Source organism: Eubalaena glacialis, chromosome 13, assembly GCF_028564815.1.
Source record: "Eubalaena glacialis isolate mEubGla1 chromosome 13, mEubGla1.1.hap2.+ XY, whole genome shotgun sequence".
Taxonomy (NCBI): Eukaryota; Metazoa; Chordata; class Mammalia; order Artiodactyla; family Balaenidae; genus Eubalaena; species Eubalaena glacialis.
Genome location: NC_083728.1, coordinates 87,776,575 through 88,020,367, shown reverse-complemented (window position 1 = coordinate 88,020,367; position 243,793 = coordinate 87,776,575). Strand labels below are relative to the sequence as shown.

Sequence of the window (243,793 nt, the reverse complement as noted above, 5' to 3'; positions counted from 1 at the left end):
CCTCCTCACCTCAGGGAGGGTGTGAGACTGAACACAGGGAGCAGAGCAGGGCGGGAGGGGCCTGGTGGGCCTTGGTTCTACCTGGGGACTGAAGGGGGGCACTGCAGTGTCCCCTACCTGGAGAGAGAGAGACCACTAGCATGCTGGGTGCCCCTGGTGCCTGGGCTGGGGGCTGAGGCTTGACCACCAGCAGCTCCCTCCTCCTCCTGCTCTCTAAGGGGCTGTAGCTGGGCAGGGACTCAGGGCCGTGGACCTCTCCCTGAAGGAGCCTGAACTGGTCCTGCTGTCGCCCCTTTCCCTGGGAGAAGAGAGACACTCACAGAAGCAGAGAAAAGGAGAGAGAGACACACAGAGACACAGAGACTGACTCCTAAGGAGATGCCAAGGGGGTGGCAGAGGCAGGGAGCTGAGGGAGAGAGGAGAGGCCCCAGCTGGCCCAGGTCAGGACCAGCCCCTCAGTGTGCAGAGGGGGGCAGGGAGCCCTAGATCATGGTTCCCTTTGCACTGACCACAGAGAGGCCATTTTGCAATATAGGAAAAGAAGCCGGATTGATAAAGGAAGTGCCAGTCACGGCAGGGGTGGGCGGGTTTGGGGAAGGCCCCTACCCTCCTCAGTCCTCTGAAGGAGCCTGGTCGTCGCTCTCCTGGTGCTGAGATTCCCCGCAGGCAGCCCCTCCACAGGCCTCCCCTCTGGCCTTGAAGGCTCTGCTTGTCTTCTCATCCCGGGAGGAGGGCAAGGCCATGGGTCTGCCCCTGCTGCTGCCCCTGCTGCTGTCCCTGGCATCTCTGCAGGCAGGTGAGAGGCCGGGACTGTCCTGCTCTGCCCAGGGCCGCAGGGACCACCCCCCCCGGGGAGGGGCTATGGCTGGGTGTCTGTAGAAGTGTCCCCTGGGGTAGCCGGCCAGGCCTCCCACCCCCAACAAACAAAGAGCTGGTCCCACAGTGCCGGGTCCCCCCAACCCCTCACCCTCCTCCCCGCCCCAAGCCTGGAGAGGGGCTCACCCAGGCCAGAGGGCCAGTCCTACCACCTGTCACACATCCCCTTGTAGGTGAGTGTGGCTGACGGTCTGGGGTCACCTTCAAAGTCTCTCCCTCTCCTTCCCTCCTCTAGGTCACTGTGCAGAACCCATTCCAAACACTGACTTTGGGATGAACCAACCAAAGAAACTCTCAGCCCCCAAGGGTGGCTCCATCCACATCCCCTTCTCCTTCTATTACTCCTGGGAATCAGCCAAGGTTCCCAACGTGAGAATATCCTGGAGATGGAAACACTTCCATGGGGAGTTCATCTACAACACAACCCCGCTGTTCATCCACAAGGATTTCAAGGACCGGCTCCTCCTGAACTGGACAAAGGGTGGGAAGAGCGGCTCCCTCCAGATCTCGAAACTGCGGTGGGAGGATGAGTCTAGGTACTTCTGCCGGGTGGAGGTGAACACACTGAGAAAAGGCAAGCAGATGTGGCAGTCCATCGAGGGAACCACACTCACCGTCATCCCCAGTGAGTCCAGCTGTCCTGCCTGAGGCTCTTGGAGGCCACTGGGGTCTTGTCTCCCAGGCCTGGCCCAGGCCCCCTCTTCCTCTCTTCTCTCAAACTCCTCTCCCTGCCCCCTCTACTCCTCCCCAGGCCTCTATCAACCCCTTTTCACCTTAATCTTCCCAGCCCTGGGCTGCCTCCCTTGCCCATCCTCCTCTCTGCCCTCCAGATCCAGCCCCCTCCCTCATCCTCAGGTCTCCGCCCTCTGGGCTCCCAGCTATTCTCCTTTCTTGCTCCAAGCTGGGGCTGCACCCTCCCCTGCCCTCACCCCACGTCCGCCAAGTGACTTGACATCTTTGGGATCCGGCCGCCTCCCCTTTGTCATGTGTCCATGTGTGGAGGCTCAGCTACCCCATGTCTGTCTCCCCACAGCCATGAGCTCAGCCCACACACACAGTAGGTGTGTGGTGGCCACCAATGGTGGCCCGAGGCGTCCCGTGTCCCCATCACCTGTTTCCCATCTCCCCCTTCCTTCTGCTGCTCTGCTCCCCAGAACACGGCCCTCAACGTTCCCACCCCCACCCCATCTCTTTCCCATCTCCTCTTCCCCCGCTTCCATCCTCTTTACCTCCTTGCCTCCCCCCCATCTCTCCCTGTGTGGCTCTCGTCACACTGTCCCCGTTGTCCACCCTGATCTCGCTCCTCTGTCCTGGTCATGACGAGGCAGCAGCAGCGGTAACGGCAGCTCCCGCTGACTGTGCCCTGCGTCCCGGCTGGACACCTTGGCAGCATCACCCCAGCTAAACCCCAGCTAACCTTTCCCACGACCCCGGTAATAGTTGGCCCTGCTGCCATCCTCCTGTTACAGGAAGGGAGACCGAGGCTTGCACAGCAAACACCTGCCCGAAGTCACTCCTGGTGCAGGTGGGGTTTGACCCCAGTTTAACCCCAGAGCCTCTTCTCGTAACCATGAGCCGCTTGGCCTCAGCTACTGACCTGATCATCTTGTTTTGACTATTTTTCACCTAATAATGGACATGTAGCATCAACGGATCTCCCTCTGTCATTCAGTGGGGCGTTGGAACTTGAACCTCAGTGTATCTGACTCCAGGGCAGAGGTGAGGGGTTCTCTCCCAGGCACAGGCAATAAAGGGGTGTGTTGTCTGTAGATTATTTTTTTGAAAATCGTCTACATTTGTTTGCTTTTTATAATCACTTGTGCTGGCAATTCTAAGCAGTATCAGTGATGAATTTCTGCTCCCAGCTGGGATGGACACTCCCCGTGTCTCCCCCTGGGAAAACCATTGCCCCTTCTTGACCACTATGCTGATTTTAAAGCAAATAGATAATGACTGACAACCTGAATTAAGCAAGACAGCCTTGGATTAATATTTCCTGCACCTCCTCCATATTTCCTTAAATGGCCTTTTTTGAGGGACCTCGTCTCTCCTTAAATCCCTCTTCTTCCTCTCCTAATTCTTCCTTCTTTTTCTCACTTCTGTGTTTCAGTCACATTTACTCTGAGTTTTTTCATCAGTAAGTTAATTTTTTTCAATTAATTCAATTAATTGGATGGTCATGCTCATTACTTTTTAAAAGATACAAGAAAGTAATAAAAAGAAATGTTTTTAATCCCAGTGAAGTACCACCATGCAAAAAATCACACCAAAGGAATATCTGTAGCAAACATAACTCATAAGTTTGAGATTGGCTTATTAATTTTTTTTTACAAACGGTTTACTTTTCTAGCCAAATCTAATTATCTAATCTCATTTGTAGTTTTTCTCTTTTATTTCTAAGCCGAAAACCCCACATCCCACTAGGGGTGAAAATATTTTTTCCTAATTTTTGTAAGATTTGATTACTTCTCATAATAAAATTCTTCAACATAGTGAGAATTTATTTTGGTATATGGTGTGAGATAAAGAACTAAGTTGATCTTTATACCAAGAAACAAATCAGTTGTCCTTACTTCATTTATTGAATATTTTTTCTTTTTTCCATTGATTCATAGGCCTAGCTTTTAAGTTCTTTTGTAGAATAGCATCCATTTCTGGTCTGTCTATTCTGTTTCACTAGTCTGTGTTTTCTTATATTAGTACGACACTGTTTTAGTTATTACAACTTTATCATGTTTCAATGACTGTTAAGACTTTTTCCATCACAACCACATATTTCTTCCTCAAAAACTTTATTATTGTTGCCTGCCTATTCTTCCACATAAATGTTAGAATAAGTTTGCCAAGTACCTAGAAAAACGCTTATGTTGATTTTTTAAATAAGAATTGCATTAAACCTATAAAGCAATTGACAGAAACTGAAATCAGTATGATGTGCAATCTTCTCACTGAGGAACAGGTCCTATTTTATATCCCTCAGTAAACCTTTGTAATGTTCTTCCAAAGATCATGTAAATGCCTCACAAGACTTTTTCCTATTCTCTACTTTTATTATTAATGTGCAACATTTGAAAAAATGTATACTTGTTATAATTTTCATTTTAAAAGTAATGCATAAATTCTGGCCAAGATGCTGGGTTATATGCACATGTTTACCTCCACTCCCTCCCAAAATCTACTAAAATGACAGCAAAGGGAATTTTTTAAGACAAAAACCCACAAGGACAAAGTATTTGCAATCCAGGTGAACAAAAACAAAATTTGGGACGCTGGAAACAGATAGACTAATGTAACTGGCTCAGGAGACCAGAGGAGTTAAACCCTAAGCCACCAGCAGGGACACCCAGAAGGAAGGCGATTTACACTGCAAAACCCTTTAAAGGGTCCGGAATGGCAGCTCCTAGTACTCGTGAAACTGGGGGTGGAAGGGGGTCTGAAAACTAGAGGACTAGTTGAAATGTATTTAAGAAGCCTCCATACCCCCACCCACCACCCCAGCCAAAGAGTGGATATTTGCTTTCTACGATAATCCACAAGGAGTCTGGGGGGTGTACCCTGGGGCCTAACTGGCGACAAGGATTTAGTTCTTAAATCTGGAGATTTGGTGAACTGATGAGACCTTAAACAACTTGACCCCTGTGGGACCCTCCCAGGATGCAGGTAGCCAGGCTGGTACCCACAACCCACCCACCAAGGGCAGAATATTAGGACACTCTTCTCTGGGATATCTATCTGATGGGCCTGAAAAGATCTAGAAATCTAACAGATCACTCTACAGCCCACTAACTGACATGCCTTTTCTGCTATAACACACACAGCTTCCTGCATGCTGGGAGCCAAGGGGGTAAGGTGATTGGGGTCTCGGCCTTGCACCAAATCCCCTGCACTAAGGATTGTACCCTCACCTCAGCTGTGCCCAGGTTGCTTGAGGCTAGACATGCTGTTTTAAAAATGATTGAACTAAACATTTAAAGAATGCTTTTCCCATGAAATGCAGAGAACAGAACAATCGGGGGGGGAAAGGGCATCTGGAAGAATCCAAAATAATGAAAGGAGATTAAAATTTTCAAATAACTATCATCCTCAGAAAGTTAAGGAATTTCATGTATATAACACAAAAGGGTGCTTTACAAAGGAGCTTCTGAAACAAAAAAAGAAGTCTCGGAAATTAGAGGTATACTAGCAAAGATGGAAAACTCAATAAATGATTGAAAGACGAAGTGTGTGGAAATATCTCAGAAGGTAGAAAAAAATTCAAAGATTTGGATATTGTAGTGGGTTGAACAGCAGCCCCCCAAAGGTCATGTCCACATCCTAATCCCCAGAACTTTATACTGAATAATGTGAATAATGCCTTATACTGTTGGAGATGTGATTCAGTTGAGGAATTTGAGATGAGATTATCTGGGATTATCTGAGTGGGCTCTAAATACTAATAAAAGTGTCCTTATAAGAGAGGGGCAGTGGGAGATTTGACACAGATGGAAGAGAAGGCAGTGTGACCACAGAGGCAGAGACTGTAATGAAGCAGCCACCAGAAGCTGGAAGAAGCAAGGAACAGATTCCCCTTCAGGGCCTCCTGAGTGAGTGCAGCGTGGCTGACACCTTGATTCCTGACTTCTGGCCTCCAGATCTGCGAGAGTAAACTTCTGTTGTTTAGAGTCACCTAGTTTGTGGCACTTTGTCATAGCAGCCATAGAAATATAATATAGGAATTATAAGGAAGGATAAGAAAAATTGAGAATTGGTCCAAGAGTTCCAACCCCTGAATAATAGGAGTTTTAAAAACAGAGAAAAAAGAAGCCCATGGGGAAGAAATTATCAACAAAATTACTCTAGAAATTTTCCAGAATGAAAGAACCCAGCAAAATGGATAAAAATAAAGAGACCAACCCTGGGGCACTGCAACATGAAATTTCAAAACACCAGGGATAAAGGAAGATCCAATACATTTCCAAGGAGGAAATAAACTGGCCACATAAAGAGATTCAGGAATCAGAGTGGCTTGACTCTCTCAATAGCAATAGAGGAAGCTGGAAGACAGTGGTTGAATGTTGTGAAATTCCAAGGGAAAATTATTTCATTTATTCATTTAACAAATGAAATAACAAGTACTGACTGAGTGCCTATTATATGTCAGGTCCTAATCTGGGCACTGGGATAAAGCAGTTAAGACAAAACAAAATGAAAATGTCCTTAACAATGGAACTTACGCTTGAGAATACAACAAAAAAAGCAAACAAATTAATTCTGTGTGTCAGGTGGTGGTGAGAAGAGAAAAGCAGGAAAATGGAGCAGAATCTGTGGATAGAGGGGCTGGGGGTACTGCTTTATTCAGATGGAACAGGGAAGGCCGTGGGGATATTAGCCAGAGTCCCGGCAGGAGGCAGCTGCTCAAACAGGGTAACTGAGGAGAGTTTTAAGGGGGGCACAGGGTAGGGAACCAGTCAGGGACAGTGAGACACCTGGGACCAGCCACAGGCCTAAGAAGCAGGGGAGGAAGTAGGTACTGGGACCCAGAGAGGAGCTGTGGCCTCTGGGGAGAGAGAGTCCACATGCCCGTGATGGTTAGTTCTGTGTCCACTTGACTGGATACCTACTAAGACATTATTTCTGCGTGTGTCTGTGAGGGTGTTTCCAGAGGAGATTAGCAGTGGGTGGGCACCAGACAATCCCTTGAGGGCCTGAGTAGAACAAAAAAGTAGGGGAAGGACCAACTTGCTCTCCACTTGAGCTGGGGCATCCATCTTCTTCTGCACCCAGACATCAGAATTCGTGGTCTCGGGCTTTTGGAATCAGACTGGGACTTACACCATTGCCCCCGTAGTTCTCAGGCTTTTGGGTTTGGACTGGAACGACACCACCAGCTTTCTGAATCTTCCCCCTTGCAGATGGCAGAGTGTGGGACTTCTCAGCCATCATAATTGAAGAGGCAATCCCTCATATTAAAACTATTTCTCTCTGTATATCCTATTGGTTCCTGTTTCTCTGGAGAACACTGACTAATACAATGCCCATTAGGGAGGGACCCAAGGGCTATGCCCTGACTCACTCCCCTCTCCCCCTGAGCCCACGGCTGGAGTCCACTAAGACCAGCCTCCAAAGGCACCAGGCAGGGTGGAGAAGAGCTGGGGAGGGATCTGGAGAAATGAGCAAAAAAATCCAGCCTAAGCACAGATGTGCAGGAAGTGAGGGAGAGGTCTGGAGAAGAAGGTTCCAGTCAAGAGGGAGCAACAAGGGCAAAGGCCGTGAGGTGGGACAAGCGTGTCTGCAGCAGAGGAAGAGGTTGAGGGTGGCAGGAGGTGAGGGCAGAACAGGCAGGTCTCGTGTGGCTTTGAAAGCCAAGGAGAGAGCTTTTTTTTTTTTTTTAATATTTACTTATTTATTTATTTTTGGCTGTGTTGGGTCTTCGTTTCCGCGCGAGGGCTTTCTCTAGTTGCGGCAAGCGGGGGCCACTCTTCATCGCGGTGCGCGGGCCTCTCACTATCACGGCCTCTCTTGTTGCGGAGCACAGGCTCCAGACGCGCAGGCTCAGTAATTGTGGCTCACGGGCCCAGCTGCTCCGCGGCATGTGGGATCCTCCCAGACCAGGGCTCGAACCCGTGTCCCCTGCATTGGCAGGCAGATTCTCAACCACTGCGCCACCAGGGAAGCCCAAGGAGAGAGCTTTGACTCCAAGAGTGATGGGAGCAGGTGAGGGTTTCCTGCAAAGGAGCACCGTGATTGGATTTACAATGTAGAAGTGTCCCTCCGGCTGTTGTGTGGAGAATAAGACTGCACAGATGACCAAGGTCAAAGCGGGAAAAGGTGAGAGATGGTGAGGCTTGATTAGGGTGACAGCCAGGGCGGGTGAGAAGTTGCCAGATGCTGGTTATATTCTGAAGACAGAGCAGACAGGATTTGCAGATGATGGGAGAAGAGAAAGAAAGAAGTAAGGATGACTCTATGGCCTTTGGCCTGAGCATCTTGAAGGATGGCGTTCCATTTACTGAGAGGGGGAGCTGAGGGAAGAACAGGTTTGAGAAGAAATGAAGAGCTCTATTTTGAACATCTTAAATTTGAGATGTTACCAGACAAACAAGAGGTGTGAGGAGGCAGTGAGATATATATGACTCCAAGTGCAGGGGGAGAGATGGCTGGATGTGTAAGTTCAGGAGTTTTCTGCGTATGGCTGGTGGTTAATGCCATAGGGCAGGATGAGATTATCTGGGAAGTGAGTGTAGAGAGAGGAGGTCCCAGCACTGAACCCTGATGGTTACAGGTGGGAAGACAAGGAGGAATCAACAAAGAAAACTGAGACGGAACTGCTAGTGAGGCAGGAGAAGAACAAAGAGAGATGGTGTCCCAGATGCCACGTGAAGAACATGTTTCATGAAAGGGAGAATATCAAACGCCGAGATGTTGAGTAAGTTGAAGAAAAGGGGGTGTAAGAGATCTAAATCCTGGATTTCAATAGTAGGAAGGACTAGATACTACCTAAAACAACAAGATCGAACAATACCTGTAAAAGCCAGTGACTTAGAAATATGAGGTTAATGCCAAAAAATAGCTAAAGTTGCTGAAAGTAGTTCCATCTGGGGAGTGGGAAAGGAGTGAGAAGGCTTATGCAGGGGGTGCTGTTTTTAAAACCTGTAGGGAATTTGTTGATTCTTTAAATTATGTGCCTATACAACTTATATAAAATAAATATTACGTTTTAAAAATAATAAAAGTACTGGAAATACATACTTGTGAATAGTTTAAAAAATGGTCAAACACACAGAGGGAATCAAATGAAAAACAAGTTCCTCTCTCCACTTCATGTCTCAGCCATTACCTCTTTCTGCAGAAATGTTCTCTCTACAGGTGTAGATATAGTTACAGATATATAGAGATGGAACACAATAGAATCAAACTGCATACTTTTCTGCTCTTCAGCTTGCTATGTTTACTTCATGGACCTCAAGTATCTTTCCACTTCAACACATATACATCTACACCTATCTTTTTATTTCTTTTATTTATTTTTTAAACATCTTTATTGGAGTATAATTGCTTTACAACGGTGTTAGTTTCTGCTGTATAACAAAGTGAATCAGCTATACATTTACATACATCCCCGTATCTCCTCCCTCTCGTGTCTCCCTCCCACCCTCCCTATCTCACCCTTCTAGGTGGACACAAAGCACCGAGCTGATCTCCCTGTGCTATGCTGTTGCTTCCCACTAGCTATCTGTTTTACATTTGGTAGTGTATATATGTCCATGCCACTCTCTTAGTCCCAGCTTACCCTTCCCCCTCCCCATGTCCTCCAGTCCATTCTCTATGTCTGCGTCTTTATTCCTGTCCTGCCCCTAGGTTCTTCAGAATCTTTTTTTTTTTTTTAGATTCCATATATATGTGTTAGCATATGGTATTTGTTTTTCTCTGACTTACTTCACTCTATATGACAGTCTCTAGGTCCATCCACCTCACTACAAATAACTCAGTTTCATTTCTTTTTATGGCTGAGTAATATTCCATTGTATATATGTGCCACATCTTCTTTATCCATTCATCTGTTGATGGACGTTTAGGTTGCTTCCATGTCCTGGCTATTGTAAATAGAGCTGCAATGAACATTGTGGTACATGACTCTTTTTGAATTATGGTTTTCTCAGGGTATATGTCCAGTAGTGGGATTGCTGGGACATATGGGAGTTCTATTTTTAGTTTTTAGAGGAACCTCCATACTGTTCTCCATAGTGGCAGTATCAATTTACATTCCCACCAACAGTGCAAGAGGGTTCCCTTTTCTCCACACCCCCTCCAGCATTTATTGTTTGTAGATTTTTTGATGATGGCCATTCTGACTGGTGTGAGGAGATACCTCATTGTAGTTTTGATGTGCATTTCTCTAACAATTAGTGATGTTGAGCATCCTTTCATGTGTTTGTTGACAATCTATATATCTTCTTTGGAGAAATGTCTATTTAGGTCTTCTGCCCATTTTTGGATTGGGTTGTTTTTTTGATATTGAGCTGCATGAGCTGCTTGTATATTTTGGAGATTAATCCTTCGTCAGTTGCTTCATTTGCAAATATTTTCTCCCATTCTGAGGGTTGTCTTTTCGTCTCGTTTGTGGTTTCCTTTGCTGTGCAAAAGCTTTTAAGTTTAATTAGGTCCCATTTGTTTATTTTTGTTTTTATTTCCATTTCTCTAGGAGGTGAGTCAAAAAGGATCTTGCTGTGATTTATGTCATGGAGTGTTCTGCCTATGTTTTCCTCTAAGAATTTTATAGTGTCTGGCCTTACATTTAGGTCTTTAATCCATTTTGAGTTTATTTTTGTGTATGGTGTTAGGGAGTGTTCTAATTTCATTCTTTTACATGCAGCTGTCCAGTTTTCCCAGCACCACTTATTGAAGAGACTGTCTTTTCTCCATTGTATATCCTTGTGTGTAGGAACTAAAGTTCAATACATATTAATTTAACCGTAATAATATATTTCCAATATACATTAGGTGCTTTACAGATGTTTTCTCACTTATTAAGACAATCATGTAAAATGACAAATACTGTTTGAATCCACTTCTATGAGGTACCTAGAGTAGTCAAATGCTTAGGGTCAGAAAGTAGAATGGTGAGTACCAGGGGTTAGGGAAAGGGGGAATGGGGAGTTGGTGTTTAATGGGGACAGAGTTTCAGTTTGGAAAGATGAAAAATTTCGGAAGATGGATGGTGGTGATGGTTGCACGATAATGTGAATGCACTTGATGTCACTGAACTATACACTTAAATATGGTTAAAATGGTAAATCTGTGTTACATGTATTTTACCACAGTAATTTTTTTTTGATCCTGTGACTTAGTTGTCCCTATTTGTAGGTGATGAAATGAGGTTCTGAGATCACAGCACTGATCAGTGGTAGGGTCAGGATTTAAACAGAGTGATGAGGATTCAGAGCTTCCAGCATCTGCCCTTGTTACTCCCCTCCCTGTGGGAGAGCTTCAGAGACTTGCTCCCCACACCCCCACATTCCCCAAACTAGGGAACAAGATGTGACAGCTTCACCCAGATACCTCCAGCCCTTTAGTGAAGAATTTGCGTATTTCTCATGTCTTCCCAGCCACCAAGACAACAATTCAAGGCCCCACCACCACCGTCACCACCACAGCTGGCCTCAGGGTCCCAGAGAGCAAAAGGAGTTCATGGTCTTGGCCCTTGAGTACTGAAGCTACAGTCGGGTTGGCACTGGCCAGCGCTGTGCTCATAACTGCAATTGTGGGACTAATTGTGTACCTCAGGTGGAAGAGAAGCAAAGGTAAGTGGTCTGGGACCCCCAATCTCTCCCCAAGATTCCCAGCTGGGTGTTTCTCAGAACCCTCCTGCATCAGAAAGACCATAGGTGCCCATTAAAAATGCAGATCCCTGCTGGGCTTGAGATCTGAGCTTGGGAATCTGCATTTTTAATGGTCTCCTCAGGTGGTATTTGTGTGTCAAGTTTGGGAACCACGGCTCAAGACCAATCCCTCTCCACAAATCTGATCGTTTCCAGTTCTTTTCATTTGACTTAATCATTTCTCATTTGTCCCCACCTTTTGGTGCAAGGGTAGGGAGGGTCTGCCCTGGGAAATGTAAGGAGAGAACAGAAGGGACAGGAAGGTGGCTCCACTCAGCAAGCACTGGTTGGACACCCATTTTCCAGGGTCTGGGTTATAATTGGAGATGCAAAAGTAAATAAAGCATAGGCCCTGCTTTCAAGGAACTGGGGGATAGGAGGATATGGGGAAGACAGTTGCCTCAAGGGCTAATGGCCTCATTTGCAAAGAGCTATGGTAGGTTGGGAGGAAGGAGGGGTAATCAAGGAGGACTTCCCAGAGGAAATGACACCTGCAAAAAGTCTCAAAGAATGAAAAAGAATTAGGCAGGTGGTGAGGGTGCTGTAGAGGTCACTGTCCTTCCAGGGGAAGGAAACCATGCTGGCAACTCTAAGTAGCTCACAGCTGTGGAGGAGGCAGGAGATGAGAAAAGAAGACCTTGGAAATCACACCCCAGAGCCTCTGATCTCAGCGGCAATGTGATCAAGCAAAGCGGCAACCTCAGCTTGGCCTTGCACATACAGAGTCTGCAGTGGAAGGGCCAAAGGTGGGCCAGGCTGGGGTCACTCTAAAATTGTTATTTTAGCTCTGCAGAGCAAAAACCACAGTGGTTGTGTCCTGAGAGTGAGGATGAAGGTTCAAGATGTAGAGAAAATGTGACATAGTCACTGAGGAAATGCAAGATGGTATTTGAGGATCAACTCAGATGAGAAGCCATAAATCTGTACAAGCATCATTGCACATGACTATGTTTTTTTTCAGCAGTATTCAACCATGCAGGTTTAGAAACCTTTAGGAATTACTGATTAAAAGTTGTGTTCAGGGAATTCCCTGGCGGTCCAGTGGTTGGACCCTGTACTTTCACTGCCGAGGGCCTGGGTTCGATCCCTGGTTGGGGAACTAAGATCCCGCAAGCCATGCCACGGCCAAAAAAAAAAAAGTTGTGTTTAGCTGCTAGCATCAGAGAACAGAAGTAACAGTGGGTTAAGTAACACAGAGGGTTATTTTTTTCCTCATCTAAAAGGATCTGGAGCCAGAAAGCAGAGGACACCGTCCTTAGGCTCTCAGGCTCCCACCTTTCTGCTCACTGTGCTGGATACTGACTTCTATCCTGAAGGCTGCTTTATGGTGCAAGATGGCTGCTAGGACTCCAGCCATTATTTGTGAATCTAAACAGGAAACAGGATGTAGGAGGAAAGGACAAAAAGACTATGACCCAGCTGTCTGTCCTCCTTTTAAAGAGCCTTCCTGAAAGTCCTACCTACAACTTCCCCTTATATCTCACTGGCTATATTTAGTCATAGGTCCCACATCTACCTGTAGGGGGGCATACTGCCACTCCAAATAAAATCAAGGTTCTGTAACTGAACAAGAAGCAGCAAATGGATATTGAGATAAGCAAACAGCATTCCCTGCCTTAGGACACATCCAGGATTGAAGATGTGTCAGCAAGTGTGGCAGAAGGACAGGGGAAGGAGGTCAAGGAGCCAGTGAGAGGGCAGAGATGGAGAGTAGAGGGCTCAGCAGGGAGCCTGGATAACCTGAAAGAAAGTGGGTCATCAAGAGACAAGAGTTCAGTGAGGTTAAGCACAGGTACAGAGGGATGATGACAAAAGAGAGCTGGAAGGAAAGACAGTAGTAGCATAAAAATGATACTAGCATTTACTAGGTCAGAGGTCTCAGCTCGAGTGATTAAAAAAAAAAAAGGCCCAGGGTGTGGCTGAGTGGAGCAGAGGTCACTGGAGCTGGGGGAAGTGGGCAAGTCCAATGTGTTCAGAAGGTGAGGGGCGCAGGGTGCAGGGAAGAGCTGCTCTCCTGATGGGTGTTGAGGACAAGGCAGGACAGGTGTGGGCAGCCTCAGGGTGCCTGCTGGGTGCAGGCTCAGGTCCCAGGCCCTTCCCAGGCGGGTTTCAGCCGAGCTGCTTCGCTGCTCTGGTCTCTCCAAGGATGAGCTCAGGGTGGGACGGGGCAGAGAAGGCAGGCAAGAGACAGGCCTCCATGGATGACACATTGACACACTGTTGGTCCCCCTACAGGTCTGCAGACTAAAGCCAGAACCCCAGCCAGGTGAGCGCTTCTCCTCCAAGGGGGGAGGGGGGGTGCTGTTTTGTGAAGCAGGAAGTTTCCTTCTGAGAACAGCACTAGGGAGCCTTTCACAGCCCCTCCCCGCCTGGACTCTCCATCCACACCCTCCCAAGTCCCCTAACAGGCCAGGCTCTTCACTTCCGGAGGCTCCAGCTCTTTGAAAAATCGAGAACAGTGGACCAGCACTTTCTCTGATTCTTTCCCGGAACATCTCCCTTTGTCTTTCTCTGGCTCCCCCTTTCCTCCTTCATCCCCAGTTCTCAGCCTTTTCCTCTGTTCATCCTGGTTTCTCTCCACCTCATCCTTCCTGAACACACCTACCACCTCCACGTTCTGTCCTCTTTCTTGCTCCTCATCCAATCTGTCCTCTTCCCCTGTGACGCGCGACCTCCAGCTGCTCCGCCCTCTGCCTTTTCTCAGAGCAACTTCCCTCCCGGCTCCCAGCCTGGCTCCCTCTCCTCAGGCCCCAGCTCCTCTTCCTTTCCTGAGCTCTTACCCTCCTCATGGCCCACCTCTTTCCTTTCTCCATCTTTCCTTCCACTTCCAGGCTTTTCCTTCTCGCAGCCCCTCCCTCCTTTCTCTCCCTCCTGACTCTTGACAGCTGCCCTCCTCGGACCCCTCCCCATGGCGATGGCATCTCTTCTAGGGACCAAGGCCTGAGCACCGCCCAGGGGACCTGAGATTAGCTTCCTGGTTCTCATGCTCCAGTTTTAACTGAGGCGCTGCGGCAGAGAGGACAGGAGCTCCCCCTCCTGCTTCTCCTCCCTGTGCCCCTGCAGTAAAGCCGCTTCTCCAGAACAATCCACCTCAGTCAGCACTCAGGGACAGGGCTACACCGCAAATGACCCCTCAACCCCGTCCAGGCGGCCTCCTTCTGAGAGCCTCAAACCTCTGCCTTCATCTTCCGAGTGCGTCCAGGCAGGTCACAGAGCCCCCACCAAGAGAACCAGCCCGATGCAGGTGGTAACTCTTTTCTGCCCAGCCTCTGACACATCGCCCCCCTCCTGTTCCCACACAGGGGATCCTTCCAAAACCCGGAGGAGAAATACGAGAACATTGGGAATAAAGGTAGGTCCTGCCGCCATCATCCCCGCTCTCCACCTGGGCCTTCCTTCCTCCCCACACACCCCCTCCCCACACACGTGCCCTCAGCATCCTCCTCTTTCCCCCGCCTCACCCACCCTCCCCCAGACCCTGTTCCTGACCTAAAGATGACCTCACTACTGGAGCCCCCTGCCCACTTCTCTACCCTTGTTGCCAGGCCACCTAACCCTGGCACATCTTGATTTTTTCTAGGACAACATACAGGCCCCAAGCTGGACACCAAGGTAAGCAGCTCAGATTAGGTCCTGAAAGAATTAAAGGGAAGTTTGGAGAAGGTGGGGTTGAAGAACAGAGGGGCTGTGGTTTCGGCAGGGCATCAGCTGTGGGATTGCGGCTCTGAGATGGGACAGCTCCCCCTCTGCTGCCTAACCCCCTCCCCTTTCCATTCTCCCCCAGGATGACGACATCTTCTATGCCTCCCTCGCCCTCTCCAGCTTGACCTCACCAGCAGCGCCTCCCCACCCACCTCCCCAAGAGGGCCCCCAGGAAGAGACCCTATACTCTGTCTTAAAGGCCTAAGGAGTGGGACTGAGTGAGGACCTGCTTAGAGTCAGCTGCACACAGGGATCTCAGTTTCTCATAATCACCCTGGACAGACACAGACAACTCAGAAGCCAGCAGGTGTTGAAGGCCACCAAGGACCTGAGAGACACATAGCCACCTGCTCCAGTTCCCTCTTCAACTTCCTAGCCCTTGACCACAAAAATAAAAGTCCCTGTACAATTTGCCTGAATGCATCTAAGGAGAAAGCTGACATCACCTTCAACTTCTGTCCTTCTTGCCATAAATGAACCATAATAGATAGCTCACACCCAGATCCCTCCCCTAGTCCTTTTGTTCAGTGACTGCCTCAGGCCAGGGACCAGTAAATCCCCAAACACTGGTAGTCAGTCTGGAACCCAAGGTCTGTCTCCTCATTTAACCATTCTACTTCCCTTATGATAATAATTAGCATGCATTGTTAGTGCTTTGCCTCATTTCAGCATCATCAAGCACCCTATATGGCACTGGAGGTACCATCTGAGGCAGGATAACAAGACCCAGAATGGTTACGGTGATTTTCCCAAGGCCATGTAGTTAATAGGAGGCTGAGGCAAGATTTGAACCCAGACCTGCCCTTCTCAATGTCCTTCTCCCAGGACTCTGGTGTCATCACCTTCCCAGTTCCCTATACTGACAGGCCTCCCACCAGAAAGCACCATGGGCCACAGTGACACGGAGGAGGAGGGAGAGAAGCCAAAAGAAAGCAAGTGGTTGAGACGAACCAAACCAACTAAACCAGTAACCTGGTTTATTAACATAAACTGCACAACTCTGACCTTAGCCAACCAACCTCACAGCCAATGAACAACCCCAACATTTATCAGCTTCTCGGGGATCCTCTGAGAGGCTCTGCCTCCTGCTCCCACAGGAGGGATGAGAGAGCAGGAAGGAGGTGCGAGCCCGCAGCTATTCCTCACAGGAGGCCACGGCAAGCTCCCCTGCGTCGTCTCTGTGCTGTGGCTCCTCCCTCTGCTCCGGCTCTTCTCCAACATCCGCCATGAGTTGGTCCAGGTCCAGGTCACTGGAGGCTCCATCGTCAGAGGGGACACTTCCAGCCTCCTGAGGCCGTGGCTCCTGGGGTGCAGGCCCTTCTTTCCCCACCATGGGACAGGCCCCGGGAGGAGCTGGTGGGGTCAGGACCTCTGGCACTATTCTAGCTTCTTTGTCCTCAGATGAGTCACTTACTGGGGCCTTGCTTTGGGGAGCTTTAAATTTTTTCTTAGGGCCTAAATGAAAAGGTGATAAAACTGAGAGCCTTATTGGGTCATCTGTCCTCACCTTTTACAAGTCAAACTCCTAAATTTCTATTACCAAAACAATCTCTGGAAAAGATGACCTTTCTTAATAGAAAGAAAATGGGGTTTGGAGTCAGAAAGACTTGGATCCACAGGCTAGACATGGGTCTTGAGCAAACTTTAAACCCTTTAAACCTCAGTCTCCTTATCTTTAAAATGGCAAATATCCAGTCACAGAGATACTGAAAGAATTAAAGGGAACAAGTATACAAGTATCTATCTAGCCGGCCCACAGAAATATCAAAAAATGTTAATTCCCACCTCCTTACCATTCTCTTATCCCTGAATGTCCCCGAATCAAATCAAATAATAACCACCAAATGTTTCTACAGTGTGTGCTGTGTTCTACAATTTGGATGACACCCTTTTGGCCAAACTTTTTTTTTTTAAGTAATGAAAAGCTGTGAAATTGTTAAAAAATGATCAAAGGAGGGAAAATGCAGACATGAACCTCATTTCCCCAGTTTTCCCCAAGTCTTGAGCCTTACCTGGCTGCTCAGGTTCTGAATTCCCATGCCCTTTTTTCCCTCCCATTATGGGTAAAGGTGGAGCTGCAGATTCATTTCCCAGAGATCTCTTCATTGTCTTCCTTTGCGGGATCCCATCTCGTCCATGTGCTCCACCTGCATCACCCCCAACCCCCAACCGTGAAGGACATTGGTTTATTTCTCACTGAGTGACAGTATGGCTAGGGTCCATAGACTTCCCACATTTGGTCTCCGCCTTGCATCTTCTGCTCATTTTCAATCTAGTGAGTCCTCTTGGTTCCTTTCTTTTCCCCAAATATTTCTTTTATTTTTCCCCCGGGTCTTCTTCTCTTTACAGTTCACCTCAGAACCCGCCTCCTCCAAGAAGTCATCCTTCTTGGCTAAGAATTTAAAACATTCATTCCACCTTTAACCTAAGATTTTATAATTCAACTCACAGAAGTGAGAAGGCTACAGCTTCCCTGACGACATTAGCATGAGTCTTGCTCATTTTCTCAGGTTCTGGAGCTGGGACGTCAGTAAGGCCCAGCCACATGCAGACTCTCCCACTCTCTGCTTCTGCCTTGCCTTAACTGTAGCACATGCCTCATTTCCAGCTGACTTGCTTACCTCTTGCCTTGGGTTTTTTTGTCTGAATTTTGGCTGGCTTGGGACCAGGCAAAGTTGGATCCTGAGAAAAGTAAGGAGAGAAAAATAAGAAAATATAAATGAAGTCACATAATTGTGATTTAATAGAGTGGGATGCTACAGAAATGATGAGTGCACTTAAGGGAGTTCAAATTAGGTTCTGTGAGTCTGATACAATTTAAATCAATGACAGCACTTCCCTGGTGGCGCAGTGGTTAAGAATCCACCTGCCAATGCAGGGGACACGGGTTCGAGCCCTGGTCCAGGAAGATCCCACATGCTGCGGAGCAGCTAAGCCCGTGTGCCACAACTACTGAGCCTGTGCTCTAAAACCCACATGCCACAACTACTGAAGCCCACGCGCCTAGAGCCCGTGCTCCAAAACAAGAGAAGCCACTGCAATGAGAAGCCCGTGCACCTCAATGAAGAGTAGCCCCCCTCACTGCAACTAGAGAAGCCCCCACACAGCAATGAAGACCCAATGCAGCCGAAAATAAATAAATAAAAATTTTTTAAATGTTTAAAAATAAATAAATAAATGACAACAGAGACAAAAATGTTCATCCTTCCCATTCTATTTGTTATTAGTCAATGCAAGGCTTTATGCACAAGAGAAGGAAATAAAATTAGGCCACAAACATGATAAAAACTGGTAAATTGAAAATTAAAAGAGAAAGTGAAAAATCTACATTTCAGAGCTTCTAGTTTCCAGATCTACACACAAGGAGCTTGGAAGCTGTAACTGTGTTCTAACAACAACTAAAAAGCTGAACAGACTGAAATACCAATAACTCTTCTTAGATCCATAAGAACGGTGAGGACACAGGGAAAACCTCTGCCCTCAAAACTGAAGATACACAGGCAAATACAAGGAGTCATTCTTATCAGAACATACACTCACAAGCAGAAACCACCAAGAGAACTAGTGTCAGGATAGGAAAATCTCAACAGTAATAAAGGAATTGCTCAGTGTGGACAAGTCTGAGAGTTAAAAACTCCAGGGATACCCAGTCATGGGGGACTTCCAGACTTTTTGTGAGTTTTACTTCCAGGAGCTCAACCAGATTCTCACAGAAAATATCAAAGAAAAACTCCTTCATGCTTCCAGCAGGGAGAGGGGGAAAGAACCATTTTGAAATATACCAGAGCATTCTGTTCTTCTTAACAAAACCTACCCTCAGGAGAAACCAGTTAACCAGAGCCTAACCTACTAGGGTGTTAACAGAGCCTAACTGTCCTGGGGGTAGCGAAACACCCAACTTCAGCCCACTCTAATCATCCTGTCCCACCTAAGGGGGTGGGAAAAAACTAAGAAACACTGTGAAGTTTACAGTCCAGAGGCATAAGTTCATCAATAGACTTAGACCCAATCACAGGATATAGAACACTTCCCCTCCCCTGACACCTTACCACCACATTACTAAAGGTATATTTACAGCAGTACTTTTTACCTGGTACATCACGTCTGGCAATCAAGAAAAAAACTACAAGGCATATCAAATGGCAAAAACACAACCTGAAGAGACAGAGCAAGTATCAAAACCAGGGGCTTCCCTGGTGGCACAGTGGTTAAGAATCCGCCTGCCAATGCAGGGAACACGGGTTCAAGCCCTGGTCCAGGAAGATCCCACATGCTACAGAGCAACTAAGCCCGTGAGCCACAACTACTGAGCCTGCGCTCTAGAGTCCGCGAGCCACAACTACTGAGCCCGCGTTCCGCAACTACTGAAGCCCGTGCGCCTAGAGCCTGTGCTCCACAACAAGAGAAGCCACTGCAATGAGAAGCCTGCACACTGCAACAAAGAGTAGCCCCTGCTCCCTGCAACTAGAGAAAGCCCGCGTGCAGCAATGAAGACTCAACGCAGCCAAAAATAAATAAATAAATTTTTTAAAAAAGAATCAAAACCAAACATGCTAGAGAATTATCAGATTGGAAATTTAAAGCAAATATGATTAATATGCAAAGGGCTCTAAAGGATAAAGTAGACAGCATTCAAGAACAGATGAGCAATGTAAGCAAAGAGATGGAAATCCTAAGAAAGAATCAAAAGGAAATGCTGGGGATCAAAAACACTGTAACTAAAATGAAGAATGCCTTTGACGGGCTTACTGGTAGACTGGTCACAGCTGAGGAAAGAATCTCTGAACTTGAGGATATCTCAAAAGAAACCTTCAAAACTGAAAATCAAAGAGAACAAAGACTGGAAAAAAGAATGCAATATCCAAAGATTGTAGGATGACTACAGAATGTATAGATATGTGTAATGGGAATACCAGAAGGAGAAGAAAAAGAGAAATATTGAAAACAATAATGACTGAGAATTTCCCAAATTAATGTCAGACACCAAACCACAGATCCAGGAAGCTCAGAGAACACCAAGAAGGATAAATGCCAAACAGCCACACCAAGGCATATTATTTTCAAACTACAGAAAATTAAAGTCCTGAAAGAAGCCAAAGGAAAAAAAAAAATCTTACCTGATATGCTAAGGAAGGGGAGAAAATGGAATCATATAAAAGCTCAATCAAAACCACAAAAGGCAGAAAAAGAATGGAAGACAAAAGTAGGAAGAAAGAACAAGGGCAACAAATAAAAAACAGTAACAAATATTGTAGATAATAATCCAACTGTATTAATAATTACTTTGAACATCAACAGTCTAAATGACTGTCTAAAATGACCAATTAAAAGACATAGATTGTCTGAATGGATCAAAAAACAAGACCCAACTATATATTGCCTACAAGAACCCCACTTTAAATATAAAGACACATATAGATTGTAAAAGTAAATGGATGCGGAAAAATATACCATGCTAACACTAATCAAAAGAAAGCAGGAGTAGCTATATGTTAATTTCAGACAGAGCAGACTTCAAAGCAAGTAAAGTTATCAGGGATAAAAAAGGGCATTACATAATGATAAAGGGGTTAATTCTCCAAGAACACATAACAATCCTTAAAGTGTATGCACCTAACAAGAGAACACCAAACTACATGAGGCAAAAACTGACAGAACTGCAAAGAGAAATAGTTGATTCCACTATCATAGCTGGAAATTTCAACAACCCTCTATCAGAAATGGACAGGTTCAGCAGGCAGAAAATCAGTGAGGACACAGTTGAACTCAACGACACCATCAATCAACTAGATATAACTGGCATCTATAGACTACTTTATCCAACAACAGCAGAATACACATTCTTCTCAAGCTCACATGGAGCACTCACCAAGACTGACCACTGGGCCATAAAATACAAATGAACAACTCTAAAAGAAGAGAAATCAGGGGCTTCCCTGGTGGCGCAGTGGTTAAGAATCCGCCTGCCAATGCAGGGGACACGGGTTCGAGCCCTGGTCTGGGAAGATCCCACATGCCATGGAGCAACTAAGCCCGTGCGCCACAACTACTGCACCTGCGCTCTAGAGCCCACTCGCCACAACTACTGAAGCCTGTGTGCCTAGAGCTTGTGCTCTGCAACAACAGAAGCCACCGCAATGAGAAGCCTGCGCACCGCAATGATGAGTAGCCTCCACTCGCCACAACTAGAGAAAGCCCATGCACAGCAATGAAGACCCAAAGCCGCCAAAAAAAAAAAAAAAAAAAAAAGAATAGAAATCATACTATGTCTGCTCTTAGACCACAATGGAATTAACAGAAAGATAACTGGAAAAATCCCAAAACACATGGATATTAAACAACACACTTCTGAATAACACATAGGTCAAAGAAGAAACCTTAAGAGAAATTTTTTAATATACTGAACTAAATAAAATGAAAATACAACTTATCAAAATTTGTGGGATGCAGTGAAAGCAGTGCTCAGTAGGAAATTTATAGCATTGAATGATATATTAGAAAAAAAGAAAGATCTAAAATCAATGATGTAGGTTTCAACCTTAGGAAACTAGAAAAATGAGAAAAAGAGCAAGTTAAATCCAAAGCAAGCAGAAGAAAAAATATAATTAGAGCATAAATCAATGAAATTGAAAACAGGAAATCCATAGGAAAAAATCAACAAAACTAAAAGTTGGTTCTTTGAAAAGATCAATAAAATTGATAAACCTCTAGGTAGGCTAACTAAGAAAAACGAGAGAGGAAACAAATTAATATCAGAAATTAAAGAGGCGACATCACTATAGATCCCAAGGATATTAAAAGACTAATAAAGGAATACTACAAAGAATGTTATGCCCACAAATTTGATAACCAAGATGAAACGGACCACTTCCTTAAAAGACACAATCTGCCAAAACTCACACAAGAAGAAATAGACAACTTGAATAGGCCTATATCTAATAAATAAATTGAATCAGTAATTAATATCCTTCTAAAACAGAAAGCACCAGGTCCAGATGGGTTCACAGTGAATTTTACTAAACATTTAGTGAACAGATTATACCAATTCTCTATAATCTCTTTCAGAGGATAGAAGCAGAGAGTATTTCCTAACTGATTCTATGAGGCCAGCATTACCCTAATACCGAAACCAGACAAAGACATTACAAGAAAAGAAAACTATAGATCAATATGTCTGATGAAGAGATGTAAAAATCCTCAACAACATATTAGGCAAATCAAATCCAACAATGTATAAGAAGAATTATACACCATGAACAAGTGAGATTTATCCAAGGCATGCAAGGCTGGTTCAACATTCGAAAATCAATTCAGGTAATCCATCACATCAACAGCTAAAAAAGAAAAATCATGTGATCCTGTCAATAGATGCAGAAAAAGCATTTGACAAAATCCAACAACCATTCATAATAAAAACTCTCAGTAAATAAGGAATAGAGAGGAACTTCCTCAACTTCATAAAGAATATATACACAAAACCTACAACTAACATCACACTTAATGGTGAGAAACTAGAAGCTTTCCCACTAAGATCAAGAATAAGGCAAGGATGTCCCCTCTCACCACTCCTTTTCAACATCATAGTGGAAGTTCCAGCTAATGCAATAAGACAAAGGAAATAAAAGGTATAGAGACTGAGAAGGAAGAAATGAAATTGTGTTTGCAGGTGACATGATTATCTATGTAGAAAATCCAAAAGTATCAACTAAAAACTCTAGGAACTAATAAGTGATTATAGCAAGGTTGCAGGACACAAGGTTAATATACAAAAGTTCATCACTTTTCTACATACCAGCAATATACAAATGGAATTTGATATTTAAAAACACATTTATATACCATTTATATTAGCACCAAAAAAATTAAATAGTTAGGTATAAATCTAGCAAAATATATACAAGATCTATACGAGGAAGACTACAAAACTCTGGTGAATGAAATCAAAGAAGAACTAAGTAAATGGAGAAATAGTCCATGTTTGTAGATAAGAAGACTCAATATTGTCAAGATGTTAGTTTTTCCCAGCTTGATCTATAGAATCAATGTAACATCAATCAAAATCCCAGCAAGTTATTCTGTGGATATCAACAAACTGATTCTAAAGTTATACGGAAAAACAATAGATCTAGAATAGCCAATACAATATTGAAAGAGAAGGACAAAGTTGGGGGACTGACCCCATCTAACTTCAAGACTTAGTGTAAAGCTACCGTAATCAAGACAGTGTGGTATTGGTAAAAGAACAGACAAATAGGTCAATGGAACAGACTAGAGAGCCCAGAAATAGACCCAGATAAATATAGTCAGCTGATCTTTGACAACAAAGCAAAGGCAATACAATGGAGCAAAGACAGTCTTTTCAACAAATAGTGGTGGAACTACAAAAAAATTAATCTAGGCACAGACCTTACACCCCTCACAAAAATAAACTCAAAATGTATTATAGATCTCAGTGTAAAATGTAAAGCTATAAAACTGCTAGAAGATAACACAGGAGAAAATCTGGATAACCTTGGGTGTGGCAATGAGTTTTTATGTATAACACTGAAGGCACAATCCATAAAAGAAATAATTGATAGGCTGGACTCCATTAAAATTAAAAACTTCTGCTCTGTGACACTGTCCTTGACAATGTCAAGGGAGTGAGAAGACAAGTCACAGACTGAGGAAAAAAGACTCATGATAAAGGACTATTATCTAAAATAAACAAAGACAAATGAACTTATTTACAAAACAGAAATAGACCCACGGATATAGAAAACAAACTTATGGTTACCAAAGGGGAAAGGGGGGGAGGAATAAATTAGGAGGTTGGGATTAACATATATACACTACTATATATAAGATAGATAACCAACAAGGACCTACTATATATCACAATATTTTGTAATAACCTATAAGGGAAAAGAATCTGAAAAAGAATATATATATATGTGTATATATATACATATATATATATATATGTATATATATATATATATGGCACTGAATCACTGTGCTATACATATGAAACCAACACATTATAAATCAACTATACTTCAATAAAATAAAAAATAAAATAAAATATACAAAGAACTCATAAAACTCAACAATCAGAGGGCTTCCCTGGTGGCACAGTGGTTAAGAATCCGCCTGCCAATGCAGGGGACACGGGTTGGAGCCCTGGTCTGGGAAGATCCCACATGCCACGGAGCAACTAAGTCCGTGCGCCATAACTACTGAGCCTGCGCTCTAGAGCCCGTGAGCCACAACTACTGAGCCTGCGTGCTGCAACTAATGAAGCCCACACATCTAGAGCCTGTGCTCCACAACAGGAGAAGCCACCGCAATGAGAAGCCTGAGCACCGCAACAAAGAGTAGCCCCCGCTCGCCGCAACTAGAGAAAGCCCGTGCGCAGCAACCAAGACCCAATGGCAGCCAAAAAAATAAAAATAAAATAAATAAATTAATTAAATAAATTAAAAAAAAAAAACTCAACAATAAGAAAATAAACAACTCAATTTAAAAATGGGCCACACACCTTAATGGATATCTCACCAAAGCAGATACACAAATGGCCAATAAGAATATAAAAAGATGCTCCACATCATATGTCATCAGGAAAATGCAAATTAAAACAACAAGATACCACTACACACCTATTAAAATGGCCAAAATCCAGAACACTGACAATACCAAATGCTGGCAAGGATGTGGAGCAATAGGAACTCTCATTCATTGCTGGTGGGAATGCAAAATGGTACAGCCACTTTGGAAGACAGTTTGATGGTTTCTTACAAAACAAAACATACTCTTACCACACAATCCAGCAATTAAGCTCCCTGATATTTACTCCAAAGGAGTTAAAAACTTATGTTCCCACAAAACCATAGTTATAGTGGCTTTATCCATAATTGCTCAAACTTGGAAGCAACCAAGACGTCCTTCTGTAGGTGAATGGATAAATAAACTGTGGTATATCCAGAAAAATACAATATTATTCAGCCAAAAAAAATTAATAAATGAGCTATCAAGCCATGAAAATACATGGAGGAATCGTAAATGCATAGTTGTAAGCGAAAGAAGCTAGTCTGAAAAGGTTACACATACTGTATGATTCCCACTATATGGTATTTCAGAGAAGGCAAAACTATGGAGACAGTAAAAAAAAAATCAGTGGTTGTCAGTGGTTGAGGGGTATGGGAGGAAAGGGATGAGTAAATGGAACACACAAAATTTTTAGGGCAGTAAAAATACTCTGTATGATACCATGATGATGGATATGTGTCATTATACATTTGTCCAGGCCCATAGAATGTACAACGCCAAGAGTGAGTCCTAATGTAAACTATGGACTTTGTGTGATTATGATGTGTCAATGTAGGTTCATCAACTGTAAACAAATGCACCACTCTGGTGGGATGTTGATAACAGAGGAGGCTATACATGTGTGGGGGCAGGAGGTACACAGAGACTCTCTGTACCTTCTTCTCAGTTTTCCTGTTAACATAAAACTGCTCTTAAAAAGTCTTTAAATATGAAAAATATATGTATTTCATATGCCTGAAAACAGACTAAGGAAATAAAATAATGAATATCCTAAGTGTTCACACAGGGAAGAAAGGAGAGTGAAGAGAGGCAACCTGCTATTCTCTGAAATTGCTCCAGTAGGAACCAAAGAACTACAGTAAGAACTGAGATTATAATCAAAAAATAAGTTCCTAGAGATATGAGGTATTAGAGAGAATAACTGAGGAGAGAGGAGACTTTCCTTCCCTGAAGACCCCCTAAGAGATAAAACCAGCCAGCCAGTCAGGGCTACTCTGACGCAGGGACAGGACGGTTCCTTAGAAAATATAAATCCATGCTAACCAGATGCCCTACAGCAATCTGCTAAAAGGAATCCCCAAGATCAATCTTACTTTTTTCTGTTGCTCTTCCTCCTCTTCCTCCAACTCTGACTCTTCCTCTTCTTTCTCCAAGCAGGAATCTAAGCTGTTAGCCCCAGAGAGCATTACGTCTAGAACAGGAATAGGAAGGAAAGGCCAAATAATTTATCCGATAAAATAGGTGATGAGTTAGTGGAGCTGATCCCAGAGAATCAGTCTTCTAACTCTGCCTTTCAGATCCAAGTCACATTTTCTCCACGAAATCTGATCCTAGATTATCATGGTTCCACCCTTTTCAAAGTCCTGTCACTATTCAACATGCACCCTCCCTCCCTACTCCCTTTTTTTCTCCATTCCTCTCTCTACCCATCTGTGCATCCATCCATCCTGGACATTTGGTCAATGGCATTCATGGACAGCCTCCTATTATAGAATCCAGAACTAGGCTGATGATATTGGATATAAAATAAAAGCTTCAGTTGCTGCCCTCATGAAGGAATCCCTTCCATCTCTCTCTAGTCTTTAACCTCCTACTCATCCTACCTTTTCCTTCCCCACTGTTGTCAGATCCACTGTATCGGCTCCAGAAACCAAACAGGTTAACCCGCTCCTGAGGGAACCAAGAAACAAAAGCATCATCTACTACTCTCCCAGGGGCTATTTTTGTCCTCTGTCTTCAAGGTTTTTAGTTATAGAATTTGTATTCATATTCCATACCATTTTCACTTGAAATTTCATACTTTCTATCTAGATTTTTATAGAGCTTAACTATTATAATATGTTATAATATTATAATATACAATATTATTATAACTTTTTTTTCCAGTTTGTTTATAATTCAGTTAATAACTGGGAAGGGGAGATTCACTGTCATTCTCTACCCCACCCAAAAGCAGAATTTGAGGGTAAAAGCTGACTCCACATAAAAGAGAAGATAAGGTACATACACCTGAGACTCGAAGTCAAATAGGTTGATGGGATTGCCCCTACCAACAGTCCCTGTTTGGACTGAGAAAAGATCCCATTTGTCCAAGGGTAGGGAAAAGAATGGATGATTTAAGGCATCAAGGGAAGCTGGCCTGGGAAGGAAAGACTAGTTTTAGGACTAAGACTGTGTAATGGGGAAGGACAGCCGGTTTTCTACAGTAGGAAATGTATAACTTGCTTTGTGTCCCAAGTCCCAAAGAGAAGCAGGTATGTGATCTAAACTTTCCCACCTGAATACTGATCTGCTCTGCCTCTTGAGCCATCATCAGGGCTGCCCCCAGTTCCTGGCTGCAGTCCTTACTCCTGCACTTTTTCTGAAATGAAAGAAGATTTCAGAAAAGTGACTCTAACATACTGCTACTCACCAGACATTATCTTCACATTTATTTCCAGTTTCTGGTATTGATATGATATTCCTATCCTTAATCTTTTGAGCTCAGAGACACAATCCCATCTTATACCCAAACAAACTTTTCATCAATTTCTAGCAAAATTTTCAACCAACATTTTGGTGTCCTCTCCAAAGTAAAGCCCATGGAAATTTGTAAAGGCAAAATTAAAGGAGTTCAGATGACTGTACTTCTAAGCTTCTCACAAGTTTCTTTAGATCCAGCTGCTTGATTTAGTACTCACTGCCTGATTTTCTAAGGTCCCTGAGCTCCTAAACCTCTGCTCATTTGCAAGGCTCATGAAGCCCAAAGTGATTATAGGGAAGAAATATTATTTAGTTAATTCAGTGGTTCTCAACCAGGGGACATTTTCCCCCCCAGAATATATTTGGCAATGTCTAGAGACAATTTTTTGGTTGTCACAGCTAGGATTAAGGGTCTTACCGGCTAGATGCCAGTAGGATGCCAAGGATGCTGCTAAAACTCCTACAATGCCTAGGAATCCCCTCACAACAAAAAATTATCTGGCCCAAAATGTCAAGTGTCGAGACTGAGAAACCCTAAGTTAATTTGTGCCTTCATTTCTATCACACCTGCTTTGGCTAAACTGTAGAAAACCATGGTCTTTAGGAAGGCCCTCTATCTGCAGACAGGGAAAGAGACTAAGAAAAATCATTATCCTGCTGCAATCGTGGTAGAAAGAAGTGTACCTCATGAATAACCTCACCCTTGCATACTTGGTCAGATATGTACTTTCTCCTGACACAGCCTCCCCTGGGAGAAATCAGGTTTAATAAAGGGAAGATTTAGTTTTTCAAGTTCCCTGTATCACAACTGACCCCTGAGGGTTGCTCACCACTCCAGCTAACTCCAGGGATAGCTCCTGGAAGTTCTTTAGCATGTTGACTGGGATCCAAGCACGAGAGACTGTTTCTCCAAAAAATGTCACATGGTACTTGGACTGTAATAAAAGATGGTTCTGTTATAGCCTCTTGTCCTTCTTCTTGCTTTGGCCCTCTAGCCAGAAAAGGCAGGAGAAGAACTGAGGATTCACAAGGAAGGAGGGGCTGGGCCTTGTCTGTTCCTTTAAACCTGACCCACATATCCCACCTCATTCCATTGTTCTTCCATCCTGACCTCAGGAGTCCTAACCAAAGCATATTTATCAAAACATAAATGTCCTAGTAATGAATAAATTTTAATTAGATACAAGTTTGTTTCTATATCTTTTTGTCACTCTAGCTAAGACTCTGTTTCTGCTTGTGTCTGCTGGCTATGTCTATATTTCTAACTCTGTACATCTGTTAGGATGGATTTGTTCATTACTTTGGCCTGAGCACCTACCCACCCTGAATCAGGAGAACTCACCGGCAGGGAATCAAGATGAGATGCAAAAAGAAAATATTCCCCCAGGTCAGGATCAGATTCTACCATGCCTGGCCACCTGGAGAAGACAGATGGGTGTAGGGGATGGAAGAGAAGGGGTCAGGTGAACAGAACACAAACTCATCAATATACATGTACATAAAAGGGCAATATGTTTCGCAAATAAAGGACCCCCAAAATACACCCCTCTGTCAACCCTCCACAGTGGTCACTACCAAATGACTGAAGTGACTTCCATCAATGTACAAAGAAGCTCAGAATCTTCCTAGTAAAAATATCTTATCCTTCTAGGCCTTCTGGCAACCCTGAGAACAAAATCTTCTGACTAAGGACATCTCCAAAAAAGAAGCTATTCCACCCTTCCTTGTTCTCTTTACTTTGTATATCTCTCATTTCCCAATGTCTAAAAAAATATCTTAGAGCCACTCTTCTCTTTCTACCCATCCAGGGTAGAACTGTCCAACCCTTTTTTCCGGGGAGATACCACCTCCATCGTGAAACCTCTAGAAAACAGGTTCTTTCAAAGCCTCCAAGCTTAGCACTTTATATTCTCCCTCACCCATGCTCTTTCTAAGGCAGGTACCATTTCCATTATAAATCCCTTCCATTTCCTTCCTTCCCTGCTTGAATCTACCACTCCCAAGTTCATGAAGGATGCTCTGACTCTGCCATAGCGCCCTACCAGGGATAACCGTATTGCTTGGCCCAGATGATGGATCCTGGGATGTAGGAGGCATAGGCCACTTCACTCTCATGCCCTGTCCAGGTCTCCTCAGGGATATCACAGTGATTATACTCCAAATCTGCCAAAAGAGAGGAGGAATGAAGGGATGGAAAGAGCCTCATAAGGTGAAAATCTGGATGAGGGCAGAGGAGAGGACAAGAAGAAATTGGTATATGCAGCAGGTAGGACCAAAAGGACACCTGGGAGACCCATGAAGGAAATGCAGCCAGAGCCTGGAGAAGTAGGAGCGCTGCCTCGTTATGCTCTGTAGAAAGAGACTCCAAACTTCTACCTACATCCCACGTGTCTGACCCTGCTTCCATCAGTGTAACATCATGAAGGTAATTTCTCTGATATTCTGTTTTCTCATCTGTAAAATAGTTGGGCTAGACTAAAGCTTCATAATCTCTTTCAAGTAGTTTCAAACATTCTAGAATTCTAAGCCACTGAATCTCTCTCACTGGCTTTTCCCCATACATCCCATATCCCTTCCTATCTGCCAACCCAATACCAACAATCTAATCAGATTGACAGGCTCAAACCAATGCTGAAGAAGATGGAATTCACTCAGAACATATGTTTAGATTCCAGGACTCTCCTCACAACATAGCTCTTCACGGTGTCTTCCTCTAGCCCTTTATGACAGATTCATCTTGACATGACAGCAAGATCCCTCCCTCTCCCCAAACACTAACTACACGGACCCCTGGAGTCCTAACTATACTTTTGTCATATTTAATCTAAAGGATGAAAGCAGGGAAAGAAAGGGACAAACAATAAAAACTGAAAAAAAATATTTCCACTCCATTCTACCTGTATTCTGGTCACAGGACCAATTATCTGGGAGGACTGAGGGGTCAATGTTCCCACGTAGCCGCCTCCATTTCTCACAGTTTGGGGAGGAACACTGGACCCAGACTAGACATTGACCTGTCACAGGAAAAAACCTGATATAAGAGACTCAAAAATATGTTCTTCCTTCTTCAATTTAATTAAAATCAATATACTCCCTGCCACCACCACCTCTGCCAGAATCACATAGCCTTAGAGATCAACTCATTCAATCCCTAACTTATAAATGGTAAAACCAAAAGCTCAGAGGAGATAACTGACTGCTAAAGATCAGTCTAAATTGGTGGCAAAGCTGAACTTAGAGCCCAGGTCTCACATTTCAATCTTTCTCCTATACCATGCTATCATCTCTCCTCCCCCAAGGCAGAAAGGAGTGTTTCTTGTATTGACAGTTCTTAAAAAGAATGTCTGGCATATTTCTGGCTAGTGCCTCATTTCTCTGAGGGCATGTCACTACTAAAAAGTTCTTCTGAAGGACTAACCAGCACCTCTTTTGTGCACAGCATCCGGAGTTCCTGTTTCAACCTCCACAAATTAACCTGACACCAAATCACCAAGTTGCAGCCTTTGGGACCAACAGCCCTGAGTTCACCCCTCTCCAAAAGACAGGTTTAAGCCTATCGTTTCTCAAACTATTTACTTCAGGCTGTGCTCAATGGCCAAACACTCCTTTTATCCATTACCTTCCAAACTCTCATCTCCACCTTTCTCTACCCCCACATCTTCTAAGTTGACCCAACGTCCCACACAGCCTCTCCTCTCTCCCTCCCAAACTCTTCCACTATGGTCTTTGGGATTCCAAACAAAAGCAACAAAAGTCCACATGTCTTCAATCTCTTCTCTGAAATTCTGCCTCCTTTCTGAAATCTGGTGATGCGCTAATGACACTGCCCCAACCCGACCCCACCCCACCGCTGAAGCCCTCTAAGAAGAGCCTGTCCTTCTCACATACCCCACGCCAGAAAGTGGGGTCAGCATCATCCTTACTCCCCATTGACACTTGCAGACCATTACTATCCTCCCTCCTATAAAACCCTTCCTCACTCGAGGTCTATGCCATGGGACTACACTGCCCTCTCATCACCCTTGTCACGATGCTGGCATCTGGTTCAGTCTTCTCCTCTCTACCTCCTGCCCTCGTAGATGACCACTACAGCCACAGGGGTAACTCACAAGGCACCCCATATGTTCTCCTCCATGCCACCTCAGTAACCCCCTCACCTCAGGAACCCACTCCCACCCTGCATGCCACACCCAGTCATCTGCAGGGACCGCGCACTCCCCTGAACCACTTATCTAAACCCCTCTCTGATAAAAATGCCCCATCCTTCCACCTTACTTGCTCCAAGACCCCTGTGGCAACTTTCACTTTATCTAGATCTCCAATCCACTGGCCCCTACCTTTCTCTCAATCTAGTAGCAATTAAGATTAATTGTTTTTCTTCACTCTGTACTTATGCAGGTTTAATTTCCTTAGATTCTCTTGCAGACATCAACAACTCCCTTTCCCTCTGTCCTTCCTCCCACCCAGCTAGCAAACACAATTCTGAATGAACCCACTCTACTTTTTCTGTGCCTATACTCATTTGACTGAGCATTGCTAGAGAAAAATCACTGACCAGCCACATAGGTATACTATATATTCACAGCTAACAATATCAACCAATATGTTTCTCTAGTAAGTTCACTCTCCCACTGTCAAATTTTACCTTGAATGCCGAAACATAAGGGATGCCCTCCATCCCACCAAAATCATCCCTCAGAAAAGCAGTTGGCTTACATTTGGGTCCCTTCACAGTATCTCATATTATGGATCACCTTCTCAATTGCTTTATTTTGAAGAATAAAGTACTGGTTGAGAATGATATATTAGTCTGAAAAGATAGTTTCCAATGACAGTTTTGGATGTTTACAGAGGTGACCTGGGAAGACTAGAAAAAAAGAGTGGGGGAAAGGGCCAGGGACCATAAAAGTGAACAGAAATCAATCAAATAAATGGTGGTTGTAAAAATAATGAATATTCATGAGGAAATGAGTGGGGGAAAATCATCCTAATGCTATAAAACTAGATATTTATGGTTTAGGATGAACTTTCCAATGACAGTTTTTAAAGACATACAGTTCCTTAAAGTTTCCTTTCAAGCAACTTACAAAGAAGAGAAGGTGTTTGAAAACCGTGTTTGAGGCTCACGATGTGGCTCTGTGATAATGAAGGCTGATGTCATAGACACAGGTCAAGAGCATTTCAGTTGACCCCTCATTCTTGAAACACTAGCTTTCTTGGGTTCCGTGATCCCTCATTCTCCCGTTTCCCCATCCCATCTTTCTGGTAACTCCCTCCTCAGTCTCCTTTACTGAGTTCTCCTCGCTCTCTGTCCAATCTCTAAATCTCTGAGTTGGAGTTCCAAAGCCTAATCATGGGTCTTCACTCCCCATGCTGCACTTTCTCCTGAGGCCGGCTCATCCACTCCCTCAGCTTTGAAATCCATTTTCACACCTGACAACACACAGATGTACGCTAACAGCCTCTGTTCTGAGCTCCCGGTTCCTATAGCCATCTTGCTCTTTGATATCTCTATCTGGATGTCTCACAACGATCTCAAACCTAATGGGCCCAAACCCAAATGCTTGATCTTATCCTACAGAACTGTTTTGTCCCACCTCCTTTCACATAACTGCTCAAGCCAGAAGCCAATCATCTTTGACAAACCCTCTCCTCTCTCTCACCTCCCAATATCCAGCTCATTACCAAGTTCTGATAATTTTACCTCTAAAACATATCTTAAAACCATTCACTTCTTGTCTCCTTCATCATCCTAATCCAAGCCACCAAAACATCTAATCCTAGCACTAACTTCCTAGCTGGTCTACTCTTGTCTCCCCATACTCCATTCTCCAATTAATCACCAAAGGGATCCTTTTAAAACATCAATTTGATGATGTCACTTCCCTGGTTAAAACCCACCAGGGACTTCCGCCTAAACTTAAGATAAAATTCTCACTTTGTAACATGGTCTTTGATCTAGCCACTGCCTACCTCCTTACATTTATCCAGAGCCACTTTCCAGCCTTGTTTCCCTTGCTCTCTGAATCCCAATTATACCAGCTTTCTTTCAGTACCTGGAGTACGACAATCTTCACCTTACCTAAAACTTTCTCCTACGCTTCACTTGGCTAACTTCTAGTCTTGCTCCAGGTTTCAGCTTAAATGTTATTTCCTTATAAATGCTTTCTCTAGCTGACCCAATCTTAATTAGGTTTCCACCATTTCCTCTCGTGACATTCTTTTCCTACCCTTCACAGAACTTAATGCAAATTTTATTTACTGGATACTCCCTTTCTACTTCCTGCTCCAGGAGCACCCACCTCTCCTTGGCAACTGTGAAAAACAGGAAGAGTGGTTCATTAATAGGAAGAGGCTTACACAGTCACTACAACCACAATTCAACTCACTGCCAAAGGAGTGAACTTCCATCTCCCAGGCTAAAATCTATCCCTCGCCTTAATACTGAGAGTTACAGGAGATGGAACACTACTACCCAGACCAGCCGACTGCCCAAATTAGACTTATACCTCCAGCTCTTTATACTGATTGCCATGTCATTACAACACGAGGAGTGGTTTACTGCCCTAGACTACCTTGTTTCGTACCTGCATAGTCTTCCTAGAGTTTTCTTTCAAGTATGTACAAACCATATTATTCTTCTATAATCCAAATTATATATATACGCATGCCTATTAGACACCAGCTGACTGTTTAGTCCACTGTTCCTTAATCTTCGGGTTCTGGTTTTTGGTTTTTTTTCTTTTTTGGTGCAAGCCTGTTTTCCCCCAGATTAAGTCTACTTATTTTCAAAATTTTAAACATACTAATATATTGCATGATCTATTTTATTTATCATACTAAAATTTCCCAATATTACCAAGGTTATTTCACACAATGTATTTGTTTGTTATCTATCTAGCACACTAAAACTGTAAATCCTATGACAGCAAGGATTATCTATTTTGTTCACTAATATATTTCTAGTACCCAGCACAATGCCTGGCATATAATATAAGGCATTAAAAACTATTGTTAAAAGAATAAATAAATCTATATGCATCCTTATTTCCCTCCATCCAATCTGAAAGGCTGTGTCCTTTCTGACTCAAAATAAACCCTCTGGTTCTCTTCTCATTCTCTTCTTTAATCTCTCCCTCTCTATAAACAATTTTCCCTCAGCATATAAATATGCTGCCAATAAAGAGGTCAAGTGTCTTTCTTTTAAAAGAAAGCTAAAAAAAAGAAAGAAAAATCTTCCATCTACTTCATACCCACTCCCCTTTATTTACTATTTTTTCCCTCCTAGTTTTCACATCTAAACTAATTGAAAAAAGTATCTATTCTTCAACCAACAATAACCTGCCATTCACCCTCACCAACCCCTATGGTTGCTCTAATCAACCCTAATGATTTCCTAATTGTGATATCTGTTGATTTTCAAATCTTTATTCTTTTTGTCATCTCTGTAGTAGCATTTAACATGGCTAAACACTCCCTCTTTCTTGACATTCTCTCCTCCCCTGGAATCTGTGATACCACACTCTCCTAGTTTTCCTCCTACCTTTCTGAGCTTTCTCTTAGTTCTTCTTAGCTTTCTCCCTGGGTAGCTCTTCCTCTGCTCAACCCTAAACATTATGTTCCCTCAGGGTTTTTATCCAATGTTCCCTTTTCACTCTACACCCTCTTCTTGGAAAATTTCATCTATTCCTATTGATGCAGATGACTCCCGAATCTGTATCTCCGAGAGCCCAGACCCCTTTCTTGAGCTAAAGCTCATCACAGACCCCCTAACTCATGCAAAGCTCAATCCATCATCTTCAACTTGCTCTTTCTTCTATATTTTCCACTTCAGATCATGATTCTTCATCCACTCAGTCACTCATGCCAGAAAACAGGACCATCCTAGAGGCCTCACTCTTCCTCAGCTCTCATATCCAGCAGCAATCATATCATATTGATCTTGCATCCTAAAGATCTCAATTTTGTCTCTTCCTCTTCACTGCTATTGTCTGTCTTCCTTGCCTGGATAATTATTTCTATGGGTCTAGGTTTTCTCCTGCCAAACCATCTTCCATGCTAGTGCCAGAGCAAGCTTTCTAAAATGCAAATCTTATCAAGTTTTGCCTACTTAATGTCAATGGTTCCTCTTTACTTTTAAAATAAAATCCAACTTCCTTAGCCTGACTTGTAAGGTCCTTTAACATCTGGTGCTTACTTGCCTCTAGCCTTATCTCCCCCATCCCTACAACCTCTTACCCCCCAAAATACCCAAAAGCTACAAACATTAGCCCTCCTCCATTACTCTGCCAATAATTATCACTCTGACCCCCATCCTCACCTTAGTTCGTCTGACTAAATTATACTTCAAGATCTGGCTCAAATGATATCTTTTTCTTGGAAACTTTTCCAGGACTACTCCCAATTTGTAGCTTTCTTGTTGGCCTTCCTCACAAGCTTCTCTCTCACGCTACAGGCTTATATTTGTTTCCTCTGCATTTACTCAGTACCTCCTAAAATGCCTAGAATTTAGCAAGCACCAAACACCTGTGGATTATATGACTGAATAATTGAATGAATGAAATAGTCCTCTCTCTTCCTCAGCACTATATCCTCTAACAAGCAGCTGTGAGGGATAAATTATAGTCTTTGCAGAATTTCCTCTAACATCCTAACCCTTACCTCTGTCCTCCACCTCCAATTTTCAAGCCCAAGTAGGTTTTTCAAACTATGGCTGAACTCACCAAAACCACTTCCCTCTCCTTTTTGCTGGTCCCTGATCTGAGAATGATCCTGAACTGTTTTCTTCAGTTGGTCTTTCTGTTTGTGCTCATGTCCACTTTGGGCTTTCTCCATTTTCTCATCTTCTGGGAAGATAAAAGAAAACATTGTAGGGTAGGGAGATGAAGAAGAGAATCTTTGTAGATAGTAAAGGCCAGTTAAAGAAGGAAGAAGAATCATAGCTCAATAGTTTCAAGTCTTGGGCTGAAAATTCTCAGTACGCCCACTGTCCAATTCCCTAATTTCATGGAGTAAGTACTTGAGCCAGGTGTCAAAGTGTATCTGACTATACTTACGAGCGGCCTTCTTTCTTTTGCTTAAGGAGAGTTTATTGAATTTCTTCTCAGAGGGTGCAGGATCTGGCTGGCCTGGCTTAGATGTCTTTATCTCAGGGATTACTCCACCTTCCTGAGAGGCTGAAATCTCTAGAATATGCGGTACCACTACCCTCTCTCTGCAAATAAGATTTTTAATTAAAAGGTATAAAGGGGCAATTTGTAGTACCCCTCTTTTGAAAAAACCCAAGGATAAAAGTTAGGAGGACAGAAGAATTGTAAGCTCTCTATGGCCTCCTGAGGTCATTTTATCCATCTACTGGCCTATTTTTCCCAACTCAAGTGTCTTTCCTGAGAGGAGAGAAATCTATAGAGATATGAAAAATGACTAGATAGATAGATAGATGGATAACCATTTATCAATATTAAGTCTACCCTGTGATCAACTCGCCTCACTGGGATAAACTTACCCATCAGCATTATTATTATCAGTAGTAGAAGAAGCAATTCCTGGTTCCTTGTCTAACTGGGTACATCTTGTAGGCTGGGCACAGGAAGTCGCTGCAAAATCAAGGCTAGATTCCATCCCTCCCAAAACAAAATACTATAAGCAGAGAAGCAATTAAAGAAAACAACTACTCCATTATTTCCAACTGTAAACTTTCATTAAAATATCTCCCGTCAGTTGCCTGGAAGAGCTTACCTTTGGACTTTTGCCACACAATAGAACTTTCAAGTTTTTTTTTTTTTTTTTTTAATATTTATTTATTTATTTATTTGGTTGTGCCAGGTCTCAGTTGCGGCAGGCGGGGTCCTCAGCTGTGGCTCACAGTCTACTTAGTTGCAGCTCACCGGCTCCTTAGTTGTGGCATATGGGCTCCTTAGTTGTGGCATATGGGCTCCTTAGTTGTGGCATGCGAACTCTTAGTTGCGGCATGCATGTGGGATCTAGTTCCCCAACCAGGGATCGAACCCGGGCCCCCTGCATTGGGAGCGTAGAGTCTCAACCACTGTGCTACCAGGGAAGTTCCAACTTTCAAGTTTTTTAATTCTCAGGAAAAACTACAAATCTATATCCTTCTGCAAGCCTTTCCAGATTGATGTGCCTATTCTAGGATAGCCAGGTAATATTAATTTTATTTTGTGTACATAACAGAAACTTTATGTACCATGCTTTATATCATTTGTTCCTCAAACTTTCTCTAGGAATGGAAGTATACCTAAGAATAGCTGAAAATGTCAAACCACTGTCCTTAGCCTCATGACCTTAAGGAGAAGGCCTCACGACCTATGCTATAGAGTTCCTTATTCTAAAATCAAATTCCTGAGCATATGTTAAAGCAGTATTAGAAACAGAAATATACAAGGGTAGATGGAGACTAAGTTCTTCAAATCTGGGAAAAATAATTTATCTTTTCTATGAAGATTGTAAACGTATAGAAATAAATTTAAATTACATTTAAAAAATCTAGATGAGACTATTTTTATATTCTGAAGTCAATGTAATCTACTTTTCTAAAAGTCTGTACCCTCTGTCTAAGGTGGTTTAGCTATAGTCCTGTTGATAGAAGATGAAGTATTTAAAAATATTTCAAAGTCTCATCTAATATTTCCTTACTTAGAAAGATGGAGGGAAGGAGAGAAGCTATCGACTTACTCTACCCCTCAGATAACAATTTCTTTGCCAAACTGAAACTCTTTTTCTCTCACTAAAAGCCATACCCAAGCACTCCTGGAGGGACTTCTGTAGCACAATCTGGACAATCTCCTCAAATTCTGCATTGGTAAGAGTTGATTTTCCCTGCAGAGAGAAGGGTAGGGGAGAAAAACTGCTCATCTTTCCCCAGTCCTCCTCTGTGACTAGTCAAGGAAGCCTCCTTTAGATGAGGCAGTAAGTTCACAAGACTGAGAGCATAAAGTCAACCTAAGGATTCCATAAATTCTATCCCAGATCTCCTGGGAGTAAAGGAGTCAAAGAAAAGGAAAAAGTTTATAAAATTTCTGTCTACTTCTACTCTCACCTCCATCCCACCTCAGCCCCTCCCTGCCCAGTATGCCCTGCTAAACGCTTTCATCAAAACACTTTTTACCTCTTAGAGAAGAAAATAGAAGCCCCAAAAAGAAATCAAAAACTGAAACTACAGGATGAATTTTCCCTGTGGGATTTACCACATTCAAATTTATGTTATAAATATTTAAATGTCTTCTGAAATGAAAAGATCCTGTTTGCCCAGGCTGGGTGACTAGGAGAAACTGTCCCACTAGAGCCCATCATTGTGATTTTTACCTTTTCCTTCTTCTCTGCTTTCTTGTTGTCTTGAGCCTTTCCTTTTATCTCCTGGCCACTGCCTGTACCATTCTCTTTGGTTGTTTTCTCCTTCTTCTTCTCTAACCTGGCCTTTAGCAGGCTTGGCCTGGTCTCTGCCTCTGGGGAACTGATCCCCAGGATGTCCTCCTTCGATGAGTTAAGGTTACAGGGCATCAGGCTATGCAGTTTTTGTGCAGGTGGGGCAAAGGTTTTCTTTGGTCCCTTCCCGCATTCTGAAAGAAATGTGATCATCAAATGTAATTTATGAAATATAGAATCTAACACAGAAATTGCCATTGATTGACCATATCAGAATTATCTGGATATGAAATATTGATTATAATATTATATTATGAAATATTATGATATGAAAAATAATAATTATTATTTAACAAATTCAGATTCCTAGGCCTTCCTTCCCCAACCCTCCCAGCCCCCGACCCTCTCATCCCTGCCCTAAGATTCTGATGAAGTAGTTTGAAGTGAGGCCCAAGAATCTGTAATTTTACAATGCTATCTAGATGATTCTGATGCACTACCAGGTTTAAGAACCACTGAGTAAGTCTAAGGTGATAAATGTAAGTATGCAGGAAACTGAATTATTCAAATGTGAAATTTTTTTTTAATTTGCTTGTTTTAACTTTGCACAAAATTTTAGGGGAAATTAGAGAAATTTTTAAAAACCTAGTCAAAATCTACAAACGATGCAATGAAAATTGTACTGATCCTCCCAGGTATAAGTAATGTATCTTTCTTCTGAGCTTCCATAATACTTTGTACCTGTCCTGTGGCATTTACCACATTTAAATTCATGTTTTAAATATCTAAATGTCTCTTCTCTCCCTACGAGTTCATACATTTCTTGAATAAGACTGTTTCTAAGTCAAATATATTTCACTCAAAGTGTCTAGAAAAGTAGTAACTTTAACAAAGTGGACATGAAATACATGTGAATTGAGCTTCCCTTTGAGGGGAAAGGTGTCCAGATGACCAAGGGCTGAGAAAGAAGAGGAAAGTGACTCTTGACTCACCATCTTTACTCTGCAAGGTTGTCATCATTCAGCTCAGAAGCTACACTTTTCTTTATGCCTCTGTTAGAAAAAAGAAATGAACTGCTATGACTCTCAACATGATTTTTTAAATTTTCTTGAAGCCTAGCTGATTTACAATGTTCTGTTAATTTCTGCTGCACAGCAAAGTGAGTCAGTTAAACTTATATATATTCTTTTTCATATTCTTCACCATTATGGTTTATCACAGGATACTGAATATAGTTCCCTGTGCTATACAGTGCTGATCGAACATGATTTTAAACTTTCTCCTCTCCCTGTCTTCTTGGGTTCAGGGTCTCTGTGCCTGGGACACTTGAACTACATTTTCTGCCTTCTTGACTACAATTCTACTCCTCAGCAGTGCCAGTTACATGCTGGAGGATAATAAGAGTTGCTGTTTTAAAGATCAGCAACAATCCTTAGTGTTTTAAGTTTCTAGAACCATGTGCAACATGAGGTAGGCACTTGTAAGTAGGTAGAAATGATAGTGGTAGTGATTTGTTAAAAAACAAAATTCAGGGGCTTCCCTGGTGGCACAGTGGTTAAGAACCCGCCTGCTAATGCAGGGGACACGGGTTCGAGCCCTGGTGAGGGAAGATCCCACATGCCGCGGAGCAACTAAGCCCATGTACCACAACTACTGAGCCTGTGCTCTAGAGCCTGCGTGCCACAACTACTGAGCCCGCGCGCCTAGAGCCCGTGCTCGGCAACAAGAGAAGCCACCGCAGTGAGAAGCCCGCGCACCGCAACGAAGAGTAGCCCTCGCTCACCGCAACTAGAGAAAGCCCGCGTGCAGCAACAAAGACCCAATGCAACCAAAAAAAAAAATTAAAAAAAAAAATTCAACTGAGTAAATTGGCTTTATTCAACAATTCACGAATTGGGCAGCATCCAATCTACCAGATAGACAGGAGTTCCAAGGAGCTATACAAAATTAAAGACTTTTACAGGCAGAAGGAACCAGGAACAAGGAAGTAATACTAGGCAAAAAAAAAAAGCAGGTTGGTCATACAAGGTTACTTTCCTTTAAGGGACTACTGGAGTCTATCAGGCAGATTACCCAACTAGTGCTGATCAGGCAATTCCTGATTGACTGGTTTAAGATTCCATTTCTGGGAGACCTAACATTGTAATTAAGTTGTCTTGGTTTAGTGACTTGGAGCTTAGCATAAGCAACCCCATTTGGTGCCTCTTATTAAAACAAGGCACGTTTTTAACAGCCAGAAGTATAAATAGTAGTAGAATAGTGGTAGTAGGGTGTGGACAGTCCTGGGAGTTAAACAGTGAGAGTTTTCTTCAGAGGGATAACCTCATTTCACAAGGTTCTCCTAAATACCTAAAAAAAAAAAAAAAAAAACCTATAAATTCTCCTACCTAATTCAGACATCCCTATGCATAGAGACCCCCCCTTTATTAACATCACTATAATGTATATCTTCCCTTTACCTAGATCTTCTAGTCTAATAAATTTCCGAATGTGCTGGATTCTCGCAATTTCTATTCATGGCTCAGAAATATTTAGTAATCAGCAGAGGTCCCCAGAGAAGCTAGTAATAAGAATCTAGCATATTCACTCTATATCCATAGTTTATCTGTAGCTATCTACTCACAGATGTTCTATACAATATCAGCATGCTTCATTATTTCTACCAAAATTGTGACTAATAATAATGAATAACACTTATTGAGCACTCACTATAATCTTTGAATATGTCATCTCATTTAATTCTCCCAATACATCTATGAGATTGATACCATTTTACAATTGGGGAAATTGAGGCTTAGAGGGATTTAGAGACATTAAGTAATCGAAAAAGTGGTAAAAATCAGGATTAGAACCTGTCTGATTTATAAGTTTGTGTTATGAACTGTGCTACTCTACATCCCAATCGTCTAGTTCAGTAGTTCAGAGCTTCACAATAATTTTAATATCACAGCACACATGTAAAGCATACATTAAAAGTACACATTGAAACACACAGAAAATATTTCTAGGTACTCTAGGGTAAAAGGACCAGGCTGCCCACATCCATACACAACTGAGGGATGGGAATGGGGGGCCTCCAGCCACACTAAAGGCTGAAGAGGTTAACATCTCTACACAGCTATGTCATTTGTGACCCAGCACAGTGCCAAGACTCATTTTGTGATGTTCCAAGAACTTGTACATTTTTCCAGTTTTCACTTTCCACCATTAATATTATTTCTACCCAGCTGTGGTTTGCCCAAAACCTCAGTGTTAATACATGGTAGAGTCAAGATGAACCCAGGTTTTGGCTTCTAAATTCTAATAACATGTCTGTTCTTCTCAGTGACCTTATTTCTGGCTGTTGGTTTTGAGTGCTTTGAAGGCCCTGGACCTGAAACTCAATCTTCCAACTCTGCCATCTGCCACTATAAAGAGATCCAAAAGCAGCATAAAATGGATCTTTGGGTTCATACAGTCTTCCCTCTAAAGGGGCTGAAAATTTTACGACCCTCAAATGGCCAAGCTAAACACTCAGTTATTCAGGGTGTAGAATTCCTCCCTCCAGATCCCAAGATGAATTCAAAAGGTACTGGAGACTTGACTTAGTGTGGCCACAGCATGGCTGAATATAAAGTATTTTTATTTTTATTTTTTGGTATTTTTCTGTTCCTTTTCTTCATTCCATAAATGCGAATAATTGATATGCGCTATTCTGCAGTAACTACTTTTCCTATATATTAAGAAGCACATTTTATCATTGTTTCCCTCTTAACTTTTCACCACCAACTCCCAAACTTATTTGACACTGGAAAAAAAGCAAGTGGGACATTGGGGGAGAATCACTGCAGCAAACTGGTCCCTTCTTTATGATAATCCTAAACAGAAGCTAGAAACTGGATAAAATTAGGCTGCAAAAGGAATAATAATAATAAATGACAAACATATCTTCTCCTAGACTCTAGAATTCCAAAAATGATCCTGAGAAGTCCCTATGAAGACAATCAGAATTATAAAACTATACTAAATGAGAAAAACAAAATGAAAATTAGTGTACCTGAGATGACAAAATCTGATTTTTTTAAATGTTCATCTATATAAGATGCTTGTGTATCCGTAAACTATCTCTGGAAGAATACACAAGAAACTGACAAAAGTGTCTCAGCAGAGTGGAAACGGGTGGCTGGGGGTGGAAATGAGCTCTCTACTCTACCCTCTTGTGTAACTCTAGTATTTTATACATATACCACCATTTCAAAGTGATTTTTTAAACTCTATTTTTAAAATAAAAAGAGTATTTTAATCAACCTAAAACGGCAAAATTTTTCCAATATTTAGGTTCAAATCATTATCTAAACCTATACTGACCTCTCTAGGCAAAAGTGTGTTACTGGAGCCCCAACCAACTAGATAAAATTGTGGATCACTGTTGAGTTAATAAGATGTAGTAAATATACAAGCAGCAATGAATACTGGTTTTCCTTAACCTACAGTGAGGGTGTGATGAAGAACATTACTTTTAAATAAAATCTCTAACCTGATCAATAGAGAAGGGAAAGTCTGGAAGTCACTGTCTGACAAGTCAAGTCTCTGCTCCTCTGTTTCAGGTGAAGTATTTTCTTCCACAATAACGAATGTTGAAATCTACTTCAGAGAGAGAAAAACAATTTTAAGTTAGTTAATAAATATACAAAATACCACCAACTTTCACCTGGCCAGCTATGAGATGAGTGGGGGCTCTAGACCCAGGAATAGGGGCTCTAGACCCAGGAATAACATTTGAGGTTTTAATTTCTTTTTTCTGACCTTAGATGAAAAAAGAGAGACAAAAAAATCCAATAAAGCTTTAAGTGTGAAAGTAACAGAAAGTTCCATAACCAGATCCTAACTACTGAACTGACATAAGAAAGAAGGGTGAATAAGGAGGGGGAAATAACTTAGAAATAATAAAGGGAACCAAGGGAAGGTGAATGAGCTGTTCCAAAAAATAGTTTTCTTTCATTTAGAACACTAAAAATCATGACACTGATTATACAGTGAAATCACCTAGCTCAGCAGATCTCAAAGTGTGATCCAAAGACCCCTGAGGGCCCCCTCCCTTTTTCAACTACTTATCTGTGTTAGGCTGGGTTTTCTCATACTTTTCAACCAAAACAAGATATCATAACAGATTGAATTCAGAAACAGATGAAAATCCAGCTGTTTTCTATTAAGCCAGACATGAAAGAGATTTGCAGAAATGTAAAACACCATTCTTCATACTAAATTTTCTTTCATTTAGGAAAATACATTTTTCATTAAAATATTATCTATGTTAACATTATGTAATGGGTTTATTATCGTTATTTTAAAATTAATAAATAAATGTTTAATTTTTTTCTCAGTTTAATTTCTAATATACTAGTATCAATAGATCCATAAATAGATATAAACCAATCTTTGGAATCCTTCATAATTTTTAAGAGTATAAAAGGATTCTGAGACCAAAATGTTTGAGAATTGATCTAGCTAAATAAATTCAGTCTTGTCAATATTTTTCAAAAAGCATTAATCCTCCTCCCCCTTCCCCCCATTTAGAATATGTTCACAAATTTCTCCCCTCTTAAGTATCCAATTATTCCCTCTTTATATTGTCCCTGGAATCCTTGGTCTAAAAGAAAAGAAACCCTTTAGAATTGTCCTCTAACACAGACTCCGTGAGCCTCAAAAAACTGTATTTAAAGACTATATTTTGAAAAAAAAAAACAAAAAGACTATATTTTGAGCAGAGAACAAGAAAGATCGAGTTTCTGTTCTCACTGAGCTGACATTCTAGTGGGAGTAGTTAGACACAAACAAAAATAAGTAAATATATATTGTAAAATAAATAAATAAAGACTATATTTTGGGAGCAGTTTTCTCAGGGTTACTTGAGATGCTGCCTCCCAGGCTTGAAGTCCTCAGTATGGCCACCAGATAAAACATAACTCTTAAATAAATAAATAAGGACTATGTTTTAAATATCCTTTAAGCTGGAGTTTGATTTCTTTTTGTCTTAATGTCTAACGGTATGTAGATCCATGCTCATTATCATTCCTCCGTCAGTAAGAGTTTTCTCTTTCTCTCTTCCTTCCTTCCTGTCTCCTTCTTTCTTCCTTCTTTCTCTCATGTGCACTCAGCAAGCATGATTTAAAACTTTTAACAAGACAGAAGGAAAAAATGATCCCCGCTACGCTTACTGCCCATAGCAGACTACCTCACAAGACATTTCCTGTCATAACTAACTGAACTAAACCTTTTACATAATCTTATAAATAAATTAATGGTGACTAAAGCTTCTCGGTTCAGAGAGTGCAAGGAAGCACAGAGATACGGGCACTTATCACCAAAACAGACTCCTTCTTTAGGACCCTGATCCTGGTTCAGACCCTTGCTATCTAACTCCCGAAAAGCTTCCATACTTGCCCCAAACTATTGCCGACCTCAAACTAGCCTTTTGTGTTGTTTTCGCTTAAAGGGGTCATGCCCATATACTCCCAGACTCCGGCAGCATTTTGCCTCACAGAGCACCAAGGTGACGTCTGGAACAATAAAAGGCCTGGTTCCACCTTATAAACCAGAGGGAAGAACTTTGACGGACCCACATTTTTCCCTCTCTCTTCCCTCACCAATGCTGCCTTAAGCATGGCATTTAAAACCGGAGGTACCACAGAACCAAAACTCCTTGACTTCCCTCAAAGGGTAAAACAGTGGCTTTCCAGCCTCTCTTCCCCATCAACAACTCCCCCACCATGAGAAAATTTCTCCTCAGCTCCCCCTCCCCACCCCCAACCCGCGGAGGCACCAGGATCCGCATTCTCGCTCAGGTCCGTCGTCGCCCGCCATCGCCCGCCGTGATATTGAGTTACTTTTGTTTGTTTGTTGGGAGTAAGTTTGCGGTTAGAGATTCTGAGGACAGGGGTTAAGAGTTGGACGGCACCCTGAAGAGAAAACTTCTCAGGCGACAGGTGCCAGGATTGACCACGCCTAGCACCTTCAGCTGCAAGCGGAGAAGCACCAGCTACCTTCTGGAGAGATGAGAACCTAAGGGCGAGGAGCACAGTGGGCTAAGGCAGAGATTCTCCAAGCATCTCGAACCTCGAACCACTTTTCCCGCCACCAGGGAAAGGCGCGAGGCTACGCACAAGCTCCACCTCCACCCCCACCGGCGGCGTGCTCGCAGGGCTAAGGCGCATGCGCAACTGGAATCGGCTTCTGCGTCTGCGCAGCTGAGTTATTTCCGCCATCTTCCAACAGAACGCCCTGTAAAACTACAAATCCCATAACCCTCGTTGGTCTCACTTTTTTTAGGTGGCAGCAATAGCGCCTGATCGTTCAAGATGCACATCTTCCTTTTACTAACTTTTCTCTGCCCCAGACTGCCTTTTCCTTCCTCTGGGAATCGTGCACTGATTCCCATTCTTCCTCTTACTCTCCTTCATGCCCTTATTTTGGTATTTTATTTTGAGACTATCCTTAACCCCATTCTCGCCTCTTCCTCCCTCTTCTCAGCCACAGGACCCGCACCCCAAGCGCTGTTGGCAAGGAGAACGAGCCACCAAGCACCCTCTGGAAAGGCCGTCGAGTAGCTTCTTCCCCATTGACTGAGGCAGGGGGTCCCCAAAGCAGGCCAAAGCCTCTTCTCCGCCCACATTCGTTTTTATATAAGGCGGCGCGAAGCCGCAGCGTGTGCTCGGGAAGGCCTGCGTACGAGGGGGCGGTGGTGGTGGGTGTACTGCTATTGGTGGCTGTGGTGGGCGTCGGGGTCGCTCTCCGCGGGCTGGGGGGCTCGCGCGCAGACGTCGGGTGGTGGGCGGAGGCGTTGGTGTCCGGGCGGTGGGTGGGGAGGCGGAGAGGAGGGCGTAGTGTTCCCAGGTGATTGCGATTGGGGGAAGGTGGAGGAGCAAGAGAACTACTCGGCCATTTCGGGGGAAGAGGAAGTTGGACAACATTGCCTGTTTTAGTATTTTTTTTTTTCCAGTTCAGCAGAGAATATTTTCCAGGGGGTGAGTTAAAATGACCTGTCGTATTATACTGAGAACAGTTCGTAGGAAGACGGGCAGTACGCTCCTCTCTTTCCCCTCCCCTACTTTTAGGTGCACCCCTCCGCTCCCTCGGAAGCCCTTCTAAATAGGTGGACAAGGGGACAACCAGGTCATGAATAATTCATGAGGGCCGCCCCGTTCCTTAGCCGCGCCCCTCCGAGTCGTGCTGACGCATGATGCGTGTACCAAACCTGAGGAAGCAACGTAACAGTCCCCGCCCCTAGCACGGAGGGCGGGGCGTCTTCTCCAGCACGTGCTGCATCTACCCGCGCAAGCCCAAAAGGGTGTGCGCAGGCGCTGCCCACTAGGGGGAGGAAGGAGGCGGGGTAGGGAGGTTGCTGGTTTAGAGCCGGGCGGAGACCGCTGAGACTCATTCCTCAGGAGCAAGGGTCGGGTGTCAAGGAGACCTTTTCACACCAGCTCCCCGTCCCCCGCCTACGGTGGGTGGGATCGCGCGGCAGAGACAGAGGATATCAGTAGGGACGGACATAGCTGCGAAGGGAAGTAGGGTGTCAGTTTGGGGTGGTGGGCTTTTGTGGGGGCTGAGAGGGGCTATATTTAAACTCCCGGAGCCGTTAAGTTGGTTCGTACTCCGATGCGCGCGCAACCAGGGTGGTGGCGGAGTGCGCATGCGTGATTCCAGGGCGAGAGGAACGCGCCCCAGCAGTGCGCGCTCGCGGCGAAGCGGTAGTGGTAGTGGAGAAAGGGGTCGGCGCACGCGCGGTTGATTCCTCGAGTTCGGGTCTCGCGGGCATCTTGTTTTGGTCTCGCGGGCGAGTAGGGCGCGCTTCGGGGGAGGCGCTTGGGCGCGAGACTAGGGGAGAGGAGCAGAACTGCGCGCGCACTCGCGAAAGGGGGGGGAAGCGAGCGGGGTCTAGGAAGGGGGGTTAAGCCCCCGGTCCCCCCGGTTGCCCTCGACTGGGACGGAATAAGGGGAGGAAATGATCGAGATGGCGGCGGAGAAGGAGCCGTTTCTGGTGCCGGCCCCGCCGCCGCCGCTCAAAGATGAGTCGGGCGGAGGGGGCGGCCCCACTGTGCAACCGCACCGAGAGGCAGCCTCCGGGGAGCTCCGCGGCGGAACACAGCGTGGGCCGGGCCCGCGCGCACACTCGGCGGGATCCCCGGCTTCTGGGGCCGGCAAGGAGAGCCCCGGGGCTGCATCCACCCCTCGGGGCGGTCAGTCGCAGCAGCAACGAGGGGGCGGCCCCCAGGCGCAGTCGCACGGGGAGGCCCGCTTGTCGGATACCCCCGGGCGAGCCGCTCCCCCGGACGTGGGGGAGGAGCGACGGGGAGGGGGCGGAACAGAACTGGGCCCCCCTGCTCCTCCTCGACCCCGTAATGGCTATCAGCCCCACCGGCCCCCTGGGGGAGGTGGGGGCAAGAGGAGAAATAGCTGTAATGTAGGGGGAGGTGGTGGAGGCTTCAAACATCCGGCCTTCAAGAGACGCAGGCGGGTCAATTCGGACTGTGACTCTGTCTTACCCTCCAACTTCCTCCTGGGGGGCAATATCTTTGATCCATTGAACCTGAATAGTCTCCTGGATGAGGAAGTGAGCCGCGCACTCAATGCGGAGACCCCAAAGTCATCCCCACTTCCGGCCAAGGGGCGAGATCCAGTGGAGATCCTCATCCCCAAAGATATTACAGACCCTCTCAGTCTCAATACTTGCGCTGATGAGGGCCAAGTAGTCCTTGCTTCGCCACTCAAGACTGGTCGGAAGCGGCATAGACACCGGGGACAGCACCACCAGCAGCAGCAGCAGCAGCAGCAGCAGGCAGCTGGAGGGAATGATAGCCACTCCGTGCTGCCCACAGCCCCCCTCACTTCCTCACTCCATGGGGAGGGCACCCCGCAGCAGCAGCAGCAGCAGCAGCATGGAGGCCAGAACCGGGACGCCCCCGAACCCTATGAACTCAACACAGCCATCAACTGCAGGGATGAGGTCGTGTCTCCCCTTCCATCTGCCCTACAGGGTCCCTCAGGCTCCCTTTCAGCCCCTCCAGCTGCCTCAGTTACCTCTGCACCCCCGTCTTCCTCCTCACGACATCGCAAACGTCGCAGGACTTCCAGCAAGTCAGAGGCAGGGGCTAGGGGTGGAGGCCAGGGTCCCAAGGAAAAGGGCCGAGGGAGTGGGGGAGGCCGCCACCACCTCCACCCACTACCTGCTGCGGGCTTCAAAAAGCAACAGTGCAAGTTCCAGTATGGGAATTTTTGCAAGTACTATGGGTACCGCAATCCTTCCTGTGAGGATGGGCGCCTTCGGGTGTTGAAGCCTGAGTGGTTTCGGGGTCGGGACGTCCTAGATCTGGGCTGCAACGTGGGCCATTTGACCCTGAGCATTGCCTGTAAGTGGGGCCCGTCCCGCATGGTGGGCCTGGATATTGATGCCCAGCTCATCCACTCGGCCCGCCAAAACATCCGACACTACCTGTCCGAAGAGCTGCGTCTGCCACCCCAGACTTCTGACGGGGCCCCAGGAGCAGAGAGTGAGGAAGGGACCACAACCGTCCGAAAGAGAAGCTACTTCCCAGCCTCACTGACAGCCAGCCGGGGTCCCATTGCTGCACCCCAAGTGCCCTTGGATGGAGCAGACACATCCGTCTTCCCCCACAATGTTGTCTTCGTCACGGTAAGAGGGTTCACAGGCTCTTGGGATAGGGGCCAGGAATAAAGATGAGATTAAATGGGAACATGGCAGGGAAAGGTTATGACCCAGAGGGTGTCTGTGCATGCACCCCTCCCTAGGAAAACCAAGTCCTCGAGAGAAGGGTCTGAATCTGCGATTGATTCCACAGGGTGTGTCTCCCCTCCTATAACCTGGGTCGGGGAGATGGCGGGGGGTGGCTCTACTTGGAGTCCTTTCTCATGACTGCAAGCCCCAGAATTGGGGCAGACTCCTCTTGCCCTGCTCTTGGCCAGTACTGTAATCCAGACCTGTCGACCTTCCCCGTTAGAGGATGTGGTCCAGATGAAGACTTGTTCTCCAACCTACTGAAGGTGCATGAAGGGATGGGTTTCAGACATAGAATGTCTTGGGATTGGGCGGGGGGGGGGGGGGGGGGGGAGGATTAGGGTAGTGGCTGACTAATTACAGTTTCTGTCCTTTGATAGGGACCTTGTTTGCATTAGATGCAGAGTTGATTGTCAGTGGCCAGGAACCTAAGCGGCTTGGCCTTAGGTCATCTCCATACTGACCCTAGATGGTGGGATGGGGAAGCGTCAGAAAGAGTACCGTGGGGAAGCAGGAGAGAGTACCATGTCTTCAGTGTCTGTCCCCTGACTGCAGGTGGATTCCCATAAAATGCTCCAGTTAGGCCAGCTACAGGAATAGTTGGCAGTGTGTTGGGTTACAACCTAGAAGAATGGACTTTGCAGAGGGTGGTAATGATCTTATCATCTAGAAAAGGTTTCCTGAGGGATGGGGTTCTTCCATTTCTCTGGGAGAAAAAGAATAGGTCTGAAACTTTGCCAGTCCCAACTACAGGGAAGGAACCCACAGGTCTCCCCTTTCAAACCTGGGTTGGGGCCTTTTGCATAACGTTGAATCTCTCAGCTTAATGACTGTGGGGTGGGAATAAGTAGTGGACAGGGTCTTGGGAGAACCCCACCATTCTTTCTCTGCAATTTGACCCCCGCCTTGGTGATCTCGTGGATAATTTGCTCAATTTAAAGTTACCCAAGCTCCCTTTTTATGTTTGATTGGCTTACCACCAATAGAAAGCAAGAAAATGAGACTCAAACAGGGCACCATTTGGGAGTTATTTTGAGGAGTGTCAGAGCAGATTGTGGCCAAGGACTAAAGTGAGGCTGCAGAGTGGGTTGTGAGGGGGCAGTGGTTCTTTTATGCCTCTGTTGACCTCACCCCCAATTCTTGCCCTCAGGGTAACTATGTGCTGGATCGAGATGAGCTGGTGGAGGCCCAAAAACCCGAGTATGATGTGGTGCTCTGCCTCAGCCTCACCAAGTGGGTGCATCTCAACTGGGGAGACGAGGGGCTGAAGCGCATGTTTCGCCGAATCTACCGGCACCTACATCCTGGGGGCATCCTGGTCCTGGAGCCCCAGCCTTGGTCATCCTACGGCAGGAGAAAGACTCTCACGGTGAGTTGGGGTTTCTGTGGAAGCTGGGCTTCTCCTTCCTTTAGTTGAGGCAAGGAAGGCCTCAAAGAAGCAGAAAGAGGACTTTCTGAACAAGGTGAAAAGGCCCCCTGGGTGGGCATCATCCTCCACCAGCAGAGAAGGCAACGAGCTAAAGTGATCCCTTGCCCTCCTCCCTAGGAAACAATCTACAAGAACTACTATCGAATTCAGCTGAAGCCAGAGCAGTTCAGTTCCTACCTGACATCCCCAGAGGTGGGCTTCTCCAGCTATGAGCTTGTGGCCACACCCCACAACACCTCCAGAGGTAAGGCTGGCTTATTTTGTTGGGGGAGGAAGGGAGGCCAGTCCTGGTGCAGGGTGCAGACCCTGTGGAGTCTTAAGGTCCTGCCAACCCCTCCTGATTGCACACTCTTCCCTCAGGCTTCCAGCGTCCTGTGTACCTGTTCCACAAGGCCCATTCCCCCAGCCACTAAGTGGCTGAACAGAACACCTGAACAGAAAGTGTGAAGCTGCCCGCTGCTCCAAAGGACCTGGGGGGGGGAAAGGAAAGTATCCCAAAGTCTTTTCTTTCTGCCTCCAAAAATAGTTCCCTCTCCTGGATCTGCAGAGAAAGCTTTTCCTGTGTTGCTGCCCCAGCCTCTTCCCTACACCTCTGGCACCTAAGCAGCAAGCCCAGCTGTGCTGGAGTCACCATCATCTTCCTCTCCCCTAGCCCACTGGGCTGGATGGCATGGACTGTTTGCTGCCCTCTGTTCTCCGAGGGCATGGGAGGTGGGGGGTATCAAGTTCTCTAGCTTCTTCCTCCTGTTCTCCCAAGGAGAGATTCCCATTTCTCCTCGGCCCTTGTCCCTAGCTGCGTTTCAGTGGACCACGGATAGATGGACTGAGGGTTAAGAGGGGGACGTTGCTGGGGAGGCATGCAGGTACTGTGAAAATCCTTCCCTCTGCTGTCCCTCACTGGGAGAGGGGGTTGGGTTTGGAATGTGAGAACAGCACAATAAACTTGATGTTTAGGGCAGTGGCCCACACACCTGTGTCTGGCACATTCTAGTTCGGGGGGGGGGGACGGGGGACGGGGGTGGGGGTGGGGATGGTGCCTCCTGGTAGAACCTGTGCTTCCTCTCTGCTCAAACTATAGTCTTAAGGAAGAGGGCAAGTTTTTCAATGGTTGGGAAGGTTGCTGAATGCTAACGAGACCCACACACAAGTGTACAGAACCCTAGGCCAGGAAAAAGGGGTATGTGAACTTTGACGTGAAACTTGAAAAATCCATCTATCCTCCCCCAAAAAAACTGACAAAATTTTTTTACATAAGCTTTTGGCACAAGGCTAACTTTGGAAGAGTTAACCGTGGAGTCGAAGTGGAACTAGGAAAAGGCACTTTTAGGACCAGACCACCTGCCTGCTCTACTTCTCATCACTACCAAGTTCCTTTAAAGGAGGGCCAAAACCTTGGCTTTCTGGCAGCTTCCAACCTGAGGCTTGACCCCATCTCAAGGCTCCCAAGAAGAGTCCCATTTGTTAGCAAAACCACTTTATTCTCATAGTTTAAAAACAAAAAAATACGAACTAGCAATCCAGGGAGCCTCCAAGTCTACGCTTCCCATCGCCTCAGTGTCCGATGCATAAGGAAGGTATCCTCTGAAGGGCGGGGCCGGAGTTGAAGCCGGAGAGGGGGCAGACCTTCCAGGGTCAGGTGTGGAGATTCATAAAATAATGTTTCTGGATCACACAAAATGGTCATGTCTGGCCCTGGCCCAGGTGGCTCCTATTGGAGCACAAAGCAAGGTTACCCTCGGGGCGGGGACAAAACCCCTGGCAGTTGGGGAGGAGGGGGGACGGGGCAGGGGAGACTCAAGCCCAGGTCCCTCACCTTTGGAGGCGGGGTTCGAGCCTGTGGCGGCAGGAGCGCCAGTTTCTCCCTCAGCGCGGCGTTCAGAACCTGTTCCTCGGGCACCTGCAGGCTCACCAGGTCTCGGAAGAGCCGCTTGGAGCGCGGCACGTTCAGCCCTGAGATCGCAGGAGGAGCGGAAGTGAGCGGCGCCTCGCACCCCCGCTCCCGCGCCCGGCCGGCCGCCTGCCCCCCTCACCCTCGGCCACGCTCTCTTCCAGGCTGCAGCGGGTCTGGAACGACTTTCTCAGCTGTTCTTCCACGGCCTTCGCGGCATCGAACTGGCCCCCGGCTGCGGCCCGCGCGGCCTGCAGCTCGAAGCTCAGGGCCAGGCTGCTCTGCTGCGCGGGCGTCCCCAGGTCCTGCGGCGCCGCGGGCTTCTCGCTCGGTGCGGCGGCGGCCGGCGGCGGCTCGGACCGTACCGGGGAGGGCGGCGCCAGGCGGAAGCGGACCTGGAAGCAGAGAGCGGGGCGGTGAAGAGGTAGGCGCGGGGTCGTCGGCGGGCTGGCGGCCAGGTCTTCCCCCAGCTCACCTGCCGCCCCTTGCGGGCCCCGCCCCGCCGGTCCGCCCGCCCCTTCCGCCGTCCCGGGCTGCAGTTGGACCGCCCGCGCCCGGGGCTCTCGGACAGAGGGCTCAGGCTCAGGTCCAGGCCGGGCTCCGGCACTGGGGCTCCGGGCTCGGGAGCTCGGGGTTCTGGGGGTGGCCCTGGGTCAGCCACGGCCTCTCCCCCTTCCACCGACTCCAGCTCTGACTCCTCACAGCCCATCATCTTGGGGTGTCTGCAGGGGTGCGGGGTCGCTAGGGGCCAAGGGTCACGGGAGACGGACTCGCCACCTCCTCTTCCCCGCCCCTCTAAGACCGGGCTACCGAAAACCGTTAGCGCCCGCCCCGCCCTATTGGTGCGCCTAAGCGTCACTTCCGTTGCCCAGCTCCCCGCCTTCCGGCAGGCTTCCGCCCACAAAGCCTCGCCCCGCCCCCAGGCCGGGGTTTTAGAGCTGAAGCCCTTGGAAGCTCTACGGGTCCTCATTAGGACCATTTTCATTTAGAAACTTGCGGTACGGCGTCGTTGCCCTATTCAATCGTCACCACCTGGCCTCCGCTGGAATCCGGAGTGTGTCAGTCCTCCCTATTAACGGTCCAGCGTCCCCATACTGGACCTCCCTACTCCGTGCCTCCACAGCATCTCCGGGTGTTCCGTCGCCTCCGAACTCGGACCGGAGCTTCCCAGTTTGAGTGAGGGCGTGGCTCGCTGACTCCAGCCTCGGGCTCCCTCCTAGGCGACCGTGGTTGCCTGGGCGACAGCAGCCTCATTCCGCCTTGCGGCCTTTTGTGACTTTTTCCCCTTCGAAGATCCACTAAAATATTCATCTATATAAAAAATAAATATCTGCATACAAGTACAGTTTTAAAAAAATTTTAAAAGCTATATAGAACTTAATACATACACACACACATACACATACACACGAGTACAAAACTGGGAAATGTTAATGAGATTGGTGGATTATGTGAATGGCAACATCCTGGTTGTCACAGTATAGTATAGTTGTGCAAAATGTTACTGCTTTAGTCGGTTCATGCTGCTATTAACAGAATACCACAGACTGGGTGGCTATAAACAACAGAAATTGATTTCTCACAGTTCTGGAGGCTGGGAAGTCCAAGATCAAGGTCCTGGCAGATTCCATGTCGGGTGAGGAACCACTTCTTGGTTCATGGGTGGCTATCTTCTCATTGTTCCCTCACATGGTGAGAGGGGCAAGGGAGCTCTCTGGGGTCTCTTTTGTAAGGGCACTAATCACCTAATCACCTCCCAAAGACCCCACCTCCAAATACCAACACTTTGGGGATTAGGTTTCATTATAGGAACTTTCAGGGGACACAAACATTCAGTCTATAGCAGTTACCATGGGGGAAAACTGTGGAAAGTGTACGAGGGATGTTTCTGTATTATTTCTTACAACTGCATGTGAATCTACAGTGATCTCAATAAAAGTTTTAATTAAAAGTAATGCTGGGGCTGGGAAGAAGGGCAGTGTATGAGGGTGGGTGTATAGAGGAAACAAGATTAGCCAAATGTGGGTGATTGTTGAAGCTGGGTGATGGGTACATGGGGGTTTATCATAATATTTTTCTTTACTTTTGTATATATTAGAACAGTTCTATGATTTTAAAAAAACCTTTGGGTTTTTGGGTTTTTTTTTTTAAAGGAGGCTGAGATAGCTTTGGCACCCAGGAAGTGTTGGAGCTGAAACTTGAAACTGCACCCTATCCCCCAACCCTCAGGCCTGGGCTGTGATGATGGATATAAATGCCCTACAGGAACCCTAGCCATGAATTCAGTAAACTCAATTCTTCAGTCTTAAAATCTAGCCACTTCACCTCACATCAATCAGAATGGCCATCATCAAAAAGTCTACAAACAGTAAATGCTGGAGAGGGTGTGGAGAAAAAGGAACCCTCCTACACTGTTGGTGGGAATGTAAATTGATACAGCCACTATGGAGAACAGTATGGAGGTTCCTTAAAAAAATAAAAATAGAACTACCATATAATCCAGCAATCCCACTCCTGGGCATGTACCTGGAGAAAACCGTAATTCGAAAAGATTCATGCACCCCAATGTTCATAGCAGTAATATTTACAACAGCCAAGACATGGAAACAACCTAAGTGTCCATCAACAGATGAATGGATAAAGAAGATGTGGTGTATATATATATATACAGAATGGAATATTACTCAGCCATAAAAAAGAATGAAATAATGCCATCTGCAGCAACATGGATGGACCTAGAGGTTATCATACTAAGTGAAATAAGCTAGACAGAGAAAGACAACTATCATATGATATCCCTTATATGTGGAATCTAAAAAAATGATACAAATAAACTTATTTACAAAACAGAAATAGGCTCACAGACACAGAAAACAAACTTATGGTTACCAAAGGGGAAAGGGAGGTGGATAAATTAAGAGTTTGGGATTAAAATATACACACTACTATGTATAAAATAGGTAACCAATAAGGACCTACCGTATAGCCTATATAGCACAGGGAACTATACTCAGTATCTTACAATAACCTATAATTGAGGAGAATGTAAAGACAATGAATGTATGTATAACTGAATCACTTTTCTATATACCTGGAACTAACACAACATTGTAAATCAACTGTATTTCGTTAAAAATAATTAATTAAATAATTAATTTTTAAGCAAAAAGAATAACTATAAAACATTTTTTAAAAATCTGGCCACTACCTCTTCTTAGGCCTGGATACAAAGATTAAAACAAGCCATTACCGGGAATTCCCTGGCGGTCCAGTGGTTAGGACTTGGCGCTTTCATTGCTGGGGTCCTGGGTTTGATCCCTAGTTGGGGAACTAAAATCCCGCAAGCTACGCAGCACGGGCCAAAAAAAAAAACAAGCCATTCTGTTTGCCAGCTTATGTTATGGGCCTCCAAGAAGTGTAAAGTTCACCGAACAACTTTAAAGAAACAATATGAATATGAGGATGGGTAAGTGGAGGTGAGGGAATGAGGGGTCTCAGTCCAACCTCCATTCTGCCTAGGATTTTTTTGGCTGGAATTGCTTGTGCTCTTTTTTTTTTTTTTAATTATCACGTACATATTTATGTTAATACAATTTGATGTTGCTCTTCCTCTCTAAAAAAAGAAGTCCCCCCTTTAAGACGGAAATGATAAGCAAGGAAGATTCCTTCTCTATCCTGAACTTCAGAGTCCCCTCCTGGCGGCATGTTCTAGAGCTGTATCCTCTTCTGCAAAGATGGATTCCAGTTACACACCACACCAAACCAAGCCCTGACTGGGGGCAGTAGAAGGTGCAAAGGGGGAACCCAGGAGGAGGGAGTGAGGAGAGAGATTGTAAATGTGGTCCAGGAACTGACCCCCCCCACCACCTACTCAAAGCAAAGGAGAGGAGAAACAGAGAAGCTTCCCCGAACCCCGTTAACTGAGATTGCCAAGTGAGGGGGCCCTGCCCGAGCCCTCATCAACGAGCCCCTCCCTCCACTCTCCAGGCTAGGGAGGTCCCACCTCTGCATCACTTCCCATCCTGGGAAGGGTGGGAGAGGAGAGAAGAAACAATGCTGAAGGAAGAGGGAAAGGAGCACAAGAAGACCCCCAGGAAGAGGTCATGCTTCGCGCTCTTGGGTTTTGTCTTAATGGGTTAGACTCACCAGGCAGTGGTGCTCCCTTTACTCATCTAGGACAGGCAATCCCAGACACGGATCCTGGCTTGGGAAAGACAAGGCTAGGTGCTGGAAGGGGTCATTCAGGTTCATCCCTGAGGTTCTGCTGGGCCAGACACTATAGGTGGGCTAAGGTGGGACAGCAGACAGGACAGGGTCAGAAGTCCTTCAAGGGACCATGCTGTTGAGTAGCACCAGCATGCATCCAGCACAGTGGTGTGACTGGGACCATGGCAGCAGGCAGCTAGGAAGACCCCCCCAGCTGAGAAGGCAGGGGAAGAGCCAAGGTTCCATCCAGGAAGGCACCTCCAATAGGGCCCAGACACGTCAAAGAGATGAGGCAGCAACCCTCCGCCACCACCCTCTGCAAACCCCATGTGCAGGGACCCCTCACTTCCCATCTCCCACTCCCAGACTGGCTGCTGCCGAGGGGTCAACCCAGAGACACCTCCACACTGTGTCCCTGTCACACAGGGGGTGCTGGAGGATGGGCGTGGCTGACCTTGCACTTCAACAGCTGTAACCCACCCCCCAGCCACACACACATCCAGGCTCCCAGCCCCAGTGTACTTTCCCATCCTACCTAATCTCAGGGGTTGGCAGGGTAAACCACCCCCCAGCAGAAGGCCTGAGCCCTCCACTCCTTTCTCCCAACCCAGAAGGAACAGACCGACATCTGGAGGCGAGGGCACAGATCCGGCTGCCCGCCAACGCACTGACTCTGAGCCCCTCGGCCTGGCCCCTCCAGAAGCAGGGAAAGGAACAGGAGGGCCAGGATGACACCGCTTATGTCTGAGTCTCCAGGGATATGGGATGAGACCAGCTTCTGGGATGAAGGAGAGTTGAGGGTAGGGAATAAGGTCTCATTCGGAAGAATCTGTCCACAGTCTGGGTGGGGTAGAGAATGAAGAAGGGGAAATTGGATGAAACTAGGAAAACAGAGAGAAACAGATTTTCAGGGTTGGAGGTATGGAGAATTCAGTGGAGCTGGGCTTGGCAAAGGGGAGAGTACTGGATTGCGAGCCTGGGCTTGCTGGGGAGGGGATGTCCTTGATGTCAACATAGGGAACAGAAGTTGATGCCCATTGGTTAAGGCCTAAAAGAGCCTGGGGAGAGGCTGGTCAAAAACCACTGGAGCTACAAGAAAGGGGATAGAGGCCATGAGCAAGGTGGGTGGGGTTAGAGCCACAAAACATATGGCCATAAACCAGGAAGATGGAGCCATGGGTAGGGGAAATTTAACTATGCAGAGGGACACATGGTAAACTGCTGGCCTTACCCCGGGATACAGGTCCTAACAGATCTCTGCCTGGCTGAGAGTCGGCACCTCAAAAAAATGGGATGGGGGCAGTCTGTTACTCAATGAGGGTGGGCACACAGGATATGCTGGGGGATCCCTAGGGTGAAGGGTGATTCCGCGGAAACCTCTAGATCAAACAGGGAGATGCTGGCGTGAGGTCTTTGCACAGCCCGAGGCTGGCTGGTGGAAGAGAAGGATCAGAGTCCCTCTGACTCCACCCTCTGCAGTGGTCCCAGGACCATCTGCCAAATGTCAACCCAACAGGAAAAGACAGGGTGGGGCGGGGGAAGGAGAGGAGGGGGAATGCTGGAAGGGATGGGAAACAGAAAGTTTCCAGATAGGGATGAGAGGTGCTCTAGGCGAAGAGGCGAGACGGGGGGTCAAGGGGGGCAGAGACAAGGTATTGGGGGCTGGGACATCATTAAGTGACCAAGAGGCGGGGGCCACGTTCCCCAGCAATAACGTCAGCTTGGGCAGCTGTGCAGAAACTTGAGGAGGGACCAGGGCCAGGGGTAAAAGGGAGAAGGCCTGAGAGGGAACTGAAGCTCTGAGGTCCTGCCTTGGTCCTGAGGCTGCAGGGGGTTCCAAGATGGTGGAGAAGGAACCCTGGCCCAGAGCCCACTGGTGTCCACCGCTGCTGAGGCTATGGGAAGCTCGGGTGGGGCAATAGGACTCTCCTCCCCAAAAACTACTGGGACGGGGGATCCCAGCCTCCGCAGACCACCACCCTCCCTTGGCAAAGCCTGACCCAGCTCCCCAAACTCTTCCCCTTTATCTCAACCTGTGTCTCTGCCCTCACACTCTCCCCACCTCCCCTAAGCTGCCCCCAAGAGGTGCCCAGGCACAGACTGAGCCCTCTCCCAGGACCTGCAATGCAGAGGGGATCTTAGAGTCTATGACAAAACTGACCCAGGGCCAGCAGCTGGTAGGTGCAGAGCCAGGGCCTGAGCCCAAGGCACCCTCCTCTGTGTGGTGCCCAGCCTTCCTCTCCCCACCCGCCATTTATGCTCAGGCAAGAGGGTGGCCATGTTCCCCAGAGCCCAGCACAGGCCCACCACAGAGAGAGAAGATAAATATTTGCCAAATAAGAAAAAAGTATTCTTTTCAGGTTTTAAACACTATCCCTGATTCTGACAATTTAGGATTTGACTAATATGATGATTTTTTTTTAATTGGCCCAAAATTCTTTGGCATTCCTTCCATTGAGAGGCGCAGTGTACGTCCCCTCCCCTTGAATGTGACTCATGTGCGCCTTCACTGAAACAACTCTGCCTCCCACAAGCCAACCACCGCACTAGCTGGGAACTGGAGCAGGAAGGAGGGCAGGTGAGACGGCCAGCCTGGGGGTAGCCCTGCCGAGGGTCCCCCAAGGAGCCAGGTGGTCTCCTTTTGTTATGTAAATCAAGCAGCTCTCCAGGTAACCATCACCTTTCCTCCTTTTCTGTGGCTGCCAGGGAGCTCAATGCTAAAGTTGGGCCAGATTGCAGTAACTGACATTGGCCTAGGTTTCTAGCACATTTAGCTCCTTTGAGACTTTAAAAAGTAAATGTAACACCTACATCACAGGATTGCCGGGAGGATTACAAGAAGACATTTAACATCTTTCAGAACCCACTATATGCTAGGGGTTATGCTAACTGCTTGACACAAAACCCTGTGTGGTATTATCATCCCCATTTTGCAGATGGGGAAATACATCCGCATACAAAGAGGCCAAGTGATTTGCTCAAAGTCACACAGCAAGTAGGTATAGGAAATGGGACTACACGCTAAGGCTCTTTTCGTAGATCTAAAAGATAATGCATGTGTGAAAGCACCTAAGTCAACAATGGTTTCCTTCCTTCCATCTTCGGGCTCCCTCAGCACATCTGACCATCCCTCAGCTGGGGCATTTCTCACCTCGCATTGAGACTATCAATTTACCTTCTCTCAGCTGTGTACTGGGCTGGAGTGAATCACCTTCAAAACTGCCCCAGGCAGGACCTAGCACTCAGTAATTTGTTTGCTGAGTGAATGAAAACCACACCACTTGTATTCCATTACTCACTGTAAAGCTCTTTCATTCATCCCACAAATATGTACTGAGCACCTATGCTGAAAATCTAGGGCTGCAGTTAAGTCCTCTGTGGACACAGCTTTGTTTAATCCTACCAATCACACTGTGTGTTTGCTGTGGATGCTGTCATGCACATTTTTGAGGAGTCTAAGACAGTGGCTCTCAAACTCCAGCACGCATCAGAATCCCCTGGAGATCTTGTTGATGGGCTCCACCATAGAGTTTCTAATTCAGTACGTCTGGAGTGGGGCCCTAGTAATTGTGTTTCTAATAAACTCCCAGGAGACGCTGATGCTGCTGGCCCCTGGTCCACACTCTGAGAACCACAGCTAGTAAGGGGTGAGGTGTCGGTCTACACCCAGGTCTGTGTGACTGCCCAGGCTCTTACCCACAATCCCTAGTGCTTCCTAACCTGAGAGCAGGGCAGGTGGCATGAAGGAGGCCTTTAGGCAAGTTCTGTTTGCACAACTTGGGGAGAAATGCAGTCGCCCTTCTGGTCTTTCATGCCCCTCATCCCCACCCCCAGGTGAGCCTACCTGGAAGCTACTGAGAGTCTGGCCTAGAGCTGGTCCTGGAACCTCTCCTCCTTACTTCTCAACTCCTTTCCTGGCTGATTCCCACAACTTGTAGACTAAGCCAGGGCTCCCTAACCCCCGGGGCCACAGACCGGTAATGCAACAGGGCCACACAGCAGGAAGTGAGCAGCAGGTGAGCGAGCGAAGCTTCATCTGCTGCCCCCTGTCGCTCAAATTACCTCCTGAACCAGCCCCCCCAGCCCCGCCAGCCCCCGCTGGTGGAAAAATCGTCTTCCACGAAACCCGGTCTCTGGTGCCAAAAAGATTGGGGACCGCTGGACTAAGCGATCAACACTTACGTGTGTATTTGGGGGAAGGCTGGTGTAATAATTGACCTCTCAAAGATGTCAGGTTCAATCCCAATTACCCTTAAAAGAGGGAGGCAGCAGGACACTTGATACAGAAGAAAAAGAGACAATGTGACAAAGGCAGAGATTGGAGTGACAGCAGCCACCAGAGGCTGGATGAAACAAGGAATGGATTCTCCTTTAGAGCCTCTGGAGGGAGAACAGCTCTGCTCACACCTTGATTTCAACTCAGTGAAACTGATTTTCAACTTCTGGCCCCCAGAACCCTGAAAGAATGAATTTCTGTTGTTTTAGGCCACCAAGTTGGTGGCAATTTGTTACTGCAGCCTCAGAAAACTAATATAGCTGAAGGAAAGGTCTGGGCTGCACCTCAGGCTCAGGCCACCATGTCCCGCAGGATCTCACCCACACCTTCACCTTGGCAGCATCCCCATCCTTGGAGGGCTGGGACTGGAGGCCCTGTGGTGGGAAGGATTTGGCCATGAAGGACCATCGTTCCTTTGAGGGCTTCTCCAGGCTCCAGAGAGCTGCCAAGGGAAACTGGGGCAAAGGCAGGAGGAGAAAGGGTGGGTGGTGGGAGACAGGTGGAGTGTTGGGGGCACTGGGGAGGGGAGCCTGGTGTTGGGATTACAGAGGAATGACTGGCCCCCCTGTGGGTCCCTCTGTGTGGGGAGAAGGAAGCGGGAGCCATGACAGCACAAGGGGAGGGGTGGCCATGGGGCGGCCTGTTGTGTGGAGAAGTTGATGGGGTAGGTCTACATCCAGCCATGCCCACCCAGGGGCCCCCAAGATCTTAAGCTACTGGGGGTGGCCACCCAGCTGGTCACCAATCATGCTCAGCAAGTGTCAGGCTGCCGTGGCAACCAGGAAGGGTACTCAAGAAACTGAAGCCTTAGACACTAAGTTTTAGGAAACGTAGGCTGCTAGCAGAGACCTAGGAATCAGGAACCAGCCCCCTGCCTGCAAGTTACTCCCCACACACATGGTGTCAGTCCTTCAACCTGAGAGTACCCCCAAATGCCCAGTACATTTCCTGCTGGCATCCCAGGCCGAAGAAAGGCTGCTACCCAGGCAACAAAGGGTTGAGGCTGGGTTGATTCTGGGCTGGAGGGACAAAGGAGGCTGCAGGCGGGGACTGGGTAGTCTAGCAGGAAGTGAACTCGGTGGAGAAAGAGGCCTTTTGACACCAATCAGCAGTGTGCTGTGACCATAGCACTGAGACCACATCTACAGTCCCAGGTCCAAAGTCTGCCCCTGGGGGACAGGGAGAGGAGTAGGAGGGACTCACATCGCACAGAGGACTGGGCCTGGGACCAGAAATCAGAGGATCCCCGGGCCCCCAGCAACACCATCTTTTTCCTCGTTGGGCCTCAGTCTCCTCATCTGTAAAATGGGGTGGAGGGGAGCTATACTAGTTGATCTCTGAGCACCTTCTGTTCCAGACAATACATCCCCTTCCCCAACACCACACACACACAAACACACACACACGCACTTATTTCAGTCCTTTGCCACCACCAGGGGCTAGTCCCCTCTCCTTGGCATCTCCTGCAGCCAGCCCCTTCCTCTCTCCTATCCAGGACTTCCACTTCTCCACAGGACTCCCCATCGGCCGAGGCAGCCTCCCCATCCAGCCTCCACCAGCCTCACTCCCAGCAGCAGCAACAGCTCAGGATGACTGCGTAGAGAGAGCATGCCCACAACAGCCAGGCCTACCAGACAGAACAGGAAGCAGCAGGTCTCCTGATACAGCTCAGAAGTGGAAGGTTTGGGGGGTGCTGGATGCTGAAGATCAGCGGCTCCTTGGCAGGAGAGAAAACCCTAGAAGCATGAAGTGGGTGCAATGAGAGCTAAAGGGGTGGGTGAGGTCAGATCCCCCACCAGGAACAAGTTCTGTGCCAGGGAGAGGAAAAAGAAACGTGGGGAGATGGCTGCAGGGACAGCAGGGCAGCCTAGAAGGCTACTTTGTGCAAATGAGAAAAGTGTGCCCCTTCCTCAAAGCTCTTTACTGCCATCTGATGGAAAATTGCCCTAATGGTTCTATACATCTGTCGACTGGAGTTGTGCAGTGTACAACCTGCACAATGGCAAGCAGAGGGATGGAGGAGGGGGGCTCCAGGAGAGGGAAGGAGGGACCCCTGGGTCCAGTCAGAGAGGTGGGGAAAGCAGTGGTCCGTGACAAGGGGACCGGCCTGGCAGACATTTTTTCACTCTCATAGCACTAACTGGAAACTTGCCGGAGTTACTGAACCCCTCTAAGCCACAATTTACTGATTTGGAAAATGGGGGTGATGCCTTTAGGGCCTAAGGGACGGCCTGCCCTTAGGATTATATGAGAAGCTGATGCAAATTTCGCTCGACATGAAGTAAGTGCCCGATGGTGGTGGACTTGGCAACAAGGGCAGGACACAGAGAGAGGGAAAGAGGGGGAGAGAGGCCGGCTGTTCCAGGCCAAAGGACATGGTTTCACTCGCTTGTTGAGTTGTTTTAACTAGAGATTAGCTGTCCCGTGAAACCAGTGTCTCCAATGGCCCGTGTCACCACGGGTGACCCTGAGTGTTCAAGGATAAGGGGTAGGAGCTCCTCCATAATCCTCCATCGGCTAACGCCGTCGGGGCTGCGGGGGGGAGCCCGGCCCCTCGATCGGGGCTCAGGGGCTCACGATGGTACGCCTGTTCGCGGACACCGCCACGAGGCCCCCCGCATCTCCGCCGCCGTCCCCGCAAGGCTGCTGCGAGCTCCCAAACCCGAGGCCCAGTGAGGCGCGGCGAGACGGCCACGGAGCCGACGCTGGAGTAACGGCGTCCGCGCACCGCAGCGCCCCCGGAGCTCAGGACCGCGAGGCAACCGGTCTTCCAGGTGCCCCAGCTCGGCGGCCGCCCCGCTGACCCCTCCGCCCCCACAGGTCCCACCCTGCGCTCGGTGCCCTCGGGCCAGGCCTCTCCCCACCCGCACCCACCTGTCGTGGAGAGAGGTTCGACTAGACCGAGGGCGGAGGCGGGAGAGACCCCCCCCCCACTTCCCAGCGGCCACGCCCCTTCGGACGGAGCGCAAGGGGTCCCGGCTCGTGGGGTGACGTCACGGGGTTGGGCAGGTGTCCACGGAGGGCACGCCCTTCCCTCATTGGGCACTACTCCTCCCCGTTCCACAGGGACTTTAGGGTAAAGTCCAAATTCCTCCCTTCTCCAGCTTGAAATCCCCATCTCCACCCATGGGAAGCCCTCAGCTCCCCAGGCTGGAGCCTTCTATGACTCGAAGCGCCTTCCATGACCTTCCCCCAGGGCAGCCTCTGGTGCAGGGTCCCCCATCAAACTAATCGCAGGTTAAAATATAGATTCCCAGGTCCCACCTCAATCTCTGGCTTTGAGGCCAGGAATCTGTATTTTTAACAAGCTTCCAGATGGTTCTGATGTCTCCTAGGCTTCAGAATCTCATCGTCCACATTCTCATTCGAAGCGGCAGCAGTTCTCAAACTTCAGTGGGCTTGTTAAAATGGGTTGCTGGGCCGCATCCTCAGAGGTTCTGATTCAGGAGGTGTGGGGTCTGAGAGTCTGCATTTCTACCTGTCTCCGGGGATGCTATGTTGCTGGTCCAGGACCACACTGGCAGAACCACTTCTTTAATGCTACATTTTTGGAGAAGAGTTTTCACCTGTTGTCAATTCACTGGGTACCAAGCCCTGTGCAAGGCGCTTCACATTCATACAGCCATGTGAAATAAATATTTACCATTTTTCCCGGATAAGGAAAGTGAGATTCAGACAAGTTAACTCACTTGTTCAAGGTCACACAGCCAGGAAGGGCAGGATTTGAACCAGATCTTTCTGAATGCAAAGGCTGGGCTGGCTCAGCCTCCCATGCACTGCTGAGAAGTGCAGGATGGGGCTCTGAAGCCCCCCTCCCGCATTGCCTTAGGTTCAGGGGACTGGCTTTGCTAGGTACCAGTTTTTCTGCCCAGAGAGTTCATGAAGAGAAGACAGAGAAGCCTATTCCTCACGTGGTCCTGACCCCGCGTTCCTTCGCTCCCACTCACATTGGAGTGGAAGTCACCCTGACTTCTCTCTGATTGGCTCCAGAGTCTCCTGGTTAGATCACGGGGACTAGGAGAAGGAAGGACACTTGGGTGTTACAGGAAGAGCAGAAGGGAGGCAGGACCACGGGGTCCTGAGAGGAGAAGGGGGGGGTGCCACAGGTGCCCAGGCACCTGGTCACTGCTGCCTGGAGGTTTTGCCCCGACAGGCCCCAGGGGAAGCCCTTTCCTTGGGGGCAGGGACACACAGGTCAAGCCACAGCTGCTGACGGGGTGGAGGGTTGCACAGCACATCTCAGGGGGCCCTCAGGTGAAGGACAGGGTGGTGAGGAAAACAACAAATCTAGGTGGGCTGTTAGGGATGAGGGGTCCCACCTGTGACTTCCTACTCCTGTCTCCTTCAGAGCCGGGCTTCTCCTTTGTCACCCCCTAACCCCCACTTCTGAGGAGTGGGCCTGAGACAGGGGTCAGCAGCCCTTCGGGACAGTGCTCATTCTCCTCTGCCTCTTCCTCGCAGCCCCCAGCTTTCTGCCTCTCCTCACCGGCTCCTGGGTCTTAAAGGTTCCCTTGGGGAGGGGAGCACAGCCTGGAAAGGGAGCACAGTTGGGGAGCCAGAGACAGGACGCCAAACGGAAGGAGTCTGACCCCATCGGGTGGGCAGACTAGGACCCATGGGTACATACTACCTACCTGAGTCATCCTTCCTTACCCCAAACCCTATTGCCCTGTGCATGCCAGGCACTGTGCTGAGGTGAGCTCTGGGACACAGCCCTGAATAAAGCCCAGGGGACAGGGGGACGGGAATTCAGGGACGGCACCTCTCTCTGAGGTAGCTAGAGACTAAATCCGAAGGAGGAATGAGAGCAAGCCAAGTGAAAAATGTGGGGGAACCACTTTCAAAACAGAACAATCAGCATTTGCAAGAAGAAATGAACTGACACTAGCCAGGCACAGCAGAAGTGACTGCAAAGGGACACCTGGAGAGATGAGGCCAGGCAGGTGGGCAGGGGCCACAGCCAGGCGCTGAGGCAAGGAGTTTGGATTTCATCCTAAATGCTACAGGATGCCCTGAAAAGATCTTAAGTGGAGAGATGACATGCTCCAAGTTACACTAAAATCTCTATCTAACCCCATAAAAATTTTCAAAAATGTATCTGTGTGGTAAAAAAATAAAATAAAATAATGTAAAATAACCTCACCCCTGTTGGAATGGCTATCATCAAAAAGACAAGAAATAACAAGTGTTCGCAAGGACATGGAGAAAACAGAACCCTTGTGCACTGATGAGAATGCAAATTGGTGCAGCCACTATAGAAAAGAGTAGAGAGGTTCCTCAAAAAATTAAAAATAGATCTACCAGGGAATTCCCTGGCAGTCCAGTGGTTAAGACTTGGTGCTTTCACTGCCGTGGGCCTGGATTCGATCCCTGGTCAGGAAACTAAGATCCCACAAACTTCGTGGCGAGGCCAAAAAAATAAAATTTAAAAAAAAATTTAAAAATAGAACTACCATATGATCCAACAATCCCACTTCTGGAGATTTGTCCAAAAGAAATTAAAACACTGGGCTTCCCTGGTGGTGCAGTGGTTAAGAATCCGCCTGCCAGTGCAGGGGACACGGGTTCGAGCCCTGGTCCAGGAAGATCCCACATGCCGCAGAGCAACTAAGCCCGTGTGCCACAACTATGAGCCTGCGCTCTAGAGCCCGCGAGCCACAACTACTGAGGCCGTGCGCCTAGAGCCTGTGCTCGGCAACAAGGGAAGCCACCGCAATGAGAAGCCCGTGCACCGCAAGAAGAGTAGCCCCCACTCGCCGCAACTAGAGAAAGCCCGTGTGCAGCAATAAAGACCCAATGCAGCCAAAAATAAATAAATAAAAATAAATAAATAAATAAATAAATAAATAAATAAATTGCAGCATTATTTACAATAGCCAAGACATGGAAGCAACCTGTGTGTCCATTGATGGATGAATGGATAATGAAAATGTGTATATATTATTCAGTCATAAAAAAGAAGGAAATCCTGACATTTGCAACAACATGGATGGACCTTGAGGGCATTATGCTAACTGAAATGTCAGACAGAGAAAGACAAATACTCTATGATCTCACCTATATGTGGAATCAAAAAAGAAAAACACCAAACTCATAGATACAGAGAACAGATTGGTGGTTGCCAGAGGCAGAGGGGTAGGGGGTGGGCAAACTGAGTGAAGGGGGTCCAAGGGCACAAACTTCAAGTTATAAAATAAGTCCTGGGGATATAAGGTACAGCATGGTGCCTATAGTTAATAATACTGTGTTATATATTTGAAAAATAAAATAACAGCTAAAATGAATAAAGTGGGAGGAATCACTCTACCCAGTGTTAGGGCTTACTTCAGTAATCAAGGCAGTGGGGTATTGGCAAGGGACAGACATATAGATCAATGGAACAGAACAGAGGATTCAGAATTAGATCCAACTGATTTTTGACAAAGGGGTGAAAGGAATTCAGTGAGAAAGGATGACCTTTTCAAAAAATGGTGCTGGAGCAGTTGCACATCCATAAGCAAAAAAATGAAGTTTGCCCTAAACCTCACACCTTATACAAAAATTAACTCAAAATGTATCATAGACTTCAATACAAAACTATAAAATATAGGGGAAAAAACAGATGAAAATCTTCAGAACCTAGACCTAGGGGAAGAGTTCTTAGACTTGATACCAAAGGCACAGTCCATAAAAGGAAAACTTGATAAATTGGACCTCATCAAAATTAAAATATTTTACTTTGTGAAAGACCCTGCTAAGAGGATGAAATGGCAGCTACAGACTGGGAGAATATATTTGCAAATAACATCTCCAACAAAGTACATATATATATAAAGAATATTTTTTTAAACTCTCAAAACTGTAAAAAACAAACAAACAAACAATCCAATTAGAAAATGGGCAAAACACATGAACAGACATTTCACTAAAGAGGCTATATGGGGACTTCCCTGGTGGTCCAGTGGTTAAGACTCCACGCTTCCACTGCAGGGGGCACAGGTTCAATCCCTGGTTGGGGAACTAAGATCCTGCATGCTGCGTGCCACAGCCAAAAAAAAAAAAAAGAGGCTAAACGGATGGCAATTATTTGAACATAAATGGAAAGATGTTCAACAGCATTAGCCACTAGGAAAATGAAAATTAAAACCAGAATGAGATATCACTACACACCTGTCAGAATGGCTAAAATTAAAAATAGTGATAAGAGCAAATGCTGGTAAGGATGTGGAGTAACTGGATAACTCACACATTGCTGATGGGAATGTAAAATGGAACAGCCACTCTGGAAAAGAGTATGGCAGTTTCTTTTTTTTTTTATAAATGTATTTATTTATTTTTGGCTGCGTTGGGTCTTCGTTGCTGCATGCGGGCTTTCTCTAGTTGCGGTGAGCAGGCTTCTCATTGCGATGGCTTCCCTTGTTGCGGAGCACGGGCTCTAGGCACGCGTGCTTCAGTAGTTGTGGCATGTGGGTTCAGTAGTTGTGGCTCGTGGGCTCTAGAGCACAGGCTCAGCAGTTGTGGCACACAGGCTTAGTTGCTCTGCGGCATGTGGGATCTTCCCTGGCCAGGGCTCGAACCCGTGTCCCCTGCATTGGCAGGCAGATTCTTAACCACTGCACCACCAGGGAAGTGCCTGGCAGTTTCTAACAAAATGAAACATGCACTTAACTTGTGACCCAGCAATTGCACTCTTGTGCATGAAATGAAAAGTTACACAAAAATCTGCATACAAATGTTCGTAGACGCTTTATTTGGAAGAGCTCCCAACTGGAAAAACCCAAATGTCTTTCAATGGCTGGTTAAACAAACTGTGGAACAACTATACCATGGAATACTAGTCAGCAATAAAAAAGAACGTGTTATTGATACATGCACAACTTGGATGAATATCAAGGGAATTATGTTGCATGAAAAAAAGCCAATCCCAAAAGGCTATGTACTACAGGATTCCATTTATATTATATTCTTGAAATGACAAAATTATACAGAGAGAGAACAGGTTAGTAGTTGCCAAAGGTTAGGGAGGGGAGAGGGAAAGATATGGCTAAGGATGTAAGAGGGCAGCACAAGATATCCCTTTGATGGAACTGTTCTGTATCTTGACTGTGGTGGTGGTGGTCACAGGAATCTACATGTCATAAAATTACACGGAACTAAATACACACACACACATACACAAATAAGTACATGTAAAATGGGTGCAATCTGAATAAGGTCAGTGGAGTGCATTAATGTCAGTTTCCTGGTGGTGATATTGTACTGCAGTTATGCAAGATGTTATCACTGAGTAACATCTGGATGAAGGGTATACAAGAGCTCTATTATTTTTGACGATTGCATATGAATCCACGTTATTTCTAAATAAAAGTTAAAAAACAGAAGGACTGTGTTAAAATATTTGCAACTCATATCATAAAGGGCCGATGCCTCTCACATTTAAAGAGTTTCTAGACAAAGAAATAATAACAAAACCAAACATGTATACAGCACATGATATGTAGCAAGTACTGTTCTAAGTTTTTTCGATGTATTCATTCATTAAATTCTCACGTCATTCCCATCTCCATTTTATAGGTGAGGTGACTAAGGCACAGAGAGGTTAAGCACCTTGCCCAAGGCCACAGAGCTAGTAAGTGGTAGAGCCAGGATTCAAAACCCAGCAGTCTGGCTCCAGAATGCAAACTCTTAAACTCTGTGGGTCTCTAGAAAAGACTAGAAAAATTGTCAGAGCATATAAACGGTAAAAGAAAAACAACTGGGTCTTAAACTTAGAGGAGAGAAATCCAGAGAAGGGTGGTGCAGACCTCCCTGCACCCTGGGAACCAACCTTCTTAAGGGTCCCATCTGTCCCAGCTTGGGCAAGCCCAGCCCACGTCACACCTCATTACACAAGGCACAGACCCCTCCTTCAACACAAAAAGACCAATCCCCGCCTTCCAAACCCTGCCCCTCTGCAGCCACCTGCTCCAGGAGGAACTGAGGGAAAGGGAGACTGGTGGAAGGCCAGGCCTCAGCTTTAGCAGGGAGACAGACACAGCATCCCAGGTGAGCTGGGAGACAGGTGTGGGGCAGGTAGGCTCAGCTTTTGAAACAAAGAGGACAGAGAAGGGAAGAAAAGAGCCCCTCCCTTGGAGGTCTTACCAGCCGGTCTACCCTGTCCCCCCAGACTGACCCAGTGAGCAGATAGGCAGCTCCAGTAAGGAGTAGACAGCGCTGGCAAATTGGGCAGCAATGACCCAGGGGACAAAGGACTCAGCATGAGACCACCACCAGAAACACCTGCTCCCAGGCCTGCAGCCCTCCTGGCCCCTTGGAAGAGCTCCAGCCCTCTGAATCCCAGAGGTGCTCCCCTCTCATCCCCCTCCTCCCTCAAGTCCTGGGGGACCATGTGCCTATTTTGGGGGGAGGGGGCAGACAAAGGAAGCTAGCCCTACAACAGTCCTAGAGACTAACATCTCATTTGACAGGTGACATCTTCCCTTAGGTAGAGGGTAGAGAATGCCAGCCCTGCCATCCTACAACCTTTTCCTCTAATTAATCGGTCCTGCCACTCCTGAGAGGAAAACAGGAACAAGTTAAAATATAACTACAGAGACCCACAAGTACACACAGGCACATCCATGTGTGTACTTCCAGCGTGTCTGAGGCCAAGACCTTCATGCCTTTGCCCCAGCCCACAGTGGGGCTCAGGACTGGCTCTCCTCCCCCAGGGCTCAAATACGAATGTGGATGAGGCTGAAGGAGAGGGAAGGACAGGGGTAGAAAGATGATCCGGTGTCCAGGGCTGGGACTTTGTCTCTGGGTTCAAAGGCTTAAACCAAGAATATTTTACCCTGGGTCAACCCTCTCTGTGGCAGCTTTGAACTGTTAGCAAGCAGAGCTGAGGGAGCTAGAGGCACCATGTGTCCCCAACCCTGAAAAGCATGCAGTGGATAAAGGGAGCACAGGACCCGACTGAAACCCCCTGGAGGCTGGCTGGGGACAGATCAACCAGCCGTTTCAACCCATCATTTTATCTGAAGAGCTTGAGGCCCAAAGAAGGAGAAGGATTCACCAGAGTCCCACAGCAAAGTGGCAGCAATACTGAGACCAGGACCAGGATCTCCTGACTGTCTCTCAAGTACTCTTCCTGTTACTCACAGCACATGGCATGCTTTGTCACTTCCAAAGCTGGTGTTCCCTCCACCAGAGAGCTGTTTGGAAAGTGCTTCCCACACACTCGGTGAAGGTTTACTTTCTGGTTCATTCAGCACTGTTTTAGGCCACGGAGATAATAATCATAAACCATAGATCATAACCATTAGCATCATAATAGCACATAACATTTATTGAGCCCTTATGGTGTGCCAGTCATCATCTCCCTGACCCTCATGACAGACCTATGACACCGGTACTACTACCATGCCCCACTTCACAAACGAGGAAACCGAGGCTCAGAGAGGTTAACCAATTTACCCAAGATTACACATCAAGGAAGTGTTCGCTTAAACCACTTCCCATGCTCTTAACTACTGCATTCCACTGCTGCCACCCAAGTATACTGGTAAACAAATCAATAGGATAATTTCAGATACTGTTAAGTACTATGAAAAAATAAAACATGGTGAGAGATAGAGGATGACCTTGACAGTGGCTCTCTCCCAATCTGTAGGTCCGGTGGTCAGGGAAAGAGTCCATGAAGACATAGCGACGTCTGTACAGAATCCAGAGGGGCAAGGAGCCCACCATGACAAGATCTGAGAGAAGGGCATTTTAAACAAAGGGGACAGTTTGGATTTTTTTTCCAAGGGCGATGGAAAGCCATTGGAAGGTTTAAGCAAGGCAGTGACGTGTTTTGCTGTGTGATGAATAGATTGTAGGGGGATCCCAGGGAAAAAGAAGAGATCTGACATTTTCAGGAAATCTGATGATGAAGGGGTGGAGGGGAGATGAGGCAGGACTGAGAATAGAGCAGGGGCATCTGGGACCAGCACTCTCCTTTGCTCCCCACACTTCCAGGGCCCCCCGCCCCATTAGGATGGGTGGGATTTGAAAATCAAGACCCTTGGTCCCAGCTGGGCCCACCTATAGCCCTACCACCTCTGCCTCATGGAGTCCAGCAGCCTTGGGGGAGGGGAAGTGCTTAGGGTCTAATGGGGACAGGAGGGCAAGGTGTCCAAGGCGAGCTTTTTTTTTTTTTAATTAACATCTTTATTGGAGTATAATTGCTTTACAATGGTGTGTTAGTTTCTGCTGTATAACAAAGTGAATCAGCTATACATATACATATATCCCCATATCTCCTCCTTCTTGTGGCTCCCTCCCACCCTCCCTATCCCACCCCTCTAGGTGGACATAAAGCACCGAGCTGCCAAGGCGAGATTTTTTTTTCTTTTGGCTGTGCCACGTGGCATGCGGGATCTTAGTTCCCCAACCAGCAGTTCTGCACCCCCAGCAATGGAAACTCGGATTCTTAACCACTGGACCAGCAGGGAAGTCCCTTTTTTTTCTTTTTTCTCTTTTTCTTTTTTTTTGGCCAAGGTGGGATTTTTGCTCAAGACTCTCATCAGGGGACTCCCCTGGTGGCACAGTGGTTAAGAATCCGTCTGCCACTGCAGAGGACACAGGTTCGAGCCCTGGTCCAGGAATTTCCCACATGCCGTGGAGCAACTAAGCCCATGTGGCACAACTACTGAGCCTGCATGCCACAACTACTGAAACCCTTGCGCCTAGAGCCCATGCTCCGTAACAAGAAAAGCCACCACAATGAGAAGCCCGCGCACCGCGACAAAGAGTGGTCCCCGCTCTCCACAACTAGAGAAAGCCCGCATGCAGCAACGAAGACCCAACGCGGCCAAAAAAAAAAAAAGACTCATCAGGAGGAAGATTTCCCCAGGGGTCACACTGTCCCCCACTGCTCTCTACCAGGAAAGGGCTGGGTGGGTAAGAATCCCACCCCCCACACAAATCTCCACCCCAGGAGATCCTATATGCTTTCCCCCCAGTTGGGAATTTCGTCCTCACGTCTCAACACGGGCCTTCTCCAGGGCTCTGGACTAGATTACGTGGGATGAGGAGAAAGGAGGCTGCCTGGGTGCACTGGGACATCTAGGAAAAGCAAGTTCTATGGACTTTCCCCTTCCGTCCCGTCCCTTTCTCTCCCATGAGTTTATGAGTTTCCTGCCCCCGCTTGGCCAAGCCCAGACAGGACTCCATCACGTCTGGGGAGGGAGAGACGGTGGGAGGTGCCAGCAGCTCCCCTGGCTGCTGGCTGAACTCACCTTCTTCCTTTCCTCCCCTTACATCCTAAAGACGCTGAAGAAGCCAGAGAAAAATGGGAGGCCTCAAACCCATTGGCTCCTGGGCCTGTAGCTACTTGCAAGGTTATTTACTAGTGACCCTCAGGGGCGCCCAGCCTTCCTACCCTCCTCTCACTGAAATTTCCTATTAGGTCCCCCATAGGAAGAGGAGCATATCTAAGGATTTGGAGGGGCTGATTCTGGACCTTAGACAGTGAGGCACTACTCCAAAACCCTGGGACCCATTAATCCTCCAGGCTTCCTGGGACAGACTCACCATGGCCTGTTCGGCCCCAGAACAGTTCCTGGCACACAATGGAGATGTGGTGAATAATTGGTGATTGAAAGCCCCAGAATTGAGCCACTGTGTATTAGAATGTTTTGAGGGCCTGACTGGCTTCAGGCTAACCTCAGAACTGATTCCTGGAGAAGCCACCACATTCATATATTGAACACCTGCTATGTAACATGTATGTAACATGTCCTGTGTGAGCTAGACATTCGTTGGATGAATGAAAACTGCACGACCTTAAACATGACCTTTCTGTCCCTCAGTTTTCCTCTCTAAAAAATGGAAGTGATAATACTTCATCATAAAGCCACTGTGAGAATTACAGTACTTAGAACAAGACATAAAAATAGTCACAGTAGGTGTTTAATAAGTGGTGGGTGGTATTACGAGAGCTGTAAATGTTGGGGTGCGGTGCACAGCTAACAGGCTCAGGGTAGCAGAGCTGTAGGGCATCGGGCAGGGCAGCCGGGGGCTGCTCCGGACTTCTGGGAAAAGCCACTCAAATTCCCAGCAATGGTGTCCAACTTTGCCAGAGCTGCGGGGGGTGGGGTTGGGGGCCAGGAAGAGAGTTCGCTGACTTTTCTAGTGAACTGGGCGCTTCCAGCAAACCATCCCTGCTGCTCCTCACCGGCTCCCAGCTTTGCTCACGCCCACCGCCTCCTGCTCACACCTAACTTCTCGGTGAGCAAGACCCAGTAGCACAGCCGTCCCTCCCCCGCTCCCAGGGCCTCTGCTGCCCCCTAGGCTCGGGCGCGGCTGCCAAACCTTGCACCTTCCCCCACCTCCAAGCCCTGTGAATTCTGACATCCCCGAATTTTACCGTCTCGTGATATATCCCTGCTTTTCCTTGGGGAGCCACCTCTGCGCCCTCGCGTGGCCCGGCAAGAGGGCAGGCTAAGGCGGAGAGGGGACTTGAGGCTCCACGGTCTCCCCTCGTGTTGCCCCCACCTCCCAACCTCGCACCAGATCGCCACGGTCTCCCGCCGCTGCTCCCGCGGCGCCAGGCCGACACCCTCCCGCGCTCTCGGACCGCGACCCTTCTGGCCCACGGTCCGGGCCCTCTGCGCCCCGCGGCCCAGCCGCACCGCCGGGAACCCTGGGAGATGTCGTTTTCGGCCGCCCTCGGCAGGGGCGGGGCCCACAGAGCCTGATGCGTGTCCGCGTCCGCCAAGTGAGGGACCCTGACCCTCGCCATGGCCGGGCCCAGGAGCGCCAGAGAGGCAGGGCAGTGGACCGGCTACGGAGGTGGAATTTCCAGCGAGGTCTCGTTCTCCATAGGGCCCTGGACAAGTCCCGTAACATCTGCAACAGTCTGTCTTGTAGGATTTCCAGCGAGAGCCCGGGCTCAGCACCTGGTACCCAGCATGTCCTCAAGGAACCGGTGCCGATGAGACTATCGTTACTGGCCCGGCACAGTTGCCAAAGGCAATTCAGCCCCTAGAAGTGTGTGGGGGCCTGCCCGCCCCCCGCCCCGTTACTCCCACACATATTTGGGCCGGCGCCCCAGGTGCCCCTCCCTATCCCACCCAAGTTCCCCTCAGTGCCTCGGGCCATCCACAAATACACTCTACCTCTGCTCAGAAATATCTGATATTTATTTCCCAACATTTTGATAATTTTTTACAAATTGAATAAAAGGAATGAAGGGGAGTACGTGGGACCCCAGGCCAGGCCTTGGGGTCCCAATGAGAGGTGACGGTATGAAAACTTCTCCTCACCCACAACTCCTGGCCTGCTGCCCTAACCTCTCCTATCAACCTTACCTAAGAGTGAGGTGGGGGCTTTCTGAGGATGTGGGGTTCCCCCCTAGAGGGGACTCGGGGAATCCTGTTTCAAGCCCTGAACTGGGTCAGGTTGGGGACAGGTGTGGGCCCGGACGTGGCGCCGTCGCCGCCTCTCCTGCCTGCGGGCCAGCTGCCGCAGTTGTTTCCGAATGGCCCACAGCACCAGGTACACTTCCCGCAGTATCTCAGTCCCTCTCGACTCCAAAGGGGACCCGGTCTTCATTTGGGAGGTGACTGAGGTAGAACTCACAGATGACTGTGAAAGAGAGAAGATGAGCACAGATGAACAGCTTGGTCTAGGGGGAAACCACTGGTGGAACCACCTGCAGATAAACGGCAAAGGCTTGTCTAATTCCACCTGCTCTGTCAAGCCTCAGCTTGGGCAACGCCTCCTCCAGGAAGCCTTCTCGGGCTGTCTCTACTCTTGTGTTCACCCTGTCATACCACATTTTATGCACTATTTGTTCTGCGGACTCATCTGTTTTCAATACAAGCATGCAAGCTCCTGGAAGACAGGGACCATGTCCGACCCACCTTTGAGTCCCCACTAGGGTTCCATGGAGAGTGCATTAAAATGAAGGCCAGAATGACACCCTCAACTCTGTCTGCAACCCAGAGCTCTTGCCTGACCTCCAGGCCTGCATATCCCACTGCCTCCTAGACGTCTCCCTGCAGATGTCCCTCTGACACTTCAACTCATCCTGTCCCAACGCCCTAAAGTCATTACTTTCTCCCCTAAGTCGGCCCTCCTTCCAGTGAATGGCTCCAGCCTGTTTTCAAGTCTGTCTCTCCCTCGCCCCTCACCATCATGCAATCAACCACTTGGGACAACAATTCTACCTCTTAAATATCACTCCAATCCATTAACTTGTTCTACCTGATGCCTCTCTCCCTGCCCAGAATATTTTATTTTTATTTTATTTTATTTAATTTTTGACCACACCGCGCGGCTTGTGGGATCTCAGTTCCCCGACCAGGGAGTGAACCTGGGCCTCGGCAGTGAGAGTGCCAAGTCCTAACCACTGGACCGCCAAGGAATTCCCCAGGTGAACTTTCAAAAATTATTATTAATGCAGTAATACCTAATTCAAAACCAAAATAAATTGACTTGGTAGTGATCTAGACACTTCCCTTTTTAAATTAAAATTTTGACTGAGATAATTGCAGGTTCACATGCACTTGTGAGAAATAATAGAGTCCTTATACTCTTTACCTATTTTCCCCCTATAGTAAAATCTTTCAAAACTCTAGTAGTATCATAGAATAGTGACATCAATACAATCCACTGATCTGAATTTATTCATATTTCTCCAGTTTTACTTGTATTTGTGTGTGTGTGTGTGTGTGTGTTGAATTCTTCCCAATTTTACATGATATGTGCAGGTTCATGTATCCAACTACCATAGTCAAGATACAGGAGATTTCCATTATCGCAAGGATTCCTCATGTTGCCCTTTTATAACCAACCCACCTCCCCCGTCTCTCCCTCCATGTGCAGCCCCTGGCAACCACTAAACCACTAATTGGATCCCCACTTCTCTAATTTAGTTATTTCTGGAATGGTATATAGTATAAATGGAATCATACGATATATAACCTTTTGGGATTGGTTGCTTCCACACAGCATAATTCCCTTGAGATCCATCCAAGTTGTTGCATATATCAATAGTTTGTTCCTTTTTATGGCTGAGCAGTATCATTCCATGATATATCACAGTTTAACCACTCACCCACTGAAGGACATTTGGGTTGGTTTGGGCTCTTATGAATAAAGCTGCTATGAATATTCACGTACAGATTTTTGTGTGAACATAAAATTTCATTTATCTGGGATAAATGCCCAGGAGTACAATCACTGGGCCATATGATAATTGCATGTTTAGTTTTAGAAGAACTGACCACACTGTTTTTCCAGAGTGGCCACACCATTTTACATTCCCACCAGCGTGAATGAGTCATGGGGGATATGAGGGGGATGCTGCTGGGGATAAGGGGGACAAGGTGCTGACCTTCCAGCTGCACATCTGCCAGCCAGACTGCAGGACGGAGACCATGAGCGTGGAGACAGATTTGACGGCAGTCCGGGGCAGCTGCAACAGCGATCTCTGCCCATGGCCCGCCTCCACCGCAGCCCTGTCCACGGTGGTGTTGGCCAACACGCAGGGGCCAGCTACCTTGGAGGACACATCCATCTTGGAGACCTTAGCCTCCTTGGGGGACTCAACCAACTTGAAAGTCTCAGACACCTTGGAAGTCTTCTCCACCTTCAACTCATTTTTCTTGGAGTCAGTGCGTTCTACAATGGTTGACTTAGCTTTGTGTTTCCAGAAGAAAGCCTAAGAACCGAGACAGGGAGAGGAGAGACAGAAGAGAGGAGCAGAGCAAGAGACAACAGTCAGGAGAAGGGAAAGCCCAGAGAAGGGCCTCCTCCCCAGCTGTCCTGTCCCTCACCACCTCCCTCTCCGTCTTGTTTGGCCACAGGTGGCCAGGAGAGGAGGGAGGCCAGGTGAGGAAGTGCGGGTTTCTGTGACCTAGAGGTCATTGACCAGCACCTCCCACCCCAGCAGGGCAAGAGGAAGGGGCGATCTCTGAAACTCACCCAGCGACTAATCTTGCGCCAAATCCATTGGAAGAACCTCATGACCACAGCCATTTCTCCCGATACACAAGCCCCAAGTAGGGGGCAGAACCAGCATTTAGTTCAGTGGGGAGGAGGACAGGCTGCAGGCCAGTGGCCACCACCTCAGGGGTCTCTGGGGAGCCTCTAGCACAGCGGTGAAGAAAGAAATAGAGAATCCAGGAGGAAAGATCCCCCCAGTGACTCATCCTAGGCCCTTCCTCCCCTCCCTGGGACAGGGAGAGGAGTCAAAGTGGATGAGAACCCAGAGGGAGGGAGAGTTCTAGCCCATTGTGAGAGCCTGCCTGGCCCTGACCCCAACCCCCGAGACCCTTCCAGAATCCCCGGAGCCAATCCCTGCGCCCTTGGCCCTCCTTCCCCCGAATCCAAGGAAGGAAAACTAACATTTATTGAGCGCCTGGTACTCCTTGGGCATTTCCCATGTCTGATGTCATGTAACCCTCCCAGTTGTCCTTCAGGTAGGTATTATTGTCAGTACCATTTTACCCAGGAGGAAGCTGCGATTCAGAAAAACCAAAGAACCTGCCCAAGTCATAAATCTAGGGAGCCACAGGGCGGGGAGTCCAAACCAGGTCTGCCTCCAGAATCCCACTCTCAGCAGGTCCCCCCTAGTGGGGCCGGGGTTCTCCTGAAGTGGAGGCTGCTGCTTTCCCCGCTTCCCCACTAGATGGGGTCCGTCTCCCTACCTGCCTCTTCCGGCTAGGCCGGAGCCGAGGCTGTCACGGAGGGGCCTGCTCACCCACAGGGCCCCATCCTCAGCCAGCTGGGGGTGGAGGCCACGGAGGCCGGCCAGGCCTGGCGAGGGCACCGTGTGCCCGGGGAGCCTGGCCCACACCCAGCGTTAAGACAAGGGGCCCATTCAGGGCCCCCCGCCCCACCCCCAAGCAGTCACCCGGATCCAGCCCGCAGAGGGGACACGCTGGGAAGCTGGGGGTGGATCCTGCACAATCACCAAAGGCTCCATTGTTCTCCTGTCCCCCACCAGCACGTGGGCCGACGCCCCCCGCCCCCCCCCCAACGCCTTGCCTCGCCTGCCCCTTCCCAGGACCCAGGCCGCTGGCTCCCTTTTCCTTCCGCATCTCCACTCTGAGCCACATTAAACCTCCGCAGTCTGGACAAGATCTCCAGGAGAGCCCACAGCCTCAAGTTTTTCTCCCACAGGTGGAAACTGTTGGTGCAGGTCCCGCATCTGGACACAAGCAACGAGATGCCAACCTCCAGATTCAAGTTTCTTCGGATTTTTTAATTATAATTATTATTTTAATAACAACCTGAATGCCAGAACTTCCAGATACTTTCCGTACTCCCTCCCCTGGGCAGAGGAGAGGGGGGCACTCCAGGGAACAAGGTGGGGATGTCTGCCAGGCAGCCTCCAACACCCCCAAGCCATCTATTGCCGGCGGGGTCCCAGAACACTGACCCCTAGGGAGGGAGGAGGGGGGCTCCATCTAACACCCTGCCCTGATGCCCTCCCTCCTCCATCAATGTCTAGGGATGCCCCAGCCCAGTCCCTGGGCACTATGGGGAGATCAAGGAAGGGCGGGGGACAGGCCACTTCTGAGCCTTCAACTCCCATCCCCGGGGATCAGGGGGCATTAAAGCTGCATAGGAAGAGGGGGCAGGCAGCTGGCTCAAGGCCTAGCAGCTGTGGCGGCCCCCAAAGGCACATTGTGAAGGAAGGGAGGCTCAGACTGAGGGCCCATTGGGCGCTGGGGGCCCCAGCCGTGGGACCCCCGAGGAAGGCAGCTGGGCCAGCTGCTCGGGGCTGGCCAAGGCACGCAGCAGTCCATTCTCCTGCTCCAGCGCGGCATTCCGCTCGGCCAGGTCCCGAATCTGCTCCTTCAGCACCTCCACCTCCTCCCGGACCGCAAACATGAGGTGGGACTTCACCAAGTCCTGGGGGTCCAGGGACAGGCAAAGCGTCAGGGGTCCCAGGCAAAGCGTCAGGGGTCCCAGGCCACCCCAACCTCATCCCCTGCCCAGTGCCTTGAGGAGCCAGGTGTGGGAGATCCTCCTGCTCCCAGATGATGGGGGACCACTGGGGAAGAAGTCAAACAGGGAAGGTGCAGGGGGTGGGGTACCGGGATGGGCAAGGATGCCGGACAGAGGCAAGGTCAGGGCTCAAAGACAGAGACGGGGGCCAGGAGCAGGCTAGGAAGCAAGGTATGTCAAGGGTTCAGGAGGGGGCGAAGGACCCCAGGGAACCCAGCTGGGAGCAGGTCGAGGAGTGGAAGTCAGTATTCCCTAATAATGAGGACAGCAGGGATGGAGCACTGGGCCGGCCAACGGAGGCAGGGGCCTGGGCATCAGCACATGAGCCGGGACCTGCTGGGGCCAAGATGGCTTCTCTTACCATGGCTTGTTCGATCTTGTTGTCAATGCCAACCAGACTTCCGGAGCCACTGGAGAGACACAGGGAGACGAGAGGTAAGGAGGAGGAGCAGGTGCCAAGCCAGGTGTCTGGACACCCCAGCCTGCTGCCTTCCAGGTGCTTCTCAGAGCAGGCTCTGGCCTCCTCCACAAGCCCCATTTGCTGCAGCCTCCCACTCACACCCCTGCCTGTACCTGTGACAGTAGAGAATCAGGGAGAGGAGGGTTTTGTCCATCCCCCGGCGGGGTGAGGGCCGCTGCCCGGGCCCCCCCAGGCCCCGGTGGGGTGGGGGTCCAGATGCCCCTCGGATGGGGGATGCTCCCCGAGGGGAACAAGGAGAGGAGACACAGCCCCTCTTCCGGGGAGGCCCCGGAGCCATCCCCACCACTCGGGTCTCATACGAGGACACCAGGGACTTGACTGAGACCCCTGGCTGGGCCATCCCCAAGGGGAAAGGATCCTTGGGCGTCCCCAGAGGGAGAGAGCTGTATCATAAGGACTGCCTGGGGGGCTCAAAGCCCCCCGGGCAGAGCAGAGTCTGGCTAGTGCCAGGCAGGCAGAAAGGAGATAGTGCCTAGGGGGTGCTGGCCTGAAAGATATATACCACTCCCCAGGGCAAAGCCTGGCTGCTATTGGCTCCTCAGGGACACGGGGACCCCCTCCCGCCAGCTCCATGGTGGGCGGGAATTCCCAGACACGGTCAGTGCCAGTGTCCCCTTCTCGCCCTGGCACCAATCCCAGAGCGGAGGGGAGGGGGGCCGGCTGAGGACAGTCAGCTGGGGGGCCGAGTCAGGGGAGGGGCTGCGGGGCCAGAGGCCTGGGGCAGGGAAGAGTGTGAAGGGTGAGGGACAGCCTGGCCCTGGGAGGCCTCTTCCCACCTCTGACCCCATCCTGCCCCCTCTGGGCAAACACTGGCCTCCCTCAAGGCCTCAGCTGCTCTCAGCAGGGAGGTAAGAAAGGGAGTGAGGGCGATGGGGTGGGGTGTGTTTCTGATATGCTTGTGGTCTTCCTTGGATTATGAGCACCTCCCTGAAACACAAAGCCCACAGCAGGGATGACCCCTGGGGCCTAGCCAGAGTTCCCCTCCTCCCATGGTGAGGGTGAGGAGGAATGGGAAAGTTACCATGGCAACAGAAACAGAGCCTGAAAGACGAGTACAGCCTATGGACCTGGGACCCGAGTCTGGTGTCTGGGATCTTGGAGGGAGCGAGGGCATAAGGAGAGGTGAGAAGGTGAGGCTGGAGGTGGGATACTGGGAATAGGTGCAGGCGCTTTGAAGAGTCCTGGGAACGGAAGACAGGGAAGGGAGAGCAGGTCTGGCTGCAGTTTATTAAGTGGCCACCAGAGGTCGACTCAGGCCTGGCTCAAGGATCCCCAGGCCCAGGCTTCGGGTCCCAGAACCTGCACCGTCCTTTGCACCCTGTCCTCTCCTCCAAAGCTCCCTCTCCCCACCACTCAGGCCCCAGGTTCCTGCCTCACTCTGCGGCTCACCACCCACACCTGTCCAGCTTCTGCCTCAGCTGCCTCGGCCCCAGGGCCAGCCCTCCACCTATGCCTCCCAGTACCGCAGGGTCACCAGTCCTGACCTCCAGCCCCCAGTTTCGCCCCTCTCAGGGAAGGTGGCCCCAACATGCTGCCTCCCTCACCCTTGTGCTCCCTTGTCCAGCCCTCTCTACTGGTTGTCAGTTCCAACTTGCTTTCCTGTGGGGGGAATTAGCGCTCAATCCAAGGTGACCCTCGGATGAGGCCCTGCAGCCAGGAAGGGAGCACGAGGGCACTGGGAATTTTCCATTTCCCATCCAAGCTCTGGGTGCAGAAGGCGCTGACAGGTGGAGTAACCAAGAGGGTGACCAGGCCTGAGAGAGCAGGACAGGATGGGGTGGGGGAAGGACACCTGGGACTCCTGGGGTTGCGGGGAGAGAACAAGTTTGAGAGCAGAGGGAGGCCAGCCAGCTGGAGCGTCAAAGCAGTTTTCAAGCTATTTCAAACCGAGACACCTGGGTGGAGACTGGGCCACCACAGAACTCTCCCCCCAACCACCGGTCCACACAGACACACAGAGACCAAAGAGGGGCAGATTCACAGGAACGGGAACACTGGCCTTGCCTGGCGAACACTCAGTAAAGATGCCAAGTAAGTTGTTCCTTCTTGCCGGAAATAAATGAATAATACAACAATAAACATTTGTCGGCTGATAGATGGTTATCTCCTGTTTGCCTAGCGCTGAAGAGTTTTTGACGGCACTTTCCACTGGCACATTCTAACATTAACACTTCAAGGGACCAGGACTCTGGCAACACAAGCCCTCCCTTTGAGAACCCCTGAGAGAAGGGCTGCCTGGCACTGTGCTGGAATCCCTGAGCAGGGTCAGGAGTGGGAAGCTTGGGGTTGACTGGATGGGATCAGCCTTCACCACAAGCCCCCAAAGCAACTTTGTATGAGTCAGAATAAAATTTTCAAGACTTACTGCCATCTTCTCGAAAACTGTCATGACTTCAAGTGTTAACAGTGACTTCAAATGTGAGTGGCGCCCCCTGGAGTTGTGCAGAGCACGACATGCACACCTGGGGACTCTGGCCCTGCAGGACTCTTAGGTCTTGGGGCAAGAACAGCTGTAGAGGCTGGTCTTCCTTTTTGAAGGTCAAATGAAACAGCCTCAAAATGAGGATCAGATGAAGAAACAGGACATCTGGGAGAGGTGGGGAGGTTCTGATGCCGGGGACAAGGGCCAGCCCTGCTCCCTCACCGTGTTTTGATGAGCCCCCAGGGGCCTGGCTGCCCCGTCTACACTCCCTCCCGGATCTGTTGGGGGGGGGGGCGGGGAGGATGGCTCTTTGCCCGGATTGGGAGAGCTGTCCCTGCCTCTGTCCTGGAGAGAAAGGGCATCCCAGAGAGGTTTGCTTCCTCCTCCTCTCTTGGGACACAGGCATTCCAGTAGAAGAAGGGAGAGAAAGTGGCTTTGGGGTCCGACCCAGGCTCCAACAGCAGTCCTGCCACTTACTAGCTGGTGACAGTGGGCAAGTTTCTAAAAACCTTCCTCCTCTGAGTCTCAGTTTCTTCATCTGGAAAGTGGGGATCATGGGGTTGCTCTTAGAATTATGTGAGATAAGAGGTAGCATCTGACCCCAAGGAAGCACTGGATATACATACCTTTTCTTTTCTGAGTTCCTAGAATTCATTCCCTGTAATGCCTGGATTCCCCATGCTGGCCATCTACCCACCTATGCAACTGTCCCCTCATGCATCCATCCATCCACTTATTCAAGTACCTCCCAACTGCCAGGCCCTGTTGGGGGCACGAATTCACCATGTACCCTCTGTTCTCCCATCCCCAGATTTAGGATTGGTCAGGCATCCCCAACTCCCCATCTGGGGTCCAGGCACTTAATACCCCAGCCCACTTTCCCTCTCAAAAGGGAGGTCCCATGCCACTCAGACCCTGTTCTGCCAGCTCCCGGCACACCAGAGAGGTGAGGTGGGGGCTACACACCCCATTCCAGGGGGCCAAGGAGGTGGCCCAGCCCAAACACGCTGGCCCAGCAGGGTGGAGCACGAGGGGTTGGCCTGAGCCCCAGAGGCTTGGAGCTCAGCAGAGTAAAGTGGAGGCTGGGAGGCGGACCGGTCAGACTGGGGTGTTTGAGGGGGTGGGACAGAGGGAGGAGGGGAGGGAGGGGACAAGCCAAAAGAATAGAGTTCAGGAGGCTTCTAGAGGCAGAACTCTCTAAGAGAAAGCTGGAAGCTGGCCTCTCAAATAAACAGGGGTGGGGGAGGGACAGGGAGCCCTCCGTGCCAGGGAACCTCCCAAGTGGGAGGGGGAGCGGGTGGGAAGCGCTGAGAATAGCAGCGATGGGGGCAGGTGACTCTCCCGGGCCTGGCCGACCTCACACCTCACACATTCCTTAGAGCAGGGAGCTCAGATGCGGCCCTGCCCAGCCCTGCTCTGTCCCTCATTCTCCAAGTGCCTCCACCAGGGCCCTCGCCCTCCATCCCACCGGCCCCTATCACCCCATCTCTTTCCTCTCTGGCCCCCCCAAGGCCTCAGTCCCTGACTGGAGAAGGGGGGGAAGGTCGCCACGTGACTGGAAGGCAGGAAGGAGAGACTCCGCTGAAATAAGTCCCCCACTTCCCACTAAGCCCCGCCCCTTAGTGCCTTCCAAACAGGAAGTCCCTCCCCCAGGCTTCAAACCGGAAGTCCCACTCCTCCCTCCAAAATAAAAGTGGCGACTCCCTGGCCCCCGTCCTGGGTTCGTATATCAGTCCACAGCCAGAAGGGAGCAGCTTGGCCATCTGACTCGCGATTTTGTTCCTCCCCTTTCAGCTTGCTAACTTTGCTACGTTGAAACCTGGCCCTCAAAACAGGAAGTTCTGCCCACCGTGCCATGAACGGGACATTCTCCCCTGAAGGGCAAACCCCAGGAGATCCTGCTCTCCTGTGCCTTCCCTGTGACCGACAGCCAGCCTCTGCACGGCTTTGGCTTGGCCTTGGCCTCCGGGGAGTGCTCAGCCCCCATGGTGATCCTAGCACAGAGAACCGAACCTTAGGGACATGCTTTCTTGGTTCCAGAGGTCCCAGGATCCTAAAGTAGTCTGCGTGGACTCTGCAGGAGTCCCATTCCCCTCGGTAAGGAGAGGGAGAACTGGGAGGAGCCCGACTCCCTATTCTGGTCTCCTGAACATTTGCCAGTAAATTCTTAGGGTTGGCCAGATGATCGCTAAATCTGCAAGAGCTCTGGAATTTGACAACAATGACTCCCTTCAAACTCTAAAAAAGCCTACCATTTGACAGTCCTAAGCCAGGGAGGCCCACCCAGCTCTCTCCACAGAGAGGGAGTAGGTCTCAGATCAGCTTTGCCCAGTGTGTTATGCCCAGGCCAGGCTTCTCAGTTTAAGAGGTCCTCTCCAAGTTCAAGTAGGGGGAAGGACACCTAGCAGGCAGTTTCACTCAGCTTTCCCAGGTGCTGGGTGGGGAACCGGAGCCCACCTACCTATCGTCATCGCTGTCCAGGTGGCCACTGATGGCCAGCATGGAGCGGGCGAAGCTGAGGCTCTGGGCAGCCGCTGTTCCAAAGGGGTCTGGAGACTTGTGAACCAGACTGGCATCGGGGAAGAAGTAGAGGGCTGGGGAGCTGGGGCGAGAGTCGAGTGGGGGCACCTGGAGACAGACAGGTGGGAACTGTCACATTGAGTGAGAGAAAGGATCCAGCCACCTTACAACTTGCCTAGTAGTCTTCTTCCCTCCCCAGCTCTCCCCACACACCCCGTCTTCCGAGGACAAGGGACCCAGGCGTCCTGCCCCCGCAGCCCCTCTTTCCCCCGGCTCTGGGGAAGGAGGTACTAGAGACAAGGGAAACAGCACCCATCCTGAGGACTGGGTGAGTGGCTTCCAAAAAGTGGCTCATGGGGTATCGGAAAGGGGCTCTGGTCTGCACTCCAGTACCCTTCCACCACCTGAACTAGGACCCCTAATCAGAGGCCAGTCAGAGACTGTGCCTTCTGTCACCTGACTTCTTAAGGCGACTCAAATGTCACCTCCTCAGAGAGGCATTTCTCCATCCTTTGACTCGTGAATTCCACTGAACTGTTCTATTTTTTTTAATAGCCCCTAATATTATCTGAAATTAAAGTATTTTTGCCTCCCTGCTGCTAGAAGGTACGCTCCAGAGGGCAGAGCTTGTAGTTTGTTCAATAGCCATTTGTAGAATGAATGAGTCCTCAGAAACTGGTCCTCCACCTCCTCTCCCCTCCCCCCTCCTCTACCCATTCTAGCCTCTCCTCTCAAACTTCTAGGGACTCAGGTGAAGTTCTGCTCCTGAGCTTGGCTCTTGGGGGTTGGGGACCGGGAGCGGTTAAGGGAGATGGAGAGAGGCGGAGCCTGGGCGTGGACCCACACAGCCCAACAGGCGCTGGGGGTGGCTGCAAAAGGGCGGGGGCCACAGGAACAAGATGCCTCTGTGAGGCCCCAGGAGGCCCCAGCTTCTCGGAAAAAGCCAAGAACAGAGAGTCCAGGGTGGTTGGCGGGACAGAACAGAGGAAGGGGGCCCAGGTGGTGCCCCCGGCCCTCCTCCAGGCCCCTGTTAGAGGCAACCCGGGGAGAAGAGGCATGGGGGAGTGTAGGAGGAAGACAAACTTTGGGGCAGGGAAACGGCAGCACAGAGGCAGGGGCACAGGAAGGAATCAGGACAGAGGCAGGGGCACAGGAAGGAATCAGGACGTGGGGGAAGGAAAGGGAACTGGGGGCACAGAGGGGAGGGGGCAGGGTCTGTGGGCCCAAGGGAAGCTCAGGCAGGGCTTAAGGATAGAGAGAGCTGAGGCTGGGGGCAAAGGGAGCTTGCTTTGGAAGAGTGTGTGGACAGGGACCAGTAAAGGAAATGCATCTTCTCCCCTGGGGTAGGAACGGAATGAAAGAACTCAAGAAAAGTGGGGGGTGGCATGAGAGACGTGAGTTTGAGGCCAGGAGGGGGTGGGGGGAGCCAGTCCTGACCGGTCCTGACAAGGCCCAGACACACAGTCTCAGGTTATTTTTATACTGTGGTTTGTGCCCAAGGCCAGGAAGGGGAAAAGTTCTCGTCCTCACACTACCTGCCTTTCCTCCTGCGTCCAAGGTGTTATTTTCTCCTTCAGGACAGACACATCCAACATCCCTTGCTGCCCACCCCCCACCCCAAGGACCCAGGCATCCTGCCCCCCAGCCCGGACTTGTTCCTCTTTTGGAGGCAGGAAGCAGAAAGAGCAAAGGATTTAACTCTTTCTCGCCTGCTCCCCACCTCTCTCCCAGTGCATGGTGGCCACCCCCAGTGATTGATCCTGGAGAGACCCAGACGCAGGGAACTGAGACTGACAACTGGGGGTAGAAAGGATGAACCAGCCAACGTCCCATCCTTGTAATGGGTTCCCTCACCCCCACCCAATTCTTCAACGTCTTGGAGAAGTTTGTCTTGGGACAAAGCTGGAGGTGGGGCTGGGAGGGTGGTGAGTGGAAAGAAAGAAGACCCCCCCCCCGCCACCCAACTGGAGATGGGACTGCAAAGGAGAGATTTACAGTGCAATGCCTACTTTTTGCCCTTCCCTCCCAACCCCAGCAGGCCCAAATACCCCAGCCCTGCCTGGGGCCTCCACCCTCAGTGCGTGAAGAAGCGAGACCAAGACAGAAGGTGAAGGCCAAAGTGAGGAGGTCACATCTCCATGACGGAGAGACAGGACTGGGCTACCTGGAGATGGAGACTCGGGCCAAAGGCAACAAATGAAAGACCAAAGAGAAAGAAAGTGCCGAACGTGGGGAAGAGCGAGCCTAAGAGAGAAAACAAGGGCCATGTGAGGAGCAGGAATGGACTTCCAGGTGAGAGGGCAGGAAGAAAAAGGACGGGGCTGTCTGATGTGACAGACAGATGACAATGGAGCGGGGAGAGGTCAGTATGGAAGTGGGGGCCAAGGTCAAAATGGACAAGCACCACCCCTCAGGTGTCTCCCCCAACCCTGAACCCAGCTCTTACCTGCCCCATCTCCTCTGGAGCAACCAACTCCATCCTCAGCCGCAGAGCTCCATCCTTCGCACGGGACAGTGGAGAGGTCCCCGCTGTTGAGCCCCCTGCCTCCACTTCTACCCTCAAAGAGGGCAGGGGCGTGGCAGCCCGGGAAGTGCCCGCACTATCCCCTGTCCCGGCCTCTGGGGGGCGCTGCTGGGGCGGGGAGGCTGACAGGGGGGTTGTCTCCAACTTGGCCTTGCCGGGCACTGCCAGCTGGCCCAGCCCCCCGGTGAAGGAGCGGGCCTGAGGTCCAGGGGAGGTGGGGGGCGGGCGGAGCCAGGAGGTGGGGCCCTGAGACAGGCCTGGCTGTGGGGTAGGGGCAGCCAGGCCCAAGCTGGCCAGCTCCAACCTGGAATCCAAAGACCTGCCCCCGTTGCCCCCTGAGGCCCCTCGAATCCCTTCCAGGAGCCGGCCAAAGCTAGGGGGCTCCAGGTCTCTCTCGTAAACATCCACACATGTCCAACGGCCTCGGCGATAAGGCTCTCCCAGGCCTTGGGGCAGCTTCACCACCCGGAAACGGGAGGCAGGGGCCCCAGGCGGTGGGGAGCCATTCCGGGGGGTGCCCTTGCCCCCTGGCTCGGGGTTGGGCTCCTCATTGGGCAGGCGGGGCGGGGGCCCAGTGGGGGCCGGCAGGGCAGGGGTATCTGGACCCCCTGGGCTCCCCGGACCCTCGTAGTCCGTGGTGACGCTGGTGATTTGGAAACTACTCTTCTTCTTGCCCCCACTCATGGTCCCTGGAGCTCAGGACTGGGCCAAGGTGGGCAGGGGGGCGGTGGTGGCTCTTCGAGGGGCTCAGGCACCCCTGGAACAGGGGGGCCACATGGTGGGGACATCAGGGCCCCTGGGGACGTCTGGGTCCGACATGGCAGGAGGGCCTTACGGGAACTGGGGGTGTCTGGTTGGTGAAGGGAGAACAGGGTAGGGGAGGCGGCGGGAGCTGGGGGGGCAGGGGCAGGTTTTTCCTGCTGCTGTCGCTGCCACCGCCGAACTCCAGAGCTGAGTTTGCAAACTGGAGAGAGAGAGAGAGAGAGAGAGAGACAGAGAGAGACAGAGAGAGAATGTGTGAGAAAGCAGTGGGCAGGCCACCTCCGGGGCTTCCTCTCTGGGGAGCGGAATGGGGGGAGGAAGGGGAAACCGCCAGAGACAAAGAGACAGAAATGACAGAGACCAGAGCACAGGGGACAGATCCGGGCGGGCGCAGAGAGCAGGAAGAGGCGGCCCAGACCCAAAGTTGGGCATTTCTCGCTGGGATTCAAACTCACGGGACCCGAGTCGTCCCAAGAGCAAGGGCTCCAAGGCCTGGGTGAACAGGAGTGAAGCCGCTCCTCAGCCCGACCAGGCCGCCGGGAGGCCTGTGCTGGGCCACCGAGGCCCCCCGCACCCCAGCTCCCCCATCCCTGAGGCAGGCCCTGCCCCGCCGCCCCGGCGCCCCGCCCAACCCAGAGCCCTACCTCTCGGCCGCGGCCACCGAGCTGGGCCGGGGGTCCCGGCCGCCTAAGATGTTGGGTTGTCCCTTCCCCGGGGCCTCCTGGCCCCAGCAGCTCGGGGGCGCAGGCGGCAATCAGAGGCTGGCCGGTCCTCTTCGGGGGCCGCACCTCGCCCCGCAAGGCATCTCCGCGGAAAGTTTGCTGTCCAGAAAAGGAACCCCCGCCTCCTTGGCGGAGCCCAGGCGCGGCCTCCGAAGCCCCAAGGGTCTGCGGACCGATGCGGGAGGGGGCGGCTTAGCCCCCGATCCTGCAGGTGGAGCCGCCTCGGTGGTCGTCGCGGCGAGTGGCTCTCCCAAGTCTCCTCCCGCGTGGCACCGCTGGGTCTCTCTCCGCTCCTCTCGGTCTTTCTCTTTCGGGGCTGTTGACAACCCCCACGCCCGGAAGTCCTGCCTCCTCGGGCCTGCTGACTACTCCTCTCCTCCTCCTCCTCTTTCCCCTCTTCCTCCCCTTCCTCCGCCCTTTCTCGCTCCTGGGGCTCCCAGCTAGCTGGCCCGGGGCCAGGTCTGCCCCCGCCACTGCTGGTGCAGTTGCCGCTGCCGCTGCTGTTCCTGGGGCCCGGGACTGGCTGCCTTAACCCCACACCTGCTGGGCCCCAGCCCAGCTCTTCCTCGGAGGGAGGGGCCGCGGAGGGCGGAGAGAAAGGGGAGGAGTTTGCGGGGAGGCCCGGGATTCCCTTACTTGTAGGCGCTTGCTGCCATTGGTCTACGGACGCACGGAAGAGTGGGGAGGAACTTAGCAGGATCCCGCTGGGTGCCTGCCACTCTCATAAGCGCCTAGTAAATTGTTCTGGTGCTGCTGCAGCTGTTATTGTCATATCGTCGCTGGTTTTCACAGCAACCGTACGAGGAAGATACTGTTTTTCTCCCCGGTCCTTATTTTTTCAAGTGGATCCTTATGACAATTTTCAAACATGCCACAAACTAGAGAGAATGGTAAAATGAACCCCTAGGGACCCAGCATGGGGTTTCAACAATTGTCAACTCACAACTGAAACTCAATCTTGTTTCATCTATACCCCCAATATCTTTTGTTGTAGTGTGCTGGAGTATTTGAATCAAACCCCAAACATCTTACTATTCCTCTTGTTAGATGTGGAAATTGAGACCCAGGACGTTCAGAAAGGCTGTCAGTGGTAGAGCAGGGACATTTCTCACACTCAGGTGTGTCCTTGTCTGCCTCCCTAGATCGGGATAGAGAAATGACAGAGACACACTCAGGAAGGTGCTGACTTGCATTTTCTCTCCAACCGCGGGTCACACACAGGCACCCGTACAGATGTGCCCGCCGGAGGAGGAACCTGGCTGGCCACAAGCCTGGACCCTTCCCCACACACCCACCTCTCACCCTTCCCACCTCTCCATCCCATCCCCTGCTCACTGTGGAGAATCCACACACACTCATAAAGGGCCTACTATGTGCTTGGCATGAAAGAATAAACCTCCAACTGCCATTTTCTCTTTTTTGCGCCCCCCAACAACATTCTGAAAAGAATTATTTTAGCAAAAGCAGCGTCTAACGACCGTAACTGCCTTCACTCCCAGGTTCAGAAGGAAATGGATTCTAATTAATTTGGGTCATATGGAACTCTTTTCAAGCATATTAAAATTCTTCATATTTGTCCACTCTACTTAATTATCTCATGGATTCTCAAAACAGCCCTGGGCAGAAATGGGGTGGGTTTTGAGTTCCAGTGTCTCTGCTAAGGAAACTGAGGCTTGGGTTACTTGCCCAAGGCCTCAGAGCTAGCATTTGATGGCATTGAGACTAGCTCTGGGCTGTCTGACACATCCTTCCTTCCTCAGCTTTAGCTCATGGAAATTTTTAACCACCCTTTAGGATTAGACAAAAACAAAATAATGCAAACCCCCTTGCCCCCAGTTTATATACTTCCTCTTTATCTCGTTGTTAAAATGCATCTGCACTCCCGTCTCTCTCGCTTCAAATGGTAACAATGACTACCTTAGCCAGATCCTGAGGCCTCCCAAGCGGTGAGGTGCAGGAAGCAGCCTCCCACACAACGGCCCCACCCCCACCCCCAGACCCTCTCCCCTCTGGCAATATTCAGAACACAGCCCCGCTGCTCCGCCCCCAGATCCTCCTTCCCTCGGCGATAGCTCGCTACAAACTATTCAAACTTATCTTTGCATCCTCCCCTTCCCACCAACTCAGACAATCAACATCAACTTGGGACTCCTCCGTGTCTACAGTCCCAGGGACATTGTTGGTCTCTGTGGAATGTTTGTTGAATGAATAAATAAAAGTTTATTCACACTAAGGTGTAAATGTGAAAGGACAGTTACGTATTTTAATGTGTTAACTCTCCCAGGGGCGTTTATAATAGCCTTTTAATATATGGCGCCATTTACGACTTATTCTTACTATTCATTATTTTGCGGAGTCAAAGGTTACTGGGAGGCTGACTTGGGCCGCGGGGGCGGACGGGCAAAACATTTTGAGCCCTGGAGGTGAAACAGGTCTGGACCCCTGGGAACCTGCAGGGATTGGCGACGAGCACCAAGAGAGCCAGCTCCGGTGCCCTCCCTGTACCTGGGGGGCGGCTGGAAGACGGGGCGCGGCACAGGGAGCTCGCCCCCTGCTGGACAAAGACGCGGATGGTCCAGCTCCCGACTCTCTGAGCCCCTCGGCCCGGAAACCGGCCCCCCCTGCCGGCCTCGCCGCCTCACTGCACCCCGGGCCCGGCAGCCGCAACCTCGCCCGGGCCGGCCGTGGTGTGCGCACCCGGGGAGCGCCGGCTGCACGGGGTACGCGCGTGGGTGCAGGCCCCGGGTCGCCGCTGGGGGGCGCCGCTGCGCGGTGCGCCCAGCTTCGCTCCGCCGGGGCCTTGGACACCAAACCCAGCACGGCCCTGCCGGGCAGGGGCGAGGGGCTGCAAGGAGTGGACGCCCCAAAGCGGGGGCGGGCTGGCGCCGGGTCCCCTCCACCCCACGACATTTCTCCGTGTCCCCCCGCCGGCTCCGCTGGCCCGATGCCCCCCACCCCAGCCTAGCTGCGCAGCGCAGCACGGCCACTCCCGCTCCGTCCTTGGAGGGTGTGGAAGGGTGGGTTTGGGGCCGGGGGCGGGTCTGGGGGCGGACCCGGAGGCGGGGCTGTCTCTGCGGCAGGGCCCTGTTCGGCTCCCCCCCGATCTCTCTCCGTCTCTCCTCCTCCCTCCTCCTGCTCCGGGCGGAGCCCGGCATGGGGGGGCCGGCGCCCGGCAGGCCAGGTACGGTGATGTAGAAATTGGGGAGGCTTGGTGCGGGGAGGTGGGATGGGGGGACAAGGGGTAGGGAGGATTGGCGGGGCGAGAGACGGAGAAACCCAGGGTAGCAGGACAAGGGGAAGGGGAGGGGTGCCCGGGAACCTGGGGCCTTTGGATGGAGAGGGGGATGAAGCCGGCCAGGTTTGGAACAAACAGGGAAGGGAGAGGACGGCAGTGAGGAGGGGCGCCTAGAAGGAGAGGTGAGGCAGAAGGCGCAAAGAAGAGTGTGTTTGGGGGAAGGGAAACCAGGGCAGGTATGGAGGCCGCAGCTCAGAAGGTAGCTATGAGGCCAGACTGGAGACCCCCGGGTGGGATGGAGGGGCGGGGACTGCGAGAGGGAAGCCGGGAGCCTCCCAGATCCCGGAGGAGGAAGGTGATTTGGGCCCTCAGGGAGGGAGGCGGAGACCATCGCTGAGGGGCCAGGGTGCAGGAATAGGGGTGGACGGAAGCCCAGGCCCAGGCGAAGGACTGGTGAGGGGGTCAGCAGGGAATGGAGAGACATGGATGGGTGGTCTTGTAGCTGCCCAACTCAGAATGCCCCCACCCTTTCTCCAGCATCCCCGCCCTGCCCTCATGACACCCCCCAGCCTCAGGCCCCAAGAGGGGGTGGGGAGTCTGTCTCCCCCTTCCCCAGCGGGGTGCAGTGGAGGCAAGTAGGCCCCGGCATAACTCCTTGTCTATAGGTACGTCCAGTTCGGTGCAGCCGATTTGTGTGTGTCTGGAGGTCTGTGTGTGCTGTGGGTGTGTCGGGGTGTTTATGTCTGTGTGTCTGGCTGTTCCTAGGTTGTGTTTACCTATGCCAATCAGTGTGTCTGGTCCTCTGTTGGTAGATATGGGTCTGTGGCCCGGTGGTTTGTGAGTCTGAATGTGTGTTTGTGTGGCTGCAGGGTTGCTGTAGGTTGGTGGGGCCTGTCTGTGTGGTGGATCAGGATGTATTTACAGGATGGGATTCTGTGTCAGTCTGATCTCTCCAGAGTGTGTATCTGTGGCTCTGAACACCTTTGTCAGGGTGTGTGACTCTGGATACACGTCCGTCTGTGTCTGTACGTGTGTGGGTCCTGGAGGCGGTGTTGGGTTTTCTGTGCCTCCATCTGTTTTCCTCTCTCTGAGGACCCGAGTCACATCTCTGCTCCTTTCTCTCTCTTTCTCATTCATTCCTGGCCCCGACCACCCCACATCTTTCTTTTTTTTCCTTTCCATTCCCCCCCACCAAGTGGATCCGGGACCCAGGGAGGGTCGCCCCCCGGGCCTGGTGGCGCTGAGCAGGAACCCCCAGCACCCGCCTCCTGCCTCACGACATGAACCTCCTCTACCGAAAAACCAAGCTGGAGTGGAGGCAGCACAAGGAAGAGGAGGCCAAGAGGAGGTAAGGCCGCAGTCCCAGATTGCCCCCTCGCCTGTCCCACCTCTGCTTCCCTCGTGGCGGGGCCACAGCCCTCTGCCCTTCCTGACTTCAACAGCCTGGTCATCAGTCTGATCTCAAAGCCCGTGCTCAGTACAGAATTGCTGGAATTGCACACGCCCTGTCCCTGCCCTGCTCCTGGCTCCTGGCTCCAGCCCCTGCCCTGGCGTCTCAGGGGGCTTCCAGCCCAGGGACACCCTGTTGGCTCTTCCCCATCCCCAGAGGCCCAAGACACTCCTTCCTGACTCACCTCTGGCCTGTGATGTCCTCCTTTCTGTCAGTGTGGGCCTGGCTCCTGGTTCCCATGTCACCTGACCTTGGAAGGGGCAGGCCCTGCTGCCCTCATGGTCCAGGGATGGGTCATTTGAGGGGTGCCAGAGACGACCCATTTGGCCCCCTCCCCGTGACGGGGTTGTGTGTGTGTGGTGGGGGACAGGCAGGCTGGCCCTGCAGAGGAGCCAGGGCTGGGAACCAACACCCCACACACACACGGCTCGCCCCCTCTCCTTGCCCTCCCGGGGACCTGGCACCTGGCCTCTTCCGTCTTGCTCCCTTCTCTTTTTCATCCCCATTGATGGCACAGCTGCTCGGAGCCTGAGTCAGAGCCACCTCCCTGCTCCCTTCTCCCTCCTCAAAACTGTGGAGTTTAATTCTTGTTGTTAATTAGATTAATCAGAGCTATCACTGCACTGATCTCTCCCTAATGAAGGGTTAGTAGACAGGGCCTTAACGAGAGCCCATCCCACAGCAGCTCTCCCCTCTTCCCTGCCAGCCGCGCCCCCCCTTCACTCACACAGAAGCTCAGAGACAGTGAAAGGGAATGGGGGGTGAGCCTGGGAGGGTGACAGAGAGAGGACAGCACCGAGGGAGAGGGAGAGGGAGAGAGAGGGAAAGAAAGAAAGAGAGAGAGGCAGGGAGGAAGAAGGATCAGCCGGGGGAGGCTGCTCTGAGGATGCGGCGGTACAGCCGGGTCTGGGAAAAGAGGCGGTGTGGGAGTGGAGGCCGCAGCAGCCAGACATGAAGGGAGGCCAGAGGCCAGGTGTGGGCCAGCGTGAGAGTGAGAAGGAGCAGAGCTAGGTGGCAGGAGCATGTGCCAGGCGGGGCTGTGCTGCCTGGGTTTGCATCTCTGTGTACGAAGTTGTCCACATGTGTGTGTGCACCAGAGATGCCCAGGCTGGGGTCGGCCAGCTCCAGGAATGCTCCCTTGCACACAGGCTCACCCCTTCTCTCATCCCTGCCCTCCATATCCTTGCCTTTTTCAAAGCCTAGAAATTCAGTCTGAAGCTTCTACTTTAGTGCTTTGGACCCTCAGGCTCCCCCCATCTCCACCCCGGCCCCCCTCCTCCTACCTGGGAGGCCACAGGGTTGCAAACCCCTCTTGGGGTATGGGAGCGGGGGGCCCAGGCCTGAGGCCCGACCTCTGCTGCATCTGGGCCTTCTCTCCCCAGCTCCAGTAAGGAGGGGGCTCCCGCAGGCTCCGCGGGGCCCGGGGCCGGCCCAGGGCCGGGGGTCCGCGTGCGGGACGTCGCCTCGCTGCGCCGCTCGCTCAGGATGGGCTTCATGACGATGCCCGCCTCCCAAGAGCACACCCCCCACCCCTGCCGCAGCGCCATGGCCCCACGCTCCCTCTCCTGCCACTCGGTGGGCAGCATGGACAGCGTGGGGGGCGGGCCTGAGGGGGGCAGGGGGGGCCTCACAGAGGACGGCAGCACCCGAAGACCCCCGGCCAAGCCCCGGAGACACCCCAGCACCAAGCTCAGCATGGCAGGGCCGGGGTCAGAGACGCCCCCCAGCAAGAAAGCAGGTGAGACACCAGCACCCCTGCCCAGAAGGAGCCGGGAGCTGGGAGGATCCATTCCAGGCCAGGGGAGGCCTGCCGGGAGGGTTCATTCAGGGAAGAACCAAGGAAGTGGAAGGTTCCATTCTCAGAAGGAGTTGGGGGGGGTTCCTTTTTGGAAGGGCCTGAGATGAACCATTCAAGGGCAGGGGAAGCTCCTTGAAAAGTTCATTCTTGGGAAAGGGGTGGCCTTGGAGGGCCTTGAGGGTCGGGGAGAATTGAGGGTGGGAGCTGCAGATTCTGGGGCGTTCATAAGAAGGACGGGAGGCAGACCGGTAGGAAAAGAACCCACTGGGGCTGTAAGTTGAGAGACGTGGGGAAAATGAAGAGGCAGAAATGTCCTTGCCGGTGAGTCAAGAGGTCACAGTGGGTCTCCCCATTTCCTTCGCCGACTTAGAGCCCGGTTTCTTTTTCTCTTTCCCACTCCTGCGCAGGCTCACAGAAGCCAACCCCTGAGGGCCGCGAGTCCAGCCGGAAGGTTCCTCCACAGAAGCCCAGGCGAAGTCCCAACACCCAGCTCTCTGTCTCCTTTGATGAGTCCTGTCCCCCAATCGCCTCTCCTCGAGGGGGGAACCCGCCCCTTCAGCGCCTCAGTAGGGGGTCCTGTGTAGCTGGGGACCCTGAGGTGGGTGCCCAGGAAGAAGAGCCAGTGTACATCGAGATGGTGGGGGATGTCTTCAGGGGAGGAGGGCGGAGTGGAGGGGGACTGACTGGGCCCCCTCTTGGGGGTGGGGGGGGGCCGACCCCAACGGCTGGCGCTGACTCGGACTCAGAAGAGAGCGAGGCCATATACGAGGAGATGAAGTACCCGCTGCCCGAGGAGGCCGGGGAAGGCCGCGCCAATGGGGCCCCTCCGTTGACGGCAAGCTCCACACCGCACCAGCCTCACGCCCTTCAGCTCCACACCCAGCGCCGTCCAGCTTCAGCCCTCCCGAGCCGGAGGGAGGGGACGCCCACCAAGACCACTCCTTGTGAAATCCCCCCGCCCTTCCCCAACCTCCTCCAGCACCGTCCTCCACTCCTGGCCTTCCCCCAGGCCAAGCCTGCTTCCCGAGCCCCTGGCGATGGGGTCTCGAGGCTACCGGTCCTCTGCCACTCCAAGGAGCCAGCCGGCTCCACCCCAGCTCCCCAAGTGCCTGCCCGGGAGCGGGAGACGCCTCCCCCACCGCCTCCGCCTCCCGCTGCCAACCTGCTGCTGCTGGGACCCTCAGGCCGAGCCCGGAGCCACTCGACACCGTTGCCGCCCCAGGGCTCTGGCCAGCCCCGGGGGGAGAGGGAGCTCCCCAATTCCCACAGCATGATCTGCCCCAAGGTGGCAGGGGTGCCGGCAGCCCCTCCTGCCCCGGCTGCCTTGCTCCCCGGCCCCCCCAAGGACAAGGCCGTGTCTTACACCATGGTGTACTCAGCAGTCAAGGTGACCACGCACTCCGTCCTGCCCACCGGTCCGCCCCTGGCTGCTGGGGAGCCAAAGACGGAGAAGGAGATCTCAGTCCTCCACGGGATGCTGTGCACCCGCTCGAGGCCCCCCGTGCCTGGGAAGTCCAGCCCCCATGGCGGGGCTATGGGCGCAGCAGCTGGGGTTCTCCACCACCGCGCCTGCCTGGCCTCCCCACACAGCCTTCCGGACCCAACTGCAGGCCCCCTGACCCCCCTCTGGACCTACCCAGCTGCGGCAGCTGGGCTCAAGAGACCCCCTGCCTATGAGAGCCTCAAGGCTGGGGGGGTGCTGAATAAGGGCTGTGGAATGGGGGCTCCATCCCCCGTGGTCAAGATCCAGCTGCAGGAGCAAGGGACCGACGGGGGGGCCTTTGCCAGCCTCTCCTGTGCCCACGTCATCGCCAGCGCGGGGACACCAGAGGAGGAAGAAGAGGAGATGGGCGCCTCAACGTTTGGGGCAGGCTGGGCTCTGCAGAGGAAGGTCCTGTATGGCGGGAGGAAGGCGAAAGAGCTGGACAGTGAGTGAGGAGGGGGTGACGGGGAGGGGGACTGGGGATGTCCGTGATGATTTGGGGGAGGTGTTGAAGGGCATACTTGGAAGCCACAGCCCATTGTCCTGAACTGGGAACTTTTCTGGGAGACCAGAGGGATGGGGGCATGCAGCATACTGAAGGGATGGGGTCCCCGTGTGTGCTCTGGAGGGGCAGGAAGACCTGGGATGGGGACGGGGTAGAATCTGGTCTCCTACTCCTGCTCTGTCCCGCTCTACTCCCTGCCTCTCCCTTCGCTGGGCTGCAGGGGTGTGTGTTTGTGAGTGTGCGCACACTAGGAGCTAAACACAGCTGCCTCCCAGCCGTTACCATGGCAACCCATCCAGACAGGAGGGAGAGGAGAGGGAGGCCCCTACCGTTGCTTGGCAACGCAATGCTCTGCCAGGCTTACTCTCAGAGATGAGCTTAGTTCACATGCAGCCCTTCCCCCAATGCCCCCCTTCTCACTTCCCGGCTTTGGGAATTCTCCCCCTCCTAGGGAACAGCCCCCCTGGTCTCTGTTTCAGAGGGTGTTTATGCTGGCACTGTCTGGGGCTGGAGGGGCTCTGAAGTTAAACTGGGGTAGGGGAGACCCCTCTGAATAGGGAAAAGGGTTTGGCAGCAGTAAATATCTATGATTCTCAGCCCAGGGGTGGTCCCAGGACTGGCATCCCTCCTTGTGTGTATGTTGGGGGAGTGTGAAGCAGGGCCCCTCCCTTCCCAGCTGTGACCTGCAACGGGGCAAGTTACTTCTCCTGGTCCACCCAGGCTGCGGTGTGTGTAGCTGGGGGGACAGCAAGACCCTTCCCATTGTACAGTCTCAGAGCTCTCCTTGTCACCCAGCAGAGGTCGAGGACAGTGTCCGGGCCTGGAATGGCAGTGCCGAGGGTCCAAGCAAGGTGGAGCATGAGGACAGAGGCTCTATGGCATCAGGGATCCCAGTGAGGAGCCAGGGGGCAGAGGGCCTGCTGGCCAGGATCCACCACGGAGGGGACCGAGGAGGAAGCCGCACCGCGCTGCCCATACCCTGCCAGACCTTCCCCGCCTGCCACCGCAACGGAGGTGACACACTCTGCCCTCGTACACCAGCACACAGATGGGCGGGCTGGGGGGAATCTCCCAGGGTCCTCATCCTGGGCCCTACATCCTAATACCACGTCTCCAACCCCTTTCCTCCTCTAATGAGGCTGGGGAGGGGGGGGCCGCAGCCTGGCAGGGGCTGTCCTGAGGGAACTGGGGGAGGGGAACCTGGAGGCCCCTTCCCTTCTCACCCCTCAATCTTCTGCCTCAGACTTCACGGGAGGCTACCGCCTGGGGCGCTCCGCCTCCACCTCAGGAGTCCGGCAGGCCGCGCTCCACACCCCTCGGCCCTGCAGCCAGCCCAGGGATGCCCCGAGCCAGGTGAGGAGGGAGACAGGGTTGGGCATTTTATTTGTGAAGGAACAGGTAGGCGAGAAGGCCCGGGTGAGGGAAGAAAGGCAAGACTTCAGGCTGGGGCCTGCCACAGACTAACGGGGACGGCTGGAGAGCGAGGGGCTGGGGGAGATCCTGGGTAGCCAGCCAGGGCCGCCACTGGCCGACGTGCGCCTTTGTGCGTTGCGTTTAGAAAGAGACATCCCCTCTGGGTGGAAAAATGCATCCTGCTGGGAAGACGGCTTTGAAAAGGCGCCCCTTCCTGGGGTGAGACACGCCCCGCCTGGCACCAGGGCGCTGGGAGAGAGGACGGAGGCCTTGGGGGCAAGAGAGGACTTGTTTCTGGGCGACGCATTGGCCTCGGCGCTCGGCGGTGGGGACAGGGCCGGGTGACTCTGAGGTCCTTGACCCCCTTATTCCTCCCTCCCCCCCCATCCCCGTCGGGGCCGGCGGCGGGAGGAGGGGGCACAGACCCAGCCTGCGCTGCCGCTGCCGCTGCCGCTACCGCTGCCGCTGCCGCCCCAGGCCGCCCGCGAGCGCGACGGCAAACTGCTGGAGGTGATCGAGCGCAAGCGCTGCGTGTGCAAGGAGATCAAGGCGCGCCACCGGCCCGATCGCGGCCTCTGCAAGCAGGAGAGCATGCCCATCCTCCCCAGCTGGCGGCGCGGGCCTGAGCCCCGCAAGTCCGGCACCCCGCCCTGCCGCCGGCAGCACACCGTCCTCTGGGACACTGCCATCTGAGGAGGCCGGGGCGCCGGGACCGGGGAGCGGGGCGGGGGAGACCGGCCTCGAAAGAGGGACGCTTGAAGGACCAGGTGAGAGCGAGCCGGGGAGAACCCCTGCCCTCCACCCTAACCCCCGAGACGGGGAGTCGGCCGGGCCCATCGGGTTGGGGGCGCCAAGCAGCACCCCCAGAAACTTGGGGGAGGGTTGGCTTGAGGTTGGGAGTGAGGCCCTCCGCCGCTCTTCGCACTGAGCCAAGCAGACCCCTCCTCTTGAGAGGGCCAAGGCCAAGCCCAGGTCAGCATGGGGGAGGAGGGAAGGGTCAGGGAGGAAGAAGGGGGGCGGGTCAGCGAGGGACAGGGACCCGAGAGTGAGAGGTAGAGGGGCTCTTTTAGAGAGTGGGGAGTGGGGGAGGTGCTGTTTACTTTGTTATTTATTTCGGGCTGGGGGGCAATTCTTGGCCCTTCTGACCTACTCCTGAACAGGGAGTGGGGAATCGCAGGCAAGCAAAGGGAACCAAGCTGGCACTCTCCCCAACGCCTAAAGGCCCCACCATCCACGCCCCGCCAAAGCTAGGGACAGGTCTGGAGTGGGGAGTGGAGCAGGAGAAGGGAGGGGCTCCGGGGAGCCCAGGGACCAGAGGGCTCATTTACTGTATTTACAAGTTGCCAGTATTTGGTAGTGAGCTTGGCCTGCTCTGAAACAGGCATCTTACTTAGCTCCGGGGTGAGGGTCTGGCACCTGGGATGGGGGGGATGATGGGGAAGGAGGGAAATTTTCGCGGGTGGGGGGCGGGCAGGGTATTTATTTAAATTAAAAAGCAAAAAAACAAAAAACCCAGAAGAGATGTCAGGAACTTTTTTTTAATTCCTTTCTTTTCAGAATAATATATTAAAAGACTAACGATCCTAGAACTGGCTTCTTATGTTTCAGTGCGCTCCGCCTTTCTTATACCTGTCCCGTTTTCACTCTTGCCCCTGGTTGGTGGGAGCCGGAGGTTGTGCAGGGCGGGTTACTATGGCACGTGAGAGGGAGAGGTGGAGTTGGAGGAAAGTCTTTGGGAACGCCACCGTGCAGTGACTCAGCAAACCCTAATTGAGCATCTGATGTGTGCATGACCGTGCGCCGATGCAGAAGGAACGTTCCGACTGAAGCCTGTCCTCAAGCAGCTTGTAGTCTATTCAGGGAGGTGAGATACCTGAGCCAACACCAGGCAGTGCTCCAGGAGTAGGAGAGGGAGAGAGCTGGACTCCTCCGACAAGGCACAGTGAGCCTAAAAGTACAGGTAAGGTTTGGATGAGCAGGGGGAAGGTCCCAAGCTCGTGTCATGATTATCTGCCATGGTGGGATGGGCACAGCAACTGTGTTTAAATAATGCGGAGGGCAGTGAGTCAACCTTGATGAAGCTGGTGCAGAAGGAGGGGCCTCAAAGCAAGAGGCTGGCCCTCAAGAAGGAATCCAGGGAGGAGGATAAAAAGAGTGTCTGGGAGAATGGAGGGCAAAGGGACAGTTTGCAAGATGCAGCTGAAAGAAAACACCCTCCGATGGGGATGAAGGAGCCGAAGGGGGCATCCACGAAGCTCAAGTTTGGCGCTCAGGTGACTGAGGAAATGATCAGCCTGACAAAGCATGGAAAGTGGGGCTGAGAGGGACTTTGAGGGAAGAATGTTGACTCTGAAGCAATGGTGAATATTCAGGTTTGTTACCAGCTAGACCAGAGATTCAAAAATGCAATGGATGATACCAGAGATGTCTTTTAGTGGTATGAAGAACATTTTTAAAAAGCTTTAATAGTTTTGTATTTATATTCATGCATATTAGAGAAATTATAATCAGCACATCAGAATACTACTTGTTATTTCACGGCAATTATTGCACAAGATAAGGCTAAATTTATTTTTAATGAATTGGTTTAAAGAAAAACAGTAAGCAAATAAATAATAGTACAGGTGGAATACAGAATATGAAAAATTATGACAGTGGTGTGAAAATTTTTGAAATTTAGGAAATACCAAGTTAGAGATAAAACGATGATGGTTTGGGAGAGCCAACAAGACTGTGGACGTTAGGAGTCATCAACGTAAAGATGGTACTCAAGGCCAAGACTGAGCTCCATAGAGAGGGTGTGGACAGAGATGAGAGTTAAGAACAAGGAATAGCTTTTAAATTATTTATGTTTTTTTAAAATTTCACTATATATATATATAATATATATAGTGAAATGATCACCCTGATAAGTTTAGTTGACATCCATCACCACAAATAATTACAATTTTTTTTTCTTGTGATGAGAACTTTTAAGATGTACTCTTTTAGCAACTTTCAAACATAGAATATAGTATTGTTAATTATAGTTACCATGCTGTACATGACCTCCCCAGGACTTACTTATCTTATAACTGGAAGTTTGTACCTTTTGACCACCTTCACCCATTTTTCCCCACCTCCCACCCCCCACCTCTGGCAACCAATCTCTCTGTATCTATGAGTTTGGTTTTCTTTCTTTTTTTCTTTCAGATTCTACATATAAATGAGATCATAAAGTATTTGCCTTTCTCTGTCTGACTTATTTCACTTAGCATCATGCCTTCAAGGTCCATCCATGTTGTCGAAAATGGCAGGATTTCCAATAGCTTTTTAATAATTAGGAAATTAATGGAAGGAAATATCTCATTTGTAAGAGCAACAAGAATCATAAAATATCTAAGAGTACTTTAACAAGAAAAGTATAGGACTTCGATTAATCAATAAAACTAAAGTACTTTGAGTTACTCAACCAAGGAAGACTTGAATAAGCAGAGTAATAACTAGTTCTTAGATAAGACCGTAATGTAAAAGATATGTCTTCCCTAAATCAGTAAATTCAATGAAGTCTCTAAATCTCAAAAGGATAATTTGGGAAACTTGACAAAACAATTCAAAAGTTTATCCAGAATGATAATGAGAAAAACCAGAACATTCTGAAACAGATGAGTAAGGGGGGGACCTGGCCTATCAAATATTGAAAGCACAGTGAGCTGGGATTGGCACAGGAATGGCACAATCTATCAGAACAGAGTCCAGAAATAGCAGCAAATGCATATGGGAATTTAGCATGTACATGATAAAGGTGGCACTTGAATAGTGGGGAAAAGATTATTTGATAATTGTTTCTTGAACAATTAGCTAGTCAAGGGAGAGTGTGGGAAGCTGGATTTCTATTTCATTCATTACACCGAAAGATTTAAATGTAAAAACAAAATATTATAAGGGAGAAGTGGGTGAACATTCTTATAACCTTGGGAGGGACGAGGCCCTTCTAAAATGATATGAAAACCAGTAACATGTAAACCAACTATACTCCAATAAAAATTAGGAAAAAAAAAACAGTAACAAATAAACCAAAAGGCATTTAAGTTTGATCTCATTCACAGCTAAAACTTCTATATGGCAAAGTCAAACTAGAAACATTAAACTAGGAAACTATTTCTAACACATATTAAAAAGATTGAAGCAATATATAAGAAAAGATTTGTGAGTTGATAAGAAAAAGAAAAAACAACCCCAGCAAATGCGAACAAAGGACATGAACAGACAATTCACCAAAGAAAGAGAAATTACCAACAAACGTACGTGTTCAACCTTAACAATAAGTAATGCAAAATAAAACCATAATAAAACACTTTTCACCCATCAGACAAAACTGAAAAAAATTCGTAACATCAGTCTGGCAAGTATGTGCAGAAGACAGGCATTCATTGTGTAAATGTAAATTAATACAGTCTCTCTGGAGGTCGGTTTAAAAATATTTATGAAAATCTTAAATGTGCATGGTTTTGACTCAGAAATTCCATTTCCAGGAATTTATCCTACGGAAATAGTTACACAGGTGTGCAAAGCTAAATGCACAAGGGTGCTAATTGCAGCATTGTTTGAAATAATGAAAAATTGGAAACAACCCCAAAGTTCATCAGTATGGCACTGACTAAATAATTATGGTAACAATGGAAAACTAAAACTGTTAAATAGAATGCAGGAAATATAGATGTTTTAAACACAAGAAGCAGTTCCCAATAAATTAATAAGTGAATAAAGCAATGTGCAGAAAAGTACATACAGAGAAAGCCCATTTTTAGAAAAATTATTTATTCATAAACGTTTATGTAGGTCTGGAAGGAAATACACCAAATAGTTGATGGTGATGATTTTGAGGTCTGAGAAGAGAGAGGACTTAAGTTTACTTTTAAAAAATAGTAAAATTTATATTGCTTGAATTTTTATGTGTATGTCTTCATTCTGAAATCAGAAAATAGATATTATTTTCTAAAAAAGAAAAATAAGCAGTGCTCAGTGACAAGAAGCAGAGGCAGGCACGAGGTGTCAGGGACTGTGGAGCTGGCGTGTGTGGGTTGAAGTCCCAGATCTGCACTAACAGCTAAGTTTCTCACTTTCCTTGTCTATAAAATGGGAATGATTAGAGGGTTGTTGAGGAGATTGAATAAGATAGCACAGTGCCTCCTTTGAGGCCGAAGAGAGATGGGTAGGGATAGAGACCAAGATGGGGGAGATGAGAAAGAGACCAGAACCTCAGCAAGGCTGGAGTGAGAGGCAGGAGTGGACAGAGTCAGGGTGGGAGGGACTCAGGCAAAGGCAGGCAGCTGAGGCTGCCATGAGTCAGAGGTACACAGCTCTTCTGCTAGGTGTACAAGATCAAAGGCCTGAGAAGAGTTAGAAGTTGAAAGAACAGGGTGTGCTGGAATTATAAACCTCACATAGCATCTGGAGGGATGAGCATCCCCTGGGAAGTCAGCCTGGACACAGCCCTGCCTGCCTGACACCTGGTAAAACTCACCTGGGACTCCACATCCTTTCCTGGGGTCACCAAGGCACTTCCAACACTGACTTTCTACTTTTTGAAACCCCAGTAAAGCAGGGAACTCTAGGGCAGCACAGCCAGAGGTGAGAGGGCCCTGGAACATTCAAGTCAAGAGGGAGACAGGAGCTGGGATGGGGAGACCTTTACTGGGGAGGGAATGCTTTTCAAACCAAAGGGGAGAGAAAAAAAAGACCTCAGAAATAACACCTGCCTTATCTTTCATGGCCCATTTTACCCATTGAGATCATGTTTCAGCTCTGATGAGAGATTTCTATCAAAGATTACTAGGATCACATCAAAAAGCCTCAGGAGCAAATCTGAAGAGGCTCCCAATGGCCAAAGGATGGGATAATTGGAGCATCAGGAAGGGTAAGAACTGCAGTGGACTGAGTTAAATTCATGAGTTCATAATGGCTGAAAAATCGCTCGCCTTTGGAGGATGCCAGAGAATCGCTTCATTATTTTGAAAACTCGTAAGTAAAGGGAAAAATCAAGCATCTATCTGCCTTTATCAGATCACCGATGAAGGGAAGTTTTTCTTTATAGAACTCTTCCAGCTAATGAACAAAGATAGAATTTTAGAATTGGAGCATCACCCTGAAGGAATGGATCCAGGTATTGAGTTTCAACAGCAGCTAACATCACATATCACATTATAAGAGACAACCAGACATTCTATGCCTCCTGATGGAAGAATGCACCACCACCTATGAAGTGTTCTTGCCCCCTAAAAATCGAACCTAGGAATATGATCAAGCCTCTAGATGCCACTACCAATTACAGGAAATACAGAGGCGAGGAGAACACATTGAACACCAGCAAAATTGGGACTGTGGGAAACACCTCGGGGCAAACCACCTGGATTCCTCCACAAATATATCACCGGGAAAATAAAGAGAGCAACAACCCATAGATTAAAAGAGACTGCAGGGCTTCCCTGGTGGCGCAGTGGTTGAGAGTCTGCCTGCTAATGCAGGGGACACGGGTTCAAGCTCTGGTCTGGGAGGATCCCACATGCCGCGGAGCGACTAGGCCTGTGAGCCACAACTACTGAGCCTGCGCGTCTGGAGCCTGTGCTCCGCAACAAGAGAGGCCACAATAGTGAGAGGCCCGTGCACCGCGATGAAGAGTGGCCCCCGCCTGCCGCAACTAGAGAAAGCCCTCGCACAGAAACGAAGACCCAACACGCCATAAATAAATTAATTAATTAATTAATTAAAAAAAAAAAAAAGAGACTGCAAAAGACATATCATCCACTGTGATTTATGGACCTTATTTAGATCCTGATTCAACCAAATGAACTTAAACTGACTTCTTACATTTATGAGACAATTGGCATTATGGCTACTGGCTGGATATTTGATGATATTAAGGAATTATTATTAATTTTTTAGGCATGATAATGTATTGTGGTTGTGTATTTTTGAGTCCTTAAAGAGATAGTACTGAAATATTAATTGGAGAAATTATGTGAGGTCTGGGATTCGCTTCAGAATAAAAAGGAAAGGGAGAAAGTGAGGGGAGGGGGGATGAAACAAGAATGGCCATGAGTTGATCATTGTTGAGGCTGGTAGAATGTTTTGTCTATGCTTGGGTCTGTTTGAAATTTTCCACAATAAAAAGGGTTGTTGTTTTTTTAAAAGTCAGTGTGATGAGTCAAAAATTTTCCTCCTTTGAAAAAAAATGAGGGTTGGGCTCAAACAATCTATGAAGCCCCTCCCAGACCACACTCCCTCTCTAATTAAAAATAACCTTTTATTTTTCCAAAGCAATATATATGCATTGTAGAAAGTCATCAAATATTGAAAAGAAAAAAATAAACACCATATTTCCACCACCCAGAGGTTACCATTTCACAGCTTACTGTATAACATAACAGGACTTTTCCTATGCATATATATGTTTTTTAACAAAATGAGATTATCTTGCACATGCTGTTTTGAAAGCCGCTATTCTTCGTTAATGGTCTCCACTTCCCCATGTCAGTAGATTTTCCTTTTTTGTTTTTTAAATAAATTTATTTATTTTTGGCTGCGTTGGGTCTTTGTTGCTGTGCGCGGGCTTTCTCTAGCTGCAGTGAGCGGGGGCTACCCTTCGTTACAGTGCGAGGGCTTCTCATTGCGGTGGCTTCTCTTTGTTGAGGAGCACGGGCTCTAGGCGTGTGGGCTTCAGTAGTTGTGGTGCATGGGCTCAGTAGTTGTGGCATGTGGGCTCAGTAGTTGGGGTGTGCAGGCTTAGTTGCTCCGTGGCTTGTGGGATCTTCCCGGGCCTGGGCTCGAACCCGTGTCCCCTGCACTGGCAGGCGGATTCTTAACCACTGCGCCACCAGGGAAGTCCCAATAGATTTTCATTTTATCTAATATCCAGGCTGTATATACATTTCCCTAATTGTGTCCCAAAGTGTCCCGGTGTCTTAATCAGCATGGGCTGCCATAACAAAATACCGTAGAGTGGGTGGCTTAAACAACAGACATTTATTTCTCACAGTTTTGGAGGCTGGGAAGTCCAAGATCAAGGTGCCGGCCAATTCCGTTCCTGGTGAGAGGTCTCTTCCTGGTTTGCAGCCAGCCAGCCACCTTCTTATTGTGTCTTCACATGGTGGAGAGAGAGCAGCTCTAGTCTTTCTTTCTCTTCAGAGGACACTAATCCTCTTAAGGATTAGGGCCCCACCCCCATGACCTCATGTAAACCTAATCACCTCTCAAAAATCTCCCTCCCAAATGCTATCACACTGGAGCATATTCAACATGTGATTTTCAGACCGAGATTCTATCCAGAAACAGGCATTGCAACCGGTGGTTATGTTTCTTTGTCTCGTCTAATTTGACACATTATCTTTGCTTCCTTTGTTCCCATAACTCACACTCCCTGCATTGTGCTTGATTGTTTCCTCAGGGTGCCTCTAAGGTTTATAGGCACAAAGAGTTAGAGTCGCTTGCTATTCAGACTCAGGTGCCCCTAGTAGATGCGCCTTCAGAGGGGCAGCCTGTTCTGAGGGTCCAGCTTCCATTCTTGCTTGCTCCTCTGCCACGTCCAAACTGCCCCCAGGATGAAGTGAGGAGCATTGTCGGCTGGGGACTCATCCAGGCCACCCACTGGCCTCTGCCACCACCCCAGGGCAATCTTTTGCCATCAAAAATGGCTGGGAGCCAGAAACCGCAGGCTGGAGGCACCAGAGATTGGTGTCACCACCATTTCAAAAAATTTCCACTGACCAACTGGTGACCTTATGCTGATTGTGTTTGACATTCCTGCCTTAAAGCCCAGGGATGGGTGGAACGGCGAGATGTACACATTCCAGAAATTTCAGAGTCATGAGGGGAGACTTTCTGGAAAAATTAGCAACCAGAGGGAAAATTTTAAATATATATATTACTTATTTCACTGCCCATTCAGATCTGAAGTCACTTTGCTCGTTTAGTAACATAAAATGCATCCTTGCATTTGGGTCATAAAACTGTCATGGTTGGTCTACTTAGAGATAAGGAAATCTAAAAAACGGAGGACAGCTCCTCCCTCGATTTTGAGGTTGGGGTGGGTGAGTGGAAAGGTCTATGGGGAAAAGTTCCCCTCCTCTCCTTCTTTTTCTTTCTTCCTTTCCCACCTAGCAGGTCCTAAGGCAAGAGAAAGAAGACAGCTCCTAATAGGAACTTCTTATAGAGGCAAAGCCATACACCCGGGGAGGGAAGGGCCCCTGACCACAGAACAGACCTGAACAGGGAGAGTCGGCTTCTAGAATTCCCTGCTGGGGTGGGGGTTATCCACATCCTTCCCAAGAAGAGAATAGGTGGCTGCCTACCCAACCTTGCTGCCCTCAATCATTGCTTTGAATGAGGACTGCCCCCAGCCCACCCTTCGCATGATGGACGGAGGATTGCCCTTCCATTGCCGTTCTGAAGTGCGGGGGTGCCTCTCTGGGAGAAGGGGCATAGCCCCTGTCCACCAACAGACCACTGCTCTTTACACCTTGGAAGGGGAGTCCACTTGTAAAGGGGCTTTACAGTGTATGCAGTGGGGGCAGGTACAAGAGGACAGCAGTGAGGCCAGCCATTGCTGGTGCAGATGAAGAAACAGCATCGAACCACCAGATCAATTCAGGGAGAGGATGGACGGGGTGCAGCTGTAGAGGCATCCAGCCAAGGAGGCAAGCAACAGCTGTCCCTCCCAGAAGGGTGAGTCGGATGAGCTCAGGTGGCCAGAAAGTGACTGTGGCACCCTGGGTGGGCCCAGTGGACAAGAGTCCCTGACTCTGGTGGTACTGCGGCCCAAGAGGAGACTCTACCACCCAGGTGATGTGCTAATTGCATGGCTCTCAACTGGGCGCTTTTGCCCCCCCCCCAGGGGACGTCTGGCAATATTATTGGTTGTCTCAACTGAAAATGGAGTTGCTCCTGGCATCTAGCAGGTAGAGGCCAGAGGGGCTGCCTAAATATCCTACAATGCACAGGACAGTCCCTCTACCAGCACCTGGTCTGAAAGAAGCTTCTGGTCTGAAATGTCAATAGCATTGAGATCAAGAAACCTTGTGTCTTGAGACTCCACTGGTGGTGCAGTGGTTAAGAATCCGCCTGCCAATGCAGGGGACACGGGTTTGAGCCCTGGTCCGGGAAGATCCCACATGCTGCAGAGCAACTAAGCCCATGCGCCACAACTACCGAGCCTGCGCTCTAGAGCCCGCGAGCCACAACTACTGAAGCCTGCGCACCTAGAGCCCGTGCTTCCCAACAAGAGAAGCTAGCGAGGGCTTCCCTGGTGGTGCAGTGGTTGAGAATCTGCCTGCCAATGCAGGGGACACGGGTTTGAGCCCTGGTCTGGGAAGATCCCACATGCCACGGAGCAACTGGGCCCGTGAGCCACAACTACTGAGCCTGCGCGTCTGGAGCCTGTGCTCCGCAAGAAGAGAGGCCGCGATAGTGAGAGGCCCGTGCACCGCGATGAAGAGTGGCCCCTGCTCGCCGCAACTAGAGAAAGCCCTCGCACAGAAACGAAGACCCAACACAACCAAAAATAAATAAATAAATTTATTAAAAAAAAAAAAAAAGAGAAGCCAGCGCAATGAGAAGCCCGAGCACGGCAACGAAGAGTGGCCCCCGCTCGCTGCAACTAGAGAAAGCCTGAGTGCAGCAATGAAGACTCAACACAGCCAAAAACAAATAAATTAAATCAAAAAACAAAAAACAAACAAAAACCTTGCGTCTTGTGGTTAAGAAGCCCTGAGTTAGAGGATCTTAACCTTTAGAATGTGGTACCTTGAGATTACTGTGGTAAAACCTAACAACTTTATTTCATCCTCCAGTTTTTGTATGTTTTTGAGTGTGCCAGTAAGACTTCTTATTTCTAACTCAGATTGGGTGGGGGTGGGGAATTACACAAAATCTTCCTTGAGTTCTAACCTTTATCACTTGCTAACACTTTATGTTTATATTCTGTCCTGTTAACAACTGGTTATTGACCCCTGATGCATGCACAATGAAAGCTCTGAAATCACATTTCTATTTTTTTAGATCAGTTTTATCGAGGTATAATTTACATATAACAAAATGTACCCATTTCAAGCCTACAGTTTGATGAGTTTTGACAACTCTATATGCCTGCCTCCACAAGTTCAAAAAGAAAACCAAAACTATGTTTAGATTTATGGAATAAGGATTAGAAATGTGGACTTTGAAGTCAAACAGACCTCGGTTCAAATCCCAGCTCTTCCATCCACTAAGCCTGTTTTCTCATCAGTAAAATTGGATTAATGATATCCACCAAAGGGGTTATCCTGAGAATTAAACTGACACACCTGAAGCATTTAGCTCAGAGCCTGCCTGGCTCATGGCGAAGGGCTTCAGCAGTGGTCATAATAATCATGGTCATTAGCATCCTCACCGTTTCATGATATATTTGGCTAATAGAGTCTCTTTTTTCTGTATCTACGTGTCTTCCCAGAATGATCACACCCTTTCCAAGATTACAATAATCATAAACACACATGTGATTCCCAAACTAGTATTTCCAACCTCTCTCCTGGGCTCCAAGAGAACAGGTCAGTTTCCTGCACTCATTATCCTCCCCCCAAGCCACCTGCCGTGTCTTAGGCTGCCGGCTCAACGGCATCACATCCAGTCTCCCGAGGCAGAGATACCGGCATCCTTTCTCTCTCACACACACCATTTATTCATTAGGATATCAATTTAACTGCTTCAAAACAGACCCAAACAACAGTGGTTTAACCTAAATGGGAAGTTATTCCTTGCTCATATACGCATCTAGACGTAAGCAGTCCATAGCAGATCTGAAGGCTGCAGGATATCCAGGGCCAGGCTCTTGCTCTTTCTGCTTGGTTGCTCTGCATTGCAAGGGTGTTGCCTTTGTTCCACAAGGTCTGAGTGCCTTACTACCAGGTCCACATTTCGTGCAGCAGGGTGGTGCTTGCTTACGATTCAACAGGCACTGCATTTAATCCACATACCACCTAAGAGGCTGCAGTTTTATTAGGTTGAACCATACAAAATTGCCATTTTTGTTGGTCAAATATGATAGAATATTGGCAATATTGTATAATTCAACCCCATACTAGCTCTACTTTACAGATTTAGGACCCTGACTCACAGTGAAGTCAAGTAACTTGCCCCAAGTCACACGGCAAGTGAATTCAAAGCCTCCCTGGGAGCTGGGCCTGTGGCAGATTCCTCAGTGAGTAAGGTTTGGCTCCTCTGTCCGCCATATGCTTATAACCAAATTGGAGAGCAACATGTGAACACTGGAAAGCTAAACAGCAACAGCTTAATATAGCTATGTTAGAATGTCACCAGGCCATCTATGATGTTTTTCCCCCAAGTGAGTGGTAAGGCAAGACCTTCTTTCTCTAGAAGTTGAGGAGACAGAACAGTGGCTCCAGACTGGTGTGGCCGAGAAGGCTCCCAAGAAGAAGAGTCTTCAGCTGAGTCTTGAAAGCGGAGGAGTTCCAGTTTCATGATGGTGGTGGAAGTGATATTTAGTGGTAATAATCTAATTCTGTGCCATTTAACAAAAGCTTGAGATGTTACCTATGAAGACTTGGGTTTCTGTCCTTACTTGGTTGTGTGCACACATGCGGGGTATACACTCTAGTAGCGTACTTGTGGATTTCTTCCTGTTGTATCTCTTCATGTTTCTCGCTTGTGTATGTGTATCTGGGTATATCTTTCTGTGTCTCTGTCTTTCTGTGTCTTAGCATTTGTTTCTCTCTCACCCTCCCCTTCCTTCCTTTCTTTATTTCTCTATCACTTGCTCTCTCTCATCATCTGTCTCTCCTCATCTTTGCTCTATAATTGGTCCCATATAAATCCTATCTTTTATTATGCATTGCACATATTATACAGTTTGATGTGCCCTGCCCCTACTTTAAAATGCAAAGGGACAGAATGTTCCATGGCTCCACCTAAATCTCTCTTTCATTTTATTGCTCCTTCCCCTGGCCTTTGATTTAATTAATTTGTTTTTATCTTTATCAAGTTAGACACATACATCATTTTAAAAGTCAAATACTCAAATACAAAGTCAAAGACTAATCCTGAAGAAAAACAACCCCAGGGAACTCCCTGGCAGTCCAGTGGTTAGGACTCTGCTCTTTCACTGCTGAGGGCCTGGGTTCGATCCCTGGTCGGGGAACTAAGATCCCACAAGCCTTACGGTGCGGCCAAAAATAAATAAATAAAGGCAACCTCACCTCATTACACTCTCCACCTGCTTCTCAGATTCAATCATTTTCAAGTCTTTCAGCCGTTCCTTCTGGTATGTACCTCCCTGTTTCTAAATAGCATGCTTGTGCAGCTATTTCTCCATTTTGTTCAGTTTTAGATATGATTTCTTAAAACAGAAAATGAGAGCTTAACTCTGACACCTGAATCCACACACATACACAACTCTTCCCCTTCCCTCATCCTTCCTGAAAAAAATTATATCCTAATTTTTGGTCAGAGCAGAATACAGTGTTTATAACATTATTATTATTATAAAAGTATTATTTACAGGTGAGCCATGTGATAGACTATGATTGTATTTTCTTTCTTGGAGTTTTCTTCCCCTGGAGTTAATTGTCAAATTAACAAGTTTTTGTTTGTCTAGTTTTCCAGGTACCTATCTCAAAGGTGATCGATCAGCCTAATTTTTTTTTTTTTAATTTTTACTTTTGGCTGCGTTGGGTCTTCGTTGCTGCACAAGGGCTTTCTCTAGTTGCGGCGAGCGGGGGCTACTCTTCGTTGTGGTGCGTGGGCTTCTCATTGTGGTGGCTTCTTGTTGCGGAGCACGGGCTCTCGGCCTGCGGCCTTCAGTAGTTGTGGCGCACTGGCTTAGTTGCTCTGAGAGATGTGGGGTCTTCCCAGGCCAGGGCTCGAACCCGTGTCCCCTGCACTGGCAGGCGGATTCTTAACCACTGCGCCACCAGGGAAGTCCCCCAGCCTAATCTTGAAGACATCTGTCTTGTAGCCCTTCATCCCGTTAGGTGGCTCTAGGTGGTTTGCTGTAGGCTGCGACACAGCTGTCATCCTGGGACACTTTTCACCTCTCTCCCCCGCTCCTGTTCCTGAGCCCTGTTTCCTCTTTCTTGGATTATTCCTTCATCTTATTAGAGCCTCTCCTCCAACAGCTTCCTGGGAAAGTGTGCCAGGGTGATAATTTTTTTGCGACTTCATATACCTGAAAATGGCTTTTACCCTAACTGGACTGATAGTTTGGCGAGGTACAGAATTCTAGGTTTTCAATCATCTTTCCTCAGACTTTTTCTTAAATTTCGTTATCAGTCTCTTTTGATAATAATTTTTCAATAAACTGTATTAAGACTAATATCATGCTTTTCCATGGAAGGCTTGCTTTTTTAAAAATTGTGCTGTAATTGACATATAACATTGTGTTAGTTTTAGGTGTACAGCATAATGATTTTTTGTAAGCATATTTCCTCAGAATTTTGAAGGCATTGCTTTATTGTCTTCTAGTTTTCAATGATGTTGTTGAAAAGTCTGAAGTCACTCTGATTTCCTGTTCTTTCTTTCTATAAACTTGCAGGATCTTTGCTTTGGCTTCTGCATTCTGAAATTTCAAGATTATCTGTCTTCATATGGGTTTATTTTAATTCAATGTATTCAATGACACATGGGGCCTCCCCACCTAGAAATTTAGTTTCTTCAATTCTGGCAATTTTTCTAGAGGTTTATTTTATTTTATTTTGATAATTTCTTCCTGTCTAGTTTTTTGATGTTGGATCGATCTCCTAAACGGATCCTTGAATTTTCTTTTTCTTTTTTCTTTTTTTTTTTTTACTGAACTATAGTTGATTTACAATGGTGTGCCAATCTCTGCTGTACAGCAAAGTGACTCAATTACACATATATATACATTCTTTTTTTAAATATTCTTTTCCATTATGATCTATCCCAGGAGATTGGGTATAGTTCCTTGTGCTATACAGTAGGACCTTGTTGTTCATCTATTCTAGATGTTATTGCATTTGCATCTACCAACTCCAAACTCCCAGTCCATCCCTTCCTCCCCCCACCCCGCCACCCCTCGGCAACCACAAGTCTGATCTCTATGTCTGTGAGTCTGTTTCTGTTTCGTAGATAGGTTCATTTGTGCCATATTGAATTTTCTCATTATTTTGTGTCTTTGTCATTTGTTCTACTATCCAGGAGCTTTTTTTCACCTTTACTTTCCAACGCTTCTACTGAATTTTTCATTTTCGGTACCATAGTTTTAATTTTTAAGAGATTTTTTGTTGTTGTTGTTCTCTGAATGTTCCTTTTACATGGTATTTTTTATTTATTTCAAGGATGAAATATCAATCTTATCTATCCTGAAATATCAATCTTATCTTATCTAATTAACAATATTAATTTTTTCTCTAAGATTTTCTTCTGCTCCTGTTTCTCCCAAGGTCATTATTTTTTTCTCTTTGTTGCTTTGGTTTCTGTCTTTTATGGTCAAAGGCTGGTGTGACCTTCAGCTCTCCATTTATATGTCAGTATCCGAAGGTCTTTCTCTTGAGCCATCAGTTAATCCAGAAAGGACTCCACCGATCATCAGTGGGGGTGTGGGAGTGGGAACAGAGGTCATAATCTTAGCTTCTAGCACTAAGAAATGTGAATGAAGGGAGAGGGGCTGCTGGAGGTTTCGCTGGCCCTGTTAAGCCCCCTGCCCTCTGCTGTGTTACATCCTCTGGCCCAGAGTTCCTCTTGCTCAACCTCTTCAGAGAGTCAGCATCACATCTTCACCCTCGATTGGAGGAGGGACCGTCATCTTGTTCAGGGTGAAGAAGGGGAGCTAAGAATCTGTTTCTTTACCAACTTAATTTTAATTAGGTAAAATACACTTAACAAAAAATTTATCATCTTAACCACCTTAACCAGCATACAGTTCAGTAGTGAAAACTCCATTCACACTGTTGTGCAACCCACGTCAGCTTATACTGAGCTGCCCCATTGCTAGCTTAGGTCTTAGCTTTCTTTGGTCTGCTGTGAGTCACTTGCTGTGGTCCAGCTGCTTTTCAATTTCAAAACATTTTGTTATCATTTTCTCCTTTTTGTCTTCTTTATCCATGAGGGTTCATATCTTAAAAGAAATTTTTAAACTATTTTTTCAGTGGGGTTTCAGGAAGGAGAAGAGGTAAATGTGAGTGTGCCTCCATACTTAGTCTCTAAATTGTGTTACTTCTGAGTGAAATAATTTCTGATTATTTTTCCCCTTGTGGGTAAGTGGCTTTCAATTTTTAAAAAAGTGTTATTTCCTCAATGTTAAAATATACATGATTATGAAAAACAGTTTAGCAGTTCCTCAAAAAGTTAAACAGAGTTATCATATCACCTAGCAATTCCACTCCCAGGTGTATACCCAAGAGAATTATAAACATATGTCCAGGGAATTCCCTGGCGGTCCAGTGGTTAGGACTCTGCATGCACTTTCACTGCCAAGGGCCCGGGTTCAATCCCTGGTCAGGAATCTAGGATCCCGCAAGCAAATAAAAAATAAAAAGAAATAAACATATGTCCACACCAAAACGTATACATGAATGTTCATTGCAGCATTATTCATAATAGCCAAAAAGTGGAAACAATTCAAATGTTCATCAGCAGATGAGCGGATAAACAAAGTGTGGTTTATCTATACAGTGGAATATCATTCAGCCATAAAAATGAAGTACTCACACACACAACACAGATGAATGCTAAAAACACTGTGCTAAGTGAAAGAATCCAGACACAAAAAGGTTATGTATTGTATGAGTCCATTTATATGAATATGCTAGAAACCACCAAACTGTACACTTCAAGATGGTGAATTTTGTGGTATAGGAATTACATCTCAATTTTTTTTTTTCCGGGCCGCGCTGCGAGGCTTGTGGGATCTTAGTCCCCAGATCAGGGATTGAACCAGGGTCCTTGGCAGTGAGAGCGAGGAGTCCTAACCACTGGACCATCAGGGAACTCCCTCAATTTTTTAAATGTATGTGGCTGAGAGGAAGAGTGAAAGCTAGGACACCAAAACACATTTTTTTTTCTTTTTTTTCTGGCCGTGCCGCACGGCATGTGGGATCTTACTTCCCCAACCAGGGATCAAACCCATGCCCCCTGCAGTGGAAACGAGGAGCCCTAACCACTTACCAGGGACAAAAAAATTTAAAGTAAGAGACCTAAAAATTTAATAGTATATCAAATTCTCTTTTTGTTATGGATTGTGGAGAGGCGGAATGTGAAGATCAAGATCTACCTTGTGGGCTAAACCTCTGACGCTCACACAATATTTAACACACAGCTGGGATTGGCCATGATGCTGAGAAAGGAAGAAACTCTGGTGACAGCAGAGGAATACAGCAGCAAGATCACAAACAAATGAAAAGCCAGGATTTGAGTCTCAACTCTGTCCCTGGGTCTTTTTTTCTTATCTGTAAAGTGAGAAGTTTGGATTAAATCCTGAGCCCTACCCAGATAAGATTTAGCAGCTCTGGGTTGAGGCCCAGAAATCTGATTTTTTAAAAGTTCCCACGTGATTCTGATGCTTGTCTAGGTTCAGAAGCCTCTTTTGAGAAAATGAAGTATTCCAATGGTAAAAAAAAAAAAAAATTATGTCAAACTGTGTACAGTCTGAGACTCTTGAACTTCAGAAATTCTTTGTATGAAAGGTCAACAGATTAAAAAGGTCAGACCCCCGATCGTATGCTAAGTATATTTGCCAATAGGAAACTTGTAACAAATATTACAAAACTTGTAACAAATATATTCTAGAGCAGAACCAGGTATCAAGCCCATCCATTTGGGACCCTATTCGAAGCAGGTAAGTTATATATGTAGCTCATTCCCACGCTCCATTCTTTTAAGCCTCCCTGGCCTTTACCTGTCCTGTCCCCCTATGCCTGAATACCCTTCCAATCTTTCTGGACAATTCTTATGCACCCTCCAAGACTCAGTGCAAATTTCCTTTCCTTCAGAAAGCCTCCTTGACCTCTCTTATTGAGCTAATTCCCCATTCTGTGTGTTCCCTTAGTGTTCTGTATGCCCACCTGCCATCATTGTATATGAGCTATAACAAATTACCTCAAAACATAGTGGCTTGAAACAATTATAATTTATTATCTCCCAGTGTCTGTGGGTCAGGAATTCAGGACATGGCTTGTCTCTGCCCCACAGTGTTTGGTGCCTCAGCTGGAAGACCAGAAGCCTGGAGGGCTGAAGTCACCTGCAGGCTTGACTGAGGCTGGAGATTTCATTTCCCAGATGGGTCATGGCCCATGGCAGGCGAGTTGGTGCTAGCTATTGGCAGAGGTCTCAGATCCTCCCTGTACGGGCCTCTCTGCAGGCTGCTTGGATGGCCCCGGATAGGGCAGCTGGCTTCCCCCAGAATGGGTGATGCACGAGACAGCAAGGAAGCCCAGAGTCTTTTATGACCCAGACTCAGAAGTCACATACTATCTTTCCATCACATTCTATCTGTTGGGAGTGAGTCCCTAAGGCTAGCAAACATTCAAGGGGAGGGGAATTAGATTCTACTTTTTGGAGGGAGGAGCATCACAGAATATGTGGACATATTTTAGGACCACCACAACCATTTTGCATTACATAATATTTAATTACATGTTTCTCTGTGGGCACCCCCGTAACAGGGCTCTGACACAGGGCCTGGCACCAAGGGAGCACGCAAAAGGTATTTAGCTATTGCTTGGATATCAGAGAATTTAATCACCCTGGTGACGGAGCAGTTGAACCTTCTCTGGTTTCTGAGAATGGACTCAAGAAACTTGGATTCAGTGGTCCAGGCTGTCTGACGTGTCCTCCAAGTGCCCTCAACACTCTCCTAGCAAATCCCTCAGGCTTGGTTAGGATATTTCAAAGTTTAGGGTGGGATATTAGTACAATGCTGTAGAGCTTAAAATATAACGTACAGGTTCTAGAGACACAGTAATCTCAACCTGCCCAAACTGTGTGCCTGTCTCTCTCCCAAACCTGCCGCGCCCCTCGTGTCATCATTCCAGTGAAGGACACCAAAAGCCTGGGCACCATCCTGTATTCCCACCTCTGCTTTTTCCCCCACAACCACTCAGATGTTAAGTCCTACAATGAGGGGCAAGGACCTAGGGGGAAAGACTCAGTTACTGCAGAGGGGTGTTTGGATCCACATGTACACTGAGTATTGTCTATGGATTGGATAAATGATATCTCATTTACACATAGTTTCAAATTTAAATAACATGTTAATAACATGTTAAAGTACAAATTCACCTTAAAGTATTCCTGAATTCAGAGCAGTCTTTGGTAATATGGATTTTTTTCCATCAACAGGTATCTTCATGGGGATCCGTGAAACTTTTTGGTGTTAAAGAGAGATCCCTAAAATTAGTGCCACAGATATACTTGTACCTGTGAAAAATGTAAATAAGTTATGGAATAACCATACAATGGAATACTAGATAGCCATGAAAAAGAATGAAGAAGTACTTTAGGAACTGATATGGAATGACCTCCAAGATATATTGTTAACTGGAAAAAGCAAGTTGCAAAAGCAGTGGGCTACAAGTTGTATACATGCCTGTAACAGCACTGGGGACTCTGGTACACATGGTTTCCCCCAGAGAAGAAAGATGGAAGCAGAGCTGTAGACCACACAGTCTGGAGATGAGGACTAGGCAGAGACATTTTTCACAATAAACCCTCAGCATCTTTTGTATTTTGAATGGTGTGACCGTATTGCTTTTCCTCTTTTTTTAAAAAAATATTTATTTATTTATTTATTTGGCTGCACCGGGTCTTAGTTGCGGCATGTGGGATCTTTAGTTGCGGCATGCGGGATCCAGTTCCCTGACCAGGGATCGAACCGGGCCCCCTGCATTGGGAGCGTGGAGTCTTAGCCACTGGACCACCAGGGAAGTCCCTTGCTTATTTTTCAAAACCAAACTGAATTGAAACTTTAAGAAAGGAGAGTCCTCCAAATAGGTTGGCATCGATGGATTTAGATTCCATCTCCTTAACGTCACTCACAGGCATCCAAACTTCTCTCACAAAATCCTTGAGCAGCTCCTCACTGCTTTTTGCATCAATTTCAAATCCATCAACACAGCATTCACAGCCCTTGTGATCCGGTCCTTTTCAGCTCTCTCTCTCTCTCTCTCTCTGCCTTCTCTTCCAAAATCTCTGGTTCAGAACTGTGAGAAATAAATGTCTGTCGTTTATAAGTCTCCCCAGTCCAAGATATCCTGTTATAACAGCACGAACAGACTAAGACACCTCCCATTCAATCCATCTTCTAAACCACCACCATAGTTTCCTTCCTAAAACTCAGACCTAACTGTGTCACTTACTTTCTCAAAATCTTTCAGATAATCTGAAGCCAGTTTACCTCTGGTCCAGGACTACTGGCCTCCTTCCAATTCCCCGAGGGGGCTGGGTCTCTCATACCTCCATGCCCTTGTCACGTTTCCTCTACTTGGACCCCCCTTCCTCCCCTAACCTCCGGGGGCTCATCTCCACCCACATTCCAACCCATGTGTTACCTCTTCTAGGAAGTACTTCCTGCCCCCTCTTCAAGGTGAGTTAGACAACCCTTCTCATTCATTCAGCCTTCTGTAAAGATTTCTTGTCACCAGTAGGCTAGGACCCCTACTAGGTGCTGTAGGTACGGAAATTAAAAACATAGCCCTTATAGAGATTATCATACTAAGTGAAGTAAGTCAGAAAGAGAAAGGCAGATACCATATGATATCACTTATATGTGGAATCTAAAATATGGCACAAATGAACCTATCTACAAAACAGAAACAGACTCACAGACATAGAGATCAGGCTTGTGGTTGCCAAGGGGGAGGGGGGAAGGGAGAGGGATGGAGTGGGAGTCTGGGGTTGGTAGATGCAAACTATTACATTTAGAATGGATAAACAACAAGGTCCTACTGTATAGCACAGGGAACTGTATCCCATCTCCTGGGATAAACCATAATGGAAAAGAATATTAAAAAAAGGAATGTGTATATGTATATAACTGAGTCATTTTGCTGTACAGCAGAGATTGGCACACCATTGTAAATCAACTATACTTCAATAATAATAATAATAATTTTAAAAAACATCGGCCTTACTCTTAAGAAAATAGCAGATTAGTGGCAAGGTATCCATTAGGATTAAGTCAATGCCTCCTCACCGAGTTCGCAGCCCTTGGACTGGGAAGTCAACTTGAGTGTGGAATTTTCAGTCTTTCAGCTGACAGAACAGTTTCTGCCCTCCTCCCCTGTCCTCCTAAGACACGGTGCTCACAGCCAGAGTCTTATCGCCTGGTAATACAGAACTCAATTGTCTCCTTTATCTCCTCTACCAGATTGTGTGCTCCAAGAGCGGGGAGTAAAATGAAAAAAAAAAAAGTTACATGAAGGTGGCGTAATTATAACCAGGCCTTGAAGAATGGAGAGAATTTCCACCCTTGCTGTAGGTGTGGAAGCAGAAGAACATTCCTACTTGAGGGAACAGGGTGAGCAGAGGAGGGATGTGCCAACATCAAAGAAGTCACGTGGCTCCCTGTGGCTGTAATGAAAGACGTGTGTGTGTGCGCGCACACACACACACACACACACGCACTCGTGCACGGTGGGGGAGGGGAGGTTGTGGGAGAGCTGCGTGAGATAAACTGGGTACAGATTACTTGAAAGATTTTGAGAAAGTGATGTAGTTAGATTTGAGTTTTAGGAAGGAAACTCTGGTTTAGAAGATGGATTGAATAGGGAGGGGGTATCCCTTAAGGTCTGTCCCTTATATTATAACAGAATCCCATAGTGAGGAAATTTATTTCTCACATTTCAGGAGACTGGAAGTCCAAGATCAAGGCACTGGCAGATTCAGTGTCAGGTGAGGGTCTGCTTCCTGGCTCGTAGACAGCTGTCTTCTCACTGTGTCCTCATAGAAGGGGCAAGGGAGTTCTCCGGGGTCTCTCTTATAAGGGAACTATCACGTTGATGAGGACTCATGCCAAAAGGGCCCACTTCCCAAAGGCCCTGTCTCCAAGTACTATCACACTGCGGGTTAGGATTTCACTGTATGAATACTGGGGGGACACGACATCCAGTCAATTGCAGGGGGAGAGGGAGGCAACAGGGAGATCTGTTAGGAGCCAGCAGGACATGATAACTAATTGAACGTGGAGAGTGAACAAGATTCTTACTGGACCAGTTCCTTTTCTCAGTCCCCACGTGCATCAAATCACCACGTGATTGTAGCACGTTCATTGCTAAGGCCTCAGCTCAGTCTTCCCCATCCTGGTCTCTTGCCTGGGGCAGGCTGTAAATCTTCATGATACCTTCCAGTTACACTGCTCCCAACCGCTAAAGAAAAGCAGCCTTGCTCTATTTATTTTTGCAGGTATACATCTCAATCGTTTTTAGGGTATTCACAAAGTTGGGCAACCATCAGTTTTAGAACATTTTTATAATCCCCCAAAGAAACCCCATACCCTTATCTGTCACTCCTCAATGCCCCCATCCCCTCCCAGTCCTGCACAACCACTAATTCACTTTATGTCTCTATACACTTGTTTATTCTGACATGTCATATAAACGAAATCATACAACGTGTGGTCTTTTTTGTGTCTGGCTTTTTTCTCTTAGCATAATGTTTTCAAGCATCATCCATGTGGTAGCGTGTATCAGTACTTCATTCCTTTTTATTGTCAAATAATATTTCATTGTTTGGCTGTCCCACATTTTGTTTATCCATTCATCAGTTGATGGACATCTGGATTGTTTCCACTTTTTGACTGTTGTAACTCTTTGACTAACTTCCAGACTCTTTTCCAAAGCATTTTACATTCTCATCAGCAGTGTATGAGAGTTCCAATTTCTCTACATCCATACTGATACGTCTATCTTTTTTTTACTATAGCCATCCTACTGGGTGTGAAATGGTATCTCATTGATTTGCAGTTTTAATTTGCATTTCCCTAATGACTAATGATGTTGAGCATGTTTTTGTGTGCTTATTGGCCATTTGTACATCTTCTTTAGGGAAATGTCTTTTCAGGTCCTTTTCCCATTTTTAATTAGGTTATTAGTCTTATTAACATTGAGTTGTAATAGTTCTTTATATATTCTAGATACAAATCTTTTATCCTTTGCAAAACATATGATTTGCAAAAATATTCTCTCATTCTATCCTGTGTGTTGTCTTTTTGCCTTTTGATGATGTCCTTTGAAACACAGAAGTTTTTAATTTTGATGAAGTCTAATTTGTTTATTTTTTCTTTGGTTGTTTATGCTTGTGGTGTCATATCTAAGAAATTTTGCCAAATACAAGGTCACAAAGATTTATGCCTATATTTTCTTCTAAGAGTGTTATAGCTTTAGCTTTTACATTTCTGTCTTTGCTCCATTTCGAATTAATTTTTGTATACAGTATGAGTTAGGAGTCCAACTTCATTCTTTTGCATGTAGTTATCCAGTTGTCCCATTAGTGTTTGTTGAAAAGTCTGTTCTTTCCCCATATAGTTTTCTTGGCACCCTTATCAAAAATCAATTTACCAAAAATATAGGGTTTATTTCTGGACTTTAAATTCTGTTCCATTGAACTATATGTCTAATCCTTACGTTAGTACCACATTGTATTGGTTACGGTAGCTTTGTCACAATTTTTTTTTTTTTTTTTTTTTTATGTTTTAGGCCACACCGTGCAGTATGCGGGATCTTAGTTCCCCAACCAGGGATTGAACCCGTGTCCACTGCATGGGGAGCGTGGAGTCTTAACCACTGGACTGCCAGGAAAGTCCCTGTCACAATTTTTGAAATCAGAAAGTGTGAGTCTTCCAACTCTGTTCTTCTTTTCCAAGATTGTTTTGGCTCTTCTGAGTCCCTTGAATTTCCATATGAATTTTAGAATCAGGTTGTCAAATTCTGCAAAGAAACTACCTGGAATTTTGATAGGGATTGTATTGAATCTGAAGATCAATTTGGGAAGTACTGCCATCTTAATATTAAGTCTTCCAACCCATGAATAGAGAATGTCTTTCCACTTATTTAATTCTTTTTCAAATTTCTTTCAACAATATTTTGTAAGTTTCAGAGTATATGAAACTTACACTTCTTTTGTTAAATTTATTCCTAAGTATTTTATTCTTTTTGATGTTATTGTAAATTGAGTTGTTTTCTTAATTTCACTTTCAGACTGTTCATAGCTATTGTATATAAATAGTTCTTTATACAGTCTAGATTTTTGTTTATTGGTCTTGTATCCTGCAACCTTGCTGAACTCATTTATTAGTTCTAATAGCTTTTTAGTGGATTCCTAAGGATTGTCGATATACAAGATCATGCCATCTGTGAACAGAGATAGCTTTACTTCTTCTTTTCCAGTCTAGATGACTTTTATTTCACTTTCTTGCCCAATTGCTCTGGCTAGACCTCCAGTATAATGTTTAACAAAAGTGGTGAGACAGGACATCTTTGTTTTGTTCCTGATCTTAGGGGGAAGCATTCAGTCTTTCACTATTAAGCGTGATCCTAGCTGTAGTTTTTTTTGCAGATTTCCTTTATCAGATTGGAGAAGTTCCCTTCAATCCTAGTTTGTTTAGTGTTTTTATCATGAAGGAGTGTTGGATTTTATGCTTTTTCTGCATCTATTGAGATGGTCATATTTTGATTTTTGGTTTTTATCCTGATACGGTGTATTCCATTCATTGGTTTTTGGATGTTAAACTGATCTAGCATTCCAGAGATAAATCCCACTTAGCCATGCTGTATAATCCTTTTTATATGTTTCTGGATTTAGTTTGCTCATATTTTGTTGATGATTTTTGTGTCCATATTCATAGTGGTCTATAGTTTTCTTTTCTTTGATGTCTTTGCCTGGTTTTAGTATTAGGGTAATACTGGTCTCATGGAATGACTTGGAAAGTATTCCTTCCTATTCTATTTTTTTGAAGAGTCTGTGAATAATTGGTATTAATCCTCTTGTCTATATTGGTAGAATTCACCAGTGAGGACATAGGGACCTGGGCTTTTCTTTGTGTGTAGTTTGTTTGTTTTGTTTTGTAATTCAATCTCTTGTTACAGGTCTACTGAGACACAGAAGAGACAGTAACCAGACCCCAGCCCAACCTCAGATTCTGGGTAGATTTCCAGTTCCAGCCCACCTATATCCTCACAGTATACCCACACACTCTTTTTTTTCCTAAAATTTTCAGAGTTAGCCCTATTTCTTGTGAACAAAATATCAAACTACCCTAACAAACATAGAAGTTTATTCCAGGAGTGGAGTTGCAAGCAACAGAATCTCAGAAGAGCTATGGAATCTTCTGTAGCAATACAGTGGAGAAAGAGACAGAGACGATTTCTACATCCCTGAATGGGAAGTTAGAAGTCCATAGATTAATAAAACAGTTAATGAGGTCTTGTTATTCAGATATTATGTCCACTGAAAGTAAAGCTTTGGTGGACGTTATTGCCATTCCTTTAAAGCACATTAGATCACCTAAAGTACTTTAAAAAGCATGGGTGGGGGCTTCCCTGGTGGCGCAGTGGTTGAGAATCTGCCTGCTAATGCAGGGGACACGGGTTCAAGCCCTGGTCTGGGAGGATCCCACATGCCACGGAGCAACTAGGCCCGTGAGCCACAACTACTGAGCCTGCGCGTCTGGAGCCTGTGCTCCGCAACAAGAGAGGCCAGGATAGTGAGAGGCCCGCGCACCGTGATGAAGAGTGGCCTCCGCTTGCCACAACTAGAGAAAGACCTCGCACAGAAACGAAGACCCAACACAGCCATAAATAAATAAATAAATAAATTTGATAAAATAGGGAGTGATTTAAAAAAAAAAAAAGCATGGGTGCCTGGGCTACATCCATAGATATTCTGATTTAATTGTTCTGGGGCAGGGGCAGGGCATCAAGATTTTTCAGATCTCCCCAACTGATCCTAAAGTACATCAGAGTTTAAGAACCACAGCTTGAGAGACATTCTAAGGGAATAAGGAGTGTAAGGACTGTAGGGACATTTTTCACAGCATTAGGTGATTTGAATCAAGAAAGAACAAATTTTAGACTCAGGGTACCTGGATAGAACCAGATAACAATATTCAAGGCTACTTTGTGGCCCTGTAACGAGAAACCATTTTACTATTGGAAACCACTGAAAATTAAATTTCAGTGAATTTTTATCATATTCTCCCTAAAGTGAATATTGATCATATTCTATTTTTCAGCTTGAGTGGCAGGTTTACCAGTGCTGATTTATTTTAATGCATCATAGATAATATGTGTAATATGTATTCTTTGCATATTTTCAAATATGTTATCATGAAATTTTCCTGCCAAATATTTTACAGTAAAAAAAGATATTGTAAATTGCCAAAGTACAGCGTTTGCTAAGTTCACAACTGTCCTGGGTTTCTATGGTTAAAATTAAGGTCTTGATTATCAAAGACTGAAATCCTGGCAGTTGGAATGGCAATATCGTGAGGGATGGAACTCCCCAGTCTCCTGGGCCCCTCCAAATAATTTCTACTGCATTCACCACGATTGCCAAGCAAATGTGATGAGTCACCTCTTAATGAGGAACATCTGGTCATAGGAGTTTGGAAATACTGTGAAACCAAGGATGGTGTGCAAAATCTGAGGAGGAAAAAGAGGAATTACAGGCAAAATGAATTGCAGAAATTTTCTAGGGAGTTGTTGCAGGAGTGACTATGTGGAATTGAATTCTAAGGGTTCATAATCAAGAAAGATGGAATAAAGGAGGCTAGACTATGACTTCATTCCCTTCCTGCCTCCTTCCTCCCTTTATTTCTCTGTCTCTGTCTCTGTTCCCTCCTCCCCACCCCACCCCCATTTTCCTTCTCTTCCTGCAAAGAGTTTGGCTGATGGTACTTTGTTGAGCTGACACTGAAGAGCTTGATGGTTCTTGGTACACCATCCTAGATGAAAAAAATACCAAGACTGAAGGAGAAGGAGTGACAGTATGTCACCAGTGACCTGCTGATGGCTACTTCCCTCCCTCCCCACAACACACAAACCTCGTCTTCTTCGGAAAAATTCACCACTGATGAAAACACTAATTAGTACAGCCTCTCTGTTGGGGGCGGGGTCAGGGTGGCGCACCAGAAGAGCTGTCCCAGCCAGGAACATGGAAGGACAGTGATTAACCACAATGAAAGCACTGAGAAAGCACCTCTTGCGTCATGGAGTCAATTTCCAAGATGCCATCTTTCCAGACACTCAAGAGAACAGAAGGATGTTTTCCAGCCTTTTCCAGTTTTCAAACTCTTCCCACAGGCAGCAACTGGCAACTTTCTCCAGGGACTGGGAGGTCCAAGAAGACAGTAGGACCATGACAGATTTATTGAGGCGTCGCCTTAGGAGCCTCTGGGGAAAGGCTTACAAAGAACCTGGAAGTCTGATGCCTGGGTGGAGGATTCGCTTTCTGTGCTGGAGACTCTTATTGATGGGCAGTCACTAAAAATGAACTCTTAATTTGCTTCATAGAACTCAATGGTTTATCATGCAGAGTGAATTCCATGCCGAGTCCCACTTGTGTGGGGTCTGCCTTTTCCATGTGTCACTTTTACAGCATCTACAGTAATGAAGCTTTCTCCCTGGGGAGAGCCAGCGTTGGGCTCTGTTTTGCATGATGCCTCCTTCTGGCCGGAAATCCCCACACTGCTAGCATCCAGGAGTCAGTGACTCAGGATCACAGGAGAAAAGAAGCATTAACAATGAACAACAGATCATTGCCTGGTTTATATTCTTAGACTATGGTGGCTGATCGCTTGATTTTACTAAGATAAACCGTTAAGAGTCAAAACCATTGGAGTTTAATAAAAAGAGAATATATTTGCAAAAAAAAAAAAAGGGAGGCAGACTCAAAGGGAGGCAGGTGTAAAAAGCAAAGTGAGGGGCTTTCCTGGTGGTGCAGTGGTTAAGAATCCGCCTGCCAGTGCAGGGGACACGGGTTCGAGGCCTGGTGCAGGAAGAGCCCACATGCCACGGATCAACTAAGCCCGTGCGCCACAACTACTGAGCCCATGTGCCACAACTACTGAAGCCCGCGCACCTAGAGCCCATGCTCCGCAACAGGAGAAGCCACCGCAATGAGAAGCCCGTGCACCACAACGAAGAGTAGCCCCTGCTCGCCACAACTAGAGAAAGCCTGCGTGCAGCAGCAAAGACCCAACGCAATCATAAATAAATAAATAAATAAATAAATAGCAAAGTGAGTGGACCAAGCCCGTGCTCAGCAACGAAGACCCAACGCAGTCATAAATAAATAAATAAATAAATAGCAAAGTGAGTGGACCAACCAGTCTCTGTTCTGTGCTGAGGCCAGGCTGACCTTCTGCCTGTGGCCACACTCGTTGTTGATGGATTGAAATGCTCTCCTATCAGTTGGGAAGTTGCAGCCTAGAGTCCCCTGATGCCTCACCCCCATCTACCTGCCTCCAGGCCACTGGACCTCCCTCTGATCCTGCTTCTAAAGCGTTAACACCCAGCACAGCTCTTGGCCTCCTGGAATCTATCTCCGTGCTAAAGTCAGTGTCTATTCTAATTGGCTGGTGGCCATGTGGTAACCAGCTGCTAAATATGTTGAATATCACCCCTAGCTGTGGCCACAAAAAAGGCCAAAGCCAAGTAGGTGTGGTACTTTTGGTGCAAGAAATGGTCTAACTCACTGAGTTGAGGTTTTGGCTTCTGCTTGAGGCATGGGCAGGAACAGGACAGATGGGCAGGTCTGGGTTCCGCTTGATTTGTACAGCAAAATAATTCCTTAGTTTAACAAACAAAGATGTAACTCAAGCCAGCACACTACACAGTCACATGCCCTCTGACCGTAAACATCCCTGAGTCAGTTATTGACCTAGAGCTTGGGAACCTTGGAGGAAGGCTGCTAAAGCATCATTCCATTCTCCAGGCTGGTTGGTACCAAAGGTTGACAGGACTTGAAAAATAATGGAGGGTTACCTCAAGCTTAATTAGGTGGGTACTTGATATATGATAAAAAAATTTTTTTCCTGATTTCTTTACCCATACCAGCAGAAGCTATTTCTCTTCCACTGGCAGGTAGAACAGCATATCTTCACAGGGACCTAGTCCACCTTACCAAAGATGACCAACTATCGGGTTTGCCCAGGACTGTCTGAAAGTTCTGCATCCCAGGAAACCCCTGGGTCCCTAGCAAACAAGGATGCTTGATCACACTGATTTGCTCTTCCATGAATGTCACCTTAATCTGCTACATTGATGATATCACGCTGATTGGCCTGAGACATTACGAAGGAACAAGCATCTTTGTTGTCTTCTTGAGACATGAATGTAATGGGGGTGTGAGGGAAAATTTGCAGAAATAAAAGGACCTGCCACATCAGTGAAGTTCTTAGGAGGTCAAAGTATAATGGAATCTCTCCTTCAAAATGAAGGGGCAGGGGGAGACCATGAAGGACAAGTTGCTACATTTTATACCCTTTCATCTAATAAGGAGTTTTGGAAGCAGTGCATATCTCTATTTTAGCAGGGCTTTTTTTCATTGCAAGAAACAAAAGTTCACAAAGCTCAAGTAAGGGAAACATTGATGAGAGAGACGAAGTCTCCCAGATCTGAGGGTCTAGTGGGATCAAGCTTCATATAAATTGAAACCCAAGGAAGTGTGGAGTCCAGGAGAACTCTGGGAATAGGAATTTGTGGATTTTCTTCTATCCCAGATTGTTTGTGTGGCTTAGCCACTGTCTACCACTCCTGTTAGTGTTTGTCTCCTACCATCTGATTCCACATTTCTCACCTGAAGAGCCCGAGAAAGAGAATCTGATTACCTTTTCTTTTTAAAAATTTATGTTTTATGTTTAATAAAGTTTGGCGTGTACATAATTTAAAGAGTTAGATACTTCCAAAGGCTTGTTAGAAAAAAATGGAAGAATCCTTTCAACCCTTCTTTATTTCCAGCTCTTCGGAAGTAAGCACTTTTTCAGTTCTTTAGCTGATTATTTTGGTACTTGGTATTTATCTCCATATTTCCAAATAATATGGTTATATTTAGAATTCTTGATTTTTCCAGTTTTAACCATTATCTATTGACTTACCACTGTGGGACAATGAGATCTAGCTCTCTTCCATTACCCAGTCTCCACGCCCACCCACCCCCCACACACACCCCATGTCACCATGCTCCAAATATACATTTGTGATTTTAGTTAGAAAGATATTTAGGATTACATTTTATAACTATGTAAATGCTATTCACAACTGAGCCATATGTTATAATGTTATTACTTTCCCACATGTTTTCCTTGGAGTTCATTGCCTTGGAGTTCATAGTTGCCTCATCTTTTCGTTTGCCTAGTTTTCTAAGCATTTATTCCTAATTGAACCCCTGATACATAAATGTCTTCTCATTATATTCAAACATATGGAGCAGACTGTCACAGAAGTAAAGGTATGTTGCTGTGCCTGCCAGGTGAAGGTTAATTATGAGGTCTGTCAGTTTCATCTTCTTAAAGAAATCTCTACTAGAACCATCTGACCTTCTTTACTCTGGACTGGCTGTCATTTAGGCCTGTAGCTCAGCTGTCATCTTGAAATCTCCTTTAATCAACACCCAGGGGAGTCCCTTTATCTTTCTGGTGTTGGACCCTCACTCATGGATCCCAAGTCTTCCTCTTTCTTGCTTTAGCCCTTCACTTTGGTCAGTTGACCCTCCACAGAACCCACGGATATGGAGGGCCAATTATACTATGCCATTTTATATAAGGAACTTGAGCATCATGGATTTTTGGTAGGGACGGTTCTGGACTGAATTCCCTGCAGATACAGAGGGACAACTGTATACCAGTAGCTTCTGAAAAAGAGTGCTCAGGAAATGTTCAAGACTGTGTAGCAGAGACTGCTACTTATTCCACACGTCTGTCTTCTATTTTTCCTTAGTAATAAAGTTTTTAGCTGGGCACAAGATCATCCAAAATAAAGTCTTTTTTTCTACATTTCCAGCCTCCCTTGCAGCTTCGTGTGGCCATGAGGCCAAATTCTGACCAATGGGATGTAAGCAGAAGTGTTATTTAGCAGTTTCTGAGAAACTTCCTAAAGACATAGCTGGCAAATGCCCCTTGCTCCTTCTTCACCATCCCTTTCTCCATCTGGTGGCTGGTACTCAGATGCTACCATCCTGGACCATGAGGATGAAGCCCACACTCTGGGCATGGCAGAGTGAGGGCTGGAATGAACCTGAGTTGCTGAGAGTTTCATGGAACAGAGCCACTCTAGTGACCTGGATTTTTATGTGAGAAAGAAAGAAAATTGTAACTATTGTTTTGGGTTTTCTGTCGCTTGCATCCAAACCTTGAATTAATGAATATGCCTTTATTCCAGAGTAATTCATAATTGCAGGTTAGCTGTGTACGGAATTGCAGGTTGGAAATTATTTTCCGACAGAATTTTCAATGCATTGGTCCTTTGCCTTCTAGCTTCCAGAGTTGCTATTATAAATACTAATTTGGACCATTTGTTTGTATCCTTAGAAATATATATGTATTAAATACATATACTTAATCTCCATTATTTTCAGTTTCACAAGGATGAGCCTTGGTGAGGTTCTTGGTTTTTCTCAGTTGTGTTGGGACACTTGATAGGCCCTTTATATCTAGAAACTCATGCCCTTCTATTCTGGGAAATTTCTTAAATTTTTTCAGTTATACTTTTCCCTGTTTCTTTCTCTTCTCATATTTTTGCGTATTTTTAATTTCCAACATTTCTTGTTCTCTGACTATTCTTTTTTAAAAAGCATCTTATTTTTGTTTCATGAAAGTAGTATCTTATCTCTCTAAGGATATTAATTATGGTGGGGTTTTTTGTAAAATCTTCTCTCTGCATTGTATCTGTTTCTTTCAGGTTGCTTATTTCTGTTTTTGGTTTTGTTTTTTTGTTTGTTTTTGTTTTTGTATCTATGCCTTTCATACAAGGGGTTTCCCTCAGAAATACTGGCGATCCTTAGCAGGGCACCACAGTGAGTACTAAAAGGTGATTGGCAGCTCTGTGTGCCTGGGTGGAGCTTTCTGCCTGTGGGGTTCACTGTAGGGTGATCCAGCTCAACCATTTCCATGGAGAAACTCCAAACTCAATGTCTTTAAGTCTATTCTCTTCGGCTAGTCATATTTCAGAAAATATTTCTTTTGGGCTAGTCATATTTCAAAATATACTTTTCAGCTTCTGCCTGGAGGATAAAGGCCGGCTACCAGCATTTTGGGAGCTGAGGTCGGGGGCGGAGGTGTGTTTGGTGTCCCAACATTTGGTGCACTAGCTTTCTTTAAATCCCCATATTTTCAATAAGGTACCTTCACCTTCAACTGGGCTTGGATCCCACAGTCCAGAAACCTTCTGTTTTACCTTCTCCAGGAATAAAGTTCCAGTGTTCTTTCGAGGTAGAGAAGGGGCAGTCACCTACCTGTGGGCCCTAAAGGGGAAGGGAACCTAGTTGTCTAATGTCTTTTTTTAAAATTGAGGTGAAATTCACATAACATACAACTAACCATTATGAAGTATACAGTTCAGGGGCATTTAGTACATTCATAGTGTCTATCTAGTTTTAAAGCATTTTCATCACCCCCAAAAGAAAGCCTCACAGACCTTAAGCAATCACTCCTCATTCCCTCTCCCCCAGGCCCAGGCAACCACCACCATGCTTTCTGTCTCTATGGATTTACCTATTCTGGATATTTCCTACAAATGGAATCATACAACTTGTGCCCTTTTGTATCTGAATTCTTTTACTTAGCATAATGTTTTTGAGATTTCTCTACACTGTCACATGTGACGGCACTTCATTCCTTTTTATGGCTGAACAATATTCCATCGTATGTATGTACCACAATTTCTTTATCCATTCAACCACTGATGGACATTTGGCTTGTTTCCACCTTTTGGCTATTGTGAATAATGCTGCTATGAACATTTGTGTACAAGTATTTGTTTGAGTACCTGTTTTCAATCCTTTTGGGTGTATACAGGCATACCTCATTTTACCGTACTTCACAGATATGGGTTTTTTTTTGTTTTGTTCTGTTTTGTTTTACAAACTGAAGGTTTGTGGTAACCCTGCACTGAGCAAGTCTATCTGCATCATTTTTCCAACAGCATTTGCTCATGTCATGTCTCTATGTCACAGTTTAGTAATTCTCAAAATATTTCAAGCTTTTTCATTATTATTATATTGGTTACAGTGATGTGTGATCAGTGATCTTTGATGTTACTACTGTAATTGTTTTAGGGCACCACAAACCGCGCTCATATAAGACAACAAACGTAAGCAATAAATGTTGTGTGTGTTCTGACTTCTCCACTGACTGGCTAGTCCCCCACCTTTCTGCCTCTTTTGGGGCCCCGCTATTCCCTAAGACAACAATATTGAAATTAGGCTAATTAATAACCCTACAATGGCCTCTGAGTGCTCAAGTGAAAGGAAGAGTCACATGTCTCTCACTTTAAATCAAAAGCTAGAAATGATTAAGCTTAATGAGGAAGGCATGCTGAAAGTCAAGACAGACCAAAAGCTAGGCCTCTTGCATCAAACAGTTACCCAAGTTGTAACTGCAAAGGAAAAGTTCTGGAAGGAAATTAAAAGTGCTAGTTCAGTGAACACACGAATGATAAGAAAGCAAAACAGCCTTATTGCTGATATGGAGAAAGTTTTATGATCTGCATAGAAGATCAAACCAGCCACAACATTCCCTTAAGCCAAAGCCTAATTCAGAGCAAAGCCCCAACTCTCTTCAATTCTGTGAAGGTTGAGAAAGGCTAGGGAGCTGCAGAAGAAAAATCTGAAGCTAGCAGAGGTTGGCTCAGGACATTGAAGGAAAAAAGTTGTCTCCATGGGCTTCCCTTGTGGCGCAGTGGTTAAGAATCTGCCTGCCAACGCAGGGGACACAGGTTCGAGCCCTGGTCTGGGAAGATCCCACATGCCGCGGAGCAACTAAGCCCGTGCGCCACAACTACTGAGCCTGTGCTCCGGAGCCCACAAGCCACACTACTGAGCCCACGTGCCACAACTACTGTAGCCCGCGTGCCTAGAGCCTGTGCTCCGCAACAAGAGAAGCCTCCGCAGTGAGAAGCCCGCGCACCACAACAAACAGTAGCCCCCGCTCGCTGCGACTAGAGAAAGCCCACGTGCAGCAAAGAAGACCCAATGCAGCCAAAATAAATAAATAAATAAATAAATAATAAAAATAAATAAAGAATTAGGCTAAATCTACTCTGCTCTATAAATGGAACAAAGCCTGCATGACAGCACATCTGTTTACAACATGGTTTACTGAATATTTAAGCCCACTGTTGAGAACTACTGCTCAGAAAAAAAGATTTCTTTCAAAATATTACTGCTCATGGACAATGTACCCAGTCACCCAAGAGCTCTGATGGAGATGGACCACAAGATTAATGTTTTCATGCTTGCTAACATAACATCCAGCCCATGGTTCAAGGAGTCATTTTGACTTTCAAGTCTTATTTTCTTCCCTTTGCTTTGTTTTTTTTAAATTTTATTGAAGTATAGTTGATTTACAATGTTGTGTTAGTTTCAGGGGTATAGCACAGTGATTCAGATATATATCTTCTTTTTCAGATTCTTTTCCCTTATAGGTTATTACAAAATATTGAGTATAGTTCCCCGTGCTATCCAGTAGGTCCTTGTTGGTTATCTATTTTATATATAGTAGTAAAGTCTTATTATTTAAGAAATACATTTCTTAAGGTTATAGCTGTCACAGATAGTGATTCTTCTGATGGGTCTTGGCAGTCAATTGAAAACCTTCTGGAAAGGATTCACCATAAAGAACATTCATGATTCATTAGAAGAGGTCAAAATACCAACATTAACAGGAGTTTGGAAGAAGTTGATTCCAACCCTCATGGACAACTCAAGACTTCAGTGGAGGAAGCAACTGCAGATGTGGTAGAAACAGCAAGAGAACTAGATTTAGAAGGGGAGCCTGAAGATGTGACCAAATTGCTACAATCTCATGATAAAACTTTCATGGATGCGGAGTTTTCTCTTCTGGATGAGCAAAGAAAGTGGTTTCTTGAGATGGAAACTACTCCTGGTACAGATGCTGTGAAGACTGTTGAAACGACAACAAAGGATTTAGAATATTACATAAACTTAGTTGATAAAGCAGCGGCAGGGTTTGAAAGGACTGACTCCAATTTTGAAAGAAGTTCTACTCTGGGTAAAATGCTATCAAACAGCATTGCAGGCTACAAAAAAAATCATTTGTGGAAGGAAGTGTCAATCAATGCGGCAAACGTCACTGCTGTCTTACATTAAGCGACTGCCACGGCCACCCCAGCCTTCAGTAACCATCACCCTGATCAGTCAGCAGCCATCCACACTGAGGCAAGACCCTCCACCAGCAAAAAGATTATGACTTGCTGAGGGCTCGGATGGTGGTTAGCATTTTTAGCAATAAAGTTTATTTTTTTTTGTAATAAATTTATTTATTTATTTATTCATTTTTGGCTGTGTTGGGTCTTCGTTTCTGTGCGAGGGCTTTCTCTAGTTGCAGCGAGCGGGGGCCACTCTTCATCGCAGTGCGTGGGCCTCTCACTATCGCGGCCTCTCTTGTTGCGGAGCACAGGCTCCAGACGTGCAGGCTCAGTAGTTGTGGCTCACGGGTCCAGTTGCTCCGCGGCATGTGGGATCTTCCCAGACCAGGGCTCGAACCCGTGTCCCCTGCATTGGCAGGCAGATTCTCAACCACTGTGCCACCAGGGAAGCCCCCTAAAGTATTTTTTTTAAATGTTTCTCACCCCCTCTTTTTAAAAAAATATTTATTTATTTATTTGGCTGCGCCAGGCGGGTCTTAGTTGCGGCACGTGGGATCCTTATTTGCAGCATGCAAACTCTTAGTTGTGTCACGTGGAATCTAGTTCCCTGACCAGGGATCGAACGTGGGCCCCCTGCATTGGGAGCGCGGAGTCTTAGCCACTGGACTACCAGGGAAGTCTCAGCAATAAAGTATTTTTAAATTAAAGTATATACATTGTTTTTTAGACATAATGCTATTGCACACTTAAGAGACTACAGTATAGCGTAAACATAACTTTTATATGCACTGGGAAACCAAAAAATTTGTGTGACTCACTTTACTGTGATATTCGCTTTATTTCGGTGGTCCAGAACCAAACCCACAATATCTCCAAGGTACGCCTGTACCTAGGAGTGGAACTACTGAGTCATATGGTAATTCTATATTTACCTTTGTGAGGAACTGTCAAACTGTTTTCCACAGTGGCTGCCCATCAGCAATGTACAAGGGTTCCAATTTCTACATATCCTCTCTGACAACTGTCACTTTTATTTTTCCTTTTTTTGAAAAATTATAGTCATCCTAGTGGGGGTGAAGTGGTTTTGATTTGCATTTCCTAATGACTAATGATATACTGACCATCTTTTCATGTGCTTATGGCTTTTCATATATCTTCTTTGGAGAAATGTCTAATCAAGTCCTTTGCCCATCTTTTTAATTGGGTGGTTTTTCTTTTTGTTGTTGAGTCTAATGCCTTTGTAAACTAACTTTCAATTAAATCTCACATCTTATTTTTAGTCTCTATATTAACCCCACTTCCAGAGGTACCTGCTGCCACCAGTTCCTGAGGGGTGCACTTGAAGTTGTGCCACAGCTTACTGGGGTTCTGTTTGTTTGTGGGGTTTTTTCCCATCTTTTTTTCCCCCCTGTATTTCATTTTCAGTAGTTTCTATTGGTATGACTTCAAGTTCATAATCTTTTCTTCTGTAGTGTCTAGTCCACTGTTTACCCCATTCACCATACTTTTCATCTCAGACATTTTATTTGTCATTTCTAGAACTTAGATTTGGGCCTTTTTATATCCTCTTTATCTCCTCTTATCATGCTCATACTTTCCTCTACCTTCTTCAACATAAGATATATATTTTTAACAGCTGTTTTGCTGTCCTTGTCTACTAATTCTATCATCTGTGTCATTTCTGGCTCTGTCTCTATTGTTTGATTTTCTTGCCTCACTATGGGTTGTTTTCCTGCTTTTTTGAATCACTGATTCTTTTTTTTTTTTTCTTCCACGTTGCATGGCTTGTGGGACCTTAGTTCCCCAACCAGGGATAGAACCCACGCCCTTGGCAGTGAAAGCGTGGAGTCCTAACCACTGGACTGCCAGAGAATTCACATCTGATTCTTTTTATGTTAGATGCCAGACACTGTGAATTTTACATCTGGGTGCTGAATTTCTTTGTATTCCTTTAAATATTTTTGGCTTCTCTGTTGGGATGCAGCTAAGCTATTTGGAAATAGTTTGTAATTTTTTTTCAAGGCTTGGTTTTAAGTTTTGTCAGTGGGGACCAAAGCAGCCTTTAGTCTAGGGCTAATTTGGCTACAGTACTATTTAGCAAATACCTTTCGGAGTACTCTCAATGCCTTGTGTATTATGAGGTTTTCCATTCTGGCTGTTAGGAATGTGAAATATTCCTAGACTTGTGTGCTCTCTAGAAAGTGTTTCACCTGTTCCTTTCTGGTGGTTCATTATCCAGCCTTGAGTAGTTTCTTCATCCACATGTGATGATAAGTACTCAGCCAAAGACTCAAGAGGAACCCTCTGAAGATTTCAGGACCTCTTTCTCTGTCTTTGTGCAGCTCTCCTTCCAATACTTTGCCCTGTAAACTCAAGCTCTCTTGGCCTAAGATCTATCTCCTCAACTCAGGGAACCCAGTGGGCTTTGTGTCAGGTCCCCCTTCTTGTACTGCAGCCTGGGAACTCTATCCAGACAGCAAGCTGGAGAATGATAGGGCTGACCTCGTTCTTTTCCCTTTTCTCAGGTATCAATGTCCTGTGCTGCCCATTGTCCAATATCTGAAAACAACTGTTTTATATACTTTGCCCTTTTTTTTTTTTTTTTTTTTTTCCAGTTTGGCTGCACTGCACGGCTTGGGGGATCTTAGTTCCCAGACCAGGGATTGAACCCGGACCCTCAGCAGTGAGCGTGCGGAGTCCTAACCACTGAACTGCCAGGGAATTCCCCTTTGCCCATTCTTAAGTCATTTAAAGTGGGAGGGTGAATGCAGTCCCTGTTACTCCATCATGGGCAGAGCTGAAGTGTCCTTGCTTGTCTCATCACGGCAGACAACTTTAAAGGTCACAGGTCATGGTATGATTTGTCTGTCTTAGGATCATGGGTCTTCCCACCTTTCCCTCAGTTGCGGTCAGTGACCCTAAGCACAAAATTCTATTGCTACAGTGGGCTGCCCACTCAGTGTGGGCCATGGGAAGACGGGGCTGATTTCCTTAGAAGAATCTGTGAGCCCGGATGGGCCCATGGCCAACTTGTGTAGAGTGAGCCTGCTTAGGACTCCTTCTTTGACTCATTTACTGGTTGGCCTGAAAATATGTCCATTCGAGGGAGGAGAGGACAAAAAAGGAAGTTTTGAAACTAGTCCAGGCTGCAGAGCAAAATGCCCTTATGGCCTTGCCAACCATAGTGCTGGACGCGTCTAGTCCACTGAACTTTGGCATGGCCAACAGAGCATCACAGTGGGGCTCCTGCGGGTTTGAAGCAAGACGACATTTCAGCAGATAACTATTCTCCTTTCAGGAAACATCTTCTATTGTGCTCCTGAAGTCTGGTGTAAATATCAGGGACAGAAATTTACCATGAAACCTGAACTGAGCATTGTTTATCCATCTCACCTCAGAATGGGGCAACCCAGAGCTTTCCATAACTAAGTAGACTCCAGATTCTGAAGGCCTAAGTAAGTTACCTGAGACATTGTTTACATCTTTGTATGCTTCTCCCCTCCCCTGTCACATATGCTTTCACTTGGCCCATTTGGGAGGGAGTCCCCTATGACGAGGTAAACGAGGGTAAAAACGCTCTAGCCAGATTTACAGATGGGTCCTTGTAGTATGCTAGTACTACCTAGAAGTGAACTGGTTCAGCATTATTCAATCAAAAGCCCATAGAAAGTTTCATTTTGAAGATGGTAGCATAAAGGCAGCATTTCCTCTCTACCCTCTTGCAACCATCCAAGAGCAATGGAGAGAATAAGAAACAAAAACACAAATTCCAATTTCAGCAAAACAATGAACTAGCTCCAGCTTCAATCCACAATTCCAATGGAATGGCTGCCGAAAGTAGTGGAGTTCTAGAGGAGGTGTGTGTGGAAGGAAGGGTAGCAAGGTCACTGCTATTGCAGATCTCAAAAAGAGCCAGGACAACACATTTCTCAAGGGTGAGGGGCATATCATGGCACGCAAAAGCCCTTGAGGGTCTGTCTTAGGTGTTTGAGATGGGGAACTGAGTAGGTCAGACAGGTGCTTCCTGGACCCAGTTTAACTCAGAGAAACAGAAGAGTTGGAGTGAATGACAATCATACGGGCAAGTCTTGGCATGAGGCCCCCTCTCTCTCTCTCTGGGGTAGCAAGGTAAAAGAGGGACTTTACCGGACATCCCTGGTGGTCCAGTGGTTAAGACTCCGCGCTTCCACTGCAGGGGACGAGGGCTCAGATCCCTGGTCGGGGAACTAAGATTCCGCATGCCACATGGTGCAGCCAAAAAAAAAAAAGAGAGAGAGAGAGACTTTACATTATGAAAAACTCTACAGGTAAGTAAACAGGGAGTTGGATGAACCCAACAGCATAATAAGGTAGGTCTGATATTATCAAACACACCTTAGTTTCAGGTACCCAGAGAAAATTCACAAAACTTGGCTATATATTAGGCTACAAAGAAAGCCTTGTTAAGCTTGAAAAAATAGAACTAATACACATACATCATTCTCTGATCACTGTGTAGTATCACTAAACATTAAGATTAAAACTAAGAGAAAAAAAATGTCCCTATCACCTGAATATTTTTTTATTGTTCTCTTTTAAAAGAACTCTTTTTTTTTTTTTTTTTTTTTTTTGCAGGCTTTAGGCAAAGGGAACATGAACCGGCTGGTGAAGAAGGGAGGTTATTCATACCAGCTACAGCTTTGTTGTAGAAAAGTTCTGTAGCTTCTACATATATTTCTTTAAAAGAAACTCTTGAGTCATTAAAGAAGTACAAATCGAAACGAATATTTAGAAAATAACAAAACCACAACCTTACAGAATCTATGAGATACAGCTAAAACAGTGCTCTTAAAAAAAATTTTTTTTTTTTTGGCCGCACCATGCAGCTTGCGGGATCGAACCCGGGCTCCCAAAGTGAAAGCGCCGAGTCCTAACCAGTGGACCGCCAGGGAATTCCCTAAAACAGTGCTTATATGAAATGTTTTTAGCCTTAATGAATAAAAAGTTAAAATAAAATAAGTAAGCATCCAACGCAAGAAATTAAGATCTTTAAGACGTTAACTGGTGTACGGGTCACCGTAGAGCCACGCCTCTCCACTGTCTGCTGCGCTGTGTGCCCCCTCCTCACTCTGCAGCCAGGAGTAAGCACGCCCCACCTCACATTCTGCCTATGGCCCACCTGCCAGCTCCCAGCCCTTCCCAAGGTACATCAAAGGACACTGGTAATACTTTGCGAAGACCCCTTTTAAAACTTTACATGCTTTGCCCTAGTCCATGCTATTACGACTCCAGTCAGCAAAGGAGAAGTACCAAACCACCAGAACCCAGGCAGATGGTCACAGCCAGGGCAACTACAGCTTTCTTGTAGAGTTTCTTCTGACATTTCTCTCCTTAAAGAAGGAGAAAAGATATCCACTATTATTTAACTAGTTCTAGATGCTCAAACAACTAAATTACACAAGAGAAAGTAATTAGAGAGTTTAAAAAATCAAAAGAAGTTAAAATTATCACTACTTGAATATCAGGTGATCTCTACCTAGAAAAAATGAAGAAAATAACTGAAAAAAAAAAAAGTATTATAAACAGTAAGTGAAATCAGGAGGAGGTTGGATACAGTCCAGAGGCCCGAATGAAGCACCAGGTTTCTTGGGAAACCGTCAGGAATGTAGTGGCAGGTCATGTCTATCAGATCCCTTCTGTCACTGAGGGTGTGGTCATTTAAATGTTCTGGAAGAAACACTTACTCTGTATTTGGGTTTTCTTTCCCAGCAGGTCATGCCTCTGACTATTTCACCAACCCTGGAATTACTGACTTTGCATAACACAGGGGGGTCCAGACAAAATGTCTCCAACCAGGAAACTCATTTCCCAGTGAGAGAAATAAGACAGTTGGCCAGCCATGGGCCATGATCATATTTCCCATCCACAAGAAGCAGCTGGTCCTATAGAACAATGAAATGGTGTTCTGAAAACAGATCTAGCAGTACCCAGGAGACTGCACCTGTGAGGCTGGGACACTTTCTTGTAGAAAATGATACGTGGAAAAAAAAGAAAAGAAAAGAAAATGATATGTGATCTCACACAGTGACTGAAATGCAGTGTCAATTCTCCCTCAGCCGATATTAGAGGTTCAGAAACCAGGGGCTGGGGTTGGGGTGGAAGGTGGCAGCTCTCACTATTACTTTGATCTCTAAAAATATTTCCTTTTCATCCCCCAAATCACTCATGTTCTGTGGACTTAACTGTCCAAGTGGGCGAGGTATTTTCACCAGGGAACCCGATGAGGGTTCCACCTGGCCATCTGGGGCTCCTCCCACGGCAGGCTAATGGCAGAAAAGGGTGTTCCCGTGCTAGCTGTGCTCTGATTACACAGGGGAAATGGGGTTGTTACTCCCCGATAGGGTTTGGGAGGGGCAGAGGAGGTTGCCTCCTGGCACCGCCACACCCAGTGGCACAAATTAACCAAAAACGATCACAGCCCATATTAACGTTCTAATTTTCCTCCCCCACGACTATCCTGTACACCAGGGTTTGTGGTAGCTAAGACTACCAATTTGTTCGAGGTTTCAGGATAGTAAGAAATAACCCTCGGCTAACGGGAAATACAGGAGGAGTGGGCAGCACTTGGAAACTGTGAACTCGAGAAGGAATGTTTAAAGTGGTCCGAGATGCCACAGCTGCATATCTGGATGTGACTTGGTGTCATCTTTTTTTCTGGGGGGCAGGGTGGGGGCAGCGTTTAAGTGCATTTGCGGCTGTGATAACTGGAGAGATGAAACCAAGTACACATCGGGGTGCCCAGAGCTTAGTTCTGGGCCCTCTTCTCTGTCTACATGCTGCACCTAAGCAACCTCACCCAGTCTCATGGCTTTAAATAGTTCCTATACACTGATGACTCCTAAACCTACATTTCCACTTCTGGCCTCACTTGCAAATCCAAACTATATATCCACCTGCCTACTTGATCAACTACTTGGAGGCCTCACAAGCATCTCAAATCAAAACATCCAAAGCAAGGCTACTGATTTCTGGCTATCAGCATCCCCTAACCTTCTTCTGCTACAGTCTCCTTTTTTTTTTTTTCAATAAATGGCACCATAAGCCACCCAGTTGCTCAAAACAAAAATCTAGAGCTGCCCTGTCCAATATGGTAGCCACTAACCACATGTGACTACTTCAATTTAAATTTTAATTAATTAAAGTAAAATAAAAATTTCAGGTTCTCAGCTTTATTAGCCACATTTCAAGTGCTCAATGGCCACACGTAGCTAGTAGCTACCATACTGGACAGTCAGATACAGAACATTTCCATCATCACAGAGAGATCTACTGGACAGTGCTTCTCTAGAGAAGTTGCCATTGATTCCTCTTTCCCTCACCTCCCACATGTAATCCATTGACAAATCCTATGGATTTTACCTCCAAAACATTCCCTGAATCAATCCATAACTCTCCAACCTACTCCTACAACCCTAGTCTCTGCCACCATCACCTTTCACCCAGACTGCTGAACTCACTTCTTAATTGCCCTAGTTTCAATCATCCCCACTGTAACCATTTCCGCTATAGCAGACAGAATGATTTTTTTTTGAAACTGAACATCAGATCATCTCTTGCTCCTCCTACAATCCTTCCAATGGTTTCTGTGGCAGAGGCTGTGGTTTTATCCTAATATCCTTTCTCCCCTTCCACTTCGGTAATAGAGCCTCTGAAGTTTAGGTGAGCACATAGAAGCCCAAAATAAAGAAAACATTTTCCAGAGTCCCTCCTTTCACTTAGGTGTGGTCATGTGACTGAATTCTGACCAGGGTGAGCCAATGAGGTTGTGTGTACGTCCTTAAAAAGAGCAGGTTCTTCCTGCTACTGTAACAGCCATGATGGCTGAAGCTGGAATAGACCATGAGGTGAACTTGGGAGGAGAGGTAATGCACTGTGGAGCAACAAGATAGAGGGAGTGTGGGTCCCTGACATAGTGGAGCAACGCACCAGCCCTGAAACACCTACCTAGACTTTTACATTGGAGAGAAATAAACTTCATCTTGTTTAAGCCCCGATTATGTGAGGTATTCTGTCATAGTGGGACTTAATTCTAATACAGCTTCCCATCACACTTAGAAGAAAATCCCAAATTCCTTACTAAAGTCTGGAAGGTTCTACATGATCAGGTCCCACTCCAGTATAATCCCCCCATCCCCCCCACACTCCGACCTGCTTTGTTCTTTGCTGCTTCCACACACCAAGCTTCCCCATGCTTTAGGGCCTTCGAACTTGCTTTTGCTTCTGCCTGGGTTGCTCCTTTTTTGTTACTCAGGTGTAAGCTTTAAATATCACTGCTTCAGAGATGGTCCCCTGACCAATCTGAAATACCCAACAAGTCACTCTCTTTTACAATAACTTACTTTGATTCTCTGCATAGAACTTATCAGAGCTGATGATTCTTTAATTTGTTTATTGTCTGCCTCTCCTACTAGAATGTAAATTCCATGAGGATAGGAATTTTGATTGGTTGGTTCACTGCTGTATTCCAAGTGTTTACAACAGTGCCTGAAACCCAGTAAACTACTCAATAAGTGTTTGTCAAATGAATGCTCAAATACTGTTCCACGGATAGGGTGGTGGTTAAAAGCAGGGCTTCTAAAGTCAGACGTCCCAGATCAGAACCCTGGCTGGGCCACGAATCAGTCGTGTGACCTACCCAAGTTGTATACCTAAGACTCTCTGTAAAATGAGATTTCCTACAGCATAGGGTAGGAGTAAAAAATATATACATATATAGCGTTTATAAAGCACTCCCTCTCCTTCCCCCTTCCTTACTCTGAGAGCTCCCGTCTTTTCTCCCTCTCTTTGGACCCTCACTTGGCCACTTCCCTTCGGCTTTGCGTTCCTCTCGGCACAGTCTAGCTGAAACTAGTCCTTTGAAATTTAGCGGGAATTAACATCATCCCTCAGGAGGACCAGAGCTGCGCACGCGCAGAACACCCACTCTTTCTCGTCAGCCATCTTTGCAGCCTCGACAGCCAATCAGAGTTATCGCCGGGGCCGAGTTCCGAAGACTCACCAATCAAGTGTGGGAGGCGGTCAGCCCCGGAGGCAGTGGCGAGAGGGGGCGGGAACAAGGAGAGAGCACGCACAGTTCTCGCAGCCAGGGTCTCAGCAGCCCAATCCAAGAGGCCTGAGGTCTGAAGGCAGTGGGGCGTGGCGTTGGCAGCTCCCGCAACTCGAGGCCGTCCAATGCCGGGCCAATCAGAGTGAGGAGGTGGAGGAGACTAGCCAATCAGCGTGCAGGACAGGCGAAGCAGGGGGTTGAGGAGTCTCGCGCGGTTGCCGCCGGCTCCCTAGCTTCTGTCAGGGGAGCCGGGCGTGCGGGGGCGGCTGAGGAGGCGGGAAGGCGGCAGTGGTTGAAGGGGCAATTGCTGACTTGCGGGGAGGAGGTCCGAGGGGTTGAGCAGCCATGGTGATGGCAGCGAAGAAGGGCCCAGGGCCGGGTGGCGGGGTCGGCGGGGGAAAGGCGGAGGCGGAGGCGGCCTCGGAGGTGTGGTGTCGCCGGGTGCGGGAGCTGGGAGGCTGCAGCCAGGCCGGGAACCGCCACTGCTTCGAGTGCGCCCAGCGCGGGGTCACCTACGTGGATATCACCGTGGGCAGCTTCGTCTGCACCACCTGCTCCGGCCTCCTGTGAGTGGACCGGCGCGGGGGGAGGACCGGGAAGGAGCGGCGGAGAGTTGGCGTTGAGGACAGCGGGGACCCGGGGCGAAGGGACAGAGCCGAGGTCGGGGGCGGCGGGGAGGCCTGGGACGCGCCGGATGTGCCGAGAGGGTCGTCTGCTGCAGAGGTGTCACGGGGAAGGCGAAGGGTCAGGGGCGACAAGAAACGATTGGAGTCGCGATGCAGGGGAAAGGAAAGACAGCGTGAGAACTGGAGAAACTCCCTAAAGGAGGCGAGGCGATCCGAAAGTGGGGAGAATTGAAGGAAACTGGGGTCGGGTGGGGGTTAGAGATTTAAGGGGCCAGAGAATGATAGACACCTTGAAAGGTAGCTTCATGTAGGTGGAGGGCAAACAGGAAAGAGGTAGAGCAAGCTAGACTCAACATGAAGGGATACCTTTCTTCCTTCTGGCTTGTGCCCATCCTGGATTGTGAGACGGAGAAACCAATTTAAAATAGGTAAGTTAACCCAGGTTGACAGCACAACGATAATGGCAGGTAGAGAGCCACGTTCCAGTGCTCAGGAACAGATCCTAATCTTGCAGGGCTTTAGAATGCTACCCAGAGGGAGAGTTCTTACAATTCTAAGAGATGAATGCTGATGGGTTGCCCTGTTAGAGAACTTAACTTTTCCAGAGGTTTGGGGATCTGGATGAGCCATCCTTAAGCGTAATAATTTACACCTTTAAGCTCCTTGTTGCCATGGCTTGCTCCTGGTAGTAACATCTGGCGACTCTTTCTAGATGTGGGGGGAGGGGGGGTTGTTGAATAATCTGCAGTGCTACCTTGGCACTGGCACTGAATTTGGTCATGCCTGAGCTAATTTAGAGCCACAGATTTCTAGCCCAGATTTGTGGTTATACAGTAAGGTTCTTTTTTCCCCCTTAGGGAATTATCTGGTTAGATGCATGACTAACATTTGATACCAAGCCTGCATGTCTATCTTTAGAAGTTTATCAGGGGCTTTATTTTGACTTTTTTAGTATTAATACATTAGTTTGGTTGGCTTCATTTTTAACTAGGAGCGCTTTCCTTGTTTCTTCTTACATCTTTAGGAGCTGAGGAGGGAGTGGTACTGTTCTTGCGTGACAGATGGGAGAACAGAAGCAAAGAGAGCTTTAGTAACTTATCCAATGCCAGATAGGGGTTGCTGTTTTCAGCATTTGTTGTTCCATATTAGGTATGATCATGGCAGACCAGAAATGAGGGTCCAGGTCTCCTCATGCAGTTTAGGATCATTTCTCTATTCCGTTCTTACTTCCTTAGCCAAACTTCTATGTTTTAATCAACCTTACTTGTGTGTTGTGAGGATAGACTTGACTTTGGTCTAAGTAAAAGCCTTGTGGCTCTTGGGATAGTGGTTGAGAACACGAACAGTCATGTGTCAGAAGTTGAGATAGAGGCTCAAAGGAAGTCAAAGGATAGAGACTCGAGACTGGGACAAGTACTTTGAGGAGAATAGGAGCAAAGTTTAGGAATATTTATAGTGCAGAGTACAAAGAGAGCAGATTCCTGAAGATCCTGTTGTGAAAAGGCAAATCTGATTACAGAGTCTGGAGAGAAGTCAAAGGAAGCAGGGTGATAACACTGATGGCATATCAGAGTCTAGGTCCCAGGAAGAAAATGTCAGGAAACAGTGTTAACTCATTCCCCTAGTTAGCTGCCAAGGCATGAAAGCTAAAACGCTGAATAAATGGAAAGTGCTGACATCATTATCATTATTTTATAGATCTTGGTTTAAAGTATCCCATAGACAACACTTCCCTTCTATAATGAATATCCCTCAATCAGGAGAGAAGGAGGGCCAAGGGATCTGGCTCACATTAAAAACCTGGTTTCTTTTGCTGGACAAGTTAACTCCTTAAACATCAGTGCACAATTTGCAGAACTTTACCACTTCCCCCTGTGGTCATTATTGTTGAGCTCACTGGTGAAAAGTCAAACACCTCTGATCTGGACAAACAGTGGGTGGGGCTGACGATGGCCTAAGGTTGCTTAATAGAGAAGTACCTCAAGAGGCCTGTCTCTGTGGCGCACGTACTTCCAACTAGGGGCTTAGCTTCTCAGGAACTTAAGTTCCTATAGGACCAAGTGGTGGGAGTCTACCAGCCTCCCCTTTTTTTTTTAGTTTCAAAAGATTCTCGAAAGGATATTTTTGCTTAGTATTTTGGTAAAGCATTATGAGAATCACTCGGAGTGATTCTCGAGGTGGTAGACTTTAGGGAACGCATTTTGGTGGTTGGGAAATCAGAAGCTAGGCCAACCGTTTGTTAGCAGGAAGTGAGGGTAGAGTGAAGGGTCAAGAAGCTGGACCAGTAAATGAAGCTGAACTGAAGGCATGTTGAGATTATAAAGAGACAAATGTCAGAAGAAACTCTACAAGAAAGCTGTAGTTGCCCTGGCTGTGACCGTCTGCCTGGGTTCTGGTGGTTTGGTACTTCTCCTTTGCTAATTGGAGTTGTAATAGCATGGACTAGGGCAAAGCATGTAAAGCTTTAAAAGGGGTCTTCACAAAGTATTACCAGTGTCCTTTGATGTACCTTGGGAAGGGCTGGGAGCTGGCAGGTGGGCCATAGGCAGAATGTGAGGTGGGGCGTGCTTACTCCTGGCTGCAGAGTGAGGAGGGGGCACACAGCGCAGCAGACAGTGGAGAGGCGTGGCTCCACGGTGACCCATACACCAGTCAACGTCTTAAATCCACATGGTTGATTGCCCACAGATTTGGATTTTGTGGTGCTAGCAAAAATCGTAGTAGTAGGCCAATATCTCGCATCAGTCAATCAGTCAACAAATGTTTGTTGAGTGTCTTTGAAGCCCCAGATACCGTTTTAGGCACTGGAGATGTAGTAATGAACAAAACTGACAAAGTCCCATCTTCATGTAGCTTGCATCCTAGGGGAGGCCTTTGACTCTAAATAAATCATGAAATATATAATTGCAGGTAGTGATAAGTGCTATGAAGTAAACTAAAGCTCAGCATGGGCTAGAGAGTGATGAGAGCTCGTATTCAGCTATGATGATGAAAAGAGAAGAAATATTCTTTCTTAAAATAAAGAGGATATTGAAGGGGAGGAAATTGAAGTATCATACTTCACACCATAGCCAGAGAAAGGAGACAGAGGCTTGGCTTTCTTTTGAAAGCCAGTTTTCTGTTGAGTGTGTTACAAATATGTCGACCACTTAGGGGGCTGGAGTGTTCTGGGGCAGTGAGCAGAATTGCCAGGGTTACCATCTGGCTGGATTGACTGATAATAACAAAGTTGACTGTTCCAGCCAAAGTTGAATTTCCCAAGATCTGAAGAAAAATTGAGATTTTAATAGTGTTGGGGGTTATGGCTGTGCCTTCAGCTCTGCATGTGCGAGCTCATTCTTGCTGTCTTTTTCAATGAGAATTTTTTTCTCAGCTCGAGCAGAAGCCCACAGTGTTGGTGTGAGGGCCTGAGAGAGAGGCTGCTAATTTCTGCCGTTTCTAAATTTACATACATGCTGCCACAGTGGTAGGTCCCAAATTTGACCTAGTTTTATTCATTTGGTTTTCTTCCAATACCTAATTTCCTTAACCTGGATAGAGATCCTTTTACTCTCCGCAATCTATTCATGCGCTTGTCTGTTCAGTTATACTTCTAACTCTTCGACTAGAAGACGAATCTGCCACTTGAAGCTAGGGGGGGTAAAAATTGCCACTGAAAAGGACTTCTTTCCAAAGCAGTGCCTCAGTGTTCCTTCTTGTTCTGGTTTGCTTGGATGCCTCAATGGATAAACCACTTTTCTTTAAAAAGGAAATAGATGGCGAGGCCTGAGATCTCATTGGCATCCGGGCTAGGCACTATCTTTGACACCCAGTTTTTCAGCCAAGTACGTGACGTGCTTCCCTGACCTGTCTGTTTGAGTCTATCCTTTAATCCATCATCTTTCAGGTCTCAGTAGTGGCTGTTTGTCTTTTCTACTTCTTTACAACTTTACTCTGACAGTGGGATTAAGTCAGGATTGAGGTGGACGGAGCCCTGGACTGGATGTCAAGAGATGTGCTTGACAGCTCTTTATTTGTGACAAGTTGCTACCCTCCTGGTGCCTTAGTTTCCCTGTCTGGCTCGCTAGTAGCTGTTCCTAACCAAAACACTTTTATCTCCATGGAAGGAAAGGTATAGTATGTTGTTCAATAATTCAGTACTTTTCCATCTGTCTGGGCTGGAGAGGTAGACGTATGCCTTGCCCTTATTTTAGTCCTGTCCCTCCATCCCCTCGCACCTCACCTTTCTTTTTTTAAAAAAATTATTTTATTTTTGGCTGCGTTGGGTCTTTGTTGCTGCGCGTGGGCTTTCTGTAGTTGCGGTGAGACGGGGCTACTCTTCGTTGTGGTACGCGAGCTTCTTGTTATGAAGCACGGGCTCTAGGCGCACGGGCTTCAGTAGTTGAGGCACGAGGGCTCAGTAGTTGTGGCTCGCGGGCTCTAGAGCACAGGCTCAGTAGTTGTGGTGCCTGGGCTTAGTTGCTCTGCGGCATGTGGGATCTTCCCGGACCAGGGATCAAACCTGTGTCCCCTGCATTGGCAGGCGGATTCTTAACCACTGTGCTACCAGGGAAGTCCGCACCTCTCCTTTCATATTCAGTTCTGCCAGGCAGAGATGGACAGAGTCTCTAAAATTACAGATTTAGGCATTTTATTGTATAGGGCCCTCGGACAACTTGAAAAGCTCCTAAGAAAATAATAAATTACCAAAGGGGTGAGAAGAAAGGGGGCAAAATGTGAAAGGATTGAGATTGAGCCTGAAGAGGAAGGTAGCTGGTAGTATCAGGATTCCACGTGTCTCTACATGAGGGCAGCTGTTTATTATTGTCACTGAGGAAGAACTTCAGGAAATGGGTCGAAGCAGCGGACTTTCAGTTAGGAAGGAATTCCCTAAAATTAGTGAAATGAACCCTGGAGCAGGGTAATGGGGAGCCTTCCTAAGAGGGACTCTTCTTGGTAATGTTTGGGTCCAAGATAAGAGCTAACCTGGTTTAGCTGAACCCTGCTCAGAGGCAGAGGAATGGAATCCCAGGGGCAAAGAAACACAATCTAGGGTGTATGAATTTGAACACAAATATTCAGAGGTCAGGAATGCCCGAGTCCAAATCTGGCACAAATGAAGGAACTTGGGTGCTGGGTGGAACTGTTTTTTTCCACTGTCGACCTGGCAGAACCCTTCTTATCTGAGCAGCTGAGCAGGTTTGAGGCTTCTATGAAGCAAGATAGAAGCAAAACGTGGGCCAGTTTGAGGGTGATGACCACAGAGAAACAAAAGATGTGGTATTTGCAGAAATAGTAGTATGCTTAATAGAAGCAAAGGGAGGGGAGCGAGGCAAAGAGAGGGAGGATTGGGCAGACTTTAGGATCTCTGCAAGTCGCTTCACTTGCCAAGTAATTCAGAGTGCTTCAGAGAGTGAGTCAGAGTACTTCAAGTGCCATTTAGGTGCCCTGTGAAAAAGAAACTGAAGTAGAAAAAGACATCATGACTGGGCTGAAGGCTTGAGCCCTAGTAATGTACTTGCCTTCAACTAGAAAAACTTGCCCTATTCTGGGCAAATACCTTCATCTCTATTTCCCCAGCTCCTCCTGGTTAGAAATAATAGAATAGATTTGCTGTGATAACCAAAGAGCAGTGCCTCCTTCGAGCTCTCACTTCTTGTTTTGGGGAGAACTTGAGAGTTATGTTGGGGAGACTGGCTGCAAGTTGGAGAGTTGGGTCTGTTTAATTCCAGGCCAGTGATTCCCAAAGCATGACCCTGCTTTGTACCCAGTAACACACAACACTCCTAGACCATTTGATTTCGGCTCCTGGAAGGAGAGGGGCTCTCATTTCTAAATTGCTTCTCTCGGCCAGCAGTGGCCTCTCTATGATTCAGAGACAAACGCTCTGGCTCTGACTCATAGGCCGTGTAACTAGGCCCTCTTCCTGGGCTGCAGTGTTGCCTTGTAGACTCTCCCTGCCCCCAAACCGTGGCTCTGGTTATACATGATCCAGTCTACAGACATCAAGGTCAGAGCAGTGCTTTTTGTACTGTGCTATGGAGACATCCTGTTCCACCAGATTCATTTGGCCCAAAGCACCTAAATCACTTCTTTTCTCTGCCTTTCCTTTATCCTATCTCCACCCCGCCTCAAAACCCCTCCAGTCCAAGCTCAGCCAGAGGAAGTTCTGTTGCTCTAAGCATCCCCTCTAGACTGATGAGTGGGTCAAGTTCCCCGCCCCCAACCCCTCCCAAGGAAGCACACCTCCCTGTTTACACTTTGCTAACAGTTCCTGGTTGCCCTGTCAGGAAGTGCCAATGACCTTTTTGTGATAGGCTTAGAATCTGTTTTTCTAGTGTAAACATAATACATTTTACTTTTCCCATGACCATTTCTCTTCCCTCACTGCTGCATCTTGGTGCCACATCCTCCCCCATCTGACTGTGTGCGCCTGCTGCATTGCGAAGTACCCTCTCCGGGCTCCTTGGCTCCTTCTTGGAAGCAAGTGATCGAGGACTAGGTCCTATAATTTTTGCATCCCCCACAGTGCCAGCCACAATGCCTTGTGTTCTATTTAGCAAAGTAAATATTTGTCAGCGGGAGGTGATAGGGCGGCCCGGGATCATAGGAACAGAGAGGTCTGCTCTGACTAGACCTCGGAAAGGCCTGGCATTCCCAGGGGGAAGGGCGCAGTGGTTAAGGCGAGAAAGGGCAAGGGAAAGAGTAGCAAAGTGGGATGTCTGGACTGCGGGATGTCTGGACTTCAGGAACAAAACAGAACCAAGCCACAGGTAAGAGAGGCTTTAGGAGAGAAAACTGGAATCTCTGAAATGCAATCAGAAGAGAGTCTTCAGGTCAAATCAGGTTTAAGAGCTATGGTTTGACACCGAGTTACGAAGCCTGGCTTTTTGTTTTCCCGGCTCTCATCTTTCCTCAGGGCGTCCGTCCTCTTTGATATTGCTTATCTTTTAAAGGGGTATTTTGAGACCCATCCAAGTCTAGTAGCAGAATTGCTGAAAACGCCCCCAGTTGTAGCCTCCAGTGTCCTTCCTGTCCTTGGTTAGAATCCCATAATCGGTAACTTGTCCAAAAGAGCAGCTGCCCTTCACTGTTTACCTTGTACTCTGTCTTCTGTCCGTTCTCCCTGCCCAGGCTGCCTTCACTTATGCTAACCCACGCACTGCCGTTCTGCCAGGCTCGCCCGGGCACCTGTATTCAGCGTGTGCACCTGTAAGCCTGGATGTGTGCTTTCTCCACCTTTACCTAAGATTTCCATCTGGTAAATTTTGTTCGCTTTCCTGAGGGCGTCAGCCAGGACCGTATTCTAGAGTTACTTTTATTTTCACGTCTTGCTTTGCCCATTTTTTCCAGGGGAGTGAAAACCAGAAGAGGCCTTATCAGTTGAGACTGTCTTTCTTGCGTGTGCCCGTGGTCTTTCACTCCTGGCCCCAGGGTCTAATTTATTTGTTTTGGTTCAGCCAGTTGTGTTTTCATGGGATGAGGGCCATAGGTTCAGACTAGAGTAAAACTGAAGGTAAGGAAAGGGGAACCTCTGAAAGCCCGCCTGGCTTGGCCCCAGGCTCCCTTTAGAGCACTCTGGAGGGCAGCTGAGTGGGGGCGAGGAAGCCTTCTCAGCTGTAATCTCCACAGGGCATCTGTGGGCAGAGCTGGACTCCCAGGGAGTTAACAGAACACACAGAGCTGGCACAAAAGCATCCCTACAGGGTATATGTTCCTGACTCATGCCCGTCTCATACTCATGATTGAACTTGACTTCCTCCTGCTTCTTTGAAAGATCTAGAAGTGAGAGAAAGTCTGGAATACTTCTTTTCCCAGAGCTCACTTCCTAAAAAGAGGGGCCCGCTCCATCCCTCCACCACACCGCCCTCCTGTGTAGTCAAGAGGAGGAGCTGCCAGCCTAGGGACTCTTGTCTCCAGATCTTATCTGTGTTGGTATTATCAGGGATAGTCACGGGCCTTCATCTTTGCTTTCCCTCATGCGTGAGGGATTTGTGTCTCCATGGGCTCTGGGACCCTGAGGATGTGCTATAGGTCTCAAACAATGATGAGGCAGGAAACGGGAAGTGGCCCCATGCCAGAGTTCCCAGAAGTACCCCCTCAGCCTGAACACTCAGCTGCTGTGGTCTGAGCCGAGGTAGAGGAGGCTTCTGGATGGGCAGGCTCTACCTTCCTCTCCAGAATGACTGGAGTTCCCTGTCTCTCATGAGAAGCCTCCAGAACATTCTTGCCTCCCTTCTTTCCTTGAATTAGGAAGTAGCTTTAGTCAGAGAGTTTCATGTACATGTGGTTTTATCCTTTCCCCCTCCCTCTCCTTCCATAAACAGACCTGCAGTGCTAGTGGCATTCTACTTCTCTTTTTTTCTATTTCTCTCCCGCAGGAGAGGCCTGAACCCCCCTCATCGTGTCAAGTCCATCTCCATGACAACTTTCACTGAGCCTGAAGTAGTGTTCCTGCAATCCCGCGGAAACGAGGTGAGCCACCCCAGACGGAAGGGTTCCAGGCTGCAGTTGCCCTGTCTGTCGGCGGAGCTTTGCCTCAAGAGTATAGAAAAGCCCTACAGTTCTCTTTTTTGTTCGAGTTTCCCTTATTTTTTAGTATGTAAGGTATCTTAACTTATGTCCAGGTGTACATTTACGGAATCTTAGTTATAAAATTTGGGGTTGGTCCAGGCCCCTTGTTGGAAGAATCAGGGGAAGGAGCAAACTGTCTGTCGGGGGTGGCCCCTGGGCACTCGAGGGGGGAAGTGCTCCACAGTGATGAGCGTTCAGGGTTGACTGGGCCGGGCCCTCTGAGCGAGAGCTCCTGGAGCCAGCTCTGCTGACTGGAGCCTCGGCAACCGGGTCTAAGCCGTGTCATTTACTTGAAAGTGAGTTAAACCCCTTCTCCAGCTAAATCTGCTGGTGGGAAGATGCCTGCCTTGGTGTCAGCAGTACCCCTAGCTTATGGGTGACGGACTTACTTGGAGGGTGCGAACAAGGGCCTCTAGGGGGTGTTCTGGAAGCCACAGTTCTGAAAATTGCTCCTGACCCCACCCCCATCCAAATTTAGTCCCCGTTAGTTCTCATGGCCCTCTGTTTTCTTTCACAAGATGTGTCACAGTGTGTCATTATAAATGTATTTTTATTTATCTAAGGTATGACCTCCCCGTTAGATGATCCACTCTGCAAGGACAGGCATCATGTCTGTTTTGTAGGTGCACCCAGGTCCTCACATCGTGTCCGTGCGCGATAAATGTCTATTGATGAATGAGCTGGAAATGGTATGACTCCCATTTCACGCTTTCTGCCCCATTTCCTCTGTCACCTGACTTCATTCCTTTAGGTTTGCAGGAAGATTTGGCTGGGTCTTTTCGATGCTCGGACATCTTTAATACCAGATTCCAGGGATCCTCAGAAGGTGAAGGAGTTTCTCCAGGAAAAATATGAGAAGAAGAGATGGTAAGGAGGAGGAAAGAGATTGCTCTGGAGACATGTGTCCAAGACACACTTCATCTTACCGTCCAGTTTCCAGAGCTGAACTGGGGCTTCTCTCAAAGGCTAGACGAGGTTTGAGTCTGTTCCCCTCAGATTCAGTTAGGGCCGAATTCTGACTTCAAAATAATAAAGGTACAGGAAAGAACAACTTGTTCTTGGTCACTAAACTTGCAGATTTGATGTCCCCTCTTTTGGGGAGACAGTAGACTGGTTGGAGGGGAGAGCTAGGGCCCCCACTAGGGAGTTTGGGTTCATTTTTATAGCTCAGCTGATCTCATTTATGGAGAGAGGTGGCTGGGAGCACATGTCCTCTAGCTTCATGCTTTTAACCCATGATTCATATGTCCCCTGTTTTCCTGCTGAGGAAACAGCATCTCTGTTCTCTCTTGCCTTTTCTCACCCCAGGTGTCACTTCCTATTGTTCGATTTCTGGGGCGGGGGAGGGTGTGCATGGTTGGGGGTAACTCTGGGGTGGAGAAGAGAATTCAGGGAGCAAGGAGACTGGTGTGGATAAAACAGAATTTTGGAGTCCCTTCGGTTGGGGGGGGGGGTCCTCAGGATAAAGAAGATACATCCGGAGTAGAGACCACATCCACTGGAGTGGAAGGGGATTTGATCAGAAGGCGCAGCAGCCGGCAGGATAGATCGTGAGCGCTTAGAAGCTGAGGTGGCAGAGAAGGAGGAACCTGAAGACACTCCCAGGAAATAAAAGGGGGCCCTTGAGTAGGAAGTTGGAAAATAGGATCACCTGTTGCTCAGCATGATTGCAGGTGTTATTACTTGAAACCCAGATGGTTTGATGTGTCAGAAAGAGGAGGGAGAGAAGAGGGGAAGACCGGCACAAGCCAGAGCCAACTGAACATCCCTGCAGGAAAAAAATGAGCATCTGACAGTAAAGGGGAAGCTCAAGTTAGCCAGAACTTTGCTAAGTTGCTAAATTCCCTTTAGTTCAAAAAAGAGAATCAGGGAAAGTGAGAAAGGACTTTGACTGCTGTAACCTGTGTTTTCTCAAGCACCTAAGCTGAGCAAGGTCCAAGATTTCACCCCTCTCCTCTTAGCCTAACTATTCTTTCTCCAAGGTATGTCCCCCCAGACCAAGTCAAAGGGCCCACTTATACCAAAGGCGGCGCCTCCACCCCCGTCCAGGGCTCCATTCCGGAAGGGAAGCCCCCGCGGACACTTCTGGGGGATCCTGTGCCGTCTCTCTCGGCTGCTGCCTCCACCTCCAGCCAGGTAACTCTCAGATGTGCCCTGCAACTTATTTTGGGATTTGGGAGACAGGGGTATCAGTTTCCTAAATCCAATCCCCTGAACTTAGCAGACGACGGTCCAAGAGGTGTGAGCACGTTCTCAGCCCTGCTGTTCCCATGTCTTGCATCTCTCACCTTGGATCTGTATGTTTTGGAAGAAAGACCCCAACAGGAAGTGGTATTTAGGGAAGTCAGAGTATCAACTTCAAACGTGACCATTCCTCCAAGGAAAAACAGGGGCCAGGACACTGCTTCAGGCGCCTGGGAAAGATGAGGAGGGGCTGTTGGGCGACCTCCCTGTGTATCTCAGGGTTGCCTTGACTAACGTGCTCTAAAATACGTGGTTCCGGGAGCTGCTGCACTGAGAGGACAGGAAGTAGGGATGAGAAGGGCTCAGGCACCTTCTGCCCGGGAACCCTCTTGGTTGAGGGTAGTTTCTGCCTCTCTTCTCTCTCCACTTGCCTATCTGGGGGCAGCCCGGGGAGCCATGCAAGGGCCTGGGTCATGGCTGGGATTCCGAGTGCTATATGTACTGCCTTCTCCTCCAAGTCTGTCAGTCAGTCTCAGCCCCGGACGTCCCAGCCCCGGAGCTCTCAGCCACCTCCCCCCTCCTCGGTCAAGAAAGCCAGTACTGACCTGCTGGCCGACATCGGCGGAGACCCCTTTGCTGCTCCCCAGGTGGCACCAGCTTTTGCTGCATTCCCAGCCTTTGGGGGTAAGTGAGACTTGGGAAGAGAACCTTCCTACAACATACGTCCCCATCACACAAGGAATTCACTCGGCCCTAGCTCTCTGCACGGGAATGAACGTGATGGTAATTCTGAAGTATCACGGCTGGGAGGGTGGGGGTCAGATGAGTACAGCCATGATTACAGCCGGGATTAGTTTTGGGAGTTTGACCAGAAAGCATGGCAGTTGGGGGCTCCCAGCCCTCCCTCTTAGAGCACTGGAAAGAGCCTTTTTCTTAGTTTCTCTCTCTGTTAAAATGGGGCAAGGGGATTGTCACAGGTTCCATTTCCCCTGCCCTCTTCCCGAAGATCAGCAGTAGCCAGTAGAGGGTAGAACAAAGTGATTATCTAGTTTCCCTTTTTCCTTTTTAAAGCCCTTCCCCCCAGCAAAATCTTTTTCCATGATTCCTCCCAAACTAGGCCCTGACAAAAATGTTAACGCCTCACGGAGTAAGGATAAAAAATGGGGAGTGAACTTGGAGGCCTCTGAGATGCCCTTTCCCCCTGCATGTGTCTGGCTCTCTGCCCCAGGCTCCTGCCAACTCCCTCTGAAGAGGACCCTGCAGGAAGGCAGATGTCCCATTGAGCGGCCCTTTGCCTTCCGAACTAGTCCGTGTGATATGGATTACATATACATCATATATAAACATAACCTTTATATTCTCTCCACCTGTAGGCCAGACGCCTTCCCATGGGGGCTTTGCCAACTTCGATGCCTTTGGCAGTAGCCCTGGCTCTTCTGCATTTGGAAGCATGCCTCCAGCCGGCCAAGCCCCGTTCCAGGCCCAGCCAGCACCCCCAGGTAAGCTCCGCCCCTCTGGCTTCCTTGCTTGCAACTGTGGCCCACTGTCCACACCCATACGTCACCCTGCATTCACATCCGCACCCACCCAAAGTACCGCACAAAGAGGAGAAGCTCCAGGAAAGGAGGAGAGGAGTCTGATGAGGGTCTTGTCAAGAAGAAGGGGCTCTGTTCTCTTTCTTCATGTAAGGAAATGGCTAAAACTGCACCAGTACTTGTGCAGGCTGTGCACTAGGAGGTCGCTGACTGGGAAGTAGTGGAGACCCGAGTCCTAGAAAACATGAGAAGGGACATGACCTTTCCCCGAGAGGGCCCCCAGGGCAAGGGCTGGGTCAGCGTCCTAGGTGGTCTCCAGAAGTCCTCAGGCATCCCTCTTAGAGCAGAAGCCTGCCAACTCTGCGTCGTGTTGTTCCTGTGGGATGGAAGGAGAGTCTAAAGGCCCCTAAAGCACTCGGTCCCTCCCGAAGCTCCCAGACATCAATCAGGCTTCAGAGCTTTCAGGCCGCCTCCTTCCTTTGGACATCCTGCACACAGGAGGGCAGCCAGAGCGCTGTGAGGACAGATGTCTGGGGACGGCCAGTGACTGACACTCTCTCTCTCCTCCCCACCTACCTGCCCTTTCCCTGCCCCACCCTCACTGCCAGCCAGTCGGATGCTAACTGGAAGTCACAGCTTCGGTAAGTTATTCCTCCCACTCCACAGCCAACCCAAGGCAGAAGCCTCTGTCTCAGGTCCTCTGACCCTAGAGTTTTGAGGTCTGGAAGGAACCCCTCAAATTTAGCCTTTAACAAAGGAGGCAGTTAGCAGTTTCCCTAGTCGTGCAGCCCACAGCCCAGCAGGGCCCAGCCCACAGCGCAGACTTCCTGACTCTCTGCTCTGCCCACAGCGCCCCCGCCTCCCACTGTTGCTCTTGTCTTTAATTTTTTGAATGGAACAAGAAGAGACGTTTTATATTGACGGAAGTTAAAATTCACAACAGAGTTCTCACGTCGTGAACTTAAAGTAACTGACAGAGTAGCCTTGAAATCCATAAAGCAAAAACTATTAGACAGAAAGAAAATCTGATAAACCAACAGATGGAGACTATAATTGATTCTCTCACAAGATTCATAGGTGGAGTAGATAGACAAGGAGGGAAGAGAGTTGACCATCTGAGGAACACTTTAACAAGTTTGACCTAAGAAGTATAAGTAGAACTTTGTAACAAAGATACAGAATATATATTATTTTCAAACATATAACCCTTTTATAACTTGACCATGTACTGGGAAACAAAATCTGCATAAATTCTAACAAGGAGAAATTGCATAGGTCATGTTATTCTATATGGTAAAAGATGTCCTAAAAAATGTCCCCACACAACGTTTCATGTCCTTAAAGGCATGAAGCAGATAAGGAGAAGATACTTACTTACAACATGGAAAACAGACAAAAAGCTAATAACCATAATGTGCCTTTTTAAACTCCTATTAATAAGAAAGACTAGAATAATTGACAAGGGATAGAAGCAGATAATACCCAGAAAAAACATGAAAATGTCCTCAACCTAACTAATCAGGGAAAACACAAATTAGAATAAGATAGTAATTTCGCACATTATATTCACAAAATTTTTAAAGATTAATAATGGCCAGTATTGTGTGGGGAAATAGGCCCTTTTGTATGCTGTTGGCAAACATGTATACTGGTACCCGAATATTCAATTTAGCAAGAGGGAACTATTCCCAGGAATGGGATCTGGAAAGGAAACAGCCTATTACAAGGTGCTTATAAATTGGTTGGTTCAGAGATGCATTCCTAGCGCAACTGATTAGTTTAAAGAGAGTGCTTAAAGTGCCAAGCTTTAAAGGAGAGAAGGGAGGCATCAGCCCTGGAGCCATCCCAGGCTGAACCCGGGATGGACCGTTTGTCCAGTGTCTGCTTATCTCGAGAAGCAGACAGCCCACGGCCGGACCCAGAGCCCACCAGCGCTGACGGTGCTTGGGGAGCACCCCTGTATCATCTCCATGAGGAAAGAAAGATCTCTGTTTTGCAGCTGAGGAAACTGGCTCAGCTTGGCCAAAATCAAATGTGTGATCAGTGGCAGATCCCATTCATTCCCAGCCACACCATGACCACGAGGGTGTTTCTGTGAGTGTGACGTGAGGAACCACTGGGGAGGAAGTAGGAAGATTTGGGTGAGAGGTGGATGTCTCTTCTGACAAGGCTGGTTGTATTGTTATATATCTGAGGGGGAGTATGGAGAAGGGGGGGTTTCTAAAAGTGCACTTTCCCCTGAAACTGTTAGAAGGCAAGTCTACTAACCCAGCTGTGGGGAGTGAGGCTCTGGCAGTGGATAGGAAGCAAAGGAGCACAGGCATTGGGAGCGTCGGCCTCCTTTCTGAGGACGCGCGCTCCGTGCAGGGAGCCCAGCCCGCCTGAGCCAGGGCCGGCTCTGCCCTCTAGTGCCGGCCAGGAGGCACGCAGCACTCTCTCCCCAGCCTCGGCGGAGAGCCTGGTCCTCACTGAGGGGCTCACCCTGACCCAAGGGCCCAGAGCAAGACTGAGGAGTCGGACCCCAGTAAGGACGGGGAGCTGTGTCCGCTGGGAAAGTCCACGTACCTCGAGTCCATCGGGCAAAGCAAAGGCCTGGGGTCTGAGAAGCCGAAGATCCACCACTGCCCTGGTGGCTTCCCAGCCTTCCTCACAGCCTATGGGTGGGAGAGGACTGAAGACCAGGGCTCGCAGTGGCTACAGCCTAGCACTGTCCCTCAGGAAAGCCCAGGGGTTGGGGAGGGAGAGGGGCTGAGAGCACTGTCGCCTGAGTGCTGGCTCTCAAGAAGCAGCCCATCCCTGGAACCTCGCAGGCAGGCCCTGGGCACTCGGCTTCTACTCAGTTCCCTGTTGTTGAATATTTAGGATGTTCCAGTCTTTTGCTGTTAAACAGCGCTGCAGTTAATAACCCTGCTTCGGCACATTGGAAAGTTATATCTGTAAGGAGATTCTTGGCAGTGGAATTGGTCTAGCGGGGACCCAGTTGATACAGAAATAAACAAAAATACATCACTATAAATATGTCAAGTGCTAGGAAGGAAAAGAACAAGGTGCTAGGAGAGGAAAACCAGGATCAAACACTGGGGTCAGGAAGGCCCATGGAAGACATGGTTCTGTTAAGCCTGCAGGGTGAGTAGGAGTTAGCAGGCCAAGGCCATGGGCAAGGCCGCTTGTTCAAGGCAGCGTGGAAAGGCCAGAGCTGAGGGCTGTGGGTCGGGCCCTTTCCACTCATGTTTACCATCTGAGCCAGCCATCCTGTGTTTCCTTTGAGACCTTGTCTTGCTTCTCTGACCCTGGAAGTAGTATCTTGCCACCCTAAAGTGGGCGGGGCTGGGGAGCAAGAACAAAAGTGGGCTCCGGAGAGTGAGTGACATGGTTTGCTGACGTCACAGCGGTAGCAGGTGGCAGAGCCACAACTGGAATCCAGTTCTTCTCCCTCTGCCTGTTCAGCTGTTCATTCAGCAAACCCTTCCGGAGCACCGTCAGGAGGCGGGCGCTATGTAAAGCGTGTTTCCCTTCGGTAACAAAGAGTCTTCCAGCACTCAGAAGAATCAAGCTTTTCCCCATTTGTAGCCTCATTTTACCCTCACTGTAGCCCAGAGTAGTTGGCAGGACCCCACACTACAAATGAGACTTAAACACTCAGATAAAGAGGCTTTCTTAAAATGACAGGGCCTTGGGCTTCCCTGGTGGCGCAGTGGTTGAGAGTCTGCCTGCCAATGCAGGGGACACGGGTTCGAGCCCTGGTCTGGGAAGATCCCACATGACGCGGAGCAACTGGGCCTGTGAGCCACAATTACTGAGCCTGCGCGTCTGGAGCCTGTGCTCCGCAACAAGAGAGGCCGCGATAGTGAGAGGCCCGCGCACCGCGATGAAGAGTGGTCCCCGCTTGCCGCAACTGGAGAAAGCCCTTGCACAGAAACGAAGACCCAACACAGCCATAAATAAATAAAAATTAAAAAAAAAAAAATGACAGGGCCTCAGGCCTCTTCCTGGGAGACCAGGTTGCTGATTGGACCCTAACCTAACTCGCCCTGAGGGCTGTTCTGTAAACTTCCCCTGTGAGGCTCTTCCTTGTTGACTATGAAGACCAGGGAGGGCAGGAGAGCCCTGCTGTCGGCCCTGCCCCGTGGGCAGTGCGTCCCAGCCCTGATCTGAGGTCGTGGCGTCAGGGGGCTCCCGAGAGGGGAGCAGGCGGCTCGATGGGAGTGGGAAGGGTGCTGGCGAGGCCGGAGATTTATGCTCAGCACCTCCAGTGCCATCTCCGCGTTCCCCGAGTCACCCAAGTGTCCTTGAGCCTTTCTGCCCTTCACAGCTCCTCCCCCGCCCCTCTACCTGCCCCTTCATATGATTTATTCATAAATGGAAATGCTGGTTTAGGCAAAAGACAGACGTTTCCATCTCTTAAGGAAACAATGGGAAGTGTAAGCCAAACTAGAGCAGGAGGGACGGTGACCTGGACGAGGAGGAAGAACTGCTTTTCTCTCTGCGGTGGCGGTTTTGAGCGCTAGGGAGATTGAGAAGGGCTGAGTCTCACGTTGCCTAGAATTCTCGGTGGGAGACAAACCCTCCTGAACTGGGCGATCCGATCCGGGGGAAGAACGGGCTGCCTCAGAGGACCCCGTTGGCGCCATCCCTCCCCTCCCCCTCCACTGCACCCCTGCCTCCATCTCTCCTCCTGCCCTTTCCGTCCTGTCTCATGCCAGCACCCCCCGTTTTACTTCCTGTGTCTGCCCAGGGAGCAGCCAGGGGACTCCATTTGCTGCCTCTCCTCTGGCACCTGCCAGTCAGCCCAACAGCCTTGCAGATATGGGCAGCCTCCTGGGACCCGGGGCATCAGCTGGAGGCATCCCTAGCAGGTAGGTCCAGATGTTGGGGAGCTTGCCATCGGGCGGGAGAGCCGGCCAAGAAAGCCTGGCCTTGCTTATACCAGCCCACTTGGCTCCTCCCGTCCGGCAGGACAGAGTTTGCCATCTCCTAGGCCCTTGCCCAGCTTACCTCCTTGTTGCTAGATGATGTGCATGCCGACTTTTCTCCCCATATCACAGCATCTTCGGGATGGCCAGCCAGGTCCCCACGCTCCAGTCGGCCACCACTGGCGGAGGCGGCAGCACAGGGCTCTCCTTTGGAGGTGAGTCTTGCGTGTAGAGACCCAGGGAGGGGATCTAAGGCCAAGAGGAAACTGGGGACTCTGGAGGGAGGGGAGTGGGGAGAGACGCACACCAGGATTTAGAGGAATGCTCAGTTATCACGATATTAACCAAATGAGAAAATAATAACCAGCTCTTCATCTCCCCTCTACCCCATTCCACCCTGAGCAGCCTTCAACCCTTTCACCACACCTGCTGCTCATGCCCGGCTGCCTTCCACCAACCCTTTCCAGCCCAATGGCTTGGCCACAGGTAAGCCTCCCAGACTGTCCCCTGGCCCTGACTCTCTCTCGAGTCACCAGCCCAGGCCAGACCGGTTTAATTTCCAGTCCACCTAGTGGACAAAAACTAGAGGCCCCCAAGTCACCGAATCAGAATTTCGGAGTTAGAAAAAACAGGCTGCCACTTCCCTGAGCCAGTTCCGAAGGGTTAATGCTGACTGGTAGTGGTGGTGATTCTTTTTTCTCCAACCCTCAGTTTCCCTCTGGGAGCCCAGCTTCCTTCCCTTCTGTGTCCCACCTGAAACCATGGCCCTGTTCCCTGCCCTCCTCAGCTGGAGTCCTGTGGTCTCCTGCCCCTCCCCAGCCGCTGCCTCTGCTTTTCTCTCTCCAAACTCACACTCACGCCCCCCTTCGTTTTTTTTTTGTTTTGTTTGTTTTGTTTTTGGTTTTTTGGTTGGTCTCTAAAACCTTCAGGCCAGGAAGAGAGAATACTATTCGCTACTAAGCTGACCCACGTGGCAGGCCCAACGCTTAAGGCTTTATATCTGTTATTTAATTTTCACAGCAGTCCGAGGAGATAGGCATGGTCCCCGTTTTAGAGATGAGAGAACTGAGGCAGAGAGGGCTGGTAATTTGCTTTGATTTATGCACTTTAAGAGGTGGCAGAAAACTGACCCCATGATCATAACTACCCTGCTGTCCAAGCCACAGGCCACAGGCCGGAGAGGGCAGGGTTGGCAGGATGCTTGGACGCTGAAGGGTTTCGTGCTCATTTCGGGTACTTCCACTGGGTACCTCTGGGTAGCGAAAAACTATATCCCATTTCTGTGTCTTGGAGGGACTTAGGAAGAACTGTTCTCCAGCCTACCTTCCAGAACCTCACCTACCTCATGTCCCTCCCTCCCTCCACAGGGCCAGGCTTTGGGATGAGCGGTGCTGGGCCTGGCTTCCCCCAGACAGTGCCACCCACCGGGGCTTTTTCCAGCCCCTTCCCCCCACCGCTCTTCCCCCCACCGACCTCAGTGACTCAGCAGCAGAATGGTAAGGGATTCAGACCGCGCCCTCCTTTCTTACCCCATTCCCACCCCCAGGGACTCTGCTCTGTGTGTGTGTGTGTGTGTGTGTGTGTGTGTGTGTGAATATTAGAAATATGTATTAGGGAGCCAGACATCTGAGCTAGTTCCCTTTTGGACCAGCAGCGGGAGACCAGGGAAGCAACAGACCTGCCTGTGTCCTCTGACTGTTCCACTGGTTTCTTCCCGACTTTGGGGAGGCCCCCGCTGGCTGCCCACCTTAGGATGTAACTGGGCCTGCCCTGCAGGGAGGCAGGCGAGCTGGGCAGCACCAGCCCCGAGGGGCAGGGCTCCCGTCAGCTGAGTTTTTGCTCTTCCTGCCAGGCTCTTCCTTTGGAGACCAGGGATCCGCCAAGCTGGGGCAGAGGCCACTGAGCCAGCCAGCTGGGATCTCCACCAACCCCTTCATGGTGAGTGGCCGGTGCAGGGCCCGGGCCTGGTGTGGGTGTGGCCTTTCACTCTGGGGGTTGGGACAGAATCCTTCCAGGAGAAGAGGGCAATGTGGGGCAGAACCACGCCCCTTCCTCGTGAAACTGCCTTGGCCCAGCCAGGGATGAGTGGGCTAGTTAAGGGGCCTCTGTGCTCCCCGCCCCTCCGCTTGCCTCCTAGCTCCCTCATTTTCCCTCTTCCCTCAGCACAGTAATTTTGAGGGAGAAAGGAATCCTGAGCTGCATTTCTTCTGTGGCCTCCAGCTTTTCCTCCCTAATCTAACAATTTGTGGTGATTGTTTCTTTCCAGACTGGATCCTCATCAAGCCCGTTTGCCTGCAACCCTCCGAACACCAACCCATTCTTGTAGCACTGTGTCCGGGGGGCTGCTCTCTGGGGCCCCTCTACTCCCCGGAGCTCCGATGACCACTTGCCTGTGGCAGTTTTGCGGGTCTGAGACCAGATGGGTCTTGTTTCGCAGGGTAGGGGTCTGGGGATGGTGGAGGTGCTAATGCTTTGCTTGGGGCTTGCAGATAAAAGGGCAGCTTCCCGGGTCAGCCACCCCGAGGCTTCCTCCTTCCTCCTCCAGCCCCGACCCAGGCAGGGGGCCCGGGAGGCGAGCTGGCAGAGCCTGGCCTAGAGGAGCCTTGGTGTTTTATTTTTCAAATTACTAATTATGATGACAAGAGTCCTCCTCTCCTGCCCCCAGCGCTCCCTTCGCTCCGAACCCTGTGGGCGGAGGAAGCTGGGGCACAGGCTGAGCTGTGCTCCTTGTGGGAACAACTCCCCAGTGCCCCGCTGTCCAACACTGATCTCCTCAGGGGCAGAAGCGCAGTGGGGAAAGCAGGGCAGAGGTGGGGATGAGGCGTGCATGGTGTTGCCGTGGGATGGTGATCAGACAGGATGCGGAGGCCCTGGGGGGCCAGAGTGCCCTTGGTGCCCTGGCTTGGGACGGCACCCCTTTCTCCATGTTTTTGCTTCCCCAGCTCCCTCAGGATGAATAGTTTTACCTACATACTTATACATGCCCAACTTCCGTCAAGCACTTTAGTTAGCTGTGGTGTCATGTTTGGATACCAGTGTTTTATATTTATACATAGAGAATTTTCTAATATAGCCTATTATATATATATCTATATATATGCATACACACACGTATCCAGATGCAGCCATTCTTCCTCTCCCAGACAGCTCTTTCACACGGGGAATGGGATGAATCCCTATCTGTGCCTCACAAAGCTGGCGCTCCAGGGGATGGTGGGGAAGGAGGCACACATCTCGACCACCCCGAGCCTGGGCTTTTCCAGAGAAAGGCTTTGTGCAATTGGCTTTTTTTTTCCTTTCTTTTTTCCACGTGCCTCCCCCGCTCTTCCCCCCGGCCCCAGATCTCTGCACCAAAGCTGTTGCAGGCAATGTTGGAAAAGAACTGCATTTGAAAGAAAAAAAAATGGCTCTCGTGGTCTTGCTTTGGGCCAACTTGAGGGGCCTCATGTCAGTCAACGTGACTGCTTGGGTCGGTGCCCATGCTGCTGTTCGCCAAGGACAGAGCCAGTCCCTGTCTGAACTGGAGTCCAGTCTTAGCAGTGGAGGGAGCGGGGGAGGGGGTGCAGAGGAGGAGCCGGCGTGGGGGTCGGGCAGGGCCTAGTCAGTCCAGCTCTCCCAGGTCAGCTGCCTCCTCAGCCCCTCGCCAGACCCTTGCCGCCTGGGGATGTTGTGTCAACAGTGTCTAGGCTGTGTGTGTGGTAACAAGACAGCCGGCTTGGGTTAGACACCTCACCTGGGGGAGGAGAGGCCCCGGACTCAGCCCTGATGTGAGCGCTCTCCCTTTCCTACCGCTGCCTGGGAACTCTGGCCCTTCAGTCATCCCTTCTTGGGATTTCTCTGAGTCTTTCCACCCAATGACCTTTAACAACCTGACAGCAAGGAGAGGCGGGGACAGTCTTATCACTGATTTACTTTGAGGATTTTTCTGTAAATACCTTCAGCTGCTGCTCTTTGCCCAGCCAGGCGTGGCCTCCCCACCTTCCCAGGGCTCAGTCCCCATCCTGTATTGTGTCTGTGTTCCCGTTCTCCAGCCTCTACCCTCCTTCCATCTCCTGGTGGCGCTCCCAGGGTGGACCACCATCTTTTTCTTCCCTGGGTATTCTCCTCTGTCACCCCTGATTATCTCTCTGTCTCTTCCCCATTCTCTGCTCAGAGCCAGGGATGGGAGGGAAGCTGGAATCTTGTGGTGGAGAAGGAGGGGGAGGAGGAGCCTTCTTTTTCCCCAGCTCCCCCGGCGCCTCCTTTCCTAACCAAAAACACTGAGGTTTGGAGGTGAGATTTAAAGGACCAGGAGCTGCAGTGCTTCTTACTGTTTGAGTCACACTGCCGCTGTTTCCCAGGGATCTCCTTAACTGCGCAGTGCCTGGGCGCAGGACCTCCCTGCAGTCCCCGCTCCACGCTTCCCAGTCACTCTGTCTGACATGGACCCCCGCCAGCTCACTGGCCAGGGCAGGATGACCAGTCAGAGAAGTTACGACGGGTCAGCGTCCAACTCCAGGGCAGAAAAATCAAGAGTTCGCAGGGCGTAGGCCGAGACCGGGACTGCAGCTGCCTGTCTCGGTGTGGAACGGCCTAGTGCTGCTTCCACCCGGCGCCCTCTCTCCAGGCAGGCAGCAAAGATGGAAGAATCCCTGGCCTCAGGAAATGTCTAAATGACTGGGCTGTGTTCCCCCGCCCCATCGCCCAGGGCCTCCCTGCAGGCCCTACCTGGTGGTTACAAATCTGGACCCACACCATGGGGCTGGAAGGACTCACCCAGACTGCCACCAGGCTTCTGACCAAGTGCTCATGTCCCCCTGGCCAATGCTGTGACAGTGCTCTGCAGGCAACAGTCCTCTGGCTTGACCCCAGCCTTCAGCAGGTCACCGGCGGCTGCCTCTGCGGGTGAGGAAGCAGGAGCCAGTGCCCAGGACCTCTGTCAAGCTCTCCGATGGAGGAAGGGGGTGGCGCTGTCCCTGCATCCCCCTCCAGAGGAGTGAGAACCTGGACGGAGGAGAGAGGGGCACACGGGAAGAGCCTGGCCCTAGTGCCCCAGCCTCCTCCCTGGGGGCTCCCCTTTGGTAACAAGAATCTTCCATAGGCACTTAGAATGTGGAGAGCCCATCCCACTGCTGCCCTGCAACTGGCAGCGGGATGCACAGGTGGACCCCCTCAGGTTGGGGGAGGTGTTCTCACCCAACAGAGCTGAAGTTCTGTTACTTCCTGTCCTGGGGGAGCAACACGAGTTACCAGGGCAACAGGCTCAAATCAATCTTGTCTGGGTAGAGCCAAGGCCAGTGTTGTTGCCAGGGCAACTGATTAAGTCAGTCGTTTGGCTCCAGGCTTTTCCTGGTACCCTGCAGGCTAAATCACCTGGCATTGATTACCAACCCACTCGACCACGTTTGCTTGCCCAGGGCCCAGGTGCTCCGATCCCTGCTGCTTCCGGCTTTATCTTTACCCAGCACTTAGCGGTTCAATGACACAAGGCGGTCTGGAGCTGGTCTCTGTGACAGCGTCTGTGATTTCACAAGGACTGGGGTGCTCCAAGGTGGACTGGTTGGTGGGGAGCGGGAAGGAGCAGATATGAAGAGACCCTCCTGTGGGTAGCTTCAAATCAAACCTGGGGAGTAAGGCTCCAGGCAGGAGCACAGCAGGTACGTGGCCCCCATGGGTGCCCTGCTCCTCAAGGCAGCACCAAAACTAGGAAGGGGAAAGGCCTGCAGATGTGTTTTGTGTCCCTGCCACTTCTCCATGGCGCATATGTCGAGGCCACACTGGAGGCTATGACCTTGAATATACTTCTGGTGTCCACTTCAGGATCTCTCACATACCTGCCTCTCCCTGGCCAACACCCATCAACGGTGGAGGCTGCTGCTGGCCTGTGTGCACCACCTGAGCTGCCGCCACCTCTCTGGCACCTTGGAGAGGCTTTGGCTGACCTGGGTGGGGCGGGGGGTGAGGGCACCTGGAGCAGAACCTGGGCACTGCTGCCTGCTGGCCAGATGCCCATCCTCACGATGCCAGGTGGTGCCCTGCATCACACTTTCTGCATGACCCTTAAAGGGCGTTCAAGAATCTAAGCCTTCCTGCACACCGCACTGTTGGCTTCTCCAGTATTCCAGCTCATAGACCAACCCCTTCCTCCCACACCTGGGAAGTGGAGGAGCCAGGGTGGGAAGCCCAGCCCTCCCTACTCAGGCTTTCCTGGCCCTTGGACTAGCCGGAGAAAAAGAACCAGGTGGCCTTGCTTTAGTACTCCTGGTACAGCTCCTAACTCACCTGAAGGCACTCCTCCCCAAATACCGTCTTTAATAGGGGCCACAGCTGCCCTCTCCCAAACCCTCAGCTCCCCCACTGTAGGTATCCTACTTGCCGTGACAGTGAAATCATAAGGTCCTCTAAGGCCCCCCACCCATGTGTCAACTACCGGTTTGTCTCGCAGAGTGTGCACTGACTGGCGCCATCGCCCCCAACGTGAGTCGGTGGTCCTTGGAAGGATCAGAAGTGGGGTGTAAAAATGTCTGAATCCCAACCCCATTTCAAGCCTCCAGGGATGCAAAGGGTACCTCCACCAGTGCAGAGAGTCTGCACTTCTGTGATCAGAGCCTTCAGCTGGGCAGCGTTATTTTTGAACAGAGGTGGTGAGGAGGGGCTGAGGGCAATGGTGCAGCAAGAGGGCAGTGCCCCTGAGAGATGGTCTCTTTCTCCACTGGCTCTCCTTCAGTGCCACTTGACTGGAACCCTGGTGGGTATGGTCTGTGCACAGGGACCGATCCAGAAGTTAACTTACCCCAAGACACCTCCTATGGCCCCAACCCCGCAGAGAAACTGAACCTCCAGCTCCTCCAAGATCAGCATAGCCCAGTGCTCCGTAGCCCTGGCTCCTGGGATTACTTGGGAAGGCAGAGAACAGAGCCATTCCTGGGTGGGAAGAGGGGACACCATTCCGAGTGGGGAGCGGCGGAAGCCGGAAGGGAGTGCCGCTGTAAGGGTGGCCCGGCTCAGCGGCCCGCTCACCTCCAAGGCTGCAGACGCCGCCAGCGCGGTCACAACAGACGTGGCTCCACGCACACTCGCCTCACCTCGCCGCTTTCTCGGCCGGCCGGCCGGCAGCTCAGACCAGTAGAGACGCCGCCCCACCCCCGCCCCTGCAAAAGCCCAGTCCCAGGACACGGGGTGGGGTGAGGCGGAGGCCGCCTCTCCTGGATTTCCCCACTCACACTCCACTCGCACCGCCCGGCGTCCGGCTCCGGGGCGCGCGAGGGTTAACCTTGCGGGGGTGGGGACTTCGGCGCGATCCGCGCTGGGAGGGAGGGGAGAGGACAGGAGACGAGGCGACAGGAGGCGCAGGGGTCAAGCCTCAGAGTCTGTCGGAGCCTCGGGTGTCTCAGGCCACCGCGCAGCCACTGGGGCACACGCTAAGGACCCCCTGCCCCAAACTTCAAGTCGGGAGCGGGGGGAGAGACGCTGGGCATCAAGACGGGTGGTCGCCTGTCAGGATGCCGCCCCCCTCCCCGGGGACCGCTACGTCTACCCCACCTCTGCCGTCCCAGCCCCTGCTCCGGACACTTTACTGCTTTGGGTCCGGGATGAAGCCCGGAGGCCCCACGACGACCCCGGAGTTCGAGTCGGCCGACGTGGCCCTGGGTCCGCCGCGGGCCTGCCCGGCTGACGTGCGGCTCTGCGGCCACCTGCGGAAGCAGAAGTCCCAGCGCCGCCGCTTCTTTGTGCTCCGCGCCTATCCGCAGCGCCTCGAGTGTTACGAGAGCGAGAAGAAGTTCCGCGCCGGCCGAGCGCCGCCCAAGTTCAGCGTGAGCCTGGAGGGCGCGTGCACCATCAGTAAGCGCGTGGACGCGCGTCAGCGACACCTGATCGTCCTCTACACGCGCGACCGCAGCCTGGGCGTGGCGGCGGCCAGCGAGGCGGAGCAGCAGGCGTGGTACAGCGCCCTGCTCCAGGCGCGCGCCGCCGCCGCCGCCGGTGAGGCCCGAGCCCCGGGCTGCCTGAGACTGAGCTGGCGAGGGTGGGGGGAGGGGCGGGGGGGCGGCGGGCGGGGCGGGGGGCCGGGGGCGCGAGGGGAGGTGGATGATCGTGGATTCAGTTTATCCGTAGTCTGTCCCTTCTCCAGGTCTCCGAAATCAAGTCCAAACGTGAAGGGTTTACACGTTTTCAGTCCCCGGGCCACAGTGACTCCAGCATGCCGGCCAGGGAGCCCCTGTGACCACACCATTGTCTCTCCAGGTCCCGACTCCCACGAGGACCCCGGGGCCTGGATCCTCGCTCCGTTTCAGGACGTCTGGCCCGTGACGCTGCGGCCCAAGGGGCTGGGGCGGGCACGAGGCCTGGGCAGCGGCGGCTACTGCCTGTGCCTGGGTTCCGGGGTACTGAGCCTGCTGCGGAAGCCCGGGGGCAGAAGCTCCGGGGCCTCCCGGCCATCTCCGCCGCCGGCCCTGCGCTTGTCCCTGCTCAGCGTGCGCCGCTGTGGCCATGCCGACGCTTTCTTCTTCCTGGAGCTTGGCCGCTCAGCACCCACGGGTCCCGGGGAGCTGTGGCTACAGGCGCCCGATGCCGTCGTGGCCCAAAGCATTCACGAGACTGTCCTGGCCGCCATGAAGCGAATCGGGGACAGTGGTGCCGGTGGCAGGGCTGAGCCACTGCCAAGAAAGCCCCCGACGAGCGCCTCCACACCCTCTGTCCCCCAATCTTATGAGACCCCAGCCTCTGCGGCCCAATCAAGCGGCCTGTACCGTCGGGGGCGCCTGAGTGAGAGAAGCGAGCAAGCAACCCTCAAGACCCTGGCCAGGCTGGGGGCGGCAGCCTCACACCCCGAGGGGTTGGAGCGGGGCGGGGTCTACATAACCAAGGGAGCCGGGAGTGACTACGAGCCCATGGGGGGCGGCCAAGCCAGCGGCTACGTGGTGATGGCGCCCCCGGGCCTTCCTGCCTCTGCCAAAGCCGCTTCCCGCCAGCCGCTCCAGGATGGAGGGGTCACTGAATATGTGTCCATGAGCCTCTGTGCACCACGGTCCTTTTCCTCGAGCTTCTTGCCTCTTTCCTACAGGCCTGGGGCCGGGGAGCCTGGACCCGGGCTCCAAGGCCCTCGTCTCGGCATGGGAGACGACTGGGGACCGGCAGGGGCTCGGCGCTGCTTGCAGCCACCGTCAGAGTTAGCCGGCGAGTACGTGTGCATTGAGTACACGGCCGCCGACTACATAGGAATGGGCACTGACATCCCAGAGCCCCCCGACGGCGGCCTCAACTACATCGACCTGGACCTGGTCCCTCCCCTGGAGGTGCGAGGCGACGCCCCCGGGGCCAGGCACCGCCCACACAGCTACGCACACATCGAGTTCCAGAACCTCGGGCAGGCCCCGGTGAGGAGACCCCCGTGGCCCCTGGGTATAGCTGATGGATGGACAGACAGATGGGGGTGGAGAAAGAAAAAAAAGGGCAAAGTTAAGAATGCCTTCCCGCCCACCCCCCTGAACCCCACAAGCCCCTTCCGCCCGATGGAGAGGCTCTACAGCCCAGATGTCCCCTAGGACGTGTGACCAGCAGAAGCGCTGAGCTGCCCCTTAGGACGGGCTGCCCACTCCGCCCCTTCCAACTGTGGCACCTGGGAAGTCTTCGGGAGGAGGTTCCCCAAGAAGTTGGATTCTTTTAAGGGAGAAAATTCTAGAACTCTTCCCCCCTTAAAACAAAACAAAACCCCTACAAATTTCTGGACCTTCTCAGCCAAAGCCCTGAACCTCTGTTTCCCCACAGAGTTCCTGCAGCATCGCTCCAGAGTCTCAAGTCAGCCTTGGCCCCCTACCCTGCCTCCAATGACGACGACGATGAAGACAGAGATCTGCCCCTCCCCCCCCCCACACACACCTGCTGTGCTTGCCTGGTGTCGGCTGAACTCCTGGGACCCCAGAGCAAGAAGGATGAGAGCAACAGGTATCTTACACTAGTGCCCTCCCAAAGTGATGACACCCCCTACCCCCTACTTTGCCTCTCCCAACACCAGCTATGTGCTCACACAATTCTCCTTCTCCCCGGCCTGGCAGAACTGATGGAGTCCTTGCTTCTAATACACTTAATCTAGTCTAGGAGACTATACTGTGCACCCCACCCCCATTAAAGTTTCCCTGCTGGGTCAGCCTGGAAAAGTCTTAGGTCCATGGATTCCCCTGCTCGACTGTAGGGGGAATGAGTAACAAGAATCTGAGGGGAGAGCAGCCAAAGCCGTGGTGGAAGAAGAGACCCCATCCCTGCCTCCACACTCCACTCTGCTATCTGCCACAAGGAGCCTGTTTGCAAACCAACACTGTTTTATTGTCAACAGAACCTGCCTGGGGAAGTAGGGGGCCCACTCTCCCCCAGAGGGGCTATGGACCTTGGCTGTCTGGGGCCCGTGGGAGAGATGGGTCCGTGCAGTGAGAACAGCTCTGGCCACCACTGGCTCCTGGGTGGTCAGAGGCAGGGTCTGGGGGGCCAGCAGTGGGCATGGGAGCCCCCGGGGAGCTGGGTCTTGGCTCCCCCTGGCTCATCTGCAGGAGGCCAGTGAGGGCGATCAGCTCAGGCCCACTGAGCCAGGCGGTGGAGCAGCCAGAGGATGGAGTGGGGAGGACCCTGGGGGACATGATTGGGGGTGGGAGCAGCAGCTTCAGAGAGCCCATCACCTGAGGAGAGAGGAGAGGCAAGTGGCTCCTCCCAAGCCCTGCGTGAAGGCTGGGGTGAGGCCAGGGCAGGAAGAGTGCTCACCTGCTGACGGGCCTGAGACACGTACAGGGGAGCACGCTGCCCACGGGGCAGCAGAGGGTCAGAAAGAAAGACATCTTCACAGCACATGACCGGGAACCCTGGGGAGGAGAAGCTGCTAGGGTGGCAAGCGCCACACTGGTTCTCTGCGGAGCCTGAGGGGACCAAGGGCTGTACCTGCATCCCTGGGCGCCTGCTCTCCACTCTGATGTCCTGCTAGACTGGGCCTGAGGCCTCTGCCTGAGGCTGCCTCGTACAGAGGGCAGAATGAGGGATGGTGCAAGGTCCGGCCTGAGAAGGAGGTGCCTGACTCACAGCTGAGCCCCTGTGGAGGGACAGGAAAGACTCCTGGAGCTTCAGCCCCCTCCCAAGGCATCCCTGCCCCACCCGAGGCTGGTGCCACAGGTACCCCCAACTCACCCACACCAGCCGAGGTCCCGGTTTAGCCTCACAGTTGGGGTTCCGTGGCGCCAGCAGGGTCATCCTTGACGGGGCCACCTCCCAGGTCATCTCGGGGGAGAGGGGAACTGGGGGGCGGGGTCGGACTTGAAGAGATTAAAATCGGCTCAGGAGTCGGTAAAAGGGTCTTGGGGGTAAAGATGGCAAGACCCTGTACCTACCTGGGGTTTCCGGGGACCGCTCGGCAGCCAGGGCTGGGGGCGGCCGAGGCAACAGCTGCTCTTTCCGGGTCCAGGAAGGCCTTCGGGACCCGGGCTGAGGACTGGGAGGGGGCGGTACTGAGATGCTTCGGTCACAGCCTCCCGCAATCACCTCCCCGCTCCAAGTCTGAATACTTCCAAGGCAGGGCCAAGGGTGCCCGGTGCGGGGAGACTGATCATACCCTTTCTTCGCTAGGGACAACTGAGATCTTCTCACACTGTGGGCCCCCGTCGGGTTTCGCCCAAGTGCCGCCCGCAGAGCCCACCTGTCCTGTGGGGTTGTTCTTGGCTCCCGCAGGGCTTCCTCTCCAGAGTCCCAGGCCTGGCCGGGGTCGCTGCCCGCCGAGGGGCCTTGTTTCTCGGGCGCCTGCTCCTCGCCCGCGCCCCACCGCTGGGGGGTCCAGGGCAACATGCCGCGTCCAGGGGGAGGGCAGGTCAGGGCCCCGCGCCGCCCGCCGGGCCCCTCCCGGCTCCCACTCGGGCGCAGCCTCCCTCAGCGGCCCGCGCTGCCCTACGCGCCCAGCTTGCGGCCCACCTCGCAGGGCTTCGCGGCGCAGGCGTCCAGCGCGTTTCCGGGCCACGTGGCGCACGGTCCCGCCGGGATCCCGCGAGCGCCCCCTAGCGGCGCGGACGGCGGGGCCGCACGGAAGGGTGAAAACGGCCGGAGGGAACTGCGGCGCCCGGACGTGGAGGCTACCCCGTCCTGGCACGCACCGCTCTCGTTCGCAGACACACACGCACACACACCTGAGGGGCAACCTAGAGGGCTTCCGGCTTCCGTTTATTGCACGTGACACAACACCCAGCCCCCAGTCTTCCATCCCAGACCCTCGACCACGCCCAGAGGCGGCCTCGCGCCTTGCTGGGCCAGCCTGCTTCCAAGCTCCCGGGCAGACAGGTGCCCGAGGCACAGGGCCAGGCCCGAGGCCGCCCTCACCAGTCCTCGCTAGAGAGCAGAGCCCAGGCGTGGCTGTCTTCTCTGTTCCTGCGGTTCCCGCCGGGTCGAGCCCCTGCACCCCGACCTCAACCCCTAAGGCCGTTCCAGCAGTGCATGGATGACAGCAGCGATGTAGGGGAGGCCCCTTCCCGGGGCCCCCTCCTCTTCCAGGATGTGGTGGGGCTGGCACAGGGACTCCTAGGGGGAGGGGCCCAGGTTAAGTTCCCCTTGTCACCTCCTCCTCTCAGCTGTAGGGTGGGAGACCACCCTAAAGGAGCCTGGGCAAAGGGAGCTGACAGGATGTAGCAGGCAAAGGTCAAGGGCACCCTGGACGTGGCTTGGGGACAAATGAGACGCAAGGAAGCTGCCAGAGGGTAACAGAAGGGAGATGACACAGGGGGCCAAGGCTCAGAGGAAAGGACAGACCTGCCATTTCCAGAGGGAAATGCTGGAGTAGGCAAGCTGGCACATAGAGCCCAGGGGACACGGCCGGGGATGGGCCCCCGGCACAGCAGGAGCAGACGCAAACACACACACACACACACATACACACACACACACACAGGCAGCCACGGTCTGTACAATTTATACAAGAGACAGAGACCCAGCCTGGGCCCCTGCATCCCCTACAAATATAGAGTTCTCTCTACAAAATATAGATAATTTAGCCCCCTATAGCAGCTGGGGGGGGGGGATGGTGCAAGGAGGAAGGTTAAGACCTACCCTCTAGGAAAGCAGAGGGCAGGGCAGGGAGAGGACTTAAAAGGCACCATCAGCATGAGAGGGGAGGGGCTACAGGAGGGTGGCCAGAGGCTGGGGGCCCAGGGTCTGGGGGCACCAGAGTGGGGCCTCTGAGGTCAGTGTTTATGAGGGGAGGGGGGTTCACTAGTGTCTTTGGTAGGGGCTGAAGGCACCACCGGTGGGGAAGGGGGTTTGCACAGGAGTCTTATAAATAGAAGTAGGGCAAGGGGGTGGGGGTAGGGGTGACTTCAGGTCCTAGGAACCCAGGAGCCGAGTGTAGACGACACAGAGCAGCAGCATGAGGACCACGTAGAAGAGGATGAAGCCTCCCAGACCAGAGGGGGGCCAGAGGGGCGGGGGGGACCTGCCCCCCGCCCGCTTCACAGCCTCCAGGGTGGTCCACAGCCCCTGGGCAGTGCCCTGGAGGAGATCCGAGGGCGAGCACAGGTCAGCCTGGGAAGGGAGAGTAGGACAGATGGACAAGGACAAAGGACAAAGGACAAAAGACGTCAGCAGCAGCAGCAGCAAGACAATCCTTCCCACCCCCTGCCCTCACGTGCCAGGGCCAGAGCCACGCCAACATGCAGAGTGCAGGGAAGGGAGGCATGCAGGGGAGACATGCGGGACAGGGGCTGGCGGATGTGCTTCCCGCTGAGGAGCAGACACCCCCCGTGAATGGAACCCTGCCATCCATGCAGGCTGCCCCGCTGAGCCCAGGACACTGTACCCTTTGTAGGAGAGACCAGCCCTGGGCCCCTGAGAACACACCCCCATACCTCAGGAACCCCCATTTTTCGACAAGCTTCTAAGAAACTCTCCACATTCTTCCGAGACTTGAGGGCACTGAGTTTTGGCTGGGGGTGGGTAAGAAAGGAAAAAGAGAGTAAGGGGGAGGCCCCAGGAGTCCCCGTCCCAACCCCTACTTCCTGCCTGGGCCCCAACTGACCACAGCAGGTGAGGGCACGTGAATGAAGGGCACGGAGCGGGGCCGCAGCTGGTTGGCCAGCTGACAGAGGATGACCCCACTGGCTAGAGCCTCTGCCAGGTCCTCGGGCAGGGGCCGCTGCAGCTGGGACTCAAGCACCTGGGAGGCAGGGGAAGGAGGGGGAGAGGTCAGGGTCTCCAGGGGAGGTACCAGGGTAGGCAAAGAGGCTGAGGGAAGCCGGGAGCCTCCAGGCGCCACGCGGAGCCCAGGCTCCACCCACACAGATCCCACCTCTCATACCTGGCGCAGCTGAGCCATCACCTCCTTTTCGTCCAGAAGCTGGGGGGATCGCCGAGGTCTCAAGACAGAGTCCGGTGAGGAAGGGCCTGGAGACAGAGGAGTGTGTGGGGCCGCCTCCACTACGCACCATCGACTTTGTAGCCGGGTCGCAGGGTCTGGCACCCACATCGCCTGCCTCTGCCTTGTGGGATTTTCAACACAATGGGACAACTGACCAGAGAACTCCCAGGCCCGAAGGGACGGCCCCAGCGCCGGGGTTAGTGCTGGATTAGCACCAGGTTAGTACTGGGGAGGAAGGAAGACCCACCTGAGCTGCTCTGAGAGGAAGAACGGAAGAGGAAGCTGTTTGGTCTCTGAATGGAGCTGAGCGGCCGGGCAGCAGGTGCGCTCGCTGGGGGCCGGGGCCAGGGGGCAGGAGAAGCATCCCTCAGTGTCCTACTCCTCCCTCAGGCCACCAGGTCTCAACCCCCCCCCCCACCACCTACACAGGCCCACACCCTCCTCCCAGCGCCGCCGTCCCACCTGGTCCCGCTGTAGGAAGGGGCTCCTGGGTGGTGGAGGCGGGGGTGGGAGCACCCTGCCCCCCCGAAGCTCCCAGCTGGGTGGCATTGGACTTGGGCGTGCCGCTGAGGAGAGACAGAAGGGGAATCGGGGGGGATGCTCAGGGGAAGGGGGTGCAGGGCGAGGACCGAGGGAGGCGGAGTCCAGGAGCACACATACTTGTAGGTGGCCTGAGCGGACGAGGCGGCAGCACCCCCACCAGGAGCCCTGACCCCCAGCTTCGGAAAACTAGAAATGAAGGAGGTGTGGGGTCAGCAGTGCCAGGCGGGGCTCTGCCAACCCTGAGAGGCAGGGAAGCTCAGGAGGCCTCACCGCCAGGGCAGCTGCTCCCACGCCCACACCTGTCCTTCCTCGGGGAACCCCACACGCCACTCTGCTGCTGCTGCCGCCGCTCGCGCTCCTGCCACAGCTGCAAGGTGTCTGGGCGCCGCCTCTCCTCCCCTGACGGCTCCTCCCGTCTGCGGGACAAAGGCAGGATGACAGGTGGAGCGGGGCCGGAGGAGAGGGCAGGGGGACGGGGCGATGGAGTACAGGAAGGAGGCGCCGCCTCAGCTGGCTCCAGGTACCTGCTGCTTGGTGCCCTCTCCCCATCCCCTGCCACAGGGCTCGATTCTGGTGGCCGCTGCTCCTGAAGAAAGAACAGCAGAGGGGCTGAGGGGCTTCCCCGAGCCTGCACTGGCTCCCCTCCTCCAGCTCTCTCATGGTAGATGGACAGGCGGACGCGGGCTGCCCTCACCTCGCCAGCACCTCGCTCTTCGTCCTCCCCAGGGACGTGGCTGTCGATGAAGTCAACCTGCTCAGGGTCTCCGTCAGCTGGAGAGAGCAGTGCGCATCAGTGAGCCAATGGGGGCGCTTAGGCCCTCGTCCATGCCCCCCTGGCCCCTAGCCCGTGACCCCACTACACACCAGAGCCATCCTCCCTCCGCTCCCTGGGTCCCCGAGGCTCCCGGGCCAGCTCTGAGATCCGGAACGACAACTCGGAAAATTCGTCCGTTGACTGTAAATGCAGAAATGCAGAGATAGGAGACAGCCTCTCTGGAGTCGCGGGGCCCATGGGGTTCAGGGCCTCGGGCTCTGCTGCTGAGCCAGACCTTCCCCGCGAGACACTTGGGCGAGCGAAGGAAGAGGACTCCAGCCATCACCGGTCACTCTGAGCTTTAGAGGTAGCAGGCGAAGGGCCCCGGCTCAGAGGTTCTCCCCTGGGGCTGAGATCCCCCATGATCCTTGGAAAGGAGGCCCTTACCTCATTTCCAGACCACCTCTTGCTGCCACTGTCAACGCTGTGGAAGCCTGAGTCCAGCCCTCCGTCATACCGACGTCCCGGAAACAAGTCCTCAGCGGGGCTGGGGCCAGCGAGGGAGAGCTGGTCAGCCCCATTCTGGGCAGCAACCCCGTCATCCGCCCTCCGGAAACCATGGGGTCCCTGGTGCTAGGAAGGGGTTTAAGTATCCAGGGGCTTCCTTCCTTCCCACTTGGAACTTACCAGGGGCTGAAACTCGGGGGGCGGGAAGGGGCCAGGTCCCCCAGTGCAGATCCCCCGCGCCGCCCAGCCTCTGTTGACAAATACTTGAAGATGTGAAGTTTCCCCTTCAGGCAGATCTAGGTGTGGAGGCGCATGGGGGGTAGTTAGGGGAAGAGAGGGGGGCCTCCCAGATCCTGCTTGGCTACCAAAGGGACCTATGCCCCCAACTCCTGCCCATTCTCGGGCCCGTCCTCACCTGGGCAGGTGGGCTTTGCAGGGGGTTGCTGTCCAGCAAAATGACCTGCAGGTGCCTGAGGCGGCAGAAGGAGACCGGGATGCGGGAGACACGGTTACAGGAGAAATCCAGGCGGACGAGAGGAAGGTCTCCCAGCTCTGGGGGTGGGTGAGGGGAGAGTTAGAAGCAGGCCCCGGGGCGGGGTCTTGTGCTCACTTCCTCTGCCCCCTGCTCTGGCTGGTGGGTCACCCCTGGGGTCGCCGCCTCTGCCCTGGTTGGCTGAGGGCGCTCCCCAGGAACCACCTCCCTGCTCCTCTTCCCGCTCAGACCGACTTCAGCTGCTGCCCACCCCACATGCTTCCCTCGTCTTCTCCTCCCACCCCACCGCTGCTTCCTCCTTCTCAAGTGTCCGTCACAGGGCCCAAACCAAACTGTGCCACCGCGTTGCTCAAAAGCCTTCCAGGATCTGCAGCCGGGGCTGCTGAGGGTGAGCGGGCTGCACCCTGCACAAAGGCACGGGGAGAGGGGGCTGCGACCATACAGCGCTCCACTAGCCAAGCCCTGGCCCACCCACAGGAGAGCGTACCCTTCTCCACTTCTCAGAAAGGCACAGCTGGATTAGTGGTGCCCCGAGACACAGAATAAGAATAAAAATCACTGCTCTGAAAAATTCGCGCCAAGCTGGCAGGTAATCCCCGTTGTCAGTGTGACATGCTAGCTCGGAAGTGTTTTCTGCCGCTATCATGGTTCGTCCACTAAACTGCATCATCGCTGTGTCCCAGAACATGGGCATCGGCAAGAACGGGGACCTGCCCTGGCCCCCGCTCAGGAATGAATACAGGTATTTCCAAAGAATGACCACAACCTCTTCAGTAGAAGGTAAACAGAATTCGGTGATTATGGGTAGGAAAACATGGTTCTCCATTCCAGAGAAGAATTGACCTTTAAAGGACAGAATTAATATAGTTCTCAGTAGAGAACTCAAGGAACCTCCACAGGGAGCTCATTTTCTTGCCAGAAGTCTGGATGATGCCCTAAAACTTATTGAGCAACCAGAATTAACAAATAAAGTGGACATGGTCTGGATAGTGGGAGGCAGTTCTGTTTATAAGGAAGCCATGAACAAGCCAGGCCATCTTAGACTATTTGTGACAAGGATCATGCAGGAATTTGAAAGTGACACATTTTTTCCAGAAATTGATTTGGAAAAATATAAACATATCCCAGAATATCCAGGTGTTCCTTCTGATGTCCAGGAGGAGAAAGGCATTAAGTACAAATTTGAAGTATATGAAAAGAACAATTAATGTGAAAGTGTTTTCTGATCTATTTCAAGCCTCCTCCTCCCCCCGGAAAAAATTATGTAGTTTTTGTTGTAGAGACTTTTGTTGACTTTAGATCTATGGATAATTATTTCTAAGCAAAGTACTTTTATTCTCCATTAATCTTAACTAGGATGTATCAGATACCATTTGTGAAATATTTCTTGCTGTAACTCCCTGAATGCCCATCAAGAGTCAAGAATAGGTGACCAGCACTTGCCTAGGGCAGAATATCTACCAAGACAGCCCAAAGTGGGAGAGTGCCCTGGCAGCATGAGTTGAAACCAGAGCCTATAGAGCTAGGAGCTAGGCAGATGGGTCCAAGGTCAGAAATGGATTATAAACAGAAGAGCTAGCATTCAGTTATTAAAATTAGATCAAAAGAGGGACTGTGAATTACTTTATATCACACTTCTGACAAAAATTCTCTTCACTCAGACCAGGAGTCAATAAGTTGAAAAATCCAGGATATTCCTCAGGGACAGTAAAGAGGCAGGTACAAGACTATCATTTCGGTGGTTAAAGGAGAAGGTCTGAGACCTTAAAAAACTTTGTTTCTGATCTTCAGTGAGATCGCGTGGGGTGTTCCAATGATAGAACAAGAACTGGCTGCTCTTTACAAAAAAGAATAATCTAAAATCAAGCATAATGGCTAAAATTAAAAATTCAAAGAGGTAATAAATTGAGAATATTGCTAGAAACCAAAAATTAGCAAGTCAGAAACTAAACTTCACAGAATTAAAAAATGAAAATTAAAACATGTTTTACCCAACACGTTAGCAAAGATTTAGATTAAGTATCCAAAAAAAAATAGCATTTTCTGCCTTATAAATTGGTACAACCTTTTTAGAGTGTAAGTTAGCAACATCAATTAAAATTCAAAATATTCTGGGTTTGGACCCAGAACTTCCACTTCTAGAAATTAATCCTGAACAAAGAAATGGACCCAAGAGTATTTGTTGCAACTTTTTTTTTCAAACTTGGAAACAGCCCAAATGTTGATTAATAAGAAATGTGACAGGGTGAGAGAGTGGCATGGACATATATACACTACCAAATGTAAAATAGATAGCTAGTGGGAAGCAGCTGCATAGCACAGGGAGATCAGCTCGGTGCTTTGTGACCACCTAGAGGGGTGGGATAGGGAGGGTGGGAGGGAGGGAGATGCAAGAGGGAAGAGATATGGGAACATATGTATATGTATAACTGATTCACTTTGTTATAAAGCAGAAACTAACACACCATTGTAAAGCAATTACACTTCAATAAAGATGTTTAAAAAGAAAAAAAAAAAAAAACATATCAGACAACCCTCCACCCCCTTTGCTCTGGGCCTCTCCACATGCTGTCTGCTCAGGTAGGAGAACCCCATTTTTCTGTCCATGCATCTTTCAAGGTTCAGCTCAAGGGTCATTTCTTCTATGAAATCTTTCTAAACACTAGGTTGGAATTTATTGCTCCTTCCTCTGGGCCCCCAGGGCATTTTGCTGGGGTCTCTTTTATGGCCCAGAGAGAGCCCTGATCAAATGCTTATTTGTACCCCTACTGTCTTAGAAGGAAAGAAGGAGTTGGGGGGAGCCTAGAGAAAATGGATGGCCACCTGACTCCCCTCTCTTGTTCTTCAAAACCATGGGTAGCATGGCCCCAGCCTTCCCACCTAGCCCTGGCTTGCCTTTCTAACCACGTCTGTGCTGGACCTCCGTGTTTTACACACAGGGTTGCTTCTGCCTGGGTTGCAGAAGGATGGAGAACTCTCCTTCAAAGGTCAGCTCCTGCTGCACCTCTGGGCTGACTGAGGTCTACCCCAGGTCCCTGCGCAGAGCCACACGGCTCCCTCTAGCCCCTACGGGCGCTGAGTTTCCTGTTCTAGCGCCTCCCTCTGCTTGTCTCTCCCCATTAAGTCATTAAATCTTAAGAGTTGGCCCCAGATCTGAGTGACATCACTCACATCTACCTGGTCCCCACCTAAAACACCGGCCACAACAATGCTGGCTGAATAAAGGAAGGTGTGCCTGCTTTGGAGCAAAGGCTATCGAGTGTCGGGTGCATCACAATCAGCTCATTAAAATGGGGTTGCCCGAGCTCCAGCTCACTGGTTCAGAATCTCTGGGGAGGCAGCACAGGACCTCACCTGACTCAGGTTTTGAGAGCTTCGTGGGCGCTAAGTGGTGACACTGGGTGACCTTGAGGGCTCCTCTTGACCGTGAAATTCTACAGCGTGCCGATGCACTCACCACTCCCCTTCCTGTACCTTTCCCCACATTTGTCAAGTACAGCTAATAACCCATGCCTTGCCAGCCTCAGAGGGTTGCTGGTCAAGAGCAAAGAAAATAATTTACAGTGTGTCTCATACATTGCAAAACCCTGGGCAACTAAGGCATTATTTTTCCTTGAAGATTCCTTGTCTGTGACTCCTCCAAGGTAGATACACACACACACACACACACACACATACACACACACACACACCCTCACACCCTTCCAGTTCTTCCTTTTCCTCACCATCAGGCAGGGTGCTGAGCTGGTTCCTCCGAACATTGAGATCCCGCAGGGAAGGGAGGCCGCACAGCTCCGCGGGGAGAGACTGCAACTCATTGCTGCTCGCATCCTAGAATGAGGAAAGAAGTAGGGAAGGAGCCACAGACCCGAAGCATCAGAAACTACCTCCTGGACCTGGCTGCCTGCTTTAGTCTCGGCTTTTCCCCTAGGGCGCATCCCTCCTTTCCCTGCCCTCCCCCGCCCCCCAAAGGTCCCTAGTGCCTGGCTCATCGGTCCCTCTTGTCACCCTGCTCCCCATCCTCACGAGCTGTCGCAGGCTTGCCAGGGCGCTGATGTCGGGAGGTAGGGCCCCCAGTTTGTTGTTGCTGACAATGAGCACTCGCAGGGGCAGCTGGCAGATGTAGGGCGGCAGCGATGACAGCTGGTTTCGGCTGTGGGAGGGAGGAGGGCAGTGGGCTCACCCTCCAGGCATGGCCTCCCAGCGTCGCTGTCCTTTCCGGGTCACCGGGAGGGTCACTCAGGGTGCCGTTCACTGGTACTTGGGGCCGAGAAGGACCACCCCCTACCCTCCGGTGGCCCTGCCTCCCTACCTGAGGTTGAGGTAGGTGAGAGCTGTGAGATTCCCCAAGGCTGGGTTCAGGCACCTCAGACAATTGTGGTAGAGGCTCAGACCCTCCAGGGACACCAGCTGGCACGCTGCCTCTGGCACCTCGGGGAACCGGTTCCGGGACAGGTCTAGGGGAAGCAAGTGTCAGGGGAGAGCTTGCAAAGACACAGCCCTGGACAGGAAGACCTTGAACTTCCCCAGAGCCAAGAAATTAGACCTATAAACCTGAACCCTCTAGAGTGAGAAGAAAGCCTTCCGTAACCTGGAGCCCATTCCAAGCATAGCCAGAGCGGCAAAGGGAAGGCAAAGGCCTTGGAGTCACTGGGCTGGAGAAGCCTAGACTTGGGGGAGGGGGGCGAGCCATGAACACCATCTTCAAACACACAAATGCAGGGCTATTCTGTAAGAGTGGCTAGATTCTATAACTCTTGTGGTTTCTGTTGTTCTGTGATGCCTGGAGAGGTGGAAGGCAAAGGTCATAGGAGAAGGCTGGTGCTCCAAAGGAACTAGCAAGGTGATGGGCTGGGAGGTTCAAGGTAAGAATATGAACAACCCCTGGGGGACACGACCGAGAAAGCTCATCCCTCCTAGGCGCCCTGTCTCCCAACCTCTACCTATTTTCCACCAAGGGTTATTATAGCCTGGCTCTAGAGACCTGACACTGGCCACCAGTTTTTCACCAGCCCCTGGGATCAGCAAGCCAGGCCCAAGGGACTATGAAGTTACAGATTCCCAAGGACCTGGAGGGAAAGGCCAGTGGACCAAGCCGGAGGCGGGAGGTGGAGTCCCAGGCACACCTTCGTCAGAGCTGGCCTCCTTCCTGCCCTCTTCCAGTCTCCACGGCCTGCTTCTACTTCCTCTCTCGCCGACCCGGACTTCAGACCGGCTCCTCTGACCCGAGTCTTGGGCACGGGCGAGGAGTGGAGAGGGTGGAAAGGACGGGAGAGTCTACTACCATCCTTTTCTCTCAACCAGTGGCTTGCTAGACCAGCGCGAGGAGCCCGGCACGGGGCTCCTGCCAGGCTGGAGGCTCTCGCTGCTTAGACGGCTACAAGCCCGGCTTTGTGCGCCCTGTGCTCAGCCGGTACTGCGAGGGGCCCAGGGCCTGCTGGGGAAGTCCCAGGGGACAGAACTCGGGGGAGCTTCTTAGAGGGCCCTCTCCACGGAGGGGCAAGCAAAAGCCGAGGGGAGGGGAAGCTGGGGTATATCCCCCAAGGAAATGAGTCTTGTGACAGGAAATGAAGTAGAAATAACCTGTCAGGTTCTGTCTCTGGGCCCTGTGTTTACCAGGGCAGACGACAGCCTGACGCCCCAGGAACCCTCTCTGCTCCCAACCCTGGCGTGCACAGAAAAAAGACCTGTCACAGGAGAAGACAGTTCCAGAGAGGGTGGGAGGATGAGATGCAGTCCTCCCGCCCTCCCCCTCCACCTGCCCGCTTTCTCTGCATCCACAAATGTGTGTGCTGCACGCACATGTGGATGAGGGGGGTGGAGGGCAAGTTCCGATGGGGCGAGCCAGGGAGCAGGGGCAGAAGCTCAGAGCGAGCGGAAGGGAGCGGAGCGGGGCTGGAGGAGCAGCGCACAGGAGGCACAGGATGTGGTCTGTGAAAGAATGAGCTGCACTTCTCTTTTGTGAGAACAGCCCTTCCCCCCACCTCAGGATTCATCCTACTATCAGGGCCCCGGGACCGAGTCCAAGGGACATCAGGGACCTGCGCCACAACACACGCGCAAGGAAAACGCTGGTTCAGAAAGAGCTGCGGAAGCAGGAGGAGAGGTTCCACGTGATTCAGTCAGCAGAGCTTGAAGTTTTTAGTCTGTCAGGGTTGAAGGGCGAGGAAGTGTGGAGAGCAGGGTATGGGCAACAGACTGGGTTCCTGTCACTTCCTCTTTCCACCCCAAGCTACAGGCACCCTGCTTGGGGAGAGGGGCCGGAGGAGAGAGTTCTGGATGAGAGCGACCCACCTGGCCTAGAACTTGGGCCCTGAAAGGACTGAGGATTCCTGTGTGGAGAGCAGGGTAGAGAGGGGTTCTCAGGAAGCTGGGATTGTCCCGCTTTCCCCGGAGAACGGGCTTCACCCTGAGCCGGAATGCTGGGGGAGGAGGCGGAGAGGGGGTGGGAGCTGGGAGGGGGCCCGGGAGTTCTTGGGAGTTCTCCCCAGGCGTCCACTCACACAGACAGAGCCCTAAGGAAGTAAAGAATAACATTTGGTCTTTGTCAAAAAACAAGCAAGGGGGAGGGGAAAGGGAACAGACGGCAAGTGTCACACAGCTGCTGAGGTCAATCTGGAGCTGGGGGGTTAGGCGGCTCGGGGAGACTGAGAGGGACAGCAGTGGCTCCCGGGTGCCCTGAACTCACTGGCCGCAGAGTGGGCGAGTGAGTTTACCTAGCAACCCAAGACAAGTGGAGTGGTTTCAACTGGTTCTCTCCAGAACAGTCGAGGAAAGAGTGTGTGTCGGTGCCCACTAGGGTGTTTGCAGGTGAGCAGGCACCTGCTGGGGGGCAATGCAGTCCCAGGGCACTGTCATCAGGGGGGCAACTCTCATCCAGCCCCAAGTCCCACCCTGGGCTCGGCTGGGGTGGGGCTTTGGGAATGCAGTCCTCCACCCCTCTCCCAATCCCCACCCCCCAGCTGCCAGCCCAAGGTCAGAGTTTGCCTCCTGAGCAGCTGAGGCCTGACTCACTTGTCACAGTGGAGTCCCGGCGCCCTACCGTCAACAGACACCAGGGTGGAGGGAGCATGATTAGAGGAATCCTATGGGTGGGGGACTAGGAAGGACAGTTGGACCGTCTCTAGCTTCCCAGCACTCCTAGCCGGGAGATAAGATTTCCTTCCTTTCAGCAACTGCCTCAAGTCCCTCCCCCCTGGGGAAAGCAGAAACTGAAATGGGAATTCTAGGGTCTCTGTGAGATCACAGGCTCCACAGTGACCTCACACACGCAAGAAGGAGGAGGAGTCGCAGATAAAGGAGTCAAGGATAATAGGAGGAAGAGCTCGCGGAGAAAAGAATTGGGGGAGGTGGGAGATTCGCTTTTTTCCCACAGGCTGGCCGGGGGAAGAGTGGAGAGTCAGCGGCCTTAGGGGGCGGGACTACAAGCAAAGGAAACAGAAACTTGGGGCTGTCAGGGGCAAACGCATGGAAGCGGGGGGCCTGGGGCTGCTCTTATCTTGGTGGAACAGGGGAAGGAGTTGGAGACGAAGTGGAGAAAGAGAAAGGAGTCATTGGGGGGGCTCGTGGGGGCTGCTTTATGGAACGATCAGAACTGAGGTTGAAGAGGTCACGCAAATGAGCCAAGCAGGTGAGGGGCAGGACCATTCTACAGGTGCGCAGATATGCAAATAAAGAGAAGCGGGGTGGGGTAGGGGGGCGCTCACGACGCTCGGCCAGAGACTCTTGAGTGTTCCGTGCAAACGAGAAAAGCGCTCATTGTCTAGTAGTTCTTAAAGTGGGGAGGGGGTGAGCAGACTTATGCAAATCAGCAGACTCTAGAACTCCGACGGCCAGGTGATGGGGCGGGCCAGACTCCAGGGACCGGGAAGAAACAAGCGAGGGGCGGGGCTATGCAAATGAGGGTCCCGGCCGGGCTCGGAGCCGGGTGCACTCACCAGCCTGGGTGATGTCTGACAGGTCGTAGCTGCGGGCCGCGCCCCGGGGGAAGTGCTTCAAACGCCGGTTAGACAGGTTCAGGGTCCCGGTGGCCACGGCCTCCTCTAGGGCCCGCTCTGCACTGCGGCTCCCGGGCAGACCCGGAGACCCTGGAACGGAGGTCGTGGTCGCCGCCTCCTCACCCCCGGCGGCGAGAGAGGCCGCTACCGCCGCCGCCATCCGCTCCCGGCGGCTCCCGCTGCCTGACTGACGGGACCGGCCGTCCCTCCTTGCCCCTCCCCCTCCTCGGAGCCGCCGTAGTCGCTTCCAGGGGGAGGAAGCGGGCTCAGGGACCCGACGGACCAATCGGGATCCCGAGACGCGTCGGAAGTGGCTAATCAGAACCCGCCGGCGGGGTGGAGACTCCAGCGCTGGAGTGAGGCGAGAGAAGGGAGGGGGACTAGAATAGAGTGCTCGCCAACGGCCTAGTCTCCAGGCCGGCCCGCCCCGCGCAGCCGCATCCAATCACAAATCTCAGGAGTGGAGATGGAGCCAATCAGGCCCAACCAGGAGGAGGGGACGTCGGCCCTCCACTGGAAGGGATAGAGGCCGAGAAACGCAGACCCTGGTCCTCTTCCAACGAAAACCAATCGCAAGCCAGATACAGGCGAGTGACTGTCAAGAAGGCCAATTAGACCCTCCGGAGGGAACCTGGCCCGGCCTCTTCTCTGAGGGACGGCTCTACCTACCAATACCATGGGCGAGAAGTCGGTCCCCTCGCTAAGGAGGAGGCGGGTGAGTTAGAACTTTGAGGTTGAGGTAAAGAATGTGAGTGCGGCACGCTGGGCTGGCTGGAAGCAGTGCAGGGACTGCAGTAGTGTGTGCGAGCTGGACGTGTTAGGGAGCGAAACAGCTTTGAGGGCGCCAGGGTGACCGTGGGGATGGGGGGAGCGGGAGGCAAGGTGATGCCTGAGGCTAGTGTACAGGGGGTCGTTGCAGCCGAAGGGACCGTGGATGCCATTCTGGCTGCGGAGACCGAGGCCCCGCGACAATCTGCGGAGTCCGGGCGGACCGGTGGCTTCCCAGGGGCTGGAGAGGCCCAGCTCAACTCCTCGAGGGAGGGTTAAGGGAGACCGGGAAAGCCTCGAAAATACCGCCCGGCCTACACCCCTGCCCAAAGGAGCGCGCCTGGGCAGGAATTGTGATGATCAGACCTGGGGGGTTAGTCTAGAAGGGACCACCTCACCTAGAAGAAGTCCTCCGTTTTACAAATGAGGAAACTGAGGCGGAGGGAAGTCGATGAGCTGTCAAGAGCAAACAGCGGGTTACTGACAGCTCGCACTAGAAGCCAGGCTTCCCCCTGCATCAGCTTTTGCGGTGGACTTTTTTCTGTTCGTACCCTATTCTTTGCCTCCCGAGGTGAAATGGAGTGGATCAACGGGACCCAGTTACAAGAGGAAGCTGCAGATACTTGTTCCGTCTGCTGAGAGATCTTAGCATCCTGTTAGGTGGCATAAGGAGCTAATATAATCCACTTCATTGGTTAATAGTTGCCAAGCCACAAATAGCTGAAGGTTCTTTCCCATAAGTCACATCTCACACGTTGACATTCCAAAACATTTATCGAATTATTAAAGTTCCATCCTACGTGTCCCAAACGAGCTGTTTACTAGTCCCTCTGAATAAGGGAGTTTGATTGGATGGTTGACCGTCTTTTAGCTAACACAGAAAACAAATGAGTCTATAATACTATGCAGCTGAGGGCTGTTGTCCAGGCCTGGATTCCTCAGAGTTCCTGGGAGAGCCAGCTACTCCTTGGATGGATTGGTGTAGATCCTCTGCCCCTACGTGGACAGACACAGCCCCAGCTCCTGCTGTTTCTCATCCATGTCATCCCCCTCCCCCCATAAGAGTAAGTTAATAGCTTAGACTCTGGGAGATAACCTAAGCTTTCAGAGTAAATCCATCCCTTTCTTCCACCTTAAGAGGCTGCCCTTCATACATGCAGTAATGTTACTGTCCCAGGAAAGCAGTCTGCTTTTGGATGTGTTTTTCCTGAGTCTGTGCTCAGCTGTGCCCACTTTCATGTGATGCCTGCTTTCATGAGATAGATGGTCTAATTAGCAGGGTCACCTTGCCCCCTCACCTGTCAAACTGAGTTTATACTGTTTTTTTGGGTTTTTTTTTTTTTGAGTTTATATCCTTGAGCTACAAATCCCCTGGAGGCTCTGGCCTGCCGAGACGTGAAGAATTCACCAGTGTTTCTCTACACTTAGTGCTAAAAGGGTATCAAGTGGAAAAACCTCCTACTACTCCCTGAAAGTAAAGGCCTTGTCTACCAGTAGTTCACACTTTATTGCTCCTGTCCTGTGCATATCCCATGAGCCACTGGGGGGCTAGAACTGGGCTAGAACCAAGGAGCTAAGAGAGAAAATCCCGGGCAAGGTTGGGGGAAATAGGTCACAGTGGCTGGGTGGTGAGGTCACAGAGAGGTTTGTCTGACCCAGACTCCATGGGGGTGGGGCCTAGGAGGCAAAGGGGCCCCAGAGGTTCCCCAAGCCCAGGCAGGGGGCATGGTGTGGGAAAAGCAGCAGGGACAAAGGCCAAGGAGCTGAGTACAAGGGGCCAAGGGGCCCGGAGAGATGAGGGCAGGAGCAGGGAGGGGGCAGTCAGAATGGTGAGGAGAAGCCAGAGACGGAAGCTGCAAAAAGTCACCGGGCTCTGCGGACTGGAGGAGGGGCTCAGGGTGAGGGGGCAGGGGGCGAAGCAAGGGAAGGGCAGCAAGATGGCAGCCAGAGATCAGGGGAGGGGTTATGTGGAGAAGTTGGACAGGGAACAAGGCAGACAGGGAAGGGTAAACCCACGGACCTAGAGAGAAAGGTGGGAGGATTTGACAGCCCAGAGCCCCCAAGGTAGTGGTTAATAAGTAGTTAACAGAAGGAAGAGGCATGACCCTCATGGAACCCCTGTGCACCCAATTCTCCTTGAGTAGGTGAAGCGGAGCTGCCCTTCATGTGGCCCAGAGCCTGGGGGTGAAGAGAAGAAGAGGAGAGGAAAACCTATATCTGTTCAGTTGTTCCCCCCAGAGCTGGTGAGTTCTTGGGGGGGCAGGTTGGTGCTGAGAATAAAGGACTGGGGGCCGCTGAGGGGCCCCCATGACCCCTGCTTTCCCCTTCCTGCCCCCACAGGTGGACCACATCATCTCATTTCTCCCAGTCAGAGATGTAGTCTCTCTAGGCCAGACCTGCCACTACTTCCACGAAGTGTGCGACTCTGAGGGCGTGTGGAGACGCATGTGTCACCGGCTCAGTCCTCGCCTTCGAAAGCAGGGTTCTGGGGTCCGGCCCTGGAAGAGAGCTGCGATTCTGAACTGTACACCTTCCCGGGAACCTCTAGTTCTCTCTGCTTCTGTCCTACCTTATTCTGGGATCCCTCCTGCTCCATAAAGTTGCCTGATGACCTCAGTATTCCCAACCAACCTTCCAGGGCCCCTTTCTCTGGAAGAAACTTGTTAGATTTAAACATACTCCAACAAGGACTTACTCCAAGTCTCTAGAGCTGCTCTCGGACAGACATTGTCACCCAGAGCCCCCATTCCTAGCATCCCTGCCAAGTTGCCCACCATATTCAAGCTCTTCCAGATCTTACCTTGAGACATCCTCCTCTCCCAAAACCTGGAGTTTTCCCTCCTCTAAACCAGGATTTTTCAACCTTGTCACTATTAAAACTTTGAGCCAAATAATTCTTTGCAGGGGGCAGGTGCTGTCCTTTGCATGGTAGGATGTTTAGCAACATCCCTGGCCTCTACCCACTAGATGCCAGTAGCACCTCCCCCAGTTCTGACAGCCAATGTCCCCGAGGGACAAAAATCACCCCCAGGTTGAGAAATATGCTCTAATCTTCTCCCTTCCCAGGGAGCCCCTATCCAATAACTTCGTCTCACACAACGGAGATGAAGGGAGATGCAGATAGCAGATCCAGAGCTAGGGGTGTGGAAGGGTTACTGGCCTTTCCCAGTCATTCCTTTTCACACCTCTTTCTGCTTTTCTATGCATTCTTATATTTCCTTTGATGTCTCTGATGCAAGTTTGGACCAAAGAAGTGCTCACTTAGAAGCATGTGTGTAGCCCTGGGCTGAGGTGGGGCAGAGAACTTTAGTTCAGACATGGGGCATAATTTCAGGTATCTTCTGAGCTTTCCACGTGCCCTTTGGAAGGAGTCTTTCCCCAGGCCTGGGGATGGGGAGGAGCTAAACACCCATCCATTGAGAAATCTTGCTTGCCCACGCTCTGTTTCATCTCCCTTGTGCCTCCCCGACCCCTTAAACCTCCCTCTCCTTCCCTTCTGCAGACACGAAGGGCCTGTATTTCCAGGCATTTGGGGGCCGCCGCCGCTGTCTCAGCAAGACTGTAGCCCCCGTGCTGGCCCATGGCTACCGCCGCTTCTTGCCCACCAAGGACCACATCTTCATTCTTGACTACATGGGGACCCTCTTCTTCCTCAAAAATGCCCTGGTCTCCTCCACCCTTGGCCAGATCCAGTGGAAGCGGGCCTGCCGCTATGTTGTGTTGTGTCGCGGAGCCAAGGATGTGAGTACCAGGACCCCGGCAGCTGAGACCCCACCTCTTTTCCGGGAACCCAGGGCCCACACCAGTCCTGAGGCGGCATCCTCAGGACAGCCGCCCTCCGATACCAGGAACTGGAAACCAAGTTCGCTTTTCCCAGCCCTGGACCCAAGTATCTCATCTCCCACCCCAGGATCCAGCTGCCCCAGCCTCATCCCACTGCAAGGCTGGAGATCCCGGACACCTTCGTCTTTTCCTACAGTTTGCCTCGGACCCGAGAGGTGACACAGTTTACCGTAAATACCTCTACGTGTTGGCCACTCGGGAGCAGCCGGGAGTGGTGGGCACAACCCACAGCCAGTCCTGTGACTGTGTCGAGGTCTACCTGCAGTCCAACGGGCAGCGGGTCTTCAAGATGACCTTCCACCACTCCATGAGCTTCAAACAGATTGTGCTGGTTGGTCAGGAGACCCAGCGGGCCCTGCTGCTCCTCACAGGTGAGGCTTAGAGCAGTGGTTTGCAAATTGTTTCCTGCAGCTTCTTCAGGACCCGCGGCAGTGGGTGGGGAAGGAGGCCTCTCACACTGGGCTCTGCATGCCACCTCGTCCTGGTCTCAAACCAAATAGCTCTGCTTTGGTCTGTCTGTCTCCTAGTCTAGGATTCTGCATAATGTGTCAGAGGACTAAAGGGCCCTGCTGCAAAAAAAAAGTGGTTTGGAACCCACCCATCAGTAAATGCCTGACTTTTTTGTTTGTCCTTGCCTCTCGGCTTATGGGATCTTAGTTCCCAGACCAGGGATTGAACCTGGGGCCACAGCAGTGAAAGCGCCGAGTCCTAACCACTGGACCGCCAGAGAGCTCCACTGATTTTTAAAATTCTAACCTCCCCAACCTCCATGCCAGGCACTGTACTTTATATGCCAAACTGCCCCTGTTTTCTGTGTTCCCTATACGTGACCACACTCCCAAGCCCCCAAGCCTGAGATCTTCTGGACTTCTTCTTTTTGTTTTGGCCTCACCACGCAGCTTGTGGGGTCTTAGTTCCCCAACCAGGGATCGAACCCAGGCCCCCTGCAGTGGAAGCTTTGGACCGCCAGGGAATTCCCCCCTTCTGAACTTCTTAATGCTAGGCAGGGCCCTGAATCCCCAGACATCCTTCTTCCCAACACTCAAATTGGATTCCGCCAAATCCAACTGCTTGGTTTTCTCTGCACTCATCCCTCACACTGAAGAGCTCCCCTGGTTGATTTTCGGTGGTGAAGGCTGGAGGCTGGGGTACTTGAGGTCACTGCCCCCTTATTTCATCTCTACCCTTTTCCTTCCAGCCCCGCTCTAGGGCAGCAAATGTCTCATCCTGTATGGCTTAGGGAGTCTCTTGGGAAGTTAACGTGGTTATTGGCGGGTCCCCTCCCCAACACAGTTGTCTGCCTTCCCGCCCCCTCCCCCAGAGGAAGGAAAGATCTACTCTTTGGTAGTGAATGAAACCCAGCTGGACCAGCCACGCTCCTATACAGTTCAGCTGGCCTTGAGGAAGGTGTCCCGTTGCCTCCCTCACCTGCGTGTGGCCTGCATGGCTTCCAACCAGAGCAGTACTCTCTACATTACGGGTAAGAACCACCTCCCTTCTTCTCCAGACCCCAGCCTTGGACAGACCTTCCAGATACAGAACCCTCCCTTATCCTTATTCCAGCTCTGTGGGGGACCCGTAGAGCATTTCTAGTGGGCGTGAGACTCCCCAGATCTTACATCTTTCATCCCAGGTAGGGCCCGATCCCTAGGAAATGGGTGCCCAAAGCTGCTGAGCTGAGGGCTCCCAACCCCCCAGACCAGGGGGGAGTGTATTTTGAGGTGCATACCCCAGGGGTGTATCGTGATCTCTTTGGGACCCTTCAAGCCTTTGACCCCACGGACCAGCAGATGCCGCTTGCACTCTCACTGCCTGCCAAGGTAGGGTCCTGGAGGGGTGGGCAGACCAGAGGGGGCGGGAGCAGGAATCAGATGATTGATCAGGGAGGGACAAGGGACCCAGGGAGAGGGGTGACATAGAGGGCAAGACCAAAAGCGATCAGCTGGGTGTGGCAGGTTAGCAGTTGTGAGATTCTGGAGCTCAGAGTTCCCCTGGAGACAACTGAAGGCCCACTTCTCCTTTCTACCTTACCTCCTAGGTCCTATTCTGTGCTCTTGGCTACAATCATCTTGGCCTGGTGGATGAATTTGGCCGAATCTTTATGCAGGGAAATAACAGATATGGGCAGCTGGGAACCGGGGACAAAATGGACCGAGGGGAACCCACACAGGTGAGATTGCTTCCCAGCTACTCTCATCTTGCCCCCCTTCCTCTAATTCCCTGACCCCTGGATCTCTCCACATCTCTAATTTCCATAGAATCCACTTTCTACTCCCTAGGATGTTAAGCCAACCAGTTTGTAATGCGGTGGCTCTGGCAATAGACGGTATCACCAGTAAACATGCCAGTGGGCGAGGAATGCTGGTTTGAGGAGAGAATGTGAATTTAGGCTTTTTCTTTGCAGTGAGAGTAAAACACTAAAGTAGAAATGTCTAGTTGGATTCCAAGTTGGAACAGGGTTGAAATGACAAAAGTAGAGACAGAGGGGCAAAGCTGGGTGGTCGCCACGATTGTGGGTGGAGGGACTGAAAGAGCTGTCTCTGAGAGAGAGACACACCCTCAAATGCCACATCTCACAGGCCACGGGCACAGAAAGTTTCACCCAGGAGGGGGTGATTAGTGGTGACAGTGATAGTGTAGGAATATGCTCCCTGACATGGAAGGATGGCTATGCCATATTTTTCAGTGAAAAAAAAAAAAAAAATTTGTGAAACGGTTTACACAGCACAATCCCATTTTGGTTTAAAAATATACAACTTGCGTGTATATATTTGCTGAGGCAACAGTGAGGAAGAATATCCAGCAAGATGCTAATAGTGGATGGTGGGGCTTCCAGTGATTTTTAAATGAATTTTTGCTTGCCAATATTTTATAATTTTCCTGTAATGGCCGTGAAATTACTCATCTATGTCTTCAAAAGTAAAGCGCTCACAGTCTCAGGAGCAAGCGTGCAGGAGAGGCCCTGGGATTTGGCTGCTGGGAAGTCCAGTGACTTTGGAGAGAAGTCGTAGCGTAGTGGGGAGAGAAGCCAGATCACAGAGGGTTCAGGCGAGACTGGCTGTGGTGAGACCAAGAATGTGGTCCACTTCAGATTGATCACGTAGCCAGTCCTACTGCCTAAAAGACAGAGGTAGGAAGCAGCAGGAATCAGGTGGAAATGCTTCTCCAAAACAGAGTGGCCATTTTGAAAGATAAAGATATGACAGACGGAAAATGCTAGAGACGGAAGGAAGGACTCAGTGGGAGGCAGGTCCTTCCAGGGGCCTAACCTGGAATTGCACAGGGACAGGGAGGAAGGCTCTTCCTCCCCCGAGGCTGGAAGGCAGGCCTGGGGGGTGAGACCAGGGAGCAGATAGCAGGCCCTGGCCTCAGGCAAGAGGCCTGTTTTCCAGGGAGCCAAGAGGAGGAACCAACAGCTGTGCTAGCGCCCCTGTGGTCAGACTGGAGCTGCAGGAGAACCAAGGAGGAGTGATAGCTGCCCGTCTGCAGTCGGCAGGGCGGGCCTCCTTGGGGAGGGGGAGGGTACTCTGGGGCCCACCTCCTCCCTCCGCTAGCTTCCCTAGGGGAAGCTGTTACCCTTCTCCAACCCGGCCCCTCCCCACCGTGCCTTGGTGTTCCCCACTTAGGGACCCTGCCCTGTGTTCTCAGGTACATTATCTGCAGCGCCCCGTCGCCCTGTGGTGTGGCCTCAACCACTCCCTGGTGCTGAGCCAGGGCGCAGACTTCAGCAAGGAGCTGCTGGGCTGTGGATGTGGGGCCGGAGGCCGCCTGCCAGGCTGGCCTAAGGGAAGTGCCTCCTTCGTTAAGCTCCACATCAAGGTCAGAGCAGGGTCCGGGGAGTGGGCAGCCAGGGAGGGCCAGAGCAGTAGAGCCCACAGGACTGTAGCTGGGGCTCCCACAGGGACCCAGGGACCCCGTCTCCCAGCACCACCCACCTCCCTTTCCTGCCACGTACCATGGCTCCTGGCTCTCTCCCTGAGCTGCCCCTGCTGGCCCGCTCCGACCTCACACAACCCTGGGGCTCAGCCAGCCAGCTCACTTGCTGGCTCAGGGCTGGTCTGAGCAGGAGGAACACAACAGCTGGGGCTTCCTGGGAACCCCTTCCTGGGGCCCCACTCAGCCACTCCCGCTCTGTCTCTCCTCCAAGGTCCCTTTGTGTGCCTGCTCCCTGTGTTCTACCAGAGAGTGCCTCTACGTGCTGTCCAGCCATGACATCGAGCACCATCCCGCCTACCGGGACCTACCAGCCAGCAGGGTGGCGGGGACCCCCGAGCCCAGCCTGGGGGCCGGAGCAGCCCAGGACCCTGGGGGGGCGGCGGCCCGGGCCTGTGAGCAGTACCTCAGCCAGATCCACAGTTGCCCCACATTGCAGGACCGCATGGAAAAGATGAAGGAGATCGTGGGCTGGATGCCCTTGATGGCTGCACAGAAGGATTTCTTCTGGGAGGCCCTGGACATGCTGCAGAGGGCTGCTGGAGGGGTTGGCCAAGGCCCCCCAACACCTGACAGCTGACCCCCCTCTCCTGGTCTCACCCCTGGAGGGAGGGTCTGGCCCTGGGCCAGGGGCTAAGGAGAGGTGGAATGACAGCAATGAATGCTGTGTGTGTGTGCGTGGGGAGGGGGATGCAGTGGGCTAGGGCCTGCTAGATATGCCAGGGTGGGCCAGGAACTGTTTTGTAAAATGTTCAGGGGGCTGCCCAGGAGGGGCCCCCAACCTGACTATCATGGACAAAAGATTTGATGGACAAATAGAATAAAAGGCTGCAGTGAGGCCCGGTTTGTAACCCTGGGGCCTGGGAGGAACGTGGGGTGGGCAGGCAGAGTGGACACAGCTCTGGCTGTCAGTTGCTGCAGAGCTGACAGCACCTGGATCCTTCAGCTTCCTTTTCCCTCCAACGCCAAGACCTGATGCCTACTTGGTTCCCCCACTTGGATCCTCTGTCCATCAGACTGAGGAAGGGGCTTCCTCTGACTTCAGGATGATTCCTACCCATTTCCCTTCATCCCTGTGAAGCCAACCACCCCCACCCCAACCCCACCCCCGCTCTCCTCCTCCTGTTTCCCTTCCAGATCTGATCTCACATGTTGTCCTTTCCCTTACTTTCTACTCCATCCTCCTCTTCCTCAATAAGGAAGACACTCCCTTTACCCACATAGCATGCCTCCCTGCCCCCACCCATACCTCCAAATATTTGGGAGAGAAGATGGGTGAGCAGACTTCTTCCTCCGTGGCCTAGTCTGGCCCGGGTATGGAGAGGACAGTAGACATTTGAAGTGGAAAATAAACTGGAGCAGGGGTGGCAGGAAGTGGGTAAGTGATTAGAGGTTGGGAGTCCAGGGAAGGACTTCCTCTGGGTGCTGAGGAAGCAGGAATGGGGAGGATCACGGGTGGGCTGGAGAGTCCTCAGGAAGGACCCGAGGCTGTGTTGGAAGGATGCTCGGGCACTGGACAGAGTGGGCTTGCAGATGACATTACTGGACTGCCTGGTCCGGTAATGCTCCCTCTGCCCTTCATGCTCCCACACTGGGTCAGTATTTATGTGTCCTGGACCTAGAGAGGCCCCTGGAATCGCCACTGTCCCGGCTCTTCTCTCCCTGTCCCGCCTTCCCCGCCGCCCGCCCCACTGGCCAGTCCCCACGCCCACACGCCCAAGGCTGCCTCATCTGGCACTGATTATCCCCGCTGCTGCTGCTGCCGCTGCCGCTGCTACACTCAGCTGCTGCCTCTGTCTTGAGGACCCCAGCGCCTCTCCCTCGGGCCATGCTGCCTACTACCACAGCCTCCCTCTTGGGGCCCCTCCTCACTGCCTGGGCTCTGCTGCTGCCTTTCACCCAGGGCCAGAGCCCCAACTACACCAGGTAGGTCTCTCGGCACCTTCCAGATGGCTTGAGTGAACTTCAGATCCCTGATTCCTGGGGGGCTATGCCTGTGGATCTTGTAGATTCTTTTGCTAACACACCACCCCCCCAGATCTCCCACAGCCCTCACCCTTCTCTGGCCCCCAAGTCCTCCTTCCCTGCTGCAAGACCACTGTCTCCTGCGGGTCACCACTGCTCCCCACTCCTCCACCCTCCATCCTCTGCCCTCTAAGTCTCCCCACCTATCCAGACCCTTGGCCCCGCCATGGAACCTGAGAGCACCAAGACCTTGAACTTGCCTGGTAGCTGGACATCTGGATTCCAGGAGGGAATTAGAGACTGTGGGGGGAAGAGGGGGCTGCAAGTGGGAGACGTGGGAGTCAGTCACCACAGTAGTTAGCTGGAGCCGGAGCAGGGCAAAGGTTGGGAGCGCAGGGCCCTGGCTGCTACTTCTCACTCATTTCCCCGCCCCCTCACCCCCCCACCTCGAGGCTGTGTCCACATCTGGAAGTAGTTAGGCCGCTCCAGGCCCTGACTGCCAGGCAGGGCCAGGGGGGAGAATGACGAAGGGGGGCCGAGGAGGATTCCGGGAATTCCTGCTGGGGTGGGGGTGGGGACTCTGAGGGGCTGGAGGGACAGCCAAGTTGCTGGTCCCACTTTTTCCTGATTCTCTGCTGGAGTATTTCCCACCCCAGTCCCGTCCTGGCTGGCTGAGGCCGCCTCGGATCCTTTGGGCCTCCCTCCCTCATCCCCCTGGCTGCCCTCCTTGGCGCCCCCATGCTCATTGCCCTACCCCAGTCCCTGCACTACTCCCCCACTCAGGCCTGACCTCTCTTCTGTTCTCCAGACCTGTGTTCCTGTGTGGAGGGGATGTGACTGGGGAGTCAGGTTACCTGGCAAGCGAGGGTTTCCCTAACCTCTACCCCGCCAATAAGGAGTGCGTCTGGACGATAACGGTGAGAAGGCCCCTCTGGCCGCCGTCCCCTTGTCCAAGTCTCCCCGAGGCCTGGGTCCAGGCAGCCAGAAGCCAGACCGCTAAGGGAACCCCCCTCCCGGCAAGCACCGCCACTTCTCCCTGGGGAAGTCCCAGCCCCCTCCCCTCTGGTCACTGACAGCATCAGTGCCCACAGTAACACGTGGCAAGCATCCTCACACCTTAACTCCGAGCCTGCTTCTCCATTCCCAGCTTCATCCCCATCCCCTCTGGTCTCTCCACAGACCTCAGGTCTTGTCCCCTGCACAAGCCACAAGCCCTCTGCTCTGCATCCTGATGGGGTCCCCTCTGCTTCAGGCCCAGTTTCTGTAGGAAATGCTTGGGGAAAAAGAGGGGCCCTGTGCCTGGTTGTGTCCCGCCTGACTTTGCAGGTCCCCGACCCTGTCCCCACCATCAGGTCCCTGAGGGCCAGACTGTGTCCCTCTCCTTCCGAGTCTTTGACCTGGAGCTGCACCCCTCCTGCCGTTATGACGCTCTGGAGGTCTTTGCTGGGCCTGGAACCTCAGGCCAGCGGCTCGGACGCTTCTGCGGGACCTTCCGGCCAGCGCCCTTAGTCGCCCCCGGCAACCAGGTGACCCTGAGGATGACATCGGACGAGGGCACGGGAGGACGAGGCTTCCTGCTCTGGTACAGCGGGCGGGCCACCTCAGGCCCTGGTGAGACCTCCCTCACCTCCGCCGTCCCCCTCTCCTGGCCCCGCCCCCGGCGCAGGCCCCACCCCAGCCTTAACCTCCACCCCAAGAGCCTGGGACCCCCATTATCTCCCTTACCCTTTTCCCTCACTAACCGCCCCTTCAGTCCCTCCTCCCCGTCTTCTCTCCCCCCCTTCCCGCTCCCACCCACCCCCTCTTCCAGGCCCCCGCCCAGGCGCGAGGCGGAAATGGGTCACCGACCCGCGGGTGGAATGGGCGGCCTGGGGTTACTGGGACGGTGAGTAACTGCCCGCCCCCGTCCGCAATCGGGCTCCCTCAGACGGGCGCGAGGGGGCACCCCCGGGCTGGGGGATTAGGTTCCCCCGACCCGGAGCCCCCTACACCCAGCCCGGGGGCTCCCGATTGCGGTCCCATCACCCCCTCCTGGCGGCAGAAGTCTCCCCTAAAATGTTTAAGGAGGGACCTCCCCAAGGGGGCCTCGGGGCTGTGCCCCAATTTGAGAGCACCCTCACAACATGGGGACTCTCCAGCTGCGACGGGGACTTTTCTGCCGGGCCGGGGAGATGGGATCTTCCAGGGGAAGAGGAGCGATGCGGCCTCGCGATGTGGCTTCGCGATGTGGCCTCGGGCCAGGGGGAGGGGCAAGAAGGGAGCGTGTCCAGTCAATTCCTCCTCCCCCTACCACCGCCCGCCTGGGTTCCCGGCGGTCCAAGACTTACCCCCCCCGCGGTCCAAGACCTCCCGGAGCCCCGCTCCTCCGAGCCCCATCTCTGCTAACCTACCCCCCTTCTTCCTCCCTCTCTTCTCGCCCCATCATCCCGAGACCCAGACATCTGAGCTTTCTGCACGGGCTCCCAGCCTAGAGCTCTCCTCCAGCTGACCGAGGGTCTCCACCGCCCCCCACCCCCACTCCTCTCTCCCCTCCCCAGAGCACCAATTTTGCGGGGGGCGGCTGGAGAAGGCCCAGGGAACCCTGACCACGCCCAACTGGCCCGAGTCCGATTACCCCCCGGGCATCAGCTGTTCCTGGCACATCATCGCGCCCCCGGACCAGGTACTGACCCCCTGCCCGGGCTGCCCTCGGGGACCCAGGCGGCGTCCTCCAGTATGCAGCCTGCAAAGATTTATTGAACATCTACAATGTCCCGAGCACTGAGCTTGCCATGGTGGGGAGCAAAAACAGACCCAGACCTGCTTGCACCCAAACAAAAAATATCAAATTACGACTGTGACGAACCTTACGAGAGCGAGGTACCCGATGCTGATATATACACTGATTTGCGCGCGCGTGTGTGTGTGTGGTGGTGGTGGAGGTGGATTCTGGGTCTGTTCCTGGAGAATGAGCCAGGACTTGACCTTGCGGACTACGGCGACCGAGGCCACTGCAGGGCCCCCGTGGATGTGTGTGCTCCTCCGAGCTGTGGTGTGAATGCATTAAGAGGGGGGCTGGAGGGCACGCGGGAGGTGAGCGAGGAGGCCGCGGCGAGCGTCCCGGAGGCGGCGGCCGGGCGGAGGAGGTGAGAGGCGAGAGCTCCGCTCCCTCGGCTGCCCGGGGTCCCGCCGCGCAGCCTCCGCCTCTGCCCCGCCGCCAGGTGATCTCACTGACCTTCGGGAAGTTTGACCTGGAGCCCGACTCCTACTGCCGCTACGATTCGGTCAGCGTGTTCAACGGCGCCGTGAGCGACGACGCCAAGCGGCTGGGGAAGTTCTGCGGCGACACAGCCCCGGGGTGAGGGGGCGGCACCTGGGTGGGTGACGGCGTTCGGGCGTCTCCGCCGCGCCTGGTGCGGGAGCGGGGGGACAGCGCTGCTGGTGGGAGGGGCGGGGCTGAGCTGAAGCCGCAGGAGGAGAACCTGCCGGCCCCAAACGGGTGGGCGGAGCGGGTAGCGGCCCAGGCAGAAAACGAGGCTTGACGCCAGGCCTGGGGTCCGTGGATGGAGAGGCGAGTGGGGCTTGCGAAATCGGGAAGCTAACGCAGACAACCGAGGGGCAGAGGTGAAAAGGCCGCCGGCCTGGGTAGGGGGCAGCATGCGCCGCCCGCCTGACACCTCCCCCAATGCCCCGCGCCCGCAGTCCCATCTCCTCCGAAGGGAACGAGCTCCTCGTCCAGTTCGTCTCGGACCTCAGCGTCACGGCCGACGGCTTCTCGGCCTCCTACAGGACCCTGCCGCGGGGCGCCACCGAAGGAGGGCCAGCCCGGAGCCCGGGGGAGGACGCCCGGCCGAGTCCCCCGCTCCTCGGCCCGGGCCCCAAGCCCGGAGCCGGGCCCAAAGTCAAGCCCGAAGTCCCACCTGAGGAGAAACCGAAGGCCGCGCCTAAGGCAGAGGCAACTCCGGTGGGCCCCGGTGAGTCTGGAAAGGCAGAGGAAGCGGACGCAGACTTTAGGGAGTTGTATCCGAGTTCCTTACTGCGCTCATTCATTCGTTCAATACAGCACCCACGGGTGCCGCCTCTGTGCTAATGGCTGGTACTGGGTGCTGGGACACGAAGCCGGATAGAGCTCTGAACAAGTTCAAAGCAATGAGGCTTTTGTGGGGAAAGTGGTCCTTCCTACCTGCTGGGTAGGTTACTCTCCACAAACAGTGCCCCCCCCCCCCCACCAGATGCACCCAGTGTCTCCTGCCCAAAACAGTGCCGGCGGACAGGCACCTTGCAGAGCCACTTCTGTAACAGCGACCTGGGTAAGCAGCCCCATCCCCCAGCTCTGCCCTTCCAGCTCCTCTAACCTCCCCTCCTGTCCCCAAAGGCCCCCTCCTTCCGGTTCCAGCCCTGCCCTGGCCTCCTGTCTCCTCACCTCTCCCTCTCTCTCCCACAGTGGTGACGGGAATGATGAAGTCCATGGTTCGGGGCCCAGGGGAGGGCCTCACAGTCACTGTCAATCTCACTGGTGTTTACAAAACCGGAGGCCTGGACCTGCCCTCTCCCCCCACTGACACCTCCCTGAAGTTTTATGTGCCCTGCAAGCAGTGCCCCCCCATGAAGAAAGGTAACAGAGATGTGGGAAAATGTAGAGGGGGACTTAGCCTCATGAAAATGATGGAGGCAGTAGAATCTGAGGGACTGGGATGAGGGGGTACATCTATAAGGTCTCAGTTACACAAACTCTCAATCCCTTCCTCCTCTTCGCTAGGAATCAGTTATCTGCTGATGGGCCAGGTGGAAGAAAACAGAGGTCCGATCCTTCCTCCAGAGAGCTTCGTGGTTCTCTACCGGCCCACCCAGCACCAGATCCTCACCAACCTCAGCAAGAGGTGCCCCTCCAAGCCTGTTCAGGCTGCTGGATCCCAAGCCTGAGCCCAGGCCAGCCTCCGGACCCTGGCCCTAGGGACCCCTTTCTTATCCAAGTAAATGTTTCTAGACTTGAGGAAGGGGTCACATCTCCATTTGTATGGTTTTGGTGCTCCTCTCGGGGATTTGTTTTTATTCATTCATTAAACTCAACAGTTACTATACGGAAGAATGTAAGTCGAATCTCGTCACCCCTTTGCTCAAAATTCTCCCGTATTCTCAACACACACAGAAAATGGTAACTATGTGGAGGTGATGGATATGTAAATTAGCTTGATTGTGGTGATCTTTTCACAATGTCTACATATATCAAAACATCCAGTTGTACACCTTAAATATATACAATTTTTATATGTCAAAGATATCTCAATAAAGCTGTTTAAAAAAAAGAAATTAAGGGAATTCCCTGGCGGTCCAGCACTTTCCCTGCTGAAGGCCGGGGTTCAATCCCTGGTTGGGGAACTAAGATCCTGCAAGCTGCCTGGGGCAGCCAAAAAGAAAAAAAAAAAGAAGGAATTAAAACAACTCTTCCATAGTTTCCCATCAGTCTCAGCATAAAATCCGAAGTCCTACTGTGGGCTCTAAGGCTCTAGGTGATCTGTGTCCTCCCTCCCACCTCATCTCATCTCTGAATATTGTCTCCCTTACAATCTCTTCCATCACACTGGCTCCTTGGCCATTTCTAGTACACACCTGCTTCCGGGCTTTGCCTTTTCTGTTCCCTCTATCCGGAATTCTCTTCCACAGACATCTCCTGGCTCACTTCCTAACTTCAGTCAGATCTCAGCTCAGAAGTTCATCCAAGTCACTCATTCATTTGGGCATTCCAAATGGCAGGCACTGTTTTCGGTGCTGAAAATACAACAAAACAAAGTCACTGCTCTTGTGGACAGGAGAGTAAATTCTACCTGAGCAGAGATAAACTAAAATAAACATGATGTCAAGTAGCTCTAGGAGTGCTCTGAAGAAAACGAAAGCATGATAAGAGGACAGGCAAAGGGAGATTCTACATTTGATAGGGTGCTTAGAGAAGGCTTTCAGGTAACTTTGTTTTGCTCCGCTGCTAACCAAATGAGTGAGATTCTTCACCTTGTCGAGGCTGTTTCCTCGTCTGTAAGGGGAGTTGAAGATTCTGAATATTGATTCCCTCTGCAAATATGAGTGATTTCAAATATGAGTTACGTGCAGGAAGGAATCAAGAGAAGTGCCCTGGGCTACGAACCGAGTCCAACTGGGAGCAACCTCCAACTCGTACTACAGAAAACGGCTTTCGTTGCTGCGGACGCATCTAGGAGAACCTGGGACTGAAGTGGAGAAAGAAGGCTCCCTTGTGGGATGTGATTCTAGTGATTTGGACGGCCTCAGAGTGGGGAGAAAGGAACAAAGCCTGACGCCCATCCTCGCCCGGGCCCCTCCCCCCGACGTCGCCGCCCGACTTATTCCAGGATTAGCGTTCTAGCCAGAGACGCTCGTAAAGTTTTACGTCACTGGGATCAAGCCAATCACCTCTTTAGGCGCACCAATCGGTGTATACTTAGAGCTGAAACGAGGCCGTCCTGGCCAATGACAGAGGCCGTACGGCGGAAGAGCAGAAACGGTCTGCCGGGAAGATGGCAGCCCTGGTTCGGCCACAGGTTGATTGGCAGGTGCTGTGACCAGAGGTGAGCTTCATAGCGCGAGCGGCCGTTCGGAGGCGGAAGCCCGAAGAAGCGCGGGCCCGAGCTCAGGGAGGGATCGGAGGCACAGATACACGTCTCGGGAGAGCAGGAGACGGAAAGGGCAACTCCGGAAGGGGGCGCGGCGGCCAGCGGAATTGGGCCGAAGAGAGGAGCGGGTGCCCGGGGAGGCCCGGAAGAGGCGGGGAGGGGCGGGGCTTATGGAGATCGGGATCTGGGGCTGAAGACTAGGGCCAGGGCTGGGAGCCGGGAGGGGCTGGGTTTACGGGGTGGGCGTGACCCTCGAGGTAGGGCTTGGGGGCGGGGCCTAAAGGGACCTAAGGCACAGCTGTGGAGAGGAAGGGTTTGGGGGGCCTGGGCCTGGCCTGCGGGGCCCTCATCTAGCGGGATTCCGAGGCGGCGGCGGCATCAGTCCAGGCCCTGCCCTACGATCTCATCCCGTTCCCTTTCGCCCCTCTCGCCCCTCGGCTTTATACTCCAGGCCCTGTCCCCTGAGCTCTGCCCTCGGATGTTCCACCGCCCAGAGCTTGCATGCGCCGTGGGGCGCCCCAGGACCAGGAGCTGGTGGGTCCGGGGGCTCCTGGGCGGGGGTCCCGGGGCGCCCCTCCTCCCTCGGGACCTGTTGTCCCGGTCCTCGTCTTTCCCCCGGATCTAGTATTCAGGGCGGACCAGCGGAGTGGATCTCGGCAGCTGCTGACCCTCTATAACCCTACGGGAGCAGCGCTTCGCTTCCGAGGTGATGGGGATGGGCGCTTCGTGCTAGGGATTGGGGGCTGGCGGTAGAACACTGGGGAGCTGGGTGGGCTGGAGCAGTCAGATGAGTATGGTCGGATGTCCAGCCCTGGGGTAGAAGGCAGGGGGTACTCCATGGGCAGGGCTTGTGCAGGTTGTCTGAGGCAATAGTCGGTCTCTGTCTGTGTGCCTTTTCCCCTCAGTCCTGTGTACAGCACCTGCCAAATACACAGTGTTTGACGCGGAAGGATATGTGAAGCCTCAGTCCTGCATTGACATGTGAGTTGAGAGGGTGGGGAGGCTGATGAAAGCCAGGGGTCGCTGCCACCTTTCTCTGATTTACTGTGCCGTGGCTTAAGCCTCAGACCAGGTCCTCTTCAACCTGTTTACCCCACCCTCTGTCTGTGTCCCTAAGGGAAAGTTTCCTGGGAGGGTGGGGCCTGGATCCTCTTGGATCACTGCCTCTCACTGCCCCTCAATGGGCCGCTCTCCTTTCTTGGGACCAGTGTGATTCGCCACGTGGCCCCCAATCCCAGCCACTATGACGTCCAGGACCGCTTCCGCATTGAGCTGTCTGAGGAGGGAACAGACGGCCGAGTGGTGGGGCGCAAGGACATCACCTCGGTTCTGAGGGCCCCAGCGTACCCCCTTGAGCTTCAGGGACAGCCTGACCCAACGCCGCACCCAGAGCCTCCTTCCTGGACAGCACCACCCACGGCTCAGCACTTCCCAGAGAGTGAGTTTAGGGATGGGAATTCTTGGGTTCTGTAAGGAGGGAGGACCTAGCATGACCCTAGAGATGAGCTCAATTGGAGTTGAACAGGTCTTCCGGTTCAGTCTTTTTTTTTTTTTTTTTTTCTTTTGGCTGTGCCTGGTGGCTTGCGGGATCTTAGTTCCCCAACCAGGGATCAAATCCAGGGTCCTGGCAGTGAAAGAGTGGAGTCCTAACCACTGGACCGCCAGGGAATTCCCTTCCGTTTCAGTCTTTTGCTTTTTGGTGGAAACATTTCTAGGAGTTGAGATTTTATATCAGGTTAGGGAAAAAGCAGACTTTGTAGTTTCCTTGGTTTCTGGCCTCCACTTAAAGAGAAAAATTCTTCCTTTAGCTCTGACTTCAGTACTTCCCATCATGTGTCAGCTCAGTTCAGTTCAATAAGAAACCGGGGGCTTCCCTGGTGGCAGTGGTTGAGAATCCGCCTACCAATGCAGGGGCCACGGGTTCGATCCCTTATCTGGGAAGATTCCCACACGCCACGGAGCAACTAAGCCCGTGCGCCACAACTACTGAGCCTGTGCTCTAGAGCCCGCGAACCACAGCTACTGAGCCCACGTGCCACAACTACTGAAGCGCGTGCACCTAGAGCCCGTGCTCGCAACAAGAGAAGCCACCGCAATGAGTAGCCCCCGCTCACCTCAACTAGAGAAAGCCCTCACACAGCAACAAAGACCCGACGCAGCCAAAAATAAATAAATAAATTTATAAAAAATAAATAATAAGAAACCGGGTTGAGCAATTATGTACCAAGTTGTGGGAGACAGAGGTCCCTGCCTGGCACACAGATACACAGGAGCCTGTAATCAAGGCAGAGTTGAGGAGAGAAAACGAATGATGAGGGACCAGAGGGGAGAGGGTTTCCTGAGGCTGTGGGGACGAAGGCTCCAAGGAGGAGAGGACACTTCCAGTGTCCAACAGAAAGTGGGTACACCTTCCATCTTCAGCCTCCTCCCTGGAGGGCGTTGGGCTGGGCAGGAGTGGAGGCTAGAGCTCCTGATGGGCCTTGTTTCCCAGACCCCCTCCCGCACCTGGCCACCAGCTCCTTCCTCCTCTTCTTGCTGATGGGCACAGTCTCTGTGGCCTTCCTGCTGCTGCCGCTGCAGGATGAACTTGGCAGCCAGCTGCCCCAAATCCTTCACGTCTCCCTGGGACAGAAGTTGGTGGCAGCCTACATCTTGGGTGAGCACGGTGGTGGTAGGGGATCCGGGCCCAGAGAGAGGGGAGTGGGGGCTGGAAAGAGGGCATACAGAGCCGGCGGGCTACACATATGACCTTGCTCTTCCTCCCCTCTCCAGGCCTCCTGACCATGGTGTTCCTCCGGACCTGAGCTCCCTGCTCAACCTCCACGCCCCCTCCCCGGGCAGGGACGTGGACCTGGACGTGGACGTGAGACGGCCACTGTGATGCTCATAACCTTGCCTCAACTCCTACTTCCTTCTTCCTGCCCGTCCCCTTCCCCCCAAAACCCAGGGATTTGTATTCGTTTTCCAAGCTGAATAAAATAAATTTGTAAAATTGAACTGAGAAATGTAAGGAACATGCCCCTTTCTTCCCACTTCTTTCCTCCAGTTCCTCCTACTCCCAGCGGACCTCGAACGTCGGGGAGCGAAGAGACCCAGTGAGGATTTAGAAGACCAGGGTCTGAGGCCTGGTGCTGCACCGAAAAAAACTGTGTGACCTTGAGCAAGTCATTTAATTTCTCTGAGCTTCAGTTTCTGCCTCTAAAATGAGGAATTGGGAAAGTTGATTCTTAAGATCCCCCTTAGCCCTATCCTAGGGATAGGATCCCGCCCCTAAGCCAACATACCTTAAGCTAAAAAGAAACAAACCCCAATACCACCTACTCCCACCTGCTATAGAAGTCAGGTCCCGCCATCTTGAGCCATCAGAGCCTCTTGCCAGGGTTGCCTGGGGGCTTCCCCCCAACCTCCACCCGCAGAATCCTCTTCTGCCTTTTTGTCCCTTTACCTGCTTTTATTTTGTCTCTTCCTTTGACCTCAACCCCTGTGGGTCAGAAACACCAAGGTCTCTGACAAGATGGCACTGCCTGCCGTAACCTCAGCCTAACCAGGCAGGAGAAGTTAAGGCAAAGGAAAAGAATAAGCTCCCTGAAAGGCAGGCTTCCAGCCCTCCTTCAGATGTAAGGCGAGAGGGGAGGAAAGGAAGAAGGGAAGCCAATGACACTGGCAGTTTGTTGATTGGGAACAAAAATTAGCAAGATAACGTTAAGACAGACTCAGTCTGTTATGCTGCTGGAAGGTTATCAGTTGTTCCAGCTTTACTTTGGGGGCCTTGGGAGCTGCCCCTCTGCCCTGGGGACCTTGCCCTTCCCACACCCAGAACTTGCCCCGGTGACATGTGAGCCTGATCCTGTGCAGAGAATGGCAGCCTGTGTCTAGGATGTGAGGAGGGCTCTCCCCGCAGCCCAGCAAACCCCTCACAAAACCATCCACACTGGGCTGTCTGTGCCCAGGACCCCAAAAGGCATCTGAGGTATCGCACATTAATGATCTTGCGGATATCTGCTGGGAAAAGGCCTTGTTGCCAGCGGGATCAGGAGGCTTCCTGAGACAAAGCTATGAAGGGCAGCTACAGGGGTGGGAGGGGCTTGGGTCACAGACATTTTTTAAAGTAAATTTCTTAGAAAACAATACTGAGCTGGCAGTAATTGGAGTGGGTGGGTGTTAGTTTCCTGTGGCTGCTGTAACAGGTTATCACAAACTAGTGGCTTAAAACAACATAAATTAATTCTCTTATGGTTTTGGGGGTCCAAACTCCAAAATGAGTCTTCTGGGGATGAAATCAAGGTGTCAGCAGGGCTGGTTCCTTCTGGAGGCACCTGGGGAGGATGTTTCCTTGACTTTTCCAGTTTCTAAAGGCCATCTGCATTCCTTGCGTGGTGACCCCTTCCTCCATCTTTAAAGCCAAGAGTGGAAATAACAAATGATCACTGTTTTAAGTCACTAAAAAAAAAAAAAAAAAAAAAAAAAAAAGCCGGGAGTGTAGCATCTTCAAATCTCTGACTCTGACCCTTTGCTTCTGTTGTCACATCTCCTTTCTCTATCTCTGATCCTCCTGCCTCCTTTAATAAGGACCCTGAGGACTTCCCTGGTGGCGCAGTGGTTAAGAATCCGCTTGCCAATGCAGGGGACACGGGTTCGAGCCCTGGTCTGGGAAGATCCCACATGCCGCGGAGCAAGTAAGCCCGTGCACCACAACTACTGAGCCTGCGCTCTAGAGCCCGTGAGCCACAACTACTGAGCCCACGCGCCACAACTACTGAAGCCCATGCGCCTAGAGGCTGTGCTCCACAACAAAGAGAACCAACCGCAGTGAGAAGCCCGCGCACTGCAACGAAGAGTAGCCCCCGCTCGCCGCAAGTAGAGAAAGCCTGCACACAGCAACGAAGACCCAACACAGCCAAAAATAAATAAATAGATAAATAAATAATAAAAATAAGGACCCTGGTGATTACGTCTCCCACCCCCGCCCCCAGCATAATCACCCTGTGTCACTTTGCTAAGGCTGCCACAGACTTGGTGGCTTAAAAAGCAGAAATTAATTTTATCACAGTTCTGGAGGCTAGTGTCCAAGACAAGCCGCCGACAGGTTTGGTTTTTCCTGAAGCCTCTCTCCTTGGCTTGCAGGTGGCACCCTTCTCACTGTGTCCTCACATGGTCTTTCTCCTGTGCACGCACATCCTTGGTGTCTCTCTGTGCATCCAATTTCCTCTTCTTATAAGGACGTCAGTCAGATTGGATTAGGCCCATTCTGATGGCCTCATTTTAACTTAATCACTTCTTTTTTTTTTTTTTTTTTTTAATTTTGGCTGCGTTGGGTCTTTGTTGCTGCACGCGGGCTTTCTCTAGTTGCGGCGAGCGGGGGCTACTCTTCGTTGCGGTGCATGGGCTTCTCATTGCGGTGGCTTCTCTTGCTGCAGAGCACAGGCTCTAGGCGTGCAGGCTTCAGTAGTTGCAGCATGCGGGCTCAGTAGTTGTGGCACGCAGGCCCTAGAGCACAGGGGCTTCAGTAGTTGTGGTGCATGGGCTCAGTAGTTGTGGCGCATGGGCTTAGTTGCTCCGCAGCATGTGGGATCTTCCCGGACCAGGGCTCGAACCCGTGTCCCCTGCATCGGCAGCCGCTGAGCCACCAGGGGAGTCCTTTTTTTTTTTTTTTTTTTAAATGTGATGATCTATTTATTTATTTGTTTGTTTATTTGTTTGTTTATTTATTTATTTATTTATGGCTGTGTTGGGTCTTCGTTTCTGGGCGAGGGCTTTCTCTAGTTACGGCAAGCGGGGGCCACTCTTCATCGCGGTGCGCCGGCCTCTCACTATCGCGGCCTCTCTTGTTGCGGAGCACAAGCTCCAGACGCGCAGGCTCAGTAATTGTGGCTCACGGGCCTAGTTGCTCCGTGGCATGTGGGATCTTCCCAGACCAGGGCTCGAACCCGTGTCCCCTGCATTGGCAGGCAGACTCTCAACCACTGCGCCACCAGGGAAGCCCAGGGGAAGTCCTTTAATCACCTTTTTAAAGGCCCTATCTCCAAACACAAACACATTCTGAGGTACTAGAGGTTAGGGTTTCAACATATGAATTTGGGGGGAAACAATTCAGCCCCAAACACTCCCCATCTCAAGATCCCTGACTTAATCACATCTGCAAAGCCCTTTTTGTCGTGTAAGGTAACGTTCATTCACAGATTCTGGGGATTAGGATGTGGACATCTTTGTCCAGAACTTTATTCTGTCTACTACAGGAAGCAAATGGACAAGGTGGAGAAGGGCTGAGAAACGACTTTGGGAAATTTGTTCTGGACAGTATGTCAGGGAAGTAAGGCATTGAGGAGGCTTCTGACCCCAAGTCCAGGCTCCTGAGAACCCACCAAGTCAGACTCAGGGAGGTAAGGAGGAGGCAGTTTCATCTTGGAACCCAGGAGCATCCCAAGCCATAAACTAAGAAGCCTTCACTTCCCAGCATCTGAGGAGCAGGCTAGGACCTCTCACGCCATACTGGGAGCAAGAGAGGACCAGGAGCCTGAGAGGCAGACCCTAGGATTTACGCAGCTGCCGGGAAGAACAAGGCCCATAGCCTCCTGAGACCATGATTAAAGGTAAAGTGGTGCAAGGAGCACCTGTAATTCCCTGCTCTCCTGCAGCTTCCACCTCAGTGGACAACAATTGGCCAAAGGGGACCCAGGAGGGGAGAGAGGTCCCAGGCTGGGCTAATATAATGGCTGTGTAATCACTGCAGTCTCACAGGGCTCTGTGCTCCAAATGGGGCCTGTGCTTGGGGGTTAGTGCTCTGTGGTCTCTATCTTGAAATTCTTAATGATTTCACCTCTGAACTTATGTTTTGGAAGTGCAGCCCGATGAGACAGTGGAGCATGTGCTGGGGGTCCTGCCTCCCCTGGATGGGCTCTCACCTGTTGGCTCCCTGCCCCCACCCAACCACAGCTGCCACCCTCTTTCCCCAGTAGGGACCTGGGCGCAGGCACACGGAGGGTCTAGGTCTGGGTCTGGGTCAGGGTTGGGCACATGTGCTATCTGTAGCAAGTCATGGGGCAGAACCCTGCGTGCCTATGGGGATCTGCCCCAGAGTATTTCCTTGTCTCAGGGATCTGGACATTAAATAACAACTTAAAAACCACCATGACAGGTTGAGAGACTGTGGAAGAAAGAAAAAAGCTTTGTTCTTGCTTTAAAAAAAAAAAAATTTTTTTTTTTTGGCTGTGCCTTATAACATGCGGGATCTTAGTTCCATGACTCGGGATTGAACCCACGCCCCCTGAACTGGGAGCGCAAAGTCTTAAGCACTGGACCACCAGGGAAATCTTGCTTTTTGAACAAGAGGCCTCACATTTTAATTTCGTACCAGACCTTGCAAATTATGTAGCCGTCCCTGGTCCCAGGAGAAGGTACAGAGCCAGCCCTCCACCCGTGGTGGTCTTTGGAGAAGGGCCCTCCTTATTTCCTCAGGCAGTTTCCTTAGTTCCTTAGGTAAAAGGAACAGCTCTTTTCCCCATGGAGACAGCATTCCCACTTGCATCCTCTCTGGCCCCTTCTGCCCAACCCTTCCCTAGCTCTCAAGGGAGGGATGACTGGGTGAGGTGAGGGTGAGGAAGACGCATAAAAGTGCCTGTAAACAACAGATGCCACAGGTGGTTTATTGAGGTTCAAACCCCAGCCCCTCCCACTGCAGGACACGGGTTGGCCATAAAGTTATGGTCCCAGCGGATCTTTCCCACCAAGAAGGCTGGTCAGGTCCCAGGGCCTAGGAAACCTTCCAGAGTGGTCTCTAGCTGTAGCGGGGCGGGGGGGGGACCCTGCTCCTGCAGAGGAAGGGACTGTGATTGAGAGAGCAGATGCCGCTCCCTGATTAGCTGACAGTATGACCATCCCATTATGGAAGGCACTGCTCACCTACTCCTACGTTGCAGGGCCTGGGGTGTGTGGGTGTCTGCGTTGGCGTCATTGCTGCGGCCCTTGGAGGTACGGTAAGGGCTAAAAATGAGTCAGCAACGGGAGGTGGTGCACAGGCATCTCGGTCACCCAGAAATCACCCGAGAGGAGAGCAGGCGCTCTTGGCAGGGGGCAGGGGCATGTGCCCCGCCCCCACCAGCCCACGGGCCTCAGAAGTTGTTATCGATGTTCCAGACGTCCCCGCTCAGCGCGTTGGCTGCCCCCTGCAGCGTCCAGGTGAGCAGGGCCAGCTGGCGCCGGAAGCGGCTCTCCTGGAAGCCCAGGCCCCGCGCCACCTGGGCCTCCTCCCCAAGGGCCCCGGGGCCACTCGAGCGCAGCAGCCGCACGTGGTCCAGCAGGGCACCCAGCGTGTGGTCTCCGCGACCCAGGAAGATGTGGCGGAACGGTGAGTCGGCCGCCGACACGTACTGGGACAGGAAGTAGAACTCCACCTGCGCCGAGAACGGGATCAGGTTGGAGCCCGAACAGCAGTTCCAGACCAACCTTGGGACCTCATGCGCGCTTAATAAATATTGTTGAGCAGCCTAAGTCCCACCTCCCTTCGGCTACCCAATCAGGAATGGTCGTTCTGTGACGTCATCAGTAGTCAGGTAGGATGCGTCCTCCCACTGTGTTTTGGGTTGGATCCCTTTCTTTCTACCCCTTGAGCTTCCAAGCCTGCATCTTTCTTCCTCACGCATTCACTTCCCTGCCCAAAGCCTCAAAGAACCGTCTATCGTCCTGCTGTTCCTCACCTCCCCATACCCCAGTCATTCCTGCCCGCCTGCGTGAATGCCCACAACCCAGAGTCAAATGACAAGGGGACAGGCCAGCCCTAATGAAGTGCCTGACTCTGAGTCCTCACCCTCTTGACTCAGATGCTGTTGGTCTCTCCTGAGACGGCCGCGCTCCTAGCCCAGTTCTCCCACCTCTCTGGTTCCTTGTGCTCCCACCTGTGGGCAGGCCCAGGGTTCGACCTCTACTTTCTCCTCTTCTCATTACCTACAATCCAATGGTTTTCAACCCTGGCTGCACATTAGAATCACTTGAGGAAGATTTTTAAATTACCATTGCATGGGTGCCACCCCAGCAGAATCAGAATCTCTAGGGGTGGTCTCACACACTCATGTCTTCTTAAGTCCTCCACCTTTCACTCAGAGAGCTCATCCACGCCCCTGGCTTCAACTGGGAACTCATGGGGACAATTGCCAAGTCTACTGCACAAATCATCGCCTGGAATCCTGTCCCCCAGTCTGCTGGACCTCCCCACTGGGGTAGGGGGTACCCAGCCACAGCCTCACACACATGTGGACACCAACTTCTTCCAAAACCTGACCTGCGCACCCACTTTCCCTCATGAGCACCATGGCATACCCCAGGTGCCAGGATCTCAACCTCAAAGGTGAATAAGAGTTGGGTGGACACAGGGTCAGACTTTGGTTTCCAGTTTCTCTTTGGGGTCAGACTGCCTGGTCCTTAATTTCAGCTTCACCACTTACTGTGTGATTTTGAATAAGTCACTTAGCCTCTCTGAGCCTCAGTTACTGTGTACAATACTAGCAAACTCACAGGATTTGGAGGAGTCCTATGGGAGAAAGTGAAGTAAAGCCTTAGCACATGATAGCCCTCAATAAATGGCAGCTGCTATTATTATTCTCCTCTTCCCTCAACACCCAGTCTGTCCATTTTTCCTTCCAAATGTCTCACATCAGTTCAATCCCCTCATCCACCCAGAGCTCAGCTATCACTAACTTCGTTCCCTCTTCAAGCCATTTTACACTCTGGCCAAGTATTTCCTAAAATTCCACTTTGCCCACATCACCGGCCTGCTCAAAAACCTTCCAAATTTCCTTGATGCCCAGACCCCCAAAACCCAAACATCCTTTTTTTTTTGCCTTGACATGTGGCATGCGGGGATCTTAGTTCCCTGACCAGGGATTGAACCCGTGCCCCCTGCAGTGGAAGCGAGTAGTCTTAACCACTGGACCACCAGGGAAGTCCCAGAACCCAAACTTCTTATACTGGCATTCAAGTCTCCCCATAGTTGATCCCTAACCCACTCCCCTCCGCTCCTCCACAGGGCTTCTGTTCTGGCTCTGCTGGTCTACACACTACTCCCAAGGAAAGCCAGGCCTGTTTCACTGCCATGCCCTTATTCTTGGTGTCTCCATCCTGAAACATGCTCTTTTTGCACCAGCCCAAGTTCTGTCTGTTCCTCAAGACCCACATTATAGTCTAAAGCAGGGGTCAGCAAACATTTTTTGGAAAAAGCCAGATCGTAACTATTTTAGGCTTTGCAGGCCACACTGTTTCTGTTGCAACTACTCAACTTTGCTGCTGTAGCACACAAGCAGCCACACACAATAGGAAAATCAACAAGCATGGCTGTGTTAAAATAAAACTTCATTTACGAAGACAGGTGGCAAGCCAAATTTGGCCTGCTGGCTAGTTGGACCAACCCCTGGTTTAGAACCACAAAGTTCCCTGGGTCTGGCCCAGCCCTGTTTGAGGTTCTGAAGCCCTGCATCTTTTACTCTCCAGCCCTGAGTCTGAATCGTGTCCCTTACACACAGATGCCCTTTATCCCTTGGGGGGCACATTGCAACTTCAGGGGTAGGGTGAGGGGGGGTGTCTTTTTTGTGTCTCTAGAGTCTGGCACAGCGGGGGTTAAAGCAAGATCTGTGAATGAGAATGAATCGCCCATTCCAGGAGAAAGGAGCCAGGACCAAAGAGCAAGATGGGTGGGTTTGCGAACAGAAAGACGGTATGAGTGATGCCAAGTGACACAGGCAGGGACACAACAGGAAAAAGGAGGAGGGAGAAAGAACAAGACCTTGCAAGGGCCAGACATATCATCCCCAAACCGCGCATGTGTACACTGCGGGGTCCCGGTTCACCCCACACTCACTGAGGATGGCCCTGCTTATCATTTTGCCCTATAGACTTTTCCCCTCGCCTACAGTCCCTACCCACCCATTTCCAGAGATCAAAGGGCTGCAGGGTTGAGTTCTTGGGGTAAGGAAATGGAAGGAAGAGGATGGGTTGGAACTGGAGCTGGGGTGCAGGTTGCAAAGTATTCAAAGCTAAGCAGGAAGCAATAATAATCTTGTATAACTTTCACATGACACCTCCTCCAGGCAGCCTTTCTGGGTTTCATCCATCTCACCAGAAGTAAGAGAGCTCTCTACGCTCTGAATTGTTTACACCATTTGCACCTCCCAAGCCATAATCCTGTGCCTCTTAGACCTTGGACCACCGTGGACATGCTTCTTCTCTCCAGAAGGGAGAGGAGGCGGTGGGGAACCGGAGGGGGCGCGGTTGTCCCAGTTCTGCCATGCGGTGGCCGGGCGACTGTGGCTAAGGGGCTGACCCTCCCTGTCTCATCACTTTGCGGGCCCGCCTCTGGGGCCGCTCCAGCTTGGCGGGTCTGTGAGCAAAGCACTGAGTCCAGGACTGGGAACGCCCCGAGGACAGGCACAAATGAAAGCGGAACGAGGGGAGGACAGCGCACTGGCGCAGGGCCGAGAGGAGGGGCCCCACGCCGCCGGAAGAGGGCGGGGCGGCGCGGCCGGCGGCGGCCGGGCTGGGCGGGGCCTCACCCGCATAATGCGCACGTTGTACATGCGCGTCAGTCTCTCGTCGCTCTCCTCCGAGCTGTAGATCTCCTTCCGCAGCTTCTCGGCCGCCCGGATGTAGTCCCCCCGCGCCGAGTACACCCACTGGAGGGTCAGCCCGCGGGCCTGAGGGCGAAGGCGCGGGCTGGGGCCGGCGGCAGGGGCCATGACCCTGGCCTAGGGTGGGGGTCCAGGCGCTGGGGGACGGAGCTGGGACCCCGGGCCTGGCAGGAGTGGGGAGGTATAGGGGGACAGAATGCTGGGGGCAGAATGACGGGAGAGAGAAGACCTGTGTGGTTGGGCGGGTACCAGCCGGGTCCTAGGGGCTTAGTGACTGGGGCAGGAGTAAAGGGGCCAGGTTGCCAGAGGGGACCTAGACCAAGGGGAGAGGGGCCAGATCCCCTGGCCCGGGCAGCACTTTAATGGGATATAGCACCCCCCACCGCCAGAAGCCGGGAGCAGGTTTGGCGTCTTGGACCTTGAGGTCCCCAGAGAACTCATTGAGGCTGCCGATGTGCCTGAGGACCACATCCCCATAGCGGCCGAAGTCGAGGGGCAGCAGGTGATCGTGGCTGAGCCGGATAAGGAGCTGCCCGGCGAGCTGGGCCACAGCCTGGGCCACGGCAGGCAGGCGGCCCCGCAGCACCCTGTGCAGGTTCTCATAGGTGTCGTCCTTCGTGTGCAGGAACGGGTACACCGGGCCATCCTGCCGGGACAGGGCGGAGGCTGGCGCGCGGGCACGGTGCGAACAGGCCCAGGGGCTGCTGCTCTGGGGCGGGGCCCGGAAGTCTCACCTCCATGAAGGAGAACTCAACGGCAGGGACCCCCGCAAAGGCCGTGAAGGAATAGGCACTGCTGTCCATGGGTAGCGGCCGGATCCTGGGGATGGGCAGGTTGGAGCGCTGTGTGGGTTCAGGCTCTCCCTACATATCCTCCCCCCCAGCTCTCTTCCCTCCCCTCCCGGCCCAACTTACACCTCAGCTTCCCAGCTGTGATTGTTGAACACCACCTGCTCGAAGAGGGTCTGCCCACTGCGGTTAGGAGAGTCCACCTGGGGGCAGGGTGGGGGGCACCAGTCAGGCTCTGGCGGCCACCAGCTTCCCTTCATCCCCCACTCCTGGCCGGGCTCTTGCCTGCTTTAGGATGTTCTCGATGAGGCTGATCAGAAGGGGGCTGGTCTTGGCGTGGAACTTGTCATCCCCTGCGGAGAGGGATGCCGGGCTCAAGGCTTGGCCCGGAGGGCAGGGTGCACCAGAGGGGGCCCAGGTGGTGGCACTGCCCCCGCTCACCCAGCACTGCGTTGTCCAGGCTCACATAGACTACGGCTTTGAGGTGCAGCACGCTGAGGTAGCCCTGTGGGTGAGGGGTGTGGAGTATGAAATCCCCCTGCCTCTCCCCACTGCCTGACTACCTGCCCAGGACCCCAGGTTACCTCCAGCCACTCCATGGAGCCCACACTCCCAAAGTCACCACCATCCCAGCTGATGAAGAGAAGACTTCTGCGGGGCCGGAAGCCTGGGGGCAGTGGGGGTGTGGGGGGAAGGAGGGAGGATGGGCTTGGCTGGGGGCCAGGCAAAGACCCACCTCTTTGTCTTCCTCTGTCCTGGTCCCCTGGGGTCTCTCCTTCCCTCCCATCAAGCCCCCATCCCAGGCCATCTCACCTGGGTCTACCCTGACTCAGCTGTATCAGTGATGGGCATTGCTTCCATAGCGAATCTCCTGCTTAATCTTCACTCAGACATGGACTATTAGTACTTTCATGTTTAAATGAGGAAATGGAGGTGAAGTGACTTGCCCAGGGCCACACAGCCAGGACGTGGAGGAGCCAGGTTTGGAGCCCAGGTCTCAGTGGCCACCCTCCAGCCTGTGCTCCTAACTGCCTCTCTGCCCTGTCCTAGCTCAGACCACAGCCCCAGCTGCCCGGCCCAGGCCCAGGCCCTGACCTTACCATTGCTCACCATGGAGGAAAAGGTCCGCACCAGCTCCAGCAGTATGGCGGTCCCCACAGCAGACTTGGCTGCTCCTGGGCCCCAGGCATCCCTCTGGGCCCCAATGACAACATAGTGATCTGGGGGAGGGGATGTTGGGGCCCACCTCTTACATGGGCAGAACCGAGAGGCTTCTCCCTCGACCCTGGGAGGATTCATTTCTCCAGGACCCTCACATCTCTGTAGCCCCTGCCCTGCAATCCCTGCTGCCCCTAAAGAGAGTTCCTCTCCTCCCCTTGGCCCTTCCTGGGTGGGCTGCTCTTTCATCATGTTGCCTGGGGTCATTCTGGGCTCCATTACCTCCCTGATTGGGGTGCCCCTCTGTTCACCAAGTCCTGACAGGTTTTAAATCTCTCTCTAACCCTTCCCACTCACACTCCCACCACCAGCATCCTCATCTGAGCCTCATCACAGGCCTCCCTGTGCCTCTTCCTTCAGTGCTTCTAGGTACCACACTCTTTGGCTCAAGAACCCACTTTGATTCCCCACTGTTATCCACAACAAGTTACGCTTGAAAGGCTCATCTATCTAGTCTGACCTCTCTTTCATGCTGTAACATCACCCAACTTACGCTTGCTCACCTCTGGTGCTAGGGACCTCACTACTGTGCAGAACTGCCCATTCTGTCTCTGGACAGCTTCAACCGTGAGATCTCCTCACTGCCACCCCCCTCAGTCCCAGCCCATCCCCAACTTGCCAGCCTCCCTCCCTGCTAACCCCAGCTCCCCCGCTGCAGGGTGTGGGTGATGCTGGATAAGCAAGCACACCTGGCTCTGAGCGGCCCTCGATGCAGCCAAAGATGTTGCTGATGGGGGTGGAGGCCCTGTGGTTGTTGACCCCTAGGTGCAGGCCTGGCCCAGGGCCCAGGCGATAAGGGGAGACTGGGAGGTGCCCCTGCCATTCCTGGGGGGCCACAGGGCCTTCAAGCTTCCTGGGGAGGGGTAGAGCAGAAAGGTTTAGAAGTGGCAGAGAGTCCCAGGCTATAGAAGAGCCCAAAGCCCCCGCTTCACTCTTTCTCTCCCTCCCACCCTCTGGCTCCAGCTCTCTGCATCTGTACTCTGCCTGAGGGGCCAGTGCAGCCAGGGCTGCCTTGGACAGTTGTGCAGGTTGTGTCCTGCTCAAGAGTGCCCAGCAGAGGTGGGTGTGATATCCAGCTGGAGCTCCACTCACCAAATGGCAAGAGGCCGTGCCCACCCAGAAGAAACACCTTGTTCTAGTTCACCCAAAGGCACGTTATGGGCTAGCTGCAGCCTACCTCTCCCTGCCTCCTCCCCTCCTGGTCCCCACATGGCCCCCACCTCAGTAGGAGGGAGGCAGTGTCCGCGCTGATGGGCTGGGCTGGGATGATAGGGAGGCCCGAGGACTGGACCGGAGGGAACTGGGTTTGATTGAAGGAAGGGAAGCCAGGTGTGTAGGGGTCGCCTGTTCCCAGGTGCACCTGTGGGGAGAGGGTTGCCCACGCTGAAACTGTGAGCCGGTCTCCCCAGAATAGGGCGCCAGCCTCATCCTAGGCAGGCTGTGCAGCCCTGGGACCACAGGAAGGCACTACTGGCTCCCCGAGACTCACATGTCCATACACAGCCCGGTGGCTGGACAGGCTGAGCTTGTGTGGGCCCTGGGAGAAGTCTGCCGGGTCCGGGTATATGAGCACTCCTTGGGCCCCAAAGTCCTGGGCACTGGCCACCTGGGGAAGGGAGGTGGCTAAAGGACCCCTTCTCCCAGAGAAAACGGATTTATAAAGGCTGAAGGAGCAAGTAAAAGTGGAATGGCACGGCCTCTGATCTGCAGCTGTGGATCCACAGAGAGGCTGTGGGCACCCCCTGGACCTCGCCTTCTGCCCTCCCGCAGTGCCTCGGCAGCCCCCAAACCTCACTGTACCCCACATTCCCTCCCGTTTCTGTTCCCCACCCCAACCTCCTGAATTTGTTCCCTGCCAACAGTTTCTTACGACCCATTTGGTTCTTCCCTTTCTCTCTCTGACCGCCTCCTAGACGCTGCCTATTTGCCGCCATCCGATCCCCGGACTCCCCAGCCGGCACCCTCCCCGCTCCGCCCCAACCCGCACCCAGGGACCCTCACCTTCTGGGCAAAGTTGATCACCCCCAAGCGCACCAGCAGGAGGCGCCCCTTCGGCTCCACGCCCCGGGCCCGCAGGTCCTGCAGGTCCTCCGGCCGCCCGTAGTGGGCGTACACCAGCTCTCCCTGGGGAGGGGAGGATGGGAAGGACGGTGAGGCGCGTCCCTGCTCCACCGCCAGGGAAAGGGCGCGCTGCCCCATCCTGGGGACCGGCACGAGGCGCTCACCGTGGCGTTGCCCGTGGCGCTGTAGGGGCAGTAAACGTCCGGGTCCTCCAGTGGCAGCTGCTCCCCGTGCTTCCCGGCGGCATCCACCCAGTGGAGGGCGTTGGGGTGAGCCCTGAGGAGCGGGGGTGGTGAGCGTCCCACCCACAGGCCGCCCACCCCTCCTCGCCCCCCACCCCCACCCCCTGCACTCACGGGTCCGGGAACTGCAGCCCCACGTAGTGCGTGTCCATCCACACGTGGTCCAGCTTCTGGCGCAAGAGCACCGCGCGGAGGTCCCGAACCAGGGCTGCCATCCCGGCCGAGCCGGCTACCCTTTCCCGAAGGCTGGTTTGCCTGCGCAGGGAGAGGGGGCACTGGGGCACGGGAGGAGAGAGGGGCAGGGACTTCTGGGTACCTGGAGGAGAGGGCGGGAGTGGGGGAAGGATGCCAGAGGTGTGGGGTGGCCCCAGCCCTGGGCAGTGAGGGGCTCTTAAGGCTCTCCTGCCGTCACTACCAGGGTTGCGCTGGGGGGTCTCCAGGGCCTCCTTCTGCTTAAACCTCAGCTTCTGATAGCCAGGGGTCCTGTCCACCACCGCTTAGGTTCTTCACAGGTCAGGCCAAAGTCACCAATCTACCTACTGTCCCCTCCACACATACACACACTGGCCTGTGCTTTGCCCCAGGCATGAAAACACTTTTCTTCCAAAGGGCTATCTGGGCAGAGGTGAGGAGCCCTGCATCTCTCTCATCCTCCAGCTGGGCCTAATGGAGACACCTTACACCAAGTTTGCTGGTGGAATCTGGGGTCACTTGTCTGGTTGGAGACCTCACTTTGTCTTCTTCCATAGTCACCACCTAACTAGCCAGCCTGCTGTCACTGGAACTCTCCCTGATCTTCCATCTCACCTGTGCCAGCATGGCCCCTGCATGGCCTCTCTCTCAACCAGCTCCACCTGTGCTCTTTCCATGGCAAACAAACTTCCCTCCTCAGCATCATCACCGAATACCCCTTCTACCTTTTGCCTTGGCAGAAACCTGGCTGTCCCTTGGGAGGCCAGGTCTCCTTCGGGACATGTGAAAAAGGCAGCTCAGGCTCTCATACCACCCAGGCCCAGAGACGAGCTGTGCTTCTGGCTCCTCTGTTCACATTTCTGACCATGAAACTCTCTTCCTTCAAAGTCCGTGCCATCCAGCAGTCCCACCCTCCATCCTTCCTCACTGCTGTTATCTTCTAGCCAATTGGTCACTTATCCACTTTCAGTGAAGACTTTGGCATCTGGCCAGCCACTTCCCTGGCCACATCCTGGATCTTGTCCCCAGAACTCCATCTCTGGAATACTGATCCAATTTACTGAACACCTACTAAGCGCTAGGCATGGTGGTAGGTGCTGGAGACTCCAAGATAAATAGGACACAGTTTATCATGTAAATCTTAAAAGTTCCAGAATCTCACTCTCTGACTGGAGCTTTTCAGGTTGGAACTCACTCCCTTAGGCTCACTATACCTGTTCTTCAACCCCATGGAGCACTCTACACTGTCCAATTTGTCCATGTCTATCAGCTCCTCCCTGCTTTCCCTTCCTTCCCCATCCAACCTAGAGTCATACATCACCTCACTGCCCGCTCCCTCTCACTGCTCCCGTTTTTCCTCCCTGCCCTTTGATGGCATCCACAGTGCCACACCCCACCTCCCTAGATCTGTCAAACCATCCACTTGCTCAGGCTGTACCCAGACTACTAAGTGTTGCTCAATGGAAAAAAAAACAACAACAAAAAACACCAGGCATGTAGGGACTTCCCTGGTGGCGCAGTGGTTGGGAATCTGCCTGCCAATGCAGGGGACATGGGTTCAAGCCCTGGTCCAGGAGGATCCCACATGCCGCAGAGCAACTGAGCCCATGCGCCACAGCTACTGAGCCCACATGGCACAACTACTGAAGCCCATATGCCTAGAGCCCGTGCTCCACAACAAGAGAAGCCACTGCAATGAGAAGCCTGCGCACCACAACGAAGAGTAGCCCCCACTCGCTGCAACTAGAGAAAGCCCGCGTGCAGCAACGAAGACCCAACGCAGCCAAAAATAAATAAATAAATAAATTAAAAAACCAAACCAAAACAAAAAAACATGCACGTTGTTGATGCCACAGATTCAAGCAAAATGGATCCAGCAGTGTATCAACAAATAATCATACACTTCGATCAAGTTTATGTTCATCTCATGAAGACAAGGAAATCTGTTAATACAAATATAAACATTAAAGAAGAAAAATCGTGTGATCATCTCAATACATTCTGGAAAAATATCTGAAAAAAAAATTGATTCTTGTTCCTCCTTTCCTGATCATTAAAAAAAAAGAGAAAGTCTCAGTAAGTTAGGAATAGAAGGAAACTTCCTTAATTTGCTTTTAAAAACCTCACTGGGGGAATTCCCTGGCGGTCACTGCCGAGGGCCCGGGTTCAAAAAAAAAAAAAAAAAAAGCGACAATGACAAAGTATTAGAAAAACATTCCTATGAAAGTTAGGAACTAGGCAAGGATATTTACTATCTCATTACCTAAATTCATGTCCTCTCCAATGCAATAAGAAACGAAAAAGACATAAAAGATACATGCATTGGAAAAGAAGCTATGCGTCTCTCACTAAATATAGATTACTTAGGAAACCCAGGAAAATCCACTGAAAAAATGATTCCTGACCTCTTCTCTGGACCTACCCGGGCAGCTCCGTCCCAGTAGGAAAAGGTGACCTCAGCAGGACAAAAGAAACGCTGGCCTGCTAACGCTGGGCTGGCAGACCCCACAGATTGGGGGATGGTCTTTGCCCACAAATGCATTTGCTTCTTTTTCTGATTCCCTAAGTCCCCCCTTCTCAGAGCCCCCCAGAGCTCCCCACTGCCACAGGTCAAAATCCAAGCTCCTCAGTGTGGCACTCAGGACTTTTCTGGGTCTGTCCCACTTCATATGTGGATGCTGGACCCCTCTGTGCTCATTCAGTCAGCTCCCTCAGCTTCCAAATGTGTCATCTGCTGCCCTCCCTCCCCTCAGCTCCAAATGCCTGCTATCCTTCCCAGGACCACTGAACAGGGAGGCCAGGGCAGCAGGTGGAAGGACTCAGGGTCCCGGGTGAAGAGGAAGGGAGGCTGAGTCTGAGGGCCTGGAACGGGACCGGCTGATCCTCACCTGATGGTATCTTCCAGACGCCCCTCCCCCAGGTGCCGCAGAAACATGGCCTGGAGGTCGCTCCAGTACAATGTGCCCTGGTGGGAGTCCGGGCCCAGCTCATGGTTCACGTCCTCGCTGACCACCATCACGTCATCCCCACATGCCTGGCAGGACCCCCGGAAGACCACGTAGCCCAGGAGGAAGGCTGGTGGGTGGCAAGATGGAGATTCTCCTTGTGCCCCTCTCTGGACCCCAGATCTCCCCCCCAGCCCAGACCCTCCACTGGGGGTGGGGCTGACTCTCACCCCCAGTGAAGATCAGTAGGGCTGTCAGGACCAGGTAGGGGGCGGCTCTTCGTCCTGCTGCTGCCCAGAGTCTGGGGTTTTGCCGAGCTGGTCGAGAGCCCAGGGGCTCGGGGCCCCTCAGCTCCATGGGGAAGAAGTGGGCCGGTAGCTCGGTCCCCTCCTCCCTGTCTTCCTCTTCCTCCTCCAGGGGCCCCTGCTGGGTGCCCTCCACACGCTTGTAGATGGTCTGAGAGGGTCCTGGGGACAACCTTTGCTGTAGGGGCGTGGTGGACATGAAATCGGGGAAAGAGGCCTGGAGGATGGGGAGGAATCTGGCAATAACAGGGTCAGTGACTTTGGGGTGCCATGAGCACAAGGCAGGGGAGAGGGTCCCAAGAGGCAGGCTGGAGGGGAGAGTAGGAGGTGGGAAGGGGAGGGGCCAGACTTGGGGTTTGGGAGGGGACTGAGGACCTGGAGAGAAGGCCTAAGGGTCTCCCAACCCCACTCTATCTTACCGCTCTCTGGAGTAGACCCCAAAGCCGCTCCATGCTCGTGCCCCCTCCTGAGCCCTGCAGTCTGTCCCCCACCCCCAGTGATAAACCGTTTGTGGGAGCCCCAAGAGGCCCCTTATCAGCCCTGGCAGGCAGCCTGAGCCCAGGCCCTTCTCTGCCTCCCCCCGTCCCAGGGTGGGGGCACAGTCCGGGCTTCAGGTCAGCCTTCCAGACACGGCTCCCAGCCCAGGCTAGAGGATGAGGGGCTGTGCCCTCCCCTGCCAATCCCTCCGCAGTCCCACTCCTGCCCTCTTCTTGCAAAACAATCAATTTTTTGGCCTTGGGGCAGACTTTGGCCTCTAGTTCCCGTCAAGGCTGGGGGAGGAGGGCTGATGGCTGGGGAAGGCGGAGATATGGATGCCCCCTCCACCCGCCTGCTTCCTCCCCTCCCAGTGTCCTTGGGAACCCCTTCGTAAGCTCCCCACCATGAATACCTCTGCCCCTTCCTCATCTGGCTTGCAGGCTCCCCAATACCCAAGCCCTGTAACACATTAGCTGCCCTCCCTGTGGAATCCCTAGCTGAAGGGGCCACAGTGGTGTGACCTGGGGTTTGGCCTGGCCATGTGGGTGTCTGTCCCATTGGAATCAGGCTGCAAGGGGGGTCCAGGCTCCTGCTGGCTGCTGGGGAGGGAGGTGCATGGGTGGGAGCACATGGTCAGGCAGGACCGGTGAGTGCTCCAGGATGGGGATCCTGCCTGGAGTCAGGGATCTGTGGGTCAAGGCCCACCAGGCATCAGTGGAAAGAGTCCTGGCCAAGGCATGGGCAGAGCTGGGTAACGTTGGACAAGTCATGGTCCTCCCTGGGCACCTGCGCCTCTTTGGTTACCAAAGGACTTGGACCACACGGGTTTCTATCTCTTTGGGGTCTGGGGACCTCAGAACACAGGCACAAACTACTAAGTTTTACCTACAGTTTCAGGCAGGGGGCAAGGAGCTCTGGAATGGAAGGGCTCAAGGGCCCGGTGTCGGGGTCTTCCTGGGAGACCTCAGTTCCTACCCAAGTTGGGAGAGAAGTTCTGAGCTGCTGGGGCGTACCGGTGTCACATTCCCTGTCCCACTCTTGTCACCGCCTAGCGCCCCGGAAAAGACAGCGCAGTCCCGTCTCACCTGAGCTGTGGGTCCAGAGGTGCTTAAGTGCGGCCTCTCGGGAGGCCCGAGGCCCCGCCCACCCAAGGTCCCACCTCCGGCCCCGCCCAGGCCCCGCCTCTGGGGCGGCTCCTCGGCTCCGCCCCGCCCCTACCGCCGCATCCTCTCTCCTGCTCCTACTTCCCGCGGCAGCTCAGCTCCTCGCTGGGAGCCTAATTGAGCGACTTTCCCGGGTTCTCGCTGCGTGATCCTCCCTGGATTGCGGCCCCTTTGAAACCTGAGGCATCCGTGGCTCCTACGGCTCTGCCCCCGCCCACAGACCTTGCCCTGGCGTCCACCGTGCGATTCCGAATGGGTATAGGTGTGGTCCTCCCTTCTCCTCTCTCCAGACCCCTGCCCCCACTGCCCACCCCCAAAGAGGCCAACTTTTTTTTTTTTCTTAAAACATTTTTACTCCTTTCAACCCAGAAACATCACAATCTAAGAGGACGAGTGGGGAAGGGAAGAAAAGCGGGCGCTGGGAGCGTTGGGGGCTTCGATCTGCGCTGGCGGAGCAGAGGTGGGGGAAACCATCTCCTTGCTTTCGCGTTCCCTCCCCCACCGCTGCAGGCGGGCCTGTGGATGGGGAGCGGGCGCCCTCAGGGGCACTTCCGCTCCACACACTGCTTCCCGCCCTCCTCATATTCCTGCTTGGAGATCCACATTTGCTGGAAAGTGCCCTGGGTCGAGGGGGCGACATCGGCGGTCAGGGAGGCCCTGGAGAGAGGGAGAAGCGCCTCCCCACACTCCTCCCGCGCAGGCTCGACCCCTCGGAACCGCCTCCTCTCAAGCCCACAGCCCTCCCGCAGCCACCAACTTGCCCCATCTTCCTGTCCCCTCCTTCGTATTCAGAGGGCGAATACCCGCTTCATATCGTTCAATCCACGATTCATTCATTCAACAAGTATTTATTGAGCACCAGTCTGCCCGGGGCCCAGGGCTGTTCTCGAGCTGGGAGGTGGAGCTTACAGCCCCAGGCCAGCCAACCGGCGCCCCAACACTCCACATCCCTTCTCCACCAGATACCCTATCACTCCATCAGGCCTTACAAACACGCCAAGTCGCCCTCCTTCCCAAGAAAAATCTTTCCTCCTCCCTCCCCACCATTCCGACACCACCTAACATCAGGATATTAGGATGTCGTCACTTTGGCGCCCCACCTCCACCCTCCCGCTGAAACAAGCGCCTTGAGGGTCTCCAGCCGTGGCATTTCAGACTGCACCCTCTCTGTGGTTGTCCTGCCTCTGCCTGAAAGTTAGTGTGTGTGTCCCTGCTTCTGTCCCTTGGCGTGTCCAGGAAGAACACGCCTTCCTGGACCAGGTCATTCCCCTCCCTTCTGCTCACGTGCCAAAGCCCCACCCTTCCCACCATCTCTGGTTTCCAGTGCAGATCTCCACGCTGAGTTCCAGACCCAAGTACAGTAAGCCCCCTACATACCAACGAGTTTCCTTCTGAGAGCATGTTCTTAAGTCCAATTTGTTCCTGAGTCTAACAAAGTTAGCCTAGGTACCCAACTAACACAATAGGCTATATAGTACTGTACTTTAATAGGTTTATAATACTTTTCCCACAAGTATATTATGTCTGCTGAAATAAATATAGATACTAGGGATCCAAAGAAATCATAAAGACCACACATAATACTGAACGCAGTTTTAACAAATGTGGTCACAGTGAAGTAACTGGATTAAAAAGATGGTATCTGATTTTTATCTATCATTCCAATATCTATAATATCTAATGTACATTCCTATTCAAAATTCTTCAGAGTGAAATTATTTTATGGGCTTGAAATATAAGTTTTAAAGAAATATTTTATTCTAAGGTTGCATATTCTAAGAAGTTCTGCACTAGTACCAATGAAATGAACACTTCTATTTTTTACTAGTACTGTACTACTGTACTCTATACAGTACTGTACAGTAAAGTACACAAAAGCACAATCACTTGTGGAGGATGCACGCATGTGACAATGTACGCCAGACACGTGAGCTAACTATGTGATTGGACATGCGAATGCACATTCGCATCTTTGAAAGTTTGAAACCTGAAGGTTCGTTAAGTAGGGGACTTACTGTACTCAGCTGTCTTTGGACACCTCCTCCTCAGTGTCCCCTGGGACCTCACCCTCAACATGTCCACAGCTGTGTTCACTATCTTCGCCCACACCTGCCCCAAACCTGCTTCTCTGGTCTTTCTCACCTTCTGCAGTTGCCCTGTCCAAATCCAGTGGCCATTTGCTACATGGGACACTTGAAATGGAGTTATTGAGCACTTGAAATGTGGCTAGCCCGAAATGAGATATGCTCCACATGTCGAATATATACCGGATACGGAAGACTAAATCCAGAGAAAAGAATGTAAAACATCTTCATTTTTATATTGATGACATATTGAAATGATAGTACTTTGGATATATTGGATTAAATACGATATATTCTTAAAACTTAATTTCACGTGTTTCTTTGGACTCTTTTTAAATATGGCTACTAAAAAATTTTAAATGACATATGTGGCTCACATTACATTCCTCTTGGACAGAACTGCCAGGAGCTAGCATCCTGGACCTTGTCCTTGACCCCGTTCCCTCTTACCTCGCGTATCCAAACAGTGTCCACATTCTGTCAGTCAGACCTCTGATAAGCTTTCAATTCCACCCCCTGATATCCGCTCCGCCGTCACACGCAGGTCACAGTGGAGACCACAGCAGCCCTCTCCAATCCACTCTCTGCTCTGCAGCCCAAGTGAGCTCACTCAACTCAGATCTCACAGCATCTGCCCACTGCCTTTGGCCTTGCCTGGCTCCCCCCAGGAGCCAAGCACCCTCTCTCCCACTTTGCCTCATAAGTTCTTACTCACTCGTTCATCTCAGCTTGAGTGCCCCTTAAGAGGCCCTTCATGACCCCTGAACGAGATCAAGTCTTCCTTTGAAGGAACACCCCACACTTTGTGATGACCTCCTGTTTAATTGTCTCAGCTTCCAGACTGTTCCCACGCACAGAGGCGGGGACTAGGTCGGGCTGTCTGTCCACTTCAGGTGCACAGGAGGCCCTCAACAACTGTGTGACTGACACACTCTCAGGCCTGAGCTTACTTCAGGGGTTCAGTCTCCTGTCACTCTGGCCATTGTTTCTGTCTCTTTGGGGGCACCCACTCTAGTGGATATCCTCCTTGTCCTGTCATGGCCCTGCTGTCCCCCTCTGTGTGGCTGACACCTGCCCCCCCAGATGCAGTTTGCATCTTCACCCCTCGCTCAGCGTCTTGCCTCTATCCCAGCAGCTGGTCCAGACTGAACTCCCCACCTACCGCCCCAGAACCAACCTGCCAGCCTCCTTCTGTTTGCCCCTTGCTCACCACCCCATCCCCACTGCTACCCATTCCATGACTCCAGGACAATAGGAAGAACCTCCTGGCAAGGTTCCCTCACATCCAGCTCATACCCTGATCCCCAAAGACTCATGTCTGACATAACCTTCCCAAACGTGCCTGTGGCCGTCACATCACCTTGCCCCAAACCTTCAGGGTCTCACCCTGGCACACAAGACCACCACAATCTCATCCCAGCCAACCTCTCCGGCTTCCTGTCCTCCACTCCCTGATTTGTGTCCTGATGTAGGATCCACCTTTCTGGGAGCACTGACTGCCCTTTCATAAATGTTTGTTGAATGAATGAATGAGGAGGCAGGCAAGGCGATGGGGGCTGTCTGGATCTGCCCTTCCCCGCATTCAGCGCTAGGCCAGGCCCCTCCCTTCTCACCAGTGAGGCCAGGATGGAGCCCCCGATCCAGGGGCTGAACTTGCGCTCCATGGTGCTGTTGCTGGCGATGAGCTTCAGTCTCATGCTCTGGGGAGAAATAGGGGCTGTGGGAAGCAGACACCTGGCATCTGGGAAGGGACAGGGCTGGGGGTAGGGAAGACTGGGAAGCCACAGCAGGAAGGGGCCACTCTGGTGGCCAGAACGTTTGCTTGATGTGTGGGAAGGAGGAAGGACTTGGTCCTGAAGGGCTGAGCCAGGATTGGAGTCCAGGGCCCTGGCCAGGGGTGGGTTCCTACCGGTGGAGTCTTCTGGGAAAGCTCTCGATTGAGCCTGTCAGTGAAGCCCTGGAGCAGCGTGTTCCCACCAGTGACAATGACACTGCCGTACAGGCCCTGAGAGCAGGGAGGAGAAGTGAGCAGTCACGGGACAGCCCCTCCCCCCCCCCCCGCTTCTCCTGGGCCCCTCTGTCAAGACTCAGGCTTGGGCCTCACCGGGCGAATGTCAATGTCGCACATGCCGATGCTGGTGGTCACCACGTGGCCCACACCTAACATGGTGTTCCCCGAAAGGCCCTGCAGAGAAAGGTGACTGGGCTTTGGGCCCTCTGTCCCCTCTCCCAGACCTCTGTGATCCTTCCCAGCTTCTCCCACACCCCAGGATCCAGGGCCCTCCACCCAGCCCCACCTTGACATTGGAGGGATCAAACAGGCCCTCCGGGATGCGGAGTCGCTCCGCACCATAGTCTGTGTTGTAGCCATTGGGCATCTCGTAGTGCACTGTGGGCATCTGCGCAGCCACCCTGGCCAGGAAGGAGCAAGACTCTGCTTGGGGGTGCTCCCAGAAGACCAGCGGTCCCCCCTGAGCTCCAGGCCTGCCCCCTTCCCCCCCCCACCCCAGCCATGAGCTGCACTTACTGCTCGTCATAGGGAGAGTCTGAGACCTGCAGCACGGAGGCCTGGAAGTCCTGGATCACCTCCTGAGAACCCAGGGAGGTAGTGAGGGCTGGGTTCCCACCTCAGGCCCCACCGCACCCCGCCTGCAGGGCCTCTGTCCCTCCCCGCTGCTCATAGCAGGGGACTAGGAGATGCAGGGCGGGGCTTTTGGGGGATTTCTCCAGCGCCTCACATTGCACATGTAGTTATGCCAGGACTTGGAAACCTGGGGTAACTTCTCCTTCTTCTTCCAGTTTGGGGGGGCGCCCTCCCGTACGGGCTCCTGTGGGGACACAGCCTGTGAGCACCCCTCCCCATCCCACACTGGCCCAGCCCACCCTGACCACACTGCCAGCTCTGCAGCTAACGGGCACTGGGTTCTCTGCTCTGTTGCCCAGAAAAGATGTTTCTCCCCCTTCCCTGTTAGAGGAGAGAGAACGGGGAGAGCCCATCCCCACAGATGCCATGTGTGCAGCGGGTACAGCTGATCTGAAAGGCTTTGGTCAGAGAACATTGAGGGTCTGGGGAATCCAGTAGGCGGCCAGACCTTAAGGAAACAGCCTTTTACGGATCCATGTTCCACGTGGGGGTCCCTTGCATGCAGTGTCTCATTTAACACTCGCGGCAGCCCTACATGCTGTTATTCCATTTTACAGGGGAGGAAACTGAGGCTTGGGAGCTTCAGTCTCATGCTCTAGGTCACACAGCTCTTCTGTGGCAGAAGCAGACCTTGAACCTGGGTCTACTGGACACCAGAACCCACCACACTGACCCTCACATACACATCCTGCTAGCAGTTGGCTGTGGGACCTCGGCCATATCCCTCAGCCTGTCCAGATCTCTGATGCCTCAATTGCAAATTGAGGGCTGAGGGTCCTTCTGGGGCCTGGCTGCTCCCCACCCTGATATCTGATGGGTCAGTGGGTCGACAGTCATAGGGTCAGTGCCCAGGACATCCCAGAGGCTCCACCTTGGCTGCGATCATGTAAGGCGGGATGATGTCAATTGCCATTTCCTGGAAGAGCTCTCGGCACTGCATGGAGATGAAGTCCCCTGCCAGGGGTGACTTGACAATGCCTGGAAAGGAGGGGTTGTCAGGGCCTGGTCCCTCAAGGCACCCCCGACCCCTGCCGAGGCCCCACCTTGCTGCAGGACGTAGCCATCGTGCACTGGAATGGCCGTGGTGTGGGTGGCCCCACTGTCCAGCACCAGACCTGTGGAGCGTCCATTTGCAAAGCTGGTGTGGGATGGGTAGGTCAAAGAGACAGCAGCAGCAAGAGGGGGCTGGGACCCGAGTCTGGCCTAGTCACTCTCTTCTTTCCTGGATCCAGCCCATTCCCAGTCTGCAAATCTCTCCTTCTAGTTTGTGACCCATCTGTTAGAGAAAGGCAGCTGAGACCCTTGTCACTTTTTTCTTGTCTGAATCACACTCTCTTCCTCTATTCCTTCCTTTTGAGCTCCCAGCCTCTCTTTAGGTTTAGTTCTATGTCCCATGGGCTCTCTGAAATTAGGGGCTATATCGCCCCACTGCCTAGCATAGGGTTCAGTGCAAGGCAGATCCTTAAATAAAATAAATGCTGATTGGCTGCTTGGGAAGGGAACAAACACGTCAGTGTCATATACCCTTCCCTCCTCCCTCCAGCCCCAGCCCCTGCTGTCTACTTGTCCCTACTGTCAATGCTCAGCCTGATCCAAGGAATGGGAAAGGGCCGCTGAGCTGGCCACTCCAAGGTCCAAGGCACTTAGCCCCTAGGGGCCCTCTGCACTAATGGGGCTCAGGGGGATGTCTGCCCATCCAGGATATTACTCTCCATAGAATCAGGCCCAGCCTCCAGCTCAGCACGCCACACACCCCACCCTGACCCTCCACTCTGGCAGACTAGCTTAACCCAGTGGATACGCAGTAAGCACAGCCGTCTTGCACAAGAAGAAGGCAGGAATGTTGTACTGCTCGAACATCAACTCTGTCAGCTTCTCCCGCTTGGCCCGTGTGTTCCACTGAGGAGAAAGTGCAAGAGGGGAAGATTCAGGAAGGGAAAGGCACCGATCCACGTACATACCCCCCACCCCAACACGTGTCTTGCGCTGAGGACACAGGTCAGGTCCCCTGACCCTCATAGATCTTTAGAATGTGAGAACTATAAAGAACTTTAAAGATCACAATTCAAACTCAACTGAAGAAAACAAAACTCAGAGAGGGAAATTGGCCAAGATCACACAGAAAGCTCTTGGTAGAGCTGGGTCTAGAGTCACAGTCTCTTGACTCATAGCCCAGTGCTCTTGATTGTGCAATACACACTTCAGCCCCGCTACCCCCAGCCGCCAGTACATCCCTCTTCCTCACTCTAATCATCTCAGAGGCAAGAAAGCTGAGGAAGAAGATTTCTGGGTAAAAATGTTGGATTGAATACAAACATCTACTTTTATTCCCTCCCAAGATTCCAGCAAAACTATAATAGAGGGGGAATTAATTTAAAAAACAACAACAAAAAAAACCAAACTCACAAAAGCCGACAGGCACATAAAAAGATGCTCAATATTTTTAGCCATTAGGGAAATGCAAATCAAAAGCACAATGAGATTCCACTTCACACCAACTACGGTGGTGATAATAATTTAAAAACAAGACAAAACGAAAAAACAGAAAATAACAAGTGTTGGAAAGGATGTGGAGAAATCAGAACCCTTGTCCATTGCTGTTGGGAAGGTTACATGGCTCAGCTGTAGAAAATGATTGGCAGTTCCTCAAAAAATTAACATAGAATTATCACATGCCCCAGCAATTTCACTCCTACTTATATACCCAATGGAATTGCAAAGAGGTACTCAAACTCAAGCTGCCCACAGCAGCACTATTCACAACAGCCAAGGTGGAAATAACTCAAATGTCCATCAGCAGATGAATGGAAAAACAAATTGTGGTATATCCATACAATGGAATATCACTCAGTCAGCTACAACATAAATGAGCCTCGAAAACATTATGCTAAGTGAAATAATACAGACATAAAAAGTCACATATTGTATGATTCCATTTATATGAATGATCCAGAATAGATATATCCATAGAGACAGAAAGCCAATTGATGGTTGCCAAGGGCTGGGGGCAGGGGGAGTGGAGAGAAACTGCTAAATGAAAATGGGTTTTCTTTGGGGGTGATGAAAATGTTTTGAAACTAGATAGAGGTGATGGTTGCAGAACATTGTGAATGTATTAAATGCCACTGAATTTTTAACTTAAAAAAGGTTAGTTTTATGTCATGTGAATTTTACCTGAGAGAGAGACAGAAAGGCATAAACCCTTAAAGGTTGAGAAGAATAAGAAATGAGAAAACAGCAACAAATTTTTGAAGGTTGGAAATCAGTTAGGTGAGCAGTAACTGACTTAACAGATTCAAGAATGCTGACTCCTAAACTGGTAGTGGAAAAAGCCAACAACAGCCTGTGTTAAATGGCAGAATCCTCCCAGGGATTGGGAATTGGTAGTTCTGAACTTCCAGGAACTTCCAGGTACCTCTGGAAGTGTAAGGAAAGGGGAAATAAAATAAGATTGTTTAAAGCTATTCAAGTAACAGATCCCTAAACTCTCATCCTAATTCCATGTCACTAGGCTATTGCCCACTCCAACCTCAGCAGAAGAGTGGAAGTTTATTCTCTGGAGAGAGTAAAACTGAGGGTCTCTGAACTGGTGGGACACTTGTCACTGTTGGGAGTGAGGACACTATACTTAAAAGGGGGGAATTAAGTGATGCCATGCATATTGAATGCTGATAACATCAGCCCTATTTGCTCACTTGGCTTCCAGAAAGGGGTTGGGCAGTCCTGTCTTCAGGTTGGAAGTCTTCCCTGTGAGTTACATCAAAGATCTAAAGATGCAACATCCCAGTCAGACCATCCTATAACAAAGACTGCAGTCAGCAAGTCCCCCTGCCCAATCAGCTTTCTAGTCCCCCATTCCTAAACATATACAGACAACCAAGGATTTGTGGAAATCTGAGAAAAACCTAGGAAATGAGATAAAGACTCCCAAGAAAGGGCAGGGAAAAAAAGCAACTTGGAAGAACAATAATTATACAAGGAAATGAAAACTTCCAAAGACAAAACTAATAATATCCCTATGAGCTAACAAATAATATTGCACCCATGAAATAAGAATAGGATGCTTTAAAAAGTAACATTCATGGAATAATAAAGACCTCCCGGGAAATAAAAATACAGGAGCAGGAATGAATTAAAAACTCAATAGAAGAGTTGAAAAACAAATTGAGGGAATATCTTGGAAATTAGAGGAAAAAGATAAAGAGATGGAAAACATAACAGAAAAGATGAGAACATTAGGAGACCAGTTCAGGAGGTACAAAATCCAAATAATAGGATTTCTCAAAAGAGAGAACAGAGAAAATTGAAAATAATAAATCATCAAATAAGTAAAATTTTTTCACTGAGTTGAAAGGCATAGGTTTCCAAAATAAAGCGACACATTGAGTGTCCAGAGCCACAGACAAAAATAAACCAATATAATATTGTGAAATTGTAAAACACTGAGGACAAAGTGAAAATTTTACAAACTCTAAGAAAGAAAAATAAGTTACACCAAAGGATCAGGAAATAAATGTTTTTGGCCTTCTTGATGGTAACAGTAGATGCTAGAAGACATTGGAGAAGCGCCTTCAAGATTCCAAAGAAAAATGATTTCTAACCTGGAGTGTTATACCTAGCTAAACTATCAATCCAAGGTTAGACATGCAAGGTCTCAAAAATGTTACTTCTTATGACCTTTCTAAGGCAGTTAGTGGAAGATGTGCCCCATGAAAACAAGGAAGAAAATCAAGAAAAGGAGTCATGTGATACAGGAAACAGGACTTCTAACACAGGAGAGGGGCAAAGTGTTTCCTTAAGATGATGGTGAAGGGAGATGTCAGGATGATAGCTACATCTTCTGCATAGAAGGTAACTAGTCCAAAGCAGAGCAGGTCAGTGGGCTCCTGAAGAGATTTCTTGAAGAAGAAATTGATAGAACTCCTTAAGGAATTAATGTCTTGAGAAAAGATATAGATAACTGATGAATAATTTAGGGCCACATTATTAAGTAGATAGAAAAACTAAGGAAAACAGAACGAAGACAATTTTCAGTGCTAGAGAAAACAAAAAGTTGCACAGGAAAGGAAAATAAACCACAGTTTATTGCCGGTTCAGGCCTGATTAGCATACATAATAATAAGAGTGTAAATACTGAATATTGACCTTAAAAAACAACTAAAACCCTAAACTACAACTGTACTTTAGGTAAGAAATAAGAAATGTGTGTGGTATGGGCTGGGGAGGAAAGAGCCAAATGCTCATTTTCTATAGTGGGAAATCCACAGATAATGTTTAAAGCTAAAAAATTCACAATCAGCAATTTAAGTGTGATATTTAGAGATATAAAAGGTAATGGCAGGACTTCCTGGTGGTCCAGTGGTAAAGAATCTGCCTTACAATGCAGGGCACATGGGTTCGATCCCAGGTCTTGGAACTAAGATCCCACATGCTGCAGGGCAACTAAGCCCACGCGCCTCAACTAGAGAGCCCATGTGCCCTGGAGCCTGCATGCCACAACGAGAGAGAGAAAATACGCACGCCACAACTAGAGAGAACCTGCGTGCCACAACGAAGAGCCCGCGCCGCAGTGAAAGATCCAGCATGCCGCAACTAAGATCCAACGCAGCCAAAAAAATAAATAAAAAAAATAAACAGGGGCTTCCCTGATGGCGCAGTTGTTAAGAATCTGCCTGCCAATGCAGGGGCCACGGGTTCGAGCCCTGGTCCAGGAAGATCCCACATGCCGCGGAGCAACTAAGCCCGTGCGCCACAACTACTGAGCCTGCACTCTAGAGCCCGCGAGCCACAACTACTGAGCCCATGCGCCTAGAGCCTACGCTCCGCAACAAGAGAAGCCACCGCAAGAAGCCTGCGCACCGCAACAGAGAGTAGCCCTCACTCACTGCAACTAGAGAAAGCCTGCGCGCAGCAACAAAGACACAACGCAGCCAAAAATAAATAAATAAATAAATAAATTTATTAAGAAATAATAATAAATATTTTTTAAAGAAGGTAATAGCTAGTGGGAAGCAACCGCATAGCACAGGGAGATCAGCTCTGTGCTTTGTGACCACCTAGGGGGGTGGGAAGGAGGGAGATGCAAGAGGGAAGAGATATGGGAACATATGTATATGTATAACTGATTCACTTTGTTATAAAGCAGAAACTAACACACCGTTGTAAAGCAATTATACTCCAATAAAGATGTTAAAAAAAAAAAAAGGTGATAGCAAAAAAGAAAAAAAAAAGCTAAAAGAGAGAAGAGCAATTGCCTCTGGAAAAGGGGCAATAGAAGGAGGAGGCTATGAATGGCATTTTTTTTCTTAACATACTTTATAAAACAAATTGATTCTTTACATGTATATATAATATTGACAAAGAATTTAAGTTAAAAGGTCATAAAAGGACTTGGGGTGGTGGGGCAGTGTATAAGGTTGACTAGGGGAAGGGCAAGTGGATAGAGCTGGAGGAGAGAGGGAGGCATGGAGACTAAACCAGGCAGGAAGGGAAGTGGTTGAAGATGATGGAGTTGGAAGGAAAATTTGAAAAGCGAAGTGGAGTGAGTGATGGCTTGAGGAGACAGGTGAATGGTGGGCCCCAGGGCTTGACTAGCAGCTGGATGAGGCACTTACCGGGGCCTCGGACATGAGCACTGGGTGCAGATTTGGCTCAGACTTGACGTGTTTGCTGTAGGTGTGATCCAGGATTGCACGGAAGCACTCCCAGTCCTCGACTGGGGCCAGGAGACCAGTGGAGAGATGAGGGTGGGCAGGCAGGAGTCCAGGGACAGGAAGGAAAGGAAGGAGGGAAGGAAAATCCGGGGGAGGGGAAATAAGACAAGCTCCAGCAGACGTCCCCCCTTCCCAGGAATCTGGTGGCCCCTGGTTAGGAACCAGGCAGCTGTGGGAAGAAGTGAGGGCATCCCTGGGACTTGGGTCGCTGCAAGGAAGACTCTGTGGATGTGGGGTGCTGTGCCCCAGGTTGTTGGGTGTGGGCTCTGAGTCTGTGTCAGGAGGCAGTGGGTGGGGGCCCCGTACTCATGCCATTCTTGAGGGGTGACATGACCTCCGCTCCATCCCGAGGCACGTGGAGTGCATTGGTGTCGATGTGAAAGATCTTCCCTTTCTTCTCCTTCTCCCCCTCCAACTCCAGACCGCCCCCCTCCTCCGCGGCCAGCAGCCCCACCGTGGTGGGGAAGTCAGCCTGGAGGGGGGCATGGGCGGAGAGAAATCAATCTCTTGCCCGGTTCCAGGCCCATGGCAGGGCTCTCAGCCCACCCCTGGGTTTACTCCCGCATTCCCACTCAGCAAAGCTTCTCTCTGGGCTCCGAGAGCCCTGGATCACCGGGAAGCCTGGAGGGGAGCCCTAGGTTTTGGGGAGGGGGCTGGAAGGCTCACCTTGGGGCAGTCCTCCCCAGCGTACCCAGCGCGGACTGAGAAGGAGCCAATGTCAAAGACCAGCGCCCCCACCTCATCTGTGCGGGGAGACAGACTTGTGAGGGGATCTCTCCCAAACTCTCTCCTCTTGGATTGTTCCGAAAGGAGGTCAGGGCAGAGCCACCTTCAACGCCGGACGGTGCGGGTGGGAGCTCGGCCAACAGTTTAGGGTCCTGGGAGTGAGGGTCAAGACTCCAAAGTCCCTTTCTGCTCAGTGGCCGTTTTCAGGCCACTCTCCTTGCTGGGCTGGGGGCCGGGCGGTGGTGGGTTGAATGGTAGAGAGGTTGGGCCCGGTGCGCGCGAACGTCCGGGGGCGGGGGTCGAAGGTGGGAGTGGCGCAGGACACAAACCAGGGGCTAGACCTGCTCGAGCGCCGAGGTGCCAGGCCCCAGGGTGCCCAGAGCTTGGGTCTCGCGGGTTCGGGGCGCTGGGATTCGGGCGAGGCTGCGCCAGGCTGGAGAGCCCGAAGCCCGAGGCTCGCTCACCTCCGCCGTAGACGCCCCCGCTCATAGTGCCCTCTCAGCGCTGCTCGCGGCCCGTGGGCGGCGGCGGGATCAGCACCGAGGCTGCCGGACAGCTCCCGGGACCCCGGGCGGGGCGGGGCGCGGGGCGGCCAATCGGGAGGCCAGGTTCCCCGCCCCCAACGGCGCCGCCGATAGGCTGAGAAGCCAGACAATAACCCGGCAGGGGGCCGCTGCTTTAAAGAGGCAGACACCTCAACCTTAGGCGCCGGGGAGGGGATTAGCAAGGACCTCGAGGCCGGCCCTAATGGGTAGGCTGGCAGAGAGCAGGAGTACGCAAGAGATGGAGACCTTGTCCATTCGGAGACTGTAGGGTGACTGACGGGGCCCCTGCTCCCTTACTTTTTAAAATGGGGTCTAGGAAAGGGCGCCATAGTCTCCGAGACGCGTCCATTCTCAGGCTCCTGAGCAAGGTTCTGCCATACCCAGGACTGAATGAAATCACTGGGAGAGGGAGGAAAGGGAAGGCGAGGGAGAGGTACGGGAAGGGATTGTCTCCATTTTCTCCCTGTTTCTTGCCACCCTTGTCTTTCTGATGGTCCCTCTTTTCCTCGCTGGTCCTCTGGTGCCTGGGCCTTATACATACACACGTGTATGCACATGTACACACGTTCACACATGGCGCTCAGCTAACCCAGCTTTAGCTTCCTTTCCCTCTCCCTCTCTTTTCATCTGTTTTTCTCAGGAGTTATTTATCAAGCAAGTAGATTTTCCCCTCATAGGCTCCTAGGTCCTTCTTGGCTCCTGGCATGAGGCCATCTCCACAGCAGTTTTGAAAGAGAAGGCGAAGGAGTGGCTCTGACAGCCTGGCTCAGCTGAGAGACTCTTATGTGAGCATATGGGTAGGTGTGTGCCTGTATGTATGTGAGTGTGTCAGCATTCGTGTGCATATGCATATGTGCATGTGTTGGGGGCACTCCCACCTACTTGTTTAGGGGTGGGGGGCAATAAGACCAGAGATAGCATTGGAAGAGGGTTCTGTGTGATGGCCGGCCCAATGCCCCTGAAGGTTCTCAGCTCATCAGATACTCATTCTGTAAGGGACTCCACCCTTCCTCAGCCAAAGGACAGATGGTTTGAGCTGGCTCATCCGTTACCCACTGGCGACAGTGGCATTTCACATGCCCAGGGTTGGTTCTGTGCCCAAGCCTGGCTCCCCAGACTGGAGGCTTCGGTGGGAGGGGTGAGCTGATTCAGGAGTTGGGAAACAGAAATGTCCCAGAGTGAGCCTAGGTCAGTCATTGTCTTCTATAAATTGAGGCCTGGATGAATTGGAACAGCCCCTTCACCTCTCAGCGCCTCATTTCTTCATCTTTCAAAATGCTGAGGTGAGAATTAAAGGAGAACACTGGAGGGGAAAGTGATTCTATTCATGGTCTGCACCTCTCCTTTTTGTTGACATTGAATGATGTTGCTTCACTTCCCTTGTAAATTCACCTTGTCAATTCCCACTATCCCCTCCCCCATCCCAGTCAGGATCTCAGATTCAGAAACTACCCCAGTCAGGGGAAACCTTACTGATCATGGATACAACTCCTAGATTTTATAGGGATTCCCCCAGATAGAGGCAGGGCCCTGTCTTGAGTCACACAGCCCACTGGGGCAGAGCCAGGACGAGAACTCGCATCTCGCATCAGCCAGTTGACAGATGACCTTGTTTCATAACACCTCTGTGTCCCTCTGCAAGCGTCACTGTCCCCATTTGTAGGACAGCTGGTGGTGAGGACTCGATCTGATGCCAGAATCAAGTTCCTGGCTAAGAGCTGGGCACACAGGGCTATTCAGCAAAGACTGGGTCTTAAGAAAATCCCTAGGGCATTTTTGAGGCTTCAATATTATTATCCACTTATTCATAGAAATCTGTAGTCTATCTGGTAAAATGATTTTTCCTCTCATGGTTGGTGGAAAAGCTAAAGTCAGCGAACTACCGACTAGACTTGATTTACTGCCCAGTCAACTGTGGCCAATTTCCATTTGTCATAGGATCTGACATGATATTCTATTGCATGATGGAAGTGGTTAAGGTAAAGTTTATTAATATATTTCATTCATCCATTCCTTGATTCAACAAACATCTTTTATGCCTACGGTGTGCCAGGCATTGTACAAGGTATGGGAATACTAAGGTGCATAAGATATATCCCTGCTCTCAAGGAGTCTTGGTGCAGTGGGGAGCTCAGACATGCATGAAAGTGGGGTGAAATGGAGGCCCAGAGGAGGGAGGGGCTACCTGTCTCTGAGAGTCCAGGGAGGCTTCTAAAAGTGAAGTTTGAATTGTGAAGGATAAATAGGGGTCACTGGTGAACAAGGTGGGAAAGGTCTTCCGCCCAGAGAACAGGGTAAGCAAAGGTCCATACGTGGAAATAGGAGAGTTGGAGATGAGCTGGTGGCAGAGACCAGCGTCAGGGGAAGATGAAACTAGAAAAATAGTCAAAGACTGACTTGTTTATGCCTGAACCCTGTTTTTACTTAGCAAACACAAAGCATCTGCTATGTGCCAGGCACTGTTATAAATGCTTTACAAATATTAAGTAATTTAGTCCTCATAATGACCCGATCATCATCCCCATTTTGCAAGGGAAACAGAGGCATGGAGAGGTAAATGACTGGCCCAAGTTCACTCAGCTGGTAAGGGACAGCTGAGATTTGAACTGTGGCATGTGAAGAGTATTGGTCCTGGGGAAAATGTTGCCATACTTCTATTCATTTCATAGATGTTCTCCAGGTGCCTGATAGGCACTGGGAATAAAATGGCTCATATAACTTGATGTGACTCTCACTGAGTTTAATGTCTATTTTAGAAGATGGATGATTAAACAGTTAGCTCAATAAAGTCATCTGGAGGTTCTCACATTGGCCAAACCTGAGCACCTGGTAATGACATTGAAGGTGGTAGGACCGTGACCCCCAGACCCCACACCTTGGATAGGATTTGGCATCTTGTTTGGGTCTATTCATTGCTTGGTGAGCTCTCACCCAGACCTCTTCCAGACAAGCCAAGTGCCCTGGCTTCCCAGGGAGCCCCTAGTGCAGGTGGCAAGTGCCCAGAAAGAAAGTCCAGTAAAGACTGCAACAGGCATGGAGCCAGCACTGCAGTGGGGCACAAACAATGATGTAGTTAGGGAGGCAATATTTAAACTAAGACCGAGAAAATGAAAAATTTCCCAGCTGACAGGAAGTAGAATTGGAATGAGGGGTGGAAGGCATTCTTAATAGAGGGGAAAAGACCCAGCCTCTGTGTCTTGCAAAGAAGTTTGGCCCCTCTCATGGAGTCAGTGGGGAACTACTGCATGGCTTTGAACAGCAAAGTTATACGACCCAACTTGCATTTTAGAAAGATACCTTCTGGCAGCTATTTGGTAGGTTGATTAGAGAGGGACTATCCTGAAAGGCCAGGAAATAGGCAAGAACAAAGGTAATAGCAGCTGGCATACAGTAGAACGGATAGATTTAAGCAATATTGGAGAGGTAGCACTGACAAGATGTATTCACTGATGACATAGACTGCTAGCCTTACATCAATAGCCATCTCCCTCCTTTCTTTTTTTTTAAAATAAATTTATTTATTTTTGGCTGCGTTGGGTCTTTGTTGCTGCGCGTGGGCTTTCTCTAGTTGCGGCGAGCGGGGGCTACTCTTCACTGTGGTGCGCGGACTTCTCATTGCAGTGGCTTCTCTTACTGTGGAGCACGGGCCCTAGGCGCGTAGGCTTCAGTAGTTGTGGCTCGCAGGCTCTACAGCGCAGGCTCAGTAGTTGCAGCGCACAGGCTTAGTTGCTCCGTGGCATGTGGGATCTTCCCAGACCAGGGACTGAACCTACGTCCCCTGCATTGGCAGCAGATTCTTAACCACTGTGCCACCAGGGAAGTCCCCCTTCTTTCTTTATGAGCAATGTATTAACTGGGTATATGGCTACAGACTACATTTCCCAGGCTTCCTTGCATCTGGCCAACTTCTGAATAGAAGTTAGTGGTGTCCTTAAACAGGAAAGAACTCGTGCTTCCATGCCATCCCCCTTCCCAAGAGTTGAATTCAGATACAATAGTGGGAAATGCCTGGGCCACATTGGACACAGAGATGGAAGCCACAGGTTGAGGATGGCTGAGATGCCCCACAGTCCTGGAGGATCTATTCTGGGGTTGTCACTTAAGCCACTGAATTTTGGGGACTCTTTGTTCTAGCAGCTTGGACTATAGCCTAACTAACTGACCATCTTTTGGATATGGGGAATGAGGGGGTGAGAAGCTCCTGGGCAGATGGTGGTGCTGTTAACTGGGCCAAGAGATTCAGAGGAGAGGTAGGGTTGGGTAGGATGGGGGGGGTGGAAGAGGATTACTTTAGTTTTGAATATGTTGAATGTGAGACATCTGTAAACAGTGATGTGCAGTCACTGCTTTAACAATCAACTCTTCGGGGAAGGGGAATTTCGATCTGAAGCATTTGCTGACTTCCATGGTGTAAATACTCTCACCACAACAATTACAAGTTACTACTATCAACATGACATCATTGAACAAGGAGTTGGGAAGAGAGGTATACAATGGCCTCTTGTGAGCTGGTCCAAGCTAGCACGAGCTGACTCCAGTGCACCACCGTCCATGAACATCCAGGTGGAGATGTTCAGTCTGCAGTTGGACGGACACCAAGTCTGCACGTGGAGACAGAGATCTGAGAGTGATGAGCAATTAAGGGGTAATGAAAGTCCCAGTAGTGATTGGAGTCACCAGTGAATAACATGGAGAGTGAGAAGAGGAGGCTGAAGCTGGGATCCTGAGAAAAATCAACGTTTACAGAGTGTCCTGAAGAGGAGGAGAAGGTTGAGGAGAAGCCTGAGAAAGAACAGTCAGAGGGAGGAGGAAGTGTCCCATGACCCACCAGGGCCAGGTTTTCCACATGTGTGCCAGGGCTTCTGCCTTCTCAGAGAGATTGGTCATCCTCTGGTCATCCCCTACCTGTCTCTATCTTCACCTCTCTCTCCTCTCTGTCCTTCTCATTATTATCTTTTTTTATTTTTTATTTTTATAAACAGGGTTTTTAGTTTTTTAAATAAATTTATTTATTTATTTTTGGCTGCATTGGGTCTTTGTTGCTGCGTGCGGGCTTTCTCTAGTTGTGGCGAGTGGGGGCTACCCTTCGTTGTGGTGCGCGGGCTTCTCATTGTGGTGTCTTCTCTTGTTGCAGAGCACAGGCTTTAGGTGCGCGGGCTCAGCAGTTGTGGCTCGCGGGCCCTAGAGCGCAGGCTCAGTAGTTGTGGCACACGGGTTTAGTTGCTCCATGGCATGTGGGATCTTCCCGGAACAGGGCTTGAACCTGTGTCCCCTGCATTGGCAGGCAGATTCTTAACCACTGTGCCACCAGGGAAGCCCTTCTCATTATTATCTAAACAAGCTCCAGGAGCTCCCATCAAAACACAAATTTCTTGACTCCACATTCTCCTCCCATTGCCGCCCCACGTTTCTATACCCGCTCCCAGCCAAGATTCCCAAAGCCTTGGCCACCTTGGTCGTCTCCACTGCCTCATTTCTCACTCACCCTCAGCCTACTGCAAGCAAAGCATCCATTGCAAATGCTCCAGACCAAGCCAGCAGCAGCCTCCACGGTAGTCAATCCTATGCCCACTTCCCAGTCCAGCCTTGTTTCACCTCTCTGCAGCATTCAGCACAGTTTACCATTCCTTTTTTGGAACAGAATTTTCCAAAAATTCTGTTGGGTTCCAGAATTCCACGTTCTCCTGATTTTCTTCTTAGCTCTCTGGCTTCTCCTTTGGCAGCCTGTTCTCCTCTGCCTGACCTTTAAATGTTGGAGTTCCTCAGGGCTTGGTCTTAGGCCATCTTGTCTTTTCCCTGAACCTCTTTATGATTTCATCTGCTCTAAAATGCCACTCATTCTCAAGGCTCTATTCCAACCCAGACTCCTGCTGAGCCCCAGACCTGCATTGACAGCCATTACTGAGCATTCTGCCTTGCACCTCTCCTAGGCACCTCAAGCCTAACACGTCCCAACTTAAAACTCTTGATCTTCTTCCCCAAATATATCCCCTTCCAACTGCTCTGCTCTCAGTAAATGGCACTTCCAAACCTCCAGTACTAATAGTTATTTCCATGGTTGTCTACCATCTGTCTCTGTAGATTGTAAGCTCCCTGCAGGCAGAGGAGGGTGCACAAATTCGAGGTTGTATCACCAGGGCCTAAGACAGTGCCTGATACATCTTTGGGACTCAATAAATATTTGCTGATTGAGTTAAAACAAGGAAGCATGTTAGCACAGAACCCAAGTGAGAGGAAGCAGTGTCAGATACCCTATAGATATTAACAAAATTGGGTTCTAGTCATTGGCTGCTAGTTTTCTTTTTTTTTTTTTTTTAATTTTATTTATTTATTTATTTATTTATGGCTGTGTTGGGTCTTCGTTTCTGTGCGAGGGCTCTCTCCAGTTGCGGCGAGCGGGGGCCACTCTTCATCGCGGTGCGCGGGCCTCTCACTACCACGGCCCCTCTTATTGCGGAGCACAGGCTCCAGACGCGCAGGCTCAGCAGTTGTGGCTCACGGGCCTAGCCGCTCCGCGGCATGTGGGATCCTCCCAGACCAGGGCTCGAACCCGTGTCCCCTGCACTGGCAGGCAGATTCTCAACCACTGCGCCACCAGGGAAGCCCGGCTGCTAGTTTTCTAAATGACTTTAGGGAAGTCACTTCGCCCATCTGTAGATTGAAACTGAAGTAAATATAAGGTCCCTTC

The 243,793-nt window shown here is 50.6% G+C and overlaps 16 protein-coding genes, 2 long non-coding RNA genes and 1 pseudogene across 42 annotated transcripts; 9 read left to right on the top strand and 10 right to left on the bottom strand.

Annotated features, from left to right (window-relative positions):
* The first annotated feature begins 630 nt into the window (after positions 1 to 630).
* PILRA (paired immunoglobin like type 2 receptor alpha) lies at positions 631 to 15,355 on the top strand. Its single transcript, XM_061208730.1, has 7 exons — positions 631 to 796; positions 1,112 to 1,501; positions 10,962 to 11,156; positions 13,470 to 13,500; positions 14,537 to 14,586; positions 14,815 to 14,846; positions 15,019 to 15,355. The coding sequence occupies exons 1-7, from the start codon at positions 742 to 744 to the stop codon at positions 15,139 to 15,141; spliced, it is 876 nt and encodes a 291-aa protein (XP_061064713.1). The 5' UTR covers positions 631 to 741; the 3' UTR covers positions 15,142 to 15,355.
* A 611-nt stretch (positions 15,356 to 15,966) lies between these two features.
* On the bottom strand, positions 15,967 to 39,615 carry ZCWPW1 (zinc finger CW-type and PWWP domain containing 1). 5 transcript variants are annotated; one of them, XM_061208231.1, is made up of 16 exons: positions 39,581 to 39,615; positions 38,529 to 38,782; positions 37,964 to 38,042; positions 36,712 to 36,802; positions 36,263 to 36,420; positions 35,930 to 36,052; positions 30,104 to 30,220; positions 29,249 to 29,369; positions 28,549 to 28,624; positions 28,037 to 28,141; positions 27,022 to 27,105; positions 26,348 to 26,414; positions 25,838 to 25,935; positions 17,558 to 17,618; positions 16,949 to 17,083; positions 15,967 to 16,391 (listed from the first exon to the last, which is right to left on the bottom strand). In XM_061208231.1, the coding sequence occupies exons 1-16, from the start codon at positions 39,606 to 39,608 to the stop codon at positions 16,072 to 16,074; spliced, it is 1,917 nt and encodes a 638-aa protein (XP_061064214.1). In that variant the 5' UTR covers positions 39,609 to 39,615; the 3' UTR covers positions 15,967 to 16,071. The 5 variants fall into 5 exon arrangements, with proteins under 5 accessions (XP_061064214.1, XP_061064210.1, XP_061064211.1 ...); XM_061208227.1 differs by lacking the exons at positions 16,949 to 17,083; positions 17,558 to 17,618 and having other exon boundaries at positions 16,285 to 16,391; positions 28,040 to 28,141; positions 36,263 to 36,414; positions 36,712 to 36,829; XM_061208228.1 differs by lacking the exons at positions 16,949 to 17,083; positions 17,558 to 17,618; positions 35,930 to 36,052; positions 36,263 to 36,420; positions 36,712 to 36,802 and having other exon boundaries at positions 16,285 to 16,391; positions 28,040 to 28,141.
* A 6,844-nt stretch (positions 39,616 to 46,459) lies between these two features.
* On the top strand, positions 46,460 to 51,761 carry MEPCE (methylphosphate capping enzyme). Its single transcript, XM_061208110.1, has 4 exons — positions 46,460 to 49,260; positions 50,513 to 50,731; positions 50,909 to 51,035; positions 51,152 to 51,761. Exons 1-4 carry the CDS (start codon positions 47,572 to 47,574, stop codon positions 51,202 to 51,204), a joined length of 2,088 nt encoding a protein of 695 aa, XP_061064093.1. The 5' UTR covers positions 46,460 to 47,571; the 3' UTR covers positions 51,205 to 51,761.
* A 487-nt stretch (positions 51,762 to 52,248) lies between these two features.
* PPP1R35 (protein phosphatase 1 regulatory subunit 35) lies at positions 52,249 to 53,515 on the bottom strand. 2 transcript variants are annotated; one of them, XM_061208792.1, is made up of 4 exons: positions 53,155 to 53,515; positions 52,822 to 53,074; positions 52,605 to 52,741; positions 52,249 to 52,499 (listed from the first exon to the last, which is right to left on the bottom strand). In XM_061208792.1, the coding sequence occupies exons 1-4, from the start codon at positions 53,389 to 53,391 to the stop codon at positions 52,326 to 52,328; spliced, it is 801 nt and encodes a 266-aa protein (XP_061064775.1). In that variant the 5' UTR covers positions 53,392 to 53,515; the 3' UTR covers positions 52,249 to 52,325. The 2 variants fall into 2 exon arrangements, with proteins under 2 accessions (XP_061064775.1, XP_061064776.1); XM_061208793.1 differs by having other exon boundaries at positions 52,249 to 52,453.
* A 21,779-nt stretch (positions 53,516 to 75,294) lies between these two features.
* Positions 75,295 to 79,077, bottom strand: SPACDR (sperm acrosome developmental regulator). Its single transcript, XM_061210334.1, has 3 exons — positions 78,094 to 79,077; positions 77,504 to 77,830; positions 75,295 to 75,750 (listed from the first exon to the last, which is right to left on the bottom strand). Exons 1-3 carry the CDS (start codon positions 78,145 to 78,147, stop codon positions 75,517 to 75,519), a joined length of 615 nt encoding a protein of 204 aa, XP_061066317.1. The 5' UTR covers positions 78,148 to 79,077; the 3' UTR covers positions 75,295 to 75,516.
* A 277-nt stretch (positions 79,078 to 79,354) lies between these two features.
* Positions 79,355 to 90,119, bottom strand: TSC22D4 (TSC22 domain family member 4). The gene is made up of 5 exons (XM_061210333.1): positions 89,478 to 90,119; positions 87,994 to 89,035; positions 85,489 to 85,655; positions 80,486 to 80,534; positions 79,355 to 80,028 (listed from the first exon to the last, which is right to left on the bottom strand). Exons 2-5 carry the CDS (start codon positions 88,753 to 88,755, stop codon positions 79,819 to 79,821), a joined length of 1,188 nt encoding a protein of 395 aa, XP_061066316.1. The 5' UTR covers positions 88,756 to 89,035; positions 89,478 to 90,119; the 3' UTR covers positions 79,355 to 79,818.
* A 2,522-nt stretch (positions 90,120 to 92,641) lies between these two features.
* Positions 92,642 to 100,431, top strand: NYAP1 (neuronal tyrosine phosphorylated phosphoinositide-3-kinase adaptor 1). 4 transcript variants are annotated; one of them, XM_061208318.1, is made up of 7 exons: positions 92,642 to 92,736; positions 93,987 to 94,138; positions 95,623 to 95,978; positions 96,446 to 97,966; positions 98,825 to 99,040; positions 99,270 to 99,379; positions 99,869 to 100,431. In XM_061208318.1, exons 2-7 carry the CDS (start codon positions 94,071 to 94,073, stop codon positions 100,130 to 100,132), a joined length of 2,535 nt encoding a protein of 844 aa, XP_061064301.1. In that variant the 5' UTR covers positions 92,642 to 92,736; positions 93,987 to 94,070; the 3' UTR covers positions 100,133 to 100,431. The 4 variants fall into 4 exon arrangements, with proteins under 4 accessions (XP_061064301.1, XP_061064298.1, XP_061064299.1 ...); XM_061208315.1 differs by having other exon boundaries at positions 99,863 to 100,431; XM_061208316.1 differs by having other exon boundaries at positions 93,328 to 94,138; positions 99,863 to 100,431.
* Positions 100,432 to 144,045: 43,614 nt separating this feature from the next.
* AGFG2 (ArfGAP with FG repeats 2) lies at positions 144,046 to 165,039 on the top strand. Of its 3 annotated transcripts, none has more exons than XM_061210069.1 (13): positions 144,046 to 144,390; positions 152,811 to 152,904; positions 153,755 to 153,870; positions 154,986 to 155,139; positions 155,706 to 155,871; positions 156,561 to 156,686; positions 157,331 to 157,363; positions 161,458 to 161,578; positions 161,768 to 161,850; positions 162,041 to 162,121; positions 163,003 to 163,131; positions 163,488 to 163,573; positions 163,902 to 165,039. In XM_061210069.1, the coding sequence occupies exons 1-13, from the start codon at positions 144,170 to 144,172 to the stop codon at positions 163,959 to 163,961; spliced, it is 1,470 nt and encodes a 489-aa protein (XP_061066052.1). In that variant the 5' UTR covers positions 144,046 to 144,169; the 3' UTR covers positions 163,962 to 165,039. The 3 variants fall into 3 exon arrangements, with proteins under 3 accessions (XP_061066052.1, XP_061066053.1, XP_061066054.1); XM_061210071.1 differs by lacking the exon at positions 144,046 to 144,390 and adding an exon at positions 144,765 to 144,878; XM_061210070.1 differs by lacking the exon at positions 157,331 to 157,363.
* On the bottom strand, positions 153,566 to 169,413 carry LOC133104366 (uncharacterized). Of its 7 annotated transcripts, none has more exons than XR_009703545.1 (9): positions 168,635 to 169,413; positions 166,391 to 168,510; positions 161,718 to 161,910; positions 155,793 to 157,098; positions 155,292 to 155,417; positions 155,025 to 155,163; positions 154,655 to 154,771; positions 153,930 to 154,022; positions 153,566 to 153,841 (listed from the first exon to the last, which is right to left on the bottom strand). It is a non-coding gene; the product is annotated as an uncharacterized LOC133104366 (long non-coding RNA). The 7 variants fall into 7 exon arrangements; XR_009703544.1 differs by lacking the exon at positions 154,655 to 154,771 and having other exon boundaries at positions 166,391 to 166,618; positions 168,408 to 168,510; XR_009703541.1 differs by lacking the exon at positions 154,655 to 154,771.
* Positions 168,939 to 171,761, top strand: LOC133104363 (insulin receptor substrate 1-like). Its single transcript, XM_061210068.1, has 3 exons — positions 168,939 to 169,597; positions 169,859 to 170,991; positions 171,383 to 171,761. Exons 1-3 carry the CDS (start codon positions 169,117 to 169,119, stop codon positions 171,443 to 171,445), a joined length of 1,677 nt encoding a protein of 558 aa, XP_061066051.1. The 5' UTR covers positions 168,939 to 169,116; the 3' UTR covers positions 171,446 to 171,761.
* Positions 171,762 to 171,917: 156 nt separating this feature from the next.
* On the bottom strand, positions 171,918 to 173,688 carry SAP25 (Sin3A associated protein 25). 5 transcript variants are annotated; one of them, XM_061207843.1, is made up of 6 exons: positions 173,205 to 173,688; positions 172,984 to 173,084; positions 172,784 to 172,908; positions 172,541 to 172,688; positions 172,367 to 172,464; positions 171,918 to 172,284 (listed from the first exon to the last, which is right to left on the bottom strand). In XM_061207843.1, the coding sequence occupies exons 1-6, from the start codon at positions 173,432 to 173,434 to the stop codon at positions 171,991 to 171,993; spliced, it is 996 nt and encodes a 331-aa protein (XP_061063826.1). In that variant the 5' UTR covers positions 173,435 to 173,688; the 3' UTR covers positions 171,918 to 171,990. The 5 variants fall into 5 exon arrangements, with proteins under 5 accessions (XP_061063826.1, XP_061063827.1, XP_061063828.1 ...); XM_061207844.1 differs by having other exon boundaries at positions 173,289 to 173,688; XM_061207845.1 differs by having other exon boundaries at positions 172,784 to 172,890; positions 173,289 to 173,688.
* An 841-nt stretch (positions 173,689 to 174,529) lies between these two features.
* On the bottom strand, positions 174,530 to 186,491 carry LRCH4 (leucine rich repeats and calponin homology domain containing 4). Its single transcript, XM_061207840.1, has 18 exons — positions 186,220 to 186,491; positions 182,595 to 182,739; positions 182,309 to 182,435; positions 182,008 to 182,113; positions 178,205 to 178,341; positions 177,970 to 178,085; positions 177,730 to 177,829; positions 177,393 to 177,483; positions 177,223 to 177,299; positions 177,053 to 177,114; positions 176,828 to 176,944; positions 176,646 to 176,714; positions 176,448 to 176,551; positions 176,233 to 176,316; positions 175,926 to 176,011; positions 175,647 to 175,784; positions 175,477 to 175,554; positions 174,530 to 175,153 (listed from the first exon to the last, which is right to left on the bottom strand). The coding sequence occupies exons 1-18, from the start codon at positions 186,437 to 186,439 to the stop codon at positions 174,956 to 174,958; spliced, it is 2,055 nt and encodes a 684-aa protein (XP_061063823.1). The 5' UTR covers positions 186,440 to 186,491; the 3' UTR covers positions 174,530 to 174,955.
* Positions 178,902 to 179,491, top strand: LOC133103519 (dihydrofolate reductase-like; annotated as a pseudogene).
* Positions 186,492 to 186,781: 290 nt separating the features above from the next.
* Positions 186,782 to 195,456, top strand: FBXO24 (F-box protein 24). Of its 2 annotated transcripts, XM_061208393.1 has the most exons (10): positions 186,782 to 186,994; positions 189,192 to 189,290; positions 189,388 to 189,571; positions 190,550 to 190,788; positions 191,027 to 191,261; positions 192,212 to 192,370; positions 192,589 to 192,710; positions 192,929 to 193,060; positions 194,539 to 194,709; positions 195,038 to 195,456. In XM_061208393.1, the coding sequence occupies exons 1-10, from the start codon at positions 186,956 to 186,958 to the stop codon at positions 195,401 to 195,403; spliced, it is 1,746 nt and encodes a 581-aa protein (XP_061064376.1). In that variant the 5' UTR covers positions 186,782 to 186,955; the 3' UTR covers positions 195,404 to 195,456. The 2 variants fall into 2 exon arrangements, with proteins under 2 accessions (XP_061064376.1, XP_061064377.1); XM_061208394.1 differs by lacking the exon at positions 194,539 to 194,709.
* Positions 195,457 to 196,545: 1,089 nt separating this feature from the next.
* PCOLCE (procollagen C-endopeptidase enhancer) lies at positions 196,546 to 201,856 on the top strand. Of its 2 annotated transcripts, XM_061208061.1 has the most exons (10): positions 196,546 to 196,749; positions 197,597 to 197,705; positions 198,141 to 198,399; positions 198,599 to 198,673; positions 199,326 to 199,450; positions 199,989 to 200,125; positions 200,470 to 200,741; positions 201,000 to 201,077; positions 201,212 to 201,382; positions 201,527 to 201,856. In XM_061208061.1, the coding sequence occupies exons 1-10, from the start codon at positions 196,652 to 196,654 to the stop codon at positions 201,688 to 201,690; spliced, it is 1,488 nt and encodes a 495-aa protein (XP_061064044.1). In that variant the 5' UTR covers positions 196,546 to 196,651; the 3' UTR covers positions 201,691 to 201,856. The 2 variants fall into 2 exon arrangements, with proteins under 2 accessions (XP_061064044.1, XP_061064045.1); XM_061208062.1 differs by lacking the exon at positions 198,599 to 198,673 and having other exon boundaries at positions 196,548 to 196,749.
* A 162-nt stretch (positions 201,857 to 202,018) lies between these two features.
* Positions 202,019 to 203,083, bottom strand: LOC133102927 (uncharacterized). The gene is made up of 3 exons (XR_009703135.1): positions 202,774 to 203,083; positions 202,378 to 202,536; positions 202,019 to 202,165 (listed from the first exon to the last, which is right to left on the bottom strand). It is a non-coding gene; the product is annotated as an uncharacterized LOC133102927 (long non-coding RNA).
* Positions 203,084 to 203,262: 179 nt separating this feature from the next.
* On the top strand, positions 203,263 to 206,387 carry MOSPD3 (motile sperm domain containing 3). 3 transcript variants are annotated; one of them, XM_061208065.1, is made up of 6 exons: positions 203,263 to 203,345; positions 203,842 to 204,096; positions 204,296 to 204,371; positions 204,599 to 204,828; positions 205,882 to 206,046; positions 206,163 to 206,387. In XM_061208065.1, the coding sequence occupies exons 2-6, from the start codon at positions 203,892 to 203,894 to the stop codon at positions 206,192 to 206,194; spliced, it is 708 nt and encodes a 235-aa protein (XP_061064048.1). In that variant the 5' UTR covers positions 203,263 to 203,345; positions 203,842 to 203,891; the 3' UTR covers positions 206,195 to 206,387. The 3 variants fall into 3 exon arrangements, with proteins under 3 accessions (XP_061064048.1, XP_061064047.1, XP_061064046.1); XM_061208064.1 differs by lacking the exon at positions 203,263 to 203,345 and adding an exon at positions 203,375 to 203,518; XM_061208063.1 differs by lacking the exon at positions 203,263 to 203,345 and having other exon boundaries at positions 203,654 to 204,096.
* A 4,755-nt stretch (positions 206,388 to 211,142) lies between these two features.
* TFR2 (transferrin receptor 2) lies at positions 211,143 to 223,205 on the bottom strand. The gene is made up of 18 exons (XM_061209053.1): positions 223,173 to 223,205; positions 222,679 to 222,931; positions 222,392 to 222,578; positions 219,426 to 219,566; positions 219,234 to 219,345; positions 219,010 to 219,132; positions 218,498 to 218,614; positions 218,229 to 218,368; positions 217,698 to 217,861; positions 216,891 to 217,010; positions 216,375 to 216,457; positions 216,232 to 216,295; positions 216,076 to 216,143; positions 215,917 to 215,993; positions 215,737 to 215,821; positions 215,421 to 215,648; positions 214,928 to 215,068; positions 211,143 to 211,780 (listed from the first exon to the last, which is right to left on the bottom strand). Exons 1-18 carry the CDS (start codon positions 223,203 to 223,205, stop codon positions 211,499 to 211,501), a joined length of 2,418 nt encoding a protein of 805 aa, XP_061065036.1. The 3' UTR covers positions 211,143 to 211,498.
* A 1,727-nt stretch (positions 223,206 to 224,932) lies between these two features.
* On the bottom strand, positions 224,933 to 237,049 carry ACTL6B (actin like 6B). The gene is made up of 14 exons (XM_061209194.1): positions 237,025 to 237,049; positions 236,501 to 236,577; positions 236,141 to 236,306; positions 235,736 to 235,836; positions 230,923 to 231,020; positions 230,165 to 230,259; positions 229,993 to 230,099; positions 229,216 to 229,305; positions 229,005 to 229,066; positions 228,775 to 228,889; positions 228,582 to 228,662; positions 228,387 to 228,482; positions 228,091 to 228,177; positions 224,933 to 225,013 (listed from the first exon to the last, which is right to left on the bottom strand). Exons 1-14 carry the CDS (start codon positions 237,047 to 237,049, stop codon positions 224,933 to 224,935), a joined length of 1,281 nt encoding a protein of 426 aa, XP_061065177.1.
* Between the last annotated feature and the right edge of the window lie 6,744 nt (positions 237,050 to 243,793).

What these genes read in the sequence shown, in the direction of transcription:
- PILRA (XM_061208730.1), top strand. Translation starts at nt 742, where the DNA reads ATGGGTCTGCCCCTGCTGCTGCCCCTGCTGCTGTCCCTGGCATCTCTG. An exon ending in CAGGTGGAAGAGAAGCAAAG is followed by an intron (nt 11,157 to 13,469) that starts GTAAGTGGTCTG and finishes GTCCCCCTACAG; the next exon opens with GTCTGCAGACTAAAGCCAGA. An exon ending in GCCCCAAGCTGGACACCAAG is followed by an intron (nt 14,847 to 15,018) that starts GTAAGCAGCTCA and finishes ATTCTCCCCCAG; the next exon opens with GATGACGACATCTTCTATGC.
- ZCWPW1 (XM_061208231.1), bottom strand. Translation starts at nt 39,608, where the DNA reads ATGATGACAACCTTGCAGAGTAAAGATG. An exon ending in CTCATCTTGATTCCCTGCCG is followed by an intron (nt 28,142 to 28,548) that starts GTGAGTTCTCCT and finishes CTTTTATTACAG; the next exon opens with TCCAAGTACCATGTGACATT. An exon ending in TTCAGAACCTGAGCAGCCAG is followed by an intron (nt 16,392 to 16,948) that starts GTAAGGCTCAAG and finishes CTTTTCATTTAG; the next exon opens with GCCCTAAGAAAAAATTTAAA.
- MEPCE (XM_061208110.1), top strand. Translation starts at nt 47,572, where the DNA reads ATGATCGAGATGGCGGCGGAGAAGGAGCCGTTTCTGGTGCCGGCCCCG. An exon ending in GCAGGAGAAAGACTCTCACG is followed by an intron (nt 50,732 to 50,908) that starts GTGAGTTGGGGT and finishes CCTCCTCCCTAG; the next exon opens with GAAACAATCTACAAGAACTA. An exon ending in ACCCCACAACACCTCCAGAG is followed by an intron (nt 51,036 to 51,151) that starts GTAAGGCTGGCT and finishes CTCTTCCCTCAG; the next exon opens with GCTTCCAGCGTCCTGTGTAC.
- PPP1R35 (XM_061208792.1), bottom strand. Translation starts at nt 53,391, where the DNA reads ATGATGGGCTGTGAGGAGTCAGAGCTGGAGTCGGTGGAAGGGGGAGAG. An exon ending in GGGCCCGCAAGGGGCGGCAG is followed by an intron (nt 53,075 to 53,154) that starts GTGAGCTGGGGG and finishes CTCTGCTTCCAG; the next exon opens with GTCCGCTTCCGCCTGGCGCC. An exon ending in GGAAGAGAGCGTGGCCGAGG is followed by an intron (nt 52,742 to 52,821) that starts GTGAGGGGGGCA and finishes CTGCGATCTCAG; the next exon opens with GGCTGAACGTGCCGCGCTCC.
- SPACDR (XM_061210334.1), bottom strand. Translation starts at nt 78,147, where the DNA reads ATGGCTGTGGTCATGAGGTTCTTCCAATGGATTTGGCGCAAGATTAGT. An exon ending in GGCGCAAGATTAGTCGCTGG is followed by an intron (nt 77,831 to 78,093) that starts GTGAGTTTCAGA and finishes CTCGGTTCTTAG; the next exon opens with GCTTTCTTCTGGAAACACAA. An exon ending in GGCAGATGTGCAGCTGGAAG is followed by an intron (nt 75,751 to 77,503) that starts GTCAGCACCTTG and finishes TCTCTTTCACAG; the next exon opens with TCATCTGTGAGTTCTACCTC.
- TSC22D4 (XM_061210333.1), bottom strand. Translation starts at nt 88,755, where the DNA reads ATGAGTGGGGGCAAGAAGAAGAGTAGTTTCCAAATCACCAGCGTCACC. An exon ending in CTCCAGAGGAGATGGGGCAG is followed by an intron (nt 85,656 to 87,993) that starts GTAAGAGCTGGG and finishes GTCTGTCTCCAG; the next exon opens with GTGCCCCCACTCGACTCTCG. An exon ending in ACAAGATCGAACAAGCCATG is followed by an intron (nt 80,029 to 80,485) that starts GTAAGAGAAGCC and finishes CTGGACCCCCAG; the next exon opens with GACTTGGTGAAGTCCCACCT.
- NYAP1 (XM_061208315.1), top strand. Translation starts at nt 94,071, where the DNA reads ATGAACCTCCTCTACCGAAAAACCAAGCTGGAGTGGAGGCAGCACAAG. An exon ending in GCCCCCCAGCAAGAAAGCAG is followed by an intron (nt 95,979 to 96,445) that starts GTGAGACACCAG and finishes ACTCCTGCGCAG; the next exon opens with GCTCACAGAAGCCAACCCCT. An exon ending in CGCCTGCCACCGCAACGGAG is followed by an intron (nt 99,041 to 99,269) that starts GTGACACACTCT and finishes CTTCTGCCTCAG; the next exon opens with ACTTCACGGGAGGCTACCGC.
- AGFG2 (XM_061210069.1), top strand. Translation starts at nt 144,170, where the DNA reads ATGGTGATGGCAGCGAAGAAGGGCCCAGGGCCGGGTGGCGGGGTCGGC. An exon ending in AACTGGAAGTCACAGCTTCG is followed by an intron (nt 157,364 to 161,457) that starts GTAAGTTATTCC and finishes GTGTCTGCCCAG; the next exon opens with GGAGCAGCCAGGGGACTCCA. An exon ending in CACAGGGCTCTCCTTTGGAG is followed by an intron (nt 161,851 to 162,040) that starts GTGAGTCTTGCG and finishes CACCCTGAGCAG; the next exon opens with CCTTCAACCCTTTCACCACA.
- LOC133104363 (XM_061210068.1), top strand. Translation starts at nt 169,117, where the DNA reads ATGCCGCCCCCCTCCCCGGGGACCGCTACGTCTACCCCACCTCTGCCG. An exon ending in GCGCGCCGCCGCCGCCGCCG is followed by an intron (nt 169,598 to 169,858) that starts GTGAGGCCCGAG and finishes TTGTCTCTCCAG; the next exon opens with GTCCCGACTCCCACGAGGAC. An exon ending in AGAACCTCGGGCAGGCCCCG is followed by an intron (nt 170,992 to 171,382) that starts GTGAGGAGACCC and finishes GTTTCCCCACAG; the next exon opens with AGTTCCTGCAGCATCGCTCC.
- SAP25 (XM_061207841.1), bottom strand. Translation starts at nt 173,434, where the DNA reads ATGTTGCCCTGGACCCCCCAGCGGTGGGGCGCGGGCGAGGAGCAGGCG. An exon ending in GCGGTCCCCGGAAACCCCAG is followed by an intron (nt 172,909 to 172,983) that starts GTAGGTACAGGG and finishes AATCTCTTCAAG; the next exon opens with TCCGACCCCGCCCCCCAGTT. An exon ending in GCAGGCGCCCAGGGATGCAG is followed by an intron (nt 172,465 to 172,540) that starts GTACAGCCCTTG and finishes TCTCCTCCCCAG; the next exon opens with GGTTCCCGGTCATGTGCTGT.
- LRCH4 (XM_061207840.1), bottom strand. Translation starts at nt 186,439, where the DNA reads ATGGCGGCGGCGGTAGCGGCCTCTCTCGCCGCCGGGGGTGAGGAGGCG. An exon ending in GTCAGACATCACCCAGGCTG is followed by an intron (nt 182,740 to 186,219) that starts GTGAGTGCACCC and finishes TGCTTCCCCTAG; the next exon opens with ACCTGTCCCGGAACCGGTTC. An exon ending in GAGAGGGCACCAAGCAGCAG is followed by an intron (nt 176,945 to 177,052) that starts GTACCTGGAGCC and finishes TTTGTCCCGCAG; the next exon opens with ACGGGAGGAGCCGTCAGGGG.
- FBXO24 (XM_061208393.1), top strand. Translation starts at nt 186,956, where the DNA reads ATGGGCGAGAAGTCGGTCCCCTCGCTAAGGAGGAGGCGG. An exon ending in TGTGTCGCGGAGCCAAGGAT is followed by an intron (nt 190,789 to 191,026) that starts GTGAGTACCAGG and finishes CTTTTCCTACAG; the next exon opens with TTTGCCTCGGACCCGAGAGG. An exon ending in CACTCTCACTGCCTGCCAAG is followed by an intron (nt 192,711 to 192,928) that starts GTAGGGTCCTGG and finishes CTTACCTCCTAG; the next exon opens with GTCCTATTCTGTGCTCTTGG.
- PCOLCE (XM_061208061.1), top strand. Translation starts at nt 196,652, where the DNA reads ATGCTGCCTACTACCACAGCCTCCCTCTTGGGGCCCCTCCTCACTGCC. An exon ending in GGCAACTCCGGTGGGCCCCG is followed by an intron (nt 200,742 to 200,999) that starts GTGAGTCTGGAA and finishes CCCCCCCACCAG; the next exon opens with ATGCACCCAGTGTCTCCTGC. An exon ending in CTTCTGTAACAGCGACCTGG is followed by an intron (nt 201,078 to 201,211) that starts GTAAGCAGCCCC and finishes TCTCTCCCACAG; the next exon opens with TGGTGACGGGAATGATGAAG.
- MOSPD3 (XM_061208065.1), top strand. Translation starts at nt 203,892, where the DNA reads ATGCGCCGTGGGGCGCCCCAGGACCAGGAGCTGGTGGGTCCGGGGGCT. An exon ending in AGCAGCGCTTCGCTTCCGAG is followed by an intron (nt 204,097 to 204,295) that starts GTGATGGGGATG and finishes TTTTCCCCTCAG; the next exon opens with TCCTGTGTACAGCACCTGCC. An exon ending in GGCTCAGCACTTCCCAGAGA is followed by an intron (nt 204,829 to 205,881) that starts GTGAGTTTAGGG and finishes CTTGTTTCCCAG; the next exon opens with ACCCCCTCCCGCACCTGGCC.
- TFR2 (XM_061209053.1), bottom strand. Translation starts at nt 223,205, where the DNA reads ATGGAGCGGCTTTGGGGTCTACTCCAGAGAGCG. An exon ending in CCTGGACAACGCAGTGCTGG is followed by an intron (nt 216,144 to 216,231) that starts GTGAGCGGGGGC and finishes CCCTCTCCGCAG; the next exon opens with GGGATGACAAGTTCCACGCC. An exon ending in ACAACGTGCGCATTATGCGG is followed by an intron (nt 211,781 to 214,927) that starts GTGAGGCCCCGC and finishes TTCTCGGCGCAG; the next exon opens with GTGGAGTTCTACTTCCTGTC.
- ACTL6B (XM_061209194.1), bottom strand. Translation starts at nt 237,049, where the DNA reads ATGAGCGGGGGCGTCTACGGCGGAG. An exon ending in GACTCTCCCTATGACGAGCA is followed by an intron (nt 228,890 to 229,004) that starts GTAAGTGCAGCT and finishes CTTCCTGGCCAG; the next exon opens with GGTGGCTGCGCAGATGCCCA. An exon ending in GCTCCATCCTGGCCTCACTG is followed by an intron (nt 225,014 to 228,090) that starts GTGAGAAGGGAG and finishes CCCTCGACCCAG; the next exon opens with GGCACTTTCCAGCAAATGTG.